Source organism: Strix aluco, chromosome 3, assembly GCF_031877795.1.
Source record: "Strix aluco isolate bStrAlu1 chromosome 3, bStrAlu1.hap1, whole genome shotgun sequence".
NCBI lineage: Eukaryota > Metazoa > Chordata > Aves > Strigiformes > Strigidae > Strix > Strix aluco.
The window spans coordinates 132,135,305-132,379,097 of NC_133933.1; the positions used below are offsets into that span (position 1 = coordinate 132,135,305).

The following is a 243,793-nucleotide window of genomic DNA, read 5'->3' on the forward strand; positions in this document are numbered from 1 at the left end:
GCTGAGCTGTCCAGTCACCCTGTTACTGCAGTTGGTGCCCCGCAGCCCCCGGGCTCTGGAGGGGGGCAGGAGGCAGGAGGCAGGGTGCAGGCGGACACAGTCCCTGCTGCCTGCTCTGGCAGGAGCAGCTCTGGGCCAAGCAAACGTCCCCGTCGTGGCGCTTACGGACGCGTGGCCGGACAGAGGGGACAAAGCCCGGGGGAAGCTGGGACCAGGACCTGGGGAAGACCCGGCAGAGGAGGGGGGGGTCAGCAAGGGACCCAAAGGGGAGGTTTGGCGAAGGGACGGGGGAGAAGGCGCATCAAGGGCTGGGTGAAGAACCACAGCACCAGGGATGGAGACAAGATACTTTAATTTTTTTTAATTTCAGGTGGAGTGTCCTGGTTTAACCAGGATAGGGTTAAGTTTCCCCAGCAGTGGGGGGGGAGCTCTAGCCGGGTTATTCAGATACCATGCGGAAGTCGTCGTCACATCCTGGCAGGTCACATTGTCCTGGCGCGGGAGCGGGTGCACTCGTGCTTTTGTACATCGTGCTTCCCACTGCTGTATTTGGTAGCTATTTTGCTCTGTTCATTGCTATCACTATTACTGTTATTGTTATTGTTGTTGTTTGTTGTGTTGCTATTGCACTGTTGTATTAACCCCGTCCTTATTTCAGTCTTGGGGCTTTGTATTTCACTCCCTTTGTGGGGGAGGGGTAGCGGCCGCGTGGTCTCAGACCCCGGCAGGGGCTAAACCACCACATGGAGTCAGCACAGGGACTTTCCCAGCCCTCACCCCGAACTACTGTCTCCGGGGTGCCCGTTGGAATCAGCGTTGGTGTTGCCTCGGGGGCTTGCGGAAGCACCTGCAGCAGGACTGGCAGCACCGTTGCCACCAGGCCTTGGTACCCCTGCAGAGCTGGGCACAGCCCTCCCACGCCCGGCCACGCGTCCTGCCCGCGGGCACCCGCTGCTGGGGACTGGGCTCCGCTGGGCTGCTCCTGCCCGGAGCCACCGCGATGGTGCTGCCCAGGCTCACGGGGCTGCTGCTGCCCGACTTCACGGGGCTGCTCCTGTCCGTCTCCAAGGATTCCATGGTTGGAATCCTTGTCTCCTTGTCGCCATCCTCAGCCTTGTCGGTGTCCATGTGCGGCACCGGCAGCTCCGCTCCATTGCTCTGCAGCCATATTTCGATCCGCAGCATCCGCACGCGGGCGCGGGGACTGCCGGAGGCCGGCTCCACATCCCTGGGTGTCTGCACACTGTCCCCCTCATCCCCAGGGACCTGCTCTTGCCTGGTCCCTGCTGACTGCTCCAGTGGGGGGTCCTGGCCCAGGGCTGATCCCAGGTTCTCCACCAGCCCCTGATCATCCTCGGGGGACTGGGCGGGTCCCCAGCGCTTTTGCGTCGCCAGCTCCGCCATGGCACCTGGGCAGGGCTCCGGGAAGGAGCAGAGGGTGTCCACAGAACTGGAGCTGCTCGTCGAGAGGGAGCTCATGGACGGTGTCTGGGGTCGCGGGCACAGGCGCTCCGTGCTCGGTGCCTTCGCGCTGTCACTGCAGAGGAGGAGAGGGAGGTGAACCTGCTGCACCCCGGCCCCTCCGGCGGGACGGGCAGGGCTGCCCGGCATGGGCAGGGCGCGGGCTGAGGGTCTGGGGCAGGATCTGGGGGTCTCCCCCAGCACTCACCATGTCTCCAGGGTCGCTTCACTCTTCTCCGTCTTGGCTTTCTCTGCCCTCCATTGTTTTGCCTTCTGCCTCAAGCTCTGCAGGACACCAAGAGCTGGGTGAGACGGGAGCAGCTCCCGGGCCCACACCACAGCCTCCCACAGCCTCCCACCTCACCCCACCCCCACAACCCCGCCACCCCACGCCATCTCACCCCCCGGTGCAGCGCGGTGCACCCGTCACCTACCCAGAGCCACTTGGCCGTCAACACGGCGCTGAACACGAAGGGCGGCAGGATGAGCATCAGGAACACAGGCATCAAGGCTGACCTGTTGCCAGGCTCCATGGTTGTGGGCCCAGTGCAGCTGTGGCCTTTTTTATTGGGGCAGGCGGGCGGAGCCCCTGTGTGACCTCACAGGGTGGGCAGAGCCCCCTTTGTGACCTCACAGGGTGGGCAGAGTCCCCTTTGTGACCTCACGGGGTGGCTGGAGCCCCCTTTGTGACACCCGGCAGCCCCCCCTCTCATGGCCTTCCCCTGGCGAGGGGCTCAGGAGGGGCTGGGGTGTCCCCCTGGAAATCACGGGCCCCTGTGTCGGCACGGCACGGCACGGCACGCTTGGAGGCTCAGAGCCAAACCGGCCGACGTAGCCGAGAGACCCCGTAGCTGACGGCAGGCCCCGGCAGGTTGGGACGTGGCGCTTTCTGCCTGCGTGTGACGCCCGAGATCCACGTAGGAACCTTCACGGGACCATCTTTGTGTCCCATCCCAATGGGGGGGTAGCGAGTAGCGGGGCGTTGCCCGCCGATCCCTCTGTGTTTCCCTAATTCCCATTTACTGATCAGCACTGGCTCAAGGAACGGCCGGCTCAGCTCTGGCTGAGGGACCTCTGACTCTTGTGCCACAGCGACGGCGGCTCTTCTTCTGCCTGAAAAGAAGGTCTGGGTTTTGACTATTGAGAGCTTGGATTTGTGAGCCCAAAGTCTCAAGAAAAGGGGGGAGCTGATGCCTGCCCGCTGCTGGCTGCCAGCAGTGGGTGCTCATTGCTGTGAGGGGCCTCGGACAGGATTGTGCCCAAGGACATCATTTCTGCAGCTCCGACGGGTCCGTCCCGGGGAGGGCAGAGAAACCAGCAGACACCTGTGGAAGCCCCTCAGGGACTCTCCCCCAAACAATGTACCGACATAGGCAGTAGAGTCTCTGCAAATAGGTGTGTACTTCTCGGAAATGACAGGAATATTCATTTCTTTGGTGTTATATAAGAAGTGTGCGCTTGTCTTTGGGCACGGCCGTTGGGCGGAATGATCCCCCGCACACCCAGCGCTGCAGCACAGACTGCCTGCCTTCTAGAACTTCCAACTAAGCCTTCGAGGGTTCTTCTGAGACCGAATTTACAGTAAGAGCGAGTGCGCCCAGCGCTGCGGTAAAGAACGCCTGCTTTCTAAAACTCCAAAATGAGTCTCAGAGAGTTTCTTTGAGCGGCTTTTTGGTACTGGGGGGCTGTTCCAAGGCAGCCCCTGGTTGCGGCCTGGCTGGGCCTTGCCCACAGGCACCTCAGGCTTTGGGGCTTTCCTTCACGTCTCCCATTTTAATCCGTCTCTATTTGCTTTTATTTCTCCTGTTTGCCCTCCCAATTCTCCCCGCATCCCACTGGGGGGGTGGTGACGGCTGTGGGGTGGCTCAGCGGTGGCTGGGGTCAAGCAGCCAGGACCTGGGGCTGGCAGGCAGTGACCTGGGTTGGGTTTGGGCAGGAGCTGGCCTCAGCACTGAGGGGATCCCCTGCAATTTCAAAAGCTCTGGCCAGTGCTGCTGTTGGCTGGAGGGCCAGGTATGTGGGGTCCTCCTCCTCCTCCTTCTCCTCCTCCTCCTCCTCCTCCTCCTTCTCCCCTCCAAAGCACCCCCAGGCTCCCCTGTCCTGCTGACCTGGGGCTTCCATCAGCTGCCACCCATCATTTTGAGGGGGACATCCCAGCCCCCCTGAGTCCCTCACATTGCCTGGACTGGCTGGGGAAGGGTGTGGCAGGGGGGGCTGCCGGGTGTCACAGAGGGGGGCTCTGCCTCCCTGCCGGGGAGTGTGGGACCCTGCGGCAGATGGCAGCTTCCCCCTTTGCCACACCAGAACTGCTGGGGGTCCCCTGGCTGGGGGTCCCTGGGGATCCGCACCCTGGGCCTGTGCTGACGCCTCAGTGTGCCGTGGCCACGCGGGAGCTGGTGCCGTGGGGCACCGCAACGGGCCCCCCTCGGCCCAGCTGCTGCCGCTACTGGGACGGGCCGGGGTGCAGCAGGGTCACTTCCCTCTGCTCCTCTGCAGTGCCCCCGACAGCCCCCGGCCAACGCCACGGCCAAGTGGCAGCGCGTCCTGGAGCTCACCCAGCACATCTCCACCCGCCAGGCCGTGACTGAGCAGTTCTGCAAGCGGCTGCAGGTGGAGCTGGCCCAGTGGCTAGTGGCAACGGTGGGCTGCGGTGGGAGCCTCCCCGAGGAGCCCCCCCAGACCCCCCCAGGATGGAGGTGCAGGCCCACCTGTGACTGCTGGTGGCCAGAATGTGGCTCCAGGGCCGTGCAGTGGAGCTGCCGTGGGTGCACGTGGACACGGACAAGGCTGCGGATGGGGACAAGGACAGAAAGAAGACTGTGGCTCCGGACAGGAGCAGCCCCACTGAAAGGGAAGGGAAGGGAAGGAAAGGGCTCAAACAAATGAATTCCTGACACTTATGAAGACTAAACTGTGATGCAATGTATGGAAGCTTTGCTTGTGCTTTGCTTCATTTGTTTCTCAAGGACTCCTGAGCCTCAACTGTTTCCTGAGGTCCCTTTGTCTGTTTAGGTACGATTGAAACGCTCGTCAGGCTCCCGACGGAAATCCCTGGGAGCAGACTCAAGGCCTTCAGTGGGCACCTGGGCAACTCCTGGAATGGGAAAAGTAAGATAAGGGGGAGCTCGAAGAAAGAGACACGGAGACCCTACTGAAGGGAGGATGATTCTGCTGATTTAGGAAGGAGGCACCTGGACTTTGCTTCACAGCGCTCGCTCTGGACAGAGGGTCAGCTGGCGACCAGCGTGAAGAAGACTGCTTACTTCTTCCCTCGACCAGCAAAGACCCTCACCCTATTTTCACTACACGTGCTGGGACTGCGTAAATGAATTCCGGGAGCACCTTATCATAAGACACCCCTTTCTAGGAAATCTAATGAATATCTACGATGCGTGTGTCTGTAAAGCGATGTCCCTTACTCCTTCTTGGGAGCCCGTATGGTGGAGAATCCCCAGGGCCACCCCAGCGCTGCTGATAAAGAATATCTGCTTGACAGGGAAGAACTTGACTGTTGAGTGAATTTCTTTGTTTCAGGTGAAAAGAGCCAATGAGCTGAGCTGTCCAGTCACCCTGTTACTGCAGTTGGTGCCCCGCAGCCCCCGGGCTCTGGAGGGGGGCAGGAGGCAGGAGGCAGGGTGCAGGCGGGCACAGTCCCTGCTGCCTGCTCTGGCAGGAGCAGCTCTGGGCCAAGCAAACGTCCCCGTCGTGGCGCTTACGGACGCGTGGCCGGACAGAGGGGACAAAGCCCGGGGGAAGCTGGGACCAGGACCTGGGGAAGACCCGGCAGAGGAGGGGGGGGTCAGCAAGGGACCCAAAGGGGAGGTTTGGCGAAGGGACGGGGGAGAAGGCGCATCAAGGGCTGGGTGAAGAACCACAGCACCAGGGATGGAGAAAAGATACTTTAATTTTTTTTAATTTCAGGTGGAGTGTCCTGGTTTAACCAGGATAGGGTTAAGTTTCCCCAGCAGTGGGGGGGGAGCTCTAGCCGGGTTATTCAGATACCATGCGGAAGTCGTCGTCACATCCTGGCAGGTCACATTGTCCTGGCGCGGGAGCGGGTGCACTCGTGCTTTTGTACATCGTGCTTCCCACTGCTGTATTTGGTAGCTATTTTGCTCTGTTCATTGCTATCACTATTACTGTTATTGTTATTGTTGTTGTTTGTTGTGTTGCTATTGCACTGTTGTATTAACCCCGTCCTTATTTCAGTCTTGGGGCTTTGTATTTCACTCCCTTTGTGGGGGAGGGGTAGCGGCCGCGTGGTCTCAGACCCCGGCAGGGGCTAAACCACCACATGGAGTCAGCACAGGGACTTTCCCAGCCCTCACCCCGAACTACTGTCTCCGGGGTGCCCGTTGGAATCAGCGTTGGTGTTGCCTCGGGGGCTTGCGGAAGCACCTGCAGCAGGACTGGCAGCACCGTTGCCACCAGGCCTTGGTACCCCTGCAGAGCTGGGCACAGCCCTCCCACGCCCGGCCACGCGTCCTGCCCGCGGGCACCCGCTGCTGGGGACTGGGCTCCGCTGGGCTGCTCCTGCCCGGAGCCGCCGCGATGGTGCTGCCCAGGCTCACGGGGCTGCTGCTGCCCGACTTCACGGGGCTGCTCCTGTCCGTCTCCAAGGATTCCATGGTTGGAATCCTTGTCTCCTTGTCGCCATCCTCAGCCTTGTCGGTGTCCATGTGCGGCACCGGCAGCTCCGCTCCATTGCTCTGCAGCCATATTTCGATCCGCAGCATCCGCACGCGGGCGCGGGGACTGCCGGAGGCCGGCTCCACATCCCTGGGTGTCTGCACACTGTCCCCCTCATCCCCAGGGACCTGCTCTTGCCTGGTCCCTGCTGACTGCTCCAGTGGGGGGTCCTGGCCCAGGGCTGATCCCAGGTTCTCCACCAGCCCCTGATCATCCTCGGGGGACTGGGCGGGTCCCCAGCGCTTTTGCGTCGCCAGCTCCGCCATGGCACCTGGGCAGGGCTCCGGGAAGGAGCAGAGGGTGTCCACAGAACTGGAGCTGCTCGTCGAGAGGGAGCTCATGGACGGTGTCTGGGGTCGCGGGCACAGGCGCTCCGTGCTCGGTGCCTTCGCGCTGTCACTGCAGAGGAGGAGAGGGAGGTGAACCTGCTGCACCCCGGCCCCTCCGGCGGGATGGGCAGGGCTGCCCGGCATGGGCAGGGCGCGGGCTGAGGGTCTGGGGCAGGATCTGGGGGTCTCCCCCAGCACTCACCATGTCTCCAGGGTCGCTTCACTCTTCTCCGTCTTGGCTTTCTCTGCCCTCCATTGTTTTGCCTTCTGCCTCAAGCTCTGCAGGACACCAAGAGCTGGGTGAGATGGGAGCAGCTCCCGGGCCCACACCACAGCCTCCCACAGCCTCCCACCTCACCCCACCCCCACAACCCCGCCACCCCACGCCATCTCACCCCCCGGTGCAGCGCGGTGCACCCGTCACCTACCCAGAGCCACTTGGCCGTCAACACGGCGCTGAACACGAAGGGTGGCAGGATGAGCATCAGGAACACAGGCATCAAGGCTGACCTGTTGCCAGGCTCCATGGTTGTGGGCCCAGTGCAGCTGTGGCCTTTTTTATTGGGGCAGGCGGGCGGAGCCCCTGTGTGACCTCACAGGGTGGGCAGAGCCCCCTTTGTGACCTCACAGGGTGGGCAGAGTCCCCTTTGTGACCTCACAGGCTGGCTGGAGCCCCCTTTGTGACACCCGGCAGCCCCCCCTCTCATGGCCTTCCCCTGGTGAGGGGGACATCCCAGCCCCCCTGAGCCCCTCACATTGCCTGGACTGGCTGGGAAGGGCGTGGCAGGGGGGGCTGCCGGGTGTCCATAGGGTTGGTTTTGACTGGTTTTTAGGGCTGTCTCCCTATTCCATCAGGAAGCATTCCCTCAGAGCTTCTATAAATCAAGGTTTCTATATTGTTCTGCTCTCTGGCCCATCAACTATCATCTATTATCCTATTTAATCTTAGTTTTCTTTTAACTAATGGGCCTCTAGCCCCTAGCCTGATCTCTAAGTCTTCCATCTTTATCTCTAAACTAAGTTATATCTTCATTTCTTAAGTGCCTAATTTCTATATCCTATTTTAATTTCCTACTTCCCCATCTCAATTTCCCCTCTTTTCTAAGACATTAGTAAATTCTTTTACTACTTCTAATAAATTGACTCCTGATCTAACACTTCAGAAAAGTACTTGTTTGATTCTAACCTATGCCTAAGCTGATTCTTCTTCCATGGGACATAAACAACTCCAGTGTTCTGGCAGCACCAAAAGAAACATTGGATTAGAATATAAGTTAATACTCGTAAAATCAATAGTGTCACTACCAGAACAAAAAGCTGTTTTAACCATGCAAAATTAGGTAGCCATGAAGTCAATTTTTCCCAAAGATTTGTGAAACCCCACGACATATCATCTTGTGCTATTAAATGAAATTGTTTTGAAGCTTCCCAAATTCTATGCACGTCCATCTCAATTTGGGCCTCATGGTTTACAAAGGCACAGCAGCTTTGATTAATCACTGTACAGACCCCTCCTTCTTTAGCCATTAATGGATCCAAAGCCATGCGATTTTGTATAGTTATCTCTGCCAGTGAATTAATCTCCTTTGGTCAATTGACAATGGCATCAGCAGTAGCATTAGCCAAGATTTCGACAGTGGCAGAGATATTTACTGTGGCTTTTTCTAATTCGCTTACTCCTAACATAGGGATGAGCCATCTTACAAAGCTATGAAATCCAGTTCCTTGGGGGGGTTCTCAACCTCTCTTTTTTTGTTTAACCTGGTACCACAGGGTCTGTGAGATGCCTTGCAGATTCCTAGTGGGGTATGAGATAGGCAATAATATACCTGTTGTACATTCTCCCCACCAATTTTGAGGTAAACACTTCCTGGCCTTTCCGTTTGCACATAAGTACCACCAACGTGGCAGTAAACTGCACCTTTTCTCGCTGGGACCATGCTTCCACTCAGCGGTGTCATGGCATTCGCCTGGGAATTTCCCCCATCCTGTGTAGCCGGTCTTCTTTATTGACCCTACGGGGTACGTATTATTTAAGTTTGATAAGCCCCCTTTTTTGTGCTTAAGAACTGGACCGGATTACTTCTCCTGTTTCGCATCATTATCGGCTGTCGGAGTGGCCATGTGCTTTTTGCCCGCATTAGTTTGATGGCTTTGGATTCATTATACAAGGCATCGTTTCAGTCAACTTGATCTAATATCCATTGATATTCTAGCTCAATTTTTAAATCTTGTCCATAAAGACAATAGCTCTCATAATTGCCATCGGGTGGCCTCCATACTCCCGTCAGATCATGAGGGGTGGGTCCCCCTACCCAACCTGTCGTATTTGTAAACCGTGGGATGTTAAATTTGGGGATACCTAGAAAAGGAAATTGACCTGATTTTGGTAATTCTGTGCATACCCAGCAATCTGACAAATTATTTCCTTGAGCCATTCCGTGAAGAAGGCCTACAAAGAAATTCTGATTCCATGCTACCACAATGGTATAGATGTTGACCAAAATTATCGTGAAAAGTACAGTTTTCCTGGCTGAATTTGTGTAACCTTCCATGGGGATTTATGGGCCTTTTTTACTCTGGTGTGATGGATCCAGGCGCTTCGTTCCTTGGTCTCAATTGCTGTGAAGGAGGTGAGAAGTACTTGGAACGGTCCTTCCCATTGCGGTTCCAGAGTCTTTTCTGCAAGAGACTTAACATACACGTAATCTCCAGGCTATATATCATGCACAGGTCCATTTAACCCTCTGCTTCGGGTTCCAAATACGTGTTTTCCAATTTTATTGAGCTGTTTACCTAATGCCACTAGACATGAAGTTATAGTCTCATCTCCTGCCTGCGTAGATATGCCCTTTTGTATGCTATAGGGTCATCCGTACAGAATTTCAAAAGGCCTTAACCCCTCTCTTGCCCTTGGCTTAGTTCATATGCGCAGAAGGGCCACAGGAAGGGACTGAGGCCAAGCCAAATTAGTCTCCTGTCCAAGTTTCACGATCTGCTGTTTGATTAAATGATTCATCTTTTCTACCTGACCGCTCCACTGGGGATGATATGGGGTCTGAAGCTGCCAATCTGTACCTAAATGGCGGCTGATTTGTCGCACCACCTTTGAAATGAAATGTGGCCCTCTGTCAGAGGATATTGTTGCTGGAACCCCAAAGCGCGGTATTATTTCTTGTGTTAATATTCTGGTCACCTCCCGAGCTTTGGCGGTTCTGGTAGGGAATGCTTCTGGCCAGCCTGAAAAGGTATCTGTTAGTACCAATAGGTATCGATACCCCCCTTTTCTTGGAAGTTCTGAAAAATCAATCTGCCATTGTTGCCCAGGCCCATTGCCTTTCCCAATTCGGCCCATTTCCAATCTCAGGGTATTTTTAGGATTAGTCTGGAGGCAAAGATCACACTGCTGAGTCACTTGTCTTACCGTAGTATATAAATTTCTAGCTCTAATGTCTTTAATTAAGTGTTTACATAGGGCCTGTACTCCCCAATGTCCTTTCTTATGTTCCTCCCTTACCAGGGACCATATTAAAGAAGAGGGAATGACTATCTTTCCTTGTGGGGTGAGGGCCCAACCTTCCTCATTATATGATCCTTCCAGATCTGTGATAAGTTTTTGATCTTCTTTAGTATAATTAGGCTTACACTCTAGGGAAATTCGCCCATCAGGGATTAAAGCTCCTTCTACTTTTACCTCTCCTTTGGCTGCTTCGTTTGCCTCCCTGTCTGCCAGCTCGTTTCCTTTCTCCAAATCCGAGTTCACCTTTTGGTGTGCCTTGATGTGCATGATTTTCTAGGAAGCTGGACTGCTTCCAACAGTCTCAGAATTTCCTCTGCATGTCTGATGTTTTTACCCTGCGAATTCAATAGTCCTCTCTCTTTCCAAATTGCTCCACAGGCGTGTACGACTCCAAAGGCATATTTTCATGGGCAAATGCCCCGATTCTATTATTTCCTGGCTGCTAGTAACAGCATACCCAGCATGTCTTTTACCACTTAGGACATAGCTGCTTCCATCCGTGAACCAGTTCTCTGTGTTCTCCACAGGGCTGTCTCTCAAGTCCGTGCGGCTCGAATACATCGCTTCGATGGTCTCTAGACAGTCATGTTGTACTGGTTCTCCTGTGTTCCCACCGAGCAAAGAGGCTGGATTGACAATGTTGGTAACCACAATCTCTACATCATCTTGTTCTACCATTGCAACCTGATATTTCAAGAATCTTTGTGGGGAAAGCCGATGTCCACCTTTCGCCTCCAGCACTGCAGACACTGTATGGGATACTAACACAGTCATTTTCTGGCCCAAGGTGAATTTTCAGGCTTCCTGGATGTTTAATACCACAGCCGCGACCGCTCGCAAGCATCCAGGCCAACCCTTGGCAGTTGTATCCAACTGTTTGGAAAAGGAGACAACCGCTCTATGATACAGGCCCAGATCTTGTGCTAATATCCCCAGGGCAATCCCCTGCTTCTCGTGAGAGAAAAGGAAAAATCGCTTACTTACATCTGGGAGTCCCAAGGCCGGAGCCGACATCAGGGCCTTTTTCAGCAGCTCAAAGGCCTGTATAGTTTCTTTATTCCATTGAAGGTGTTTTTGTTCAGTGGTCGTTAATGCATATAAGGGTTTGACAAGCAGTCCATAATTATAAATCCATAGTTGGCACCACCCAGTCATTCCCAGGAAAGTCTGTAACTCTTTCACTGTTTGTGGCCTCGGGGTCTGACATATTGCTTCTTTTCGAGCTTGTCCTAAAGTTCTTTTTCCGGCACTAATTTCATAACCCAGATAAATCACTTCGCGCTGCATTACTTGGGCCTATTTCTTAGACACTCGGTATCTCTGGAGCCCCCCAAAATTTAGCAGGCTTACCGTCCAAGTCACGCAAGCGTCTTTTGTCTTGGTGGCAATCAGGCTATCACCCACGTATTGTAACAGTTTCCCTTCCTCAGGCGGGGCTGGGGCTTCCCACGACTCGAGGTCTTTCGCGAGTTGATTGCCAAATATAGTAGGGCTGTTTTTAAACCCCGGTGGTAACACCGTCCGAGTCAGCTGAGTTTTACATCCACTTTTAGGATTTTCCCATTTGAATGCAAATATTTTCTGGCTGGCTTCGTGGAGAGGGAAGCAAAAGAAAGCATCCTTGAGGTCTAAAACAGTAAAACAGGTTGGTTCAGGTGTCAATACAGTCAATAAAGTGTATGGATTTGCCACCACCGGGTAGAGGTCTTCAGTTATCTTATTCACTGCCCGCAGGTCCTGAACCACTCGATATGACCCGTCAGGTTTATGAACAGGTAATATGGGAGTATTAAAATCAGACTCACATTCCTTCAGTAATCCCAGTTGTAGGCACTTCTTTATAACTGGCTGAATCCCTTCCCAATCCTCTCTCTTCAGAGGATATTGTTTGATTCTTACCCACTGTTGTCCTTCTTTAAGTCTGACCTCAACACGTGGGGCATTCTTTGCTTTCGCGGGCACGTCGGTGGCCCATACTCCAGGATAAACCTGGTCAATAATTTCTTCGCTGATTCTTCCTCCTGTGGGAACACAAGTTAGGGATAAGCTAATTATTTGTATAAACTCTTGGTCATTTACCTCCAGAGTAATCTCTCCTTCTTTGAATTTAATTATTGCACCCAATTGGTCTAATAAATCTCTCCCCAGAAGTGCCTTTGGGGAGTTAGGCATATATAAAAACTTGTGTATGCCCCATTGTTTTCCTAATTTATACCTTAGGGGTTTGCAAAATATGCCTTTTCACTTTGGCCAGTCGCCCCCTTTACCATAATATAATCCTCCTCTAAGGGCGTTAGGGCGTGGTTTAAAACTGAGTATGTCGCTCCAGTGTCCACTAAAAATTCTACCTTCTTTTGTTCTTTCCCTAGCTTTATTGTAACCAGCGGATCCACTAGGGCAGATTCCTCAGGTCCCCGTCCGTCCTCTTTCATATGGGCCACTGCCCTTCCTTTCCGATTACTTCGTCCCCTTTCCTTAACTTTCCATTTTTCCGGACACTCATTTTTCCAGTGCCCAAACCGTTTGCATATTGTACATTGATTTTTTCTTAATCGAGGCGGTCCTCGCCTAGGTTTCCTTTCTTCTTCTTCCCTAACAACTGCCAGTACCCTTCTCTGTCCTTGCTTATAATCTTCTTCTCTATTTCTGAACACTCTCCACGCTTCATCCAGTAATACTTCCAGGTTTCTACTTTCTGTGGAATTCAGCCTCTGAAGCTTGCGTCTAATGTCCCCTGTAGATTGTCCTAAAACCAGAGAAACTAGTTGGTGTATCCCTACCTCTGACCCCGGATCCAACGGTGTGTTGCGACGCATTACGTCCCTCAGTCGATCCAGGAATTCTGATGGTGACTCAGAAGGACCTTGTTTAATTTCATATAATATTGACCAATTTATTGTTTTGGGAATAGCCCTCTCCATTCCTTTTACAATCCATTCCTGGTATGCCTGCAATCTTTCCATATGTGCAGACCTGTTTGCCTCCCATTTTGGATCTTGGAGGGGGAGATATTCTTTAACATCTCCTCCTGTGGTTCTGTAATGATCCTCAGCTAATTCCCCTGCGGTTTTTAAGATTAATTATTTTTCTGTCTCGGTCATATATTCTAACAATTGTATACCGTTCCAGTCAGGATTATGTTGTTTTATAATAAACTGAAAGTGTTTGGTTACACTCACCAGGTCATTACAGTAGTCCTTAGCAACCCTTCTTCCACACCTCTAAATCAGTAGTGGAGAAAGGTACCTCAATTAGCCTGGTGTGGGAGGATACTGGGCTGCCGGGGGGAGTGGGGGTTCCATCCGAGTCCACATCTCGTTCCTGTGGTCGAGGGGGAGGCTTAAACAAATCAGTTAGATCTTGCTCTGGTGTCTGGTGAATTTTATGTATTCTAGTGCACCTTTGCCCAATACTAACACACCGAGCAACACCACCTCAGTTTACTTTTTAAGTTCTTTGTTATTCTCCCGCTCGAGGGTGAGTACCGTAGGGTCCTGTGGCGACACAATCCCACGTCCCTTTGCTACTCCAGATGGTTTCGGAGGGTGAAAAACACATCCGCATATGATACTTCATCCTGATTTCCTTCTCTCCTTAAAAACAATATTGACTGCAAGAGGGTGTTATAATCTATTGACCCATTAAGTGGCCACTTTGCTTTATTATCTAATTTGTAAATCGGCCACCAGTGATTACAATACTTAGTAAGAGTTTTCTTGCTCTCTGTACCCCCGGTTCTGACAATATCCCTCCAGTGTGTCAATATGCAACCAAGGCGGCTCCATTTTAAAACATCCTCATCCTGAGTATTACCCATTTTACTTTTTATTAGGTTATTCCTTCTGCCTTAATTTCCTTCTACTGCCTCTGTAGGTTTCTTACGTTTTCACAATACGCTCCTTTAAGCTGACCCGAGCGCTCGATTCTGTCCCACTCAGACCGCTTCCCCTGACATTTATTACACCAGAAATCGTCTCCAAATTCCACCCAGACCTTTCGCCCACAGCCAAAGCATTCAAAACCAAAGATCGGATTACAAGAAAAATCCTCAGGTTCGTGTATGGGGCACCAGAAGTTAACCACAGGCTCAAATAACACTTCTTACAATCTGACATGCACTTGGTCCGCTTCGTTCGTCTCCGGCCACTCTCCTCGCAGAGAACACGGAACCGCAGACCAGAACTCCACACTCGCTTCGCAGCTGTGCTGCGTCTCCTACACACACACAGATCCTCATTCACTCATCTAAAAGCTAGCTTAATATAATGTTGGTTATAACTGATCTGAGTTGTTTACTCTTGGATCCACGATTCGCTGACGTTATATCTTGGTACCAGGCACATCATAAAAATTAGGTGGTAATGTGGTTTCCTAAACATACATAAAATTCCTAGGCATTTTACAAATTAAATACACAATTATTACTACATTCCAGTTGATATCCCTCCAACAGCTGTTAGTGTTTTACCAAAACCACTCAAGAGGTTCCGCTTACCCTTATCCTGCTTCTTATAAAGTCATTAGCAGGTGCTTCCTGGCTCCCAAAACTGGGATGCAGCGGTGACCTCGGATTCACTCGATCTACTCCCAAGATTGCTAGCGGCCGCTCTATCAGTCAGCGAATCCCCTTTACCTGCATACAGGGTACCCTCCTCCCGTACAGGGACTATGCTGTACGCCAGACGTCTCTGCGCGATTTATCAGCAGCCCCAGCCAAGCGTACGACTTACTGGCTTCCCTCGTTAAACATACCGTTTGTCCGCAGCTGTAGATGGTCATTGTTTGCCCCCGCAGCGAGTGGCTGGGAGCGGAGTTCCTCCGAGAAAGGACTCAGGGCGCGCCTAGGACGTTCACTCCTCCGTCTATCCTGCAGCCGAGCAAAGCACGTCCCATCTGGGGTGCCAAAATAAGACTCCACAACCTATAAGGTTATAAAGCAGGTATGTTTATTCAGTGCTGAGGCACACGGGGGATCGCTCCACCACAAACGTGCGCCCCTCTCGTGGCACCTTGTCTTGGCTTTATGCTACAAAGCATCACATATTCATAATATGCCTATGCATATGCATGGCCTATCCCTGCTTCATATTATAATGAGCCTGAAAGTCATTTTCATATGTTCCGCCCCGGTCTCCTCCTAGTCGCGCCTGCACAGTGTGTCCCGGTGGTCGTGGGCTGGGGTCGCAGAGATGAAGTAGCTCCTCTTCCTCACTGTTGAACTTTTTACCTCCGTTCCTTGCGCAGTCTCTGTAGCCTCCTGGACTCAGGCCAGACCATAGGGTTGGTTTTGACCAGTTTTTAGGGCTGTCTCCCTATTCCATCAGGAAGCATTCCCTCAGAGCTTCTATTAATCAAGGTTTCTACATTGTTCTGCTCTCTGGGCCATCAACTATCATCTATTATCCTATTTAATCTTAGTTATCTTTTAACTAATGGGCCTCTAGCCCCTAGCCTGATCTCTAAGTCTTCCATCTTTATCTCTAAACTAGGTTATATCTTCATTCTTATGTGCCTAATTTCTATATCCTATTTTAACTTCCTATTTCCCCATCTCAACACAGTTCCCCATAGAATTCTCATAGAAAATGGCTGCCCATGGCCTGGATGAGCGAACGGTCTGCTGGGTCAGGCACTGGCTGGATGGACGGTCCCAGAGAGTGGTGGTCAATGGAGCTAAATCCAGCTGGCGGCCGGTCACAAGTGGTGTTCCTCAGGGCTCGGGGTTGGGACCATTTCTGTTCAACATCTTTATTGATGGTCTTGATAAGGACAAGGAGTGTCCTTATCAAGCACAGGATGTGCTTCAACAAGGCCAAGTGCCAGGTCCTGCACTTGGGCCACAACAACCCCCTGCATGGCTACAGGCTTGGGGAGGGGTGGCTGGAGCTGTCTGGAAGAGAAGGATCTGGGGGTTCTCATTGACAAGCAGCTGAACAGGAGCCAGCAGTGTGCCCAGGTGGCCAAGAAAGCCAATGGCATCCTGGCTTGTGTTAGAAATAGTGTGACCAGCAGAAGCAGGGAGGTGATAGTCCCCCTGTGCTCTGCACTGGTGAGGCCACACCTGGAGTGTTGTGTCCAGTTTTGGGCACCTCAATCCGAGAGAGATCTCGAGGGGCTGGAGCGAGTGCAGAGGAGGGCAACGAGGCTGGGGAAGGGCCTGGAGAATAAATCCTGTGAGGAGCGATTGAAGGAGCTGGGGCTGTTTAGTGTGAGGAGGAGAAGGCTGAGGGGAGACCTCATCACTCTCTACAACTCCGGGAATACCTGTGTTAGCAACTCACCACCAATCACATTTGTGAAAAACAACTGTGTAGTCGATAAGCTTTTGCCATGGTAGCACAGACATATTATAAAAAGGCAGAAAATCAAGGGTGTGGGGGCTTTTTCGTCTTGCATGCTAACTTAAACGAAATTGGTCTCCTGTCATTTTTTGTCTCTCTACGACACGTGGTGACCCCGACGTGATTTCGACAAGGAGGGAATCGGAGGGATTCTGTGTGGGCTGCAGGACGACGTGCAGTGGAGACAGAGCCCGGTGAAGCTGAGAGCAGAGGGAGTCTGCCTGGTCCAGACCTGAACTTCGACACCTGATAAGGTGAGCCACCAGGAACAGGACTATAGCCATGGAACAGCACTTAACTCCTTCTACGACTGGGCAACCCACTTATTGGATGAGGGAAAGGCTGTGGATGTTGTCTACCTTGACTTCAGTAAGGCCTTTGACACTGTTTCCCACAGCATTCTCCTGGCGAAACTGACTACTCGCGGCTTGGATGGGCACACGCTTTGCTGGGTAAAAAACTGGCTGGATGGCCGGGCCCAAAGAGTTGTGGTGAACGGAGTTAAATCCAGTTGGCGGCCGGTCACGAGTGGTGTCCCCCAGGGCTTGGTTTTGGGGCCACTCCTGTTTAACATCTTTATTGATGATCTAAATAAGGGGATCGAGTGCACCCTCAGTAAGTTTGCAGATGACACCAAGTTGGGTGGGAGTGTTGATCTGCTCGAGGGTAGGGGGGCTCTGCAGAGAGACCTGGACAGGCTGGAGCGATGGGCTAAGGCCAACTGTAGGAGTTTCACTAAGGCCAAATGCCAGGTGCTGCACTTCGGCCACAACAACCCCCAGCAGCGCTACAGGCTTGGGGAGGAGTGGCTGGAGAGCTGCCAGTCAGAGAGGGACCTGGGGGTGTTGACTGATAGCCGGATGAACATGAGCCAGCAGTGTGCCCAGGTGGCCAAGAAGGCCAATGGCATCCTGGCTTGTATCAGCACTAGCGTGGCCAGCAGGGACAGGGAAGGGATCTGACCCCTGTGCTCGGCACTGGTGAGGCCGCACCTCGATGAGTGGGTTCAGTTTTGGGCCCCTCACTCCAAAAAGGCCATTGAATGACTCGAGCGTGTCCAGAGAAGGGCAACGGAGCTGGTGCAGGGTCTGGAGCACAGGTCTGATGGGGAGCGGCTGAGGGAACTGGGGGGGGTTTAGTGTGGAGAAGAGGAGGCTGAGGGGAGACCTCATCGCCCTCTACAACTACCTGAAAGGAGGCTGCAGAGAGCTGGGGCTGAGCCTCTTGAACCAAGTAACAAGCGATAGGACAAGAGGTAATGGCCTCAAGTTGCACCAGGGAAGGTTTAGACTAGATATTAGGAAGCATTTCTTTACAGAACGGGTTGTTAGGCGTTGGAATGGGCTGCCCAGGGAGGTGGTGGAGTCCCCATCCCTGGAGGTGTTTAAGAGTAAGGTTGACTTAACGCTGAGGGATATGCTGTAGTTGGGAACTGTCAGTGTTAGGTCAATGGTTGGACTGGATGATCTTCAAGGTCTTTTCCAACCTAGACAATTCTGTGATTCTAAGATTCTGAGCGAAGGGGCTTTGGGGGGTGCAAGCAGAGGCATCAGGCCTCTCCTGGGCTTCCCTGGCTGGTATCAGCCCTGGCCCTTCACATGCCCCGCAGGATGCCCACCTCCCCCAGCCTCTTCCATGCCTTGTGTGGCACGCTGCACCCCTCCCAGCATCACTCCAGGGGGATTTCGGGGAACCGCTGGGTTCTCTCCCACATGCAGATGGTTTCCCCAGCCAGGACCAGCTCAAAGCCCATCCCCACTTGCATCTGGTGCTCCTCCTCATGCACCAGTAGGTCCACACTGTGGAGAATGGCAGCCAGCATGGGCAGGTCCCAGTCTGCCACGGGCTCGCTGCGGTGCGGGCAGCTGCCGGTGAGGCATCGATGGCACTCCAGGCAGGTGGGATATTCCTTCTGAATGGCTTCACACAGGGTCAGAATGTCACTGCCCTGAGCCTCCTTCAGTTTTTTTATTAGGTCGTGGCAGACTTGGGTCATGCCCAGGGACTCCAGGAGGGACGTGGCCAGCTCCTCCATGTCATTGTCAGAGGAGGAGGCTGGTTCCTGAGGAGCTCCGAGCTGGTGGCAGCACCGACATTCCCACCTCGATCCACGTCTCCCGTCTCGTGGGGGAGCTCCCTTGCAGAAGCCGCTGCCCCGCCGAAGCTGTTTTCCCACCCTTCTCCTTCGTGGGGCTTCCTCCAGCTGTGGGGGGAGACACCGGCTGGACTGTGGGGGCTGCTGTGGGACAGCCCGGACCCAGCACACTCTCCCTGTCTTCTTTCGACCGCCTGGGTGATCTCCCAGCTCTCTGGAGCCAGCCCTGCCAGCTCTGGGATGCTCCGGGTGACGGGGGGTCATGGGGACACGGGGCAAGCCTAGATGATCTCCCATCAGTTGCACCGTGGATGTGTCTGGGCCATGAGCAGTGCAGTCATGCGGGCTGAGCCCGGGCAGATGTGGCCGGAGGGAGCAGGAAAAGGGTCAGCAAAGGAACAAGTTTTGCCAGGACAAGCCGTCAGCCAGCACAAACCATGAACAAAGCTGCAGCCGGGGGCATGGAGCCCTTCTGCAGCCCCTCCTGGCACGGCTCCAGGGCTCCACACTCCACAGGAGCCACTTCACTGAGAGGTATCCTCAGAGAGGGCTCCAAACCCAGCCTGACCCCGTGTCACGACCTAAAGGGTTCCCCGGCCTGTGGGTGTGTAGAAATCATGACTGTGGGGCCGTAGGATTCCCTCACACACAGGACACGGAAGTCTGATCTCTAAATTTCTCTGCTTTGTTACACATTGCCACAAAATTCACTTTAAGCAAGTATACCTGTGATTAATAAAGTGAATATATATGTAGCAAGCTGTTACGATTTACAAGATTATCAGCAATCAATAGTATAGCAGTAATTAATCATAGCAACAATCAATAATAGCAGCAATCAATAACAGCAGCAATCAAAAAATAGCAAATATATAAAATATTATGGATTACCACAATCTTATCACTAGTAAAGCAAATTTATAAACGATATAACACTTAGATGTACTTATGATAGATTATTTATATGCATACATATATATTTATTATCTATGTTCACTCTATCAAGGGCATTAGGTCCCAGAAGGGTCCCACCCATCCCAGAAGTGGTGAGACAAATGAACCACCCCAGGATGGGGCCCCGAGGGAGACCACGAAAATAATCAAGTCTCACTTCGACGACAATCTGTGTCGCGGAGTCTGGAGTCATCCAGGAGCCCCCGGCTAGAGTCTAAGAGCACGTAAGAAGCTCATGCAGACCTGTTTAGGAAAGGGAAAAGTCTCTCTCTCAGAGAGAGAAGCTACATTTGGGTAAAAATGATGTCATTTTTATAACAGAGACATAAGAGGGCGTAGGACACCACCACTTCAAGCAGCCTCTGGTCTTCAGCCTGTACCTTCAGCGTACACTGATATACCATTAATTTCTATTTTTTCACCCAGAACAGCCAATAGATGATGATGTTTTCTGTTCTCTCTGATCAATTTTTATTTTTCCAGACCGTTTTCTTGTTCTTGCAGTTAGAACAGCCAGGGGCAGTTACCGATTCTTACCTTCTCAAGATGTTTCTTCCTTTTACCAGACTATTTTTCACCTTTTCAGACCAATACATCACTGTAGCTATTCCTTGGGTTTGTGCTTATCCATGGTGCCTCGGGATGTCTCTGGTTTCTTGGTACCCAGTGGCATTTCAGAGATGCTTAAGGATGCTCCTGGCTCCCAGGCCGAGTGCCCTGGCTGGCAGGCAGCTCCTCTGTTGGTATTTCAGCAGACATTTTCTTCTGTTCAGTAATTTTCTTCTGTCCAGTAATTTTCCCCTTCCAACCAGGTCGCCTTTATGGCTGCTCACATCACCTCGCCGGCCCCACCCAGCTCCCACCTGGCGGGTTCTGTTCCTGATTAACCTGTGCACCAAATGACTCCCAAAATCGGCCAAAACCAGGATCTGGGTGCGGACCAGTCCCTCCCCAGCACATCACCCATGTCCCACGAGCCATGTGGCACAGGAGGCCCAGGGCCTTGGGGACGCGCATTTGACCCTGTTTCTTGGAGCAACCTCAAGTGATTATGAGCAAGAGGTTTGTCCTCCCTCGCCAGCATGACGGGAGGACGCAGGTTTTCCTCCGAGAGAAGCCAGTGCATTACGGTCTAGACGAGTGTTCCTGCGGTGGGTGGGGAACTGGCCGCACCCAGAGCGTTTGGGGAGGAAATGGGCCTTTTTCAAACCGGCAACCTGTCACACGTGGGGTCCCCCGGGGATCAATATTGGGCCCAACACCATTTAATATCTTCATCAGTGATCTGGACGACAGGATCAAGGGGACCCTGATGAATTTTGCTGAGTGGGGAAGTGGAGACTTTGGAAGGAAGAACCACCCTGCAGGAAGACCTGGATGAGCTGGAAGAGTGGGCTAACAAGAACCTCATGAAGTTCAACAAGTGTCAGGTCTTGCACCTGAGAAGACGTAATCTGGGAATGCAGCACAGACTGGGATCTACCTGTCTGGGGAGAGAGATTTGGGGGTCCTGGGGGACAAACAGCTCAACAGGGGCGAGCAGTGTGCTGCAGTGGCAAAAAAAAGCCAACGGGGTGCTGGGCTGCATCAACAAGGGCACCACAAGCAGAGATGGAAAAGTCATCATCCCACTCTACTCAGCACTTGTCAGGCCACACCTGGAATCCTGTGTTCAGTTTTGGTCCTCGCTATGCAAAAAAGCTGTGGCCAGGCTGGAGAGGACCCAGAGAAGGGCCACAAAGATGATCGAGGGAGTGGGCAGCCACGTGAGGAAAGGCTGAGAGAACTGGGTTTGTTCAGCCTGGAGAAGAGAAGGCTGAGGGGAGACCTCATCCCCACGTTCCAGTATTTAAAGGGTGGCTACAAAGATGGAGACTCACTTTGTACAAGTAGTTCCATGGAGAAGATGAGGGGTGATGGGTACAAGTTACTCCTGGGGAGATTCTGATTGGACACAAGAGGAAAAAGTTTTCACACTGAGATCAGCCACTGGAATCATCTCCCCAGGGAAGTGGTGGATTCCCCAATATTGGACACTGTTAAGATTTGGCTGGACAGGGGGCTGGGCCAGCTTGTCTAGACTGGGCTTTTGCCAAGAAAGGTTGGACCAGCTGATCCTTGAGATCCCTCCCAAGCTGGGATTCTGTGATTCTATGATTCTTGCTGCCTCCCCCAGAGCTGCAAACATCTCTGCACTTGGTCTTATCAGCACTTGGACCCACTGTCCTGGCCGCACACCAGCGAGTCCAAAGGTGGGCAAAGGTGCCACGTGGCTGGCGCCTGTGCCATGGGCAGCCAGCCCAGATTGCAGCACCCACATCTGGGGTGCCCTGGGAGGGCTATCCCCCTTGCCAGAGGACCCTGGGGAGGGTGCAAGAGCCCCCCATTTTGGGAGGGAGATGCTGACCCGTGGGAGGGGAGCGGAGGGATGTGCCAGGAGCTGCCAAGCTGGACCATGCCCATCCCTGTGGCTTCGGGGCACCGTGCACTGGCAGGGGTGGATGGAAGAGGCCATGGCTGGATAAATATGGGCAGGCAGCCGTGGTGCCAACAGCAGGTTCAGCTCTCCCCCTTCTTCCCCCCAGTGAAGCCATGAATTAGTGAATTCTTTTCTTAGCCCAGTCTGTACAAAGGGGATTGAGTCCTGGTTTGTCTGCTTTCTTTCCTAATAAGCTCATAAAAGTTTAATTTACAGAGCACGTTGTCCTGTAAATCCACGAGGTCCAAACAGACCGTGACCGCAGCCTGTGCCGCTGGCACACCATGTGCTGCCGAAACGCTTTTCTTATTAACAATCCCTTAAGTATATTACACCTACCACAACAATCCTCTTAGAAGAAGCCGTCAGAGACAGCCGATAAAGGACGAGGCATCGCTTAAATACACCAAGGCTTTAGCCCAGAGGGAAAGCGCGTGGCCCAGGGCACGGGAAGAGGCCACGGGGCTCTTGGGTTCTGCTCAAGGCTTTGCCACCAGCCTGCAGCCTCCTCCACTGCTCCCAGGACAGTTTCAGCCCCGGATTCCCAGTCTCTGCCCTCACCCCGTGCCCCACAGGCTGCTCCAAGGTTCCCCAGCCTGGCGCCGCGGTGGCTGCTCACCCACGTCCCGCCACGGTGGGTTAAAGGTGGCCTGGCCAAAGCCCAGCTCCCCCAAAATTCAGCCACAGCCAGAGGACTCTGCAGGTCCCACTGGCTGAGGGGTCATTTGTGCCCCACGGAGCTGCAACCCCATCATTTGGGGGAGCAAAATGGCTCCCGGGGCTGTTTCCCACCCACAATTTCACAGCCGGGAGAGAGCGTGGTTCCTGCCCTAGCAGCACCACCGCCCATCACGCACCTTTATTTGTAGCAATTCTTGCTATTTTCAGAAGGAATGTTGGTGGGTAGGCTGGTCACTGCGGTGCAGGAATGAGCAGCAGCACGGGGCCCCTGGGACCCCCCTGTTCCCTGTCCCGCTGGGGGAAGACAGAGTTTTCCCAACCACAAAGAGGTCCTGAGCACAGTGGCATCAGTCTGGGGGCACCCAAAGTGCAGGGGGTGGCACTGGGGCTGAAACCCCCACGACCGCCAACTGCGTTGTCCCTTCTGATGAGTGAAGGGCAGGGAGGGGGAATTTAAGGCAGGGGGTGTAAATCTGATGCTTCTCAGATGATCTGCTGAGGCCCCCAGGAGCTTCTGGAGTAGAAGCATCACTTTCTGCTCTGGGATGTCAGCCTGGAGAGCTCTTGGACCTCGACCAAAGCTGCCACCAGTCCATTCCACTCCATTTTTCCCCATTTCACCCCTTCCTGGGCGCTCCTGGAGCTGCACATACAAAGCAGCAACTCAGACCTCTGTGTCTGGCTGAATTTTTATGCAATTTGGTGGCCACAAAGATGCCCCCCCAAGCTCCACGATGTGTGTTCGGAAGGGGGAAGGCAGCCCCTCTCACCGCCCCTGCTGCAGCCTTCCCCACCACTTCGGAGCAAGGACCGTGTGCATCCCTGGCCACCTCCACGTCCCACCACAGCCCTGGGTGACCCAGGAGGGCCATGATTCCGTTAACGCCCCTCTGCAAAAGGCCAGGCTGGGGCTTGCAGGGATGTTCTTCCCAATCCCTGACCTCAGCCTCCCTGGTGTCTGTGGTCTCCTTCCCTGTGCGAAGCCCCGGCAGCGGAATCGGGAGGGGATCGCCCCGATGAGCACCGAAGCCAACAGTGCTAAGGACTCGCTGTGAGGGTAGGCAGCTTAGTTAGGGCAGAGCTGAGTCCTGACTTCTCTAGGCCATCAAGCTGCAGCCAGGAAAACACCATTTTCCAGTGACACCCAACCTCCTCCCTCTTCCGGGGCACCTTGCGGAGCGTGGTCAGGGCAAGCTCCACATGGGATGAGCTGCGGTTGAAGCAGGCCACGATGCTGGCTTCAAGGAGGGCAGGAAAGGGGCGTCCAGCCAAACGAAGCATCTCTGCCCACTCCGCGTTTTAAGCGGCGCATTTTAGGGCAGGCTGTCCTCGGGAGCCACGTGGCCACAGCCCCAGCTCTGCCCAAGCCGTCCATGGAAACACAGCACCAACTCTAAAGGGGTTTTAGGGATTTAATCACTTGGGGGGGGACTCTGGGCAGAGCAGAGCTCGCAGCCTGGAGCAAGCTGAACAGGAGCCAGCAGTGTGCCCAGGTGGCCAAGAAGGCCAATGGCATCCTGGCTTGTATCAGCACTAGCGTGGCCAGCAGGGACAGGGAAGGGATCTGACCCCTGTGCTCGGCACTGGTGAGGCCGCCCCTCGATGAGTGGGTCCAGTTTTGGGCCCCTCACTCCAAAAAGGCCCTTGAATGACTTGAGCATGTCCAGAGAAGGGCAACGGAGCTGGTGCAATGAAGCTGGGCCATGGGGCAGGCACAGCCCAGGGCAAGGCTGTGTTCTCCTTGCCCCATCCTCTGCCAGGGCTGCAGACAAAGAGCTGCCCCAAAGAGCTTCTCCACCACAGTGTAAATTTGGCCCCGCTGCCCAAACTCAGCCCCTTGCGCTGGGCTGCCCCTGCTCAGCAGAACGAAGGAAAAAAAAAAAAAAAAAAAGACAAATACCATTAAAAGGCTTGGAAAATTTTATTCTTTACTGAACTTTAATAGTTTTTTTGTTTGGTTTAAACACAATAAATATTTCAGTAAGAGCATTTAACAGACTGGAATTCAAACCCACTGCAGTACCTCAACTCCCAGCGCCAGGACCCCGGGGAAGCGATGGGGGGCCCTGGGGGGCCACGGCAGTGCTGGGACTGCTGCTCCCCACCAGGCTCCTTCGTCTGATCCACCTTTAGGGGAAACCCCACGCCGAGGGACTGCGCTTGGTGCCGGTGGGGAGCCCGGCAGAGCCCCCCCCCCGAGCCCCCGCGGCTCCTTGGGAAAGGCTCAAGGAGGGAAGAGACAGAACCAAACCACCACCCAAGCCCCAAACGTGTCTTTCCCTGCATCATTTCACAGCCCCGGGAAGAGTGTCGGCTCTCCAGCCCCACTGTGCAGGGAAGGGGGGGGTGGGGGGGGGACAGAAGGCCGATCTCCTGAGTCCAGTTTGTGCCTCCAAACTTGTTCCTAGAAGGACAAGGTGGTATCACCAACTCCTGCCCCACTCTGCCCACGACAACTCAACAGCCACATGGCCAGCGGCCTTCAGAGATGCTCCGAGGGGCTGCGGAGAAGATCTTTGTCCTCCCCAAGAGCCAGGACAGTTTGCAAAACCACCCAGGTGTAAGGGTTGAGCCTGAAAGGCTCCAGTTTGCGCCACGGAGCCCCGCCAGGGGCTGGGTTTGATGCTGCTGCCTTGTTTTGCCTTTAGGTTACCGCCGGAGAAGAGAGCGACTCAGCCCTCGCTCAGACCAGAGCCAAAACCAGCCCCGGGACCCACCACCCTCCTCTTCCAGAGGGACTGGCACCAGCACGGACCACCACCAAAACCAGCATGTGCTTCAGCTTGAGGGACAGAGAGGGTCAGGCTGAAGCACACCCAGGGGGAGTGGGACGGAAGATTCTGATTAACGCCATCTCCAACCTGAAGCACAGCACCAGCTCCTGCCAAAGAGCCGCCACAGCCGCCGCTGGCCGAGACGAACGGCCCCTCGTAGGGCGAGCAGAGAATTTCACCAAAAATCTCCACTCCTGGGGCAGCGAGGCCCTGACCACCTCCTCAAGACCAGCCTAGAGACCTCTCAAGCCAGGCCTAACCACACTGGGATGGCTCTTAGAGACCTCTCCCAGAAGCTAAGAGGTAGCACCCATTGTCACCACGTCCCGCCAAGAGCAGCCTCCACGTCACCTCGGCCACTGCTTCGACAGCGCGGCCAGGGGGAATGGGGACAAAAGCAGGATAGGTCAAGTTCGCAACCCCAGGCCAGGGCTGGGTTCCGCGTTAGAAAAGCAAAGAGTAAACGAGGTTTTAGCTGAGCCCGCTGCATCGCCGCTGAAGCGAGGCCGACACGCTGCACCGCCAGGTTTTGGGATGGGGGTGCGCAAAGGAAAAAGCAAAAAGGGACAACTGAAAACAAGAGACTGCTTCAGGAAGCAGTTCCTGCAGGTTTCAGAACAAAACAAACCAACAAAAAAGTTCCTGCAGGTTTCGAAAGGATACAGACACCCCCCCCAGTTTTGCCACAAACCCAGGTGACCAAAGCTCAGCTACGGCTTGTGTCTGCGCAAAAATCAACTGTTCCCTTCACCTGCCTATGAAAAAAACAAGATCTGAGCTAGTGTCCAAAAAGCACTACTTCTCCAGAGACTTTCCAGGTCCATCACAAGCACAGATGCTCTCAGAGAAGAGTTTGGCCTTGCTAGAACTGACCTGACTGCGATTGAAACAGCTCTCAGTCTACAAACTGCAGGTACTGAAGGCACCCAGGGGGTAACATCAAGCCAGGTCTATTTAAGGAGATTAAATACATTCCCAGAGCCTCAGAAGCTCACGCTTACACCATCCTGCCCCCCTGGCTCTGGCAAAGTGCCTGTCTCAGGTGGCTGATGTTTATGAGAGGCTGCTGTGACCGACGACGGCAGAGGAGGGGAGTTAACGGCAGCACAGGGGGGGCAGGAAGAAGCCAAAACCCCAGCACGTAGGTGCTCGTTTTGCCCGGTGTTGGTTCGCCCACAGGTCAGCCACAGCCTTTGTACCTGTAAAACATTGCTTTTACTGCGACGGGCGGTTTTACCCAAATGCCAGGAGGCCCCAAAATCTGCACTTCAACCCTCAGCCCCAGCTCTGCTCGGTGAATTCCTGCGCTAGGTCGGCGCAGAGACCGAGGGGAAAAAGGCTTCAAGCAAGGCCGCCTCTAGGCCTCGGCCGTGTCACACATCCCAGGCTCCCACAAAAACCCACGTCAGAGCAAAAGCTGGTGGCATGGGGAGGACCAGGAGCCAGCAGCACCAGCCAGCCCTTCCCACAGGGCCCTGCCTGGAGCCCGAGGCCCCGTGACCAACATCCCAGCAGGTCTTGGAGGACTGCACCCCTCCCTGAACTGGTTTTTTGTGTGGGTTTTTTTTTTTTCCTGGTCATACTCTGCATCGAGAGAAAATGTGCAAAACAGGTTTAAGAAAGCATCAGACAGTCCTATTATCGACTCAGCGGGTCCATCAGTAATTAAGAAAAGATGATGAACGCTGTCCCTGGAAGAAGACACGAGGCAGATCAGCTCTGGAAGGAGGTGAGGAGTGAGGGCACGTCCTACCCAACGACCCAGCCCCGTCCCAAGGAGCATGTCCCACTGCAGGGACAGAGTCTGGCCAAGCAACCACCACCGGAATACAATCACCCCCAGCTGCTGTTAGCAAGAAATACCTTTATTCTTAAGACTTAAACCCACGATTATTAATAAATGGTTCATTTCTCAGCATGCCCCACCCCACCAGGGCAAGACAGTTTGGTCTGTCTTTGTTTCCGTTCCCCTCCCAGAATCGGGGAGCAGAAATCACTTAATTTCTAACAGCCCAAACAGAAACCACCCCCCAGCTTCGCAGCAGCAGCACGAGTTGGGCACAGTCACACGTGCCCTGAGACCAGGCCTGCTCCCTCCTCGCTCTGCCACAAGCCTGGCAGCCCTAGAGACCAGCGAGCCTGTTTTCCAGCACTGATTTAAGGAGATATTTTTCTAGCTTCAAGGTGCAATAAATTAAGGCACCAAAAATCCAGGACTCTCCAAAGATAAAGCCTGTGCAGATAAGAAGTGGTTCCAGTTTTTGAGAGATGTTTCTCCTACAGCACAACAAACATTTGCAGGATTTTAGAGAGGAAGCCCTGCTTCCACAAGTTTGTAACCTCACAAAAGGCTTTTTCAGGGTTTATTATGTGCTGCAAAAGCACACCAGCTCACAGCTAGGTGAGACAACAGACAGACAGTGTATTACTGAGACAAAGTGACATCCTACGATTTAAGATCAGACAACTCACAGCACTAGCGCTGGCCCAGTCCTCGGGGCCCAGCAATGCTAGTGGGAAGAGACAGGACAAGGCAAGCTCCAGGCTTGGGCCCCCAGAGCTCAGCTGAAAGCCCACGGGAACACCTCAGGTATTCCCTGGTCCTGCAAACACACGGAACTAGAAAGTAAATCACCCAACCTCCGCTTTCCATCAGTGCTGCTAGCACAATTTTGCTATCTGAACACATCCTGTAGGTAATTGTGCCCCATTTCAAGATTCCCTGTTAATTCTTGTGCGAGTGTGACTTAAATTTATCTCCCTTCATAATTATTATATTTCATTAAATAGCAAGAGTCAAAAATTCAAGCGCAGCCCAATTCATTTGTACACTTAGGTTTTTTTTTTTTTTCTCTGTACAACGTCAGTAAAATAAGATAGGAGTAAGCTACTTTATTAAATAAACTCTGAAAACCATTTGCCCCCTCTCCCAGGTGAGCCACCCTTCCCCGAGAGGCGGGAGGCGTCCAGCCACGCCAGCACGCAGACGTTCAGCCGAGGATGTCAGCCCCGACGAAGGCGCCAGCTCGCTCCTCGCGGGGCGTACCGTGACCGAAAAAAAAAAACCCTGACGTGGCACCCAGGGAAGGCCTGAGCTTGCCTCAGGATTTCAAGCCTCATAGTCTGCATGACAAGGATTCAAATTTACAAAAGAAAAAGTATTTAAATAGTAGTTACAGTCTGAAGGTTTCCTAAGGCAGGAGGAGTCTTCACCTGCAGAAGGAAAACGCTGTGACCAAGCTTCTACGAACCATGTTGCACAATAATCAGTGTAAAAGCGACTTTGTTCCCATGGTAATTACATATGCACAATCTGCTGTGCTTGTTCACTTCCGGATGCAGCCTTTCCAGAGCCTGGGTTTAAGCTACACTCTTCATTCAAGCACAGGTCTTCGTTAAATAAAGTGAACAGAAAAGAAAATCAGCATTCAGTCTTCACCACCCCACTCTAACTCAATTACGAAACAAGAAAAAAAAAAAAAATCATTGCAAACATGTCTTTTACGAACGGACAGTAAACAAATAGATCCCTGGATGAGACATGCAGCCACTGGGGACGATGGTTTTGAAAAATAAAGTGATATTTGGAAAGGACCCCACCACACACACACCTGTGAGCTTTCTGAGATTGCGCACACAACCAACACAACACTTATTAAGGTGCTTCTCCGAGCGGTGGATCGGAGCCGTCGCTGGTCCGGCGGGAAGGGCAACGTGCAGACTGAGCCTGGCCACGCTGCTGCGAGAGCAGCGGCTCAGGAGCACGCGGTGACCCAGCAGAGCTGACCTGGAACAGCGAGTTCCTGCTGGGGGGAAAGAGGGGGCAGCTGGGCTCGGCGTTAGGCTGGTGTAAGCCACGTTCTGCTGCCAAGCGCAGCGCGGACAGGAACACAGTTCAGACGTGGCCCCAGGTACCCACAGCTCGAGCAGGGGAGGCAGAAGCCACCTTCTCGCTTTTACAGGAAATTGAGCCCTGATTTTCTAAGCCCACCCCAAGTAGAATATTACTAGTTTTGTGTGTTGTTCTTTTTCTCCTCCCACACCCCTAAAAAAAAAAAAAGTGCAAGTATTTGCCCAAATAAGTATTTGCCCAAGTAGGTGAATGCAGGAAGGCAGGACAGAACGTGGGGGAACTGTCACCATCTGCTCCCAAAGTACCAGCCCGGGACAAGGGCTCTCTAGCAGGATGAGGGTCAGACATAACCCCCCCGACCACCACGATGTTCCCTTCACCTTGCAGAAATCAGCGGTTCTGTTGGTTTTGGTGACAGGTCGAGATGCTTTGCTCAGGTAAAGCCATTTGCATCCCCAACCGGCTTTACCTGAGCAAGAGCTGGAGTTTGAGGTTTCACCGGGAACATTCAGCTGGTCTAATATACAGTAATAGCGACCTGAAAGGCTGCTCTCCTCGTCCACTTCCACCCGAAACCGAAAGCTTGCGCTCATGGAACAGCAGCAGGGGCTGCCCCGTACCAGTCCTGCCCTGGCTGCACCGGATACCGTGCGTACTTTGCCCTGATGTCTGTCCAGAGGATAAGTTTAGATCTGTGGTGATGGTTGAAGTATTTACAGGTATTTGCAGCAGTTATTTACAGTACTTCTGCAGACCGCAAGCCGATTTTCTCTTCCTCCACTCCTAGTCAATCTGGCGTGGGCTTCTTCAGCGAGAAGGGCCGTATATTGAAGTGCCTGCTCAGCTGGCTCACCTGGGGACAAGGCAAACAGGACCGGCTTAGCGAGGCGAGGGGGGACAAGGAGGAAAGCGGGCAGAGCACTAACCTGGTTCCTGCACGGCCGATCAAGCCCCTGTCACCTTCCTGCACCCACTTTCCCCACCACTGCCCACCCTACGTGCTCCCGGAGCCAAGCCCTGGCCCTGCCAGCCCGACGCTGGGGCCAGCCGGGCACGTGGCCCCGCAAGGTGCAGCCTTGATCCCTTCCCAAAGCTTCCTGAGTAAGCCTGGTCTATCCAGGAGCAGGCTCAGCTCCGTTCCTGCCCTGCTCAACAGTCAGAAACACGCGCCCTGAGCCCAGGCACGTGGAATTTTACCTTGGGGTACTGTCCCTCCCAACAATATTTTTATCATTTTCCTTAAATTACTTAATCTCGGATATCTATATATAAAAAAACCCGCTCCCTGAATCCATTTGCAATTCAAACTGGAGGTCGGGTACTTTACATTGAGACCACCAAGACACACACAGGAGGGTTACAGAAAGAAGGGGAACCCAACACCAGGCTTTGGATAATCAGGCCCCTTTTACACCACCCTTTGGGAAAAGCTTTCACCACCTCCTTGGAGGACAGGAGAAAACCAGAGAGGACCAAGAGCTGCACCAGGAAAAGAGCTTTCAGTTTCTGAAAGTTGTAGAGAGGAGGATGAAACAGGTGGTGTGGCACTGGCATCTGGTGATGGCACCAAGAGTGAGCAGCACCGGAGGCCGAGCTGGGCAGCGGGTCAGGGCAGAGGGTTTCTTCCCAATCATTCCCCCCAGGCTCAGAGCGGTCAGAGACTTAAAAGGCTCTTCAGCTCAAAGTTCCTTTTATCCTGGAAGAGGAGACTACACAGATGGGTCCTCGGACAGCTGGAGGGGAGGATCGAGGGGAAGATACGCAGAGCACCGAGCAGCTCGCTGCAGGGGCTGGGCAAGCCTGGGCGGGCAGGATTACACCATCCGGTCAGGCCCCGTCTCCAGCTCTGATTCCAAGACCAAATTTATTTAAGCTTCTTAGCTATTCAAATCCTTCTTGCATAGAAGCCTCATTACACTAATTGGAAAGACAAGACAACCTGGCTATTATTTTTTTGCTGTAATTACAGTTCAGACTCGACTCCGGAGGCTCCACATTAGAGTTGGGGTTCCCAGGGGATGGGGCTTCCCAAGGAGGGAGGACACACAGCCAGCTCCGCAGGGGCCATCGGGTCCCTCCCCCTCATTCTGGGGGCATTTCTAACAGGACTCGGTCTCCTCCGAGTCTATTTTTTCTCATAATCAAAACTCAGGGAGTTGGCCCAGAGCAAGGGGAGCAAATCAGTCCCTGGATTTCTACACAGCCCCTGCAGCATTGCAGCTCCAGTGTCCCCACCTTCCCTAGCAGGGACACCCCCGCTCCATCATGGCTCTCCCAGTGACTCCAGCATAGGGCACGAGAGCGAGGTTGCAGATGAAACCAAAGTAACACCGACAGGCAGTTTAATTTTTATCCTAAGACTCCCAAATTAAGGACTCACGGCCGACGCGCAGACACCGTGTCTAGTGGAGCTGCCCCTCCCACTGCGCAGGGTTGCGGGTCACCCACACTGGCTGTCACCCAAGCTGGTCACTAAGCTGCCACACCAGCCAGGAGGAGTTAAACACGGCAGCAGAGATGCAAATATTTGTTTCAAACTAACCCCATGTCCAACAGCCCCCCTGCCATCACACACTGTGTGAAGCTGGCTTCAAACCCACATGACAGCCTGCCCAGGCCTCTCACAAGGAAGTCAGCTCCCCTTTCACACGGTCACGGACGGCAGGACACAGAGCCGTTCCCGCTGACATTCCCGTTTTTTAAGCAGACTATTCTCTGCCCCAAACAGCCCCTGAGCAAAGCCTGCCATCAGCTGAGTTCACCTACCACGACCACTCCGTAGTGGATGTGTGCCAGGGTGAGGAAAGCCGTTAACAAGTAGAGGAGAAGTGTTTCGCTGTTGGGCGCAAACCCGGACACCACCACGAAGAGCACCCCCGCTATGGGGAGCAGCATCCAGTTGAGAGGCTGGCAGCGCGTGCTGCTCATCTGACAGACGATCAGTTGGCACTGCAGGAAGAGAAAGCTGTCAGGGCGTGCACCCAGGATCAACTCCGCAAGCCCAGAGCTGTCCGGAGCGCAGAGAGGACGGTCACACATGCGCACAGAATCCCAGAATCATCTCGGCTGGAAAAGCCCTTGAAGCTCCTCCAGTCCAACCATGAACCTCACCCTGACCGTTCCCAACTCCACCAGATCCCTCAGCGCTGGGTCAACCCGACTCTTCAACCCCTCCAGGGATGGGGACTCCCCCCCTGCCCTGGGCAGCCCATTCCAACGCCCAACAACCCCTTCTGCAAAGAAATACTTCCTAAGAGCCAGTCTGACCCTGCCCTGGCGCAGCTTGAGGCCATTCCCTCTTGTCCTGCCGCTGGTTCCTTGGCTCAAGAGACTCCTCCCCCCTCTCTGCACCCTCCTTTCAGGGAGTTGGAGAGGGCCATGAGGTCTCCCCTCAGCCTCCTCTTCTCCACACTAAACCCCCCCAGTTCCCTCAGCCGCTCCCCATCAGACCTGTGCTCCAGACCCTGCACCAGCTCCGTTGCCCTTCTCTGGACACGCTCGAGTCATTCAATGGCCTTTTTGGAGTGAGGGGCCCAAAACTGAACCCACTCATCGAGGTGGGGCCTCACCAGTGCCGAGTCCAGGGGTAAGATCCCTTCCCTGTCCTTGCTGGCCACGCTAGTGCTGATACAAGCCAGGATACCATTGGCCTTCTTGGCCACCTGGGCACACTGCTGGCTCCTGTTCAGCCAGCTGGCAATCACATCCCCCAGGTCCCTCAAATACCGTACCAATCATCTCTGCTTACAACTACCACCAAGCGGCTTCCCCCCGTCCCCGCCCCAAGTTTCTCACTCGGGATCTTTCTTTGCATTAGAATTCCTGTGGGACACACACAGCAAAGCCTCCCGTGGGGCAGGATGGTAATAGGGAACAGGCATTGAGGGCATCTTTAAAAGAAAAAGGAGTTCCCTTGAGCAGAGCGAGCCGCACCAACCAGCACGAGCTGCTGGAGCCAGGGCACGGAGGCACAGAGCTCACACATCTGAGGTGACAAGCAGAGGTGCCTTTGTTAAGGTCTTGAGCAAGCACAGATGCAATATGCAGCTAAACCGGATTTTGGCAAAAGCTTTAATCCCCCACATTTTAAGTTCATCCCAAAAAAGGAAGCAGGAACTCCTTTGATATTAGCAGTTTGCTGTTCGCAACACAGAGGGTGCCCGCGTGCGTAAAAACACTCGATTTAACTCATTCTCTAGTTTCTGAAGAGAGCTGCAGCACAAAATTCGCAGACCCCAAACCCTGTCTGCTTTCCTGTTTGTTCTTTCAACCCTAGAAAAATAGTAAAGCTGTTAAGTTTACTTTCACATCTCCCTTCTCTCCTCACATGAGAGCCAGTCTCTTCCTTCCTGCCTCCCAAGCGCTCTGGCAGGCTTCACACTTCCCAGGGGATAAACTGGAGCACGAAGCAAAAGCCACTTACAGAAATGTTAGCGAAGGCTGTTCCAACCATGAAATAGAAGAGCCTGGGATGGACCTCCAGGATGTCTGTCGGGGACACAAAGATCCACGTGGTGCAGAGCAGGAACAGCAACACTGGGGACGCCAGCGGCAGCATGATTTCATACACAGAGTGGTGCTTCAAGGTGTTGTTTTTATAGGCCCTGAAAGGCAAGCAAAAACCTGAAAACTCCTGGAACCACAGCCGAGAAACTCCTGGAACCACAGCCGAGAAACTCCTGGTCCCTGCTGCAGAACCTCACTGGCCATTCTGCTATTCAAAACTGCTGCTATCAGTCACAACCACAGTCAGATGAGGAAGGTGCACACCTTCATTTTAGCCTCAAAACCTCCCAAATTCCAGAAGCACCTGGTCGTCCAGCTCTCTGGGTTGTGACCACCAGGACAAGCCTAGAAAAGTCAGGGACCCTTCCACAAGACCCTGCTGAGCAGGCTGCCAGCCCACTCCTCCCAGTGCACCCTGCAAACTGGGACCTTCTGGTGTGTCAGAGCCACTTTGCCACACTGAAAACAGTCTGAAAACTCCTAAGGGGGAAAAAAAAAGTTCCAAGAGGCTTTGGGGGCTCTTGCTAAGGTGTTAGTGCAGGGGGGGAGACCCAAGGACAGAGGAACTTACTTGTAGAAGTTATACAGGCTCATCGGCAGCGTCACAGTGAGCGCGCAAGCTGGAAGAGAAAGAGCCACGTTACTACCCCATGAAAGAGGGAGACCAGCACGTGCACCCCACGGAGGGGTAGGTGGTCGTGCTCTGGTTTAAGCTGCTTGCACCAAAAATAGCTCTGAGATGCGCCGAGACAGCTCGGCACGTTTAAAAGTAGGTGCTCCTAATTCTGGTCCAAGAGCTGTAATTACAAGTTAAGGTCTGCTATAAATTAAAGCCATTTCAATTTTGAAGTTGCATTAAGGAGCCCAGTATTACGCTTTAAACAGTTAAAAGTTTAATTATAATACTGTCTTTAATGAGACATGAGGCGAGTTCAAACTCCACAAGTGACATGGCTGGGCACAACAGTTTTCAGTCTTCATAATAAAGCCAATTTGCTGTTTCTCCCACTGCGAGCAAGAATTTTGAGTTCCCACTGTGCAAAAGAGTTCCTGTCATTTAACTTGACGAATGATACAAAAAGTCTGAGTAATTTTGAAAAAATTTAGACCTCAATAAGGAACATCATCCGCTACACTCAAACCCGTGAGTCTATCCCAACTCCCTCCATGTTTATCTAGCAGCAGGTATTTTACACAAAGCTGTAAATATTCCTGCTTTTAATAACCCAACTCCTATCCAAGTGCACAAATCCAGCCAATGTGCTCTGTTTTTCATACAGGAAAACTGCATTTATTATTCATATGTTAAGTTATACGACTGCCAAAGGAAAGCTCAGAATATCCACCTGATGAAGACAAGTGCAAGCATTAAGTTTAACACAATTCAAGACATATTGACTTGAAATTAAGTAGCTACAATTAACCCCTAAAGAAAGCGATGTAGACTAAGAAAGATTAAACTGAGCAACAACTTCTGAAGAAGCCAAATTGCATGAAGCAAAGACAGCTCACCCCCACTAAGCTTCACCTGCATTACTCTCCCCTTTGCAGTGGCTTGTTCTGACTGACCACTGGAGAGAGAGGCTGGGCTTTTATTTAATTTTAGGGTTTTTTTAATTTGAGATGGGTGGATGGAGGCCAGGATCCCCAAACAGCAGAGTGCTTTTCCCCATCTCCGTGGCCATAACTTCTCTCCTGCAGCAGCCCCAGGCTCCCACGGGGTTGGGTTTTGTTGTTTGGGGTTTTTTTTTTTTTGAGAGAGAAACTGTACTTTTTTTGAAGCTGGGCAACGTGAAGGTCAGCGCTGGGGAAGCACAGCTATTTGGAGGAGACATATTTTCACGCTCTCACAGTCCCAGGCATGAGGGAGTCTCCTGTTCAGCACCCACCCAGGGGATGCTGAACTCCAGCTGCCCCCCAGAACACCCGGCCCCGAGCAGCAGCCACGACGCTCGGCCTCTCTCCTCTGCCCACCACGCCGAGCCACAACCACTTTGTGTGTCTGCACAAACCCTCAGCCCCAGGTAGGCAGCGCCGGGGCTGATCCCCTGAGCAGCAGCACACACCTATACCCTCAGCATTGGCACGAAATATATCTGAGGTGTGAGCGCAGCGCTCTGCTTCCTCGTTTTTTTGGTCAGCACAGACCCAGGCACGCTGGAGTTAACTACTCCAAAGTAACTACGCAGGAGGCAATACTCTGAAATCCTGGGGAAGGGCAGGCTGCAAGAACACCCTCAATTAGTCACTTCAATAACAGCCTACAGGAGCTTTCATTACAGCAAACAGAACAGCTTCATCATATAATTAAGACATTGGGTTTTGTTAAAAAGGTGGAGTTTAAAAGACAGGCTTCAACATGGAGTTTCTTACCAATAATCATTGCAGTGAATAGGTCTCTATATAAGAAATTAAACAGGAAAGGTGCATACCAAGCCTCAACTCCCACAATGGCCGTCACTATGTAGACAATTGAAATGGTCTGAAAGGAAGCACAGGACAAGCAGGCGTGAGCAACCAGGCAGGCAAGTCTGGCAGCATCCGACTCAGCAGGCAAGTCTGGCAGCACCCAACCTGGCAGCACAACGCACAGGCCAGGCAGCTTCAGGGAAAGGCAGCTCGAGAGCTACGCTTCAAGCTATACCCAGGTCTCCTGGTCATGATACATTCAGTCCATCCTGCTCAAGATACATTCAAGTTCTCTCCTCTGGGAGGAAGGAGGAAAATTTGAAAAAAAAAAAAAAAAAAAAAAAAAATCCATAAACATCCTGGTTTTGGTATAATAAGTGTGGTAGCTGAGCTGCTGAGGAGGATACAACCAGGAGCAGCTCCTCAAGCAAAGATGCCCTCACATGGCTTGAACTCTCCAGATGCCTGAAGCACAAGCGAGAGGTTTTATACTACAAGTTGCAGTGACCCTGCAGGGTTTGTTCAGGGACTCTTTCTTATCCGTCTGGTGAAGCAATTACACAGGGAAAAAGCTAACAAGGGGTATTTCAGTTTTAAGAGTAACCCTGAGGGTGGGTGAGGCACGCTGCAGGGTAGCTTAGCCCTCCACTCCCTGCCTTTCTGCACCGGGCAGAGATCTGAAAGCAGGAGGGTTGAGCAATGCTTCTGGAGAAAGGGATCAGAGTATAGTCAGAGGGGACCAGCTACAGCCTCCTTTTACCAGTAGAGACAATTACTGCAATTAATGCAGCTGCATCAACTGAAATCTCCTTCCAACTCGCTGCATCTCCCGCCCAGCGGCCGATAAACCAGACAGTAAAGGAGGGCTGTGTGCCGTGAGGCGGCATGCTGGTGAGGAGTGACGGGAACTGCATCGTCCAGAGCTCGCTCCCTGCCCCGTGGGCTCTCCAGAAAAGAGCTTCCTGCAGAAAAGTCTTTCACGAGAGACAGACGTGCCAACGTACCGAAGGGTCCATCGCCATCAGTCTCAACAGCGACCATGGTACCGAGAGGCACCTCCCCAGGAACCTTTGCTCCAGGCACAGTGATTAACAAGCCAATTAGTTACTCCGCTCTGTTTTGGCACGCATCCTCCTAGTGCCAAAAGGCACCCCAAGACTCTAGAGTTGAATTTACCCACTCTGCCTTAGAGCAATGATTTAGGTGGCCAAAACATGCATCTTTGGACAGCAGGAACCAGGCAGAGGAAACAAAGGCAATATCCACTCTTCAAGCCTTGTTTGTTTGTGGTCAGTCCATCTACAAAAGCTACTTGGCACAAAATAAAAACCACAGCGTACAAACCTCCTTGGATTTCATGGTTTTGAGCAGTTCAACACTAGTGTCACGTGAGCCCACCCCATTAAAGCAGTTCTAGTGCAAAGTCACAGAATCACAGAATGATCCAGGTTGGAAAAGCCCTTGAAGCTCCTCCAGTCCAACCATGAACCTCACCCTGACCGTTCCCAACTCCACCAGATCCCTCAGCGCTGGGTCAACCCGACTCTTCAACCCCTCCAGGGATGGGGACTCCCCCCCTGCCCTGGGCAGCCCATTCCAACGCCCAACAACCCCTTCTGCAAAGAAATACTTCCTAAGAGCCAGTCTGACCCTGCCCTGGCGCAGCTTGAGGCCATTCCCTCTTGGCCTGCCGCTGGTTCCTTGGCTCAAGAGACTCATCCCCCCTCTCTGCACCCTCCTTTCAGGGAGTTGCAGAGGGCCATGAGGTCTCCCCTCAGCCTCCTCTTCTCCAGACTAAACCCCCCCAGTTCCCTCAGCCGCTCCCCATCAGACCTGTGCTCCAGACCCTGCACCAGCTCCGTTGCCCTTCTCTGGACACGCTCGAGTCATTCAATGGCCTTTTTGGAGTGAGGGGCCCAAAACTGAACCCACTCATCGAGGGGCGGCCTCACCAGTGCCGAGCCCAGGGGTAAGATCCCTTCCCTGTCCCTGCTGGCCACGCTAGTGCTGATACAAACCAGGATACCATTGGCCTTCTTGGCCAACGTCACACAAGCACTCTTGGAAAGTTCTCCTCCTCAAATCCTGGAACCGGGCTGAAGACACCCACCTCCAGCGAGCGTTGCAGTGACCAATATACAAGACTCTGGCCACATGGAAGAGCCACACGCACCCCTCTGCACCCCAGCAGTTTGTGGAGCTTCTGCCGAAGCCAAGCAGCGGCCACGGTGTGTACTTACCACCTGGCTGATGTCATATCCCCAGGGCAGGAAGAGGATCCCCGTGTTATACTTCTCCCAGTGGGAGAGGATGAATGAAAACAAGACCACCCATAAGAGGAGGTAGAGAACGAAGACACTGACACCCGTGGAGCCACGTCCAAAGGTGGAGTAGACTGTCACGACAAAGTATACGCATGCCCAGCTGTCCAGGCCGTGATCAAAGAGCTCTCCCAGGGGCGTGCTGGAGTTGGTCCGGCGAGCCTGTTTCCCGTCAACACCATCTGGGAAGAGAAGAAGGAGAAATGGGGAGTTTTGCTGGACACCCCCATGAAGAAACGGGCCAGTTTGCAGCTGAGAACAGCAGCTTTCGCTACCTCCATCCTCTAATGGGGAGCGTGCTCCCCACCCCCCTGCTCTATTTGAGACTGAAAAATGCAATAGTCTGACAAGATTCTATTTATTTCAAGTGGACCAAGACAGAGTTTCACAATTCGTCTCAAGGTCAGTTCCAGCATCCTCCTTTCACACATCAGCTGCTCTGGGACAGCTTTCTTCTACCCACTTTGCAAAGCAGCTCCCAGAAACCGCTCCAGCAGACCAAGCAGCAAGTGGATTAGGGCATGGCAGAAGCCCAGAATCAAAAATTTCTCAACAGGCTCCGAGATAAGATGACACGCAGCCAGAGCATGAAGATGACAGGCACAAACCCCCACCATCAACTAGATAAAGTCTTACCTAATGTATAGGCGATGAAGTTGAGGAGCCCCACAACGACCCACACTCCGTTTGGAACATGCTGGTGATCAGGAGCTGCAGAGATCAGAAAGACCCACATCAGGGCAGCTCTGTACGGACTTCTAGCGGGTTTGTTTTGGCACAGCAACACGGGCCGGCAGCTCATCCAGACAAAGCACCTACAGAGCTCAGTGAAACTGAGATGTTGGCTTTCCAGGACACGATGGCAGAGTTGTTCCACAACAGCACGTGAAAGTGGGTCACCAAGGACTTTGCTTTCCAGGACGTACTTGTCCTCTGTCCCCAGCTCCCCAAAGTCACAGGATCTAGGAACTGGTGGCAGCTGGAGCCAAATGCATGACATGGAAGTGTGTGCAGATCAGATTCTCCTCAATCACTTGCTCACAGAGCATCAAGTAGAGCCTCTTTGAGATGTGGCAACATTCCCCCCCAGCCTCCAGCCCCTCCTTAACAGCATCTCCAACCTCCCCCAGCAGCGTTTCAGGAGATAACCAGCTTCACTGTCTGCAACTCAGGGAGCCCAAAGATGCATTGGAAAAAAAAGCAAGAAGAGGAGACACAGCTTCTTGGCAGCAGCCTCAGGGGGGGCTCATGGAGGTGTCCTTGGGGGAACAACGATTCTGTGAAATGCCACCTCCTGTTTCCTTAGAGCAGCACGATGGTGCCTTTCCAGCAGCAAATGGAGGGCATCGCATCTACAAAACTATCCAAGGAGGGGGGAAGGCAGAAGCTTCTGGAGGCCTCACCAGCAAAATGAAAAGTCTTTCCAAGCAGGACACGCATAACTTGGATGTATAAAAGGGTCCCAAAGCATAAGCTTCACCATCCCTTTGGCAGAGCCCAATTTTCTGGACATCTGATGTCCTGGGGATTCTTACACTGAGCCTCCTTCCCCAAGCGACTACTGTCAGCTTTTCTTCCTACGGCTCACGGACCAAAACGCAGTCCAAATCTTAGCTAGCAGCCACTGATGCCAGCCAAGCTTTTGAAAGCCTGGCATATTGAAAACAGTCCTTGTCTACCTACCAATAAACACAATCCCAAGGAACCAGTATTTTTCCCCACTTAACTGTGTTTTGATGATCGGGCCAGTTTTCGAAGAACTAGATCAACTCTTCTGAGCAACCTAAACCAAACCTGGCAGAGGCGAAGGGAGAGGAAAATACAGACAGGAAGCTATTGATAAGTGACTGAGAATAAACGTTTCCCTGGGACACCCCCACAACTGATGAACACTGGTAGGACCCTGGGAATGACCGACCAGCCAGTCTCACCACTGTGGCTGGGAAGGTCATGGAGCAGGATCCTCCTCGAAGCTGTGCTGAGGCACGTGGAGGACAGGGAGGTGGATTTGGGACAGCCAGCGTGGCTGCACCAAGGGCAAGGCCTGCCTCAGCAACCTGGGGGCCTTCTAGGATGGAGTGACTGCATCCATGGGCAAGAGAAGAGCTATAAATGTCATCTAGCCAGGCTTCTGTAAGGCCTCTGACACAATACAACATAACATCCTCTTTAAATTGGAGAGAGATGGGTTTGATGGGTGGACAGTTGGTGGGTGAGGAATTGGCTGCCTGGTCACATCCAGAGGGTCAACGGCTCAATGTCCCGATGGAGATCGGTGACGAGCAGGGTCCCTCAGGGGTCTGTACTGCGACCAGGACTGTTTCATATCTTCATCAGGGACACAGACAGTGGGATCTGAGTGGGGCAGGTGACACGCCTGAGGGACAGGATGTCATCCTGAGGGACCTGGACAAGCTCCAGAAGTGGGACAGTGTGAACCCCATGAGGTTCAACAAGGCCAAGGGCAAGGTCCTGCCTGTGGGTCGGGGCAATCCCTGGTATCAACCCAGGCTGGGGGCTGAAGGGATGGGGAGCAGCCCCAAGGAGAAGGACTTGGGGGGATCAGTGGATGGAAAACTGACTGTGAGCTGGCAACGTGCGCTGGCAGCCCAGAAAGCCACCCGTGTGCTGGGCTGCACCCAGAGCAGTGTGGGCAGCAGGGCGAGGGGGGGATTCTCCCCCTCTGCTCCGCTCTCGGGAGACCCCCCTGCAGTGCTGGGTCCAACTCTGGGGGCACCAACAGCAGAAGGACACGGACCTGCTCGAGCGGGGCCAGAGGAGACCACAAAGATGCTCGGGGGGCTGGAGCACCCCCCTGTGAGGACAGGCTGAGAGAGTTGGGGGGGTTCAGCTGGAGAAGAGAAGGCTCCGGGGAGACCTTAGAGTGGCCTCCCAGGACTGAAAGGGGCTACAGGAAAGGGGGGAGGGATCTTGATGGGGGGGGGGGCAGGGGAGGGATAGGACAAGGGGTCACAGTTTTAAACTGAAAGAAGGGAGATTTAGATGAGATCTAAGGCAGAAATTCTTCCCTGTGAGGGGGGTGAGGCCCTGGCACAGGTTGCCCAGAGAAGCTGTGGCTGCCCCCTCCCTGGAAGGGTTCAAGGCCGGGTTGGACGGGGCTTTGGGCAACCTGGGCTAGTGGAAGGTGTCCCTGCCCAGGGCAGGGGGGTGGGACTAGATGGAAAAGGTCCCTTCCCACCCAATCCATTCTGTGATTCGATGGGTACTGTTAAAAAGTTCCAAGCTCTGCACATCATTGCCTTATGCAGAATGGTAAAACCCAGAAAGAGGATTTTGCTTTTGTTAGTCCAAACATGGCGCCGGCAGGTTTTTGCAAGAGGGCAATTAGCTGGGATGCAGAGAACAAGGCTCTACCTGCTGACTTCAGGGAAGCAATTTCCCACATAACCTTGTTAGATTTTAAAATGAGGGCACTGGATTCTTGTCTGCTCTGTAGACAGAGCCGAGTCCTACTCAAGATTTCGGCTGTTTCCTTCTCCTTCGCCCGCAGTCGCCTGCCCAGCAGCCGGAGGGGAGGAGCTGCACTTGGACAAGGCCTCCTCACGAAGCCCAGCGAGTTCAACCCCTCAACTCTGTCCCAGCCCCCTGCCTCTGGGAAGGCCCAGACTAAGAGACCTGATCAACGAGCACCAGAAGTCACAGCAGAGGAGGTGACAGACTTCACCACTCCGATGCTTTGCACCCAACCAGGAACATGCAGCCTTACCAGAAGCATAAAAGTCAGGGTCGAAGTATGCCATGAGGAAGAAGTTGAAGACAAGCAGCAGGAAGCCAGAAAACGTTATCAAATTTGGGGCCAGCCAGGTAGGGAAGATCTATGGGAAAGCAGCAAAAGAACACATGAACTCATTAAAACATGTAATAAGGACCACGTGGTGCTCCCAGCCACGGCAGAGACCTGGTTACAATCGTCTGGGCATTAGACAACACTGCTTAGTCGCATCTGGTGTACCACGGGGCAGCAGGAAGCTTTAAGCTGCAATGCAGTGAGCTTGGGGCAGGCTGCAAGGCAGCAGCCTCTGTAATTAGTTGCACCACAAACGAAGCAGGGCTTTTTGGCGGACAGTTTTACAGAGATGGCTCTGTGGTGACTGAAGTTTTGCTGGTCGAGTTGGGGCAGGATGTGGTCTCACCTTCACTATCGTGTTCCAGAAGGGATGCATGACGTACAGAGAGAGGGGGTTGCTGTCCACGGCACTGTACTGTGAACGACAAGGGAAAAACAACAAAAAAATAAATAGTTAGGGCTCCAACATGACTTGTGAACAGCCAGAGATCCCGAATATTGAGCTTTCCGTGAGGACACCTGCTCCCCAAGTCTTGGCACTGCTAGAACACTCAGGTCAGGGACAGAATCTCACCAGGGATGGTGCCAAACCACCCAAAAAGCACCCACCAGCTCCAGCGACGTCGGCCACAGACCTGCAGAGGCAGCTCTTGGGTGCCCATCTCACGTCTGCCCCCCACCCCGCCCCTCCGCAGGCAGCAGCTCCGCGAGGAGGAGGGTGGGTGACATGCCCAGCGCAATGGTTCTTGGGAGGTGGGGAGAGACTTGAGGACACACAACCTCTTTTACAGCCAACGCCTCACACCGCAGGCCCGGTGATGCTCTTCACAAGCCAGAGAAGAAGGGACAGTCCCACAGCTCCATGCACCCACACCATGGCACTGATCCACCAAGGACTGCTTGAGCAATCCTGCAGTGTCCTGCCCCAAAAGAGAAGCAGCACCAGGGCCCGTGGCTTCAGCACGCAGAAGGGCAGAGGGGACTTCCCCAGCCACCACGAGGGCTGGGGCGACTCCTGCAGCCCTGCGGGTCTCCAGGCTCCTTGGCTCTCACACCCCAGCACCCCTCCTTTTGCCAAAGGCTGCAGGAGGACAATGATGAGCCCCCTTGGTGGGGTCCCTGGGATGGGAGACTGTTCTCTGACGGACAGAACACTGATGGGGAGGCTTCAAGTGACACATTCCTGTGCTGACAGTTCTGAATGACCCAGACACAACCTGTGACTGACCCCAGAGGTCCTGCACAGGAGCTGCTGTGCCTCAGTCAAGGACAAAGCCCATTGAGATGGCAGCTATCACTGTCTCACCCATCTCCAGTCACTTGGAAGAGACTTTCTCCTCCCAGAAAGAGCAGATATTTCCAAGAAAGGTCTTCAACCCCCCCTACCCTTGTCCTGCAGATACTCCAAAACACCACCAACCATCCACAAGTACCTCCAAATCCCGCACATCCCATCGCAGGGAAGGTTTAGACTAGATATTAGGAAGCATTTCTTTCCAGAAGGGGTTGTTGGGAGTGGGAATGGGCTGCCCAGGGCAGGGGGGGAGTCCCCATCCCTGGAGGGGTTGAAGAGTCGGGTTGACCCAGCGCTGAGGGATCTGGTGGAGTTGAGAATGGTCAGTGTGAGGTTCATGGTTGGACTGGAGGAGCTTCAAGGTCTTTTCCAACCAAGATGATTCTGGGATTCTGTTTCAGACACAAAGGGTCACTTGGCACTAAAGAGAGGTGAGGAGGCACCAGCTTCCCAGTGCGGCCACACAGGTGACCTGAGCTGGTCTGTGGGTACGACGGGACATGGGGCAGGATGGGGGGATGGAGATTGGGGCCAGCAAGGGAGCAAAGTGATCGTAAACAGAACAGGCGACACGTTGCACTGTTTGAAGGTAGGACCCATGTCATTTTTCCTTATTCAGTTAGGGCTGAGCAGTTTGAAGTTGCCCACTGAGCTGGTGAAGGATCAGCATCTCGCTCCTTGCCTGCGTCCAGCTCAGCGAGCTGGAGTTTGCATTTCTGAAGGGGGACAATCGGTGGGTGAACAGCAGGAGGCCCGTGGGTACCCCACACAGGATGGGTCTGAGGGCTCCTCAGAAGGGCTCTTCTCTGTTAAGGAGCTGAGATTTCTGCAGAGGCAGCTGCTGCCTTCAGGAAATGGGGAAGAAGAGCTCTCACCCCTCATCCCTCCGCTTTTAGATCATTTGAGGTGGTCGGGGTGGGTATATGGTGGGGAAAATAGAAATAAAAATCAAAGACCCAGACAAGCTACAAAACGGTTTCCAGTTTGAAAGTTAAAATTTGACATCATTTGGCTCTCAAGAGCACCGCAAGCTGTTATCTGCTCTCCAGCTCACAGCCCCTTCCTAGCAAAGATTACCCCATCTAAAGTCCTCCTCCCCAAGTAATAGTTTGATAAGAAGCCCAAGAAAAATTTCATAGGCTACGAAACTCTTTGGCTGATGTGCTCAGTGCTCAGCTCGTGCCACCCACACACTCTGGGTGCCTGTGGCTGGGACAACACGCCTGCAGCTCCCTGGAGTCAGCGCCCGCCGCCACCCCACGCGAGTCTAATCCCAAGTTCACGAGCAGCGTCAGCGAAAGCAAAGCCTCCACCCCTCCTCTCCACCCCAGACATAACCTATGCACCCCACGAGATAAGGTTGGCCAAAGGAAACCCATCAGCTCCAGGTCCCCACCCACTCCCCGGCCTTGAACCCACCACCCTCTCTGCACCGACAGCCTGCTCCTCCCTCTGCGCTTCTCTCCTCGGCTGGAAACCCCATTTCCCCTGGAAGCAGCCTGTCCATTTGAAAAGCTGGGAAAAAAAGCGGTGGGAAAGGGCAAAGACACACAAGACAGACACCTGCACAAAGAAGGGGCACCAGGTCTCGCCGGGCTCTGAGCAGGCTGAGAGCTGCCAGCATTTGCTCCGAACGGGACAAATCCCACCCTTGGCAAAGCGTTTCTGTGCTCCCACCAGCTCTTCCCTGCCCTCCCCGTCACGGATCGGTCCATCTTGCTGGGAGTTTGCCCCAGCACTTACGTCCCCACACCAGTAAAACCCGTAGGAGTTGCAGAACAAGCAGCAACAAAGCCCCAAACTCAACGCCATACAGGGGCGAGGTTTAAGCCGCAAGGAATTTCCATCCCAGCTTAACGAAATTTCAGAGCACAGAATTCCAAACGCTTTACAAGATAATAGGATTTGAACCACTGGTTAGGGGAGGAGAGCTGGAGATTGATTAAATCTCATTATCCCCAAAACAGCCTGGAACAAGAAAACAGACCTAATGCTTGGAGCAAGGTTGGGGAAGCGCTCTGGAGTTTCTACGCCCATGTTTGTAAGGTACCTGGGGGAAGTTTCCGCAGGCCCATGTCCCGGGAAACTTCCCTCTCTCCCCCCAAAGCCTGGGGATAATTGTCAATAAGCAGCTTTTCCCTGTGGTCACATATGTTCCCACCCTGCTTGTGGAACTCAGAGACCTGAAACTGGGGGAGAGGGCAGCTGTTTTGCAGAGGTTTGCTGATACAACCACCCCAGCTTCAATCTGTCTGCTGGAGGGACATTTCTTTGCCTGGAAGTGTCAGAAGAGCTCCGAGGACACCAACAGAGCAAAGGGACCGAGCTGGGGCTCGCTCTGGCACCCCAAGGGTGCTCCCAGGCAGCCAGGACAAGGTGCCTGCCCAGGACAGATGCCTGCCAGAACACCACTGACCTGCCTCAACTCAAAACCATCCGCTGTACCCAGCCCTCCTGCAACTGCTTTTCCTCATCTGGTTTCTTTCTTACAGACTAAAATTGCCACTTCAACTTCTTTAGCTTTAGGGCCAATGTTTTTTGAAGACTGACATTCCCAGAAAAATACAGGCCAGTCAGAGAGGGACCTCGGGTGGTTGATTGCCAGCTGGCTGAACAGGAGCCAGCAGTGTGCCCAGGTGGCCAAGAAGGCCAATGGCATCCTGGCTCGTATCAGCAATAGCGTGGCCAGCAGGGACAGGGAAGGGATCTTACCCCTGGGCTCGGCACTGGTGAGGCCCCACCTCGATGAGTGGGTTCAGTTTTGGGCCCCTCACTCCAAAAAGGCCATTGAATGACTCGAGCGTGTCCAGAGAAGGGCAACGGAGCTGGTGCAGGGTCTGGAGCACAGGTCTGATGGGGAGCGGCTGAGGGAACTGGGGGGTTTAGTCTGGAGAAGAGGAGGCTGAGGGGAGACCTCATGGCCCTCTCCAACTCCCTGAAAGGAGGGTGCAGAGAGGGGGGATGAGTCTCTTGAGCCAAGGAACCAGCGGCAGGCCAAGAGGGAATGGCCTCAAGCTGCGCCAGGGCAGGGTCAGACTGGCTCTTAGGAAGGATTTCTTTGCAGAAGGGGTTGTTGGGCGTTGGAATGGGCTGCCCAGGGCAGGGGGGGAGTCCCCATCCCTGGAGGGGTTGAAGAGTCGCGTTGACCCAGCGCTGAGGGATCTGGTGGAATTGAGAACGGTCAGGGTGAAGTTCATGGTTGGACTGGAGGAGCTTCAAGGGCTTTTCCAACCTGGATCATTCTGTGATATCTGTCTGGATCTGCCTGTTCATACACTTGGAGCAAAGCTGAAGAAGGGGCCCCGACAGCTCCCCAGAGCACCAGGCTGAGCCATGGGGCTCGTCCTCGCCCAGAGCTCGTCTCACACTCAGCTGCTGTGATGAAACACTCCCAAGGCTACACACACAGCAGTGTTTTAGCTCTCCACGCACAGCACCAGCTCTGTCACTCACCCACCTCATCCTTGCTGCAAACTAGCATCACTTTTTCCATTTTCAGTCTGTACACATCGGTCTAGTGACTCATGCATGTGACTTATCCTTCTCCAAGTCATTTTTCTGCCACCAGTTAGGACTCTGCCACCAGTGAGGACTCTGATTTCTCCTTCATTTTCAGGGAGAGAAGGTCAAAGGAAAAGCATGAGTGTACAGAAGGAATTTTGGAGACCTCAGAGCCTCCTTCTCAAAGCAGACAGACATTTGTAACAGGCCCTGCTCTAAAATAGCACCATGTATGCAGATGCTGCTTCTCCAGCTGCAGGAAGGAGCCCACCCTCGGGATTTGGGTTTAAACTCCTTCTGAAAAGAGCAAAACCAACTTCACAGCAACAATCTCCTCACTCACAGCGCACAGCAGCAGCCTCCCCCGCGCCCCGTCCGTGCCAGGACGGCCACAGGATCACTCAGCCCCCCCCTGCTTCCTTCATCCAGTCACCCCAAAATGTGCCACAGGGCACCCCAACAGCCAGCCCCAGTGCTGTTGAGGGTGCAGCAGCAAGCTGACTGGCATCGTTATGGGATTTAGAGACACAAATGGCTCATATAGCTTAAAAACAACATTAATCATACAATCAGGATGTTTCTGGAAGAACCAATTACGCGTTCAAGGAGGAAAAAAAATACAGATTTATAGCCCAGATACTACTAATAGCCTTCCTGGCCAGAAAATCAACTCCACTTTTAAGTAATGTGGTTACCCGGAGCTAGCAGCAGACCGAATGCCGTCACATGGGTGCTCTGGGTCCTGAATGGAGCCGGGGCGGGCTAGGGGTGGACAGCACCGGTGGCACAGGCACCCACGCTGGGGACGGCAAGCCAAGGATTTGTACACCCCCATTTTGCTCGCGGGTGCTCCGGCGAGGTCCAGGGCAGCCCACGTTGCTGGCCACAAGCCCGCGTTTCACCGCTTGCACCAGCAGCAGGAGCAGGGCAGAAGGAGCCTCAGCAGAGCAGCCCCAGCAAGTCCGTAAGGCTGTTTCCTATAAATCTCCTTAAATACAAAGAGGGTGCAAGGCTAAGAGCCTTCTCTGATCAGGCTCAAGATAAGCCAAAGGCAGCGAACTCAACAATCCCAGCTGAGTAGAGCCATGCCAGTGCAAACAAACCACACTTGCACTATGCCCATGCTCTGCTGACCTGTGAGAAGTCACATTGTGCTTTAACGGTACTTATTAACTTGAGTCCTGTTTATCTTTTCTAAGGTAATTTCTTTACTGGCAGCGGTAAACCCACAACCACCACACCAGCCGAGGGGTTTGGCTCCCACCATGAGCAGCAGCAGCTCAGCAGGCACAAAACAGGGTGAAGGTGTCCTGTCAGCTTGCCCGACCAGCTGGCAGCGCAAGCTTCAATCACAGAGTACCTGCTTGGGAGGGAGCTCAAGGATCAGCTGGTCCAACCTTTCTTGGCTAAAGCAGGGTCTAGACAAGATGAGCCAGGCCCCTGTCCAGCCGAATCTTAAAAATGTTCCAAGGTTGGGAAAGCGTTCAGTGATGGCATCGCTTCCCTCCTCCTGCCTGCTTTTCACCAGGCAGGTTTTAGACATCAAAGGAATTAAAGCTCGGAGCAGAGGGACTGCAGACAGATAAAACAAACACACTGGGATGCAAAGCATCTGTTCAAGGTCGAGACCCCAAGTGTTTGGCCTTGTTAGAAACTCCCTTGGTTCTCCCCCCCGAGCCCCGGCCGGGCTTTGGGTGGAATCCAACAGGAGGATGAAACCAGATGTTTCCGCTCAAACCAAAGGTGCCAGCTATCCTGCCTTGCTGAGGTTTGGTGCAGAAGGCCGGACCCGCTTGCTCCGACTTTGGACGCCTCAGCTACGGGTGGACGCCTCGCGTGGGACTTCCCCCTTGCAGGGAGAGGGACTCCAAATCCTCACTGACCCGGGGCTGCCAGCGTCTGAGGGTCTGGATACATGAGGGATCTTTCTTAATCACTGTTCTCCCCGTCATGTAGCAATGATTGTGTGCATTGCCTTGCTTAACTGTATGTAGTAATAATTAAGTGTACTGTTCTCTATTTTTCTTACTGCTTATTTTCTGTAGTACTTAGTTGCATCCTTTAATTATTAACAGCAAAATCAGCCTACTCTTTTCACTCTGGTGTCTGAGTTTAACTGGCACCCTCGATCAGCAGAACACAGACTCACCCTCCAGAACAGCAGCTCATGATGGGACCTGCTTGTGGTCACCCCAGGAGCTCACTCACAAAAACCCACCTGATGGGGAGCCCACACTCGAGTCAACCCTTGGCTACCTGAGCTCCAGGCATCTCATCCAGAGCTGCAGGTCTGTGCTGGCACCAGGATGGAGCAGGTAGCCAGTCCCCCCACCCTACTGCAAGTCCTGACCCCGTTCCACCACTGTGCCAGGAGCGGGAGGAAATCATTCCCCTGCAGATGTGTAACACGGAGCAACACTTGCTGTTGATGGCAGGCTTCAGCAAACAGCCTGCCAACTCCCTCTGCAACCAGGAGCTCTCCCTCTGTTTCGGAGCATTAAATATCCATGAATATGGGTCACCGCCGCTTCCGCTACAGTTCGAGGTATCAGCTGCAGAAAGGACACACAGATGGCGAGCACAGGAGTGAGGAAGATGAACCCTCAAGGGCCTGAGGCAAGGATGCAGTTAGAGGAGGATCAGCCTCTGGAGTGGGAATGGAGGGATCAGAGAAGGGACTTCAGGAAGGAACTACAGGGGGAGGAAGAAAAGGCAGAAGCAAAAATGCACCAACAGAAAACCTGTTATAATAACACTGCGACAGCCAGAAGACTTTCCAACCACTGCCAGAGCTGTTTCGGACTTCGAAAAGAGGGCTGAAGTACCTGAGGGGAAGGATCAGACCCAGCACAGGCAGTTTTGCAAGCCTGTTCTCAGTGCCAAAAGAGAACAGAAGAGACCAGGACAAGTATTGCATCACAACCCAGGGAGGGGGGCAGGGGACGAGGCAGCAGTCGCTCGCCATCCCCAGGCACACTTCAACCTCCACCCCGTGCCCTCCCGAGGGCATTCAGACCCCGCAGAGCACCACGAAGCCCGTCTCCTGCAGGGTCAGCGCAGTGGATCGGCCCTGCCAAGGCCACGAGCCTCCGGGGAGGTGCAGCTGCTTGCAAGATCACAGCCCCAGTCTCCTCTCCAGAGGACCACGAGGCCATGGCAGAACTGGGCCAAGCCCAGGGAAGAGCTGGGTTTGATGCCAACCGACCAACCAGGAGAACACACGGGTCGGTGCAAGAAAAGAGAATTCATTACAATCCCAGGAAAAAGAACTCAAGTTGAACTTTTAAGTAGATCTATCAAAGGAAAACACAAGCCCACACGCATCAGGAGATGATTACAGATGAAGCACTGCAGGGAAGGAGGGGGAAGATACCTTCAAGTTTCAACAGAACCTGTGTGAAAGGCACAAATGAAACATTTTTTTCCCAAAGCACGTAACCCTCTATAGCGCGCAACACTCTGCCTCTCTCTATCCCTCATCCCGCCTCTCCACAAAGAGGAAATTCACAATTAACAGGAAAAAGCTGCGTTACTTCGCAAGCCCTGACATCCTGCTTTGTGCAAGACTTGAAGCACAGCAAGTCAGGTCAAGCCCTAAGAACGTGGCCATTTTCTGAGCCAGCTACAGGAAGCGATACTTTAATTTCCACAATGCGCTCCGCTTCTCCTCCAAACCGTCCCAACAGCCAAATACTTGCTGCTAATTAATGACTTCTATGATGGAGGTCTTGAAGCCAAGATTCAACACGCACCAATAAACACTGCAGTAAACTTTCAGTGCAATTAAGGAGCCCCAAGATGGGCTGACAAGCAGCCTACACTATTTTTAAGTGACTGCAACCCGGCTCTCCTGCACACGCCACCCTCTGCGACAGGGCTAGCGAGGCTCCTCCAGCATGTGGAAAGGGGTCATACAGCCCCCCACACCCACACGTTTATCAGTGTCACCCACCTTCCTTTCCACGTCCCTATGGGTGTTCGTTTTGGGGCTGGCTCTGTGCTGACACTGCCAAGGGGGATGGGGGAGCGCAGCAGAGCCGGAGCGCTCGGCCAGCTGTTGAGGGTGTGGGAGACACAGACAACCATCACAGCAGAGTCCCAGCAGGACAGCAAAGGAGAAAGGAGCGTGCAAAGATCAATCAGATAGCAAAAATATAGAGTAAATAACAGATTTTTAAATTTTTTTCTTTTTTTAAAGGGAACCTGAAGAGCAAAAGGCTGCTGCGCTCTGCTTCCTACTCCTCCATCGCACTCAGACCCGTGAGAAAGGCACCTGGTTTTAGCCGATGTCCCCAACCACCGGCTGGGGACATCCATCTTCTGTTTCAGGTGGGGCAAACGATGCAGAGGGATGCAGGCAGAGCAGGAGCTGCATCCTCCACCTGCACAGCAAGGGAAGAGCCAGGAGGGCTCCCGCTGCGGGACAGGACAAGGACTCCCCTGCCCTCACCCATCGCGCACGTGGGCTGCCCAGTTCACGTCTTCAGGGGTAGGGACTGCAGGAAAAACCCCCTCAAGCAGCAGTGTAGAGCCAAAGGCAGTTCCCCTCCCCAGAAGAAGGTCATTTGCAGCAGCACAAGCATCACCCTGTGAGCATCAACCAAACCACCCAGAGAAGAGCAGCCCTGGCCCGACAGTCCTGCTGATGCAGCAGCTATTTGGCAGCCAAGCTGTGTGTCCCCGGGCAAGTCATCTTCTCACATCAAAATCCACAGAGGTTTGAAGTTCTTCCTAGGAAACCTCACAGGACCCACCACAGACTGAAGTAGGAGTAGGTTCCTGACCACAAAGGGCTTCATCACTGCCACTGTGTGGCTAAAAACGTGGTTCAGCACTGAACCAAAACGTGGTTCAGTATCTTTGATACAGAATCCCAGAATCATCTGGGTTGGAAAAGACCTTGAAGATCCTCCAGTCCAACCATGAACCTCACCCTGACCATTCCCAACTCCACCAGATCCCTCAGCGCTGGGTCAACCCGACTCTTCAACCCCTCCAGGGATGGGGACTCCCCCCCTGCCCTGGGCAGCCCATTCCAACGCCCAACAACCCCTTCTGCAAAGAAATACTTCCTAAGAGCCAGTCTGACCCTGCCCTGGCGCAGCTTGAGGCCATTCCCTCTTGGCCTGGCGCTGGTTCCTTGGCTCAAGAGACTTCTCCCCCCTCTCTGCACCCTCCTGTCAGGGAGTTGTAGAGGGCCATGAGGTCTCCCCTCAGCCTCCTCTTCTCCACAGAGCAAAGGCCACTGCTCAGAAACCAGACCTGCAGCAGCAGCAAACCGCCCACCAAGCTGCCAGAAGCGATCTCAGGATTGTTCAAGACAAAGAGATGTCAACACACAGACTAGATCCTGGGAGCGGAACCAGCTCATCACTCATCAAAATTTTACAAGGCATGTCAGAAGCGTCTCTAGAAAGCAAGATAAATCCCTTCCCCTCATCGCCTTGCTTCACACAGAGCCAAAGCACAGCCAAGGCTTGTGAGCCAGGTTGTTTCCAGTTAACATATAAACGCTGCTGCTGGCTCCCCCAACTGCGGCAGCCGGGCAGGTTTCAGACCACAAGAGCTGCAAGGGACACACGAAGCTGGGCAGAGGTTCAAAACCCTGAATTGAACTGCAGAACAGGAGAAGGAAGAGGAAGTGCACCTCTAACTTTTACACCACTCATCTTACAGGTCATGGAGTCTAGGAGGACTTTGGGACTTCCTGGCAGCATCCTCCACAGTGCAGCAGAGTGGCACCTTGGGAAGCTGTTTAAAGGCAGACACAGACACACACACACACACAGAGTCTCAGAGCAATTAAAAGAGCCCTGGGGGAAGGAGTTAAGTGATTCAAGAACAGGGCTGGAAGGGCTCACACCCTCCACGTGAAGGATCCTGCAGGATGAGGCAAGTGGTTCATCTGGGGGTGAGGAAGACTGACCTATTAATTAATCCCCATGGCCTCCAGCCTCAAATCCAGATCTTTAGCATCAAAAAGCTTTCCTTTCTGCTGCTCTCGCTACCACTTTTGTTGTCATTCCACTGGTCTGAACTGCCACTGGCATACGCTGGTGTGTCTGCTCGGCAGAGCAAACCCTGCGGAGATCTCTTCAGGGCTCAGATTTCCAGAGCAGCCTATAAAAGCCCAGAGAGAGCTTCCAGCCATCTGCTTCCCGCAGCCCAGCATCTGTAGCCCTGCAATCCTCTGAAGTCAGAAGGCAAGAGGATTTCTTGAGGCTGGATGAGAGGAAGAGCACCCTCTTCTTCAGGGCAGAGTGGACCACGTGGGACCGGCTTATGGGCCCTACAGAAACCGTTCAATCCACAGCCAAAGCACGATACACGCACGGCTTGTGGATCTGCAACACCTGGCAGGTCAGCTGCTGGTGCTAGCTCGGGTTTGGGACAGATCAAGGAATTCCCACCAGGAAGAAGGGTGTAGAAAAGGGAGAAGAGCACCCATACTTTCCACAATTAAAAGAAATCCTTTACACTAGATGCCTGGCCCTTTGGTGCATTCAGCACACCAGGTCTGACCTGACACTGCGAGACAACCATCCTCGATACACTGCTGCAAACCCTGCAGTGAGCCTGCCCAGGAGATCCCTACACATGAAGCCAGGGACCCCCATGGCAGAGCATGCCCAGGCCCCTGCTGTGCTCCACAGACCCCTCAGCCGCAGGATAAACTCAGCCCAGCTCGTTGTCCCACTTGGTGTCAGTGACCGGGTCACCTGCACGTCCTTGCCTTTATCTAGGAGCACAGCAAGAAGCTCTTGTGAACATCCTTTCCATCTGACACTGGGAATGAGGAATAGAGTAGTTTTCCTCTAAGAAAAGCCTGTAATAGCTTGAATGTTTGAAATGTGGGAAATACCTTCTATGGACGGGGTCTGCTGCATGTGGATCGGAGGCCCATTTGATGCTACATCACCCAGGGTTCCCACCACCTAAAAGGGATTTAAGATTATCTGTACTATTCTCTCCTTCTAGCCTTAGCATTAATAAACAGCACCTTACAGAGCCCGAACGCCTTTCTTATTAGGACAACAGACCAGCACCTCCTGGTGCAAAATCCGGGTTGACCCAGCGCTGAGGGATCTGGTGGAGTTGAGAACGGTCAGTGTGAGGTTCATGGTTGGACCGGAGGAGCTTCAAGTGCTTTTTCCAACCGAGATGATTCTGTGAATCTCTGCTATGTATGAACCCACCACGGGGCTTGCCCGCCCTCAACCACACAGCTCTGCACAGCACAAGATGCCTTCCCCACCCTCAGGAACAAGCAGTCGGAGAAGAAAGAGCCCACATCACCCTTCGCTGCTGCTCTGGGCAGCTCCACGCCGAATGCCTTGGCAGGAGAACGATGCTGGGACCTGCTGAGGTACTTCCCTCCACAGCGGGAGCACAGAACCATCCCACAGCAGATCATCGGCCAAACCCACAGCGAAGCGTGGGTCGCTACCGAGAGAAGCTGGGATGAGCAGAAAGTCGGGATGGTTTTTCTAGCGCTTAAGCATTCCTGGTCGCTGCCAAGCCTCAGCCCAGCAGGCATGAGGCAAAAGGACTTCATTTTACTGCCCACGCTGGTAAGGAGACAAAGACCCTCTTCACAACAGCCCTTGGTGAGCGCACTGCTGCCTGCCCCCCCCCACCCCGGTGCTGCTTGGGGTGTGTTACCCGGGGCTGCTGTCACCGCCTTGTGCTCAGAAGCGAGGACACAGAAACAGAAGGATTTTAGGGCGCAGTAGTTTTGCTCTAAAAGGTACTTCCCAAGCCCCAATTCACCTTCCTCTTACTGAACTCACAGCTGCTCCCAAAGTTTCTGGGGCGAGACACCAGCCTGTCCCACCTTTGGACCCAACCACGCCACGTGGCAGCGCCTTCCCTCTCGCATCCCTCCCACGCCACACATGAGGAGAGGCACTTCCCATGTCCTCCTTCGCTGGCATTTCCACCAAACCATTACTCCTGAGGGTAAGAGGTACCGCTAAGGAAAGCCCGAGGTCCAGAGGGCATCACGACAGAGGCTCGCACCTGCACTTCCACCCAGCTCACAGGGTGAGGAAAACACACAAGCAGAGACCACTCACACATGTGGCCGGAGCCTCATACACAGCACCCGTCGCTCGAGAACTCTCCCTGCTCCTACGTGAGCTGGATGAAAGAGCCATAGAGCGACCACACCGCTGGCTCTAAGACGTGCCCCAGGAAGGGCCATCAGTGACTCCATCGCAGCAGAAGACACCAGCACAGTGCAGGACTCCACAGGGTAGAGCTGAATAAAGCAGAATCACGAGCAGCTCAGAGAACACTGGGCAAGGAAAGGCTACAGGAAACGCAGGGCACGTGACTGGAATAGAAAAAGACAGTGACAAAGCATGGAGGCTGTCTGTAACTAAGAGGACATGTGAAGTTGTAGCGCTCTGCCCTCACTTGCAGCCAGTCTCACTTTCCACAGCTGCTTTCGGCACCGTGGCAGCCGTGAGCGCAGCCCCCTCCGACCCACTGAAATGAGCCACGAGAGTCACAATGCGATGCGCAGCTCATCGAGAGGCACGAGCAGAAGCAACGCGAGTGCTGTATGCAAGGCACGAAGCCATCCTTCCCCTCTCCGCTGCGCTGGCGAGGCTCCAGCTCGCACATCGCATCCAGCTCTGGGCACCACGCTCGGGAAAGGCAGAGACAGCTCACACAAGGGAGAGTTGTTTGGGTTACTCTGTGAAAACATGACTCGAAGCAGTCTGGAGCGAAGAGAGGGGTAGGTCTTTCTTGTAGAGAAAGCAAAGTAGGAGCAGACACCTCTGCAAATGTTCCAGACAGTCCCATTTTTCCTCCCTCCCTGTAAATTTAGAGAAGGAGGTTGCCACGCAGCCTGCCAGAAAGCGATTTGTAGGCAGGTTTTTAAGCAGATCATGACCTCTGGCCTCCAACTGCAAGGTTTACACTCCAAAACAGCAGTGCCTGGCCACATCTTTCTTTGCAGAGGATGTTCAAGACTTCACAGTAACAGCGCGGCTGGTTTTGGCAGAGGACATTCAATACCCGACAACAGCAGAGCGTCTGGTTTGCTTTTTCTTCGGAAGGTCGACATGCGCATCCTGCTCCACAGCCTCAAAACAAGAGCTTTATTTTTGATATCATGACCTCCACCCTGCCAGAAGCATCAATCATCTACACTAGGCTGGAGGAAGAGCTGGAGCAGACACACCGAGGATTTATCCGGCTCTCCAACCGCCACGTACAGCACCTCCTCGGGGGAAGCCTCGGCACGCCGCCGCCGGGCAGGGCTGGAATACAGCAGCTACAAAGGATGTATTTGTTCCAGCAGAGAAACCCTGCCTGCCCATTTTAGGTCAGCTTCACTTAAATTGTCTCCACAGGCACATAAACTGCACCCAAATGACAGTCTCCTACTGGAGGAGTGTTAGAGGTACCATTAAAAACCCTCCGCTAACGCTGCGCTTTTTGCTGCACGGCTTCCTCTGGCCGAGGAGCTCTTCAGTGTCCCTCCAAGAGCAGCTAAAGGACGGTTCCCTCCGCACCCCAACACGCCAGCCTGCGACAGAAGGAGTGTACACCTCCCTCTCCCCCAGCCAGGAGAAATGTGCACGCCGCAAAGCAAAAACCATCTGGCCTCTCGACTCGCTGCTTCCCATATGTGCTCCTGGCAGCAGCAGGAGGAGTAAAGCAGCTAGGGCTGGAGAAAGCTGTGGATCATCTTGCATGAAGCTCTTCTGTTCCTGCTCTATCAACTCCAGGGACACGAGCTCCTCTCTGAGGACATGTTGCTTCCCTCGGACACATGTTGCCTCCTCCACATCCCCCCCGAATCGGCTCACTCTCCTCCAAATCTAGCACATGCGGGCTGGAGACCTTCTGCCAGGCCCAGCTTAGCTGTTGAGGCAGAGCCAAAGGCTGCAGAGCCTCTTGCAGCTGGAACTGGAGAGTCTTGGGTTCTGACCATGCCTTTTTTGGCTGGTCCCACCAAAAAGTAACCACTCATCCTAGCTGCCTTCCAGCTACACCGGCTTCGGGTACATACTCAAGCGACGCAACGTGAGCCACCTTCTCAGGTGACCTGCTGTGCTGCTGCCACACACTGACCTCTTACACTGCGGTTAAAAACACAGGCCTACTTTGGGGACAAGGCAGAGAAAGCAGATTGGCAGCGGCTAATTTACGAGGAGCGGCTGAGGGAACTGGGGGGGTTTAGTGTGGAGAAGAGGAGGCTGAGGGGAGACCTCATGGCCCTCTCCAACTCCCTGAAAGGAGGGTGCAGAGAGGGGGGATGAGTCTCTTGAGCCAAGGAACAAGCACCAGGACAAGAGGGAATGGCCTCAAGCTGCGCCAGGGCAGGGTCAGACTGGCTCTTAGGGGTTGTTGGGCATTGGAATGGGGTGCCCAGGGCAGGGGGGGAGTCCCCATCCCTGGAGGGGTTGAAGAGTCAGGTTGACCCAGCGCTGAGGGATCTGGTGGAATTGAGAATGGTCAGTGTTACGTTAATGGTTGGACTGGAGGAGCTTCAAGGTCTTTTCCAACCGAGATGATTCTGGGATTTACTCTCCCGTTATTTCATGTTGCCATCCATACACATCCCACGCTGCTCCCTCCTTGCTCCATCCGTTTGGGGTGAGTTTACCCCGTTGTGGAAGTTTTCTGGGCAAGAAGAGTTAGTTGTACCCAGATCAACCAGCTTTTCATCAACGGAGCAGTGACAGATCTAGAGTCACACCTTCCAGGCAAGGAAAGGGCAGAGCAGGACAAGCCTCAATGCCTAAAGCAAGGCTGGAATATGTGACCCAGTATCTGAGATTTGTGCCTGGATCAGCCGCTTTCTCAAGGCTAAAATAGCAAAGGAAAAAAAAAGCTCCCCAAGCAAACAAGACCCGTAGAAAGGGAGCACTGCAGAGACTGACCGGGGCTTCACTACCTGCTGCAGCAGCCCGGTGTGTCAGCAGGGATTCCTCTCCTTAATACAGTTTATTTTGATCTCCAGCAAAGCGCTGTCACCCGCAGGTACCGGCGCTGCAGAGCACATGAAGATGAGGCACCAGTGCAGGGCAGAAACGATGCTCTTTGAGCGCTGAGTGTGAACCCACCCGCTCTTATCAAAGTTCCTGTTGACTCAGTAAAACCACAATCTCTCCAGCAAAGCTACTTCTGCCCAGTAAGACCCAACTCCTGCCCGCAGGGCGTACAGAGCTTTATTGCTCTCTGCCTGCTGGTGCAGCTGTGCCAGGCTGGGAGTGATTCCTCCCATCAGAGACCTACTTGCACATTTCAGCCCCGTGCCACCCAAACCAAGGCGAGTAAGCACAACACCAGTGCGTAACTGGTGACGGGAAGCGGCCGATGCTGCCCATGCCATGCTTTATATGCTAGATCATAGAATCATCGAATCACAGAGTGGTTTGGGTGAGAAGGGACCTTAAAGACCATCTAGTCCCATTCCCCTGCCACCGGCAGGGACACCTTCCACTAGCCCAGGTTGCCCAAAGCCCCGTCCAACCTGGCCTTGAACCCTTCCAGGCAGGGGGGAGCCACAGCTTCTCTGGGCAACCTGTGCCAGGGCCTCACCCCCCTCACAGGGAAGAATTTCTTCTTAATATCTAACCTAAATCTCCCCTCTTTCAGTTTAAAACCGTTCCCCCTCATCCTATCCCTCCTCCCTGATCAAGAGTCCCTCCCCCCTTTCCTGTAGCCCCTTTCAGTCCTGGGAGGCCACTCTAAGGTCTCCCCGGAGCCTTCTCTTCTCCAGCTGAACCCCCCCAACTCTCTCAGCCTGTCCTCACAGGGGGGTGCTCCAGCCCCCCGAGCATCTTCGTGGCCTCCTCTGGCCCCGCTCGAGCAGGTCTGTGTCTTTCTTACACTGGGGGTCCCAGATGAGACTTTCCTCCTCGCCCTGGTCTGTATTTAGGATCCGGTTCATAGATTTAACTGCAACAGTGTTTCCATCAGAGGCATCTCCAGAAAGACCATCACCTGGGAGCGGGTCTTTGCTGCCTGCTACACAAACGAGAAGGTGGCTGCAGTTGCCCGGACCCTCCCAAGTTCAACTGCCAGCACCGTCTGTAGAGGGTGGAAACCCCCTTCTCACCGAACAGGTCCTGAGAGGGAAGGTGGCAGCACCACAAACCCTCCAGCACTACTGGAAACAGGCTGAACACACGATAGTCTCCCTCTTTAAGCAAAAGCATTGTCTTCACAGAGGCAAAATTAGTCACTCCAGGAGGCCTGGCTCAAAGCTGAGTGCATTCTGCTTACCTTTTCCCAGCACCCACACAAAATCACTATCTTGCACTGCCTTTCTAAACACAAAGTTTACTCACGAATCCCCATACAATCCGTCTTCCACAGGAAGCCTCATGCAATCTGTCACGTTGGTCAAACTCGCTCTACCTAGTCTATTTATCTCCACCCCATCAGCTCTGAGTGTGCTAAAGGAAAGTGTGAGCAAGCCCTGACCACCCCAGCCCCCCCAGACTGCTCCAGGAGGAGACCAGACCCACACTGTGAGTCTCACCCAGCTGCACAGGACAGCACGTCACCTGCTTCGCTCCCTGAACGCCTCACACTTGTCCTAACTGTCCCACATGCTTAAACGACACCCCATGAACCACCCTAGAAGGACGGCTGCAGCGTGGCCCGATGTGATAGATCCTAGAACAAGAGCAAAGCAAAGGAGACGAGGCAGAACCTTTCAGCTTCACTGCTGGTGTGGGAGAAGAAAAAATATGGCGAACGCCCTCCCCTCCACATAAACACACAACCCAGTGTTCCCCTGGGTTAAGGATGCCACATATTTTGGCCCCAAATCAGCCCCTAGGGATTTAAACTGCCACGCTCAGCGCTCACAGCAAGTTTCTTCAAAGGGCTCCAGTGCTTTGAATGAGACGCAGACCACCACGGGGACGATATCTGGCACGTTTCTGTGGGTCTGACAGTGCAGGGAGCAGCCCCAGGGCAGGAGCCCCGCGGTCCTGAGCTAAACACGGGGGGAGCCCCTGGACTGGCCGCGCTCCCACAGCAATGCAGACCCGCATGCACTCCCAGTTCCCACCCCCGTGGCCCCTTCACAGCACAAGCTGGCACCTTGCTGCCTGCAGTGACATGTCACAGCCACCTCTCTTGACCACCCAGGAAGAGGTTTGGGTTGGGGTGGGGGGGACACAGGCAAGCTGCCACAGCACCACTCCCAATCACACCTACACGGTGCCCCCCACTCCTAGGGCCAGACTTGGGGGGAGCACACACATATCCAATGTGATCACAGTAACGTTGTACCATGGGGTACCATAGACCGTGAAGGTGTGTCCCCACCCCAGGAGCACGGCTGGGGGAGCACAGCCAGCACACGATCACACTGCCACCGCCCCATGCTCTGCTGTCCCCCACTGCAGCCTGTCCTTCTTCCCGGGGGTGGGGGGGAGGAAACAGCTTGGGGGTGCTGGACGTTGTACCCTGCAACATCGCACACCCCATCCTTGTCCCTGCTGGGAAACAGGCTGGCGGGGGGGGGGGGCAGTTTGCAGACCCCTTGACTCACTGCGGGGCACACAATGGTCCCCCTGCCCCCTCCCGCAAGGAGGGGTTCCCACGTCCTCACTGCACCCAGCACCCCCCCGTGAAACAGCTTGGGAGGAGGGGGGAGGAGCGGGGACAAGCATTTTATTACACCGCATTGCACTGGCCCCCACGGCACGGCCCACCCGGGGAACGGTGCGTGGGGTGGAGGCCTGCACGGAGCCGAGCACCCACCGCACTGCCCCGAACCTCACCGCACCCGGGGGGGGGGGGGGGGGGGGGCGATACACACACTACACACTTCATATAACCACCCGCCCACTACACGGCACCGCCCCCCCACAGCACCGGGCCCCACTGCGGCTGCCCCCCCACGCCCCCCACGGCACCGGGCCCCACGGCTTCCCCTCCACGGCGCCAGGACCTCCGGCAGCCCTCGCCGCCCCCCCGCCACGGCACAAAGTTCCACTGCAGCTCCCCCCCGCCCCCCTTCCCACAAACCCGGGGTCCCACAGCACCTCCCGCCCGCCACGGCACCGGGTCCCGCGCCACCCCTCCCCACAGCACTGAACCCCCACACTCCCCCCCCACACCGCAGCCCCCCCCTCACGTATCTCCCTTCCAAACGCCGTCCCCCGTGAGCCCCCGCCCCGTGTCCGTGTCCCCCCCCCCCCCCCCTCACGGGGCCAGGCCCCGAGGCGCCCCCCGGAGCCCCACAACCAGCCCCCGCCCCGCACCCTCCCCTCGGTACCTTGTACTTGCCGAAGCCGGCCAGCTGCTCGGCGGTCACGTACTCCATGGCGGCCCCGCCGCCTGGTCCCGGTTACCGTCCCGGTCACGGTCCCGGTCCCGCCGCTCCGCGCCCGCCCAGGCCCCCGCCGGCCGCCGTAACCCGCCTCTCGCCGCCCGCATCGGCCCACCCGGCGTGGCCGTGACGTCACCACGGCGTCACCAGGGCGCCACGCCCGCGCGCGGCTGGGGAGAGGGCGCCACCGAGCGGGCGGGAGGGCGCTGGGGGGAGCGCTCGGCCGGTGCGGACGGCTCCAAAAAAGGGATTTTTTTTTTTTTTTCTTGCGAATACAAAAGTGGGGAGGTCCCGCAGGGGTAGAGCCCGCCGCGAGCGGAGAGGAGGGTGAGGCGGACCTGCCCTGGGCACCTCTCCGATGAGGGGACAGAATCCCAGAATCATCCGGATTGCAAAAGCCCTTGAAGCTCCTCCAGTCCAACCATGAACCTCCCCCTGACCGTTCCCAACTCCACCAGATCCCTCAGCGCTGGGTCAACCCGACTCTTCAACCCCTCCAGGGATGGGGACTCCCCCCCTGCCCTGGGCAGCCCATTTCATTCAGTGGGCACCTGGGCAACTCCTAGAATGGGAAAAGTAAGATAAGGGGGAGCTCGAAGAAAGAGACACGGAGACCCTACTGAAGGGAGGATGATTCTGCTGATTTAGGAAGGAGGCACCTGGACTTTGCTTCACAGCGCTCGCTCTGGACAGAGGGTCAGCTGGCGACCAGCGTGAAGAAGACTGCTTACTTCTTCCCTCGACCAGCAAAGACCCTCACCCTATTTTCACTACACGTGCTGGGACTGCGTAAATGAATTCCGGGAGCACCTTATCATAAGACACCCCTTTCTAGGAAATCTAATGAATATCTACGATGCGTGTGTCTGTAAAGCGATGTCCCTTACTCCTTCTTGGGAGCCCGTATGGTGGAGAATCCCCAGGGCCACCCCAGCGCTGCTGATAAAGAATATCTGCTTGACAGGGAAGAACTTGACTATTGAGTGAATTTCTTTGTTTCAGGTGAAAAGAGCCAATGAGCTGAGCTGTCCAGTCACCCTGTTACTGCAGTTGGTGCCCCGCAGCCCCCGGGCTCTGGAGGGGGGCAGGAGGCAGGAGGCAGGGTGCAGGCGGGCACAGTCCCTGCCTGCTCTGGCAGGAGCAGCTCTGGGCCAAGCAAACGTCCCCGTCGTGGTGCTTACGGACGCGTGGCCGGACAGAGGGGACAAAGCCCGGGGGAGCTGGGAGCCAGGACCTGGGGGAGACCCGGCAGAGGAGCCAGGGGGGTCAGCAAGGGACCCAAAGGGGAGGTTTGGCAAAGGGACGGGGGAGAAGGCGCATCAAGGGCTGGGTAAAGAACCACGGCACCAGGGATGGAGACAAGATACTTTAATTTTTTTACATTTCAGGTGGAGTCACCACAGGGACTTTCCCAGCCCTCACCGCCATCTGCTGTCTCCGGGGTGCCCGCTGGAATCAGCATTGGTGTTGCCTCGGGGGCTTGCGGAAGCGCCTGCGGCAGGACTGGCAGCGCCGTTGCCACCAGGCCTTGGTACCCCTGCAGAGCTGGGCACAGCCCTCCCACGCCCGGCCACGCGTCCTGCCCGCGGGCACCCGCTGCTGGGGACTGGGCTCCGCTGGGCTGCTCCTGCCCAGAGCCGCCGGGATGGTGCTGCCCAGGCTCACGGGGCTGCTGCTGCCCGACTTCACGGGGCTGCTCCTGTCCATCTCCAAGGACTCCACGTTTGGAATCCTTGTCTCCTTGTCCCCATCCTCAGCCCTGTCGGTGTCCATGTGCGGCACCGGCAGCTCCGCTCCATTGCTCCGCAGCCATATTTCGATCACCAGCGTCCGCAGGCGGGCGTGGGGACTGCTGGGGGCCGGCTCCACATCCCTGGGTGTCTGCGCCTTGTCCCCCTCATGCCCAGGGACCTGCTCTTGCCTGGTCCCTGCTGACTGCTCCAGTGGGGGGTCCTGGCCCAGGGCTGCTCCCAGGTTCTCCACCAGCCCCTGATCTTCCTCCGGGGACTGGGCGGGTCCCCAGCGCTTTCGCGCCGCCAGCTCCGCCATGGCACCTGGGCAGGTCTCCGGGAAGGAGCAGAGGGTGTCCACGGAACTGGAGCTGCTCGTGGAGAGGGAGCTCAGGGACGATATCCGGGGTAGTGGGCACAGGCGCTCCATGCTCGGTGCCTTCGCGCTGTCACTGCAGAGGAGGAGAGGGAGGTGAACCTGCTGCACCCCGGCCCCTCCGGCGGGACGGGCAGGGCTGCCCGGCGTGGGCAGGGCACGGGCTGAGGGTCTGGGGCAGGATCTGGGGGTCTCCCCCAGCACTCACCATGTCTCCAGGCTTGGTGCGGGCTCCTTCCTTCCTCTGTGCTTCGGTAGAGAAGCCTCCGAGGAAGCCAACAGAGCGAGCTCAGGCCTGCCATGAGGTTTGCAGGGTGCTTGGGGCCAGGTCGAAAAAACCAACTGTCTGCACGGATACCCCGTGCCGTGCCCTGCTGCACCATGTTCGGCCGTGTCATGCCATGCCATGGCTTCCCACACCGTGCCATGCCATTCCATGCCATGCTGTGTTGTAGCCTCCCATGACATTCTGTGGCATGTCATGCTCTGCCATACTATGCGATCATGCTTTGCCGTGCCATGCAGTGTTGCACCATGATGCTGTCCCACGCCGTGCCACACCATGCTGTGTTGCACCATGATGCCGTCCCACGCCGTGCCGTGTGCTGTGCAGTTGGGCCATGCCGTGCCACACGGTGCCATGCCATGCCATTTCCAGTCTGCTTGGTGCCAGGGCCGCTCACTCCTCAGGTTCTCCAGCTCAGCTTCCACTGGCATCCATCATTTTGTCTCCTGCCTCTTCCTCTGCAGGACCACAAGAGCTGGGTGAGACGGGAGCACCTCCCAGGCCCACAGCACAGCCCCCCCACAGCACCCCACACCACCCCACAGCACAGCCCCCCACCCCATCCCACGCCATCCCACCCCCGGTGCAGCGCGGTGCACCCGTCACCTACCCATAACCAGTAGGCCGCCAGCATGGCGCCAACCAGGAGGAACAGCAGGATGAGCATCACTAGCAGCAGCATCTCGGCCGAGGTGGGCCCGTTGCCACACGCCATGATTGTGGGCCCAGTGCGGCTGCGGCCTTTTATTTTGGGGCAGGTGGGCGGAGCCCCTTTGTGACCTCACGGGGTGGCTGGAGCCCCCTTTGTGACATCACGTGCTGGGCAGAGCCCCCTTTGTGACACCCAGCAGCCACTCCTGCCATGTCCTTCCCCCTGCGAGGAGGGGCTGGGGTGTCCCCCTCAAAATCACAGTATCCCAGAATCATCTCGGTTGGAAAAGCCCTTGAAGCTCCTCCAGCCCAACCATGAACCTCACCCTGACCGTTCCCAACTCCACCAGATCCCTCAGCGCTGGGTCAACCCGACTCTTCAACCCCTCCAGGGATGGGGACTCCCCCCCTGCCCTGGGCAGCCCATTTCATTCAGTGGGCACCTGGGCAACTCCTAGAATGGGAAAAGTAAGATAAGGGGGAGCTCGAAGAAAGAGACACAGAGACCCTATTGTAGGAGGATGATTCTGCTGATTTAGGAAGGAGGCACCTGGACTTCACTGACACAGCGCTCGCTCTGGACAGAGGGTCAGCTGGCGACCAGCGTGAAGAAGACTGCTTACTTCTTCCCTCGACCAGCAAAGACCCTCACCCTATTTTCACTACACGTTCTGGGACTGCGTAAATGAATTCCGGGAACACCTTATCATAAGACACCCCTTTCCAGGAAATCTAATGAATATCTACGATGCGTGTGTCTGTAAAGCGATGTCCCTTACTCCTTCTTGAGAGCCCGTATGGTGGAGAATCCCCAGGGCCACCCCAGCGCTGCTGATAAAGAATATCTGCTTGACAGGGAAGAACTTGACTGTTGAGTGAATTTCTTTGTTTCAGGTGAAAAGAGCCAATGAGCTGAGCTGTCCAGTCACCCTGTTACTGCAGTTGGTGCCCCGCAGCCCCCGGGCTCTGGAGGGGGGCAGGAGGCAGGAGGCAGGGTGCAGGCGGGCACAGTCCCTGCTGCCTGCTCTGGCAGGAGCAGCTCTGGGCCAAGCAAACGTCCCCGTCGTGGTGCTTACGGAGGGGATAAAGTTCGGGGGAGCTGGGAGCCAGGACCTGGGGGAGACCTGGCAGAGGAGGGGGCGGTCAGCAAGGGACCCAAAGGGGAGGTTTGGCAAAGGGACCGGGGAGAAGGCGCATCAAGGGCTGGGTGGAAGAACCACGGCACCAGGGATGGAGAAAAGATACTTTAATTTTTTTGTTTTTCACGTGGGCTCACCCCAGGGAGGTTCCCATCCCTACAGCCCTGTCCTGGTTTTGGCCAGGGTAGAGTTAACTTTCCTTGGGCTGAGAGGGAGCACAGCTGAAGGGCTGGGTCCTGATCGATCCTTGGAGCATTCCATGTCATGTGACGTCAAAGCTGAGCATATAGGTGGGCGCCTGCTCTCCCATCTTCTTTTTCTGTCCCCCCTCTATTTCACCGCGTTGGGGAGGGAGCAAACAACTGCTCACGTGGCGATTTGCTACCGGCTGCGTTCAAACCACAACCACCCCCTGTGGTGGTTTAATCCCTGCCGGGGTCTGAGACCACGCGGCCGCTGCCCCTCCCCCACAAAGGGAGTAAAATACAAAGCCCCGAGACTGAGATAAGGAAAGGTTTAATACAACAGAGCAACAGCAACACAACAATGAACAGAGCAAGATATCTACCAACACAGCAGTGAGAGAAAACCCGGCTGCGCCAACCCCACGCGATCACCGATTCTTCCCGCGCTCTGGCGCCTGGACGTGATGTCAGCATGGCATATGAATAACCCGGCTAGCTTCCTCCCCCACTGCTGGGGAAACTTAACCCTATCCTGGCTAAACCAGGACACCCCCCATCTGCTGTCTCCGGGCTGCCCGCTGGAATCAGCATTGATGTTGCCTCGGGGGCTTGCGGAAGCGCCTGCGGCAGGACTGGCAGCGCCGTTGCCACCAGGCCTTGGTACCCCTGCAGAGCTGGGCACAGCCCTCCCACGCCCGGCCACGCGTCCTGCCCGCGGGCACCCGCTGCTGGGGACTGGGCTCCGCTGGGCTGCTCCTGCCCGGAGCCGCCGCGATGGTGCTGCCCAGGCTCACGGGGCTGCTGCTGCCCGACTTCACGGGGCTGCTCCTGTCCATCTCCAAGGACTCCACGTTGGGAATCCTTGTCTCCTTGTCCCCATCCTCAGCCCTGTCGGTGTCCATGTGCGGCACCGGCAGCTCCGCTCCATTGCTCCGCAGCCATATTTCGATCACCAGCGTCCGCAGGCGGGCGTGGGGACTGCCGGGGACCGGCTCCACATCCCTGGGTGTCTGCGCCTTGTCCCCCTCATGCCCAGGGACCTGCTCTTGCCTGGTCCCTGCTGACTGTTCCAGTGGGGGGTCCTGGCCCAGGGCTGCTCCCAGGTTCTCCACCAGCCCCTGATCTTCCTCCGGGGACTGGGCGGGTCCCGAGCGCTTTTGCGCCGCCAGCTCCGCCATGGCACCGGGGCAGGGCTCCAGGAAGGAGCAGAGGGTGTCCACGGAACTGGAGCTGCTCGTGGAGAGGGAGCTCAGGGACGATATCCGGGGTAGTGGGCACAGGCGCTCCGTGCTCGGTGCCTTCGCGCTGTCACTGCAGAGGAGGAGAGGGAGGTGAACCTGCTGCACCCCGGCCCCTCCGGCGGGACAGGCAGGGCTGCCCGGCGTGGGCAGGGCACGGGCTGAGGGTCTGGGGCAGGATCTGGGGGTCTCCCCCAGCACTCACCATGTCTCCAGGCTTGGTGCGGGCTCCTTCCTTCCTCTGTGCTTCGGTAGAGAAGCCTCCGAGGAAGCCAACAGAGCGAGCTCAGGCCTGCCATGAGGTTTGCAGGGTGCTTGGGGCCAGGTCGAAAAAACCAACTGTCTGCACGGATACCCCGTGCCGTGCCCTGCTGCACCATGTTCGGCCGTGTCATGCCATGCCATGGGTTCCCACACCGTGCCATGCCATTCCATGCCATGCTGTGTTGTAGCCTCCCATGACATTCTGTGGCATGTCATGCTCTGCCATACTATGCGATCATGCTTTGCCGTGCCATGCAGTGTTGCACCATGATGCTGTCCCACGCCGTGCCACACCATGCTGTGTTGCACCATGATGCCGTCCCACGCCGTGCCGTGTGCTGTGCAGTTGGGCCATGCCGTGCCACACGGTGCCATGCCATGCCATTTCCAGTCTGCTTGGTGCCAGGGCCGCTCACTCCTCAGGTTCTCCAGCTCAGCTTCCACTGGCATCCATCGTTTTGTCTCCTGCCTCTTCCTCTGCAGGACCACAAGAGCTGGGTGAGACGGGAGCACCTCCCAGGCCCACAGCACCCTACACCACCCCACAGCACAGCCCCCCACACCACCCCACGCCATCCCACCCCCCGGCGCAGCGCGGTGCACCCGTCACCTACCCATAACCAGTAGGCCGCCAACATGGCGCCAACCAGGAGGAACAGCAGGATGAGCATCACTAGCAGCAGCATCTCGGCCGAGGTGGGCCCGTTGCCACACGCCATGATTGTGGGCCCAGTGCGGCTGCGGCCTTTTATTTTGGGGCAGGTGGGCGGAGCCCCTTTGTGACCTCACGGGGTGGCTGGAGCCCCCTTTGTGACATCACGTGCTGGGCAGAGCCCCCTTTGTGACATCACGTGCTGGGCAGAGCCCCCTTTGTGACACCCAGCAGCCACTCCTGCCATGTCCTTCCCCCTGTGAGGAGGGGCTGGGGTGTCCCCCTCAAAATCACAGTATCCCAGAATCATCTCGGTTGGAAAAGCCCTTGAAGCTCCTCCAGTCCAACCATGAACCTCACCCTGACCGTTCCCAACTCCACCAGATCCCTCAGCGCTGGGTCAACCCGACTCTTCAACCCCTCCAGGGATGGGGACTCCCCCCCTGCCCTGGGCAGCCCATTCCAATGCCCAACAACCCCTTCTGCAAAGAAATACTTCCTAAGAGCCAGTCTGACCCTGCCCTGGCGCAGCTTGAGGCCATTCCCTCTTGTCCTGGCGCTGGTTCCTTGGCTCAAGAGACTCATCCCCCCTCTCCGCACCCTCCTTTTAGGGAGTTGGAGAGGGCCATGAGGTCTCCCCTCAGCCTCCTCTTCTCCACACTAAACCCCCCCAGTTCCCTCAGCCGCTCCCCATCAGACCTGTGCTCCAGACCCTGCACCAGCTCCGTTGCCCTTCTCTGGACTCGCTCGAGTCATTCAATGGCCTTTTTGGAGTGAGGGGCCCAAAACTGAACCCAGGAATCGAGGGGCGGCCTCACCAGTGCCGAGCACAGGGGTAAGATCCCTTCCCTGTCCCTGCTGGCCACGCTAGTGCTGATACAAGCCAGGATGCCATTGGCCTTCTTGGCCACCTGGGCACACTGCTGGCTCATTATCAATCCATCCCCCCCAGGTCCCTCTCTGACTGGCAGCTGTCCAGCCACTCTTCCCCAAGCCTATAGCGCTGCTGGGGGTTGTTGTGGCCCAAGGGCAGCACCGGGCATTTGGCCTCAGCCCATCTCTCCAGCCTGTCCAGGTCTCTCTGCAGAGCCTCCCTACTCTCGAGCAGATCAACACTCCCACCTAACTTGGAGGCGATGGAGGCTTGCCTCCCGCCTGGGTTAGGCCAGGCTCGCAGCCTCCCTGGGGACTGCCAGCCTCTCTCTCCAGGCCTGTGGGCCAGGAGGAGGTCTTGGGTTCAAAAGAAACACCTCCTCAGGGGAAAGAGAAGGAGCCAGGGCTGCCCTGGGGAGCTCCTGAGGGCACTGGTGGCCTTTACAGCGTGAGGTTTAACAGCTGGACTCGATCTTGAAGTTGTCTTTTCCAACCTAAACAATTCTGTGATTCTTCGTATCTTCCCCCATGCGCCTCATCCCCCATCACTGTTCAGCGGGGAATTGTGGGATTTCATGACTTTCCGCCAAATGGAAAGAAAAGCATCAACATTTTCAGTTTCCCATCTCATAGGAACATCTGCTCAGTCCCAGCCCTGCTTGTTCCCCATGTGCATTTTGCTGCAGTTTTATCATTTTTCCTTTAAAGGAAAGTGTAAGAGAAAGATGGTCCAAAGGGGTCAGAACAGGGGGAACCTTCCCAATGCAGCTTGGACCAGGAGCATCCCAGGCTCCATGAACGCTGAGGCCAGGACTAGCAGGGAAAACCCAGGAGCAGGTAGGGCAGGGCTGGGGTGAGGGGAACCGATGGGCTCCACAGGGAGCCCGTCTGTGTCCCACTGGCTCCAGGGACAGGTGGGACAAGGGATATATATTTGGGATCCCACGGGATGGGGGGAAATGGGAGGGGACACACAGGGAGGAGGGATGGGAATGATAGAGCAAGGAGGGGGAGGAGAAGATAAGGCACGGAAGGGGAGAAGAAAAAGTGAAAGCAAAGTTGGTACGCTCAGATCTCGCCATCTCCACTTCCAGCACCACCCTGGCCTCCTCCCAGGCTGTCACCCCAGCCCCAGCCCTGCCACCTACCTTCTCCAGCCCCCATGTCTCCCGCCACGTGCACCAGACAGACCCTCACCAGGCAATTCCTGGTCAGTTTTACATTCACATCCCACCATCACCAGGTCTTTTGCCTTCACTCATGACTTCTTTTGAGCGAGTCAGTGTCACTGAGAGCCTTAGTTATAAACCTCCCTTGTGAGGACAGGCTGAGAGAGTTGGGGGGGTTCAGCTGGAGAAGAGAAGGCTCCGGGGAGACCTTAGAGCGGCCTCCCAGGACTGAAAGGGGCTACAGGAAAGGGGGGAGGGACTTTTGATCAGGGGGGAGGGGTAGGATGAGGGGGAACGGTTTTAAACTGAAAGAGGGGAGATTTAGGTTAGATGTAAGGAAGAAATTCTTCCCTGTGGGGGGGGTGAGGCCCTGGCACAGGTTGCCCAGAGCAGCTGTGGCTGCCCCCTCCCTGGAAGGGTTCAAGGCCAGGTTGGACGGGGCTTTGGGCAACCTGGGCTAGTGGAAGGTGTCCCTGCCCAGGGCAGGGGGGTGGCACTGGATGGGCTTTAAGGTCCTTTCCCACCCAAACCAGTCTGTGATTTGATGATCCTATGAACCGTTGTAGACAGGGACAGCTACTGCACCTCTTTGTGATGGCAGGTTTTCATTTCTTCCCACAGCAATGTCTGGAAGGAAGGACATGCCAGATGATCCCTCTGAGGGAGACACAGGCCAAGGTGACAGGCAGAGACACCAAAAGGCCTGGGCCTCCACACAGATAACTGGCTCCCTGCACTGGAGAAGGAGCTGGGAGTTACTGGCACACAGGCCTTGAGACATCTGAAAGATGAAGATTACCTAAAGCTTGCAAGCAGTGCACAGTACACGTGGGAGAAAAAAAGCCCTGGAAAAGTGTTTCAGGCACATGGCAAGGTGAGGGTACCAGCACGGAGCCCCCAGGCCCAAGGCCACCCTACTCGCCAGCTGGTCCAGCTTGGAGTTTGCTGGTGCTCAGCCCTTCACTCACCTCATTCACACCGGTCCCCCCAGGTAGTTCGTTTTCAGGACACACACCGTCCCCACCCCAGCGGCTGTAGGTTAAAGACCCCCTCCTTGCTCTAGTAGCTGGCTCTGAGACCCCCACACTCACTCCCGTACTGGCACTGGGACCCCACTCACTCCCGCAGCTGCACCACGGGCCAGAGGCACCTGCACTCCCAGTCTGACTCCAGTAGCTGGCCCCAAATCCACTCGCACACACACAGCTCTCCACCGGTAACAGGCACTTAGTCCTTGCAGCACACACTCACGCTGCTGAGGTTTGTTTCCTGTCATTGTCTCCATGTCTGTTTTGTCACGTCTGTGTCTTGGTACATTTTGGGTTTGGTTCCCCTTTTTTCGCTTAGTTTTCCAGCTGCCCAGCTCCCCGATCAAAAAACCTCACCGGTGTAGTGCTAGGGCCTGAATAATAGGCCTCTAGATGAACCTCACAACTAAAGGTTATCTATTATTAGTGTCTGCGAAGTAGTAAAATCTGCACTACCATTAGCATTAATTATTAGTATCTGATCATTAACGAAATACGTATGCTCACTAGTGAAAGATGTAGCTTAGACAAAACATAATCAGCAGTGAGGATGAAATGCTGAGAGAATGATTCCAACTGCCCTTGCTCAGCCTCCTTCAAGGCCGAGACCCCAAGTGTTTGGCCTTGTTAGAAACTCCCTTGGTTCTCCCCCCCGAGCCCCGGCCGGGCTTTGGGTGGAATCCAACAGGAGGATGAAACCAGATGTTTCCGCTCAAACCAAAGGTGCCAGCTATCCTGCCTTGCTGAGGTTTGGTGCAGAAGGCCGGACCCGCTTGCTCCGACTTTGGACGCCTCAGCTACGGGTGGACGCCTCGCGTGGGACTTCCCCCTTGCAGGGAGAGGGACTCCAAATCCTCACTGACCCGGGGCTGCCAGCGTCTGAGGGTCTGGATACATGAGGGATCTTTCTTAATCACTGTTCTCCCCGTCGTGTAGCAATGATTGGGTGCATTGCCTTGCTTAACTGTATGTAGTAATAATTAAGTGTACTGTTCTGTATTTGTCTTACTGCTTATTTTCTGTAGTACTTAGTTGCATCCTTTAATTATTAACAGCAAAATCAGCCTGCTCTTTTCACTCTGGTGTCTGAGTTTAACTAGCACCTTCGATCAGCAGAACAGCCAGAATAAACCTTCCCATCCCTTCACTCCTCAATTAGTGCGACTGACCCCACCGCTGCCTCCCTTATCATTTGTCGGTCAGATTTGTTTAACTGGATGTTCTTGTTTAGGGCTTCCTCCCTGTATTATTATCCTTTGAGACACTGAAGAAGGTCCTTGACCAGACCTGTGAGAGGAGCAGACAGTCTCCTTCCACACACCCTTCCGCAGACCATTGCCCGCTCGCCACCCGCCCATCCTCACAGCACAAACACTGAAGTCACACACACTGTGGCTCACCCAAAAATAAAGGATACAGAGACCGGTCCAGTCCAAGCCAACTAGTTTATTAGCAAAGGCTACAAGGGCTTATACGGAATTACCACTTTAGCCAACTCTCCAGGAGGACTTGATCCGTGGATTTCCAGTGGCAGTGCAGGAACTGTGCAGCAAAACCCACCAACCACCTCAGTGGTGCAGCCCCAGCCAGTGACACGTTCTCCAGTCCATGGTTCCGTTGCCCCCAGCCTGTCTTGACAGCACAAACGCTGACGTTGCGCCCTGCCGATGGCTGCTGAGGGAGCTGCAGAGAGAAGGAATTCTCCACCCTGGTCATACAAAGGCTTTTGCTCACCAGCTGAGCAAACGGCAAGAGCCGTCGCTATTGTGGCTAAGAGCTGGAGGAAAGTTCACCAGGCCCACTCCTGAGTAGGAATGGCTCACCCTAATGTAGGAAGGTGTAAACACTGAGTTAAACCACTGCCTAAACCCCCACCAGCTGCTGTGGTAACTGCTTTAATGACTTCAGAGACAGAACAGCTACCGCTAAAGCACCATAATTCCGAAAAGCCAAGCAGCACAGCTTGCAGCCAACATGGAGCTGCTCTCAGATCCCGCAGCCCTTTCTTGAAGCGTAACAAGAACTTGCCGCAGGAAAAATATTGTTTTGCCAGTGTCACTTATTTTCTCATAGCAGCTGATAAAATCAGTACTTCCTAACACTGCCCTTGCTCTTCATCTGGCGCTTGGTCTTAATCTTGGCCATATGACTGCTCGCTGCAGGAGTGTTTTTCTTTTTTACTCTAAAACAAAGCAAAGGTCAATGCTTATGGCAAGAAGAGAAGAGAGTTCTGACGTTATCATGAAGCAAGGGAATTTCTGAGCAATGGCAGGAGTAGCACACCTTATATCACACAACTTTGAGCAATTAGCTGTCATTCCTTCATGTGGCTTGAGGTCATAGTCACTATAACAAGATCCTGTAGAATGACTTGTGCCATGTTCTGAAACACAAAGCAGTTGCAGTTCTTCCTTCCTATTGATTTGGCCTAAAGAGTCTGCAGTTGGTCAAGCGCTTCCTGCTTTGTAATTTTATGCCACGAAGGAGGGATTTCTCCTCTGCCATGAAATCTTCCATTGTACCATCTTTCTATCTCTGTCTTGAAATGAGACACAAACCATTTCCAGTACGCTTGCATGGATGGATCAGGAGGAATGTTCCAAGTGGAGTAAGGATGCCCTGCATCCCAGTATCTCTTGTAGGGGATCCATGTGTTTTCACCAATACGGAATGAACAGTCACTTGCAACGCTACTAGAACAAATATCAATGACCAGATGGTCTGTTCTATGCCACTTTCGTCCCACCAGAGCTTCCGGGCGATGGAAGACAAGCTGATGCTTTCCATCATGATCGGGCATGGTGTTTGTGCAAACAGCCCCACAAAAGGGACACTGCTGCCAGCACCCTGCAAACTGTTCAGCCAGGATGGTGTGAGGCTGCCTTTCGAATTTGCTCATATCAGCAGTAGCAAACTCTTCCTCAATATTATCCTTCAGGGGAGCCAGGGCCTTTGTCATAGCATCATTCAGGAACTCTATGTCTGTTACCTCCTGATGCTCAATGCCCTTCAGGTCCCTTCTGGGCAAGCTTAGCACCTCTCCAAGTGCACTGCAAAATTCATCCAGCCAAAGAGAGATTTTGTCATTTCTGTCTTTTCTGTCTCTGACAATGTTGGTTGATGCAAAAACAGCTGACTGGATGCTTTCATAGAGGAGAGTGAGGGAGTCTTCTAAAAACTTCTCCAGCCTCCTGTTCTCATCTAAACAGTACATCCTCACACGTCTCTCAATGTAACTCCGGAAAAACCCTTCTGGGCGACTAAGGTACTGCTTGAAATTCTCAAATTTTTCTTCTTGTGCCAGGTATTTCAGTATGCAAACTTCCAGAGAGTATCTATTGCCCTTGAAATCTGGGACTTTACTCTTCATGTCTCGAGCTATGGCAAGAGCTGTCTTCTCATAGACCGCCTGCTGAAGAGCTGAGGCAATCTTGTCACACAGAAAAACAGCAAATGTTGTGATAGAAGTGGCTCCTTGGCAGGAAATCTGGAAACATTTAAAGAAATCTTCCTTCTTGCTCTCCAGGTAGACGGCTGGATCATTTGCTTTTCTGAAGGCTACATGCATGGCTTTAAACCTTTCTGCTGCCATTCTGCACAGATGCAGTGATAAATCTATTCTGTAATCTTTATTAAAACTATATTTTGCACTGCTAGGGACAGAGTTCATACCTTTTTGTATTTCATTTAGTATTTCATGGATAAAGCTTCGACTGTAATCCCGTTTCTCCTTTTCCTTCTTATCAATGTTCGCCCTCACACACTCTATGATGTTATCTGTAATGTGGTGCATGTTGTTCACATCGGCAGCATCAAAATCCACAGTCAAGATGCCCCAACGTTTTTTCTTAGTGATATGTTTCTTCAAGTCAAGAGAAAATACTCCATGTTTGGGAAATTCCTCGATTCGTGCTTGTAAATTGGGCTCCTTAAAGCGATCTAGAAGGACATCTTCTATTTCCACATCAATATCAACCTTCTCCAGAGGGGGAGCAGCAGAGGAGACCTCAGTAATCCAGAATGCCCAGAGAGAAATAAAGTTGTCTCTCAGTTCTCTTTCACTTAGACACTGGCCTTTCAGAGACAGAGCCAACTGCCTACTCCTTTTCAGGAGCTCGTTTTCATATTCTGACTTCCTTTCATCCAGTTTACACTGGTTCTTCTTTAGTTCAATCAGACTCTCACACTTCTTCCTGGTTTCCAGGAGAAGAGACTCTTTTAGTTCTTTCAGCTTCAGTTCCATGCTGCCTTTCCACTGGATCAGAATCTCAGAGTCTTTGTCTTCACTGAAATACTTTTCCATGGCTTTCATGATGTCATCGCTTGTCCCTTGCACTAGTTTTTCAAGGTATTCTGTGGTGACCTTCTGCAAGTCCCCATTCCGAACCTTATGGTCCAGTTTCATTTGTATGTCTAAGATGTGACTCCTCAGCTGCCAGGTCCACTGACTAAATGCGGTTTCCAGTTTCTTGTACGCAGCAATCTCCACCGAATTCTTGAAGCTGAAAATGAAGTTTTCGTTCAGCAAAGCGTTCCAGAGGTCGTTAATACGAACTTTCAAGCTCGAGAGCCTCAAAATGCTGCCCTGCGACTCCTTCTTGGCAGCTTGGAGAATTTTGCTCTTTAATTCCTGGACGTTCTGGCTGTAGGTGGGGTTGGGTGGTGCCATTGGGGGGTTTCCTTCCCACAGGTGAGCAAAGTAATGAATGTGGGTGTTGACATCAAAGCGGATGACGTCACTGAAGCAGGAGATGTCACAGAATTCCTGCTGGGCAGCTGTCATGGTCATTTCATCCAGCTTCTCCTGCAGACGTCTTTGTCCTTCCATGTTCTTTTCCTTGGCAGTTATTTCTCCCACGTTTTGGTGCACAAACAGGCAGCTTGGGGAAAGATGTACTTGCTTCATCCTCAGGAAAGCCTGCACAGCGATCTGAAGGACATCTTGCATTTCTGAAGGGTTTTCTCCAAAGATGTTGATCAGGGTCATGTTGCCAATGCCGATGACAAAGGTGGCCAGCTCGTTGTCATGGTTAAGGGACTGTTTATTGACCATCTCTATGGCACGAAGCCCCTCTGTGTCAACAACCAGCATGTAATCAAAGTCCAAATCTTGCTGCAGCTTCTCGTCCACTTTAATGAGCTGCATAAACGCTCCCCGGGTGCACCTCCCTGCACTGACATTAAACTGGAGACCAAACATGGCATTCAACAGGGTTGACTTCCCTGTGCTCTGGATGCCAAGCACCGAGAGAACAAACACTCGCTTGTCCCCTAGCTTCTCAATTAGTCTGTCAAAGATGGCTCCGACCCATCGTAATGGAACGTAAGAAGCATCACCATCCATCAGCTCAACAGGGTACCCCGAAACCATCAGATCAGCTGCAATTTCGGGTAGTTTGACAAAACATTTATCCTTTGAGTTCACTGATTCCAGAGCTTCATAAATCTGCCCTACCTCTCTCAGAATATGCTCGAGGCCAATGGACGAATCGTTGATTTCATTGGAGAGGGCATCTAACTTACTCAGCAGCAGAGATTTCACATCGGTTTGTTCGTTGCTTTTCTTTATTGCCAGGATTTCAGACCATAACTGGTGATATTCTCTCCTCAGTTCGTCAAGACGACCAGAGGACAAGTCATCCATAAAGACCTTCATCCACTGCAGGAAGTATTTCTTGGTATCTGCTGGCTGTGACTGGAGAAAGCCCAGGACTGATCTCATCAGCTGATTGAGGGGGAAGGCTTTGTCTAGTTGCTTTCTTCTTATTGCTGACTTCTCTGATTCGATTTGGCTCCGATGATGCTCTATGCTCTTGTTTCTCTTTTCCTGCAAGCGAGTGAGTTCTTTGTCCTTTTTGCACCACTGGTACCACAGTTTTCCTTGAAGAGGCAGTAGCTGGGATTTGATCTCACACAACTTCTCTTTCTTCAGAAGCTTCACCAGTGCCTTTGCCTTTTCTTTGGCCGTCACGCAGGCATCTGTATCTTCATCAACTTTGAATCCGTGCTTCTGAGCTATGTCCAGGCAGGCGTCAAGGCTGAACAGTGTCTTAGACCCTTCCAGGAGATCCCTGATTGTTTTTGTCAGCTCGCCCATTAGTTCCGCTTCATTTCTGTTCTTGATCCCTATTCTTATGTTTTGGCTGGATCGGCCAGCTGCAACATTCTCTTTTTCAGTGAAAAGACAAACCAAAGGCCTTTGTGACTGCCACAGCTGACGTAAAATTTCCATCCCTCTCTTGTCCCTCTGATCAGACTCGGTTACAAGAACCACGTTCACGGCAGATATCTCCTGTAAGAACTGCAGCTGTTTCTCGTGATCCCTTGCATCTCCATGCAGGTTACAGAAGGCAACGCAGCAGTCAAAGTTGTCATCGTCACTGCCCCGGGGACAGTACCAGGAGATCTCCACAACGCCTTTCATCAGCAAACAGTCTTTGGTGCTGCCTTTGCAATGTCGGTGGAAAAATGTGTCGTGCTTTTGTTTGCTCAGCAGAGCATTCAGGATGTGAGACTTGGAAGAGGAGGGAGAACTGCCGATCCGTATGAAGGACACGATGGGTGTCTCGGCCTGATAAATGAGTTGGTTTTTGTAACTGGTAATTTTGGCCTGCGTTCCCGACTTCTCAGCCCCTTTCCAGCTCTTTTTTATTTGGCTGAAGGACCAGAGGGGGAACTCTATCTGTGAAGTGCACGGGTTTGGTACCAGGAGAGGTAGCGCAAACTGGCAGAAAGCAAGCTTTGTTGAAATGTACTGTCTCATGAAGTCATCGGCGCAATGAAAAATTGCCATCTGGAGGTCCATGGGGTGCACACGACTGTCCCTGGTTGCAGATTCAGGGGCTTCTTCCTCCAAATCAGTGAAAAAGTCATCAAAGGAATCTGAGGGTTCATGCTCTTGCTCTGGGGTTTTGGGCACGGGTGCGAGTCCTGGCTTGCTCTCATCCTTGCAAGTCAGGTACCTCACCCGATAGTCCACGGTTAAGAGCTTTTGCAAGAAGTAAAATGGCAGTTCACTGTCCTTGCTGGGATGGCTGTCATGTAAAGATGTCTCGTATAGGATGTGGAAATCTTCTGTTCCCATTTTCCTTGGGTAGTGACTTTCTAGTCCAAGGCGCTTCAGTAAGTGGAGGAACTCTTGGTTTGCAGTGGCTTGATTTCCTTCGGATTCGCTGCTGTCTGGTTTGGATTTGGACTGATGGGAAGGCTCTCTTCTTTGAAAAGTGTCTTCTATGTCTTTGATTATACTGTCTTCCTTCAGATCATCACACGTGTCACCCAAGTGCCCACTGATGAAGGAATCCAAGTCCCTTTCCAGCAGCTCCCAGTCTTTGAACGCACCATGCTTTTTGAGGAGATTTTTTATCTCTGTGGACCATAAGTTTTCCATTTGATCTTCCATGAAAACTAACCACTTATTCTTCTGCTCAGGGGACATCTCTTTATATTTGGCCGTTACAGTTAGACCCGTCAGCAGCAGGAAGGCCTGAGCTCTGTAAGCATCTTGCTCCTTCAGACTCAGATACTCCTTATGTCTCGTTTGCATTTCATTTGCCATGAAGTTAATTTCTGGACATCCAAGGAGGTACTGAAAAGTGCTCCTTTCCACCTGGTACCCCGTGCTGGTCGTAATTAAGAGCACCAACAGTTCTATGTCTTTCTGTGCCCTCTCCTGGAGAAACTGGAGTAAGGAATAAACAGCCAGGCTTGCCGTCAAGGTGGCTTTTATCTTTGCTTCGTGAATGGCCGATGCAGAGGTTTCTGGTGCGTAGGTGACTTCCTGGATGTAATCCTTCATTTGCACCAGTGTCTTGGTGAGGTCTTCAAGCTCGGAAACATTGAGAGTTTCGGGAAGCACATGCTCGGCATGGAAGATCCATTGCATAATGAGGGAAGACCCGGGGAAGTCCTTGACAGAATAGACATGAGGATCCAGGAGGCACCTCAACAGAGACTTGATATAGGTGATGTTTTCTGGGGGTGACTGCTTGTAAAACAGAATGGTGTCCCGCAGGAACTCCTGCAGTGCTTTGTCTGACAGGCACACGTTGATCCAGACACTGTGATTTTTGGTTTTTTCATTCAGATTCCGTTTGACATCTATCAGCGTGAGCAGTTGCCTTTCATCTGCTGTCACCTCCCAGGCCTTCACGTGCTCCATGAAAGCTCTGGCCTCTTCCACTGCACTGACCAGCTCCTCTCCAAACATGGTGCCGACACTGTGATTCGTTAGCGCTTCGTACGTGGCCCTGAGGCTGCTGCTCATCTGATAGATGGATTTAAAATCACTGCTGTGATTGAACAGGATTATATCCCACACTGGGATCAGCTGAAAGCCTCGGTCAATAACACACCAGGTGGTGTTATTAGCTACAAGCCCCACTTTCCACTGTGGAAGAGAATCTGTCTCTGATGGGCCCCCTGTGTTGGCCACGTAGAGCTGAATCACCGTGTGGGCACTCCTTCCATCTTTTCTCTTGACAGAAGCCCATGAGCTGGATTTTGAAACATCCACACCCGCTTCCACGCTGGCACCGAAGCCGTTGTAGCTGGCCCCGACGTAGCAGCTGAGGGCTTCAGACACTTCTCGCTTCAACTCTTCCCGCTGCTCAGCGCTGAATCCTTCTGTAGTCGCCTTCCACCAGAATATCCCCCCAAAGTGGATGGGACCCTGGTTTATGTGGGACCCAAATCTGCTGAAGAAGCTCGCGCACCTGCTCTTCAGCATGGGGGGCCTGTCTGCTTCCGGAGTGATGCTCAAAAGGTGCTCGATGTCTTGCAGCTCCCGCAGGGCCACGTCCGAGAGGTGAAGCTGATGCTTTTGGAAGTAACAGGAGGCCAGAGGCATGTACTGGTACTTGATGGTGCAAATGTAGCTCTGCTCACGGCAGGACTCATGGGTGTCCTCCGACCGCGAGGAGCTGCTGTAATCCACACCGACTTCAGCATTAAACCCCCAGAACCCAGCTTTGGCAGAAACGCTGATGCTGAACCCCAGCTGCTCCATGGACTTGGTGAAAGCAGCTTCCGCTGCAGAGGAGGAGAACTCCTTCCTCTCAAGCAGCGACCCTTGCTCTGGACCGGCAAGCCTGAATCCATCGGGAACCCTGATGAGCTGGTCCCGCTTTGCCAGCACATCCGCAAAGCTGCTGGTTCTGTAAATGCCCTGCAGGGCCAGTCCCCCCGACGCCCGCCTCAGGACCTCCATGTCGGAGATGTTCTCACTCCTGCCCACCACCGACTCCTGTGCCTCCAGCTGCTTCTGGATGTTCTCCAGCACATCCACCAGTGACCTCTCCGGTGGTGCCCAGTACTCTTTGGGAATCTCCATGGCTTGCCACAGAGACTCCTCTTTCTCTCTTACAGCATCCGTGCTGCGGCTGCTGCTGTTGTGCATTTCTTTCAGCTCCTTCAGGGCTACCTTGGCTGCTTCTTGCCTCTGCTTTGCCTTCTCCAAGCGTTCCTTCTGCAGCTCCTCAGAAGTTGCCTTGTTGTTCGTGAGTTCCAGGAGTTTTCGGAGCGCCTTTGTTTCCCAGGGGTACCGCACCTCGCACTCCAGCTTGAGGTAGTCTTCATAGCGCAGATGTTTCAGGGCTTCTCTGGACTTGACTCCCAGTATCCCCAACAGTTTGGGGAGCCAGTACCCACAGTCCAGTCCTTCTTTCTCACATGCTTCTGACAGTAGTTTTTTAGCAAGGTCTGACTTCTCATCATCCTCTAGGATGTCCTCCTGGAAATCCATGGCTGTGGAAGAAGAAAACAGACTTTCTTTAAGGTATGTTGGAAGAGTCTGCGGCCTCTTATAAAGAGGGCTCTCCAGCAGAGAATCCCAGAATCATCTGGGTTGAAAAAGCCCTTGAAGCTCCTCCAGTCCAACCATGAACCTCACCCTGACCGTTCCCAACTCCACCAGATCCCTCAGCGCTGGGTCAACCCGACTCTTCAACCCCTCCAGGGATGGGGACTCCCCCCCTGCCCTGGGCAGCCCATTCCAATGCCCAACAACCCCTTCTGCAAAGAAATCCTTCCTAAGAGCCAGTCTGACCCTGCCCTGGCGCAGCTTGAGGCCATTCCCTCTTGTCCTGGCGCTGGTTCCTTGGCTCAAGAGACTCATCCCCCCTCTCTGCACCCTCCTTTCAGGGAGTTGGAGAGGGCCATGAGGTCTCCCCTCAGCCTCCTCTTCTCCAGACTAAACCCCCCCAGTTCCCTCAGCCGCTCCCCATCAGACCTGTGCTCCAGACCCTGCACCAGCTCCGTTGCCCTTCTCTGGACACGCTCGAGTCATTCAATGGCCTTTTTGGAGTGAGGGGCCCAAAACTGAACCCACTCATCGAGGGGCGGCCTCACCAGTGCCGAGTCCAGGGGTCAGATCCCTTCCCTGTCCCTGCTGGCCACGCTATTGCTGATACAAGCCAGGATACCATTGGCCTTCTTGGCCACCTAGGCACACTGCTGGCTCATTATCAATCAACCCTCTGTCCTGATCCAATGTCAGGGGAGGTTTCAATACGATCCCAAGAGCGAGATTAAGACACAAACGAGGTCAAATGCCGTATACCCTAAACAGGTTTTTTATTAATAAAGAAGTGAAGAGGGGTAGCGATAGGACAGAATGGAAGGAAAAGGCAGAAATAAAGCAAAGATGTGGGATAGGGCTGCAAGAATAGTCACCACCATGGATCCAGCGGTGTCCCGTTGGTCCTCAGTCTTCAGTTCTTCGGTGGTGGGTGCACACGAATCAAGCTTCAGTGGTAGATACACACAGAGAAAATTTTCTGCTGTCTTTTTAAGTTCATCTTATCGGCTGATTAACATATCTGCTCTCCTTTAGGTTTTTTTTTTTTCTCTGGTCCAACAGGTTTTGTTGCATCTGGCTTCAGGGCAGGAAACTTTGCCTCTTGTCAGTTCATTAGCCATGCAGGCATGGTGTCTGGCCTACACAACAGAGCCACAAACGGCTACAGGATGGGGCCAGCTCAGCACACCTCTGCCCCTTTGAGGCTTATCTACGGAGTCTGACAATGCAACTGCAAAGAAGTGGGCGGGTGCATCCTTCAATACATTCCCGCTTCTCTTGGCAACATCCCCCAGACCAATTCACAGGCCGCAGCAGCTTCTCTTGGAGGTTTGCACAGACACAAGCAAGCTTTGAGACAGTCATAGGACATTTCAGTCTCTCACACCCTCCCAGGTCCCTCTCTGACTGGCAGCTCTCCAGCCACTCCTCCCCAAGCCTGTAGCGGGGTTGTTGTGGCCGAAGTGCAGAACCCAGCATTTGGCCTTAGTGAAACTCATACACTCACCCCAACTACCCAGCACCAGGCACACGGGCTGGGACCTGTGGTCCCGCTCCAGCTGCTGGTGTGCAGCCCCTCATTCTCGCCTGGTCTCCCCAGGAGCTGATTCTCGGGATGTGGATGGGAAAAATCCAAGTTGTCCCTGTCCAGAGCTGTGCCTGGAGCATCCTGTTGGCCCATCATTAGTGACTGGAGACTTTGGGTCTTTGGCTTTGTCTCCAGGAGCCCCTCTCTACCCAGTTTGTGTCCCTGTGTGGGTTTTTTTATTGTTTCCCCCTTCACTTACTATCCCATATGCGTTGGAAAACTCCTTGACTACTAACCTTCATGGAGCTGACACTCTCACTGTCCATGTGCCTTTACACCTTTTTTTTTTCTTACACTGTCATACAAACCTGATAATTGTCTCTGTCTCAGTTCAGTTGGCTACTGAAGAGATTTATTCAGTGCACAAAACCTTCCTGTGTATCCAGCTTTCATCCCACTGACACAAGACTCTTACTGTGAGAGCCGAGAAACCAGGCCTGCGAGAAACTAGGGGGAGACAGGCAGGGGGAGAACCCGTGACTTGGGGAGAGATAGCTCAGGACTTAATAAATTACAGCTGGAGAATGGGCCTTACCAGGGGAACGGGTAAACCTAAGCCCTCAGTACGCAGAGTGGAACAGCAGGAAAATCCATCTCCTTCCCCTCCACAAGTATTAAGAACAAAGAGAAACCTCTTGTGGACTGAGCGAATTGGACAGGGGATTCCCCAAGAGTTGATGGATGGTACGCCTACTACAGTTTTAGAAAAGCTCATTCAAGGCTGGAAAGACAAAAGAAAGCTGCCCCCCCTCAACCGAGCAGACCTTTTGGGCAAAGGGAGGGACAGAACTGAAAACTAACGAGATGGTGGTAATTGCTTCTCAAACACCAACTGCCCCTGAAGAGAACTTGATTGATTTAGGGTCGGGAAACTGGACACGCCATCCCCAGTAAGTGAGCCAGGGGATGGCGGGTGGGTCCACTTAAGGCAGCTCACAGAGAATACTAAAGGACACTTGTTGATTACCTTTCCTCTTGGGCCCTTTAAAACTCCAGTTACATTTCTAGTAGATACGGGTACTCAGATTTCAGCACTCCAAGCTGATGTTGCCAAGTGGAATGGCACCATTGCTGACAAAAAGCAGATGTGGGTTACAGATGTTTTTGGGGACTCTAAGCCACAGCCGACTGCTCGGGTGAAATGCTGGTTACCTGGGAATGAAACTGCAACAGAGGCTATTATGATCCTGGGAAATTTCCCCACAAATATCCTGGGACTTGACCTATTGAAGGGACAAGCCTGGGTGGATTCAGAAGGAAGGGAATGGAAATTTGGGTCCCCAGCTGCCTCTATAAGACTTTTACAGCAAGCGCCTGCACTTCCTCCTTCTAAAATTTTTAATGTGAAACCTTACGCCTTACCATTAGGTGCAAGGGAGGGGATCGCTCCGGTAAGAGCAGAGCTGAGGGAACAAGGGATAATCATTCCAATTCACTCACCCTATAATTCCTCAGTGTGGCCAGTCTGTAAACCTAACGGAAAGTGGCGACTGGCAATTGGCTATCGGCGATTAAATGCCAATACAGGTCCTCTAACAGCTGCAGTGCCTAACATAGCTGAACTGGTTGCAACCGTACAGGAGGCAGAGATCGCTTTGCCTTTACATGGGAAGGCGTGCAATTTATTTTTACACATCTCCCCCAGGGATACTGCCACTCGCCGACCATTGCTCATTATGCACTAGCACAGGAGCTTGCTCAAATCCCTCCTAGGGAAGGGGTTAGGATATATCAATATATTGATGATGTTCTGATTGGTGGCTCTGATGCTGCTGCAGTGGGACAGACCCAGTCAGGAAATCACCCTGCCCACCTACTAAACAACCAGGTGGATTATATTGGTCCTTTCCCGCTCTCTGAGGGAAAACGTTATGTATTGGTGGGGGTGGAAATAGTATCGGGCCTAACCCAAGCAGAAGCTGTATCTCGAGCAACTGCAGAAAATACGGTGAAGGGGTTAAAACGCTGGTTTAGCTGCTTGCCTAAGCCCAAATCGATCTAATCAGACAATGGTAGTCACTTTACTGCCGGGGTGGTTCAGGAGTGGGCTTGAGATGAAGGAATTCAGTGGATTTTCCATACTCCATACTATCCCCAAGCAAATAGGACTGTGGAACGCACCAACAGACTTCTAAAGCAGGCCCTAAACCCCCTCGAACCAGGATGGCCACAACGGGTGCCAGACGCAGTAATGAAGATAAACAGCCGGTGGGGAATTAATGGGTGCCCACGACTTACCGCGTTCTGTCCTAAGCCTCTGTCCATACTCGCCTGGAAAAAAGAGACTAAAGACCCTGCAAACCCGCTCCATTCTCCTGGACAACCTGTTTGAGTAGACTTGCCCACCGTGGAGCAAGTACCCCTACCCCTAAAAACTCCCATCAATATTTGTTCATGGGTGGCTACTGATGCCCATGGGAAAGAATACCGCGTCAATACCAGGTGGATTGTCCCTTCTTTCTAACCATCATTGTTTTGTTATATATATATTTGTTTTACAGGTCATTGATCCTGGACGATAGGAGACCTATATTACTTTTAGTGCTTTTAATAGTTATAGGCATTATCGGCTAGTTACTATTTGTAATCTGCTTACATTATTATATAATTTGTGGAATCATACCTGCTACAATCAACAATCCAGGAAATTTTACAGGTACATTTAATGAGTCCATTTATTGGAAGGCTAACCTGGAGTTGTGCCTTAAGTTACCTTGTTGGGAATTAACTCCAAAGTTAAGGAAGCCTGTGAGTCACCTGTGACTGCACACCGGTGCTTGCAAACACCAAACAGATTACAGTGCTCGCTCATATAACTGGATGTGGTCCTTACAACACCACACCCACCAACAGCAGGGTGAAGTAATCAAAGACTAGCTGGAGGGGTCTGATCCCACAAATTAAGCATTAATGAATTGTAGCTGAATATTGAATTGTATTCCCATTTAAATCCTTATAGACCTGCTAATGTGATTGTATAACCTCAAATAGTTTTAGAAAATTTAACTTAGCAATTATATGTACTAACAAGGTATGCCTTTAAGGAATTAAAGGCACAGACCCAACAAGCATCTAAGATGGCGTTGCAGAATCCAGCTAGCATTGCTGCAGGAACATGGACTGGGCGGTGTGCTGAGTCTAACTGAGGGAGAACACTGCATCCCCATCCACAATGCCACCACCTCTATAGAGGAGACCCATGCCACGATGAAGAAGATCACCAACAGGAACAGAGAACCTTTCTGACCAATGGACTGGTTTGATGGATGGAACCCTGGGTCATGGGTCACATCACTGGGATCCTCAGGACTCACGGGGTGGGGAAGATGGCTTGTAAATATTAGTATTGTGATATTATGCAAATTTTTGCTTTTAATAGTATGCCTTGCAGCAGTTAGATATATGCTCTCTCATCTTCTGTCTTCTTTTTCCCTATAACTCTTTGAGATCACAATGGTCAAAGAAGAACTTGGAGTGTTTGAGTCACGGGATGGGATGTGAGAGCCAAGAAACCAGGCCTGCGAGAAACTAAGAAAAACAGCCTGAGAAAGCAGAAGTTGAGGCTGATCGAAGAAATGCCTCAAACACTCGCAAGACAAAACTATGAGTCACAGGGTGGATGGTGTGGAGGTCGAAGCTGATAAGGCTGCCCGAATAACACAAGGTGCAGCTGGAGGGGGGAGCCCCGTGGAGACAGGACAGCTCTGCTCTGGGGCACCTGGACAAATTTCAAGGGCCATCTGTCCGGTGAATGAACTTTGCTTCATTATCCACAAAATGTATATTAAAGTTAACACCCCTCAATATGCTAATGAGGGCTAATATGATTATGCTAATTACATCATCCCATGAAACACCTGACCCCTCCCCGTACATGGGATACGTAGGTAGGTGAATCGACCTAGGGGATGGACCCAAGGAAAGTGGGTATAAATCAAGGGGGGGAGAAGAAAGGGGGGTCCCGGGGAGAGAGCTGTGAAGCGAAGCAGATGGATGCAAGTGAAAAAGACGACTGCCTCCTGGAACCGTCACCGGCGGGATCAGCGCAGAAACCCAGACTGGTGATCTGTATTTCCCCATTCCCTCTATCTCCCTCTTTTTTCTTTCCCATTAAGAAATGCAAGTGTAATGGTTTAGCCCCTGCCGGGGTCTGAGACCACGCGGCCGCTGCCCCTCCCCCACAAAGGGAGTGAAATACAAAGCCCCGAGACTGAGATAAGGAAAGGTTTAATACAACAGTGCAATAGCAACACAACAAACAACAACAATAACAATAAGAATAACAGTAATAACAATGAACAGGGCAAAATATATCTACCAATACAGGAGTGAGAGGAGCAGATGTATAGAACCATGTGCCCCGCACTCCCGCGCCAGGATGTGACGTCCGCATGGTATCTGAATAACCCAGCTAAAGCTCCCCCCCCACTGCTGGGGAAACTTAACCCTATCCTGGTTAAACCAGGACAGCAAGGCGTATCGTATTGCTTGCCACAACTTGCTATATACTTAGCCAATTATCGTGTGTTCAATTAGTACATTGTGAGTAGTTAATAAATGTTTGGACTTGGAGACCTGTTGTCCGCTCCATTGGGGATTTGCGAATCTGAGTCACTTGTCTCCCTCATCTGAGCGGGACGTGACACTTACCAACACAGGTATTGATCCGAGGTGCTTGTGACTGGGCTCTTGGACCCTTCCAGAGCCTTTAGTGTCAGCTTTTCCTTTAAAGTCAGTGAAGGTTTAGGCAATATGCTCAATGGATGTGGGGTTTGATTCATCTCACCTCACAGCAGACGCTCCTTTCAGGCAGGTGCTTGACTTTCCAGAGGACACAGGCCGCCGAGGTCCCCGGCTCAGCTGGGACAGCACATGGTCACACAGCAGGCCTGGTAGACAAGGCCGGGGTGTCAAGGAGAAGATGGGCACCACCTCAAGAATTCAGGAAGAAAAACACTGGCAATCCTAAAAGAGAAGACCAGGCAGACAGGAGATGGCAATGCATCAACATGGAGGATTCATCCCAGGGAGCAGTGGGGGCCATCCCTTCCCCACCAGCGATGATGGCCCAGCGAGCGGGGACTCAGCGGGGCCTTCTTGGGGTGGTGACCAGACTGGGCCTTCACTGGGCCCTAAACCCACATACCCATTGCGTACGTGAGCCCAGGGACAGTTTGCAAAGCCAAGTATCTCCTGCTTTAAGGGTCTCTTCTGCACACAGCAGAAGGTGCCCAGAAGGTGCCTCAGGACAGGACTGTCATGCCTGTGCACCGTAACAACCCCACGGCGGGGAAGACCAAGCCTGGCCTTGAAGTCAAAGCTCAGTCCAACTGTAATTTAAAAAGGATCCCCCAGCACAGGGATCCTCCCCCAGGACCCAGCTGCCTCCTGACCTCTCTGACACTGGCCCTCCTGCCAGCACCAGGGCTGGGGAGACTTTCCCACAAACCAAGAACCCCAAGAGCAGGTTTTCACGCTCCTTTTAGACACAAAACTCAGAGGTTGGGACTTTTCCAAACGTGCCTGTTAGATCCTGATTGCTTAGTGATTAACATACAATTATAAGACAGCTTACCTAATCCTTCTGCTGCTCCCCATGCTCAGGGGAAGGGTCTTAATCTGGGCAGGGGCCTTTTTGCCCTGGGGGGTGGTTTTTAGTGTTATAATGAAGGTCGCTCACTTGCCGGAAAATTAGTTTCATTGCCAAGTTAATTAATCGAACAGTCCCTTTGCCAGGCTGTCTCATAATTCATCCTCAGCACAACCCCAGACATTCTCTTCATGGTCCAGAACATTCTGCCTATTTTCTAGGGTTTGGAGATCAAAACCTATTCTTTATGAATTTCTTATCGCTCCCCATATGTGCGGTGACTAGAGCTACTCTATAATCACTAGCCATGGCTACTAGCAAACATGAAGTACACCATATCACTGCCAGCAGGGCAGGGCGAGGGAAGAAGCAGAAAAGCAACAGCAAGAAAAACTCCTGGGTCGAGCCAAGGAGAGTTTAGCAAGCGAGGGAAAGCTGCGCGCCCTCGCAAAGCCCAGTGGTGTTTGTTCCCTACTTCTTGTTGGCTGGGGGGTGTCCGGCTGCTCCCTGGGAAACGAAGCCTCGGCACGCACGATGGCGGCTTGGGAAGGCAAACCACAGCCACCACCATCTCCCCTTCCTCCTCCTCCTTCCCCCCAAGTTTGCTGGGCACAGCACGTCCACTCCGGGCCACCACTCCCAGCTCTGTCCCCTCCCAACTCCTCGCCCTTTAGCCCATTACCAACATTATTTAAGTCTCCAATCCGCACCGCACAGCTGCGAGGGAGAACGTGAACTTCAGCCCAGGCAGACTGTGACCTCGGGGTGAGTCCCCCGCAGCGAGTGGCTGCACAGGATTGCCAGTGGGGGTTAAGCCACAACAGGGTTTTTTGGTTCCCAACAAGGGACTAGAAGGGTTTGAGACCAGACAGACTTGAGCAGGATGGACAAGATCAAATTTACAGCTATTAGTGCTGTTTAGCCATTAATGGGCAGGCTCCTGTGCTTGCCACAGGGCTTGCTGGCCTTATTGTAAATTAATGTCTTGTACTCATTAGCAGCTGCTTTTTGCTTTTACCATGCAACAAAGTGAAAACCTTAATCCACCAAAAAAGACTGTTGTGGTTGAACCCCCGCCGGCAGTTCAGCACCACGCAGCCGCTCGCTCCCCCCGCAGCAGGATGGGGGAGAGAGATCAGAAAAACAAAAGTAAAACTCATGGGTTGAGATAAAGACAGTTTAATAGGACAGAACAGGAAGGGAAAACAATAATAAAGAGAATATACAGAACAAGCGATGCACAACACAACTGCTCACCACCTGCTGAGCGATGCCCAGTCAGTCCCCCAGCTGCGGTGCCCCCGGCCAGCTCCCCCAGTTTAGATACTGGGCAGGATGCTGTATAGTCTGGAACACTCCTTTGGCCAGTTTGGGGGGGTGTCCTGGGTGTGTCCCCCCCCTCCCCAGCTTCTTGTGCCCCCCCCGGCTCCTCTGGCCAGGCAGCAGAAGTGACAAGCCCTTGATTTGGTACAAACGCTGCTGGGCAACACCCAGCCCATCCCTGAGTGACCAACAGCATTCTCACCCCCCACCCAACCACAGCACTGTACCAGCTCCCAGGAAGAAAATCCACTTTATTCCAGCCCAACCCAGGGCAGAAGGTGCAGGAAAACTCTCCCCCAGCAGCGCAGGAGGAGGCACCACCACACCAAGCTGCCCGGGCCCCGGCCCGAGGACTGCGCCCCAGCACCCATTCCTTCTGCACCCCGTTAATGCTGACAGAGAGTGTGCCACCGAACAGGTTAATATCAGGGATCTTCCCCCAATTTTCAGCTCTGAGGCCCTGGGATCACCCACAGGACTGGCCCCCCACCTCACCTTCGGCCCTGCGGTCTCGCTGGGACACATCCCCTGTCCCCTGAGCAGGGAAGCGAGTGGCCCCGGGGTGCGGGTGCATGCCCAGCTCCGCAGCCCCCCCAGCCCCCGGCCCGGCTTCGGGCGAGTGCACCCATCCTGACCCACCGTGGGGCTGGGGGAGCAGGGAAGGGCTCTGTCCCTGGGGCAGCCCGCAGGTCCCCCCTCTCCAGCTCTGCTGCCAGCACTTGAAACCGGGCTTTGCACCCCTGCAGGCATCAGCCTGCCCCCAAACCCCCCCGGGTGCCGCCTCCTTCCCCCCCAGCTCCCGCTCTGACCCTGCTGTCTCCTTCCTACCCTCCCAGTTCAACCCTTCCAGCACACACAGGTCCCCCCAGCCCCCCCAGACAAGCTGGCGAGCAAAGGCGGCTTCCTCCAAGCCATGCTCAGAGCAGGGACCATCCACCTGCTGCCCTAAAACCGCTTTTTTCCTCCTCTGGCATCTCCCACGCAATGGGAAAAACACATGGAATAGGAAATGGGGGGGGAACAAGATCCCTGCTCCGTGCTGACCCCCCCAGCTCTGAGCCCCAGAGCTCACCAGCAAGGTCCTGCAGTCTCCCTCCAGTGCTCCGCAGCTCCCAGACTGGTGGCAGCCCCAGCTCAGCCCCTGTTTTTATACAGCCCCCCTCTTCAGTAACCACCCAGGACAAGAGGGTTGTTGCTTCTTATTCAGATATCTCCAGCCTTCCTGGAAATCGGGACACTGCCTTCCACCGACTGTGAAAGTGAAACCTGGCAGCTGCTGCCTGCACTGGAGCTGAGTCAGGCAGCTCAGAAGGCAGCAGCAGCCCCCCCTTCCCACCGAGCACCCACACCAGGCTCCCAAATCGTGCTCCGGGCTGTGCACAGGGGTGCCCAGTGCACCCACCCAGCGCTGGTGGGGTGCTGGCAAAGCTGCTGCCTGCGGTGGGGGAGGAAGGCAGCAGGGGCTGGGCAGAGCTTGGGGGTCCTGGCTGGAAACCTCCCGACCTGCTCCTCTTACCCCCAGACCATCGAGTCACAGAGCAGTTTGGGCTGGAAGGGATGTTAAAGCCCACCCAGTCCCACCCCCTGCCCCAGGCAGGGACACCTTCCACTAGCCCAGGTTGCCCAAAGCCCCGTCCAACCTGGCCTTGAACCCTTCCAGGGAGGGGGCAGCCACAGCTTCTCTGGGCAACCTGTGCCAGGGCCTCACCACCCTCACAAGGAATTTCTTCCTTACACCTAATCTAAATCTCCCCTCTTTCAGTTTAAAACCGTTCCCCCTTGTCCTATCCCTCCCCCCCCCCCGATCAAGAGTCCCTCCCCCCTTTCCTGTAGCCCCTTTCAGTCCTGGGAGGCCGCTCTAAGGTCTCCCCGGAGCCTTCTCTTCTCCAGCTGAACCCCCCAACTCTCTCAGCCTGTCCTCACAGGGGCGTGCTCCAGCCCCCCCGAGCATCTTTGTGGCCTCCTCTGGCCCCGCTCGAGCAGGTCCGTGTCCTTCTGCTGTTGGTGCCCCCAGAGCTGGACCCAGCACTGCAGGGGGGTCTCCCGAGAGCGGAGCAGAGGGGGAGAATCCCCCCCCTCGCCCTGCTGCCCACACTGCTCTGGGTGCAGCCCAGCACATGGGTGGCTTTCTGGGCTGCCATTGCCAGCTCACAGTCAGTTTTCCATCCACTGATCCCCCCAAGTCCTTCTCCTTGGGGCTGCTCCCCATCCCTTCAGCCCCCAGCCTGGGTTGATACCAGGGATTGCCCCGACCCATAGGCAGGACCTTGCCCTTGGCCTTGTTGAACCTCATGGGGTTCACACTGTCCCACTTCTGGAGCTTGTCCTGGTCCCTCAGGATGACATCCCGTCCCTCAGGCATGTCACCCGCCCTGCTCAGATCCCACTGTCTGTGTCCCTGATGAAGATATGAAACAGTCCTGGTCACAGTACAGATCCCTGAGGGACCCCACTCGTCACCGATCTCCATCGGGACATTGAGCCGTTGACCCTCTGGTTGTGACCAGGCAGCCAATTCCTCACCCACCAACTGTCCACCCATCAAACCCACCCTGAATCCTCCTTTCCCCAACCCTGCAGCACCAGTGCCCTCTCCTCAGAGCCCCCATTTGCATCCTCCATCCTCGGGAGGGGATTGGAGGAAAAACACTTGACGTGAGAAGGGAGAAGTAAGGCTTTTTGCCTGAAAACACATGAGCCCGAGGAGTGATTTCAGTTTCACAGGCTGCCAGACCCTCTCCAAGAAGGGCTCTGATTTCTGGGAAGCAGAGTAAGAGCTGACCAAGCACAAGCCACAAACAAAAAGAAGGGAGATGAGAGTGGGGGACAAACAGCCCCCCTGGCAGAGCTCCCACAGCCTAATCATCAGAGGACCCTTTTATCAGCACCTGGGGGATAATAAAGTGAGATCAAGCAGTCAGCGTGGCTCCATCAAGCCCAAATGCTGTCACCAACCTCATTCCCTTCCCCGAGAGGCGCGGTGGCCATGGGGACAGGGTCGTGGCGGTGGGTGTCCTGTCCCTCGGCTTGGCCGGGCCGCCAGCCCCAGCTCCCGCCACATTTTTCAGTGTGGAGATGGGTGCAGATGGTGCCAGCACCCAGGATCCAGGGTGCCAGGGCACGGGGCTCCGTGTCCCCCCAGGACACGCGTGTTGGAGCAGTCTGAGGGCTCAGCAAAGAGCCTGTGGCAGGGTGGTGCACACACAACACCCCCCCCCATGCACACACATGTGTGGAAACACACACAGAGACACGTGTGCACGTGCACACACACGCGTGTAGCTGTGGTGGTGCAACCCCCCATCTCTCGGGCTGCTCGGGGCTTGGTGCAATTCCCCCCCAGGGTGGGATGAGCAGGGCAAGGCAGGGGACCAGTGTGTGGGAGGGCCCCCTCAGCCCCCCGGGTTCCTGCCCCCTCCCTCATGCTTCAGAACAACAAGGACCATCGATACCTCCCGAGAGCCCGGTGCAGCCCTGCCTGGGTTGTGGCTCGAAGGGCTGATACCAGAACTCCAAGATCTGGCAAGTTCTGGTTAGAAAGTACCAGAATATTCCATCATCCGAGCTGGACTGAAATGGAAAAATACATGATGAAAGTCGATTCTCTCAGACCCTATAAATAATTATCTCAGACCCTATAAACAGCGATTCCAAGCAAGACCCTCTGAGCTCTCCCGGATGGCAGCGGGCTGTGACCAGCATCTCCCCTCAGCTGGGCCATCACTCGGGCTCAGACTCAGACTTGAAGTTTGAAGATCATCTGCCTGCAAACATGACAGAAGCCCGGGGTGAGGCCAAACCTCTCCTCGCCTCTCAACTACCACCCGCTGAGGAATGACGGTGTGTTGTATTTGCTCCAAGCTGGAGATGAGGGAAATTTGAACTCTAGGCCTCTTCCATCCACCTCTTTACCTACCCATGTGCTTAACTATGCACATCCGCCGTCACGAGGGTGGATGTCTACGTATTTCACTGGATATCCAAATATTTCTGCGCTGTTTGTGCGTTGTGTTGTCCGTATGTACATGTATATACATCCTTTGATTTAGAATACCTTGTAGTAAGTTAGTGTGAATCTTGCCATTCTCAAATCCATAATTAAGTCGCTATTTTAATCATAATATATTCTAACAAACCACCTGGTTCATCTTTAAATTGGTCAATCATCAAATGTTGATAAAATTCAACCTTTTGACCCACCTCACCCCATTAATAGACCTGAAATTGCTATTAAATTATAACCCTATGAGATACTTTCATCCGCGACAGTATGGAGGGTCCTGTCGCCAGTGCGGGGAGGGGGGAGAAGGCTCCTGGATTTCCTGGCGTGGAGGATGTTGCTTCCAGCCCCTCAGTGTGGTCTCTGAGCTGCTCTCGGTCACCTCCCCAGCACCGACCCATGTCCCTGGACACGCTGCACCCCGCAGCTGTGCCCGTCCCCCCCCCCGCCCCACGGGGCAGGAAAGGGGCCAGGAGAGAAGCAACTGGTTTTATCATACATGGAGATAAAGAAAAGCACGTGGGTGAAACACGGTATCCCAGCCCCTTGGTCTTCACTTGATCTTTCCAGATGCTCCTTTAATCCCCCCAGGGCTGGGCAGAACTGGAGGGGGGCGTTCAGGCTCTCTGGGGTGACAGATGGCACCCAGAAGGCCACTGTTGGCTGGCACCACGGCAGGACAGTGTCACCGCTCTCCTGTCCCCACAGCCACCATGGCAGCTCCTCTCTGACCTCTCCCCTGGCCACCTGTGGAATTTAAGAATTGGTAGTTAGCAAAATGGAAAACTGACCTTGAGGTTAGAAGAATGATTGTGGATAACTGAGGCAACATTACAGAACACCATGTTGGGAGTGTGTAAGGAACTGTGTTAGACTTTGTTATTGTCTCAACATTGCTGTTTCACAACTACCACTTCCTGGCCTCAGCATCCTGTTGCCATGGAGGAGTACGCTCCAAAGGAGACAAAGGGTCCCAGGCGAAACCACAACATCCACCCAAAGCGAGAACAACGACAGCCTTGGCAGTGCCTGCCAAGCTGTACCTGTGCGCAAGCTGGGTGCGGGGCGAGGAAGACGTGCAAAAGCCGAAGGGACCGCAGGTCGAACCCCCCCACCAGCACGGCCACCATGAACACCTGGGCATGCGCGTATGGAGGACCACGGGGCGGCACATATTACAATGAGCTCCGTGGAAATGGGCGGACTCTTCAGAGAAATCGTGGGGACTAAAGGACTGCGTACGCCTCTCTTGGTGCCACGGTCTTTGCAACTTTCTTTGACACCTGTGACTTCGAGCTGGAACCTCGGCGGAGCTTGGAGCACCACCACCTGCACCGAGGCCGAGTCTACGGAACACCGTTGGATCCCTGGTGGTGGAGGTAATTAGCTGCATCTCTACCGTTTTTCTGGCTTAGGGATTCTGACTTTCTTTTTCTCTCTGTCCTATCACTGTTATCAGTTGTTATAGAAAATAAAGTTCACAAGATTGTACAGCATCTGACCTCGTTTGTGTCTTAATCTCGCTCTTGGGATCGTTTAAGAACCCGCCCGATATTGGATCAGGACAGAGTGTGAGAAGCAGCAGGAAGAAACAGCACCTGCGGAGCGTGGCGAGCGGGTGAGCAGTAAACAGGCAAAACCCGAAGGTCGGGAGGTTGTAGAAGTAAAAATGAACCTGTGTAAACAAGTGGTAATAAATTGGGAGCTTGCATACAGTGCGGCAGCATTTGCTTTTGGCAATGCTCCTCCTTCAACAAACTTGAGTGAGTTTGTCAAGATTCAGCGCGTTGCCCCGAGACTGGCAGCCACCCACCCTGCCGAGGGGACGAGGGAAAGGAGCTTTGTGCTTTCACATCCTTAAAGCAGCACCAGCCTCTGGCGCCCAGACTGACACGGGCTATTGACCCTCTGCTTCCCGCAACACCATCTCCATCCGGAGGCTGAGACGAGGCTGCAGACCAGGGCTGAGCCCCAAATCACAGAATCCCAGAATCATTCAGGTTGGAAAAGCCCCTCGGGATCATCGAGTCCAACCCTCAGCCCGACTCTACAAAGTTCTCCCCTACACCACATCCCCCAACAGCTCATCCAAACGGCCCTTAAACACACCCAGGGATGGGGACTCCACCCCCTCCCTGGGCAGCCTATTCCACTCTCTGACCACTCTTGCTGGGAAACATTTTCTCCTCATGTCCAGTCTGAACCTCCCCTGTTGCAGTTTAAAGCCGTTCCCTCTTGTTCTGTCACTAATTCCCTGGGAGAAGAGACCAGCACCAACCTCTCTACAATGTCCTTTCAGGGAGCTGTAGAGAGTGATGAGGTCTCCCCTCAGCCTTCTCCTCCTCACACTGAACAGTCCCAGCTCCTTCCATCGCTCCTCACAGGATTTATTCTCCAGGCCCTTCCCCAGCTTCGTTGCCCTCCTCTGCACTCGCTCCAGCCCCTCGAGATCTCTCTCGGATTGAGGTGCCCAAAACTGGACACAACACTCCAGGTGTGGCCTCACCAGTGCAGAGCACAGGGGGACTATCACCTCCCTGCTTCTGCTGGTCACACTATTTCTAACACAAGCCAGGATGCCGTTGGCTTTCTTGGCCCCCTGGGCACACTGCTGGCTCCTGTTCAGCTGCTTGTCAATGAGAACCCCCAGATCCTTCTCTTCCAGACAGCTCCAGCCACACTTCCCCCCTCATCATCCTCAGTACACCCACAGGACCGAAACAAGCCCACAGCTAACACAAATCACCTGGAATATTGCCTCCATGCAAACCACCCCAGGGACGTGCAGGCCCACGATAACCTGGGAGGGGGATGCCCGGTCCTCCCCCCACCTCCATCCGGAGCAAGGGCTGGGGACGGGTGTCACTTCATAAACAAACTGTTTGCAAAGAGGATGTCTTGGACAACTCGAGTGGGATGCCCTGGTGGGGGAAGCAGACCGAGCTCCGCGGCGGTGGGACAATTGGCATTTCTCTCCCCCTCGCTCCTGTTGTTGCCCAGAGACAGAACTTGCCTCGCTGCACAGGTCCAAGCCAGAGAAAATGAGAACCTTCTGGAACCTATTGCGCAGGCGTAAGAAATATAAAGGCAACACCCCATGTCTTTGTCGACCCACCACCTACAGCCCCACCTGGCTACTCTGTGACAGCGGGGGATCCAAGGGTGGTGATTCCTCTTTTCCTATCCTCTCCTCCTCTCTTTTCACAGAATCCCAGAATCATCTGGGTTGGGAAAGCCCTTGAAGCTCCTCCAGCCCAACCATGAACCTCACCCTGACCGTTCCCAACTCCACCAGATCCCTCAGCGCTGGGTCAACCCGACTCTTCAACCCCTCCAGAGATGGGGACTCCCCCCTGCCCTGGGCAGCCCATTCCAACGCCCAACAACCCCTTCTGCAAAGAAATACTTCCTAAAATATATACTTCCTTTTCTCTTTCCTCTTTCTGCTCTCTCTTTCTTACATATATTCATATCTATAAGTTTTATAGGAGTTGAATTGTGATCAGTTGATCACTGACAAGTTATTAGGAAAATAGTCTCATATAAAATAGAGTCTCTCATAAAATAGAGGTTCTTTAGCTGATACCTTGGGGTGAAATAAGGTGAAACAACACCAATGGTCAGCACAAATTTATTGATTACACATTTGAATCACATGAGGAGATAATTTTCTGGCAATAAAGCAAAACGATTACCCTTTGCACCTGAGATTACTAAAAGGAAAGATAGGAGAGAAAGGGAAGAAGAGAGGAAAAGGGGAAAGAGAGGGAGTTCCCTGCCCTGGGATGCAGCGATGTCCTGCGCAGTTGGGTCTTCTAAGGGTGGTGGGTGCACACGCAGCAATGCAAAACCTGAGTATTTAAGCACATCTCAAACACTCACAAGTAATGAAATTATAGTCCTGGGGTGGATAATGTGGAGTTTGGAGCTGATAAAGCCACCGGGATGACGCGGGATGGGCTGGAGGGGGGAGCCCTGGGGAGACAGGACGGTTCTGCTCTGGGGCATCCTGTAAAGTTTCAAGGGGCATCTGTCCTGTGAACGATCTTTGCTTCTTTATCCATGAAATGCATATCAAAGTTGACATCCCTGCATATGCTAATGAAGATTAACAAGCTCATGCTAATTACATGAAGTGCCTTACCCCTCCCCATCCATGGGATACATAGGTGTGTGGGTCGGCCGAGGGGAGGGACCCAAGGAGAGGGGGTATAAATGGGGGGGGCAAGAAGAGGAGGGGAAGTGAAGAAGATGGATGCCTCCTTGAACCCTCATTGGCGGGACCGACGCAGGAACCCAGACCAGTGATCTCTATTTCTACCTCTATCTCTCTTCTTTTCTTTTTTCCCTTATTACCATTAATTAACGCAAGGCCGACTGTATCGCTTGCCATGACTCGTTATATACTCAGCCAATTATCGTGTATCCAATTAGTACATTGTGGGAAATTAATAACTGTCTGTGTGTGGACTTGTTTCACTGTTGTTCGCCCCGTTGGGGATTTACAAGCCTCAGTCACTTGTCTCCCTTGTCTGGGCGGGACGTGACACAGAAGAACAGAGAGAGGTTACGGAAGAGATGGCACAGGTAATCGTACAACGTACTATTACCAATCCTATCATAAAAAATACAAATCTGATGAACAACATCATTCCAATTCGTGCTAACCATGCCCCCCACCCCGTGAATCCCAAGGATTTTTAATGACCCACGACCCGGGGGGTCTCCGCAGCAGCACCCTGGCAGAGGCCCGCAGACGGGGATGCCAGCACCACCGAGCTCGGTCCTGGCCAGCCAGGAAAAGGAAAAGAAGGAAAAGCTCTTGGGTCTGCTGCTTTCACCTGTCTGACCTTCCCCACAGCAGGGCAGGAATCCCAAGGCTGTTCCATAAGGTGCCTCTGAGTTTCTCACAGGCCGAACAACAATTTGCGTGATATTTAATGTGTTTTTCCTGCCCAGGGACTCCCCCCACCTCCCAGCCCCCCTCCCTCTTTGGGGGCTCCACAGGATCCAGCCGGAGCCCCCCATCACCTCTTGGACCACAGGAGCCTCGAGCCTCAGGGTGCCAGGGGAGGGTATTGCAGGGGGGAGGAGCACTCGCCCTCCTCTTCCTCCCTTGGGGAATCAGCTCCCAGGGACAGATCCTGCCCCGCAGCTCGCAGCCGCCCGAGCCTGCCTGGTGCCAGCAGTACCAAGGCGGGGGCTGGCCCCCTCCCCACCTCTGCTAAAGTCTAGGGCCAGGAAAATACCAGGGGAGAGGAGGCACAGTGGGGTGAGAGGCTCAGGCTTTCAACCCTGGTTGAAATCGGGGAGTGGGGACCCCTCTGTCATTATCAGGAAGGTGTTTATTGAGGGCAGCTCTGGCTGGGCTCCTCCTGCCAGCCCCGGGCACTGAGGTGATGGATCAACGCAGCAACTGGGGAACTGGTCCCCGCCACGCCAGCCCCCATTGCCCCATGGATGGACAGACGGACTGGCCACCATGCCCTGTCACTGGAGGGTGAACTGGTGGTTGCAGCAGGATGCTGGGGGGCTGGGGGGGGTGCTGTAGGTCTCCCCTCAGCTTGCCAGAGCCGGTGGGACCCCACGGGAGCTGGCAGCGATGCGAGGGGTGGCCACCCTCAACTTGTGCCCCCTCAGTGGCCACCTCTCGCTGCTCACTTGCTGGGCAGGTCTGGGCTTCTCTGGGGGGGGACACGGTGACCTCAGGGCTCCCTCCAGCACCGCTCCTGCCTCAGGTGCTCAGTTCCAGCTGCTGATTTGTCACCCCGTGGCGTCACCTCTCCCCCCGCAGGCTCATCCGCAGGAACGTCACCGTGGCTCTGGAGAAGGTGACAGTGACCATCGTGCCTTGTGCCCACCCTCAACCCCTGGCGTGGGGGACACTCACCCCCACCGATGCTCAGCAGCTCCTCGACCTCCTGCTGCAGCCGCAACCGCAGCAGCTCCCGCAGCAGCTCCCGCCGTCGCCTTCGCGGGGCCACCCCCATGCGCCGCAGGGTCCCCTCCGTCAGCCGCAGCAGGACCCGGCCTGAGACTGCGTGTTCCTGGGCCAGCTCCGCCAGCCCCCCGGCCCCCCACCGAGCCGCCAGCCAGGCACCCACCTCCGCCACCGTCCAGCGCCCCGCTGGGTGCTGCTCCCCCTCCGACACCTGCACCGGGAGGAGAGGGGTGAGTGGGGCCGTCCCCTCATCCCCCACCCCATCCTACAGAATCTACAGGGTCAAACTGGCTACTCCGTGCCCCAATCCCCCCACCCAGCCCTCAGCCCCACCCCTGCGCTGATGCTGGTGGCTGCAGTAGAGCATTTCTGGACATTAGGAAAAAATTTTTCAGAGGAAGAGTGGTCAGAGAGTGGAATAGGCTGCCCAGGGAGGGGGTGGAGTCCCCATCCCTGGGTGTGTTTAAGGGCCGTTTGGATGAGCTGTTGGGGGATGTGGTGTAGGGGAGAACTTTGTAGAGTCGGGCTGAGGGTTGGACTCGATGATCCCGAGGGGCTTTTCCAACCTGAATGATTCTGGGATTCTGTGATCCTTCACATCTGCTAGTGGCCACGGTTAATAATCGTGCCGGTAACCATGGTTACCGCACATATGGGGACAATTCTGAGGTTTTGAAGCTTGGGCGAGCGAGACTTTGAAGCGTGGTCAGGATTGACCTGGATTTTTGATAAGAAGTTCATCAAGAATAAGCTTTGATCTCCAAACCCTAGAAAATAGGCAGAACATCCTGGACCATAAATGTCTGGGGTTGTGCTGAGGATGAGTTATGTGACAGCCTGGCAAAGGGTCTGTTCGATTAATTAACTTGGCCACGAAACTAATTTTTGAGTGGCGGGCAAGTGAGCGACCGGCATTATAACACTAAAAACCACCCCCCAGGGCAAAAAGGCCCCTGCCCAGGTTAAGACCCTTCCCCTGGGCATGGGGAGCAGCAGAAGGACTAGGTAAGCCGTGTTCTAATTGTATGTTAATCACTAACCAATCTAATAGGCGTGGTTTGGAAAAGTGCTAATCTCTGATTTCCATGTCTAAAAGGAGTGTGAAAACCTGCTCTTGGGGTGCTTGGTTTGTGGAAAAGTCCCCTGAGCCCCCAGGCCAGGATAAATACAACATCCCCCCCAAGCACGTTAAGATCCGGTTATCCCCACGCTTTTCGGGGAGCAGCTGCACCCACGTCCCCATCCTCCACCCGTGGGGGTCCCCCAAGCCCCGGGGCCCAGCCACAGTTCTCCGTGGGGCGTCTCCACCCCCCAGCCCCTGCCCACGCTCACCTCGACCCTGGCACATCCCTCCGGTGGTGCCTCGGCCCCATCCTGCACCCGGCTGTCCATGGGGGACAGAGCGTGGGGGTGGCTCAGGCTTCCTGCGAAGGGGCTTTCATCAGCTGGGGTGGGTCCCGCAGCTAACCCCCACACCAGCCCCATGTCCTGCCAGTCAGAAAACTCCCCGACCATGGCAAAGCACCCGCATCCCATGCTCCCCACCGCTGCCTCCAGGGGGAATGAGGGTGACCGTTCTCCTCACTGCCCCCCTGGCCCCCCCAGCAGACAGAGGCTGCTCACCGGGGCGCCAGGCCAGGAGCCACAGCGAGGGCCCACTTGCCCGTTGCGTCACGCTGGCGCGCCGAGCCCGGCACACCCAGGAGGTGAGATCAGCCCCAGCTCGCCCATGAGCCCCAGGGGTACACGCCAGTGTGGCACAGCTCCCCCAGCCCAGCCGGGACCCCCACCCCAGCCTCGCCCTCTCCTCCCCCCACACCCTTCACCTCACACCTCCGCCCCGGCTTGGTGCCGAACGCCACTAGAGTGAAAGAAACCTTTGTCCCGGCCCTGCCCAGCACAGCCCCGAAACCCGGCTTCCTCCGGCACACTCGCGCCAGGCTGCGAGGGGCTCCCTGCTGTTCTGGGGAGCTGAGGGTCAGAGCCAGGCCAGGGCGGAGGAGAGCAGAGCCGGGCTCTGTCCACACCGAGAGCTGGTGAGGGGGCTCTGCAAAGGCTCCTCCATCTCCCCTCGTGGTTCGCTGCAGCCAACCCACCCCGTTCACCCCAAGCACCTTCCCCGCGCAGAGGGGTGCGGGACGCACCGGAGCAGCTTCGGCTGCGATGGCGGTGAGGGTCCTGGCAATGGTGGGGATGGCAGCGAGGTCCCAGGAAGGGTGGTGAGGGTCCTGGTGACAACAGTGAGGGTCCTGGTGATGGTGGTGATGGCAGCGAGGGTCCCAGAAAGTGTGGTGAGGCTCCTGGTGATGGTGGTGATGGCAGCGGGGGTGGTGAGGGTCCTGGTGATGGCAGAGATGATAGTGAGGGTCCCAGCGACGGTGGCAAGGGTCCTAGTGATGGTGGTGAGGGTCCTGGTGACGGTGGTGATGGCAGCTGGGGTCCCAGCAAGGGTGGCGAGGGTCCTAGTGATGGTGGCAAGGGTCCTGGTGACGATAGTGAGGGTCCTGGTGATGGTGGCGATGGCAGCCGGGGTCCCAGCAAGGGTGGCGAGGGTCCTGGTGATGGCAGAGCCGCAGCCGAGGCACCGTCAGAGCAGGGGGGAGGAGCAGGATGAGCCCTGAGGATGAGTCACATCCCGAAGAGCTGCAGCCCTGCCCTGCCAAGGAGCGTGTAGGGACCAGCCACCACCTGCAAGAGCCCCGCTCTGCTCCCTCCAGGCCCTGGGGAGGCCTTAAATCCCCCAAGTAACTGTGAAAACCATCCGCCACAGAGCACGGCGGGCCAGAACGCTCCAAGGGGGCCACGGAAATATTTCACGCTCGGGGACGGAGCACAAACAGCATCTTCCCCACCTCGAACCCGCTTCAGCTCCCTCCGGTCCCTGCAGCAAGGCCCAGGCAGGGCTCTTCCCCCCCCAACACAGCCACAACAGCCCCCTCAGGCTCGCAGCTTGTGCCCCCCCCACCCATGGGTGCTGCGGAGAGCTCCGTGCCCACGCAGGGTTTCGCTCCATCACCAAAGCGAGTGGCTGCACCGTTTTTGTGGCGCGGCGGGACGTTATTTTTAAAGATGTGTACAAAAGCCAACGGGCCCCTCTTCTCCCTGCACCCAGACAGTTCCCACTTGCTCCCGAGCTTTTTTCACCCAAGATTTCCAACCAGGAATAAACAAGAAGCACCCACGGTGGCCCCCAGGCCCCATCTCAGGTGCGTCGCCCGAACTGGGGGGGGCTGTAGCTGTTTCTTTCAGACAAAAGACTCCAAGGTTTTTGCAGGTTGTTTTAGAAAAATCTCTATTTCCCGGCAGGTAACACAAACCACCTCCAGCTAAGAAAACCAGAGAGGAGCAAGGAAAATAACCCAAAAGATTAACGAAAAGTGCAGGGACAATTGTCTCATCTTCCCAAAATCTTGGGAGAAAGACCCCAAGTCTGCCCACCTGAAGTTTTATCAGCAACTCAATTCTGCATAAGCATTACGCCGCCCCAGTTTCTGAATTTTCAAAACACTGGACACTTTTAAGCGTGTAATCAAGCACGAGTTACCAAAACAGTCTCAAAATCAGGTATTTTGATGATTGACTGGGGCTCAGGGTGGGTTCTGGGCAGGTTTTGGGGGAGCTCACTCCCATTTCTGAAAGCAGAGACCTGGTACCAGCCCCCACGCCAACCACCATAGAAACCATCCCCAACATATTTCAGGCGAGGGGAGGGAAAGAAAAAAGCCAGATTGTTATTTTTTTGTCCTGATTTATTGTGGCTAACGTGGGTGACGCTCATTTGTCAGAAGCTATTTGCTAATTGCAACGCTGTTGGGACATTGTGAGGCAAACTCCCTCCTTACAAACCAGGTCAGCCAACGTGGTGTGAACCCGTTTCTGGGAATAGTTGTTACTCCCCTCAAGGAGGCTTTAACTCGCACCTCAGCCCACCCACCTCCAGCACTTTACATCCTCCTTATCTCCATACTTAATTCTCTGGACAGAGCTTTGGAATCATTCCTCTCCGGGGGGGAGAAATCTCACTTATTGAAGAGTTACAGTAGAAATCAGATGGGTTACAAGGACTCTAGAAAGAGTAAGAGCCCCATTTTTTACTCTCCTGAAAGCAGAGTATTTCTTAGTTGAAAATTACCAGTTGAGTAGCTAAAAGGTATTTGCAAAGGCCACCAAAACTCCTTTCTGAGAAGGATTGTCTGTACATCTTTATAAATGCAATGAAAAGGCGCTGCCTGGCACAGGATGCACAAAGAGCCCCTCGGCTGTCCTTGGCCCGCTACTGAGGGTAAAGCTCCACCACCATCGCGTGTCCCTGGAAGGAGAGAGAGAGAGAACAGTCCCCAAAAGGACTAATTATTACAGACACACACTTGAGAGGCAATGCCCATCTCCCCACCGCCTTAAAATACAAAGGGAGAGGGAAATCCAGTGCGATTTGCTACGAGCCAGCAGTCTGGTGGCTTCGAGGCAGCTTCAGGCTGGCCGAGGCAGCAGAGTCCACCCTGAGCGACGTGTCAGGCTCCCCTGAGGGCCAAACTAGGAATTCGGGGTGGAACCACACCCTCAGGTGACAGAGGGTCCCCCCAGAACAGCCTCAAGAGCAGCAAGGAGGAGTCTCACCCCTATTTTCCTTGTAAAGATCTTTCTTCCCACAATTAGAAGAATGATGCTGTCCTGATTGGAGTGAGCAGCAGGGGGGGTTTTGGTAGCAGGGGAGGGGGCTACAGCAGTGACCCCCTGTGAGAAGCTTCTCGAAGCTCCCCCGGCTGTGGGAGGGACTCGCGGGGGAGTTGGTTTGTGGAGGAAGGTCTCCTGCAAGAGGGGGACCATGCTGGAGCAGGACAGGAATGCCAGACCTTCCCCCCTCCCTGAGGACCCACCACACCCCCCATCCCCTGCCCCCTGCGCCGCTGGGGGGAGGAGGTGGAGATTTGGGGAGCAAAGCTGAGCCTGGGAAGAAGGGAGGGGTGGGGGGACGTGTTCTCAGGATGTCGTAATGCTGCTCACGGCCCTACTCTGACTGTTACATGGCATTGTTGTTAGTGTCTGTATTAAATTTATGTTCTTTTTCCCTTCCCCTAACGAGTCTGTCTTTTGCCTGTGCCTTAAAGGATGAGATCACCCCTCTCTGTCCTTATGTCAAGTTCCTGGGTCTTTTGCTTCTCCTTCCCAGCCCTGGGGGGGAAGGGGGCAAGGAGCAGCTGCCTGTGCTCAGTTGCCCTCTGAGCTCAAACCACAAAATTCCTTTTTGGCACCCAATGAGGGGCTCAAGGAACACGAGCTGATAAGGATAGTAATAGGGAGTGCTAACAGGTAAAACAGGGACTGAATTCTGTTAAGAGGAAAGATCTCTGGAATTTCTGGTGTTGTAGTTGTGGGGAAGTTGGTTTTTCTTCTCTGTAGTGGAGGGAGGAGGGGTGGATTTTGTGTATTTTGTCTAGGTTTCATGATAATGTTATTTTTATTTTGGTGGGGGGAAGTTTTTCTGGTTTGTTTTTCATTAGTGTGTCAATGTATTGTCTTGTGCCTTTAATATCAATTCTTAAATAGGTGATTGGCAGAGGTGAGGGGTGGAGGGTCCTGGTTTGAGTGAGCAGAGGTTTGTTGGTAGCGGAGGATGGTTTTGATCCATCGACCCCTGAGTTATGGGCCCAGCACATGCTTGGGAAGTCTTTGAGTCGCCAAACACAACCCTCAGAACACGGTAGAAATCTCTCCTCCCCTTGGGTGCCGCAGGGGCAGCAGCGGGCTGGGTACAATCCTGAGAGGGGCTGGTGCCTCTGAAGTGGAGGAGAGGGGGCAAGCTCACAAGGTGACAAACACCCAGTGCCAAGGGACTTCAGAGATGTCCCCACCCCGGTGTAACTGGGCAGGATTTCACAGCAGCAAGAGCAGAGCTGAAATGAGGAGCGGCTGAGGGAACTGGGGGGGTTTAGTCTGGAGAAGAGGAGGCTGAGGGGAGACCTCATGGCCCTCTCCAACTCCCTGAAAGGAGGGTGCAGAGAGGGGGGAGGAGTCTCTTGAGCCAAGGAACCAGCGCCAGGACAAGAGGGAATGGCCTCAAGCTGCGGCAGGGCAGGGTCAGACTGGCTCTTAGGAAGGATTTCTTTGCAGAAGGGGTTGTTGGGCGTTGGAATGGGCTGCCCAGGGCAGGGGGGGAGTCCCCATCCCTGGAGGGGTTGAAGAGTCAGGTTGACCCAGCGCTGAGGGATCTGGTGGAGTTGGGAATGGTCAGGGTGAGGTTCATGGTTGGACTGGAGGAGCTTCAAGGGCTTTTCCAACCGAGATGATTCTGGGATTCTGTGAAATAGCTGCCCCTCTTCTGAGGGAGCAGTGCCAGACCCTTACCTGCCCCCCTGCGGCGCAGGCAGCGACCAGGCCATACTGTCCTCCCTCCTTCTTCAATCTGTGGGCGGTAGTCATGACCAGGCGGCAGCCGGTGGCAGCAAAAGGGTGTCCCAGCGAGAGGGAGCCCCCCCAGGTATTGAACTTCTCCAGAGGAGGGGCTCCGACCTGCGAGAACACACCGAGGCACGCACGCAGTCACTGGTCTGGAAGGAGATTACTTGATCTACTCACACCACCGAGGCTACAGTGCTCCGGGCTGGCCACCTAAAGTGCTCCTTGGCACGTAAAAGTGCCCGGCGACAGGAACAGAACTGTGCTCAAGGCTTTGCTGTGTCACCCGCAGCCAGACCAGTACACCCCACACTCTTGGAAACAGGCAGGACTGAGCTAACCCACCATTTCTAATTCCCTCCTCTCCAACAATCACCATTCTGGCTCCAGATCTCCACCTCCCACTGACGACGGGAACTGTCAGTTCCCAAAGTGGCTCCCACTGGGATTTGCTAACCCAGAGTTCAAGAAACATCATTTCTCCTCACAGAACGTAACACCAGCGCTAGTGTATCCCACCCCGGCGAGGAATTCAATTAATCCCGAAGTTAAACTAAAGATAAAAGCCTCCTGACTGCGTCTTACCTTTGACTTTCTGCCCATGTAGTTTTGGGCAAACCAGTCCGAATCCATAGCTTTCAGGTTCGCCAGTATCTGCCCCTGAAAGGGAGGCAAGGGCGACGTTATCAAGGAAATGGCAAAGGAAAGCCCAAGGCCAGCACTAGCAAATGGGAGACATCCTGAGATTCCCTACAGCCACAAAACTAACACAGCCAACTGAAAAAAAGGCATTTTTACAGGATCAGCCCTGTTAATCGACGTTAGCTCAACCTTAGCTAGAAAAATTAACAAGCCACCTCAGCAGAGTAACACATATTCCCAACCCAATTAGCAGATGATGTAAAGAAGTGGTTTCTCTCATATACAGGGGTCTTGGGAAAGAAAGATTTTTTTTTTTTTAACATATTATTTTAGAAGAATTTCTGTGGTGACTTCAAGCAACATAAACCACTCTTAGCACGGACTGTGTCAATGTGAAACTGCTGTATGTTTAAAATAGATACAGTACTTATATTTAGACATAAAAGTGGAATTACACCTATCTACATCTAGTGAAGGTCTTCACAAGAGCTTTCACCAGCGTGAAAACAGACGTCTACAGACTGGCGTTTTACGGTTAGAGGAATCCTCAGCGTTCTGAGTACTCACAGCAAAAGCTTCGTGGAATTCAAACACGTCGATATCAGCCATGGTGAGACCAGCCTTCTCCAGCACTTTGGGAGTAGCATATGTTGGACTGAAGAAGAGTTAAGAAACAGAAGCCTTGCATGAATTTATTTCCTCCTGTCATCATCCCCCTTTTCCACAGCGACCCGCGTCACGTTCCTCCTCTCCCGGGTTCATGGTACAGCTCTCTGCCTGTCCCGCTCCAACTGAAACACAACCCCAAGTACCAACACGCCGAGATGCCCCCCAGCAAATCAGGGTGAGTATTTCTGCCACAGCTGCTCTTCCCCCATGAGCCACTTCCCCCTCCTGAGTCACACCTCACGCCCCGGCCCTCACCCCTTTGTGAGGAGGTGTGAAGAGATGTAATATCTCATGAGATCCTTCACATAAAAACAAACATGTTGTGGCAAGACAAGGCTGTGTGCAAGGAAGGACTGTCAGGGGATGATCTCCATCATCGCACCTACCCCAGTAGCAGCTGGTCCTTTGGATCCTGGGACACATACACGAAGTCCCTGCACAGGGGAAATGCTGTTAGTAACAGCCAGAGGAGAAGGAAGCGAGAGCAGACGTCAGAAGGCACGTCCAAGGATCTCTTTTTACCTCAGGTAGGCCTTTGGTTTGTACCCCATTGCCAGAGCCTTCTCCTCAGACATGAGCAGAACTGCCGATGCACCGTCGGTCTGAAACAGGCAGACAAAGCCCGTGAGGCCACTCGCTGCCCAAGGACGAGCACACCCTGAGCACGAGAGCCCGACAGCCCCGCGGCACAGCAGCCTGCAAGGGAGGGTCCAGTACAACCAGTGCTTCCAGGACATCCCCCTGTGATACGGGACACAGAACAGGCTGCATGGGGGGAAGGGGAAGGGGAAGGGGAAGGGGAAGGGGAAGGGGAAGGGGAAGGGGAAGGGGAAGGGGAAGGGGAAGGGGAAGGGGAAGGGGAAGGGGAAGGGGAAGGGGAAGGGGAAGGGGAAGGGGAAGGGGAAGGGGAAGGGGAAGGGGAAGGGGAAGGGGAAGGGGAAGGGGAAGGGGAAGGGGAAGGGGAAGGGGAAGGGGAAGGGGAAGGGCGATCTCTGACGATGTTGGCACACACACTGCTGAAGCACTTCCTTAGAGCCCAGCCCCAGCTCTCCCCCTAGCGTCAAAAGCCCTGCCAGTCCCCAGGACAAGCTGGTTACCCAAACCCTCACCTGTGAGCCCACTCAGCTCCATCCCAAAACCGGGGTGTAACTCTGGGACACCCCAAGCCCCAGGCTCACCACGTTGCAAAAACAAACAGCGGGGCCCTGGCATGGGACTGCTCATTTCTGGGGTAACAGCCTAAGCTGGCCTACAGACCCGTGGCACACCAACAGCAGTTCAGCTGGTCCTGACACCAAGGCTGAGGCATTACCAGGCTTTTCTAAGTCCCCAGGAATGCCAGGGAGTCAACAGCATTGCTGCTGCAAGAGCCCCAGCAGTGGTTACTTGTCTCCGTGAAAGTGCTCCTCACAAACTGCGAGACAGCCTTTTAAAAACACAAGAATCTGCCAGGGCTGAGTGTGGGAACCAGAGAGTCACCTCAAGCCTCTGCAAGAGACTGTCTGCAGCATCACAGAATCATTCAGGTTGGAAAAGACCCTTGGCATCACCGAGTCCAACCCTCAGCCCGACTCTACAAAGTTCTCCCCTACACCACATCCCCCAACAGCTCATCCAAACGGCCCTTAAACACACCCAGGGATGGGGACTCCACCCCCTCCCTGGGCAGCCTATTCCACTCTCTGACCACTCTTGCTGGGAAACATTTTCTCCTCATGTCCAGTCTGAACCTCCCCTGTTGCAGTTTAAAGCCGTTCCCTCTTGTTCTGTCACTAATTCCCTGGGAGAAGAGACCAGCACCAACCTCTCTACAACGTCCTTTCAGGGAGCTGTAGAGAGTGATGAGGTCTCCCCTCAGCCTTCTCCTCCTCACACTGAACAGTCCCAGCTCCTTCCATCGCTCCTCACAGGATTTATTCTCCAGGCCCTTCCCCAGCTCGTTGCCCTCCTCTGCACTCACTCCAGCCCCTCGAGATCTCTCTCGGATTGAGGTGCCCAAAACTGGACACAACACTCCAGGTGTGGCCTCACCAGTGCAGAGCACAGGGGGACTATCACCTCCCTGCTTCTGCTGGTCACACTATTTCTAACACAAGCCAGGATGCCGTTGGCTTTCTTGGCCACCTGGGCACACTGCTGGCTCCTGTTCAGCTGCTTGTCAATGAGAACCCCCAGACCCTTCTCTTCCAGACAGCTCCAGCCACCCCTCCCCAAGCCTGTAGCCATGCAGGGGGTTGTTGTGGCCCAAGTGCAGGACCTGGCACTTGGCCTTGTTGAAGCCCATCCCATTAACGTTGGCCACCGATCCAACCTATCCAAGTCTCTCTGTAGAGCCTCCCTATCTTCAGCTTCGCTCAGATACACCTCACCTAATTTACACAACTACCTGAGACCCCAGCATCTGAAAAAGCTTCCTTTAAAAGCGCTAAAGAGAGGAAAAAGGAGTATGTGCAGAAGAGAGCTCATCATAGACGTACTTGAGAAATCTCTGTGGATTACAGGGCAAGCTTTAAAGTGACAAGTTTAGACTAAAACGACAAACTTCTAGACTTACAGTGTGATCAATCCCACCCTGGGACAGAATTTCTAGACATGCCTTTGAATGAACAACCCTCATGAGGCAGCTACAGAGAAGCAAATGGGTAAGACAGACCGAAACTTCAGGGGCTTAGTTACTGATTTTAAAATGAAACAATCCAGTGCCCATGTTACCCTTGAAAAATCCGAAAGCAGGGGATATTACAAAGGAGACAACTGGTTCCCACAGATTATACAGCTTGATCTATGTGCCTGCGGGAGGCAGAGGGTAAACTGGGAGGTTTTCCCCTCTGGCTCAGTGGTGGGAACACACATTACCAGGAAGGAGGAGTTGGCAGCTGTGACAGTTCCGTAGGGCTTGACAAAAGCCGGCTTCAGCTTGCCCATCTGCTCCATCGAGGAAGGACGGATCCCATTGTCTTTGGTAACTGTGTCTTTGCCTGTTGATGAAAAAAGCATATGTAAACTATGAAAGTCAGCAACATAAATGTTGTCAGCACATCAGGAGTCCAGGGGAACAAAAAAAAAATAATCAGAAACCTCTGCTTTTTATGACAAGTGGGAGGAGGAAAAAAAGGGAAATCCATTCATGGTATCAGGATATTTAACATGGCTAAAAAAAAAAGCACTTAAAAATTGAAGCTACGTTACTTTCTCTCCAAAGACTGCAAAAATGAAGTGCTGCAATCTATTTACTGTAAGAAAAAATTACCACATGGAAACCCCAGTTGAAAATAATTTATTGAAAAGAAAGAATTTAAATTCAGATTAGAAAGTCTAAATTGGAGAACTGGGCCTAAATCAGTATATGCTTGTGTGCTGAGTTTTGAGGAAGTAAGAACACTAGGAAAAACCAAATATACCCATCTTCAACTATACCCACTGCTTAAATAGTTAACAGAAAGCACCAATTTTAGTACAAAGACCATATGTAACTGTGAATCTACAAAAGGTCTCTCTGGGAAACTGATGATGGAGTAGAAGTGCCCCAGATGAAGAGATATTCCAGCAAAGTGTGCCCGCTGGCTGAGGGGGATGCGGGTAGGAGTCAGGCCACAAAGGACAGCTTAAAGCTTCTCCCCAAACTCTTTCCTATCTGAGCCAGGACTGGGAGGCCTGGGGAACCGGCATCTACCAAGCAGAACACATCTCAGCTCTTCCTGTCCAGCACCTGGTTTATCAGACCGGGATTTTATCAGGTTTTCTATTTGTTGTTAATAGCTTGGGGTGTAAAGATGGGTTCTCTGGCCTAACTGAAAGAACAGAGGGATTCTTGGTCCAACTGTTCCGATTTTCCTTGCTCTATGTAGAAGAATTTTAAATACAACCTCTGGTATATTTGAAATAGATTTTAAGGCCCAGTGAAATGTGTTCAGGACCGAGCGATCCTGTACCGTTACCAAGGCAACCGGAACGCTGCTCCACAGGCCTGGAAAGTGTCCTCAGCCTGCTGCTTGGATAGTCCCAGCCCAAGGCTGGTTTAAATCCCAGGCAAGCTAATCCTGTAGAGCCAGGCTTAACAAAGGATGGTTAATTGACTAAACACGGGGGTTTTGCCAGATTAAGAGAATTCAGTATACAGAAACCGCTCGCTCTACCCAAGCTTTTAACAAAACATCTTGAAGTCTTTCTCAGAACTGTGCGAGATGAAAACTAGTGGAAGGAAGATGAAGAAGATGATGATGACCCGAAAGATGGCCCTGAAACTGAAACAAGGATTGGAACCAGAAGAGAAGAATTCAGCTGGGACAGGGGATTGTAGTGAACTTTAATAAATGATGAGAATCAAGAACTAAAAGCTTGAGTGGAAACTTAAAGACTTTGGACTTAGATGATAGATTCAGAAATAGTGTATAAACTGTGCAAGGCCTTCGGACATGTGCCTTTCACTGAGGTGATGGCCCAACTCTGAGCTGTTAATAAAGCAAACCCAGAGATACCCGCAGTCTGGTGAAATTCTTTAACGCTCTGTCACCACATTAGCACGGATACAAGGTGGGTACAACAAAATTTCGATATGAAAGGATGTGTTTATATATTTAAATATGCATGTTTAGAAACATGCTCCTATGGCAGTACTTTTCCATGGAGAAACAGAGAGCATTTCAGAGTTAAAATCCGTATCAGATACACAGAACATTATGAATCTGACCTCAGCACCTCCCCTCCTTTTCTGCATAAAATATTTCTTTTATTTATTTCATTTTAGCAACAAAACACGTGCACTTTTACCTGGCACTTTGAAGGGTACCACATCAAGCAGCAAGCCTCCATCCTGAGCTTTCTTAGCAAGGGTGTGCGAACGGAGGGCGTACTCATCTTGCTCCAGGCGGGAAACGGCAAAGGCAGCAGCCAAACGATCGGCCGAGTGCCCCATGGTCTCACTGGTAGAGAACTCTGCCACAGCTGGGAGCTACAAAACAGAAAAAGAAAGTCAGCACAGGTAAACACCTCTCCCTGGGCAGTTACATAAAGGGCAGAAGTCGGGTAAGCCCTGCACAGTCAGCCAGTGAGGCCCTTCTGTTTATTAAGCAGAGCGGTTAATATGCAATTAATGGAAAGTAACCCTACCAGAAGTGGTATTAGAGGTGTTAAGAAATAGATGAAAACATCTTTTTTTTAATGATGACTTATAAATAAATGAGATCATAGAAATAAGAAATCAATGGTCATTGTGATTCTGAATAAGAGACTAGAGATTAGTAAACTATTGTAAGGCTGCAGGTGTTCAAATAATCTGAAGTCATAAAACCACGCTGTGCTGCTCATTTGTCCCATGTACAGCCCTCAGCATGGCTGGCCAAAAACCCAGCCTAGTTAATCCGTGGATAAAGAAAGATGAATTGAAACCTTTAGTTTAGGTATGTTTAAGCTGATTATATTTTAACTGATAAAGACATGAGGTAAGAAATGGGCGATGATCAGAGCATCTAGTTTTAATGTTCTTAAAAGTTATAAGATTAACTTCTCAGAAATTAGAAATGTTAAATGGAACATTGAGGAAAGGTTGCGGGAGACAGATGAAGAAAGAGGCTGTTTGAAGCTGGATGACTTGACCCTGAAACGGACCAACAAACCATGTGATCAGGAGCAGAGCCAAAGACAAGAACGGACTTGCTGACTGATGGAAATTTATGGACATTTCTGATCACTGAAAGAAGAGAGAATTGAAACATCAAGGGAAACCAAGGTGGACTTTGTATGATGTGATAGTTTAGAATCCCTATACAAGAAGGAGCAGGGACTGGTGTAAGTTGCCATTCACTGAGGTGGTGGCCCAACTCTGAGTTGTGGATGTGATCATAAAGGCAAACCTAGAGCGAAACCCATTCTGCTACAAGTATATTTTTATTTGTCTTTATCAAGAGGAACCATCGCTTTCAAAGATTTTAGGAAAAAATGGATAAAAATAAGGCCCAGACTGCTGCTTCCTCCAGAGGTTCGAGAACTGCACTGCGCTTGCACGTGCAAAGAGCAGCTGCCCTGTGCATTTAAAAAGGAATCCCCTATGAAGGGTGACCAGATTTTTTGAGCTAAGGTGAAACACCACATCCTGGGACCTTAAAACTCCTTGTTAGATTCCTCCTCAAGCAAAACCAGAGGAGCAGGTGATTTGAGCTTAGCTTTTGTTCTTCCAGCCCCCCACAGGAAATCCCCGCGTGCATTTAAGCCTGCGATGCTCATCTCTTATTCAGCCTGGGGATCTCATCTCCACCGCACGCTCGCTGCGCTGAAGGCGGCCGGCACAGACACAGTTTGCTCGGGAGGAGCTTGGTGGCAGCGAGGAGGGACAGGCTTTTCCTTCCCATCTCCGCCATGGTGGAATTCACCCCTCTGGTGACCTCCAAGGCAGGGACGGGGGGCTCCTCTGCAGCAAAGTCCTGACACGAACCAGCAGACCGCCGATTCTCGTCAGGGCCCAAACACGGGAGCTGAACGCATTCAGCACCTGGCAGGACTTGGCCAGGAACACTAATCATAAGGCGTATTAATCAAACCACAATTAATATACTGAGAACATTCCTCTCTGCCAGTCAGAGAGGGACCTGGGTGAGTTGACTGATAATGAGCCAGCAGTGTGCCCAGGTGGCCAAGAAGGCCAATGGCATCCTGGCTTGTATCAGCACTAGCGTGGCCAGCAGGGACAGGGAAGGGATCTGATCCCTGGGCTTGGCACTGGTGAGGCCGCCACTCGATGAGTGGGTTCAGTTTTGGGCCCCTCACTCCAAAAAGGCCATTGAATGACTTGAGCGTGTCCAGAGAAGGGCAACGGAGCTGGTGCAGAGTCTGGAGCACAGGTGTGATGGGGAGCGGCTGAGGGAACTGGGGGGGTTTAGTCTGGAGAAGAGGAGGCTGAGGGGAGACCTCATGGCCCTCTGCAACTGCCTGAAAGGAGGGTGCAGAGAGGGGGGATGAGTCTCTTGAGCCAAGGAACCAGCGGCAGGACAAGAGGGAATGGCCTCAAGCTGCGCCAGGGCAGGGTCAGACTGGCTCTTAGGAAGGATTTCTTTGCAGAAGGGGTTGTTGGGCGTTGGAATGGGCTGCCCAGGGCAGGGGGGGAGTCCCCATCCCTGGAGGGGTTGAAGAGTCGGGTTGACCCAGCGCTGAGGGATCTGGTGGAGTTGAGAACGGTCAGTGTGAGGTTCATGGTTGGACTGGAGGAGCTTCAAGGGCTTTTCCAACCAAGATGATTCTGTGATATTAACCACGTTACTTCTATCATCTAGGAAACAAAAATTCTTCTGGCCTTTAGGACCCTTGCATGAGCTTTATATTTATGGGAAAAAACTTTTGCAGTCTCCAGCACTGTTTGTCTAGGAATTGCGGGAGAGGGGTTTTGAAATAAGTTCAATTTACTGAGGACCAACATGTAAGAAGACAAAGCAGAGAATCACAAATGCTATGAGATGCATTAACCAACTGCACTTTTAACCTAAGGCATAGCACAAAGAGCCGATACACCGGCAGCCATCTTACCCTTTTTATATCCTCCCCACTGAGGCTAAAAAAATTGCCTAAGTCGACTTGTTTTACACCTCCTTATAAAACAGCGTAGGTAAATATCTAAATGCCTGAAAAAAAATTACCTCGGGAGCAAAGTAGTTGGGGCGAATTTTGGAAAGCAGGGAGAGCTTCTGGCCCAAGGTCTTGGCTCGGTTAAGGGTCAGCATAGTCTTCCTCATCTTCCTACTGTGACGAATGGGAACGTCTGACATCAACTCCACACCCCCCGCTACGACGACGTCGCACTGGCCAGCCGCAATCATACCCACACCTGCAGAAGGAGACAGAGCTTCCCATGAGAGCTGGGGGGAGAAGCGACACTTACCCCATTCGTGCCTTGGACACTACATTTTATTTCCTCCTCCAGCCTCTGGCTTCGGCCGAGTTACAGAACACAGGCTTAACAGAGACTGACCAGGTTGAACAGACATTTTCTGAGTCACGCTAGTGACTCAGAATTTTGCTTCCACTTCTCTTTGTCACACACAGCAGTTGGGAGAATCATACCCCCAGCCATTAGAGACAGTAACCAGGTCTCCATTTTTTTGCACTGTTTAGGCTAAGTCAGACATGAAAGTAGCCTGAAAGGTATCAACTTCCTTATCGTGATGTGGTTGTTACCTCCCAGGCTAACACAGACCCTGAGTACAAACTATTGCTGAGTGCAAAGGGTGCCAAGCTGCTGGCAGGTCTACAGCACACACCCAATCCGTATTATATTTTGTCAGCTCAAAAACTTTCCCTCCATTCCAGAATTTCTTCATATGGTCGCTTATATCCACTAAGCAGTGCAAGTTAGACGAGGGATGTAGAGGAGTTGCTAAGCTCAGTCTCACACCCACAGCTTGTTCTTCCAGCCAACATACCTGTGGTCATAGCCTGGTTTGAAGAAATGCAAGCCATGGTGACTGTATGGGCTGGAGTTTTGTCAGAGAAACCTGCTCCCAAGGCAGCCTACGAGCAAAGAACGGCTGTTAAAATCTACACCTTCTGCAAGACAGGGTCTGAGCTACCTTCTGCCCAGCAACACACCTTGCCAGACTAAGCTGGGAACAAATACATCGAGTTTCCAGTCAGGCAATTACTGCAGCAGCTCATCCCCTCCCCAGACTCCGGGGAGAGGAGGAGATGGCAGCTGCCAAGGCTCTCAGTCGCATGATGCCATCACCAGCCCCCCATTAATAAAGGGACAAAGTCATCACACCCCTCACAATTTCAAAAGAGCCTCCAACTAACTCGACATCATCTCTGCTTCACCTTATTTGCAAAGGCAACACGTGAAAGGAATTACTTAGACCCCTCAGTAGAAGGCACTTGCTTTTCACAGAGCAGAAAACACTCCCTGCAGCTCAGAAAGCAGCATCACAGCTGCCCCAGGCGAGAGCCCAGCCTCCCGTCATGAGAGAACGGCTCCCAGCAAGACCTTCCCTACTTGAGATGTGGCCAACTAGTTGAAAGTTCAACAGTTGTTCCCGAGTTAAAATTACACCGCGGCAGCCTCATCTGACTGGCAGGTGACCAAAGCAACTATTTGCATATACAAGGCGAAAACTGCTGATGGAACTGGAGAGCCTCATAACCTCCCGAGTCTTTCCAGCCCAGGTTACGTCACAGTTTCGCCCAGTTGCAGAGAACAGCAGGTTACAGAAAATCCAAAGCCGCCTCTGTAACGTGGCTTCAGTGGATAATTTCTGTGGATAATATACGGATTGTGTTTTCTGACTGCCAGAAAAAAGGGCAGCTAAAGCTACTCCATTTCAAATCATTCCAAAGATGCATCTGATCAGCCAGCTAAAAGAAATAAATACCACAGTAAAGCAACGTATCACAGCATGCTCTGGTCCCCCCAGGTACTTCAGACGAGCCAGCCTTTGAGTCTGACTGGTAATTAAGAGCTGAGTGATCAGCAGTCGTTAACAAGAGCTTGCCTTTCAGGGAAGAATCAAGCAGAGGCTCCAGAGGGTTAAAACGCACTTGATCTATGGCAGATTTCAAGAGAAGGCAGAGCCCATACAGTCACTTTCACAGGCAACACTGCACAACTAGTTCATATTCTCAAATCACATTTAAATGAACCATAATACTAGATTGATTTTTTTTTTTTTTTTGGCAAGTGTTTGTCATCTTCATACTCGCTGCAGAAATGGGACTCACAGGGGAAATGCTGCACGTAACCCACCTCTCTGGCAACATTACTGGTTTTCACCTCCTGGATAACTGTGCCATAAACAATATAATCAACAACCTCCCGTGGGACACTGGTCCGGTTCAGCAGCCCCCTAAGGAGAAGACCAAAACAAAGAGAATTTGCACCACGTAAGCAATAACCTTGTTCCACTCCTCAAACATCCTCTTTCCACCAGCTTGGCTAGAGAATGAGGCAACAATAGAGCCACATCTTCCACCGCCAGCTCAGAAGAAATCTTTTGTGCATAGGCACTTAGGGAAAAGTGTAACTGACTACAGACTGCAAATAATCATGGTGATTAAATCATGTAAATTATTATGTAAAATAATTACATAATTTAATGAAACTAACTACTCTATCCCTTCACCGCTCTCAGAAATGGCTGTTAGTATCTTCCCCAGTTTGGAGTGTTCTGACATCAAAATTAAAGGAAGAAGGCCTTAAGAGGTAACAAAACCAATCACCCTCAGTGTAGGAAAGTGTAAATCTTCAGTAAAGACACACAAAAAAGGAGCAGTGTGTTTTCACAGTTCGTCAGAAAATATACTGTGTGATTTGCCTGAACATCTTGACAAACACGTCAGCGCAGCAAACCCACTGCAGGCAGCGCTTTAAGGCCACTGGGATTCAAATGTGGTTGCGTGCACCAGGAAGTACCAAAGAAAAATGAAACTAAAGGCACCTCAATCAATAACTTCTCTTCCACAGCACATTAAAACCCCCTTGATGGCCAGGACAGAGCCCTCACACAGGACTAACACACTGTCAACCAAATTAGGCTGCCCTGGTAAAGCATGGCATTCAGACTTGGCATGAGGACACCCAACCTCACAATCACCAAACCTTGGGCCTTGAAATCTCCCTCCCCCCACCCTGCTCCAAGTAAAGCCTTCTCTCTTTCCAACAGCGCTTTGCCCCGCTTCTCCACAAAACAAACCCACTGCTCATGGCCTGCAGCTTTTGACAAACCACTGCAGAATCACAGAACAGGAGGGACAGGCAAGATGTCAGAATCAGCTCGTTATTCTGGTTGCCACTTAAGTTTCTCTGCACGGCCCACACCAACAATAGAATCCCAGAATCATTCAGGTTGGAAAAGCCCCTTGGCATCATCAAGTCCAACCCTCAGACCGACTCTACAAAGTTCTCCCCTACACCACATCCCCCAACAGCTCATCCAAACGGCCCTTAAACACACCCAGGGATGGGGACTCCACCCCCTCCCTGGGCAGCCTATTCCACTCTCTGACCACTCTTGCTGGGAAACATTTTCTCCTCATGTCCAGTCTGAACCTCCCCTGTTGCAGTTTAAAGCCGTTCCCTCTTGTTCTGTCACTAATTCCCTGGGAGAAGAGACCAGCACCAACCTCTCTACAATGTCCTTTCAGGGAGCTGTAGAGAGTGATGAGGTCTCCCCTCAGCCTTCTCCTCCTCACACTGAACAGTCCCAGCTCCTTCCATCGCTCCTCACAGGATTTATTCTCCAGGCCCTTCCCCAGCTTCGTTGCCCTCCTCTGCACTCGCTCCAGCCCCTTGAGATCTCTCTCGTATTGAGGTGCCCAAAAGTGGACACAACCCTCCAGGTGTGGCCTCACCAGTGCAGAGCACAGGGGGACTATCACCCCCCTGCTTCTGCTGGTAGTAGAATAGCTGCAACCTCCATGTTTAGAAAACTAGTCAGAATCCAATGAGCTAGAATTTGTCAAGCAGGACAACAACACCATCTCTGTGTAACAACATACTTTAACACAGGCCTATTGTAAACCCTGCGGCTTAAGCCGCCTCCTAAGGTGGTGGTGGTGGAGCATGAAAAATGAAGCACCTGGATCGCATCATTCAGAGACAAAGCTAGACGTTGGCCTCCAAACTTCTAGAAGCCGCCATCCCAACACTGGGACCCCAGCACCTCAGCAAGTTTTCTGGGCCCTTTCAGCATTTGATTTACTTACTGCAGCGCAGCTCTTGCTAAGTCATGGGGCATAAGATCCGCATACCTGGAAGTTAAAGAGAGTCAGAAACTTAGGGGTGTCAGAAACAGGTACAAAGGACCAGTGACATACCAGCAACGCTCCACTGCATTTATCATCAAACATCTCCTACCCTGGGTTGTGAAGACTCCCTGTGTATAGGTCAGCACAAAATCCCTGCCCTAAAACCACCAAAAAAACAGCAGTAGCAGAATAAAGAAATCCCCTCCCCATGCTAAGAGTTAGGTCTGGTCCTAATTCAGCTGTGGATTTGGGGCTAGAAGAGTCTACAGCCAATTCTCTGCGCCTATCCTGCTAGTTTTGTGAAACCTGTTGCTTTATCCGCTACGATTCACCACCAGCTTCTTCTAGGCATGCAGCATAAATCCCCCTTCTTCTCAGAATTCATATACATGACCAGTCTTCTTCAAGCCAAATCAGGTAAGCTGGAGTAAGTGTAGCAGCCTAACTCACTGCCACCTCAGTACTTTTAGGCATCATAAGTACATTAAAATGAACAAGTAAGCCAACTTTTTTCACAGAAAGATTCTACTATTAACCAAGTCAGTGTGTATTTTCTTCTTATTTTATACTTACGAGGTGCCAGACTGCAAAAATGGAATACGGACGCCCTCTACCACAACAATATTCTTCACGCCACTTTTGGTTAAGGTTTTCTTACTCTTAGGCTGGACTGCTAAGAGAGAAGTGATGTTAACAAGACTACCAGCAAGCTTAAAGAAAGACCCTGTAGGAACCCCCTGAAAGGAGGGTGCAGAGAGGGGGGATGAGTCTCTTGAGCCAAGGAACCAGCGGCAGGCCAAGAGGGAATGGCCTCAAGCTGCGCCAGGGCAGGGTCAGACTGGCTCTTAGGAAGTATTTCTTTGCAGAAGGGGTTGTTGGGCGTTGGAATGGGCTGCGCAGGGCAGGGGGGGAGTCCCCATCCCTGGAGGGGTTGAAGAGTCGGGTTGACCCAGCGCTGAGGGATCTGGTGGAGTTGGGAACGGTCAGTGTGAGGTTCATGGTTGGACTGGAGGAGCTTCAAGGGCTTTTCCAACCGAGATGATTCTGGGATTCTGTAAATACTAGAAAACTAGGGAAATTGTTCTCTTTTGGCACATAAGTCAAAAGCACAGTAGGTAGGACACCCGAGCTGTAATCTTGTCTCTGTCTGGCTAATTATGTGATAGGTGAAAAATGATTTAACAACTCAGTACGTCCCACATGAGCAGATTCACCTATAGCTGCACTGAGGCAATGATACAGTCGAGAACAAAGGCACATACCTCCCAGTCTCTGGGAGACAAGCCTACTGCAGGAAGAGATGCCTCTAAAAACACAATACGAGCAAGGAAGACCAAACTCAAAGCCTGAGTAAGATCTCTCACTGCGGGAGCAGCAAGGACTGCCAACTGCAACCCACCTTCCACAGTAACTGCCTAGACATCACAGAATCACAGAATCATTCAGGTTGGAAAAGACCCTTGGCATCATCAAGTCCAACTCTACAAAGTTCTCCCCTACACCACATCCCCCAACAGCTCATCCAAACGGCCCTTAAACACACCCAGGGATGGGGACTCCACCCCCTCCCTGGGCAGCCTATTCCACTCTCTGACCACTCTTGCTGGGAAACATTTTCTCCTCATATCCAGTCTGAACCTCCCCTGTTGCAGTTTAAAGCCGTTCCCTCTTGTTCTGTCACTAATTCCCTGGGAGAAGAGACCAGCACCAACCTCTCTACAATGTCCTTTCAGGGAGCTGTAGAGAGTGATGAGGTCTCCCCTCAGCCTTCTCCTCCTCACACTAAACAGTCCCAGCTCCTTCTGCACAGTTGGGCTCTTACTGCACAGTTAAGGTGAGATAATTCAAAAAGATAATTCAAAAAGTTCAGGAAGTCAACTAATTTTCACTCCCATAGGAAAGCAGTAGCAAGGAGTGCATATAGCTGCTCTGGGTAACTTGCTACTTCTCCATAGCCTGAGTATCTCGGGTTCAAGCCAAACCACGTCATGTCACAGTATCATTCAAGAAGCCACTGTCAGAGCTCTTCCAGAGTGATGATTAACAGAGTTCAAGGAGAATTTCCTAATGCCATCAGGCCTGCAATCTTAACGAGCACAAACAGCAGCTCCTTTACAAGCAGCAAAAGGACAAAGACATGTAAAAGCAGCCTAACTCCAGCTAAATACTGTGCTCAAGCCAGCTGAGCACCCAGATGAGACTCCAGCACTGTTCTTGGGTTACACAAGTCGCTCTGCGCAAAGCCAAGGAGGAGGGGGAGCTGCTGTCCAGGCCTGTTTCCAAACTCCAGGCAGCTCAAAGCATCAGCCACCTGAGCAACCGCCCCACAATGAACCCCCCAACGCCAGATCACCCCGCCTGCTCGCTAAGGGCCACAGCTAAAAACCCACCTAAATGTGGGCACTCGGTGGCTCCACCGAGAGCTGAGCCTCTTACTGGTCTCGCTGGATTTCAGAGCTAATTCTACAAGATTCTCCTCGTCAGGGACAATCCCCTCCCCTCTGAGCAAGCCATCTGGTTATGCTGGGACAGTTTATAAACCCCGAGCTCAGCCTCTCTGTTTAGATTCTAGAAATAGCAATCCATCAGGGGACGACGGGGCGTGAGCTCTGCAGCTGGGTGCAAGGGGCGTTCAGAGGCTGAGAGGACTCTGCTGCGAGCAGGGCTTTGCCTGTAGTTTTATTTATTTGCAACTTCCTCAAACTAAGGCTGTCCGCAGCGTATTTCTGAGAGTTAGGTAGAACGAGACTCTGGAAAAGGGAGGCAGCTTCAAAAATAGTCTTCCCTAGCACAGACCCACTGAGATTCCCAGTGTTATCACTTTACCTGCGGCTTGTAACTGTGAAGAGCAGCTGAGCGACCGAGCAACTGGAAAAACAAGAAGCGAAACATAGGGTCAAACTCGACATGTTAGAAACATTTCTAGTTTCTGTAAGAACTGTTAAAAAAGATAATATCACAGTAAGACAACTGCACCTGAAGATGTGTGAGATACTTTTTAGTTTACTCTGTCCATAAAAACGACACCGTTCATGAGATTTCTCCCACATCTGATGTGGAAAGGGACAAGGATCACAATGGAATTAGTTACTTTAAAAAAAAAAGCCATCGTCACCTCTTTTAAGATGACAAGGGAACAGACATTCAGATGCAAGCATCCATGTCAAACCCAACACTTAAAACAGAACTTTATGACATACGAATTCAATAATTTTATAATTATTTACACTTTTAATAAACATAAAGATACTCACAGACCCTGGCGGCCCATGCTGAGGAAGCAGGGAGGTTTCTGATGGCATGGGTCAGTATGGAACGCATTTTGATACCTAGAGAGCTGGAAAAAGACTGATATTAGCCCTGTCTGGTCTATTCGGAACAATTTCAAGGTAAGTGATCTGCCTACTTCTCGCAGAGCCAAAAAACTGAAAAAGAAGAAGACGCTCCAAGGGCAGCAGCACAGAGGATTACTTCCTATTACGCTTTTTGAACAGCAGCTAACTCACGAGGAGTCTGGCTTCTGACTGTAGCCTGCGAGTGTTCCTGTGTATAAATACTCGTCTCCCCATGACCCAGCACTGTACTAACAGCAGCCAGCGCAGTTTTCGATTCCCCTCCCGATAACTGTCCCACCACTTCCCCACTGGAAAATTGTCCCAGTGCCCAGCCGGTCTCACTGCCAGTGTGACTCTCCTGACGCACTCTCCTTGGCATGATTTCATGCCGCTACCCCTCGTTTTAACTGTTGATGCTAACCTCAGTAACTTTCGCTGTGTATCCCTGTGGGAAGTGGAACGAGTTGGCATCCGCTACCCCCTCTGTCACTTTCCCAAAAAGCTCACGACCTGCAGACAAATTCTTATCTGCAGTTTTTATTGCCCAGGGCAAAAAATAGTCCTCACAGCTCCAGTTCTTTGGCTGCCTCACAGCAGCGTTCATCTCACTCTGTTATGCTTTTAGCGTTCAAGCTAACAGCACTCTCTCCCCCAAATACACACACTTTCCTTAGAGAATTAGGGACACCCCTGTGGTCCCAAGCCCAGCTCACCCAGGTATTGCAGCCCTCCACAGCTTCTCAAAACTCAGCCTAAGCTGCCAGCCAGCCCCTTCCCCTTCTACGTCTCACACTTGTGACATGCCACGCAGTATTCTTCATTCCCCAGCCCGCTCTGGCTACGCTGGCACCCCACAAACCAAACCCGGGCTCCTCACATCAGTAAAGGCCCAGAAAACAGACCTCCTCCTCCTCCCCAGCATCCCTGTGTTCTCTGCCTCCATCTGTGCCAAGCTCCCCTCCCACATCTGATGGAACCTTTTCCCCAAATCTCCCCTGACAAAAAACATTTCCTCTCCAGGCACCCAAACCTGACACACCCTGCACACTGCAGAGCTGCTCTCCTCACAACACACCCACTGACCTCGCCCCCCACCCCTCCCAAACATGCACTAGCCCCCACATTTTCAATAGCCAGCTGCTCCCCTGGCACCCCGAGACAGCCTCACACCCCCACAAATCGAGCTGCCCAAAGCTCCTTCCAGAGGCTGCAGCATCTGTCCCGCTCCCACAAACAGCCCCTGCTCCTCTCCCCACACACGACACGTGTCCCCTGACCCTTGTACACGCCACAACACCTTTCACCTCCACACAAGCTGCACCCCCACCCCGCGGACTCACGGCGCACACAAGCTACAACCCCCCCCACACTACCCACTCGCTTCTCCCCGAGACAGACAGCCCCCCCCATACTCCACACCCACTCCTCACCCCCCATACAGCCCACACGCACTACGCACCCACTCCTCAGCAACACACGCGCCACACACAGGCAGCCCCGCCCCAGGGACACCCTCACGGGGCCGCACGCACCCCACCAAACCCCCAAATTTAAGCGACACCCCACACGTCCCCACCCCTCACGTACACCACAACTCACTCCTTCACCCTTCCCCCCTCCATCGGGGGCCAACCAACCAGCCGCCCACCACCCCCTTTACCCTCAGCGACCCCCTTCCGCTCCCCCTTCACCCTCAAACCCCCCCCGGCACCCACGTACCTCCGCCCGCACCCAGCACCGCCCCGCACCGCCGCCGCGCCGCCACTCAGGAAGGACCCCGCTCCCGCCCCACCCTCCGGCCTGCCCGCCGCCCGCCTGAGGGACGCCGCCCGCCCCGCAGCCCGCAGCCCGCCCTCTCCCTCCCGCCGCTCCCGCTCGCTGTGGATCAGCAGCATCCGAGACCTCGCGGTGGACGGAGAAAAACGGAGGGAGGCGGGAGCCAGCGGCGACGGAGCGAACAGGCAGCGCCGCGGGCAGCCGCGGGAGGGGCGGGGCGGGCGCGGATGAAGCGGCCAAGGCCCCAGGCGGCGTCTCCCTCATTCGACCTCGCGCGCAGTAAAGATGGCGGCCGCGGTGCGCGCCATCGGCAGCTTGAGGCGCCTCACGGCCGCCGCCAAGTACAGCCCGTCCCGCCGCCCACCCCCCGCGGGTGAGCCGGAGCCTCCGGGGTTGCTTTCTGCGCCGGTGGGGGGGGGAACGGGCGCGGTGTCTCGGAGCGGGGGGTCCTGGCGTGAGCGTGTCCAGGGTGCTGTGCCCACGCGTGAGGGTGGCACTGGGGGGGGACACACACGCACACGGGGTGTCACTGAGGGGGGCACGCGTGAGGGTGGCACTGGGGGGGGGCGCTGTGAGGGGCAGCGGGCGCTGTGCCCACGCCTGAGGGTGTTGCTGGGGGTGGGCGGAGGGCGGCGTGTCCCGGAGGGGGTCGCCGGGCGGTGCGGCCTCGGGTGTCAGCGCGGGGGCTGTGGGGGCCGTGGCGGGGGGTGTTCCCGGTGTGCGTGTCCGCTGGGAGGGGAGGGGGCTGCCGCGGCGGAGGAGTCCCCGCGTGTGTGTGTCCCATGCGAGGGTGTTGTCCCCACGGCTTGTGTATCGCTTAAGGGGATCCCGGCACGTCCCTAACAACCCCCCCTCGATACTTCGGCCCTCCCAGGGCGGGGATCCGTGTCTCTGTGTCCTGGGTGGGCCACAGGGTGAGGAAGGGGCTGTGTGTGTCCCCCCACGGGGGACATGCTCCCACGCCAGTCCCTGACGCTAAGGCTGGCCTTTGTGTGCCTGATCCCTGTGTCCTTGATGGGTACATTTTGGGAATCTGTGTAGGGTTCTGGGGTGTCTCTGTGACCCTGCACTGGGGGGGACACACACCCTCCTCACTTGAGCTGATCCACAGGGAGAGAGTGTCCTTGTGTCCTTATGCATGTGTGCGTCCCCCTGTGTGTGTCCCTTTGGGGGGGCAGGATGTCCCCATGTCCTTGGTTGTCTGGATCCTGGGGCTGTCTTCCAGGCACTCAGGTGGGAAGGGGGTGTCCCTGCGTGGGTGGGGAGGACACCCCAGGCCTGTTAGCATCTCCAGGTGCCCCAGGATTTGTTTTTATTTTAGTATACAGGCATCTTGCCTTGTGATCTGCCCCTGCCCCAGGCAGGGCCTTGGCACTCTCCTGCCTCTGTGCATGCAGCGCTGGGTCGTGGTGCTTCGTTGCAGAGCTACCAAAGCAAGGAGTCACCACGTGCCCCTGGGAGGGCCGAAGTATCAATGTTGACCTGAAATCTGGCAGTATTTTGTTTAAATCTAACACCCGTCTTATGTGCGGTGTTGGAGCGCGTCTGTACGTGAGCAGGGTGCTGCGATCGACAGCGAGCAGACCCATGGTAACTCCAGTGAGCACTCAGGCTGTTGTTGGTTGGATTTCTTCTTATAACTGGCAAAATTCTTCATCGCAAACAGTCCTGGAGCTGCTGTGAGGACCGCTGTCACTGACAATAATTAATAACCTTGTTCTGCCATAACAAAGTGTTTGTTAAACTGGATGCAAACCTCGCCAGAGTGGGCGAAGCAGCCTGCAGAAGGCAGCAAGCAGGCATAAGACAGCGTGAGCTCCAGAGCGAGCTGTACCTGCTGAGCCACACGCCCTGGGCAGGTTCCCAGAGGGGACAGCAGAGCTCAGTTTGTCAGTAGTTTCCCAGCTCGCAGGTACAGGCTGAAAGCGTTGGGCGGTTGTTGTCCAGAGCTTCAGCTGATTCATGCTGCCGGATCTTGGCTTGGGCCAGGACTGCGAGCAGGCTTTTCTCCAGAACCGATGGATGCTGTTCCCACTTCAAGTGGCGTGGTGTGTCTGGGTGAGTGGAAGGGCGAGAAGGGGAAGTGCTGGACAGGGGAGCAGCCCAGGAAATAAAAGAGAAAGTGGGAAGAAACAGATCCCGGCTGGGGGTTTTCCGTTCTCTGCTGCATCCAAATTCTCAGCAAAGGCCTGACAGCAACTGTCTGAAGTGTTGGTTTCCCCGTCTCTAGACAATCTTTTAATTGGAGTGAGTGAAGTAGTGAAAAAGGAATCGATATTTGAAGCTTTTAATTCTAGAGTGAACGTTAGGGAAGTGGCGGAAGCGTACATCTGGCCTGCTGCTGCTTCCTTCAGCAGTTTGAAGGAGGATTTTTCTGGCTCCAGTCTTGGCAAGTTACCATCGTGCTGCTGAATGAATTGATGCCTAAAGCAGATGTGCTGTGACTGTGACTGAGTCAATGTGCTTCTAGTTTTAGACATGTTTTCTACAAGTATTCTGGGCTCAAAAATAAAATACTGTCAGGCTCAAGAAACCTCACTCAAATATGAAGCAGCTGTTACTCTAATGACAGCATCTTTCCCAAAACAGTTTATATTAAAATGTAGTGAGACTTGTTCAGTCGTGCCCTTGATGGTTTTTTTTTTCCTACTTCCTATCTTCTGTTTTGCTAGAACTGAAAGGCAAAATGGAATTCAAGGTTTAAGGTTTTCATGGAAGCAGTCTGTTTGGAAACTGATAGGAAGGAGGAAGGCATGTTAGACCACAGAAAAAGTTAATTAATCCATTCCCTTTTTATTTTTGACGGTGTGTGTTTCGCACACGATATAGTTTTTACTACGCTGCCAGTGCCTTGCTCCCAGTTAGAGAGATGTGCTGCTTACCTTCCCACATGCCAGCCTTAGCAGGCGCCTGACTGAGGGTGTAGAAGGAAAACATCATCACTTGCCTTGCAGCTGAGCTTTGTTTGGGCTGATTCTCCTTCCTGCTGTGCCATGTGCGGCGGTACAGGATTGAAGTGAGTGAATTCAGTAAGATAGTTCAGGCCTTGCCGCCTTTTTAAAGTAATGTGGCTTTTACTGAGTTAAAATACCGCCATTAAAAGTGCATCATAGTCTGCTGAGGAGCATCTGTCAGCAGAGAAACTGTTGTCAGACCACGCTCGGTTTTGTGGGAAATGAGTGTTGGTGCTTATTTTCAGGAATAGCTGACTTCAGTGCGCAACAAGTGTAGGGAAATATGGCAATCACAATCTGGGTATTCTCCCAGTCAAAAAATACCTTAAAGTAGCTTTGCAGTGGAAACCAGTTCACTCTTTGTTTATGAAATGGTGCTGTGGGCACATGACAGACACAGGGACACACAAACCTGTGTGCCAGGACAGACTGACACTGAATTTCCACCACACCGTGTGTCCCGGGCTCGGGGAATGGAGCGCAAAGGTCAGTCCCTGCTGCCAGCACCGGAGACAAAGTGGAAAGGGGGCCAAAGTGCAGCGGAGCTCCAGCCCTCAGCCCGGGTCACGGGGCTGTGGGGAGGGGGAAGCACCCCTCGGTGAGGTGTAGGCCGAGGTTTTAAGCTCGTACTGGGTTTTCTGCCTTCTTGCTGCCGGGAATGGGAATGTTTCATTCCTGAACATTTTGCTGGCGCTGAGCAGTAAACCTCCCCCAGCTAAGCAGCTGTGTTCCAGTTGGTAGATGTGCACATGATGCTTCAGAAGTAACACTTTTACTAGATTTCAGACATAAAGCAGCTTTGGCCAGGATTCAGCCTAGCTCTGCGTTAGAGGAGCCTCTCGGTCAAGATCAAGGTCGCTTGAATAGAACCGAGATTTGTTCTTGTGCTGAGAGATCATACAAGAGCAATTTCTCAGCAGAAAAAGGAGATTGGGGTTTACAAGTCAGAAAAGTGGCATTTCACTTGTGGACAGAACTAGTTCACACCGTGGTCTTGAGTTTTATGAGTGCTTTGAAACAAGACAAGTGTGTCTAGGTGCTTCCATTCGAACAAAATTCGAGTATTTTGTTGATAGATGGAGATGAGAATAAATATTTTGTGTGCTTTTTTTGTGGCTCACCAGGTGTATGCCCTGAGATCTGTGAAGCAATACTTGGGGTGGCACCTTTTGCTAGCACAAGAGTGTGTTTTTGCAGAAATATTCTGGGGTGATTGTGTTTGATTTGTGGAGAAGTTAACTCGCAGGCTTGAAACTCTCCCAAGTGCAGCGAGGTCTCTGGTTTAGCACATGCAGAAGCGTTGAACTCTGCGTGATGAGAGCAAAACACCCCCGTGTGCCACCTGCATTATCTCTTGTCAGCAATTTGGGAAGAAAGCTTTGATTTTTTTTTTTTTTTTTTTTTTTTTTTGCTCTCAGTTTGGCATTGCTGCTGTTGGAAGCCATGGTGTGGAATCTGTGCTGTGAAGGTCACTTCAAGTGTGGCATCTGCTGAACTCTGGTGGTGGCTCAGGTCAAGCCTAAGAGAAGGAGTTGGCTCATAGTCAGGATTTTCCAAAACGCTGTGCTCATCAGATGAGATGGGAGGATGCATTAATAAAGGAGAGTTAAGCTCAGGCTACTGAGAATTCCTTTAACATCTACAACATCTTTTCTTTAGGTTATGCCTGCCGTAACATCTCCACCTCCACCGCTCTTCAGAGTAAGTGTAAAGCTTTTCTGTGTGGGTTCATTTTCTTTCTTAAAATCCCCTGAGCACAAGCTGATGACACGTTTCTGTTTGTTTCCAGCTAGAACCCACGTTAGCTGTGATATCAAAGGAGATGTTGCCGTTGTACGCTTCAACACGCCAAATTCCAAGGTACTGTTTTAGCTGGCTGTGGTTAAGTGGAGTATCAGTGGCAGTGGCAAGAAAAGCAGCCGTACGGAGAAGACATCGAAAAGTCTAATTTAGGACTAAGAACTTCCCTAACCTGCGGCTTTTCATAGTTGCGAGCAAAGTAAAAATAGAAAAATGAGCATTTGGGCGTTTAATGAGACATCTGAAAATGGAAGAAAAGGATCTGGGGGTTCTAATTAACAAGCAGCTGAACAGGAGCCAGCAGTGTGCCCAGGTGGCCAAGAAAGCCAACGGCATCCTGGCTTGTGTTAGAAATAGTGTGGCCAGCAGAAGCAGGGAGGTGATAGTCCCCCTGTGCTCTGCACTGGTGAGGCCACACCTGGAGTGTTGTGTCCAGTTTTGGGCACCTCAATCCGAGAGAGATCTCGAGGGGCTGGAGCGAGTGCAGAGGAGGGCAACGAGGCTGGGGAAGGGCCTGGAGAATAAATCCTGTGAGGAGCGATGGAAGGAGCTGGGACTGTTCAGTGTGAGGAGGAGAAGGCTGAGGGGAGACCTCATCACTCTCTACAGCTCCCTGAAAGGACATTGTAGAGAGGTTGGTGCTGGTCTCTTCTCCCAGGGAATTAGTGACAGAACAAGAGGGAACGGCTTTAAACTGCAACAGGGGAGGTTCAGACTGGGCATGAGGAGAAAATGTTTCCCAGCAAGAGTGGTCAGAGAGTGGAATAGGCTGCCCAGGGAGGGGGTGGAGTCCCCATCCCTGGGTGTGTTTAAGGGTCGTTTGGATGAGCTGTGGGGGGATGTGGGGTAGGGGAGAACTTTGTAGAGTTGGGCTGAGGGTTGGACTCGATGATGCCAAGGGTCTTTTCCAACCTGAATGATTCTGGGATTCTGTGAATGCCTCGTGGGAATATTTTGTGTGTGCTAAGCTAACTTGTCTCTCTCACTGGCACAAAATACTGCTAAATTTTACTAAGTTCTTGGATTCAAGATAGTTAAGGAGAGTGCCCATTATATAGAAAAAAAACTGCTTAGAAATTCATAAAAATCTGTGTTTGAGGTCACAAACCCACTGTTGGTGAGGTTGAGGAATTTATTAATAACAGATTACTTGATGACCTGCTGCAGGGTTTCATCTTGGAGGATTTTTTTTTCTCACTGTATTATGACACAGGATGAACTAAATTTTATAGCAAATCTGGACTTCATTTGAGCGCCCCAAAAGTGTTAAAATTGCACCAAGCAGTGGTCGAGCTGTTGGGCAGATTCATGGATGGTCTAGTCCTGTTTTTTTTTTCCAGAAGGCAAATCTTGAAAGGCTGGAGAGCTGCTGCTCCTATTGGCTTGGAAAATCCGTTCAGACCTACTGTTGGCTTTGCCTTTTTGTTGTCAGTTTGTCTTCTGTGCTGGTTTTCTGATGATTGATGATTTGAGTCCAGGCCTAACCAGAGGTTAAACTCCCCTGTCTCCTGGGCTCCTGGTTTATGGTGCTTATTTGCTGCTTTCAGGTGAACACCCTATCCAAGCAACTGAGCTCAGAGTTTACTGACATCATGAATGAGATCTGGGCCAATGAAGCTGTCAAAAGTGCCGTCCTCATCTCTTCAAAGCCAGGCTCTTTCATTGCTGGAGCAGATCTCGAGTAAGTACAGGGGCTTAAGAAGTGACACAGCTAGAGTTTTCTCCAGCATCCGGGGCCAGCGGGCTGTGAAGTCTGAGCATTTTGTCCCTGACATCTCCCCAGGGGCGAGGCAGAGGCTGGGAATGAAATCCCTGCATGCAGGATGCCTGACTCGCTCAAATGAAGTCAGGAGCTTGACAAAGAGGAACGTGGCGAGTCGTTAAACCCCGTTTGGCTGGAACGCTTGGTCACTCCTTCCTGCGTGCTGGGGTGCAGCCAAGAAAACCCATCCTGGCTCCGGGATAAGCATTGTCCTTTGGTCTGGGACGCAGCAAGAGCAGATCATTTACATGCAGGACTTCATTTAAGCTGGGTTTGAGTGCCTGGCAGTCTGCCGCGTGGCCCCTTGATTAGGCAGGACTTGGCGCTCTGCCACGTGGAGCATCTGAGTGGCCTCCCAGGCAGTGGGTGACTTTTGCAGGGCGTGGAACGACCCGTGTGGGTGCTCTCACTGGGACCTGGAGCGCCACTGCCTCCTAGTCCCGACATCGGGCAGGACAGAGTAGTTGTTTAAAGACATTAAAAGCCAGAAAGCTCTGAGGAGAGAAGGTAAATTACAAACAGACCCTTCCAAACCTCATTACCTTTTTGACGGGCTTTATTCAGGGGCAGAGACTTGATGTGTGTTGTGGTGGGAAGGAGGCAGGAGCTAGAGCTGGCAAAAAGACCGGCTGTGTTTGAGAGGTCTCTGCTGGTCTCAACACTACGGGCCTCCTGATTTGGCCCTGCCTGGCAGACGCTGCCAGCCTCCCTGAGATTAATTGGCACAGGGAGTCTTTAATTGGCCGAGTGCAGCGTCAGAGCACTGGCCATCTGCTCCTCTAAAAACTGCTCCTGGGCTCTCCCCTCCACCCTTCCTGGCAAGTGCTTTGAGGCTTCCTATGACCCTTCCTGCTCTCCCCTAAAGGCTTTCAAAGCTCTGACACAAGGAAACTCTTTCACTGCCTGCAGGCACAGCCCAGTGTCAGCGTGCAGTGACTTAACCCACTGAATTTAGTAGTCTTCCCGTGTTGTCTGTTAATCTAAGACTGGGGGACTAAATAGCTCTTGCCTGCCTGTCACTCACTGGAGCTTTGTGGGGAAAAAAAGGAACAAACTCATTGAAGCGCTCTCATTTTACTGCTGTTTTCTCAGTGCTTTTCCAATTCTGATCAGCCTTTCTGCCTCGCTGCAGCATGATTGAAGCCTGCAAGACTTCACAGGAAGTGGCTCAGCTCTCTCAGGAAGGACAGAAGATGCTCGAAAAAATTGAGCAGTCTCCAAAGCCCGTAGTTGCTGCCATCAGTGGGTCCTGCCTGGGAGGAGGACTGGAGGTATTGAACGATTCTGGGGCTGACAAGCAGTTGATAACGCTGGTTCTCTAAACCATCCAGGCGATGCCTGCAGGGCTCCTTACTGGGAGAGGGATTTGAGACCTGACTGAGTTCATTACATCCATTCAGATGAGTTTGTGGCAAGTTAATGGCCTGGTTGTGCTTTAGGCTAATTTTTCTGCTTCTGTTGAAAGAGAGCTAATCCAGTACGAACCTGTGTGGGCCAGGCTAATATTTAGATGGGAGCATCGCAGGGAAAACTGCCTGTTACTGGCAGGCATAAATGCTGCTGGCAGAGTCTGGGCTGGAAATTGCTGCTTTTCAGATGAAGTGAGTCTCATATCCCAGCAACTTCTGTTCTTTAAAAGGTGGCTGTGAGAGGGATGAGTGTGGGGAACCTGGCAGGCCCCACCCTGGCCTGCGTACTCTGCTCCGTCGCTTCGGCTGGGTGCAGTATTTGCTTCCGTAATCTCCATCTAGGATTTTGTAAACTGAAAGACTCCAGTGCTCCCTGGAGCAAAGTTGTTCTGTTTTAGTGACAATCCTTTAGGAATGGAGTCTCTTCAGTTGCATACTGATTTCTCAAGCAGTCGCCCCTTCTTACAAGCACATGTGGTCTTTCACAGGGAAACCTTTAGTTTTCTCTTCCTTTTTTTAAGCTTGCCATTGCCTGCCACTACAGAATAGCAACAAAGGAGAAGAAAACAGTCTTGGCAACACCTGAAGTGTTACTGGGTCTCCTGCCAGGGGCAGGGGGTACTCAGAGGCTACCCAAGATGGTAAGTAAGAGGGAAAACTTCATGCGACAGCCCCTTCCGCTGCGTGGCGTGCTCCTGTTCTGAAAGCCCCTTTCTGCCTTTCCAGGTGGGACTTCCTGCTGCCTTTGATATAATGCTGACCGGAAGGAACATCCGTGCTGACAGAGCGAAGAAAATGGGTCTGGTTGACCAGCTGGTGGATCCACTAGGTCAGACATGATGCCTCTCAGATCTGCTGCCTGTCAGTTAACCTCTCCACCCTGCTGAAATGGGGGGAGAAGCCATTGATGCAGTCTAGAAGGGGCAAAGCACGGGGGCTGTGAAGTCCTTACCACGCTCTGCAGCGCAGTCTCCATCCCCACCTCAAAAGCATGTGCACGGGGACCTTGAAACGTCTGGCTCCTGCTAAAGTGCAGTGAGTAGGGAAAGGTTAGCGCAGAGGGCGGCCCGCTGGCTCTTGCATCAGTTAATTACACAGATAAGAACCTGCATTCCTCATTTATCATGTCAGAGGCAGAGATTGCAACCCATAATGAAAGGAGAATAGATGACCGATGTCTACATTTATGCAGCCTGCAGATGTTAATCTCTGTGACAAGATCTTGAGAAGAAGCCAACCCCATGGCCTAGGTGCTCTGAATTGCCAACTGACTTTCAGCTGGATGGAGAAATTCCTTGCAAACTGCATATTTCCAAGTGCTGAGTGGGCTAGTGAATAATTTCTTGCTTCTGCTGTTCCTTCACTAGGGTGGCTTTCTTGGAAGGTGACTAAAGGAGGGGCAAACCCTCCACAGCCTCCTTGGAAAGGTCTGAGCACCCTGAGCTTGGTTTCCTCAGGCAGAGCACGGCCTGGTGGCCCTTAGCTCCTGAATTTGAAGAAAATAAACAAAAAGAAAAGGTGCTGCCTACCCTGAGAAATGCAGGGGAAGGCCCTGTGTCCGTTCTGTCTCACGTGACGGTGTTCAGCTGGATGAGGTGTCCTTAGCTGTAACTTTTCTTACAAAAGAGATCAGTGGTACCCAGTCCTGAGGTGAAATCGGCTGAGTAAACTTTACTTGTTTAAATGTGAATCGCCTTTTAAGACCCAGCAAATGTGGCTTTTTATACCAACGATTACACTGGTTTGCTTAAAGGGAACCTGAACGTCCTGGAGAGCTGTTTGGAATCCTAGCTCAGACCAGATAAGCACAAAAACCAAATTACATGCACACATTAGAGGCATTCCATTCAGGCAGATAGCGGCCGTGCCAGCCAGTTCTGCTGAGTAGTTTCATTTTCATTCTCAACAGCTGGGGGAAAGCAGCTTTAACTGGGGAGATGCTTGAACTGGTTGTAGAAAGCTTTGAAGGAGAGAGATGGCATGAATAAGGAGGCAATTTCATGGGGTGCAATCAGTTCTCCTTCACTCAGGAGTTCTACAGAATTCTCTCCATCTATTTACTGCAGAGCCCAGATCTAAGTGACAGGCCAAGAGGGAATGGCCTCAAGCTGCGCCAGGGCAGGGTCAGACTGGCTCTTAGGAAGGATTTCTTTGCAGAAGGGGTTGTTGGGCGTTGGAATGGGCTGCCCAGGGCAGGGGGGGAGTCCCCATCCCTGGAGGGGTTGAAGAGTCGGGTTGACCCAGCGCTGAGGGATCTGGTGGAGTTGGGAACGGTCAGTGTGAGGTTCATGGTTGGACTGGAGGAGCTTCAAGGGCTTTTCTAACCGAGATGATTCTGGGATTCTGTGACATCAGGTCACTAAAGCTGAAGGTCTCAGACACGTTGCTTTGAAATAGCAGGAAGAGAATTTGGAAGCTGGTACGGTTTGAGCTCAGAAATCCCAAATGCTCTCAAATTTCCAACAAATTCTTTCAAATCCCCTGGGCACTGCTGAAATGTAGATCATGCAGCAGTTCTGGGTTAAGTTTTCTGAGCTGCCTGTAAAATGAAATATGGTGTTTTGTTTGGACCGTTTTCCTCTAGAATGGCTCTGACATACTGCCAGAGCATGAGTGAGACTTCCTAACAGCGAGCTTCATGATCTGGTCCAAACGTACGTGTGCTTTTATTTGCTGCTTGCTGAGAGCCTCCAGCAAGCAGCAGCATTTGGGATCTGTGAGTAGACGCTCTCAAGTCTTTATGAGGTGAAACTTTAAAGTTGAAGAACCTCAGCTTTTGGTGGAGGGCGAGAGTAGTGGGAGGTGAAAGAGGAAGGGGTTTCTGTTCTGGTTTTGTTCTTCAGCTGCCATCTGTGTCAGGGAGTAGTTGTCTGCTGTGGCTCTTTCTTCGCTCTGAGAACTCTGTGCAGCATCTGGGTGTGGTTGGAGCAGTTTACAGGGAAGGTTAACGAGGTTTTCCAGCTGTGGGGATTCTGAGTTGTAACCTCATCAGGTTTGTTCTGCTAGTTTGGAGGCAGCCCAAGGCTCCTTACAGTGGCCCTGTGCAGAATGGAATCGCTGGGCATTGCTCTGTCATTAATGACTCACTGTATTTGCCTCCAGCAACTTTACACCACCGCCCTGTACTCTATCGTCCCGTACTGATGATACAAGTCCTGTGCTTGGAAATTGTGCAACCCACCCTCAAAGAGATTGCTAAAACTCGTTTTGTGGTGGCTTGCTTCATTATTTGTGGGCCAGCTGTAAGTTAGCGCAGAGGATGATGGCACCCGGAGCCTGGCTGGGCGTTACTGCCAGGGGCACTAGCTAAAGCCAGGGAGAGAGTTCCTGCACCTGAGATCAAATGTTGAGCTTTCATCGGACATCAGCTCCACTACAGGTAATTTTCAGGGACACAGCACTTTGTATGTTTAGTAGCAACAGTGTTGGCACATCTCAGTTGTGTAGATTATGGTGCCCTGTGGGAAAGAAGAGGTGCCACTAGAGGGAGGGGAGGCAGAACACTGAAGTTCTGTTGAGATACAGATTTTTATTGGGTTTTTTTTTTTTCAGTTATGCAAAGTAAAAGGTTGAGGGATAAAGGGCACAACTTGCAACAAGAGATGGTCAGGCACTGAGATGGGGTCCAGAGAGGTGATGGGAGCCTCTGTCCTTGGAGGTATTCAGAGACTGGCAGAACATGCTTTATAAAGGAGACTTAAGAGCGGCCTTAAAGTACTTAAGTACTTCCAGTACTTAGAGGGGATACAGGAAAGCTGGGGAGGGACTCTTTATCAAGAGGGTAGGACGAGGGGTAACAGTTTTAAACTGAAAGAGGGGAGATTTAGATGAGATCTAAGGAAGAAGTTCTTCCCTGTGAGGGGGGTGAGGCCCTGGCACAGGTTGCCCAGAGAAGCTGTGGCTGCCCCCTCCCTGGAAGGGTTCAAGGCCAGGTTGGGCGGGGCTTTGGGCAACCTGGGCTAGTGGAAGGTGGCCCTGCCCGGGGCAGGGGGGCGGAACTAGATGATCTTTAAGATCCTGTTCCACCCAACCCATTCTGTGACCATTCTATGTCCCTGAGCAACTCAGTCTAATTCCAGAGCTGGATTTAACTTTGAACTTGACCTTGCTTTGAGCAGTGGGTCAGACTGGATGGCCTCCCATGTCCCCTTCCAACCAAAGCTCTTCCGTGGCTCTGAAAGTAGCATTGATGTTTGTGGCGTACTGCTGCTTGCTGCCGGTGGGAGCTGGCGTTTTGGCATTTCTGTGTAATGCCGTGGCTATTAAATGCCTGGGGGCTTTCATATAGTTGCCTGTCGCACCGTTCCGTCATTGTTCATAATCAAGAAAAGTCAAACGTGGAGGGGGGGGGGGGGGAATGAAGTGGTAGCAATTCAAAGGAACTTCAAGTTGCTGTCTCATCCTTGCTCCTCCGCATCATCATCCCCCAGTGATAATTTCTGCTGCATTGCCACACATTTTTTTTATTCACAGGGCCAGGTGTGAAGAGTCCAGAAGCACGGACGATTGAGTACTTGGAGGAGGTGGCCATTGACTTTGCCAGAGGACTCGCCAACAGGACTGTGTCTGCCAAAAGATCGAAAGGACTAATGCAGAGTAAGTGTGGGCAGCGTGGTCAAATCCCCAAGGACTGTAGGGAGTATTATCCAGCTCTGCTTCTCAGGGCTGTGTTCATGCTCCTACTTAATTCCATTTCCAAAGCAAAGTTATTTCATGTTGTAATTCCCTCTTGAACTGGGTGGGTTGGTAGAGAAAACATTTCTCTGTGGATCTGCTGTTCAGGTGGTGTTGCCAGAGCTGCAGGAGGTGGCTGCTGGAGTGTACTAGAAGGGAGCCAGGCCTTGGGGCCAGAGCAGCTCCTACCTCCGGAGGACTACATGTCCTCAGTCTTAGTAGCAAATTCTGTACGAAGCTCGTGTAATCAAGCAGGAAGAGGCACGTGGGTGTGCTCTGCGCTCATCCTCTTCCACAGAGCCCTTAGAGCCCAGAAACGACGACATCTCTGTGCGAGTTCTGCTCCCCGGAGTTCAGCCTGTCACCAGTTGCGTTAGGAGGATCCTTTAACCCTAAATGAGACTTGTCTGTGGAAGGAGCCGTAGAAACCCTTCTGAGCAGACCGTGCTACTTGCGTCTGCGTTTCAGGTGCATGTTTCTGTTGCAGATATGCGACGCCTGCTCGTTAACTTTCAGGTTAATCGCTGAAAGGCTGATGGTGCCTGTCACGCTGCGCTGAGACGTGTTTTGTCCCATCTTGCAGAGTTAACAGACTACGCTATGGCTATTCCGTTTGTGAGGCAGCAAGTCTACAAGACGGTGGAGAACAAAGTTCGGAAGCAAACCAAAGGACTCTACCCTGCTCCGCTAAAGATCATTGAGGTAACTCCCAAAAAACTACAGTGGATCTCTGGGATAATACAGCAGCAGACAGAAGGAAGGTGGTTCCTTGCGCTGAGCCTGGCCATACAGCCCAATCTTCCCAGGAGATCAGTCCTGATGAGCGCTGGCTCTGGTGTGTCGAGCAAGCCCGGTAACATTCAGAATAACTCCCAGAATATGATCACCAGTTTTTGTGGTACTGGTACCAGTAAGGGGAAGAGCAAGAATGCCAGCCAGGGAAAGGCTTAGCTGCAATGCCTTGCCCACGAAGCTTTCAGCTGCAGTTTTTCCAGGTTTCCTATACAGTTTTTAGAGTTGGGTTGAACCTGTTTGAAGCCAGGAGGATATAAATTGCTGGTTTTGGAGAACTAACCGCACAATACTTTAAAAGTTAGTCCCCTGAGTTATACAGGCATTGTATTACTTACAGCCACTGTCCATGGTTGAATCCTTATTTTAAAGTGACTTTTCATGAAGTTATTGTCAAGACCTCTCCAAAACCTGTGAATGCCCCCCTCTGACTCCGAGAGCAGTGGCATTACAGGAGCACAGTCCTACTGAAAACAATTCCTGAAACAGCAAGGTATGTGTTAAAAATCAACCTGATGGAGAACTCCTTGCCATCGTAGCTGTTCTGTGCTAGGAGGACAGGGTGATTGGTAGCTCTGCTCTGAATGAGAGCCTGAAGTGTGCCTTGAATGTTGGGGAGGGGTCACTTGTGAAAACAGGAGGTGCAGCTAAACAAGGAGTCTCGTTAACGCGGAGATGTTGGCAGACGTGATGTAACAGTGACGTATCTTTATTGTTCTTCTTTGACTAGACTGTAAAGGCTGGTCTTGATCAGGGGCATGACGCTGGATACCTCGCTGAATCTCAGGTAAGGAGATTAGATCCCTGGTAGTGAGCAGTAAATTCTGTAAAAGGTGGGGGGGATTTGTGTTTAACCACACACAAAGGATAGTATTTGTCACAGGCTGCTCAAAATGGTGTCTTGCTCCCTGCCCCTTCTGGCAGTGAGGCTGTGAAAAAGGTCTCCCTTAAACAACAGGACTGTGTCAAGGTTCTTCACCTGTGAAAACACTTTGTGCCTTTTCTCCTTCCCATCTGTGTTATCTTCTTGAGTGGGAAATAACCAGACGGAGTTCACCGATCCAGGTTTCACGTAAGAGGACTTTGATGTCTCTGTGTCTGAGCGCTGTTTGTTTTTTCTGATTGTCACACGGGACAGAGAACCTCGAGGTGTGGGTATAGTGCTGTCAGTCTCATCAGTGTTTCCAGGCAATTTGGTGCAAGCAAATAATTTCTTCAAAGAATTAACTTGCATTTTTACCTTTGTTCTGTTTACTCTGTCACCTTGTTTCACCAGTATCTTTGTTCAGGGTGTTGATTCTCAATTTACTCTTTTTTTGCTGTTTGTCCTGTTTTCTAGTCCAGGTACTTTGCACTGGTCCTTTTTCACCCATTGATAATTTGGGTACTTGGGAAAATTTGGTGGGTGTTTTTCAGTAGTGGTTTCTCACCCAGAACAGGACTTCTCTCTCCTTATCCCTTAGTCTAACTTGCCTATTTAGTAGCCACTCCAGTCAGCATACTGGCTAGTACTGGCCACTCAGGGGTACCTCAACATACTGGAGAACTGGGCAGACAGGAACCCCCCGAAGTTCAGCAAAGGGGAGTGCCAAGTGCTGCCCCTGGGGAGGAATAACCCTGTGCACTGGTCCAGGCTGGGGCCAGCTGTCTGGAGTTTGCCCCGTGGAGGGCCACGAGGCTAATGAAAGGCCTGGAGCGTGTGGCACACTGGGAGAGGCTGGAGACCTGGGCCTGGAGAAGGGCTCGGGGGGATCTTACCAAGGTGTGCAAATACCTGGTGGGAAGCGGTAAAGAATCCCAGAATCATCTCGGTTGGAAAAGCCCTTGAAGCTCCTCCAGTCCAACCATGAACCTCACCCTGACCGTTCCCAACTCCACCAGATCCCTCAGCGCTGGGTCAACCCGACTCTTCAACCCCTCCAGGGATGGGGACTCCCCCCCTGCCCTGGGCAGCCCATTCCAACGCCCAACAACCCCTTCTGCAAAGAAATCCTTCCTAAGAGCCAGTCTGACCCTGCCCTGGCGCAGCTTGAGGCCATTCCCTCTTGTCCTGCCGCTGGTTCCTTGGCTCAAGAGACTCATCCCCCCTCTCTGCACCCTCCTTTCAGGCAGTTGCAGAGGGCCAGGAGGTCTCCCCTCAGCCTCCTCTTCTCCACACTAAACCCCCCCAGTTCCCTCAGCCGCTCCCCATCAGACCTGTGCTCCAGACCCTGCACCAGCTCCGTTGCCCTTCTCTGGACACGCTCGAGTCATTCAATGGCCTTTTTGGAGTGAGGGGCCCAAAACTGAGCACAGTCATTGCGGTGCGAAGACCATCTCCACAGGTGTCTTCCAACCTCAACTATTGGGTGGTTCTGTGATTCTGTGAAACCAGCCTCTTTCATTCTTCCTTTCCCTTCAGTTCTTTAGTTTCCTGGCACATGAGTTTAGTGCCAACACCAACTGTTAAGGGTAGTCAAGTCTTGCATTTTAAGGTGTGGGAGACTTCAGCTCTCGTTCTTCTCGCTGCTTTTCCCTTTGTAGGTCCACGTAGGCTGAGCAGATACTGCAGAGGTGTAGGACACAAACACACACACACGCATGTGTTCACAGAGTACACACACAGCTGGCCGCACAGCCAGCGCGGTCACTTTCCTGGTGACACCCACAGGAACACAAACTGGTGATTGATGCTGTTCCTGCTGTTGGCTGACCAGGATGGAAGTTCACATGCAGCAATAAGTGCACGTGTGCACGCACACGCCCCCACGCACCCTTTAGTAACTGGCTGTAGATGTTTCATCTGTCATTAGTTGGCCACGGGGCCCAGTCCGACCAGCTCCTGGCACATGGATCTCGCGTCCTAAGTGCCACCCAGTCCTGCTTGAGGTTTGCTAGTGACACACTCGGGGAAAATAGGAACAGAGTTTAAAATGGAGGCGGGACGGGCTGGGGCGGGCAGGCCCACGGCTTGAGCAGGCAGGCGTCCTCGCCAGCAGCTTGCTTGTGCATGACACTTATTCCCCACACACAGAGTCTTTGTCTTCCCGTGCTCATTCAACCTCAGCCATCTTGACTCTGCCTTAATAAACAACCTACCCCTAACGAGTTTTTCCTCACTGATCCCAGTTTTGCTACATCTGTACTCAAATTTGTTATTTCTGATACTGAAGAGGTAGTTCTGTGCGCAGCGTCCCTGCTGTGGTCGCCTGGGCACTGCTGGCTCTGCAAGGCTTCCCAGAAGACCCACAACACTCCCATCTGATTATCTCTGCTTTTGGGTCATCTCTCACATCACTGCCCCTTAACCGCCGGTGAAATCCATCCGTCCCCTGCTGTACTTTCTCTGACTTTCCCCAGCTCCTCGCGGTGCTCTGTCACATCCCACAATCTTTCCGGCCACACTTAGTAGCTCCTTTTGTTCGCTCTGGTGACGAGCTCCTGGTCTGAGATGTAGCTCTTTGCCAGCTACCTTCACAGTGACCTCCTGGGTATACCCCCTCCGTTCTGCTTATGCATTCCACCCACGTTTGGTCTGGTGCTGAATAAAAGGCTTGGGATACTCTGTTCCTTACAGAAAAGAATGAATGTTTTTTTTTCCTGAGAATAGCAGCAGGATGGAGATCTTCCCAGAACCCTCTAAAGAATAATCAGTGTCAGTGTCATGTTTAATGCCTCCCTCTTTCCCCTAGGGTAGGAGACTTGCAGATTCTCTTCCAGGCTTTGTGTTTCTGATATTTTAAGGAGCCTCTAACTCACAGGACAGCGGTGAAGGAAGATCCAGCCTGCTCTAAACTACATTGCATTGGTGGCTTTCCTTAGCTGCCTTGGCTCAGACATCAGCTTTCTGTCGCCTTATGCTGTCTTTTGTCTTCCTGACTACTTTCCTGTTTCATGCTGAGTGCTGAGAGGTTACGCAGGCCTTAGATTTTGTTGCCTGTCCTCCGAAAATAGTATCAGGCTACTGCTGTCAGTGAGCATTGGCCTGTTTAAAGATTTTTCTTAAATTCTGAGGGCAGGGCCTTTTCACCTGGAAGCCCCTGGGGCAATGGGCTCAGCTAGTGCAGGATGCACGCAGGGGAAAAAGGGTCCCATGTCAGTGAAATACAGCCCTGCTGTAAAGCCCCTTTCAGATGCTTTAAAATACATTTTTTGGGGAAAGAACATGGAATTAAGCAGTTTCCTCGTGTTTTCTGACAGCCCGTATGGGAGGCAGCGGTGCAGAGTGGGCTGTGCTTAGCACAGGAGGCGCCTCTGGGCAGAGGGTACACGTGCCCTGTCTGTTCTTCCTTTTCTAACCAGGTTACTGCTCTCTGCAGTTACACGGGGGGCTATGGGCTTTGACACGTGCTGGAGGTGAGACAGCTGCTAAATGCCAAAGTCTCTGCTTCCCTCTTCCCTTTCTTCCAGAACTTTGGCCAGCTCGCAGTGACGAAGGAGTCCAAGGCGCTGCTTGGACTTTACCGCGGGCAGGTGTACTGCAAGAAGAACAAGTTTGGAACACCTCAGCAAGAGGTCAAGTAAGTGCAAGGGTGGGATGCCTGAAGGAGCAGTTGGAGGCCCTCTCCTAAAAGCCTCTTGGGACCGAGTGGCCGAGTCCCAGAAAACAGTGGAGCAGAGCAGAAAGATTTCCAGGCTCCAGAAGGTTCATCCTTTGCAGTCTGGAGGTTTCACCCACAAGTGAAATCTTCTTGCTAAAGAACTCCAAATTGCTGCTTCTCATTAAGAATAGTGCCTGGGTGAACAGGAGCTGTGCGAGTCTGACAGCAGCAATGGAAATTCAGCTATTTCCAGCTTTGAAATATGTCCTCTTCTGCACAGGACTCTGGCTGTGTTGGGAGCGGGGCTCATGGGAGCTGGGATCGCCCAGGTTTCGGTGGACAAGGGACTGAAGACCATTCTGAAGGACACGGCGCAGCAAGGCTTGGACAGAGGCCAGCAGCAGGTCTTCAAGGGGTACGTCAGTTAAAAGGAGTTCACTCGGGATGGGATGGGGCTGCCTTTAGTTAAAACACTGCTCTGCTTTCAAGCAGCTGGGAACCCCTGACACCTCTGTTTCTTTGGGGTCTTCTACCAATTGATGTGACAGAAATGCTCTTTTGAGGTTGCCCTGTGCAGTGTGTGGGGATATTGCTACGAAATAGGCCTGGTGTATTCAGCCTTAACTCCTTCGGTAGGTCGATGACCTAACAGATGATTGCTTTAGCTTTTAGATTTAGCAGTAGCTTACAGAGCTAAGGGGCAGGGAGTAATCCTGGCTGCCTAAAGGCCACGTCAGGGCAGGCATCGGGTCAGACTTCGGAAAGTTTCTTTCCCCTGTCCTCCTGGCTCAGTAGTAACAGAGCTCAGCCGTGCGTCGCCAGGAACGTCAGCGATTGCCCTTCAGCCTAACACAGCAGCTGAGTTGTGTGAGCATGGCTCTCCCTTTTCCAGATGGAAGGAGGGGCTGGGATTGGAGGTTCCTTGGGTCCCAGCTCTGGGAGGGAGGCAGGGAGCGATGCCCTTGGTGTTGGGGTGCACCTCAGCAGCCTGGGCAGGCCTGCCCGGGCGCCGTGACAGAGCTGTCCTTCCCTAGGCTGAACAGCAAGGTGAAGAAGAAGAGTCTGACGTCGTTTGAGAGGGACTCCATTCTCAGCAACCTGACGGGCCAGCTGGACTACAAGGGCTTTGAGAAGGCAGACATGGTGATCGAGGCTGTGTTCGAGGACATTAACATCAAGCACAAAGTGCTGAAGGAAGTGGAAGCCGTGAGTATCCCTTCGGAGCAGCTCGTGCTACATGTGGCCCCGGTACGGCGCAGGCTCGGGGTGTCCTACCCCACTGGGTTTGTCACGTCCCCTTTGTGCTGCAATTTGGTGCTTGGTGCAAGTTATTTCTGTCAGCACATGAAGGGCAGCTTTCTGCTCACTGAGGATATTCACTTCTCAGTAAGGAGTCAATAGTTCTTAGCTGAACAGGGCAGTTCTGACATTCCCTGACTCCTGGGAGCCACTCCAAAAAAACTGTCATTTCTCTGAGCGCACTGATATGACAGTAACATCCTTTGGCGTCTCTACAACTTAATCCTTTATCTCCAGCTCGCTGCCACTGCCCTTTTCTGTTCAAGAGCATCCTTGGGGAAGTAGAAATAGAAAGGAGCTGTTCTGTGCACCTTTACGAAGTCCCTCCCGCGGCGTCTAACGTGGTTGCAGTGGCCTGGCAGCAACGCGGGGGCTCTGAGACTAATATTGCAGACCTGGGGAGAGCTCGGGCCAAGTCAGATCTGTCTGACTTGGGCTGCTGCTTCAGAATTAGTTCCTAACGTGTCTGCCCTGACAGAGGAGGGTTTGCTTTGTCAGCGCTACCAGGTGCTGGTCCTGTTCTCTCAGGGCTCTGCACATCACGCTCTGGGTCTGACTCTGGAGCCTCTGCGTTTACACCATCTCTTCCACCCTCTGCCACAGGTGATCCCTGCTCACTGTGTCTTCGCCAGTAACACGTCTGCCCTCCCCATCAGCCAAATTGCTGCCGTTAGCAAGAGGCCGGAGAAGGTGAGTGCCTGGCACTATGTGCCTGTTAGTGTTCTGCTCTGCACCAAGCTGCCTGTTTATGGCAAAAACTGGCCGTAGGTGAGTGCTGGGATCTTCTGCTTCCTCCTCGGAATGCAAAACTGCTCGTTCTCCGCCCCCAGTGTGGGCTTGGAACAAAGAGCTTGTGGTGCTGGGACAGGCAGGAAGGGGCTGAAGGCGACCTCACCCCCAGCGTGACGCTGGCGAGGTGCGGTGGGGGGGTGAGCGCGCTTCAGGAAACATTAGTGCACGTGTGGGCAGAGAAGCTGTGGAAGGGCTCAAGTGGAGAGAATTCCAGCCAAGAAGACTTCAGTCATTTTGATAAACTGACTAGGGGCGTAGGAGTGACTTGCCACAGTGGGAAAATGCCTTCTCGGGGAGAAGGCACTGACCTCACGGCAAAAAGGGCAGAAAAGTTGGGGGCTGGAAGCTAAACTCGCAGGTGGTGAAACGTGAAGCCTTAGTCAGCCGTGGGATTGGCTCCTGAAGGGGTGATGGGATTTTCTGTGTGGCTCCAAATGATCCTTGTGAACAGGACACAGAGTGCAGCGTAGGTTGTGGCAGAGGTTTGGAGCAGAGGCCTCCTCCATCCCCTGAGGCTGGCAGAGCTGGCACGGGCCCTGCCGGAGACCCGTGGCCTTCGGGGAGCGGCAGCGGGAGGCCAGACGGCCTGAAGTGGTGCGAGGGGGCTGCGTGAGCAGGCGGAGCCACCTCCCCAGGGCTAAGCCTCACCCTAGGGTGGCCTTGGTAGAAAAAGGGGGAAACACTTCCCCCTCGTTTGAGGACTCTACTTGGCCTACCTGAGGCTGCAGAAAATGCAGGGAGGAACGAGCAGTTCCCCTGTGAGATAATCCCATCTCCCCCTCTGACAGGTGGGATGGGAAGGCAGTAACAGCTCGGGCAGAGAGAGGGGGAAGCTCTAGACCTCAGTTGGAAACTGTTACACAAATGCAGAAGCAAAGGCACCCTCGGCTGGTTCCCTAAACTCCTACAAGGGTCTCAAGCCTGCCCAGGGCAGAGCGTTGCCTCTGCTGCTTGTCTTCCTGCAGAAGTTCTGGGGACATCTGCAGAGTTGGGCTAAATGATCATTGTAGGACCCTTCCAGCTGAATTATTCTCAAGTCCCCAGAGTAACGATGTGTGTCCTGGCTGTTGGAGGTTCCTGTGACCTTCGTGAGCCTCTTCCTGGTTTGCTGTCAGACCTGAGTTGCATCTGAAATGCAAACTGAGTCTTATTTGTTCAGACTTGCAAATAACACCCTCTTGCTGCCTAAATTGCCAGTGTAATGGCTCTTTATGCGCAAACTAATAGGAAATGGGTTAACTAATTAGTGTATTTTCTATGATTAGTTTTGCAGTCTGCAGCTCTCCTGCAAGATGCCTCTAACTTACACAGATCTCAGTGCCAAGTGTAGCTTCCAGCAGGCAGGAAGGTGACATGCTGATTACATGATTGTGTTAAGAAAGAGAGGCACACAGCCGGATCGTCTCCCCTTAGATGCTGTTCCCAGAGGAAGGCTGCGCTTACCTCTCTAATGAGCTTCTGGAAACATGCTGCCTTGTCCTTAGATTCCCTTCATCACGAAAAAAGAAAAAAACAAAACCCCGAAACAAAACATTCACAAGCAGAACACAGGGACTGTGCTCAACACCTGTGACTGCTGTGCCACTCTCAAAGTCCAGGAGAAGCACCGCCGGAGCGGGTGGCTGCTCTGCCAGCTCAGATGGTACATGCAGAGCCAAAGTCTAGCTTAACCCTGAGCTTTTTCTTCCGCCTAGGTGATTGGGATGCACTACTTCTCCCCTGTTGACAGAATGCAGCTGCTGGAAATCATCACCACAGACAAAACATCCCAGGACACGGCTGCTTCCGCTGTCGCTGTTGGCCTCAAACAGGGCAAGATTGTCATCGTGGTAAAGGTGAGGGAACGCTGCACAAAACACAGGCTGGGATTATAAACAAAAGGGCAGGTTTGTGCGCTGAGAGGAGGCTGAAACGTGGCTGTGAGTACACTGGAATTAGCTACTGCCATGAGAGGTAAAAATGGAGGTTAGAAGGGGGTGAGAAGTGATCCCTCGGGTGTCCTTTGGAGCGGCCATGGAAGACCACGAGGCGCAGGGGTGGTCTGAGGAGCTGGCAGTGCTGCTCCACAGCTGCCAGGAGGCTGGGGGCATCTGAGAGGGAGTAGAGCCTGGGCGGGACTCTCACACCTCTTCTCCCTGGCTGCAAGGACAGAGGGTCAATGAGCAGTGACCTTCCTCTTTCTGGATTTAAACTGGGGGGTGCGGGGGGCAGAAATACAGATGCAAGTGTAGTGGAAGAGCTGTACCAAGAAAACAGAGAAGACTGAGCACAGCGAGGCAGGAGTTTAGAACAAACCACTGTGCTCTGTCAGAGGAGGCAGCAGAGCCTCCAAAAAGGCACACGGGCTTTGGATGGGGGGTTAGGCTGGTGCTGCTGTTGAACACACACCCTCCAAACACAGCTGGTCTCGTGCTCCACGGTTGGAAGCACCAGAGATGCTGTTTGAGCTGCATGGGAGGTTCAGCCGGTTGGCTCAGGGCAGTTCGAGTATATTTTTTGGGGTTGGTCTTTTCACCGATGTGTGAGGCTGCCAGCGACACTGAGCAGGTCTCTCCTGTGGTGCTGGGAACACTGGCTTCTCAAAAAGTGCTCTGGGCATCTCTAAAAGCCAGTGGAGATAGTGCTGCTTCTCTAACCTTCATCCCCACATCACTGAATGGCAGTTTGCAGCTAATCTGTTGCTTCCTGATTTTGTGAGTGCTGTCAGAGTTAAAACAACCAGTTGATGCTTGTTTCACTTGTGCTGAGCACCCTTTCCCTGGTCAGCCCGTTGGGCTTGGGGAAGCAAGAGGGGTTCTACAGCCTGCTTGGGACCTCTGGGCACTATTTCAAATAAAAACACTCTGCTGGGGATTTCCAGGGGGTAAATTCATGGAAGTCTTCAAACACTGCTGAGCCCCACAGGAAAAAAAAGTATTCTAGCAGTCGATAGACTGGCCCCTCACTCCAAAAAGGCCATTGAATGACTCGAGCGTGTCCAGAGAAGGGCAACGGAGCTGGTGCAGGGTCTGGAGCACAGGTCTGATGGGGAGCGGCTGAGGGAACTGGGGGGGTTTAGTCTGGAGAAGAGGAGGCTGAGGGGAGACCTCCTGGCCCTCTGCAACTCCCTGAAAGGAGGGTGCAGAGAGGGGGGATGAGTCTCTTGAGCCAAGGAACCAGCGGCAGGACAAGAGGGAATGGCCTCAAGCTGCGCCAGGGCAGGGTCAGACTGGCTCTTAGGAAGGATTTCTTTGCAGAAGGGGTTGTTGGGCGTTGGAATGGGCTGCCCAGGGCAGGGGGGGAGTCCCCATCCCTGGAGGGGTTGAAGAGTCGGGTTGACCCAGCGCTGAGGGATCTGGTGGAGTTGGGAACGGTCAGGGTGAGGTTCATGGTTGGACTGGAGGATCTTCAAGGTCTTTTTTCCAACCGAGATGGTTCTGTGATTACGTAGTGTTGCAGTTTGTGTCTGCCCTCTGTGTCAGCACCCGAACTGCAGCCGGGGCGGTGAAAGGCCCTTGCTGCTGAGCGGGGCAGTGTTCCAGCTGTTTGTACTCACCTACTTCCTGCTGCTCCACTCTTCCCTAGGACGGGCCTGGCTTCTACACCACGCGGTGCCTGGGCCCAATGCTGGCAGAAGTGGTCCGAGTTCTCCAGGTGTGTATCCCGTTGACTACCAAATAGTCGTGTACACTCGGCTTCTCTGCGCCCCGGCTCAGGCTGAGCCCAGCCCTGGCCGAGAAGGGAGGTGGGGAACCAACCCCGGTGCTCATGGTTGTCCCAACATCTCCTGGCTGAGCTGGGGAGACCTGGCACAGGGAGGGATGAGGCTCTTTCCTCCCCACACAGCACCGGGGGGGAGTCAGGAGTGGTGCAGGCACCGTTCTGCCACTCCTGTCCGTAACCAAAGGTCTAAGGGGGCTGGTGACGGCCCTGTGGCCCCGGATGAGCGAGAACTTTCTGCCCCCGCACTGGTTTTCCGGGCCTCTCAACCCAGAGATACCACTGCTTCCCCTTCTTTTCCTGCAGGAGGGCACTGACCCCAAGAAAATAGATGCCATCTCAACGGCCTTTGGCTTCCCTGTGGGTGCTGCCACGCTGATCGACGAGGTGGGTGTGGATGTGGCCACACACGTGGCCGAGGACCTCGGCAAGGCCTTTGGCGAGCGTTTTGGAGGAGGCAGCATCGAGCTGTTCAAGCTCATGGTTGAAAAAGGTTTCTTAGGTGAGACACTGGGCTGCCCTAATCCACCCCGTTTCCCCTTTGCTCAAGGAAAAGCACTGCCAGCCATCAGCCGCTCCTGCCGCGGGTGAGGGCAGTTGGAGAACAGCTCTGCAGCAGGTCGGGGATCCCTGGGTTGACCTTGGGCTGTGGCCAGACCTTCCCATGCAGAAATGGCAGCAGCAGGCAGAGATTCTGCCTGAAGCAAAGGCAGCCAAGATCTCCTGAACTCCCTGTGGCCCCTCTGTGAAACCTCCCCAGGTGCTCCGGGAATTGAGGAGCAAATGGCTGGAAGGAAATGTGCTCAAGTGAAACAAGCCCTGAGCTGAGCTTTAGAAGCTCAGACTGAGGAAAAATGATGTCTGTGCCCTTGTGGTAGGAGCTGTGTCCCAGCTCTCACCCTGGTGCTAAAGCAGGAGAAGGAGAAAATCAGAAGCGAAGGCATCACAAGTGAACGGGTCGTGCCGCAGGGTGTGACTTGTCTCCTTTCGTCCCTGGCAGGTCGCAAGGCAGGGAAAGGCTTTTACGTTTACCAGGAGGGGGTGAAGAACAGGAGCGTGAATTCTGGCACGGATGAGATCTTGGCACGTTTCAAACTGCCAGCCAAGCCTGAAGTGTAAGTAGCTGCCTCGCGGGCTGGCTCTCACCCCTGCCCAGCTCCCTCTGCCACGGGGCAGTGCTGGAGGACAGTGCTGAGCACAAGAGTCACTCCAGGCAGCATTTGGCTGTTCCCAGCCGTGGTGGGGGGCAGGTTACAGAATCCCAGAATCATCTGGGTTGGAAAAGCCCTTGAAGCTCCTCCAGTCCAACCATGAACCTCACCCTGACCATTCCCAACTCCACCAGATCCCTCAGCGCTGGGTCAACCCGACTCTACAACCCCTCCAGGGATGGGGACTCCCCCCCTGCCCTGGGCAGCCCATTCCAACACCCAGCAGCCCCTTCTGCAAAGAAATCCTTCCTAAGAGCCAGTCTAAATGTCCCTGGAGAGCCTGTGTGAGCGGGAGCAGGGCACCCTCGAATTTATCAGCGTTTCTTGGGCACCTTTGCAGAACAATTCCCTGTGGGGGGGCTTGCCGGGGCAGGCGGCTTGGTGCAGGCCCTGCTGTGTGACCCCCTTGGCTGCAGAGCTGGCACTGAAACGTCTCCTGGAGCGGTTATCGAGCCTTTGCCGTTCTTACATGCCTGCTCCAGGACACGTCGCAGAACTTGGTCCTTAGCCTCACGCGGAGAGGGACAGACTAAGTGAGAAATCATTCTTCCCCTGGCCTGGCTCTGTCCGCAGTCTGTGCCGGCTTCACGTGCTCCTCCATCCTGCGCAGCCCTTACAGACTCTTTCCTTGCAGCTGCACTGACGAGGACATCCAGATGCGCTTGGTGACGAGGTTTGTGAACGAGGCGGCCATGTGCCTGCAGGAAGGGATCCTCAGCAGCCCCGTGGAGGGGGATATTGGTGCTGTGTTCGGCTTGGGCTTCCCGCCGTGCCTGGGAGGTAAGAGGTTAGGCTGGGCTTTGGGCTGGGCTGCACAGCTTGGCTCAAAAGGATCGGACTGAGCTTGACTAGTGGGATCCAGCCCCCAGAGGCGAGTCAGCTGTTAAGGCCAGGTTTAAGCTGCTGTCTGACAAGCCTGAGCATCCATCTCCCCCCCACTTAGAGCCGGAGACGGTGAGGTTGCTCCAGCGTTCCCACTCCCCCCAGGGAGGTGGCAGCAAGCCCGAGAGCTGCTGGGAGACATTTCCACCAGCACCCTGGGGAGTCCCTCGGGTGTTTTGCAGAGCTGTAGCTGGTGAGGCTCAAGGGACTCAACCCATGTGCTGTGTGTTCAGGTTTGAACAAGAAGACAGAGCCGTGCTGGCTCCAGCCTCATCAGCACTTCCCCCGAGAACTTCAAAGAGCTTTTACCACGCCTGATAATCGTGGGGGTGTAGGTGGGATGGACTTGCAAAAGCCCCTACAATTTTAAGAAATCCCTGGCTTGCTTTTGTGCAGCTGTATGGTGCTCGGTGAAAAACGAGGTTCTGGTTTTTCTCTCACCTGTGGCCACTGCTACTTGCTGGCAGCACTTTGGGGAAACCCAGTTTTGTGCTGCACAGAGAGAAATGGAGCTCAGGGACACACTGCTGTGTCCAGCCCCGCGCAGATAAGCTGAGCTGATAACCTCAGCCGCAGGGCACGGTGCTTTTCAGGCCGAGGTACTAGCCAAGAGCATGGGCAAAGCTCTCCTGGACTCTTGGCAACCTGACTGGGTGGCCGTGGACAAACCCTGAGCTGAGGTTCAGGTCACAGCTGCGGGATAACAGCAGGCTCTTGGGCAGGAGGTGGTGCCTCCAGGCAAGCTCAGACTAAGGCAGCAGTCCCGCTTATCTGTGCCCCAGCTTGCCCCCAGCAGACAGGCGGGGAGCAGGGCCCTGCGTTGCCCGGCTGAGAGACGGGGGGTTCTCCCCTGGAGAAGGACAGATAAGCCAAATCCCTGCTCTCACCCTTCCAGGCACCTTGTGCCTCTCCCTCCCTTGTCACCCAGCTGTCCCTTTGTCCCCGGCAGGTCCCTTTAGGTACGTGGACTCGTACGGAGCCAAGCAGCTGGTGGACAAGCTGCGGAAGTACGAGGCCGTCTACGGCAGCCAGTTCACCCCCTGCCAGCTGCTGCTGGACTACGCCAACAACCCCAGCAAGAAATTCCACCAGTGACCGTGGCCCGATGCCCCCTGCAACACGCTGACAGCTCGAGCCGGGGCCACCAGCTCTCCTGCTCTCTAGGTTAATCTGCAAAGCACCCGGGGGCAGGCAGGGAGGGGAAGGAGGGTGGCAGCAGGTTGCCTCATGGCTTGTAGTCATTTCAAGTGCCTTACCAGCTCCTGGGCCTTGGGCACGTCCGTCCCATGCCAGCGTGGGCCTGGTGGCTCCTCGCTGGAAGAGAGAATTTCTTCTGCGTTCATGCTGCGACCTCCAGAGCTCCTGCCCTGGCAGGCACCGTCCAGCACGCAGCTGGCCCTCGACCACCAACCAAAAAAGAAAAAAATAAATCCCCATCTCCTGGGTTTGGACTCTGTGCCTGCTTCTCCTGCCCTCTCACTGCGGTGGCAGCGAGGAAGGGAGCTGTTAAAGAGGTCAGACAATCCTCTGGGCTTTCTTGCAGCCTAAGAGACCCCCCCCCCCGAGGGGCCGCTGGGAGTTGCTGGAGGTTGGGGAGAGGCAGGAGCTGGCGGCACAAAACCCGGCTCTGTCACCTCTGCCCTCCATCAGGGTCTGCGCGGAGCCTCTGTCGCTTTTTGTCTGGCCCCGAGCGCTGCTCCTGGCAGATGGACCCGCCTGTAATTGCACATCGAGCAGCCAAAGGCCAGAAGGGTCCCCCGTGGGGAGAGCTCAGCTTAAACTAAAAGGCTTTAAATCTCTGGGCACCTGTCACTGATTTTGGAGCTGGCCTGGCCCCCATCTCCCCCCTTGTCTCCCCGGTGTCTCCCCAGGCTCCAACCTCCTTCCTGCACCCTGGCAGGGCTTGGCCTGGGAGTTGGGCCCTGCTGCTCCTTTCCTGTCACGTCTGTGCTCATTTCTCGAGGCTACCACGACAAAATTGTGGAAAAAAACACCATTCTGGGGGAGGAACAGGGGTTGGTAACCAACCTCCAGCCCTCCTGGGGTGGGGGGGGAGGGACTGTGAGATGGTGGTCTGGCCCCAAACCCTGCTCTTGCTGTGGCCCCACCGAGCTTTGGGGAGCTCGGGGGGGGCTGTGGGGCACCTCATGGTGGGGTAGGGGGAGTGGCAATGCCAGGTCTCTGCTTCCCCTCCCTGGGTGCTGTCAAGCGGGGGAGCTTCCTTCAGGGCCCCAAAATCACCCTGGGGTGCAGGCAGCCCCCAGAGCAACACTTGTCCTTTGGGGGGACCATATATCCCTTCCCAAGAGGCAGGAAGGGGGTGCCAGGATGGGAGCAACCCCCAGAGCCTCCTTTCCCCACCCCGCCACCCCCCCTCCTCCCCAAGCAAAGGGGCTTCTGCAGCGGCTCGTTTTTCTCCCGTACATTTATTGTGCTAATCCACAAGGATTAAGTTAAACCAGTCAACGCAAACTCTATTTTCCAGCCCATTTGGGCCAAAATTACCGTCCAGTGTTAAAATGGAAAGGGGCGGGGGGGGGGGGGCGGCCTAGGGCTGAGCTATTGGGGTGGAGGAAAGGGAGCCCCGGTCCAGGGGGTCCCCCCCAGCGTGGGGTTAGATTTTGGGGCGCCAGCCCTTGATGAACTGCATGATCTTCTTCACCTGGAGCTTGGTGAGGCGGAAGTCGTCGGCCAGGATCTCCTCGCTGAGCTGCACGAAGATGCTGCCGTCGATGCGCTCGCGGGCGAAGAAGCTGACGACGTCCTCGGAGAGGCCGATGAAACGCAGGCACTTGGAAACCTCCTCCAGCGAAAGGGCCGAGAGGTCGGCGGGGGGGAGCCAGGGCGACCCGTCCCCACTGGGGCGGGGGGCGGCAGCCGGCGGGGTCCCCCCGTCCCCCCCGCGAACCGCCGGCGGCACCTCAATGACGCCCTGCGCCAGGTAGAGGCGGGTGACGCCGCCCTCGGCCCCGCGCAGGACAGCGGGCGAGAGCGGGGCCGCCCCCCGGATGACGATGCTGTCCCCCTCGAAACCTTTCGGGGGGCGAGGGGGGGCCGCTGGCTCCTCCACAGGGGTGAAGGGCTCTGGGGAGGAGGAAGAGGACGAGGGGGCCACCGGGGCTGAAGGCGGTTTGGGCCACTCCGAGCTCTCCGGCCACTCGGCCGGGCCAGCGAAGGGGTTGAGCGCCCCAAAAGGGGCGAAGCGTTTTTGGGGGTGCGGGGGCTTGAGGCGGGGGCAGCTGCGGAAGGGCTTCAGGGGGGGCTCGGCCCCCGGCGTCGAGCAGCCGCTCCCCGCCCCGGCACCCGCCTCGACGTAGGCCCAAGGGTCCGACCAGGAGCTCGGGGCGGGTTGGGGGGCGGGGGGCAAGGCCGTGGGGGGCAGCGGGCGCCCGGGGGGGTCCCCGGCTTTGCAGTCACCCCAAGTGCAGGGGTAGCAGTACAGGGAGTAGGCGTCGGGCGAGGGCGAACCGCTGCCACTCCGCGGGACCGACCTGCCGCAGGGAGGAAGGGCAGCGTCACCATCTTCCCGGTGATGCGTCTCTGTGTCCCCCCCAGCCCCACCCTGGGGTGTCAACCCACCCCTCCCATAATGTCCCCAGCCACCCCCGAGCCACTCACCCGTCGTGGAGCCCCGAGGAGTAGTAGGAGAGGCTGGGGCTGGGCGAGGGCGCGGGTGCCAGCCTCGGGCAGCGCAGGGGGGCTGGGGGGCTGCAGGGGACCGGGGGGCGGCTGCCCCGGGGTGGCACGGGGGGGGCGTTCAGCAGCCGGCACTCCTCCTTCACCTGGAAGGGGGGGGCGAGCGCTGTCAGACACACCCCACCTCCAAAAGTCACCCGTGTCAGGGGATCTGCCCCCAGGACCCCACGGATGGAGGGGGCGATGTGGGGGGGCAACCAGCCCTGATCGAGCCACTGAGCTTGGGGCAAAAACAGGGACCCCTCAGGGAATTGCGTACCCCATGGTGTGGGGAGCCCAAAATATTTGGGTACCACATGACGAGCCTGAAATTTTGGGGACACACCCCCCCCCACCCCCCAATGGTGCAGGGGAGCCCCTGACTTTAGAGAGCCACAGTGCGGGGGAGCCCGGAGGATTTGGGTACCCCCCAGGTGCTGGGAAGCCCAAGGTACCCCATGGTGCAGAGAGCCCGGGGGACCCTCCCTGGAGATGGGGAGCTACCCCACCACCTCGCCGCTGGCCAGGGCGGCTGCCGGGACCCCGGGGTGTCCTTCCCTGGACTGTGGCTCTTACCGCCTCCGATTTGGGTGGCACAGGAGGTGGGGTGTCCCCACGGGGTCCATCCCCGGGGACGCCGGGGCGGTGCGGGGAGCCCAGCGGGGTGAGCACCCCGAAAGAGCCGAGGTCCTGCCGGCCGCCACCCCCCTCGCAGCAGCCCTCGGCGCCAGGGTTGCTCCAAAGCTCCTCGTAGGGAATCTCCAACGGCTCCTGAGTCCTGAACTCGGGCTCGGCCCAGTCAGGCGTCACGTATTCCCGGTCGGCGTCGGGGAAATCGGGCAGTGGTGGGCGCGGGGTGCCCCCCGTGACGCCCCGCGGTCCCTGGCAGCGGGCGGGGGGCTCGCGGGTGCCGCAGGCGCAGAGGGAGAGTCGCTGGAGGGGCTGGTTGAGCTCCTCGTGGGCGCAGGCCGGCAGGCAGAGCCGTAAGCGCCGGGGGCTGGCACATTCCTCCGAAAAATCGGGCTTGGCCTCCCGCACGGCCCGCGAGTACTCGTCGGGGTTGAAGCGGTCGTGGCAATACGCAGCGCTGTCCCGCAGCAGCTTCTCCAGCTGCGGGTCACCGGCCAGTAGCCCCTCGGGCAACTGGAAGCGAGGCATGTCGGTCAACAGGAGGAAATGGAAAGGCACCAGCTCGTCCCGGCGGAGGATGCAGCAAAGCACCACCGTCTTGGAGATGATGCCGACCAACTTGTAGCAGTGGCCCTCGCGGATGGCGTGCAGGTCGTAGGGGTTGCGTGCCGGCCGGCTGGGCACGGCCACGTTGACCGGTAGCCGCACCTTCTCGATGATGCTGCGGATGGTGTGTTCGCCCTCCTGCAGGCGCAGCTCGAGGGGGCTGCGGGTGCTGAAGCGGCCCTTGCACTGGAAGGGGAGGCTGAGGCTCTCGTTGGTGCGGTGGTTCATGCAGATCAAACAGGGCATCTTGCCCTTCACCTGCCGGGCCCCCGCCGCCGGCCCGGCCTTGCCCAATTTCCGCAGGATGGTGTTGAAGCGCGACTTCTCCTTCACCGTCTTGGCGCAGAGGATCTCGGCTTGGCCCATCAGCGTCAGCTCGTCCCCCGCGTGCAGCGTGAAGTTGTACACCTCGCTGTCCTCGCTGAACTCCCCCGACACCACCTGCCCCGGCACGGCCCCGCCATGGGACCCCGCTGCCCCTGATGTCCCACCACCACCCTCTCGTGTGCCACCACCATCCCCTGATGTCCCACCACCAACCTTTGATGGCCCATCACCCCCCGCACTGGCCCACTGTTCTCTCCTGGTGTCCTACCACCATCCCCTGATGTCCCACCACCACCCCCGATGTCCCAACACCATCCCTCAATGTTCCACCACCATCCCTTGCTGTCCCACCATCCTCTCCTCATGTGCCACCACCGACCCTCACTTCCGCCCCCCACCCCCTCATTCCCACCACCTATCCCTGATGTCCCACAACTGACCCCCAATGTCCCACCACCACCACTAATGTCCAGCCACCATCCCTGATGTCCCCATGACCTACCTCTGATGTCCCACCACCACCCCTGATGTCCCACCACCATCCCCTGATGTCCCACCGTCCTCTCCTGATGTCCCACCACTACACCCAATGTCACCAACCCTTGACTGATGTCCCACCACTGACCACCCCCAATGTCTCACCACCTCTGATGTCCCACCACCATCCCTCAATGTCCCACCACCATCCCTTCCTGTCCCACCACCACCCCTGATGTCCCACCACCATCCCCTGATGTCCCACCGTCCTCTCCTGATGTCCCACCACTACACCCAATGTCACCAACCCTTGACTGATGTCCCACCACTGACCACCCCCAATGTCTCACCACCATCCTTGATGTCCCACCACCATCCATCAATGTCCCACCACCATCCCTTGCTGGTCCACTGCCCTCCCCTAATATCCCACCACTGTCTCCTGAGGTCCTACCACCACCCCCTGCTCCCTCACCCCCACTCCCTGACATTCACCTCCTGTCCCACCACTGTCCCCAGCTGTCCCCCACCGTCCCCTGCTGCCCCCATACGGACCTTCACGCTGAAGGTGATGGCCTCCATGACGAAGACGCGGTCTGGGAAGATGCTGGCCACCTCCTCCACGCTGTTGAAGTACTGCACGGGCTCACGGAGGTCCCGGTCCTGGTCCAGCAGCTTGAACTTCCCTGTGTCGACCAACCAAACCCTCGGTGGTGAGAGCTTGGCCCCAGGGACCTGCTGTGACCCACCTTTGGGGGGGGGGGGGGGTGGGCAGCCATCCTTGAGGACAGCCCCCCATTTGGAGGGGGGGAAGGATAATTTCTGTGGGCTGCAAGGGGACACCAGCACAGCCCCCACACCTGTACCCCACACATGCAGCATCGAGGTGGGGTGGGGGAAGTACAAAGCCCCAGACACTGGAGGTGTCTGCAGGGACCCCCCCCAAAGCAGCCACAGAAATGCCTCGTGGGTGGAGGAACCCACCTGGAGCAGAGCCAGCAGAGCAGCCAACACCACAGGGAGCCCCCGTTGCCCCCCAAAACCTGACCCCAGCCCCACCGAGGCCCCATGACACCCCTCCACAAGCTCTACCCCACACCGCGGGTGGGAGACCCACTGGGGAGGGGACCCGGGGAGGGGAGTGGGGGCTTGGTGGCAGCGGAGGCTCAGGCAGGAGTGGGGAGCGAGGCAGGGGGGCCGCGGCTGGCAGCGAAACTGCCGCCCTTGGCATCGGCTTGCCGGGGACAGACCTGAGGGGAATATTAATCCCCTGCCGTGCCCGCACCAGCCGCCCCCACCGCTGCCACCCCCCGAGCCCAGCGCCTGGGCAGGGTCCCGGAGACACCGGAGTCGGTCAAGGCTGGAGTCGGGGGCAGTCCCACATGCCGGGGGGGGTCAGCTCGGGCACAGCCGAGCCCCCCGAAGCCAGTTAATCCACTGCCCGGCCCTCTCCTCTTCGTCGGCCCCCGCCTTGGGACGGGTGATTAACCCCTCCCCCGCTCCATTTCCCATTATTTATTTATTAGCAGGACTCATTACCGACATGGCGAGCACTTAGAGGGGTCATTAAGGCTTTTGCTACGGCAGCCGCCGGCATCTCGGCCCCTTCATCTGCATCACCAGCCCCGACCCCCTTCCCACCCCTGGCCCCATCCCCATCCTCATCCCATTCCTGTTTCCATTTCTATCCCCATCCCTGTCTCCATCCTCATCTTTGTCCCACCCCTGTCCCCATCTTCATCCCATCCCTGTCCCCATCTCTATCCCTGTCTCATCCTCATCCTCAACCTCATCCCATCCCTGTCCCCATCTTCATCCCATCCCATCTCCATCCCCATCCTCATCCCAACTTCATCCTTGTCCCCATCCCTATCACCAGCCTCATCTTAATCCCATTGCTGTCCCTATCCTCATCCCATCCCATAATATGCCATCCCATCCCATCCCATCCCATCCCATCCCATCCCATCCCATCCCATCCCATCCCATCCCATCCCATTCCATCCCTGTTCCTATCCCCATCCCATCCCTGTCTCCATCCCATCCCCACCCCATCCCATAATACCCCACCCCATGTCCCCATCCCTCTCCCACCCTCACCCCCATCAAGGGGGGGGGGGGGGGAGGCGCCAGACAACAGCCCCCAAACCATCCCCTCCCCTCAACTGGACCCTACTGGAGCATCCCCAATCCCCCACCCCCCCAAGCTTTGGGGGAGGCATCCCAGCTCCCCCGCCCCAGGGGGACCCCTAACCCCACCCCCCCACCCCCCCCCCCTCACCTGGGTACTGCAGCGGGATGTTGATTTTGGGCCCGATGACGTAGTGACCTTCCTCCAGGCCGTGGGCTGTCACCGTCGTCCACTGCCGGCAGGAGTGGACCAACAGCACGTCCTGGGCACTCACCCCCTCCACGCGCTCGCCTGACATTTTGGGACACACACACACACACACACACACACACACACACAGGGCTGTCACCAGCCCCAGGACCCCCCCCCACAGCCCCCCCCCCCAGTGTCTGGACAGACGGACGGACGAGCAGGTGCCCGCTGCCAAGAGCTGCCAGTTGCCCAGGAAACAATTTCTTTGTCCCCCCTGAAAAGCTGCAGCCGCCACAAACAACAACTTTATTGAGACCACAGGGCACCCCCCACCCCCCCCCAAAACCCCCTCAGCCCCACCCCCCTCCGCTGCACCCCACGTCCCTGACACCCACCCCCAGCTTGGCCCCCAGGACCCACCCTGCTCCGGAGGGACAGACCCTGCTCGGGGTGGGGGGGGAAAGCCACCCTGGGGTGACCCTGTGCACCCCTGGGGTGGGGAGTCACAGCCACCACCCCCACCCCCCCACCCCTCCCCCCGCCCCTTCAGCCAGGCTGTGTCCCCGGGGGGGGGACACACACCGGTGGCTCTGAGCCCCCACCAAGGGTGACGGGGGCAACCCACACCCGGTCCCATGGCTGGGGGGGACCCCCGCACCCCCCCACTCACCCACACCGCCCTCCGCCCCCCCCCACCATGTCCCACCTGGCCGTTCAACCTCCCTCCCTCCTCCTCCTTCCTCCAGCCTCCCTCCCTTCTCCTGCTCCCTCCAGCCTTCCTCCCTCCCTCCTCCTCCTCACCCCTCCAGTCTGCCCTTCTCCCTGCTCCCTCCAGCCTTCCTCCCTCCTCTTCCCTCTAGCCTCCCTCCCGCTTCCCTCTGCCCTTTCTCCCGCGTCTCCATCACTCTAGCCTTCCTCCCTCCTCTTCCTCCTCACTCTCAAGCCGTCCTCCTCCTCGTCCCTCCGCCTTCCACCCCTCCCTTCAGCCTTCCTCCCTCCTTCCTCACCTCTCCAGCCTTCCTCTCTCCCTCTTCCCCATCACTCCAGCCTCCCTCCCTCCCTCGTCCTCGTCCCTCCAGCCTTCCTCCCTCCTCTTTCCCATCCCGCTAGCCTTCCTTCCTCCTCCTCCTCCTCGCTTCAAGCCTTCCTCCCTCTTCCCCATCCCTCTGCCCTCCACCCCTCCCTCCTCCTTCCAGCCTTCCTCCCTCCCTCACCTCTCCATCCTCCCTCCCTCCGTCCTCCCCATCTCTCTAGCTTCCCTCCCTCCTCCTCATCCTCCCTCCCTCCTCTTCACTCTCAAGCCTTCCTCCCTCCCTCCTCCCCATCACTCCAGCCTCCCGCCCTCCCTCCTCCTCGTCGCCCCGTCCTTCCTCCCTCCCTCCTCCTCCTCACTCTCAAGCCTTCCTCCCTCCTCGTCCCTCCTCCCTCCACCCCTCCCTTCACCCTCCCTCCTCCTCGTCCCCCAGCCTTCCTCCCTCCTTCCTCCTCACCTCTCCATCCTCCCTCCCTCCTCCCCATCACTCCAGCCTCCCTCCCTCCCTCTTTCTCGCCCCCCAGCCTTCCTCCCTCCCTCCTTCTCCTCCTCCCCATCCCTCCAGCCTCCCTCCCTCCTCCTCCTCGTCCCTCCAGCCTTCCTCTCCCCCTGACTACTCCCCCTCCCTCCCTCCCTCCCCAGCCCCCCCCGCGCCCCCTCCCCGCTCACCCTGCCCCAGACAGACGAGGGTGGGCAACCGGCACTGGCTGACGATCGCATCGAGGGGCAGCGCCGCGGGGCTCCAGCGGAGCCGGGCCAGCCCCGCCGCCAGCTTCTCCATCGCATCCCGGCTCAGGCCGGCCCCGGGCCGCGGGGGGGGGGCGGCCGCACCGGCCTCCAGCGCCGCCGCCGGGGCCGGGGCCGGGGCCGGGGCCGGGGGCGGGGGGGGGGGAGGCGGCGGGGGGAGCGGGGCACAGCCGGGAGCCGCCCCCCGCCCGCCCTCGGCCCCTCCTGCCCGCCCGCCCCGACAGGCGGGACCCCCCCCCCCACCCCACCGCCCCCCTCAACCTCCCCGAGGGGGCGGGGGGAGGCGGCGGCGGGTGGGGACCCCCCCCGGAGAGACACCCCCCTCCCCTTGGCTGGGGACCCCCCGAGGCGGGGGGGGGACACACACGCTGCCCCCGGCGGAGCGGAGCCGCCCCCAGGAGACGCTGCTGACCCGGGGTGGGGGGGCTGCTCAGCCCCGGGGTACCGGGGGGCTCGGCTCCCTTGGGGGGGTCGAGCAGGGCGGGGGGAGCCGCTGCCTCCCCCCCCTAAGGAGACACCAGGGCTGGAAGGGCCGAGACGCGGGTGGGGGCTGCGGGGGGGCGTGTTGGGGGGGTGGGGACGACGACACCCCGATCGCCCGGCGGGGACCCCCGGCACAGACCCGAGGCCCAGGGAGCGGGGACCCCCCGGCAGGGCCATCCCCATCGCACGGAGCGGGGACCCCGCACCCTGGGGGGGGCTCACGGGCACCCCGAGCTGGGGACGCCGGGCCCGGGGGGGGCCCCGCACCCCCGTAAGGCGCTGGGGACACGCTCGCTCACAGCCACGAAGCCGTTTCGGGGTCCCCGCGGGTGCTGCGGTGCGGAGCTGAGGACACCGCACCCCCCCCAGCCACCCCCCCAGGGTGGTCAGAGACCCGGGAGGAGGAGGATGAAGGAGCAGAGGAAGCAGCAAGCGGCCGACGGGGCCAGTGTCCAGCCCTGGGGACGTGCCACTGCGCGCTGGGGTCTGTCACCCGGCTGTCACCCGGCTGTGTCCCCCCCCCCCCATCCCGAGCACCCCCAGGCTGCAGCCGGAGCCCCCGGCGATGGGTGCTGGAGACCCCGACCCCTCCTCGAGGGCCTGACTCAGCGCAGGGGTGGGGTCCTGGTGCGGGTTGGAGAGGTGGGGGACACACACACACCCCCAAAGGTGCCATCAGAGCAGCAGCGGGGTCCTCCGGGGGAAAGCCCACGTGTGGGGACATAAAAAACCTGCCAGAAGCAGGAATGGGGACAGAGCAGGGACAGGGATGGAGCAGGGATGGGAAAGGATCAGGGATGAGGATGGAGCAGGGATGGGGATGAAGCGGGAACAGGGATGGAGCAGGGATGGGAATGGGGATGGAGCAGCGACAAGGAAGGAGCAGGGACAGGGATGGGGACAGCCAGGGTGACACAGCAGAGGAGGGCGACGGGGAAAAGACTCCGGACTCACTGACAGGGATGACACCGACACGGGGACACCAAGAGCTGCCGGACAGTGCCGGTGTCCGTGGGGGAAGGTCCCTGCCGGGTCCCTGAGTCCCCCCGGGGGCACAAATGCCACCACCAAGGTCATGGGCACGACTGGAAGCGCTGCCCCGACCCCGCGGTGCCTCGACCACAGTGATGGAGTCGCTGGGGGGATCGGGGGTGGCCTCGTCCCCCTGCGAGGGGCACGGGAGGGGACCGCAAGTGGCCGATGGGGACAGCCCGAGCTCTCATGGGGGGTGACATCCCCACCCAGGGGTGCTCCCAAGGGCTGGGGGAGCCCCCGGGGGGGCAGCAGAGGGGTCAGGGAAGGGCATCGGCTCAGGGCTGCTGGCACAGGGCGGCCGCTTTCCCCACACTGAGGAGCTGGGCGGTGTCACAGCCCCCAAGCCGGGGTACTCCCACGCCAAGGGGATGCTTCGCCCCATCCTGCCTTTCGGAAACACCAACCTAAAGCTTTGCTGTAGAAAAGACAGAAATGAGGAGTTCTAGCACCAGGCAAATCCTTTCTCAGAAGTTGAGAGTGGCAGCGGCCCGGCCAAGCGCTCAGATGAGGCTCAGGGGGGACGCGGTGGCCCCTGGGAGAAGGTGGGGGGCCAGGGCTCGGCCCTCTGCCCCCACCCAGGGCCTGGGAAAAGGGAATTTAATGGGGCCGAGGAAGTAACCAATGCAAGTTTATAAAAGCTTTTATTTGCTCTTGGTACGACCAAGAATGGGACAGTGATCTTTTATACAATTTGATACAGTAAGTGGTACAAAAGAATGTGTTTTAAATAAAAAGCCAGAGTGGAGTAGCAAAAATATTAAAAGATTAAGTAAAAAATTGTAGGCATGGGAATTAATCCTAGACCTTAAGTTGATGCTGTTTTTCCACCGTCCAAGGCCGAGAGGAGGAAGCGCCGCTTTGCCCCCTGCCCCGCCCCAGCAGCTCCCCGGGGCAGCGGTTGGACACACTTGTAGGACAGATTCAACCTCGGGTTTTAGTTTATCAGGACCAATTTAATCGAGTTAGATATTTTTTTTTTTTTTTTTCCTGTGACAAAAAGGTAGCGCCGAGTCCTCCGTGGTGGCTAAAGCCCAGCCTGGGGCTGGAGCAGGGACAGCTGCGTTCGCATCCTTTTCTAGGCTGGCCTTAGGCTTTATTCCACGCCCAGGGCTGGGGAGGGGGTGTCTTCCAAGTAGAGGTTTCACAAGCAGTTAGTTCGCTAGCTAGCAGGAAGTTTAGATACCAGCAGAAATAAAAGTACTGCAAATTCCTCCAACATGATTATTATGACTATATTTTTTTTTTTCCCTGTCTTTTAGCATCGACTCCCTGTCGCTCACTCCTCCTCGGCTGGGCCTTGCACTCCACAACGCAAAACAAAGCCAAGCCCCGCGGTTAAAATTCATGGTTTTTATGTGAACAGAAGTAGACCGTCTAGAAATATTTCAGTTTATTACGTGGGTAAGGAGAGGAGGAAGGGGAGGCGGTGGCTAGGAGCAGCAGCAAGGGGCCTGCTCTCTACCTGTTGGCTCGCAAGGAACACAGCGTCTACAAAGGGATTTACACAGAGGGAGCCAAGCCCCTGGCAGCAAATAAAAAGCTCACGTTTAAAACAAGGATTATACAAAAAAAAACAAACAAAAAAAAAACCAAAACCAAACCACCTTGATGTCTATTTCTCCATTTTTCCCTTTTTTGATCATGTTAGAAAGTGCAGGTTTAACCAAAAGTAGCCGTAACTCTATTTACAGCGCTGGGCGCGACGGAGGCGGCTGATCCGCCCGTCCCCGCGTCCTGCCCCAGCCCGGCGGCCACTCGACAGGGAAGGGTTAACACACACGGAGACAAAATGCCAGAATACAGAGGGAAAGGGGAGACACCTCGGTTCAAGTTACTACCGGGGAAGCCGTTCAAAACTAGATGTCAAAACACCGTCATTTCGTTACAATTAAACCAGCGTTATTTACTACTTTAATTCTTTACCGGAGACAGTCCGAAACCCAAGCGGACAAGAGCGAGGCACAAACTTGTCCAACTAAGGGAGACCGGGAGGCCTGGGGAGGAAGAAGCATCTATTTAAAATATCTTTCAGTCCTCGGGGGGAGCAGCTCTCCGAGGGGGGGTTTAAACGCAAGTGAAGGTACAAAGGCTCCCGCGGTCGGTCCTTCCCCGCTCCCTGCCGGAAGGGAGGAAGCTGCGGGCACCGGAGCAACCCCCGCAGCCGCTGGAAAAGCAAAATTAATCCCCGGGGGAGCTCAGGAGCCCGCCCGGGATCCCCCGCCGCGTCCCCGCAGCGCAGGACCGAGAGCAAGGCTGACCCCGGTCCCAGCGCCGCCGCCGTTACCACGGGGAAAATGGAAAGTTTGCAGGGAGGTAATAAATTAAACTGCCAACATTTTTTTTTTCTCCCTTTTCGTGTTTTTTTTTTTTTTTTTTTTTTTAAATCTAGTTTCACTCAGCCTTTTGCTAGGCTACCGAACCACTGGTTGGAGGGGCTAATGGGAAGAGAGAACTTAAAAGTTCATGTTAACTGCTGTCAGTTTGGGAACTGCATGTTATATTCATACACATAAAGTAGACAACCACATCACCCTCCATAGAAAACTAGTGCATGCAAATAACTCTTCCATATCATAAAACCCAACGGCTATGCAGGAGGAGAGAGAAGATATACTAGTGAACTGACATTGCCTAGAGGGAAATTAGTAGGTATCGTCAACATTTTTACCTTGAAAGCTAAATCAGTGCTTTGTATTAAATTTTTGGCAAACATACCACGTTGCCATCCTTTTAATTAACACATCACACCATGAAGAAATGCAAATAAAAGCAGCATGCAGGCAAAAGGAAAGAGCTGCGAGTGAGGAAAAAAAAGAAAAATGGCAGCAGAAACAGTTCTGAATGGCTAGATCACCAAAAAGGAGACACAGCAGATTAAATGTCTTTTTTTTTTTTTTTTTTTTTTTTTGCACCACCCTTTGTCCTCGATGCATTACACCAACAATCACAGAAAGCAATCACAAAAGAGTTCAGTATTTTAAAATGGTCAAGTATGGATGGTAGGTCTCCTGCACATGCTTCCACCAGAAGAGGAGAAAAGGAAAAAAAGTGAAAACAAAAGTTCCTTTCCACATAAGGCACAGGACAAAATAAACCCCATTCACAGACTCAAGGCGAAAATGAGTGTTTTCCTGGCTCTTTGATGCATCTAGAGAATACAGTGACTCAAGCACATTATCCATGACAGAAAATTCCACTGTTGTACAAAATAAATTGTTAATTCTAACTTTTATTCTTATACAATTTGCAGAATAGAGTTGAATATGATTGCTATTGGTTTTAATGTCAGGAGGAACGGGACTATAATACAACCAAAACGTAGTGGTAAGTTGAGCAGGTACATTAAAAAAAAAAAAAAAAATGAAGTCACGGAGATGATTTTCCTATACACATGGTTGAGAAAATTATAGTACGCAAGCTGTCCTAAACGGAAAAACAAAGGGAGACAGGAGCTTGTTAAGATGAGGAACAAAACATTGGTTTAAGGTTAAAAACAGGCAGAGTGGTTTGTTTTGCAGCGAGAAAAAAGGGGCGGTGGATGGCGATTGGTGATATAGGAGAATGTTCAGCAACACTTGCTCTTCCAGCCTGTCACCCCACCTCCACTGCTGATATCTACATTTTCACTGTTGGGCTCTTTTACAGGGGTCTGCAAGGAAACAAGTAAAAAGAGTTAGATGACTCTCAAGATATTCTGCAGTAAAGTATTCAGAGCGGAAGAGAGAGCGGCTTGCAAGACGACTGGCATCACTGAATAATATTATGAATAAACTAGGGACAATGAGCCCCTCAGAAATGTAGGGAATCCTCCTCCCCCTCCAGCAAAAGCAGACAAAACCATTTTAAGTTTTGTTTTAAATAAACAACAACCGGAAATCTGGGGGGGGAAAAAAAAAAACAACAACTTTTGAACTTGGACCACCCCAAAGTAAACTAAAACTATTTCTAGATCCTGCTCTTAGAACTGACACTCGGACTTTGGTGGAGTAAGTAAATCACAGCGTACACCCAACACAAGCTGAAGTTAAATTATGTGAACTAACGACCTTAGAAAACCACGGAGTAATTTATGGATAAAGAGGGGTTGTTCAACAGCATCTGCCTTCCAGTTAACCAGGACACCAGTTTCCGAGGCAGCAGGCAAAGCAGGCTCGCCTGCGTCATGGGATGTAAACTTGGTGAGACCAAAGCAACAATCAGAGTCAAGTGGGTTTGATGCGATGCTAACATCTCCTTTCAGCTGTTCAGAAACCAACCCAAACGTTCATGAGAATGCTGCTGGTTAGCCTCTGTATTCCTTTTCTTATTTTTTTTTTCCCCACAGCCTTGCAAAAGCACGCTCTTCCCCCCGATTCTTCAGACAAATACACTGACGGCCAAAATAAAAATTTGAAGGTGAAAAGGGTCAGTGAGCCTCGCTAGCCTGACCTCCTGCTTACCAGAGGTCAGGGATTTTCAGCAGGTTTCTCACATAAAGCTTGTCAAAACCTGACTGAGAAACAACTCGGACCTACAACGGCGAACCAGACGTTGCTGAGCGACGTGTATTTATAAGGGTTGCAAAAAAGATTCAACATTGACCTTGCACTAAATTTGGACCCAGTTAACTCAGATGCCGTTATCGATGAAGTGATGGAGACGGGGCAGCCCCCAACGCTCAGCTGGGGCACAGCAACCCCACGTAGGGTCACCCCGGCACGTGCTGGAGTTGGCCAACCCTCATCTCCCGAGCTCTGCGGAGTTCCAGCGCTGGAGGGGCACGACCCGATGGGAAGCAGGAACGTGCCAGCACAGGGTGACAGGGTAAAGTGAGCCCTCGGCTATGGGAGCACAACAACTAACTGGAACCAGCCCGGAGCCGCCCACTCAGCTCGATCCTACGAACGGTGGCAGCTATCAGGAGCTGGTGTGTTTTTCTGCTCGTGGAAGATATCAGGGGTACGAGTACAGCAGCGCCCTGTCGCTCTGGGCATGCAGAGATGGGTACAGGCCACCAAGGCCACTGTCTTCAGGGGATGGGGAGCCAGCCACCGGGATGAGCTGGTGATCCACGCTCTCCTCTCAGCTGCAGTACAACCGCCCGATAAAACCTCCAACGAAACGCAGAGGCCGAGGGGGCTCATTACTGGAAACAGGGCAGAAACAACACTTCGAGCTCCTTCATCTGTCTGGCCAACCACACCTCAACTCTTCCCAAGAGGCGCTTCAGAGTTTTTAGCCCGTGCTGCACGTTGATGGAGATGGTGGCAGGGACAGGACAATCCTCTCCCACCCCGACTGAAACGTGTTAAGCCCAAGCACACGTACAACACAACCATGAGTTTAAGGGCCAAACAGCTACGAGTTCACGTTCCTTGGCTCTACTCCCTCTACACAGTAGCCCTACAACAATGGAACAGCAAACAAGCTTTAGAAACTTCCAACGTACAAGAACTCCTTCAGGGACGCGTTTGCCTTCGCACACCAAAGCCAAAAGCTGCAACAATCCAGATAAACATCAACAGCGATGGGAGCTGAAATTTTTAGGGTGTTTTTTTCAAGCAAATCCTGTAAGCACCTACCTTTCGAAGAATGTCTTCTGCTAATGTGAGGAATGCCTTCTCAATGTTTATATTTGCTTTTGCACTAGTTTCGAAAAACCTAATACCGTGCTCCCTAGCAATCTAAACCAAAAGAGAAAAAGAAGGATGTTAGCGTTACTGCAGAGCTATTCACTTGGTGCTGCCGTACTTGGGGATTAGTGGCATTTATAAGCACATAATATACTTTTGGCCGTAGCAGGCATCAGAAGTACTAGCTAGGCAAAGTGTCACAAAAGATTTGATACAGAATGATTCAGAAACAGCAATTAAAGTGTATTAAACCACAGGTCAATGTCTGGACGCAAGACGACCGATACCATACAAGCCTGTCACACGGTAAGTAACTTAACAAAGGATGCCTGAAAATTTGTAGTTATCAAAGGCAGCAGAAACAGCAGCGGAATTATTTCCATTCACGGCATTGTCTGCAACGCAGCTTCAGGGAAAACAACCCCTCGACTTACAAAGCATCAGCAAATCCAGCGGCCCTGCCCGCTCCCTGGCACATCCCACTGTGGCACCTCAACCGCCTGGAGCTGGCAGGAGGTTTTGGCACCGATTCGCTTCCTTGGATAAGCAAGTTTTGGTCTGACACTTACCTGTTCGCCTTTTGCTTTAGGGACAACTCTTTTATCTTCCATGTCACACTTGTTTCCTAACAGCATCCTCTCCACATCTTCATTGGCATGCTAAAACAAGACAAGAGACAGGTTCACACACCTCCCCCAGCAAGCAGTAAATATCCACCTCACTTTTGTACTTCCAGGCTGTTTGAAGTCCAGGCTAACGTTTACAGATCTTGGTGTCCTGCACCTTCCTGAGTCGTAACAAAAAGGCTGCCAGACATCGTTCTTTAGACAAAAGTGCTCACATAACCTGGAAGTGGAATGAGACAACAGCTACAGGTGTGACCCAGCTCTATCATCATCCCAATGCCAGTTATTTTCCCCCTTCCTTTTTATTTCTGTAGTTTACACGTGAAGTCTTCCTTTCTGAAAAAGGCCAAGCGCTGTTCTGCGACCCAGAGCCATAGTTAATGACACCAGCCTACCAAACCTCCGTTAGTTTGTATTCAGCAACGTGGGAAAAGAATCATCTTCCTGCCGGGCACTTAGAGGTGTGAGTTTTTCTGCGTGCTAGGCAAGCACATCACAGAAATGATGCTACAAAGCATCACAGGATGGGAACCACCCCACAGCTACAGATGCCAAGAATCAAGCTTCAAGCAGTGCCATGGCCCCAGCCGACACTACTTTTTGGTGTTTAAAGGGCCCTTTGCATCATTTTATTGTAAGTCTCCTCAACGACTGCGACTCTGTTTCAGCCACCGCAAAGCCAACTAACCAAGAACTTGGTAAATAAACCTGTTCGCCTGTTAGTTTATTTTTTTTTTTGAGAGGAGTTACCGAGTTAACTAACAAAGGGAAATTACAGCGCTCTAGCATCACGCTGCTCCTCTGATGTCGCAATGACAGCAAGACTGCGTGTCAGCTTTCTGCTTGAGCTCCATCTGCTAAGTACTTCCTGCAGGGAAATGTAACGCAGACTGTGCACTGAGCACATGTAAACCAGGTCATCGCCGAGGGAAAACTGAAGTGAGCACCCTGCTAACGTCCAGGATGCAAAGAAAAGCAGGACCATGCACTGAGGGAATCACCTTTGTAAGGCAAAAGCAAACACAGAATCCCAGAATCATTCAGGTTGGAAAAGCCCCTTGGGATCATCGAGTCCAACCCTCAGCCCGACTCTACAAAGTTCTCCCCTACACCACATCCCCCAACAGCTCATCCAAACGGCCCTTAAACACACCCAGGGAGGGGGACTCCACCCCCTCCCTGGGCAGCCTATTCCACTCTCTGACCACTCTTGCTGGGAAACATTTTCTCCTCATGTCCAGTCTGAACCTCCCCTGTTGCAGTTTAAAGCCGTTCCCTCTTGTTCTGTCACTAATTCCCTGGGAGAAGAGACCAGCACCAACCTCTCTACAATGTCCTTTCAGGGAGCTGTAGAGAGTGATGAGGTCTCCCCTCAGCCTTCTCCTCCTCACACTGAACAGTCCCAGCTCCTTCCATCGCTCCTCACAGGATTTATTCTCCAGGCCCTTCCCCAGCTTCGTTGCCCTCCTCTGCACTCGCTCCAGCCCCTCGAGATCTCTCTCGGATTGAGGTGCCCAAAACTGGACACAACACTCCAGGTGTGGCCTCACCAGTGCAGAGCACAGGGGGACTATCACCTCCCTGCTTCTGCTGGCCACACTATTTCTAATACACCACCAATGCTTTCTCGAGGAACACTGAACAAGCAAAAATACCCCGGTGGTTCAGTTATGGAAGCACTGCCAATATCCATCACAGGAAGGAAAGAATATGCCAGAGAGATGCACCAGACTAGCAGAAAAGCTCCAGCAGCCCCAACACAAAGCATCACTTAAGTGGATAACTGAAGTACTTTGAAACCTGCCATGAGCAGCTTCTTGGAAAGACTAATCTGAATTTACTTTCACTCCAACGCTCTTAATACTACTTTACAGAAGCATTACTAACACAACTACAGAGGCAAGAGATCCACGTTGCCATGCTCCTGCTTACAGTAACAACCCATTTCACATCCCTCAGGAGAATCACCCCCAGTTTTTTTTCTTTCAGGTCACAAGGAGGAAGAGCAGCCAGTTGCCAAAGGCAGATTAAGATGTCACATAGAATAAAACTCTGAAAACGTTAACTTTTCACGCCCAAAACTGCTTACACAGCAAGAGTCTTCTTTCAACTACAGCCAGCCCCAACATACAGAACCGTGCGCTTGAGCAACTCAACTCTACTCAAGCCCAAACAAAAGTGCACAGCACAGGACACCTCTGCAGAATGTGTGAGCTTTAAATAATGAAGTATTTCACAAGGATGAAGGTGTAATGTCTCTAGGTTTCCTGGCTATTTCTAAATCAAGGCTTAAGTGGCCTGTAGAAGAGGCTCCTTGCACAGACTAGCAATTCAGAAGAGCAGCTGGCTTGTTGAAAATTCTCCTCCTTCAGAGAATATCCTCGGCGATATTAATGCTGTGTAAAACTGAAGCACTCCATCCCTTCGTTCACAACTACCATTTGCAATGTCCTGTCCCTGAGCGGGTTACACCTGCCACACATTTTAGTGAGAAGCCTCAACGCTGCACCTGGAACCCCAGAGGACGACTTCACCCGTCACTCCTGCAAATGCACTCCTTTAGTGAGCTTCTTCCACAATAAAAAAAGCTTCCTGAAGGGTCAAACATCCCTTATAAAACTGCAGTAACCACGCTGCTGTCCCCACGTACCTGAAATCAGCTGCCGGGGTTTGTGTGGTGCAGATTTAAAACCATGAGGGCAGCAAAACCACTCTCTCCTCAGACATGATGGGATGAACGACATCCCTTACTCCTGGATACTGCTGAATTGTTTTTAAACAAAGCAACTGCAGAATCTAAAGACCCTGGTTTCAAGTTTACATTCAACTTGTCTCTGAGTTTCTTCCTGTGCTGCCTTACTTCCCCGCCCCTCCTTCTGTACCAAAACGTGTACCTTTCTGTAACAGTAGAGTTTCCCATTTCTCATGCTAGAAAATTTAAGTCCCAATATAAAATTTTTGCTCTCTAAGAACCTTTCACCAGTCTGACAGCACCCATCTGCTGACACTCGGTTCTACAGGGCCATCTTCATGCTTTCTAGAAAAAACACGAAGCTGGAAAATCCCAACATTTATTCCAGCTGGGAACAGCAAAACAAAACCAAGAACTAACAGCTGTGCTGCTCTCTAACACCTCAGAACTCCGGGAGAATGAACTCTTGGGTATCCAGGCCCTGAATGTTTCCACATCAGTTTCTTCTGCTTCACTTGAGCTGGCTTGAAATCTTACCAGCCTCCTTGTTTGGTACTTCTCAAACAAGGAGAAAAAAAATCAGCTATGCAGGTTTGAGCAGTTTGCCAACACTCAACGAGAGCAGTTCGCCATACTACCTGCAACACCCATGATAAAACTTGCAAATATTTCACGACGTCAATTTTGAGGGAGCGGAGGTGAGCGTATTTAATGATCTTTGAGAATTTACACAGCCATCCTTATAAAATAGGTTAGAACGAGAAGTGACGTATTCTATAGCTACTCTAGAGCTTACGGCTTCGCGTTGCTCCTCTGCACACCACCTCGTGGTGGCAGCTCCTCCCGAAAACTGCAGCTCCCAGTTACTAGAAGACACATTCCTTACCTCTGAGTATTCTCCAGCACAGAAACAAAGTTCACTTGTGTATGAATTTGACGTTTTAGGACACCACTAGCTCCTGTGCAGCATCGCAACCCTTCATGCCATTGCTGAAGGGAGAGTTGAGGGAGGGAACACAGGACAGCCAAAGAACAGCACCCAAACCCGTGTTAATTTACACCTTCTGCCAGGGTAGAAGCAGAAGCTGAGTTCTGCGGGACTCATCACACGCTCTACGGGTCACACCAAACAGCTCAATTCTGGAATCTTACAAACGTTACTCACCTCATCTATGTTTCTGAGCCACTTGCTGATGTTTTCAAAGCTCTTGGCATTGGTGATGTCATATACTAGCATGATGCCCATGGCACCTCTGTAATAGGAGGTGGTGATGGTGTGAAATCGTTCCTGCCCTGCCGTGTCCCTGCAGAAAACAGACAAGAGTATGTATCAGAGGCAAGCTTGAAGAACCCTGCGTGGTATATCCATTAGACAAGTGTGCACGGCCCTGTACGTGCTCTACGGCACTGCTACGGGGGGATGTGTGATGTTTTCAAAGAGCAGTAGGACATCCTCCAACGTGCACCAGCTTCAAGGTAGACCTGTTCCCTCCCAGGTGTAGCTGAACACTCGCAGAACGGGCAAGCTTCGGTAAGCCAGGCTCAGGAGGCTACAGAAACTGAGGGTTTGACGTTTCTCTTCCAGATTTTTAAAAACCCAATCCCCTTTAAAGTAAAACACATTTCAGAGTCAACTAGGACAGAAACAAGATGCTGGACTGCGTAACTGGGCTTACACGACTAAGGTGGCAGAGGATGAAGCCATCTGTTGAACAGCAGAGTGGTAGGTTGCAGTAGGTCGTCTACTATCTTACCACAATAAATAAACTCAGTATCAAGTCACGGTAGAAATTTCTTCATTTTAAACTTTGTATTTTTATGGACAACTTGAAACTTGCACCTGAAAGGAAAAACTTTCACTGCCAAGTCTCATATCTCAGGGAAGTGTCTCAGACTCCTGAGCCTTGGTAGGAACCAGCAGTGGACTGCACGAAACAGGAGCAAAAAATGCTCTGCCAACACTTCGATAGGACTGCGAGCTCCAGCAGTGAGAGTCTGAACGACCCTGAAATGCTGCTGTCCCAGACACTCTCTCCTGTTACTGACCAGTTCTTCCCAAATTAACATAAGAATAAGCCACTTTAAAACTCCATTTACAATTTTTAACTTACATGCCATAACCACTGACACAGCACAAGCCCCGCGGACTCGGTACTCAAGTTTCTATAGAAAGTTTCCAAAATGTTGTAGGCTGTTTAGCAACGCTGCTGTCAAAGTCAGGAGAGACTGGAACTGTGACCAGCAACGACGTGACCCAACTACCCAATCAACACCACCACAATGCCCAAGAAGATCCCTTTCCATTTCACCAGCTGCTGAGCAGCCACGAAGCCAATCACTCAACATTTTCTGGAACTCAGACTTAATACTGAGAGGAATTCTGTTTTTTCAGATCAATTTTATAAAGCTTTAAATTGATTTTACAAACGTAAATTGCTGAAATTTAGATCAAAATGTATGAAAAATAAATCTAGGAGATGTACTGTAACATTAAATTGTTGATTTCTACAAGCAATATGTTGAAAATAAACAGTGCAATACTAATAACAGTATGTGTTTTCCCATCTCGTTCCCAGATGTTTGATGGAGAGTGCATGAGATTTGGTTAAACCTGCAGGCCATTCAGTTGAGAATCAGGAGTTAACTGCCACATTCTACAGTGTCTTTCAGAGGACATAAATCCAACAGATTACATGTTTACAGCTAGTTTTCAGTGACACTATTCACATAAGGACACGGACCTGCTTGAGCAGGGCCAGAGGAGGCCACGAAGATGCTCGGGGGGCTGGAGCACCCCCCTGTGAGGACAGGCTGAGAGAGTTGGGGGGGTTCAGCTGGAGAAGAGAAGGCTCCGGGGAGACCTTAGAGCGGCCTCCCAGGACTGAAAAGGGCTACAGGAAAGGGGGGAGGGACAGGACAAGGGGAACGGTTTTAAACTGAAAGAGGGGAGATTTAGGTTAGATGTAAGGAAGAAATTCTTCCCTGTGGGGGGGGTGAGGCCCTGGCACAGGTTGCCCAGAGAAGCTGTGGCTGCCCCCTCCCTGGAAGGGTTCAAGGCCAGGTTGGACGGGGCTTTGGGCAACCTGGGCTAGTGGAAGGTGTCCCTGCCCATGGCAGAGGGGTGGGACTGGATGGGCTGTAAGGCCCCTTCCCACTCGAACTATTCTATGATAAGGTAGAATCAGATATGTCTCCAAATTTAAACTGGTCTAAATTGAGATTACCCATTCCCTAACCTCCTCCCGAAAGGTACAGCATTCCCCCCCAGACCCACATTTCCTTGTTCACAAACCAGTAACCTCAGAAAAGATGACAGACTTCAGTTGAACCAGTTCAACTCGTTTCCCTCTCAACTGTTCCTGAGGTCACAGCAAATGCCTGGGCAGAACATGGACACCACCAGGCACTGAGTCCTGTGGAAACTCAGCTCTCCCCACCGTCCTGGCACCTACAGTTGAACCAACAAACACTGACTGCAGTTGCCAAATCAATTTGTTTAAGCACATGTTAGATTTCTGGCCAGGTATCAGCTGGCAAATGGGGAGTAAATGAAAAGCCTCAAAAGCTGAAGATACCACGGAGGAAAAGTTCCTAAGATGAAGGGGAAACGCTGTACAAAGTTTCTTCTCCAAGAGTCTTATCGCCTCCTGTTTGGCTCAGACCCCAGATCATGGTTTTAAGGCTGATTGCTCCCAAGATTTTACCTCCTCCTAGGAAATGACAAATACCAGGAAGAAGGCGAAGAGCAGAGGAGGAGGAGGAAGAATAGGGGCAGGTCCTAAACCTGAGCACCACTCTGTTCGGAGCTGTTCTAACAGGCCGTGCTGCGCAGAGGTCCGGCTCGCTGGCAGTAGCCTCGAGAGGCAACCTAGTCCACTCCCTGGCTCTACAAAACGTTGAGGGATACTCACATTATTCCCAAAAGTTCTGCTGGAGACCTCTGAGGATTGCTGGCTTCAGTCCCCCTCTCTCATTTCCTTTCTGTCCCACTTGGAAGTTTCTCCTGATGGCACACTCAGGTTTTCCTTAGTGCAAGTTAATCCTTGTCTTCCCTTTCATAGATAACTAGAGGAGTTCATCTCCCTCCTCTCTACAACTAAACACAAACATCAAACACAGCTCTTGCACCTTCTCTGAAGGTTCTCAAGACACCTCAAGTTCTTTAGACCTTACTCACTGGCCAAATGTCTAAGATACACGGCCTCACCTATTTACTCTCTCCAGACTCCCTCTGATTTGCCCAGGTCTAAGCAAAAACCAGGACACTAGTCCAGCTGAAGTCTTACCAGCCTCGTGCAGGAACATCTTCCAGAAGACCTGGGCATGCCTGTTTACGCATCCCACTCCCTTTCCTCATGATTAAGCAGATTTTTCTGATATTTGAGTAACTGATTACTCACACTGAACTTGCTAACTTTGCATTTGTCTCTACCAAATTTCACAGGACTTTTTCCAGTGACATTTCTCCAATCAGTCGAAAGCAATCTGAATTATCATCCAGTCCTCTGCACAATTGATACTTTCCAACTTCATCGTTTCTTGCTTAACTTAAAGACAAGAACCATACTCTCTATTCCCTTATCCCAAACATTAAAGAAAACACTGCCTATTGTGAGACTCAGGACAGACTCCTGCAAAATATCTCAACAGAACTTTTGCACATCACTTATTTTCTCTCACCAGGAGTTTTGTATCCCCTTGATAGCATCTTCACCCAAGTCATTTCCCCCGACTTGCTTACATCAAACAGGGCATTGTCAGAAAAGCCTTACAAAAAACATCAAGACATACGGCACCTGCAATTTCTCCTCTCCTGACAAGGCCAGGAGCCCTCACAGTGAGAATTCAGATTGATTTTACACAACTTGGCATGGGCAACACCTAGCTGTTACTCATCGCTTGTCACATACTATGCGCCTACAACTAAACTTGCTTCGTTAACTCCTCCAGTGTTTCTTCTGGCAACTGAAGCTAATGGAGGAAAAGAAAGCCGGGGAGGAATAAAGCTAAGAACCTGGAGTGTTTCCTTTTTTTTTTTTTTTAAAGTACTATATTTGCCCTTTCCCCTTCTTAATGGATTCTCCATTCATTATTCAGAGATAACTCTTAATGGCTGTGAGATTAGAGAACTGACTGAAGCAAACAGAGGAAATGAGTTATGGTTTTCAAACTGCCTATGACCGATGAATCCACCCTGAGCAAACGCCACAAGACAGTCAGAGACCACGTGTCTTGTTCACTGCCCTGGCTTGCCATTCTTTTGTTCCAACCTCTAGGATTTAAGAATATGCTCCAAAGCTACGGGTGTGCAGCAAATCCTCGACACAGGCAAAAACAACTGCAGAAGCTCGCTAGCTTTCCAAGCTCAAATAAATGTAGATGAGGGCTACTAAGATAGCTTAGGAAAATGAAGCTCTACTGCACAGGAGGAAAGGGGGAACTTGGTTTGTTTAGCTGCAAAATAAAGACAAAGAAGGTCATCCTGTGGGACTAGGGAAAGGAGAAGCACAAGGAAAGTGAAAAATCTATTTAAATTACTCTCATGCCAACATTAAAGTATGCATAAGCTGTATCATATTAGAGGTTTAACCAACAGAGAAAGGAATTTCTGGGACAGCTTTCCGGTTGACCTGGCAGAGACTAAAGAAACCTTAAGATGTACTATGACTTATCTATGAAAGATTCACAGGGATGCAACAAGAAGAGATTATATCTGATGGTCTGTGAAGATCCTTCCAGTCCACACAGCTCGAAATAAGAGTCTTCAACATATTAAACCAAATACTTCCTAGCAAAATATTCTTAAGAATTTTATTATGTCCCACTGTTTCTTCTTATAATATTTTTAAAACTACACAGCACAATACTGCATTGAAGAAACTGTACTGCTGACATCAGGCACACTCTGGAAGCTTTAGCGAAAAACTTCCTTCACAAAGGAACATCTGTAAGATACCTCACGACTGGCAAATTTCAGCTTTTCTGAAAAATATTCAGCCAAGGAAAAAAAAATAATCTATGAGTGAAGAATCTAATTGTTTTATAGGAAGTCAGAGTGACATGCCAAGAGAGTCCCTTCCACCTTGAGCTATGCACATGGTGAACAGTCTCAAAAGCTCTCAGCAGCAAGAGTTAACTTTTAGAAGTTCCTAGGATAATTGCAAATCTTAATGAGACTGATCACACACTAGTGCACACAACAATCACACCACAACAGCTAGTGGTGCTGTCTGCAGCTCTGGCTGTTCACCTCTGTACTTATTAAATGCAAGAACTTGCAGGTAACAGGGCATTTCCACGGCTGTAGTTATTTCAGATAGCCACGCTGCTGCACGTTTCTTTCCGCTGTTCCAGGTCAGCCCATTACTGTTGCAACGAGCCCACTGCTGAATAAAAAATTCTGAGGACCCTTTTCTAGCCATGTAAAAGTGTTCCCAGCAAAGATGCACTGAAAAAAAAAATTGCTTTATGGTCTTCTACACAGTTGAGAGCTGCATGCTAGAAAAAATAAGGCTGTTTCTAAAATTTGGAATCAGTCAAGCAGACTGTAGGAAAATAGGCTGACATACAAATTTTATGTAAAGACAGGAGGGTCAGCGTAGCAGCTAAGTAGGAAAAAAAGAAAAAATTTAGATGCCTTCGAATCGTTAAGTGTTTTTCAGTTTGCTACAGAAGCAATTTTGTCATTGTACTGCTTCCATACTAATCCAACACTGTCAGGTATGACTGTTTCATACACCACCGAAGAGAAAGGGATCATTTGTCCTGCCCAGCTCTGGAAGCTCTCCAGGATGCGTAGCCTTTTAGATCTCACCTTTCTGGCCTTAACGACGCAAGTCACCGCCTTGCAACAAGCCTGTCCAGGCACAAGAAGAACAAGCACTTTGCTAACTTACACCTACTGTCCTTCACCTCATCTCTGAGTTCCTCGGTCTGGCTTGACAACACACACTGCCCACCAACACCACGCCAGGAATCCGCATGAAAACTGGCAAATAGAGAATTCGCAAGTGAGGAATCAACAACTGTTAGTCCCCCATGAACCCCTGCAGAACTAACTCTTCATACAGCTCTACCCATCTCTTGTGGTTACTCCTTAAGATCAGCTTAAGACTAGTTTAAGACTAGATGTGTATACACCATGTGGCTGTTTAATGAAGCTTGGGATTACTACTCTGACTTGAAAAGGCAAATAAGGACCTCTGGAAAAGGCTGAGCACTCACCACTGCTCCCATAACCCCAGTCTGTTGATAATCCCTACAAACCTGTTCCTAATTACTGCAGTAATTTCTTCAACAGCTTTTGGCCCTACCCCACCCCTCCAGCATCCCACAGTCAGCATAAACATCTTCGGGGGTTTTTTGTTTTGGATTCACTCTCCCAACATCAACATCCTGTAATTCCACCTCAGGATCATCTCCTCCAGTTCCTCATTGTCTTCCCAGACCGTGGAGTCTGTGAATGGAGAGACCAGAAAGTGGCTGTATTTTCTGCAACCATTTTTCACAGAATATTCTTGAATAAATGGAAAGAGGGCTCCTGGGGTAAGTTCTGCAATAGCAGAACAGGATACATCATGCCAAGTTCTACCTGGCCGATCTGGGTTTTTTTCCTTCTGCATTTCCCTTTATTTCATTTCCATTACGCTGAACTAGAGCTTCTCCCAGTCTCCCGCTCCTGCTGCTGGATTTCCAGCAACTTTGATTTCCACTGTCCTTGAGCTTATAAAGTCCTTCCTCCTCCTCCCTGTCTGCTATTTTTTAGATGTATGTTTTAGATGACAGTAACATCTCCTTTCAGCCTTCGTTTCACCAGGATGAAAAACCTAGACCTGACTTCTGTGCACTCTCACAAGCATGTAAGAGCCGCACTTGTCAGGCCAGAGGTTTTCAAGCTTTCACTTCTGTGGAGTTCAAGGACTTCTGGAGCCCGAGATCCATCTATGTGACAGTCCAAACCAGACCATCCCCTCGTGAAATCCCACGTACACCTGCAGCTACCACAACATCTTGTGATGAGGAGTTTCACAGCTTAACTTTGTTTCCTTGTGTTTTGCACGTGCCACCTTCAAGCCTTAGGCCAGAACTAATGCTCTGGTATTGGAAAAGGCAATGAGTTACATCAGTCTCTACCTACCTTTTCCAGTATAGTCATGATTTTAAAAATGCGCTTTGATCACTTCTCTGATATCCTGAAGAATCCCAATCTTTCCAGCTGTTCTTCCTAAAATAGTTATTACATCCCTCTGATCATCCTACTTGCCTCTTTCTTTCTAAGGCCTGCTAATCAAAATTGTATATTATGTTAGGCCTGCTAATCAAAGTTGTGTATTACGTTGGGCTGTGACACTTCCCTGCCCACTGGAAACAATCGCACTCACGGTATCAGAAAAATCACATTTAATTTTTCAATTGCTACACTGAGCTAGTAAGTTTGGTGAATTACAGGACGCCTAAGCCTTTCGGTTTCCATTTCAAAGCAATTCTACCTGAGTTCCTGGAGCGTTATGGTATTCACTCCTCAGAGCTGAATTTTTAGCTCTACCACTCTATTCCTCTAAAGAGTTTCATCGCTTTCGCAACGGTAACACCGTCTTTTCCTGGAGCAGTAACCTCTCATTTTGGTTCTTTTATTCTCCCTCCCTTCTCTGTACTGCAAGCATTACTGTATTAATCACATTCATCAGTGTCAACCCTCCCAGGCCCCACCCTTCATAAGCATTTCCACTCCCACATCTTTACTCCAATTCCTTTCTCCCAATCCCTGTACTAAGCCCACCACTGGTGGCTTCCCACACGGCATCTTATCACACACTGTCACATCTTTTTCCAAACAGCCACGGAGTACAATCACCTAACCAAGACACTTGACTCTTCCAGGTGCTTCCACCCCGAATTTCACGTACCAGTGGTCCTCCCGATGGGTCTGCCCTGAAGCCCAAAGGCCAGTCCCGAGAGCCGTGTCCCATCCTGCTCCCTGCTGGCAGCCCAGGCACGGTGCTGGGCTCCTCCAGAACCTCCCTGCACGCAGACACGGTCCCGCTTGCCACCAGGTCCCACCAGCCTCCTCTTCCTGTTGTCCCAACCTCCCCTCTCCCCATCTCAATGTCGTTTTGGCAACAGTCACATTCACATTTGGCGCAATATGAAAATGCTTTAATCCTGGCTTGATCCTTACTGACCAGTAACCCCACTTTTTAATAGCTATGAAGTATCAAGTTGCTTATCGCCTCTGGCAAGGTTTAACTCCGCTTGACCTTTGTATTCTTGCTCTACTCTCTCTCTATATATATTTCAGAGGTCAAGGCATGACTGCGCTACTGCCACGTCTGCTCATTTTCCACACCCAGGAAGAGAAGCAGGTACCTATCTCACTGTGTAGCAAAGGAGCAGAGCTATACCAGAAAGTGCTGGTTTTATCTGTTTTCTGTAAAACTAATTGTCCCTTGTGACTGCAGCCCCCCCCCCAGGAGTACAAAAGCCAGTACCAGCCACAGTGAAACACAGCGACCCAGCTTTGCAGGCAGCCAGAGAGCAACTCCTGTACCAGGACAACAGTCTAAGCAAAATTTAGTATGTGGGTAATGGAGGACTGTATGGATCAGTGAGAGCCAGATCAATACAGTAATTTTAAACTGAGGAACAGTTTATTTCTCTTGCTGTATGTGAAAAGAAATACCCTTTTCACCTATGTAAATGAATGCTACATAATCAAATACTTCATCGCTCCCACTGTCGGAGAAAGCTTATTCTCTAAGTGACAGGTTTGCTCAGCCACCACTTTCACCAGTGACGGCTCACTGAGCACAGCTCCCTCACAAACACTGAGCAACTCCAGGTGAAGAAAGTCTGTCATATTTGGGAAATGGCTAACACGTAGGAAGGTGTTCAAGGTACAAAATTCTGTCACCATCTGTCATTTCACAAACAGCTGAATGTCACTATTCTGAAAAAAAAAAAAAAAAAGAGGTTTCAATCTGAATAAGCACCGATAATAATAGTGATGATGATGATGATAACAGCAACGACAGGACAAAATTGCCTTTGCTTCTAACAATAAAAGGGCCTGTAAGGAAGCAAGAAAATAGCGTTACAAAAGGCATGGTGGCACTTTGGAGAGCCACGGCTGGACTCATCCCGTCTCTGTAAGCGACCAGCAGCAGCGCAGATGCGCGTACGAGAAAGGGCGAGCTGGCAGGCAGTCTCATGAACAGGACAATTGTTTTCTGATGTAGGGGGAATCCCACAAATGAAATATCCATCATTCCTCCTCTAAATCCTGTGTGTGGATACAGGCATGCCTGCAATGCAATACTAACTGAAAGCAGCCAAGTGCCAAGAGTCTCATCTCCTGCCCCAACCAAAAGTCCGTTTTCTCATCCCCATCAGCCCTTTGTTACCTTCTGCTGAGGTTAATCAAGCACCGAGCCGTGTCCCTGTGGAAATGCTACCGACGACTCCAAAGACATTTTGCTGATTCAGCTACGTTGGCTCCTGGGCCTACTTCAGTTATAAAAAGCACAACCCATACTCTGGATGCAAGAAAAGCTACAAGAACAGCCTTGGGTTGACACAGGAAATGTTCCACTAAACACATCCCTTGCTCACAAAACTGCTGCAGCGGGAGCGAAGTGTAATTCTGGAAATCTGTTACACAACTCCTAGAAGTACAGGGCGAGTTTAACTACAGGAAGCGGTGGTTAAATATAGATGTGCTGCACAAAGTATCTTCACCAAAAGGCACTACTGTTCTAGCCACCAAACCACCGCTGGGCAAAACTCCTTGTACAGGAAAAGTTGGAAACTACAAAGCCTAGATTTTTAAATTTTTTTTTCCATCAAAAGTGCATGCCATAGGAATTTCATTTTCTGCTTTCCAAGTTTCATTTCAAATGTCAATTTTAAACTGGCAAGAACAAGAAGCAGATTCAGACAACGACCTCCCAACTTTGCAATGTTTAAAAGTTGCAGTTTCATAGAACTCGGCTCACTCAAACCCCTCTTCATTCCCCTAAGCCACTAAAACCCACAACGCTTACAGCTTCATTATGGCTTGGCTTCTTCATCTGCATACGCATTAAACATCCTCAAGTATTCCATATTTTTGTTTTTACATTTCACAATGACTTTTTTTCCTAAATTTAATCTAACGCTTCCTTTAAGTCATTCCAGTGTTTTGTTCTACCTTTCCATCCCACGGTAGTTCCCAGCACCTACCCTGTTGGGGTGAAAAATACGACAAAATGTTTGTTATAAGTTATGGTTTGCTCTGGGTTGAAAAGCTGGCTGTTAACAGTCTGGTGAACTCCTATAGCAAGAGCTGCCCAGCGAGTCAATCAATGAAGCTGCATCACCCCCAAATGCCTCTTCAGCTCCTGCTCTCGGTTCCTTCCTTCCCGCCGCTCTGCTTTCGGTTCCCAGTTGATCTCTGCCCATCCTTCCTCAGGCAGCTCCAGCTAAAACCCTGCCCTGACCCAGACGGCTCCGCACCAACGCACTCCAGCACGCTGAGCTGCTTCATCATCCAAGCGCTTCCTTATCGACCGGCTACGCAGTTTATACAACACCATCGCCTTCGACAGCTCCTTCCCTTGCAGGGCACAAAACAAAACAACTAAGCTGGCCAACTTCTGCGAAGGAGGTGCTCGTGGGATGGGGATGAGAGAAACAACTAGGAGACAAGGTGCACGCTCAGCATGCTGGTAACGAGGAGGATTCAGAACACACTCGTTAGGAAGGATAATCGTTCAGCCAGTCCTACCCCCAGACAGAGAGAGATCAGTGCCTCCTAACTGGAACCCATCCATCAGCATCTACAAACGTCAATGTTATCAAGTCATAAAAGATATTTATTAGTGGGCGACAAAATGGGAAAATTGAAGGTCTCAACAAATGCAAGTTTTGGACTCTTGGTAAAGCTGGAGAATGCACCAGCAATAGTCGTACACGGTCGAGGAGGGAGCCTAAAACATACAGGCTAGGAAAAGCCATTAGCTTTCCTGACTTGAGTTGTTACAGGACTATTAAAACACAAGAAAAATCTCTAGTTAGGTAACAAGTTAAGAGTTCAAGTTCTGCCTCATGTTAGGCTTCCCTACATAGAAGCAGCCATGTTTTCAGCCAGCTGAGAAACCCTCCAGCTTACCACAGAAAAATATAAAATAAGTGGAGACGTGGATTACACTTTCTTGCTGACACAAAGCAAGGCTACTAGTGAATTTATAGTCATAGATTCGAGGCAACTCATAATTAAAAAATTCCAGTTTTAAAGCACTTCCCACTAAATCACAGACTGCAAGGATCCTGTCCTCCCAAACAGGAGATCTGCCAGCAGCCTGTCCGAGGGAGCAGGCAGGAACAGTGGTTACAAACATCACGCAGATCTCTTCCCCTTTTCTTAAAAAATGTTTAGGGAGATAACACTGAGCTTTAGCGCTATGGAAAATACAACACACAGTTACAAAATTAGATACCTGAATAATCTCAGGAAGAGCAAACTCTTCTCAGGAAGACCTGCTTCTGGAAGAAGCCACCCAGAAGGATGCCACCCCGTAGCTTCTTGGGTCTATTACTCACCATATCTGTAGCTTGATCTTCTTTCCTTGTAATTCAACAGTTTTAATCTTGAAGTCTATCCCTGAAATAAACAAACACATAAATAACTAATTAGTATTTACCTACACAAAAGCAATTCCACATCAACTCATCTGCTCCAGACAACAGCTTTTTTCTTCTTTTAGGGAATTGTCGGGTACACCACGGATGTGCGGGTCAGCCGGAAGGCGAGGAACGCACCGGCCAGCGCAGACAGGGCCTCAGAGGGTCCCCCTTCGGCTGACAGAGTTACGGTGATCTGGCTTGGAAAAGCTTTTAAAAGTTTCTTGTTTATTTTTAAGAACGAAAAATATCAGGTTTTTGCAATTTTTCTGTAGAACTTCCAAAAAGAAGAAATTTGGGAGTTTGGGTATAAATTTAAACATCCTAAACAACACAGCAAGATTTCTTCTTATTGGTTTTTTGTTTGGGTTTTTTTTGGTTGTTTTGGGTTTTTTGTTTGTTTGGGCTTTTGTTTTGTTTTTTTTTTTTTTGTTTGTTTGTTTGTTTGTTTTATTTTTGTTTGTTTGTTTTATGGTTGTTTTTTAAAAAAAGATTCTTTCCCCCAAAATTATTAAACCACAGTATTTGGCATATGCTGAAAAATTATGTGAAATATTGAGGTGAATTTTTCTTTATTTTTTTTACTCTTAGACCTAATTCTTGTGATACCACCACTTCAGAAACCTCTCAAAAAAACCCCACCTCTTTTCCCCAAGGTCCTCCTTTCCATTAATTCTGCTCAAGTAATCTACCTGTCAGAACACCATTAACTAAAGAAATCTTAATGTTTATTACCTGTTTAACATAACTCAAAGCGGTCAGAGCATGTGACATGACTCCAGACTATTAAAACCAGTCATCTTGCTTGTTACACCATTGGAACAAGCTGCAGAAGCCCTGAATTGTCTCTCGAGCTGAACACACACGTGCGTGGCTTCGGGAGCACCAACCTCAAGCTCCATCAACGTAAGCAGAAGGGTTTAAACAACATGAAGCTTTCAACCAGCAATAAAAGGCAAGTTATCAGCTAAGCTGGCACCCAATCACCACGTCTCTTTGTCCAGGTCCATCCCTGCTCCAGTCTCTGTACAAGCAAAGTCAGGATCTGACTGACTTTTTGTGCATAACCACGACTCTCAACACTCGGAGTAAGCACAGACCATCTTGACTGAGTACGAGTAAGGTTTTTTTCCTTTTCATGCCAACTAATACAAAATAATTCACATGTTAACTAGCGGCAAAGCTGAAATGGTATCACAAGGAAGTGAGTTACCCACGGGATTTGCAAGGACTGAGGAGATGAAGGAGAGCTGTCCTGACAAGACTTAGGCAAGATGAAAATATCAAACTGAAGACAAATCGTTGGCGGAGATCAATGCTGCAACCAGTATTTAATATCTTCATTGTTAATTCTGGTATAATAAATTGTCCTATTTGAAGTCTACTGCTTACAAAAGTGAGAGGCACTGTACAAAGGACGATTAAAATAAGAAACTGATAAACTTGAAGACAGAACAAACACAAGGGACAGGTGTCAGCAGTATAAAATGCAACATTACGTGCCTGCTACCCAAGAATTTCTTCTGCCAACCAGCAGCTGTCAGATGACAAAGAAGAAAGACCGAAGGTTGAGAGATTACCATTTTACTTTCATGGAGTAACTATCACAGAATCACCTAAGTTGGAAAGGACCTTGAAGATCCTCCAGTCCAGCCATTAACCTCACACTGACCGTTCTCAACTCCACCATATCCCTAAGCGCTGGCTCAACCCGAAACTATGATCTGATGGAGAGGCAACCCTAGAATAAGCAAATATAATCTTGCAGGCACCCGGTGAGAAATTTCCATCCGAAGCAGGGAAATGCGAACACCGTTGTGTAAGACCTTGGTGAAACCTCGTTTGTGCAACATGTACAAACTACTCATTCTTTCTCAGAAGAGATGGGCTCAGAGCAAAACGTATGCCGAGCAAGACAGGCCAGGATGAGGATCTCCCCCACCAGCTCCTCCACAGCCGAAGAGGCTCGAGGACCATGTCTTGTTCCAACCTTCTCTTCTCCAAAACTGCCCACAAGAATTACCAGCACAGACTACATCAGTGGAGCAGGAACACTACAAGCCATCTTCTCAAACTGCTCTGACCGTCATCAGATGCCAGAGTCCTGACTTTCAATTCAAACCAGAGAAAACACTGCTGATCATTTTTCATGCTTTCTAAAAATCTGTTTATATTTAGAGTTTTTAAAAGGCAGCAGCTGCAATCACACACTTCCCTCCTAAATCTACAAGGTCATTTTATACCAAGGAAGATTAAATAGAATTTATGAAACACACTATTATGCAAGAAGTCTGCCTTGGAAGGCAGCTTCAAACCCCACCAAGTCCAACTCCTTTTAGCTCTATATAGTGCACACACTACTTGATTTTAACATTAAAAGTTAGTAAATCAGGATACCAGAGCCTCTCTGGGAAAGACTACACAATTTTAGAGGGTGGGTGGGGGGAGAATCCCCCTCCCCACAGGCCTGTGTAGTGCAGGGGCAGGAGCGGGGACGGCACTTGCTAGGTGGACACCCACCACGTATGCAGCCAGAAAGGAAAACAGGGAATAACCCTGAAATGATCACCAACTGCACCTCCTCACCGAGCCGCTCGCGGTTACCAAGTACTTCATAAACACGAGTCGGAGTGTGAAGGGGCAAAACTCCCCATTTCTAAGGATTTAAAGCAGTACAGTGACTAAAGGCCAAGGTTGTCCACTAATTCTAAGACGTCAGCTTGGGACCTTCAGACCTTTGTTTCAGGTCAATGCTCCATTTTCTTCCAATTAGCCAAAGCAGCATTTCATCATTCATGTTACGTCAGATTTATGACTCAGTATAGCTAGTGTCGTATGGATGTGGTTTGACAAATAAACCTGAATGATTAATAGCCAACACACAGAACTGCCCCAAATACACTTAACTATCCCCACATTTTGCAGCATTTAACCAAGTTAAAAGCATTTAACCAAGTTGTTTGCTATGATGTAGTGCTCCACAGCAACGCTACCGAACAAACACACACAGCACTTACCGAAAGATCATACATAGAAGTATTTTATACACTGACACTTACTTTTAGGTTCTGCCCAGATAAAGCAGGATGTTTGACAGCCACTTCTTATGCCTTAAAGTAAGCTATTAAGCCAGCCAAGGACATTAACTCTTCTCTGCACTGAGAGGGATTTGGCTAACTCTAGTATTTGGGGATAAAATAAATCTCTAATCCCATGTTATACTCAGCTTCCATTCCAATTACAATATAATACTAGTTCAGCCTTCATAACAGAAAGATTGTTATAAATAGGAATGACTATTTGTCTCCAAATACTTTCAAAGTAGTTTTAACAGACTGGAAAAAATAGATTTCTGCATCACTATAATGCCCGCTCCCTTCGAGGTCTTTCCAAAGAAGTCGCTGGTGACATTATACTGCAGAAACACAAAGGCTTCGGGGAGAAGAGATCACAGCTATGGGGAGCTTCCAGTAACACTAAGTTCAAGAAAGAGTTTAAGAGTGTAACGGGAATAAAAATCGAATGGCATGCAGAACAGACATACTGCTATCACAAGAGATAATGACAAAACTAATTAATTAAAGATGAGCATGAAATTACTCCCTCATTAAGTGTCAGTAAGATATTCATCAACTTCAACAGGGCAAACTGGAATTCACAGAAAAACCTGGAAGTATACTGCCAGCCTATGAAACACTTATAACCCCATACTTTCAAATAAAAATTTGGAAGTGTTTGTTACTCTCCAGTACAGCTCACGCAGTTTCACAACGAGGTCTCCTTACAGGCAGATCATCCCAGGTTTCTGGCTCAATTCTAGGTTTCCTCCCAACTTCAAGTCTTCTACCAGTTGCTTATAGAAATATCCGGGCCCAGATCTGACCAAAAACTGAACTCATGGCTTTAAAAAAGACTGTTTTTTAAAGGCTGTTTATGAATTCTTTAGGTCACCAGCCTTTGAGTATCAAGGTTTAAGAAGTACCAGCAGTTGATCTCATGGTATGTGCGAACAAGCTCTGCCCTTACACAACTACTGGAAGTCATTTCTGCCTAGTCACTGTAAACAGGCAGACCAAGAGGAGTTTTGGAAGCCGGGAGGTCAGACCTGTGCATCAGGACACTGAAGTGAAGCTCTTCTGTCCCTACATCAGCAGGGGTTATTGTCAACGACTCCCGACAACGTATTGCAGCTTTATTTGTGTAAGTTTAAATATCTGAATGTCTGGGTGAACACAGAACTATTTGCTCAACGGTTCTGCGTTTCCATTGCTCTCAGATGAAAGATGTTAACGAAGACCCTGGACTTGCGTCAGCAGAACAGCGTGTTTTAAAGCCATAATCACAGCATCCGGACAGCTATGTATCACTTTACACCTTCTCCCAAGCCCCTGCCAAGGCTTTGTAAAGATCACTCTTCTGTTGCTAAATCACAAACCAACTGTTCTCCGAAAGTGAAAGACAAGAATGCCATCAGTACAAAAGGGAGGGAGAAAAAGTTATTTTCCAGTCCATTTCAGAGCTACAAATGATGAGCTAGCCCTTTTCAGACAGCACGAATTTTGTTTGCATTCTTCCCAAACAAAGACCCCATTGAGCTCAGTGAGGACACTGGGTGGTAGGAAGCGGGATGTAGGGCAAGAGAGAGGCAACGCTGCAGCGCGAGGACAGTCAACCTGCACGTCAAATCCCCATCAAGTGCAGACTGTAAGCAGCATATAAATAAGGGCATTTTGTGTTTCATTTGTTAGTCGTTGCCTTGCAGATATACTTTAATAGAACTGTGTGTTTTCAACTCGGGAAAGAAAAGCCAACGTGCACAAATTCAGACTCGAGTCTCGCGTCTTCAAGCTGCCCCCCCCTTTGTACTACAGGCTCTGGCAACAGCAAGTATTCTTCTTAACAGTGTATTTAAATTGCAGCGATCAACACCCGAATTAAGAGGCCAGAACTGAGGCCACATTCAGATTTTCTGATGAGCCCCGGAGCCACCTGGCCAGCAGCCTTCACCTGCACCAGCGTCAGCGACCCCACAGAAGGGAAGGGTCTCAGCCCATGCCGCTGCGCGGTCTCTGAGGGTTTGGGGGTGAACTTCAACCCCCCCACTAAGCCACTTCAAACAGCCAAAGCAAGGTGGAGCTCTTGCAAGCGCTTTAATAGCCACAAAAGGAATCAATCTTATCTTTACTGCCTCCCTGTTTAGAAACTCCAGCGTTAGGCGAAGAAAACGACTGAGCAGGCAGAAGGAAGTCTGCTCTCTTTGAATGAGCAACTTCCCAACTCACAGAGGAAGAAGGAACGCAGCGTCCTGACGTACGGCACATCAGTACGAGAAACCCTAACGTACCTCTAAGTTCACACACCACCACCGTCACAGAAGCACAGAGAAAATCTGTAACCTTCAGGTATGTTTACAGCTTACAGTAGGGCCCAATAAAAGCCCTCAAATGTCTATATTTAAGAAGCAAAAATGCAGTAAAAGAAAACTTACCAACAGCAGGAAAATACAGCAATAACTAGGTCTGGAAGCTTTTAAAAAGAAAAAAAATTAACTTTGGGGCAGAAAACTTTGCAGAGCTTTGTCTAGTCTTTTTACACAGAAGTATTTGATCATGAGATCCCACAATTCTTGATAGAAATTTGTTATATTGTTAGTCTTTAAGCTTAACACCTTAATGCAGAAGATGACTTCTAAAACAAGCTCCTAAGCCAGATACTGCTTTATAACATTTATTAACGTCTACAGCATAACACTAATAAAAAGTTGATTCCTCTAAGCCCTCTCAGTAACAAGATTTCAAAATATATCGAGTCCAGAACTATAAACTCTCCGAAGTCAACCCAAGCCTTGCAAACAAGCTTTAATACTGTTGTTTTACTAAGAATATGCAGACATTGACATTTGTTATCAGTGAAGGAGTTTAGATCAAATATTTTGCAAGAAAGCTTCAGATGTAAATATACTTTCTCCTTCCAAAGAAAGCCCAACACAAGCATATCAGGCAAGAGATGAGAGATCTGGTTTTAATTAAGCTCTTAGTGATCTCAGTTACTACTTAGTCTTTCAAAATATTTATTCTACAAGGTATTCATACCTGCACAGCACGAATATACAACATTCCCAACCACACTCAACACTTTAAGTGCCAACGCTACTTTTCAGAGGCTTTATACGAACCAGATTTCTCAAGTTTCTCGGCCTTTTTCACACCTTCAGCACAGAACAAAGTCTCAACGCTGGGTTTTCCCAGTGTTGTACCCACTACTGGGACCTAGGACTTTGCTGAGACAATGCTTCGCACTTGGTGTGAAAGGTGCTCAAAGCACAAGGTTGAGACAGGAGCGTTTAGTTCAGAGGAGCAGTAGCAAACCCCAGGGCAGGTGATCACTTTGTGCCTAGGCATGCTGGCAACCCCTTGATTCCGGCTCTAAGGAGACCTGGGCAAGTACACACAGATTACTCAAACATACACAAACCTGTTTTAAAGAACCTTAACTCCTCATCTTAAAAAAAATACCCCAAAAAAAACCCCAAACAGGAAAAAACACTCACAAAACACCCCAAACTTTCCTCTTCACAAAACTTAAATTGAACTCTGTTTTGATACTGCAGTGACTTCTTAAAAGCAGCTCATTTATAGCTGACAAGTTTACAGATTGGATTATCCAGTAATAACCTCCATTCTCATTCCTCAGAAGGAAACAGCTATTGCAGCCTTTCAGGACTTGAAAGGGGCCTAGAAGAAAGATGGGGCCAAACTTTTTAGCAGGGCCTGTAGTGATAGGAGAAGGGGTGATGGTTTTGAACTAGAAGAGGGGAGATTTAGATGAGATCTAAGGAAGAAATTCTTCCCTGTGAGGGGGGTGAGGCCCTGGCACAGGTTGCCCAGAGAAGCTGTGGCTGCCCCCTCCCTGGAAGGGTTCAAGGCCAGGTTGGACGGGGCTTTGGGCAACCTGGGCTAGTGGAAGGTGGCCCTGCCCGGGGCAGGGGGTGGCACTGGATGGGCTTTGAGGTCCCTTCCACCCAAACCATCCTGTGATTCTATGAAATCCAAGGAGTGCTTTTTCACAGGCAGTCTGGCCTCACCTGCAGTGGGGCTGCTCCTGGGTCGTTACTCTCAGCAAGGGCTGAGGGGAGGCAGCCGCAGGGCCCATGGTGGCAGCTCTCTGCAGCTCCCCGGGACATCTCCTTTCACTTGTCCGCGAGAGATCAGAAAGGAATAGGTTCCTTCACAAAGTGCCACTTGTAAGACTCACAGCTTCTTGATCAGAGGACTTAGGAATACTTTGCAAGTCTGCAAACTAAGCACCATTCAGACTGTGCTGGAAGAGAAACTCAAGCTGTTCACAGACTCGTCCTTTGGCAAGAGTTTGTGTGAAAGTATAAGTTTTATCAGAGAGAGCAAAATTCAGCTGACGTGGTAAGGAACAGGAGGAAACTTTAGGCTAGCTGGGACAAGCCTCTACAGTCATGGCAATTCTTTATGAAATACAGATTTGCTACCTTTGGCAAAACGCACGTCATTTAGCTACAGAGGAGAGAAAAGCTCTTAATAACCAGTCTCTAAAAGGAGCTGGAACCCACATTATCCTCCCTATTGCTTGTGGCTTACATCTCGCATGAACCTCTAACTAACAGGTGGATCTCTGTGGTTATTAATTCTTTGTGAAGCCTGCTTTCTCAGGAGAAAATTGCAATAAAATAAAAAAGAGTCACTAGACAAAGTCTCAAACTTTTGCTTGCTGAAGCAAGTGTGAATGAGATTATCAGAGAGACTGAGACGACGAGGAAACCTGAAAACCTGGACTACTTGGCTTCTTTTAAGCAGTACTGAGAAATTGTAGATCCAGGTAAGGAACCGATACTTTAGGTCAGAACTACTTTCTCTAACAAGACATTTATTCATCCGGAGCGAGGGATTACATTGCATTTGAACTCTCCCTTGTCTTTAGCCCTGATCACGTGCGGCACGGTCAGCTGCCTGGGAGGAGGGAAAGGCAGGGTGACCAGCCACAAAAAACAAGCAATCAAATTAAAATGAGCAGCCCATTGGCGCTTTAGGGTCTGACAAGATGCACACACAGCACTATTAGTTTCAACCTAGCAGGCAATACGAATTTTGCTCGTGGCTTTGTAGGATGCACAGCTGTTGTGGCAGCTCCACACCTCTTGGTTTCACAGTACTGAATTTACCCTCCTCTCCAGCCTTCAAACACATTTAATCTTGTGAGTAAACAAGAGAGTAACTAAGTAAATAAGACAGCTCGTGTTCCTCTTTCAGGGGAAAGCTCACTTCGCATCAATGCTTATCTGTTGATTTTCTTTTATGTGTATGCGTACACATCCCCAGTCTCCCATATATACATACCTGTACCTGCATCACTACTTGCAGTTATCTCTTCTACACTTAACGTGTGGCAATGAATTCTTTGAAGAAATAAAATAGTGTTGTGTAACACAAACTTCCACATGAAGTCAGCAGCTCCCCTCTTGCTTTGGAAAGGAGAAAACCAAGATGGCCGAATGCAAGTTCAGAGAAGCTGTGGCTGCCCCCTCCCTGGCAGGGTTCAAGGCCAGGTTGGACGGGGCTTTGGACAACCTGGGCTAGTGGAAGGTGTCCCTGCCCATGGCAGGGGGCCTGGATGGACTTTAAAGTCCCTTCCAACTCAACCCATTCCATGATTCTGTGGTAAGTTCTGCCAAAATCACACAAGTCCTCGGGGCCCCCTTCATGTCCCAGCCCCACCAACCCCCTCACAGCTCTCCCGGAGAGCCGCAGTCAAGCCACGGATCACCCGCCACCATGCTGCCCGACCGCGGGATGCCGAGGGGGTCAGACAGCCCGCGCGGGCTACCAAGGTCTTGGGACCAGGCTACCTTTATGCAGCTCATTTCAGAGCCAGGTACCTCAGGTTTTACCCCAGTTCTTGCCCATTCTGGGCTCTCCACCTGCAGGCGGGGAGCTGGGGAAGAGTGGGGTGAGAGGAAGGAATTGCATGGCCAGAAGCAAAGCTCTACACAGACATGCAAGTTCCGGTGACTAAATTTACAACTGCAACCCCAGTGGCAGCTTCTCCCCTTGCAAAAGCTAGGGCAAGTTACTTACATCTCAAATCAATTTTATCACCTTCATTTCCATAAAAACATCTAAGAGAAGAGCTCAGACCTGATGCAGGGAGGGAGCTACACTCTCCAGCAAGACTCTTCCTTTTGTCTCATTTTTCTTGACCTCACACTAAAACCTCCAAGTGCACCGACTCCTGCAGGCAACTCCAAAAGCTGAAGGGACATTACCCACTGCAAGCAAACACTGCTGTAAGACAAAACAAAAATGAGGCACCTATATGAAATAAAATTAATAATAAATTTAATAATTAATAGATTAGTAAAACTTCTTTCAAAAACTAGCAAGATGTTTCTGAACCTGCCTGTTCTGCTTAGCGGAGGGGAACGGGTGGGAGGGGAAAAACAAAAGGAGAAGAAAACTGTACCAGGTAGCAACCATCAGTCAGTGGCTGAGTTATTTTTCTGCCCTCGAGGTAATTTTAGTTTCTCCACAAAACCAAAATTGCATATCCTAGCACAGCAAGAGGCTTATAAGTTGCTTTCCAAAAATTTAAGCTAAGCAGCGTAATCAGACAACACAGTCAGATGCAGATGGAGAGCAGAGGTGGCAAACAGGTCTCTCTCACCAGTGGAGCCTGACAGCTGCTGTTAGCCTGGGATAACTCCACACAGACTGCTGCTAAACAAAATAAGTTAGAAATAAGGTGGGGGACCCATTGCACGCAGACGACAGACAACACTCAGCAGTTACGTCAGACCATGTTGCAGATTCCCATTCATTTAAACTACCACCACACTGGTCAGACCTAAAATAAATGCCTACCAAAAAAAAAAAAAAAAAGACTGCAATTGCTCACAATACAGACTTAGGTGAGAGAGTTTTCTTACTGTCTGCACAGTTACAATGACTCAGGACTCCTGACTGCAGGCTAGGGAGCACCTATAGAACTTGTTCAGACACAGCAGCTCAGTGGCAGGACCGGTGAGCAGAGCCTCAGAGCAAAGGGGCCCCCAAAAATGAACCGAGGCAGTGCAGGACCCCCAGAACCACCGCCTGGAAAAGGCTACAGGGAGAACCACCAGCAGCCCCCTAGGACCAACATGGGGGGGGCATCAGGAATCACAGAGCAGGTGACACTGAAACAGCCTCTCGGCCGTCTTCGCTGTCCTCTTCGAAACCTTTAATTCCATCATTTTTGACATTCAGCGATGAGAAGCGTAACGAAGTACTCGAGATATGAGCAGACTATGGATTTACGCAGTAGTAAAACAGAAATTCAATGGATTCAAGTGTTTCAGTGTTTTATTTTCTCTGCAGTAAGTTTTTCCTAGTGCAGAGTGAGCAAAACCAGAGCAGCAACAAGAACTCACTCTTCCAGCTCTGCAGGGTTTCAAGTCGTGACAATTCAGCATTTACAGAGCATCAGAAGTTGCATCTAAATAAAGTAACACATACCTTACACAAACCCTTAGGAAACGTACACTTAGCCTACTAGAATTAACTAAGAAAGTTCCACAGCTGGGTGAGAGAAGACATCCACGAAGGCAAGCGTCCTGTTTGAGAGCCCAGTTTTGAGCGAGGCGTGGGAGGACAATGGGAATAGAAACAAGTGATTTAATGACTTTAACTCCACCAGCCACAAACGATGATGTGATTAGTGTTACATTTTTTCCCCTGCTCCTCTTTCCCACACACCCAGTCACTGGTGTCAATCCTCCCACCCTCAGACCGAGTCTATCACCGAGAGGCCTCTCCTTTCCCCGAGGACCTTCCCCAAGCGCTCTACCCACTCACTAAACAACCCCTTGCATACTTTGTTTTAGTACCCTCCCGAACCAGCCCTCGGGTAAACATTCATTCCTTGATCTCGAGCTCACCAGCCCCCATCCATGCCACCTCAACAACAACAGCTCCACAGAACTGGGGTATTTTAGGAGCATGCCTAGTAACAAGCAGAGAAACTGCCAGGGGAATAGCTGTATCTTCAACTGTTAAGTACCCACCGTACCCAAAGTATCCTAAAAATGGGTATTTTTGTAGAGCGGGTATCAAGAAAAGTACTTACGACCAGACCTCTCTCTCTCTGTAAAGGTAAGTTAAAGATTCTTAACCAGTGACATCCGCCAGCATGATGGTTGTGTATCTTAATAAACCGTTCATTTAATTCTGGCATCTATTTTTAGGAGTGCAGTAGATTCTCAAAATCCAAACAACTCACTTTTAGCTTTTAACACAAAATTTGCTAAACTAGAGAATCTTTTTTTTAAAAAAAGAAGCACATTTCCTTTTCAATAGGCTGAACAAGTCCTATCAGCCCCTTCTAGTGACCCCCATGGCTCTTTCCTGAATCTGGAGTTTTTCAGTATGATTTTACAGTGTCTTTATAAAACTGTCTTTACAGGTTAAGTTTCACTAATACTGTATCAATACAGATAAATTTCAGAGTTGGCAGTGTAAGGGAGAACGCAGGACATTAGCAGTAGCAGTGTTGCCAGATCATCTCCTACCAATTAATCTATTCTTAACGAAGCAGATGACAATCCTGTGAGACAGCAGCTTCTTACTGTGACCTACATTCTTCCATTCTAGATGCCTGCATTTGTTGTGCTTTCAAATGCTGTCACACATCCCAAAAAAATAAGACTCAGCGTTGCGGGGATATTTGATTTATGCAAATCAACACTGACTGATATGGGGGACTCAGCTGAATATTCATTTTGGTGACAAATCCAGTACTCTGGTTTGTATCCCCCCAAATATCTGGCTTAATCCCCCTCAAACAATAGAGAGCCATTGTTATCTGGCCTGACCTCTTATCTGGGAAAGCCACGTATTGTGAATTCATTCACATCTTCATCGTTTGCAGAGATGGGGGATCCTCACGCCGCACTGCTGCCTCCCCGCCCGCAGCTGCCTCGCCCGAGCTTTCCGAGCGGCCACCAGCCAGCTGAGAGATGACCAGCAATGTTCAGAATTACAAAATTCAGAACTGCCAGAGTGAAGGACACTTCCCTAACTTGAATTTTTTTTTTTTTTGAAGTGTTCCCATTTCCCTTCAAAGCGGCGGACAAGCTGTAAGCATGCAAGCTTCCTTTGTGCACCAATTTGTTTCAAGGAGGCACATTAAATCTAGGCCAAGACTCCAACCTTCTAGAGCACCCACATTTTTCTCTCACTACTAGCCTCACTTGAAACCTCCTCAACAACCATCCTTCAGAAATTTATATTAAAATCACAAGGCAACACCTACACGTTAACTCTGGAGTAAATCATCACAGAAGTCAACATTGCTACCAGAAACTCTTTAAGAGCACTTGGGGGCAGTATTTAAAAAAAAAAAAAAAAAAATCAAATCACAAGGAGACAAGAGGTGAATTGTCTGTTCTCCATGCACCAGGTTGTGCTCCTCCACTATGCTTGTCACCCGTATTTTAGAAATTAATCATCTTCAGAAACACACCTTGAGATCTTTTGTTCCACTTTACTCCCCTCCAATAGAGAGAAGTCCATTACCTTGCTGTTATGTACTGGGATAATTGCAGACGTAAATCTTTATATTAGCTGGAACACAAACAGTAAGACTTCTTTTTTTTAAAAAAATACAGATTATGTCCATACATTCAGGTCTCAGAAGCCACAAGGCTGTAAGGAAGCAAAGAGTATCAATACATCAAGAATTCCACAAAGCTGCTTCTCCTCAAGTGCCATTGTTCAGATGTTTAACGGACCGATTACAACGTGAAGTGCTGTTCATCCCCCTACCCGGAATGAAAACAGCAAACCCAAATCATCAGAAGGTCAGAAGGGCACTGGTACCATTCCTCACACAGACGTAGTTGAGGTCCCACCTCATGTACCTGCTTGGAAGGTATTTTAAAACAGCACTGCCTCATTCAGCAGCGACTTACCAACAATTCTACATACGGCTCGAGTTCCAGCTCCCCCACTGCAGCTACTACATACATCTAACTACTGACCCGTAAACAAAAAATCGACTAATGAAGGGTGAGAGTAGCAGGCGACTCTTCCGAGAGGCATGGCAGCACCCATTTGCAAACCCAACGCGCTCTAGAGGGGTGTGCTGCTCACCGGGGGCTCGTGTCAGGGATGGCACCGAGAGATGCTGAGCCTCACACAACCCACTATTATCTGCTGCTGCTGCTTCACGAGGGCACCAGGGATACACCCAGGAGCTGCCTGAGGTGCACCCAGAAGGATTACAGAGCCCTGGGAGCAGTGGGGAGGGACTCTGGAGCGCTCATAGTTTTTTCATCAATCCTCCCGGTCAAAGGGAAGGGGTTTGAAAGGGCCAGTCGATCTGGTGAATCAACAAATGGTTACGGGACCGGTGCCACAGCCGGGGGTTTGACTACTTCGACGGGGACTGGCTTTGAGAAACCTGGGCTGATGCAGGGTCCGCCTGTCTGCCACAGGCTTGCCAAGCTGGTAAAAGGGCTTTAAACTAAAGTTGCCCGGGGAGGGGAACCCCCATCCATCCTACTCCTACCAATTTGATGCCAGTGCCAGCAAGAGATGCCCAGAACCTGGCGAGGGGTCCCAGGGCAGCAGTAGAGCACCTGAGGGGCAGCACACAAAGGAATTCCAGCCAGTAAAAGCTGGCTTCATCGGGGCTCAATTTAAACACCTCTGTGCAAATGCATGTAGCACAGGGAATAAACACGAGGAGCTGGAGATGGGCGCACGCCTGCAGGGCTACGATCTTATTGGCACCAGAGGAAGGATGGCTCCTGTGGCTGGAGTGTTGGGATGGAAGGATACAGGCTCTTTAGGAAGGACAGGCAGGGGACATGGGGGGGGGGGCACGGAGGGTCACCCCCATGTCTAGTGCCCAGCTGGAGAGCAGGGAGACATGCCTGGTGACGGGCGAGGAGCCAACCAAGAGCTTATGGGTCAGGATTAAAGGGAGGGCAGGGACAGGGGATGTTACAGTGGGGGTCTGCTACCGGCCCCCCAACCAGGAAGACAGAGCAGATGAGGCCCTCGATAGACAGATAGGAACAGCCTCATGTGCACAAGCCCTGGGACTCATGGGGGACTTCAGCCACCTCAGTATCTGTTGGAGGGACAGCACAGCAGGGCATAGGCAGTCCAGGAGGATCCTGGAATGTGCTGATGAGGACTTCCTTCTGCAAGTGATGGAGAAGGTGCTGTACCAGACTTGCTCTCACCAAGGAGCAGCTGGTGGGGAACATGAAGCTCCAGGGAAGCCCTGGCTGAGGTGACCATGAAATAGTGAAGTTCAAGGTCCTTCGGGCAGCAAGGAGGGCACACAGAAAGCTCGCTACCCTGGGCTTCAGGAGAGCAGCCTTTGGCCTCTTCAGGGATCTGCTTGGCAGAGTAGTGTGCGATAAAGCCCTGGAGGGAAGAGGGGCCCAAGAAATCTGCTTGATATTCAAGGATCATCTCCACCAAGCTTAGGAGCAATGCATCCCCACAAAGAGAAAGGCAGGTAGAAACTCCAGGAGGCTGCATGGATGAACAAGGAGCTCTGGGACAAGCTCAACCACAAAAAGGAAGCCTACAGAGGGTGGAAGCAAGGACAGGGAGCCTGGGAGAAATTCAGAGAAACTGTCTGAGCAGCCAGGGATCAGGTTAGGAAGGCCAAACCCCTGATAGAATTAAATCTGGCCAGGGACGTCAAGGGCAACAAGAAAAGGTACGTCGGTGATGAAAGGAAGACTAAGGAAAATGTGGGCCCTCTCTGGAAGGAAAGAGGAGACCCAGTTACCCAGGACATGGAGAAGGCCAAGGTACCCAATGACTTTTTTGCCTCAGTCCTCACCAGCAAGGGCTCCAGCCACACCACCAAAGGGGCAGAAGGCAAAGGTGGGGACTGGGAGAAGGAAGAACCCCCACTGTACTGTAGGAGAAGAGCAGGTCTGAGACCATCTAAGGAACCTGAAGGTGCACAAGGCCATGGGACCCAGTGAGGAAACTGGGAGATGAAGTGGCACAGCCACTATCCGTCATATTTGAGAAGTGGCAGTCCAGTGAAGTTCCCACTGACTGGAAAAAGGGAAACGTAACCCCCATTTTTAAAGAGGGAAATAGAGAGGACCCTGGGAACTATAGGCCAGTCAGTGTCACCTCTGTGCCCAGCAAGATCATGGAGCAGATCCTCCAGGAAACTCTGCTAGGACACATGAAAAATAAGGAGGTGATTGCTGACAGCCAACATGGCTTCACTAAGGGCAAATTGTGCCTGAAATCTGGTGGCCTTCTATGATGGGGTTACAGCAGTGGTGGGTAAGGGAAGACCAACTGATGACATCTACCTGGACTTGTGCAAAGCAACTGACACTGTCCCACACGACATCCTTGTCTCCAAATTGAAGAGACACTGATTGGACAGATGGACCACTCAGTGGATAAGAAATTGGCTGGATGGTCACACTCAAAGAGTTGGGGTCAACAGCTCGATGCCCAAATGGAGAGCAGTGATGAGCAGCGGCCTCAGGGGTTGGGGTTGGCGCTGGTGCTGTTTAACATCTTTGTTAAGGGATCGAGGCACCCTCAGCAAGTTCCCCAACACCACCAAGCTGTGTGGTGCGGTGACACACCGGAGGGAAGGGATGTGCCATCCAGAGGGACACGCATGTGCTGGAGAGGTGGGACGTGCCAACCTCATGGAGTTCAACAAGGCCAAGGGCAAGGTCCTGCACATGGGTCAGGGCAATCTCAGGCACAAACCCAAGCTGGGCAGAGAATGAATCATATCATAGAATCACATCACAGAATACCAGGCTGAAAGGGACTTCAAGGATCATCTGGGCCAACTTTTCTTGGATTGAGAGCAGCTCTGCAGAGGACTTGGAGGTGCTGGTGGGTGAAAAGCTGGATACGAGCTGGCAACGTGTGCTGGCAGCCCAGAAAGCCACCCGTGTGCTGGGCTGCACCCAGAGCAGTGTGGGCAGCAGGGCGAGGGGGGGGATTCTCCCCCTCTGCTCTGCTCTCGGGAGACCCCCCTGCAGTGCTGGGTCCAGCTCTGGGGGCACCAACAGCAGAAGGACACGGACCTGCTCGAGTGGGGCCAGAGGAGGCCACGAAGATGCTCAGGGGGCTGGAGCACTCCCCTGTGAGGACAGGCTGAGAGAGTTGGGGGGTTCAGCTGGAGAAGAGAAGGCTCCGGGGAGACCTTAGAGCGGCCTCCCAGGACTGGAGGGGGCTACAGGAAAGGGGGGAGGGACAGGATGAGGGGGAACAGTTTTAAACTGAAAGAGGGGAGGTCTAGGTTAGATCTAAGGAAGAAATTCTTCCCTGTGAGGGGGGTGAGGCCCTGGCACAGGTTGCCCAGAGAAGCTGTGGCTGCCCCCTCCCTGGAAGGGTTCAAGGCCAGGTTGGAGGGGGCTTTGGGCAACCTGGGCTAGTGGAAGGTGGCCCTGCCCATGGCAGGGGGTTGGAACTAGATGATCTTTAAAGGTGCCTTCCCACCCAAACCACTCTGTGATTCAATGATTTGCAAAGATTAGTACAAACCACAACTTTTTTGTAAAGTGAAGGTAATGACTCCTCCAAGGGAGGAACTAAGATATACATGAGCTTAAAAACATCAGAGGTGTCTGACTAGAGGTCTGTAGAGAAAGGTGCCTTAAACTAAAGCTAAATCCACAAGAGCTCAAAAATATCTGGTTTCTAAGAACCTTTCCTTGTGAGGCATCATGTCCTCCTCGGTGTTCAAAGGGAGTGACACCAGCACACACATTTATACCTCAGCAATTCAAGCCACACTTTTGGGTGACTAACAAACACACCACTGGCGATTTAAACCAACGGAGAGGGCTGAGGCTGTACCAAACAGTAACACAGGTTTGTACCTCTGGCAAAGCAAGAGGGGAGGGGACTTTGGGCAAGCTCTACCTGGCAGAGCTATGCCTGCGAACCCTCCCATGTATGAAACGTTGCACAGCACGCTACGGCCACAGCAGCTGGCGGCAAGGGAAGCTCCCAGGTCAGCCCATGGGCCAAGCGTTCATGGCATGGTTTTGATCTTAGGGGGTTGATTTGAGAGCTCGTGCTCTCCATATCAGGGCCTGGGCAAAGTTCAGGAGAAAAGCAGGCCAAGGACCTTTTCTCAATAAAATGGATGCAGGCACTAGGTTCTGGATACCAAGTGACAGCCATTTCCAACAGTAAGAATCCGGCACTTTTAACTTACGCCTCAATTCAGCAGACATGTTCGAAGCACCACTGACACCAGTTCTGGGTGCCATTCCCACCAAGCAGACTAGAATTGAGATCCCAGACAAAGATGAAGGTTCAGAGAGTCCCACTGTGGTGCAAGTAACATACCACAGGGACAGAAACCATTTCTCATGCTGGAACTGGTTATAAAGCCTTCTCATCCTCTCCTCCCAGCTGCCTTCACCTCATTTCTAAGCATTAATGCAACATTTGTTGATGTCTAAGAGTACAGGTTAGTCCTCAGTATAGCATGCTGCCCAGAGGGATCCGAGTGGCCACGGAGAGCAAGCAGATCAACCAGTGAGGGTCCCACAGGATCTCTCTTTACTTAACCATATCCCTTTCAGAGAAGGCGTTTCACAAGTCACGTGAAAGTACAGCTCATATCTACATGTTAAAAAAAAAAATCTCTACTCAAAGAAAACTAAAGCTTCCTGTTGACACCACCTACACCACTGCTTAGGTCTACGAGACCACGCACAGTTTCAGCACAAGCAGTTACTTCTTCCAGAAAAAAGAAACTTTATAATTTTGTTATTCCGGCAGCTAAACCTTACACAAGGCTCCCACAAACAAAACAAAAGAAAATGAACAAAGGAACTATTTTAGTGATGTTTTATGCATACCAAAAGACAAAAGAGACAATAAGGTTTTTATTCATAAGGTAGCAAAGGGGGAAAAAAAAAAAAGGGAAAGGAAGCTCTAGCAAGAAACAGTACTTACTGCAGAGTTGTTCCCATGCAGCAATAATCTCTGCTTAGTGTTAGTTAATTCCAGGTTTGAGGGCTGATTTAACTCTGCCGTTGTATCTTTCATTTTCTAATATACTCAAACTTCTGGTGCAGGTAGCAGAGTTCTGCCAGCCACCTCTACCAGCATGTATTTTTAGAGAGGGTGTCACACGAAGCAGCCGTAACCCCCTGTGAATCCCTCTGTCAGCAAAACCCATCAGATCCCACACCTCAAATCACGGCAGGGAAAGGTATGGATTCCAGAAGGCCAACAGTCCACACACAAATTCACAGCTCAGTGGAATTCTACTCTAAACCACCAAGGATAAGGACTAAGTATGTTCAAGTCCAATTACAGCCAATGAAATCAGTTTTTATGCATGTCTTAGCCTACTTACTCTGTATTTGTTCGCTAGAAAATAAATACGGTATGTGAATCTGCTTTCAGATAAACTGCTTCTATTTATGAAACAGAAAATTTGTCACTACTTGCTGTAACAGTAATTTTGTCCTCAAATTACATAAAAATGAAATTCAAGTTAACACTTACCCTGACTAATTTATACTCAGCAAATTGACAAAACAGATAATACATAAATCAAGGGATTGAGATTGACTCAGGAAAAGCATTAGCTTTACCCAAGAGGCAGGTACTGTGTCTTGGAGGTCATTAAAAAAGATTCAGCTAGTCAACCTGTTATAAATTGAAGCTCCAGCAGCTCTCTGCCTTCCCAGCTTCTGTAATGGTGTCGTACTGCAGTGCAGAAACTCACATCAGTTACTTCTTGTTTCAGTAATTAAAACTCTTTACTGCTGGAACTACTGAAGAAAGGAAGGAGAGACCATCACTTACGTTTTCAGACAAGGCTACTTGCTGGAGCGTACACCCTCAGCTGAACCCGCTGACCTACATTTCACTAGTTTCAGCCACGCTGAAAAACACAAAACACACTCAAACACCCTCACAGGTACCACACAGGGACTGCAAACTTCTAACAGCAAAACTGAGGAGTCAAAGATTCTCCAGTTGCTTCCAAACAGATTTTGATATTTGTTTGCGCGATGCGGTCACTGTCAATATTTGAGAAGTGAAAGCTTGTGATGCTTTAAATGCTTCACACTGTGCCTGAAGTTTCTCAGTCGGTGCAGCTTTATGAGGGCTAGGTCGTTACAGCACTTGGACTTTGTTTTCTCTGTGAAACAGTCTACCAGCTGCCTGCTCCAACCCACTGGAAAGCGCACATGTGCTTGTAAGTGACTACTTATTGCTGGAAAACCAGGCTTCTCCCAGTATAAACAGAAAATACTGCCATTATTTATGAAAGTATCCTAAGTCAAGCTACCCAGACTGCGCCACGGCAGCAGGTTTTGCCACTGTTGGCATTAGACGTGCACTGACATTACCACAGCACCGAGCACTGCAGCCTAAGATGCCACCTGAGAGCATTCCCACTTGCAAGAGGGCTGGAGATAAGCTGTGACTGGCCCTTCCTGCGTAAAATTTTCAGTACAGAACTGCTGGTTACGGACACACCGATTATTTCCTACGCAGACCCCAAGGAACGGTGCTGTGTCTCGGGTTACAAACTGTATGTTCAGCTTCAAGGCTCCCTTGCTTGTGCTACATTAGTACAATTCAATACGGATTTAACTGGCACTGTCACCACATGATTTAGGATGTTTTCAGTTACTGAGTATCAACTTATATGTATAACTCCAACACCTAAGTTTCAGAAAAAGCATTAATTTATTAACCCTTCAGCATCAAGAAACACAGAGACTTCACAGAGTCCAAGCACGGCAGCAGGTACTTCTCTCCAGTTTACTGCAAGGTCTAGGAATCTGTCAGACCATTTCCAGACCTCGAGCTGTATGGCACAGCGTGACCGTGACAGTTCCTCCAACTCCCTGCCCTTGGAAGACATCAAATATTGTAACATCAGATACTTCTACCCAACCTCTAAGTTCTCCAGCGAGTGAGATGATGAATGGCAGTGCTGTCAAGCTAATTAGCAGGGAAAAAAGCTTGAAGGATAAAAAAAAAAAAAAGGCCTACTGCGACAATATTGCCCAGAAACATCACATTTATCAGCAAGTTCTATCACCTTTTTTAGCTATTGCTGATACCTCAACACTCAAACTGAACTCATCGAAAAGAGCCTGAGAAACAAGAATTATGTACCTTTGAAAGGGTGGGAAAAAGTGGAAGAATGTCACACAACACACCTAGAATCAGAAGTTATTGCTACCCCAAAACATTGGCCTCTCCCGAGGCAGCACTGGAGGCTGTAAGACTCGTTTGGATGCTTTAGTCTGCTGTACGCTGCAACAAGGTTAGCTACACCTCACCTGTCAGGAGAAAAAAGCCTCCAGCCAGCACCTTGCCAACTCTCAGCTCCGGAGAAGGCGCTACGCCTCCGGATGATGGGAACAGGCACTCGCTTGCAAGGCCACCACGGAGACTCCCGGTTTCGATTCTCATGGAATAACCCCCGAGACCTTTGCACTGAAGGGAGCCAGGGGTGGTCGTGCAGGCAGCCGTCCGGCCTCTAAGGACCTGCTCCAGCTCCCTCCATCCCACACCTATCCTGCAACAAAGCGCCTGACTACGATATTGAAAGGGACTATGCTAGAAAATGACATCAGGATCGACACGGAAGGAACCGAGGTTAAATAAGAGCTTTACCAATAGCCGGACCAGCAGCACCGTAAGTTACAGGGTGAGAAACCACAATGCTGACAGCAACTCTGACCGCAGAGGTGCCTGCTCGGAGTTTGGCAGCAGTGCTGAAGCTCCTGCAAAAGCAAGAGGAGGAGCACCTGAACTTGCTCCGAGCAAGACATCACCATCCTTCTTCATTAGTTGTTTCTTCTCCCTCTTAGGAAACTACTTAGAAGCTCTTTGCGAAGCTGGTGGCTATTATCTAATGCTCTGAAGATCAAGAGGAGACTCCCAGCAGGAATCTCTCCAGCCTGTAGTGCTCTGATGGGCTCCAGCAGCAGCTCTGACATGCACTGGGAATTCAAACCCCCAACCCTGGTCCTGTCCTGGCGCCCAGGACCAACAGCGAGCCTAAGGCAGGCTGTGGGGCGCAGAGCTTGTGCTTCTAACACCCCACAGCAGGGCCGCGTCCACTCAGGTTGCCTGGGGTCTCTTCTAGAACTATTTTCATTACCCGAAGGTCAGCAATCCCATCACCTCTCTGCACTGCTGTTACAGCCGCAGACCACCTTTGTCACAATTTCTTCCCCCAATACCCTGGTTGAGTTCTCCCTGTTGTGACTTGCATCTGCTGCTTCTTGTCCTCAGCAGCGGTCTCAGCGAACTGCCCGCGACCCAAACCCAGGCAGCAGCATCCTCCTGGTTCTCCGGCTGGGTCAAGGCCTCGAGCACACAGGGACACATGCCCCATGGCACATGGCCACCACAGCTGAGCAGATGGCAGGTGGAGTTTCTGAACCCCCTTCCATGCAAACTAGCATTTCTGTTCACCAGTCCTGCTCGCTGAAGTCACAATGAGAAGCACCAGACTTTCCAGAGAACTCACATTTCTGGTCCGTGCTGTCCCAGACATACCAACATTAAGTACAAAATCCAAAGAACCAGCCAGCAGCGATCTTTGTTTTTGCCAGACACTTGAGTAGCTAAAAAAAAAATAAAAATTTTGTTGTTTACTGGCAAGATCAAAAAGTTATGTTGAGATGAAAGCATTTCACAGGATGCTTAATGAAACAGAAGCGTTGGTGGGATGCATTTAACCAGCAATTAGACAGCTATATTTAAGCTACACATCCAAGCTTCCTCTAAAGTGACGGAGAGGCACGGGTACGTACTGCCACACGCAGATGGATGGAGTTCCTTATTTTCCTTTGCCCCACTTATAGCAGGAGCCTAGACAGCTAGTCCTTGCTGACAGTTCAGCTATTAATGAGCTAGTTATGGTAGAGGAATCCCATTTCAGAAAAGGAAGGGAAGAGGGTAAGACACAGGCTGCAGCAAGCCTTGGAAGGTGTGAAAATTAAGATTGCTGCCTAAGGAACTGGACACATCTAGATACTGCTACCAACCTTTTCAACTTCTTTTCATTATTGAAGTTTGGACATTTACTGTGGATCTGCAATAGTAAGATAGTTTAAGAAGTGCAATCAAGTTAGTTACCTGCAGGGAAGTCAGCTGCCAGTGAGATTTGGTGGCGAGGAAGAACAGGTAACATGCCTACAGTTGGAAGGGCAGGAGAGATGACACTTGACACATGAGTACGTCAGACCTCAATACGTTAATTCACATGTCCAGATGCCTGAAGTTAGTAACTGAACATCTGAAGTAAAAGATAAAATCACCTTTACTCTAGAACACTGAAATGCTGGTGAGACCAAGGGAAGACAGAACTATCTCAGAGAGCAGAATAACTTTTTATTCAGGACCTGGTGGACGCTGTTCAGTGACTGCTGCCATGGAAGAGGTTTGATCTCATCAGCCACAGATGAGACAACCTGACAAGCCCAGCTTTAACAAACCTTCTGACAGCCTCATAAACCAAAGGACAGACAAGGAAGAGGTACTGTACCCTGACCTAAAATGGGTGAACACCTGAAGTTCTCACACTCCCACCCATCTTCGTCTTTTAAGGGTTCTGAAGCTCAGATCTTAGGCCAAGACGGCCTCCTGCTGAGGCCGATATTGATCACAGCCCCATCGGACTGCAGTACCAAAGGAACTGCCAGTACACAAAGCAGCAGCTACACCAGGCCCATGTTATGGGGAAGAGACTGTTTCCAGTGCTCCCCCCAACCCAACAACTGCTTCAGCGTATCTGCTGTCTGTTGGGCTAATCGTTAGTCTGAATATGAAAGAACACCAGTTTGAAATGCATCCTTGAGGAAAAAAGCTGTTCTGGTATGGATGTCAGTGTATATATTCCATACCTAATGGCAACCAAACCCCTCTCAGGATGATTTAAGTCAGGTTTTGGAAATGCAAGGCACAAACGGGGATTTCTCCAGGTTACACAGTATAAAAGAGTCACAATCCCGGGGGGAAAGAAAGCCTTGAGTTGTTTTAGCTACAGAAAAGAACAAAAACATGCAGAGACTTCTAGTTAAACCCACACAAGACTTCTAGTTAAACCCACGCAGAAAAGACAGACCCACACAGTTAAGTTGTACCGAAACACTAAACATTCAAGAAGACTTGCAGCAGCAGCAGCTCTGGCCTCTTTCCTGTTTCCCCAGGGCCAGACAGGGAATTCCCACAGTACCGGGAATTTGACAAGCTTGTTTTTCACAAACCCTTTCTGAGGTACCTTACTCCCTCACAAGGGTTACACAAAATCAGCGCCAGCCAAAACCCTTCTCCACATGTCATCAGAAGGTCACGTAGCAAAACAGGCGCCGGCTGCCACTGTCAGAAGAATTCAGGCAACCTGCTCTCATCCAACGTCTTTCCCGGGCATTTCTCAACCCCAGGCAGGATGAAGTTTCCTGGCAGGAGCAGCCCGCTCCCAGTCACCATCCTTCCAGGCGACTCTCCAGCTCTTCCTCCGCTGACAAGCAAGAACACGCTGCCCTTCCACAGCTCCAGAAAGGAGAAGCGCAAGGGCAAGCTGTTGCCACCCCAACGGTGGAAGCAGCCCACACCCTGCTCCCGCCGGCGGCCAGGAGCAGGCATGGTGAGCACAGCCTGCCAAGGCAAAGCCCCCCTACGCGGCACCGCTGGGCTACGGGCAGCAACAGCCGCTTAGCACGACCTAAAAAAACAACCCCTTCAAGTCAGGATTGGTTTTTTTTCTATCCCCTGATGAAGTATTTATCAATAGACTGTCAACTGATTCTCTAATTAAATATCAATATTAACTTTAAGGGTAGAAACAATTACACACTTTCTCAGGATAAAAAAGGGAGTGACAGATTTTCTTTCGAGAGAGGTAAATCAAGAAGCAAGAGGAAATCACTTCTCCGTGCCCCACAGTTGTGCTTATCACTCAACAAGGCACTAAAAAATAGTCCTTGGTTTCTTAAAATGAAGGCTGTACCCCTGCTCAGCAGTGCCTGAGCAAGTTTTCTACCAACATCAACAGGCGCTTCATCTGTAAAATTCAAGAGCAGACCATGGGTTATACGGACAGCCCGTCACAAGACATGACAGGCCCACATGCCGAATCCGAAACACGCTTTACCCTAAAAAAAAAAAATCTTAGTGACTTCATCCGCTCTTTAGCTTTGCCACTTACTATTGAAGCACCAGTTCAGCCTCCTCCTGGACACAGGTCTGGCTTAACTGGAGCTGCCAACCTCTGCACGCTCCTTCCCATTTGTCTCCACGTCTTCTGATCATACTCAGCGCATTTAGGGAACAGCTGCCTATTAGTTTCAGTTGAACATAAATAGCACGGCAGTGCAAGGACAAACAGAAAAAGGAGCAGCGGGGCTCCGTGCCCTGTGCTGCCACCGCACAGGTATGTGCCCGAGTAAGGAGTTCAGCAGCCTTCTCGCCCTTCATCAACTGGTTTTGCCCCCAGGCAGGGAGAGCAGCAGTGCAGGGAGAGGAGCAAGCCCAGTTTAGGGTTTGGTTCACACTGGGGGCAGGAAGGAGGGAACACTAGATACCGGCGCTGCTGCAAGCGCTTTGTGTCGTGGAACTGCAATCCTAAAAGTGAACTTTCAGCACAAGTGCCACCTATTCCAGTGTTTCCATGTCCCCAGATGCCCTATGCACTCTGCCAGGCCAGATTTATACGGTAACTTAAGAAGCCAGATCAGGGAACCGATGCAGCTCGGTTGAAAAAAATAGCTATGTTTAAAAAAGTTTCCAGCCAGCTCAGTTCCTCAGCTCTTCACCATACAGCCCTCTGCACACTTCTCATCAGCGCTGCGAGGCATGCACAAGCAAAACTGCTGCTAGATTAACAAAACCCAAACCACCCTCAATCATACCGTAAGCCCAATTCACTCTGGAACCCTTCTCCTGGGCGTCCCAGCAGACAGAGGTGAGGAGAACCATGCTCTCCAGGCCAAAAAATACTCGTTCCACCTCTGGCAACCAAGAGCTGAGGGGATTCCCAAGCTCGAGGCCGCATCCAAAGCGTCACGTCCAACAGCCACTGATGGATCCACTTCAATGTTCTACTTTCATTCTGAACCCATGTATATTTTCCCTTCCAAAACTTCCCATGACAGCAAGTTTTACACATCAATTACCTCTATGTAGAAACATTTTTTGCATCTCTTGCTGCCTGATGATTTCCAGCATGGAAACAACTGCACAGGAGTTGGGGTGGGGTTTTTTTTTGTTGGGGCGCTGGTTTGTTGGTTTGGTTTTTTTTCTAATTCACCTGCTCCATGCCAGGAGTCAAATACGGACTGAACCCACAGCCTGGGCACAACATACACAAAACTCAAAGTCGTCTGCTGCTCCTACAAGCCGACAAACTATAGATTTGAGACAAAAAAGGAATATAAGGAAAAAGCAAGCCAGTACTTTCAACTGCTGTAGTAACACTCTTTTTTTGCGCACCAGAAACCACTTGTTTTTCCAACTTCATTGCACCCATCATACGGTTAAAAAGCGTCTTCACAATTCAAAATGTAATTTCCACTTAGTTTGTTTTCCCCCAATTGACCAAGTTTCTCCCCATTCTCTACCTGGGACTCCTTCCTTCCCAATATTAATACAGCACAAGCACAGGCAAACAAATCCTCACAAGACATAGGAAGAAACTTGCTATATTTACTATTTTTGATATCTGAGGACTTATTTTAAAAGCATTTCACTGCTTTAATGTACCAATATGGAATGATTCCAAAGGAAGTGCTTAGCAACTCAAAATCACTTCTAATAAAGGGATAAGAAATTTTTAAAAAAACTGAGAAAAGACTGATTTCATCAGAAAGTATTTCTCACGTACCTCTGCATTTAAAACAAGTTTTGCACACTCCTAGCACAGCTTTGGCATCAAGACTTTGCTGCGTTCAGAATAAAATATGGGGTGATCAAACATCAAAAAAAAAAAAATCATACTGCTTTTTCTCCCTCTCTCTGGGTTTGTAGAGTTGCAGTCAATGTGAGTAAAGACCAGGAACACAGAACACAAGTGCATCTTCAGGATGGGTTCAGAGCCATGAAAGCTTTACCTAAACCAGCAGCATTTAGAGGGAATCTCACCATGATTACATACACTTTGTTCTGTTGAGCATGTTACTCAAGGTAGTCAGATTCCACGGGAAAACCTTTTTTGTGACTCACCTTCATTTGCATTTTTACTTAGTCAGACAATAGCAATTATACGCTTGAGTTCAGTTTTGACATTCAAATTCCAAGACAGACACAGCCCTGCAAGAGCAGCCCTCTCTACCTGCCTGTGCCCAGGCAAAGGCTGACCCCGAGCAGCTTCACAGAGCATGCCCGCAGAGCTCCGACACATCATCTGCTGAGGGTTCACTTCAAGCTGTCATCAACTTGCCAGGCTGCGTGCCCATACAAACATTACTAAAGAAAATTTAAGATCTCAAGTATACGTTGACTGGAAGCTACTTACACTAACGTTTTTAATACTGAAAATACAGAAAATCTGCTGGCAGCATGAGTGGCAGATTTACTAAAATTAGTAGCGTTTGGGGAAAGGCAAGACCAGGCAGCAGTCTAAGAGAGGCCTCCAGTACTCAGTGCTCAGGAGCACCAGGGAGCAACACCACTGCCCAGAGGAACAGCTACCACCGACAGACGTGGCCCAACTGTTGAGTATCCATAGAGCACAACTGAAAAGTCACCTCCACAATCTCTCAGAAAAAGATACCATAAAAATGATTTTTGCACCAGAGCGTTACTGAAGAGTTATTAAAATTAAAAACTGTTTGCGATAGATTAAGTCTTCTACAATTTATTCCCTTTCTACCTGAAAACAGCAACATAGCATTTGAGGACAAGGCCCCTGCTCTCTCCAGGGAGGTTACAATGACTTAGGGATTCTTGCAGAAGTGCCATCTGGATTATTTATAGCACCTCTAGACAGGGTAATGAAATCATTCACACATGCACCTCATCACATCCAAAGGCTTAACTGCTGTTTTAGCAGGAAATATTAGATTGGAGTGATTAAAAGTCAAATGTTAAAGAGAGTATACCGAATTACACATATAGTAAATTATATCCAAACTGCCATTACAGACTGTGCTTAATCAGTCCTTAAAATGTGTAAAGATGGAAGTGAATCTAAGTTACCAGTGTGAAGTGGAAATGCATTATTATTGTACCTTCACTTACATATGCAAACAAGCTTTTGCTTTTATAGAATTAAAACGCTTCCCCCCACTCTTCTTTTATATACACAGGCTAGTTTCAATATTCTCCAAGACCCATCTCTCCCGATAAAGATTAGAAAGACTGGACCAGTACCTGCTCACAGACACCAGTACTGCTGTATATTTTACATACTCGACTATCTCAGGCTCTTGGTGGAGCTCAGTGTAAACACAAAAGCATGAATCAGAGCTAACAGGCTACCGGGTATTACATTTTTAAACATAAGGAGAGATTCAGCCAATAAGCCAATCACCTCCAACGTCATCTACTGTGTACACAAGTACTTTGGAAATAGTATTTCCTTGTTGCTACGGGTCAAAGACTCCGCCTGAAGTTTTTCCTGAAACTTTCCTCTTTGGGCTGCAAAACCAGCCCAAGTGGTGCAGCTAATGCAGGGGGATTTATCACAGCAAGTACCACCGGGCAAAGCACCTTTCCTGGACTGTCACCGCTGCAGCAGAGGAAAACCTGAGAAAGTCTAAAAACTGTAGTCACTGGTGGTAATTGGAGATAACATGTTTTTAGACAGATCACTCAATCCACTTTGTTGTAATTATGTGGAGAACTAAGCGGACAGGTGTTTTAACCCAGTTCAAGATTGTTTCCCTCATGGACCAGCTGCTTTTTAAAAGGTGCTAATGTAGTCTCCCTTTCAACTGACACTGCGTGCACAGGACACTGTCCCACCAGGCTTCCTCCTTAAGCAATTACTGAAGAACTAAGGAAACAACACATTTAAGTCATCTTTGGGCAGTAAAGCACTCGGAATTCAGCACCACACAGAAAAAAATCTATTTGTACCCCAAAAACCTGCTGAATTCCACGGTGAAGACGCAAGTCTGACCCACTCTGACACGCCAACCAGTCATCAAGCAGCATTCACAGCTATGCCTGGGTGTTTAGTCCAGAATTTAGGAAATAAAACTTGTTTGCCCTCCAGTGTACATGCACTACAAACAGTTTATGTACTCCAGCAATAAATACCTACTGGTCTAAATTTCTGACTGTGCAGAAACACTTCCAAACTCTGCACATGCACACTTGCTACTAAACCTGATGATACTCTGCTTGAACACTCAGAATTGCAGAGTTCGATCAAGAACTAATTACTAAATTACTAACTATTATACATCACTAAAAGCACAAGCTCTCTGGAGCAAGAGCCACCACATACCCGCTGACCTCTTAACTAAGACGTTGACTATTTTTAACTTTGAGAATTGAAATAAACCTTCCCAGCAAACTCAGAAAGCAACAAGCGCCATGTGATCCAGGCGAGAATTTGCCAAGCAGCGCAGAATTACACTGAGGCCACAGCAGCAAAATAAATACAGTCAAGGTACGCGATGTTAAGAGACAAGATGAAGTGACTGTCACACACACCTCCCCCCAAAACAATTAAGCAAAACCCTGAGGCCCAAAGAGCTTTTAGGCAACAACTGTGCCTTGACACTTAGCTGTCCCCCAAATATACTTTTCCAATGACCCAAGGCTTGCTTAAGAGTGTCTTTTTACATCTTGTAGCCTGAGCTGCAATTTTTAGGGTGACGTTTCGACACCGATGAGGAAGTACACAGCAGCGTCCTTACACCTAGCACTAAGATTTACACTGATACTCCATGCTGTCCCACCCTCGGTGAACAGCTGCACAGCCAAACATTCAAGGGATTTATGTCAAGCACAAAAAGCCAGATCCAATTCAAACCCCTCCAAAAAAAAGATTTGTTTTCCAGATGTGTGGTAGGTATCTGCACACATTACATGGGCAGGTACTGCAAGACAGAATGGAAGCATGAATTCTCTTAAATTGCCAGAGTCGGTCACCAAGAGGGTAAGAAGCTGCTGACATGAACTCTTCATCTGCAAAACAAGACGGTGTTCAGGAGAAGACAAACAAAACTCTCTGATAAACCTAGGGAGAAAGGACATTAGGTACACGGCCTGTCTCATGGCACAGATTACACGGAAAGGGGAAAGCCTGCAAAAATACACAGCTCTCCTTCACGATGTCAAAGAAACTACCTCAGTCAGGAGCTTCACGCCGCATCAGCTTTGCCAGAAGCCCGGCGGGGTGGACAGCTTTGTTGGGTGAGAAAACAGACCCCACCCACAAGTGGAATCATTTCTGCTAAGCCACATCAATAGCGGCGAAGAGACCGCGCAGGGATGGCAACCCCACCGCCCTCCTGCGTGCAGGGGGCTGGAGATCAGGCGCTGAGGGAAGGAGCCAGGTGGGCTCCGGCTGTTCGCTGGCGGAGAGGGTGGGGGACACGCTGCCAACGCTGCCCCCAAGGGAGGGGAAGAGAGGGTCGCTCACGGTCACCGACAGCCGAGAAAACTGCTGCGCTCAACTGCGGAGAGAAACCAAATGATCCCTCCCTGCAGCAGGGGCAAAGCCGGTGTCGGGTGTGACCAGGGAGGCCGGCTCGCCGAGGATTTCACATCGACAGCGAGAGCAGAGAGGAGAAAGGGTGGGGACAGGGGGTCCCCGGGGACCCGCGGGGACCCTTCGCCTGACACAAGAGCAGAAAACATGCCCGAAAGCTGCGAGGCAAGGCAGAGAGCAGGGCCGTGCCCCCCCGGGAGGGCTGCAGGAACCCCCCACAGCAGGAACGGGGCGGCGGGGGAGGCCGGGCCGAGGAGGTGCGGACCCCCGGGGGAGCGGGGCGCAGGGCGGGGGGGGAAGGCACTGACCGATGGTGGAGATGAAGGTGGTGTTGAAGGCATCGTCGGAGAAGCGGAAGAGCACGCAGGTCTTGCCGACCCCCGAGTCCCCGATGAGGAGCAGCTTGAAGAGCAGGTCGTAGGTTTTCTTCGCCATGGGGAGGCGCGGCGGCCGCCGCCGCCCGCTCCGGCCCCCTGCTCGCCCCCCCCGCCGCCGCCCTCGTTTACCGGGCGCTTCCGCCGCGGGTCCGCCCGCCCACCCCGGCCGGCAGCACCGGCCGCACCGCTCTGGAGGGCGGCGGCTAAAGAGGAGGAGGAGGAGGAGGAGGGGGCCCACAAAATGGCTTCCTGTCGCGGGGCGGCCCCGGCGCCTGGCGCGCTTCCCCCCGCCGCCACGGGCCCGCTGCTCCTCACGGGGAGGCGGCGGCGGCGCCCGCCCTCATAACCCCTCGGCTCGGCTCGGCCCGGCCCGGTTCCCCCGGACGGCGGCGGCGACCGCAGCGGCTCCTCACAGGCGCTGCCGAGGCTGCGCGCGCCGCTCGGTAACCGCGCAGGCCTACGGAGGGGTGGGGGGGGGTGGGGGGCGCGCAGGGCCTGACGTCAGCGCGCACCGCCTGACGTCAGCGCGCACGCACTGCTCGCGGCAACAGGGCTGCGAAGGGGGGGCGGGAAAGGGGGCGGGGCGGCGCGCGCGGCCCGCCGTGGTGACGTCACCCGCGGCCGCGCGCCGGGGGCGGGGCCTGAAAGGGCTGGGAGGGGAGGGGGCGTGGCCCCGCCTTCCCACCTGCGTGCCGGCCGGCCGGCCGCCGGCGGAAGTCCCGCCTCCCCTGCTTGTTCTCATTGGGTAGGCTCGCCTTTCAGTCTCGCCTCCACCCCGCCCTCTGGGGTGACGTCACGGCGGGGCAGGGGCGTGAGCGCGACCCTCGGTGGCGGGGGGGCGGCGGGCAAGAGGTCGCCCCCTGGCGGCGGGAGGCGGTGTCGGGCCCTCACAGGGACCCGGCCGGCCCCGATGTGTCCCCCCCGCCCCCGGGAGAGGCCCTGGGCCCGGCGGCCCTTCCGCGGTGTCCCCACCTTGGGGACCCTCCCCTGCAGGCCCGGGAGCCGCCAGCTCCGGCCGAGCCTCACCGGGCCGCCTGCGGGCCCAGGCTGCAGCCAGCGGGCCGTCACGCAGGGCCTGGGCGCCTCCCAGGGAAGGCACAGCCCCACAGCGGCCACCGAGAGCTGGGCTGAGCACCGAGGCACAAGAGCCCAGAGGGACACCCCGGTCCAGAAATGGGGAGCCAAAACCAGACGAGTGGACGGGCTGGAAGCAGGGGACTCGAGGACACGGGCAACGCGGGGAGCCCACATCCCTCCTGCAACCCTGCGGCTACCTGGGCGCTCAGGGCGTTAGTCGCAGCTCCTGCTTGGATGGGAGAGCGAACCCCCCCTGCGGTGAGAGCCAAGCTGCAGGGTCACCGCCGAAGCCCCTTGGAAGTGCCCCATCACCGGGGGCTGCCGGACACCCCGTCGCTCCAACGTGGGGAGGAGCAGCCCTTGGCAAACAAGCGAGTGGCTCGCACACCTTCAAAACCCGGCCGTCCCGTGGCGCCATCCAGCACGCTGCCAGCTGCAGCTCGCTTACATAATTAAACCTTCTGCGAACGGTAATTTCCCGCTGTTCGCGGGGTGAGTTACCTCCAAAGGTTTAATACGAGTCGTACCCCTCCCACCCTGCCCCTCCCAAAGCGGCTTAGCACGTCTCTGAAGACAGACGCTGGGGTGTTTTTCCCTTTGTATTTTGATTTCTCAGCCTTGCCGGCTCCCGCTTGCCGACACGCTTCCCCCGCCGTGCGTGGGGTACAAGCCTCTGGCCCAAGAAACCTTCAGCTCTCACAGCGGGTTCTCTCCAGGAGCTGACACAGCAGATGAGGCAGGAGTTTGCGGCTTCACAAAGAAGGTTTATTTTTAGCGCTCGGCTAGATCAGTTTAAGGGCACTGTATGAAACGCTTCCTGTCTACAACTGAGCAGAGAAGAAGGAAAAACGCCTGTATTCACGTCGAGCTCAGCAGCTAAGGCACCACCACAGCTACTGACGGGGGACCCAGGCGGCTTCCAGTCACCCCCCCAAGGGTTTATCAGCACAAGCGCATCAGTAGATGTTTGCGCCGCTGTTTACAACAACCTTTTGTCCTAGAAAGTTTTTTCATGGACTTCAAAGAAGTTTATCTTTTAGGATCCTAGAGAGGAAGCAATACGAAATCTCGCACATCCCACTGCAAACAAGATAAAGTGTTTTCTGTCTGATGTCTAAGACTGGCCCTGATGCTAAATGTCACCCCCCGAGGGAACTGATCCTGCAGGAGAAACCCCACCAAGGACAAGGACATCCTTGCTTTTGGTTGCTTGCTGAGTCCTGGTCAGGAGACCGTCACCGCGGCGCTGGTAGCTTTGGGGATGTCCATTGAAAGGTTCTCACAGCTCTCCCCACCACGTCCTCCCAAAGCTCCTCTGCCCTGATCTCAGGAGGACACTGATCCGATGGGACGAGGGGTCATGACCAAATCAGGAGGAACAGGGTGGAAGGGCAGAGCCAGCAGGACCCGGCAGCCTCTTCCCGGCTGTCAGAAACAGCTGAGCAGCAGCGGGGGGGGGGGGGGGGGCGTGTTGCAACACCACTCGCCCTCCAGCCTCACCGTGAGGAGGGGAAAAGCGAATCGCTGAGTTGTGCAACAGCACTGAAGTTTGGGGAGGTTTGCTCGAGGAGAGCAGCAACGCGCTGGTTACTCTAATCCTCTGACAAAGCGGGGCCCAGCCCTTGGCGTGTGCGGGGATGGAAGGGATCTTTGTCACCCAGGAGGCAGCAGCCGCGAACAAGCAGCTTTGTTTTCTCCAGCTCCTCCCCCAAGCAAGGACAGGGCCTTCGTGGCTCGGCCACAGGCCCAGGTCAGGCCAGCTGAGGAGGTTTTGGCCCCACCGTTTCTGGTTCCTCGCCTGGAGGGGTGATCTCCCTGGAACCCTCCAGCGCAGACCCTCGCTTACCTCCAGCTCCCCCCACTTCAGGAACGGCTGGAACCCAAGATTTGTGTGAGGACAAGAGGCCCAAGGGTGCCGGCGGGAGCAGCCCCAGGTGCTCAGGGCGTTGTCTGAGGAGGAACAGAAAAGGGGTTGAGGTTCCTCCTCCTGCTGCCATACAACACCAGGAGCTCTGAACTCCAGCCACCCCCCCGCCTGTAGGCATCAAGCTGCCTCTTTAATTTTGCTGTTGTCATCGAGGCAGGGGAACTCAGTTAAATACCAAACTATACCCAGGAGCTGGGTAAATCTTTTGAGATGCCCCTGGAGAACCCAATGTAAGAAATAAGCTTCGTCAGAAAGATGAATTCCTGAGGAGGGGAAGTAAAAGCGATGCAAGGGGGGCTCCCCCGCACTGCTTTTCTCTTTTGCAGATACTTGCATACGTGGCATTAGGTCTTACGAGCCCTCCTGCCTCCAGCTGATCCACACGGCCGGCCCGAGCAGCTTCCGAAAAGGCCATTTTGCCAGCAGCAGAACGGGCTGGTGGTTGGAGCAGCTCCTGCCACTGCTGCTGGTGGGGCCGGGCTTTCACCACCTCGTATCCCACATCCCTGCCTCCAGGCAGGGCCACAATGGACAGCCAGAAAATAAGAGGAGCAAGAAAGGCAGCTCCATGTCCCTGAAACGGGGATCGTCTCCCCCATTTTCTCTTCACTCCCTCGAGAGGTCGCCCCTCGATGAGTGGGTTCAGTTTTGGGCCCCTCACTCCAAAAAGGCCATTGAATGACTCGAGCGTGTCCAGAGAAGGGCAACGGAGCTGGTGCAGGGTCTGGAGCACAGGTGTGATGGGGAGCGGCTGAGGGAACTGGGGGGGTTTAGTGTGGAGAAGAGGAGGCTGAGGGGAGACCTCCTGGCCCTCTGCAACTCCCTGAAAGGAGGGTGCAGAGAGGGGGGATGAGTCTCTTGAGCCAAGGAACCAGCGCCAGGACAAGAGGGAATGGCCTCAAGCTGCACCAGGGCAGGGTCAGACTGGCTCTTAGGAAGGATTTCTTTGCAGAAGGGGTTGTTGGGCGTTGGAATGGGCTGCCCAGGGCAGGGGGGGAGTCCCCATCCCTGGAGGGGTTGAAGAGTCGGGTTGACCCAGCGCTGAGGGATCTGGTGGAGTTGGGAACGGTCAGGGGGAGGTTCATGGTTGGGCTGGAGGAGCTTCAAGGGCTTTTCCAATGAGATGATTCTGGGATACTGTGATTTTGAGGGGAACACCCCAGCCCCTCCTCGCAGGGGGAAGGACATGTCAGGAGTGGCTGCTGGGTGTCACAAAGGGGGCTCTGCCCAGCACGTGATGTCACAAAGGGGGCTCCAGCCACCCCGTGAGGTCACAAAGGGGCTCCGCCCACCTGCCCCAAAATAAAAGGCCGCAGCCGCACTGGGCCCACAATCATGGCGTGTGGCAACGGGCCCACCTCGGCCGAGATGCTGCTGCTAGTGATGCTCATCCTGCTGTTCCTCCTGGCTGGCGCCATGCTGGCGGCCTGCTGGTTATGGGTAGGTGACGGGTGCACCGCGCTGCACCGGGGGGTGGGATGGCGTGGGGTGGGGGGCTGTGCTGTGGGGTGGTGTAGGGTGGTGTGGGGGGGCTGTGCTGTGGGCCTGGGAGGTGCTCCCGTCTCACCCAGCTCTTGTGGTCCTGCAGAGGAAGAGGCAGGAGACAAAACGATGGATGCCAGTGGAAGCTGACCTGGAGAACCTGAGGAGTGAGCGGCCCTGGCACCAAGCAGACTGGAAATGGCATGGCATGGCACCGTGTGGCACGGCATGGCCCAACTGCACAGCACACGGCACGGCGTGGGACGGCATCATGGTGCAACACAGCATGGTGTGGCACGGCGTGGGACAGCATCATGGTGCAACACTGCATGGCACGGCAAAGCATGATCGCATAGTATGGCAGAGCATGACATGCCACAGAATGTCATGGGAGGCTACAACACAGCATGGCATGGAATGGCATGGCACGGTGTGGGAACCCATGGCATGGCATGACACGGCCGAACATGGTGCAGCAGGGCACGGCACGGGGTATCCGTGCAGACAGTTGGTTTTTTTGACCTGGCCCCAAGCACCCTGCAAACCTCATGGCAGGCCTGAGCTCACTCCGTCGCCTTCCTCGGAGGCTTCTCTACTGAAGCACAGAGGAAGGAAGGAGCCCGCACCAAGCCTGGAGACATGGTGAGTGCTGGGGGAGACCCCCAGATCCTGCCCCAGACCCTCAGCCCGTGCCCTGCCCACGCCGGGCAGCCCTGCCCGTCCCGCCGGAGGGGCCGGGGTGCAGCAGGTTCACCTCCCTCTCCTCCTCTGCAGTGACAGCGCGAAGGCACCGAGCACGGAGCGCCTGTGCCCACTACCCCGGATATCGTCCCTGAGCTCCCTCTCGACGAGCAGCTCCAGTTCCGTGGACACCCTCTGCTCCTTCCCAGAGCCCTGCCCCGGTGCCATGGCGGAGCTGGCGGCGCAAAAGCGCTTGGGACCCGCCCAGTCCCTGGAGGAAGATGAGGGGCTGGTGGAGAGCCTGGGAGCAGCCCTGGGCCAGGACCCCCCACTGGAGCAGTCAGCAGGGACCAGGCAAGAGCAGGTCCCTGGGCATGAGGGGGACAAGGCGCAGACACCCAGGGATGTGGAGCCGGCCCCCGGCAGTCCCCACGCCCGCCTGCGGACGCTGGTGATCGAAATATGGCTGCGGAGCAATGGAGTGGAGCTGCCGGTGCCGCACATGGACACCGACAGGGCTGAGGATGGGGACAAGGAGACAAGGATTCCCAACGTGGAGTCCTTGGAGATGGACAGGAGCAGCCCCATGAAGTCGGGCAGCAGCAGCCCCGTGAGCCTGGGCAGCACCATCGCGGCGGCTCCGGGCAGGAGCAGCCCAGCGGAGCCCAGTCCCCAGCAGCGGGTGCCCGCGGGCAGGACGCGTGGCCGGGCGTGGGAGGGCTGTGCCCAGCTCTGCAGGGGTACCAAGGCCTGGTGGCAACGGCGCTGCCAGTCCTGCCGCAGGCGCTTCCGCAAGCCCCCGAGGCAACACCAATGCTGATTCCAGCGGGCAGCCCGGAGACAGCAGATGGCGGTGAGGGCTGGGAAAGTCCCGGTGGTGACTCCACCTGAAATGCAAAAAAATTAAAGTATCTTGTCTCCATCCCTGGTGCCGTGGTTCTTTACCCAGCCCTTGATGCGCCTTCTCCCCCGTCCCTTTGCCAAACCTCCCCTTTGGGTCCCTTGCTGACCCCCCCGGCTCCTCTGCCGGGTCTCCCCCAGGTCCTGGCTCCCAGCTCCCCCGGGCTTTGTCCCCTCTGTCCGGCCCCGCGTCCGTAAGCACCACGACGGGGACGTTTGCTTGGCCCAGAGCTGCTCCTGCCAGAGCAGGCAGGGACTGTGCCTGCCTGCACCCTGCCTCCTGCCTCCTGCCCCCCTCCAGAGCCCGGGGGCTGCGGGGCACCAACTGCAGTAACAGGGTGACTGGACAGCTCAGCTCATTGGCTCTTTTCACCTGAAACAAAGAAATTCACTCAACAGTCAAGTTCTTCCCTGTCAAGCAGATATTCTTTATCAGCAGCACTGGGGTGGCCCTGGGGATTCTCCACCATACGGGCTCCCAAGAAGGAGTAAGGGACATCGCTTTACAGACACACGCATCGTAGATATTCATTAGATTTCCTAGAAAGGGGTGTGTTATGATAAGGTGTTCCCGGAATTCATTTACGCAGTCCCAGCACGTGTAGTGAAAATAGGGTGAGGGTCTTTGCTGGTTGAGGGAAGAAGTAAGCAGTCTTCTTCACGCTGGTCGCCAGCTGACCCTCTGTCCAGAGCGAGCGCTGTGAAGTAAAGTCCAGGTGCCTCCTTCCTAAATCAGCAGAATCATCCTCCTACAATAGGGTCTCTGTGTCTCTTTCTTCGAGCTCCCCCTTATCTTACTTTTCCCATTCTAGGAGTTGCCCAGGTGCCCACTGAATGAAATGGGCTGCCCAGGGCAGGGGGGGAGTCCCCATCCCTGGAGGGGTTGAAGAGTCGGGTTGACCCAGCGCTGAGGGATCTGGTGGAGTTGGGAACGGTCAGGGGGAGGTTCATGGTTGGACTGGAGGAGCTTCAAGGGCTTTTGCAATCCGGATGATTCTGGGATTCTGTGAGAGCAGAGGGACCTGGTCAGCACTTCCAGGTGGCAGGGAGTACGCAAAGGTCCCGCAGAGCCTTTGGCAGAGGGCTCGCTGTGCCGGACACGTCTCTTATTTCTGCCCAGTCACCCTGGCTCAGATTCTGGCGAGGCAGCGCCAGCGTGGGCGGCTCAGCGGGGCTCTGCCCTCGCCGCTGCCTCGGCTGTGCTCTCGCAGAGGCTCCTTCCCCAGGTTTAATGCTTAAGAAGACCAGTCTTGCCGTGGCTCTGCCCCCCACCCAGGACAAGCACCCCCCTCCGAGAGGTTCAGCCCTTCTGTCTGCTGCCAAAAGTTTCTGCCCTCCGGCCGTAGCATCACTTGCTTATGCTGGGTCATGATCCCAGGCTGGCGGCGAGCGGGGAAGAAGCTCGGCATTGTTGTCGTCAGTGCTTTGCAGAGCCAGTCACCGCCTTGTTTTCTAAGTTTTTTCACCAGGGAGCAGAGCAACGATTAGAACAAGGGACTGAGAAGCGGCGAGCGGCGGCACCGCTTCTCCCCGGGGGACTCACTGCAGAGGCAGTGCCGCCTCCGATTCCTGATTCTTGGTGGAGCAGCTTGGGGTGACTGATTGCAGGGCTGCCTGGAAGCACATTAACGATTAATGAGTAGTTACCTACAAAGGAAGATGAAGCGTTGGTCCCTGGATCTGGGTGGAAAAGGGCCTGCCCTGCACGCACTGGGCATTTATCCCGTTTACAGGAGGGTTTGGAGGGATCTCGGGGGAAGCGTGGGAACGCCCCAGTGCTTTTGTTGAGCACCGTGCAACCAGAACTCTGCCTCTTTCAATTACATCTTGCCAGCAGATTATTAAATCCTTTAATCTTTGAGCAACGATGCTGGTCTAGTTGCCTTACAAACATTGCTCACACCACATCTGTCAAAAACCCGGATCCAAGATAAAAGCCTGGAGCCTCCCACATGGTTGCCAGCCGTCCCTGCTCCCCCCCTCTCCCAGCTCCTGTGGGATGATGGCAGAGATGGGAAGAGGAACCGGCCACGGAGTTTCCCCAGGTGACGCAGGAGTCGGGGCAGAGCTGGGACGCAGCTCAGGAGCTGCAGACAAGTGGCATCGGGCACGTGTGGCTCCAAGCCTGCAAGCCCCATGAGCCGGGCAGGGCCGCAGCTCCTTCCAGCCCCCTGTTAGCGTGGCCGGTGATTGGCAAAACGGCACAAAATAAACCATCCAGCCCCGCATCCCAACGGGATTCATCCTCTGGAGCCACAACAGAGGGTCTTCTCCCAGAGGGCAGCCGCAGGAGAGGCAGCACTTTGCGGCAGCGTTTAGTCCATTTATCAGGAGAAGCTGCTCGCTGCTCACCCACCTGTTTTAAGCGTCTGGGGCTCGTTTGGAAAATGGGCAGTTTCCTTTAACGACATGCCTGTGGATGGGAACATGGGGGAGCTCTGCGCCCCGAGCTGGCTCCCGTACCGCCGCTGCTGTCTAATTATAGAGGAGTCAGCTGCCGGCAAACTGATCCATCCTAAATCCAGGCTTAGTGTGAGCTGCGCTTACCCGGCCAACTCCACCCCGTTTCGATATGGGGTGAATCCTGCACCAGAGCGATTCCCTTGCTGCCTTCCTGGGTGGCTGTGGGAGCTCCCCTTTCCCTGCCCTCCTCTGCCGTGCCTGGGTGGTCTCTGTTGCTCTGTGAACACGCAGATCACGGTCTGAAAAAGCCAGAAAATCTCTGATCTCAGCCCAAGGGGTGGCTGGAGCCCAAGACCACGGCCAGTCGGCATCAGGGGTGCTCATGGCACCACCCTGCAGTCCCCACCAGCAGAATTTGTCTCCCCCTGGTCCTGGCTGCCCCAGCCCATCCTGCACTCACTTGCTGCTTGCACTGACGTTTTCTGCCGGTGCCATGGCCAGGAGGTGGGGACGGGCCTGATCCTGCACGCAGGGGACAACCAGGAGCCATTTCTTCCTCCAAGCCCCGTCCGGGGAACCCGGCTCGCTGGGGATGGGGGGTGTGGGGAGAGATGAGGAATTTGTGGCACGGGTCAGGAGGGTTTTGCGGAAACCAGAGGCTCATTCCCAGATATCTTTTGCAGAAGCGGCGTGGTGGTGTCATGGTTTGAGCTCAGAGGGTAACCAAGCACCAGGCAGCTGCTCGCCCCCCCTTCCCCCCCCAGCGCTGGGAAGGAGAAGCAAAAGGCTCAGGAGCTTGAGATAAGGACAGAGAGGGCTGATCTCATCCTTTAAGGCACAGGCAAAAGACAGACTCGTTAGGGGAAGGAAAAAACCATAAATTTAATACAGACACTAACAACAACGGTGTGTAACAGTCAGAGTAGGGCCGTGAGCAGCATTACCACATCCTGAGAACACGTCCCCCCACCCCTCCCTTCTTCCCAGGCTCAGCTTTGCTCCCCAAATCTCCACCTCCTCCCCCCCAGCGGCGCAGGGGGCAGGGGATGGCGGGTGCAGTGGGTCCTCGGGGAGGGGGGAAGGTCTGGCATTCCTGTCCTGCTCCAGCATGGTCCCCCTCTCGCAGGAGACCTTCCTCCACAAACCAACTCCCCCGCGAGTCCCTCCCGCAGCCGGGGGAGCTTTGAGAAGCTTCTCACAGGGGGTCACTGCTGTAGCCCCGTCCCCTGCTACCAAACCCCCCCGCTGCTCACTCCAATCAGGACAAGGACACATCTCAAATCAGAGAGAAACGGAAAGGTGTCCTGTGCTGAGATGTGCTGGGGTGGCCTTTACTCTTGGAGAGGCTATGCTGAGTGGCCGGAGCAGCTCTGGGTCCTGAGGGGAACAGCCCAGGCAAATGTTGGGTGGTTCAAGCAATGGGCAAAGGACCGAGCTCCTGCCAGCTCAGCTGGGGACACTGGGAGGCAGCTCACACCAGGATTTGGGCCGGATGGCTTCTCAGGAACCCCCTGGCATCACCGGGAAGGGAGGAGCAGCGGGAGAGACTCTGCTCTTCACAAGTGACACGGGGACACAGCCCAACTGCCACGGAGGAGGGAGATGGGGAGAGAAATCCCGTGGATCTCGGGGAATGCTGGTGAGCTGGGCTGGGGGGGGAAGCAGCCAAATGCCTGGCGGCCCCCCAGGGTGCCTTCCCCCCATAGAAGTCAAGAGAAGAGCCATTGGTGGGGGACAGGCAGGAGGATCTGGTCTCTCAGCTGCTGCCCGAGCTGGGGACAACACCACGGGGGATGAATCCTCTCCCCATCAGGAAGGACGGGCTTGAGAACGGGTTTTTCTCCAGGGCTGCTCCAGCCAACACCAACACGTTAGTCAAACCTCAAGAAAAAGCCTCAGGAATGTCAACTCAGTGCTGCCAGACCGTTGTCCCTGCTCCCAGCCCGTGTCCCTGTCCCCAACCTGTGCGCTTCTCCGTGTCCCCACAGCAGCAGCCCAGAGGGCTGAGATGTGTCTCCCCTGGGGACAGTGGTGCCTCCTGGGACCCCACCGGCCGTGGCAGGGCTCTGCCCGGAGGATTCACGTTGAGCCCCAGCACCGTTTTTCTGGTGGCAGTGGCGGATCGGAGGATTTAAGTGACCTGGGAGTGCGCTGAGCAGCACTGGGACCTGGGAACAGGGGACCATGAGGATGATGAGGAGCTGAACGTTAGGAGGTTTGAGTGTTTAGTGTGAGGAGGAGAAGGCTGAGGGGAGACCTCATCACTCTCTACAGCTCCCTGAAAGGACATTGTAGAGAGGTTGGTGCTGGTCTCTTCTCCCAGGGAATTAGTGACAGAACAAGAGGGAACGGCTTTAAACTGCAACAGGGGAGGTTCAGACTGGACATGAGGAGAAAATGTTTCCCAGCAAGAGTGGTCAGAGAGTGGAATAGGCTGCCCAGGGAGGGGGTGGAGTCCCCCTCCCTGGGTGTGTTTAAGGGCCGTTTGGATGAGCTGTTGGGGGATGTGGTGTAGGGGAGAACTTTGTAGAGTCGGGCTGAGGGTTGGACTCGATGATGCCAAGGGGCTTTTCCAACCTGAATGATTCTGAGGTGGAGGCCAAGTGCCATTGGCCCTGTTCTGCACCCTGGCCCCGAGCTGAGGCTGTGACTGGAGCAGCTTTGAGACAACCTCAGGCAAAAGTTTGGGGAGGAGGGACCACGGTGCTGAGGGGAGGGGGAGCACAGGGTCCCGCGGGTGACAGTCACCGCCGGTGCCAGCACTGCCAGTGACACTGGTGTGATGTGGCTGGCGCCGCTGCCAGAAGCCTGCCCGGCTTGGCAGGGCCTCCCTCCCGCTCCTCATTAATTTTTTAATGACTCCAGCCCATGCCTTTGCCAAGCCGGGGCAGCCCCAGACCCCTCAGCCCCAGGAGATGCCTCACCCTGGGGGGGCTGCCCCAGGATGAGGGTACCGGGTGTCCGCTGCTGGGGGGGAACATGGGGCCACAGCCCCCCCCGGCTCCCCCTGGCCACCTGCAAGAGCTGGAAATTGGCTCGTTTGGTGTTTTCCAGCATTTTTTTCCAGCATGGAGCATCGTCCTGGAGCTTGGGGCTGTGTTTCCACAGGAGTTTGGGGGGCTCGTGGGGCTGTAGCTCCATCCCCATCCCCATCCGATCCATCCCATCCATCCCATCCCATCCCATCCCATCCCATCCCATCCCAACCCCATCCCATCCCATCCCATCCCATCCCATCCCATCCCATCCCATCCCATCCCATCCCATCCCATCCCATTCCATGTCAACTGCCACCATGGCCGCCCTAGCACAGGGTCCCTGCCTCAGGCCACATGGGGAGCCCCCGACCTTGCCCCATGGCAACACTGGGGACCTGCCATGGGCAGGCTGGGGGGGGAACCCAGGAGGCAGCGGGGTGGAAAGCTGCCCCCCAGCACCCCTCTGCTCAGCACCCCAGGGTCCAGGGACCACCGGCGGTCAGGACAGGGCAGGGGGAGGTGGCCAAGGGGTGCCAGGGTGTCCCAACAATGGCTGTGGTGTCCCAGAGATGGCCATTGCGTCCCAGGGTCATCCACGGTGTCCCAGAGGTGGCTCCAATGTCCCTGGGGTGACCATGGTGTCCCAGGGTTGGCCATTGCATCCCACAGTCAGCCACAGTGTCCTGGGGGTGGCTCCCAGTGTCCCTGGGGTGACCACGGTGTCCCAGGGGTGGCTGCAGTGTCCTAGAGGTGATTGTGTTGTCTTCTAGGGACAGCCTTGGTGGCCCGGGGGTGACTGTGGTGACCCAGGTCTGGCAATGGTGTCTCAGGGGTGGCCACAGTGTCCCAAGGATGGCTGGGGTGTCTGGGGGGGGGACTGTGATGTCTCAGGGATGGCTGTGGTGTCCAGGGGGTGACTGTGGTGTCCCAGGGGTGACTGTGGTGTCCCAGGGATGGCTGGGGTGTCCCTGGGGGGGACACAGGGAGGAACAGGAAAGCCGAGGTTGTGGGAACCGGGGACCTCCCCAGACCCGCTGCAGCAGCAGCAGCGTTTTGGGGCCAACCCAAGCCCACAGCCAGGCCCCAAGTGACACCCGGGCTGTGTCCCCTGCCAGTGTCACCCGGGGGGGCTCACCCCCACCTCGGCCGTGGCACTGGTGTTGGTGCGGTACTCCACAGTGAAGGGGGGGGGGGGGGCAGCATCCCTGGGGGGGGCCCAGAGAGACCCCCAGACCCTGGGGTCTGGCTGGAAGCAAGTTTTGCCCCCCTCACCCCACACGGGGACACACCGGGGGGGGCCAGCGGGGCCGTGAGTCACCGCGTGTCCCCCTCCGCCCCGGGACTCCCCCTGCACCCCACCCTGTGTCTCAGGGCCTGGTGATACCCCCCCCACAGGCACTCAGCCACCCACATGCCCTGTCCGACACCCCTGGGACCCCCCCTCCCAGCCAGGGCCACCCCGGGATCCCCCAACACCCCCCCCCATGGATGGGCTAAAGCCGGCGATGGGGGTCCCCTGGGGCTGGGGGGCAGCGGGGGGCTCAGGGCTCTCCCCCGCTGTGGTGGGGTGGGTGGCCCCGCGCACCCCGGGACTGGCCCAAGGGGGGCAACAGGACAGTCCACTGTCGTGTCCCCCGTCCCCGTCCCCCCGTCCCCCATCGTCCCCCCCTGCCCCCACTAAGGGTCATCAGCCCCGAGGCCAGGCCAGAGGCCACAGGCCAGCAGCAGCAACGCCCTGGCCCGATGCTGACACCTGCGGGCGAGGGACCGGCCCTACATGTCACCCTGCCCTGCGTGGCACCGTGTCCTGTGTGTCACCCTGACCTACATGTCACTCCGCCCTGCGTGTCACCGTGTCCTCCATGTCACCATCCCCCTCCACATCACCCTGCACTGCATGTCACCATGTCCCTCCATGTCACCATGTCCCTCCATGTCACCGTGTCCCTCCATGTCACCCTGGCCTGCATGTCACCACACCCCTGTATCACGGCGTCCCTACAGGTCACCGCATCCTAACACGTCACACTGTCCCTACCCGTCACCCCCTCCCTGCTTGGCACCCCTCCTGACATGTCACCCTGTCCCTCCATGCCACTGCAGCCGGGTCCTGCAGAGGGGAGCCCTGGAACCCTTGGGGACACCGGGGACACCGGCCCAGTGCCACAGGCAGAGCTGGGCAGCACTGGGGGCCCTGCCCTGTGACACAGGGGGGCTGCAGCAGGGACGGGACCATCAAGCCTGTGCTGGCCCCAAGGGGGGCTGACCCCCACCCATGGGGCAGTGCCGGGCGGTGCTGGAGGCCGAGGCGAGGGGGGGCGTGGGGCCGGGGGCACGGCTGCTCCGGGGAGAGAAGTGGGACCCCCCCAGACACACGCGTGAGGCACGGCCCCGCTCTGCGGCCTGGTGTGGGGCAAACCCCTGCCGGCAGTGCCCTGTCCTTCCATCTCCCCCCATCATCCCTCCTTCCATTCTCTACCCCCTCCATCTCCCCCTCCCTCCCTCCTCCACCCCCTTTATCCCTCCTCCATCCCCCCATCGTCCCCTCCATCTCCCCACCGCCCCCTCCCTCCCTCCTCCATCTCACCATCACCCCCCCATCCTTCCTCCAGCTCCCCATCGCCCCCTCCCTCCCTTCTCCACCCCCTGCACCCCCTCTGTTGCCCCCTCCATTCCCCTCCACCCTCCCCATCACCTCCATCCCATCTCCACCGCGGCCTCCATCCCACCCTGCATTGTCCCTCCCATCCCCCTTCCACCCCTCCACACCCCCCCCATCTCTCCCTCCCTCCCTCCCTCCCTGGCTGCTGCATCCCCCCTTCCACCCCCCCTCCCTCGTGCCCTCCACGGAAGTTTCCCTCCCCCTCCATCCCCTCCCCATCCTTCCTCCATCCCCCTCTGCCCTCCCCATCATCTTCTCCACCCTCCCCTTGCATCCCCCCTCCATCTCCCCCCATCCCTGCTGCATCCCCCTCCCACCCCGCCTCCACCATCCCCTCCATTGTAACCTCTCTGGGGAGAGGCGACCCGCCCCCGCCCCCCCCCCCCCCCCCCAGAGGACTTGGGTTGCACCACGCAGTTCTGCCTGTGGCAGCAAATACCCCAATTAATTAATTATGGGATAATCTCTGGTTCCGGGGAGAGGGCAGCTGCTGAGACTCGATTAATCTCAGTTTAATCTCCCACCCAAGCCCCGCTGGGTCCCCGTGGGGTGCCAGGGTGGGTCCCCGTGGGGTGCCGGGGTGACTCCGGGCTGAGTCGGGCTGGGCCGCAGGCTGGTGCGGGCCGGGATGTGCCAGCGGTGCTGGGGCTGGCGGGGGGACAAGGGACACACTGCCCCATGACCCTGTCCTGCACCCCGCGACCCCATCCTGCACCCTACATCCCAGTCCTGCACCCTAGATCCCAGTCCTGCACTCCATATCCCCATCCTTCACCCCACGACCCCATCCTGCACCCCACATCCCTATCCTGCACCCCACATCCCCGTCCTGCACCCATATCCTGTTTGGATACACGTGTGCCCTGTACCCTCCATTGCACATCCCGATCCCGCGTCCCACAGAATTTCTCAGCATCCTCCATACAAATCCTGCATCCTGCACCCCGGTCCTGCATCCCACCTCATGCACCCTCCATCCCGCATCCCAGTCCTGACCCTGTACCCCACATCCTGCACCCTGCATTCTGCATCCTGGGTCTCGCCTCCCAGTCCTGCAGCCCGCATCCTGCACCCCAGTTCTGCATCCTTCATCCCACATTCTGAATCCTGCATCCCACATCCCAACCCTGCATCCCACATTCCAACCCTGCATCACTGTCCTGCATTCCATATCCTGCATCCCGCATCCCAGTCCTGCACCCTGCACCCTGCATCCTCATCCCACATCCCAGTCCTGCACCCTGCACCCTGCATCCCCATCCTGCATCCTGCCTCCTGTATCCTCATCCTCATCCCACATCCCAATCCTCCACCCAGCATCCTGCATCCTCATCCTACATCCTGCATCCCAGTCCTGCATCCTGCATCCTGCATCCTCATCCTGCATCCCGCATCCCAATCCTGCATCCTGCATCCTCATTCTGCATCCTCATCCTCATCCCACATCCCAATCCTGCAGCCTCATCCTGCACCCTGCACCCTGCATCCCACATCCTGAATCCTGCATCCCAGTCCTGCACTCTGCACCCTGCATCCTCATCCTCATCCTGCATCCTCATCCTCATCCCACATCCCAGCCCCGCATCCCCATCCTGCACCCTGCATCCTCATCCTCATCCCACATCCCAATCCTGCATCCTGCATCCTGGATCCTCATCCTGCATCCCTCATCCCAGCCCCGCATCCCAATCCTGCACTCTGCACCCTGTCACCCTGCATCCTCATCCTCATCGCACATCCCAGCCCTGCATCCCCATCCTGCACCCTGCATCCTCATCCCCATCCTGCATCCTCATCCTCATCCCACATCCCAGTCCTGCATCCTTCATCCTGGATCCTCATCCTGCATCCTACATCCCAGCCCCGCATCCCAATCCTGCACCCTGCACCCTGCACCCTGCATCCTGATCCTGATCCTCATCCCAATCCCGCAGCCCCTCCCCGCCGCCGCACAAAGCCCGGACTACAGCTCCCGGCGTGCCCGGCCGTGGCGGGGAGCGGGGGGGGGGCCAGACCCGGCAGCTCCCGCCTGCCCGCGGCCCTGCCTGCTCCCCGCCCCCCCCCCCCTCCCTCCCTGCCTGCGCCTGCCCGCGGGCCGGCAGCGAATCAGCCGCGCTGCCCGCCCCCGCCGCCCCGCCCGCCCCGCACACGGCCGGGCCGCTGCCATGAGCCAGCGCCCGGTGGGGACCCCCCCCCCCGCCGCCGCCGCCTCCTCCTCCTCCTCCCCGCCGCCCCCCGCCCGCCTCGGCACGGGGGATGCTGCGGGGCCGGCGCGGCTGAGTGAGCCCCCCCCCCCCAAATCTGCGTGTCCCCCCCGTTCCCCCGCGCCGCCGCCATGGCCGGGAGGTCCCGCGGGGGCTGCGAGGCGCTGCGGGTGGTGGCCCGGTGCCGGCCGCTGAACCGGCGGGAGGAGGCGGCGGGGTACGAGCGCGTCCTGGAGCTGGACGTGAAGCTGGGGCAGGTGAGCATCCGAAACCCCCGCGCCGGCCCCGGCGAGCTGCCCAAGACCTTCACCTTCGACGCCGTCTACGACGCCAACTCCAAGCAGGCCGACCTCTACGACGAGACGGTGCGGCCGCTGATCGACGCCGTGCTGCAGGGCTTCAACGGCACCGTCCTCGCCTACGGCCAAACCGGCACCGGCAAGACCTACACCATGCAGGGCGCTTGGGCGGAGCCGGAGAAACGGGGCATCATCCCCAGCTCCTTCGAGCACATCTTCACCCACATCTCCCGCTCGCAGAACCAGCAGTACCTGGTGAGGGCCTCGTACCTGGAGATCTACCAGGAGGAGATCAGGGATCTCCTCGCCAAGGACCAGAGCAAGAAGCTGGAGCTGAAGGAGAACCCCGAGACGGGGGTGTACATCAAGGACCTCTCCTCCTTCGTCACCAAGAACGTCAAGGAGATCGAGCACGTGATGAACCTGGGCAGCCAGACGCGGTCCGTGGGCAGCACCAACATGAACGAGCACAGCTCCCGCTCCCACGCCATCTTCCTCATCACCATCGAGTGCAGCGAGACGGGGCCGGACGGCGAGGAGCACATCCGTGTGGGCAAGCTCAACCTGGTGGACCTGGCTGGCAGCGAGCGCCAGAGCAAAATGGGGGCCCACGGAGAACGCCCCAAGGAAGCGTCCAAGATCAACCTCTCCCTCTCCGCGCTGGGCAACGTCATCTCGGCGCTCGTGGACGGCAGGAGCACGCACATCCCTTACCGGGACTCCAAGCTGACCCGCCTGCTGCAGGACTCCCTCGGGGGCAACGCCAAGACGATCATGGTGGCCACCTTGGGCCCAGCCTCCCACAGCTACGACGAGAGCCTCTCCACCCTCAGGTTCGCCAACAGGGCCAAGAACATCAAGAACAAGCCCCGGGTGAACGAGGACCCCAAGGACACTTTGCTGCGGGAGTTTCAGGAGGAGATCATCCGGCTGAAGGCCCAGCTGGAGAAACGCGGCATGTTGGGGAAGAAGAGGAGAAGGAGCAGCCGGAGGAAGAAAGTGGTGGATGGAGAAAGTGCCACGGAGAATGAAGGGGAGGATGACAACGAGGACGGCCTGGAGAAGAACATGGAGAACTACTTGAAGGAGCAGAAGGAGAGGCTGGAGGAGGAGAAGGCTGCCATCCAGGATGACCACAGCCTGGTGAGTGAGGAGAAGCAGAAGCTGCTGCAGGAGAAGGAGAAGATGATAGAGGATCTGCGGAAGGAGCAGGAGGCCACGGAGCTGCTGGCCACCAAGTACAAGGTATGGGTCGCCACCCGCCATTGCGAGCGTTGCCTCCAGCCCCTCGTGGGGTGCTTGGATGGGCCCCAAGCAGGGTCCCCCAGGCGAGGTGGGCTCCCAAGCAGGGTGTCCAAGCAAGGTGGGCTCCCAAGCAAGGTGTCCAAGCAAGGTCCCCAAGTGAGGTCCTCAGGCAAGGTCCCCAAGAGAGGTCCCCAAGCAAGGTGGGCTCCCAAGCAAGGTCCCCAAGTGAGGTCCCCAAGCGAGGTGGGCTCCCACACGAGGTCCTCAAGCAGGGTTCCCAAGCAAGGTCCCCAAGTGAGGTGGGTTCCCACATGAAGCCCCCAATCAGGGTCCCCAAGCGAGGTCCCCAAGCAAGGTGGGCTCCCACATGAAGCCCCCAATCAGGGTCCCCAAGCGAGGTCCCCAAGCAAGGTGGGCTCCCACGTGAAGTCCCCAAGCAGGGTCCCCAGGCCTGATGTCCAAGCAGGGTGCCCAAGGGCAGCCCCATGCTCCGGTGTGGTGGTGGCCTGGGCTTGCCCTCAGCCACAGACCTTGTGTGGGGGCTGCTGGGGGCACGGGGTGGGGAGGGCCGTGGGGCTGCGGGTCACTGGTGACACGAGTTTGCTGCGCTCGGCTCTTGTCGCCCTCGGCACAACAAAGCAGCTTGCGGCGGGGTGGGGGAGTGATGCTGCAGATTCGTCCCCGGTGGCCCCGGGAACACGCCCAGGGCTGGGGACACGGCACCGCCTGTCCCCCCCCCGCCCTCCCCGGACCTGCCCAGGGCTCTGCCGGGGCCGGGCAGGGCTGTGACTCGCAGGCAGGGCCTGGCAGCTCTGCCGGCCCGCCCCCCGCCCCTTCCCTGCCTCAAATCCTCCCTGCCACCCCTCAGTGATGCTGAGGGATGCGGGGCCGAGCAGCTGTGCCGGGGGTCTGGGGCTCCACCGCCGCGTACCCCCCCAGCCCTGCTCCCAGCCATCCCTGGCCAGGCTTGGGGGGGTCCCTGTGGGGTTCCCAGGGTGCTGCGGGGGCCGGTGTGAGTGCAGGGCTGGGCCGACTGTCGCAGCGGTGGGGAAGGAGCCCCCGGCACCCTGACCCGCCGCGTCACGCTCCGACACAGCCCCTCCGTCACCGCGGTGGCCCGGATGCGCTGGCTGGGCTAGAGACCTCGAATGTCCCCTCTCCAGGGCCTCGGGGTGTCGGTCCCTGGCTGGGATTTCGGGGGGCTGAGCAGGGGGGTGCTCTCGTACCCTCCTCCGTGGCCAGAGTCGTGTTGGTTGCAGCCCCAGGGACGTGTGGCCATGCCCAGGGACGCGTGGCCACGCAAGGACACCCGCAAGGCACCGGGACCCCCGGGCTTGCCCTGGGGCAGAGCCGTGGTGGCTGCCATCACCGGTGTCCCATGAGGGGTGTCCCGGCAGAGCGGGACGCTTGGGGCGGAGGGGGGGTCCCCCTGCCGCCGCGGTGGGGTGCAGGTCGTCGCTGGCAGCCGTCCTGCGCCGTCTCCTCGTCCGGTGCGGGGCTGGCTCGGGGCCACGGCGTGTCCTGTAACTGCTGAGTAACGAGGCAGGGCCAGAGGCGAGGTGACACCGCGTCCCCGCTGATGGCGTCAGGAGCTGCTCCCCACACCGGGACCCTCCGGGCGTGGGGGGACGGTACAGCCACACCGTCGAGGTGTCCCCCAAAATTCCCCCCAAAGCGCCAGCGCTGGAGGGGCAGAGCCTGCCGCCACACTCGCCCCGCTGGGCGCTGCCGGGGGGTGTGTTTTGGGGGACATTTTGGGTGGCTTGGCTGGGCAGGGAGGTGTGAGAAGAGCCCCGTGTCCTGCCCACATGTTTAATTGAGCCGGAGTGACCACGGCACCTGGGGGGACTCGGGGTGCCCCACACACATGCGGGGGGACACACGCCAGACCCTGTCTCGCCATCACACTCGTGGCCGGGAGCTCTGGCACAGCTGGGGGGGCAGCAGCCAGCTGGGAGAGGAGGGGGCCAGCCCGTGCCCCCAGATGTGCCTCTTGCCCCCCAGATGTGCCCCTGGGCCCACCAAGAGACACTTGGGGCCCAGGTGTGCCCCTTGGTGTCCAGAAATGCACGTTGGGACCCAGAAGTGCCCTTTGGCCCCAGATGTGCCCCTTGGTGTCCAGATGTTCCCCTTGGGGCCCAGATCTGTACATTAGGGACCAGATGTGCCCCTCGGGGACCAAATGTGTCCCTTGGCACCCAGATGTTCCCCTTGGCCCCCAGATGTTCCCCATGGGGCCCAGATCTGCACAATAGGGACCAGATGTGCCCCTTGGCACCCAGATGTGCCCCTTGGCCCCCAGATCTGTCCCCTGGCCCCCAGATGTGCCCATTGGGGCCCAGATGTTCCCCTTGGCCCCCAGATGTGCCTCTCGGGGCTGCGGGGGAGTCTCTGCCCCAGCACTTGGTGCGGTTGCTCGGGGCCCTTCGCCTGAGGGCTCGGCCGGGTGCCGAGGCCGGGGTCAGCGGGAGGCTGGGGTCAGCGGGCAGGAAGGTGCCGGGGAGGTTATTTGGGTGTGGGAAGTGAGTTCCCGCGAGAGGCTCTGCCCGTGACCTGCCCCACGTGCTGCAGGAGACGGGGACCCCTCTTCTTTAGAGGAATTAATTTTTTGACAGGGAGAAAGCACAAAGAAATCCCTTAATCCCGCAGCGAAGGCGGGGAACCCCACAGGCAGAGGTGGCAGCACTGTGCCCTTGGCTGAGCATCATCCCAGCATCCCTCTGGTCCCCCCTTTTGTTCCCCCCAAGTCCTGCTGGGGCAGGACACACCCAGACAGGGCACAGGGGACCCCCACCAGCACGGGGTGCAACTGGGACCAGCCCAGAACTGGGTTAGGAGGAGGGGAGAGGGGTGAAGGGCCCGTCGAGCCGGGGAGCCCTGACAGGGGACGGCATGGGGCTGGGGAGGGGGGACTGCCCTCGGGGGTCTCAGCCCCCCCCCGCTCCCCCATGGTGACCCAGTGGCTTCCCAGCAAAACTCGGAAGGTGGTGGGGCCAGGGGGAAGGGGGAACCCCTGGTGTCAGGGCTTGGGGGGGTGCAGCAGTGTCGGGGGGGGGTGGGGGGCACCTGGATGGGGCACCCATGGGGGGCTGCGAGGGTCTCGTGGGGGTGGGGATGGTGGGAGCTGGTGGTACGGATGTGGGGGTTGTCCCAGAGGTGCTGGGGGGGCTGCGTGCATGCCCCAAAAACGCACCCCCATAGCTGTCCCACGTGGGACTGGGAGGGGAAAAAATAGGGGAAATAATAAGAGTATTGCCCCAAATTGCTGACAGTGTGAATGGGGGGGGCGCTGGTTTGGTCGAGCCCCCACCCAGGGTGGTGCTGGGGGGGCGCGGCACCCCCGGGGAGAGCCCTGGGCACCCCCCAAGTGCTGGTGTCTGTGGTGTGGCGCGGGGGGTGTCCTGGGGGTCCAGGTGCGTCAAGGTGAGGGTGGGGTACCCAGGACAGGGTGTGGGGATGGGGGTGACCCCCCAGATGGGGGTGGTGGGTGGGAGATCCATGCTCTGACCCCCCCAACCCACTCTGCCCCCCCCACCCCGGCCCAGGCGATGGAGAGCAAGCTGCTCATCGGCGGCAGGACCATCGTGGACCACACCAACGAGCAGCAGAAGATGCTGGAGCTGAAGCGGCAGGAGATAGCTGAGCAGGTAACGTGGCAGCCATGGGGGGCGTCCGGGGGGGGCCTGTTCCCCCCTCCACCCCCAGCTCTGAGCGATTCCCCCCCTGCGCTGCAGAAACGCCGGGAGCGGGAGATGCAGCAGGAGATGTTGCTGCGGGACGAGGAGACCATGGAGCTGCGGGAGACCTACAGCTCCCTGCAGCAGGAGGTGGAGATCAAAACCAAGAAGCTGAAGAAGGTGAGAGCATGGCTGGGGGGGGGGGGGGCACACACAGGGGACACCCCCATCCCGCCAGAGCCGCGGGGCTGAGGGGTGCTGTGCTCCCCCAGCTCTACGCCAAGCTGCAGGCCGTGAAGGCGGAGATCCAGGACCAGCACGACGAGTACATCCGCGTGCGGCAGGACCTGGAGGAGGCACAGAACGAGCAGACGCGGGAGCTGAAGCTCAAGTAGGTGGTCGTGTGTCATCTGTCCCCCGCCCCGCGCCCGGGTGCAGCCGTGAGGGGTGTGTGGGGAAGAATGGGGGTGCCCAGAACAGAGCTGGGGTGTGTAGAGGAGAGCTGGGGCGCTCGGAGCAGAACTGGGGTGCACAGAGCAAAGCTGGGGGGCACAGCAGAACTGGGGTGCCCAGAGCAGAATTGGGGTGCAGAGCAAAGCTGGGGTATTCAAGCAAAGCTGGGGTGCCCAGAGCAGAACTGGGGTGCTCACCCAGAGGGAGCACTACGCCTGCTGATGGGCCAAATGAGCACTTCCTACCCCGTCAGGGGTGGCAGAAGGTGTAAAACCGAACCCCCCTGAGCCGGGCCCTGAGTCACACCCGAGAGCATGAAAAAGTGGCTGTGAAAGGTGAAAGAGCAGAAAAGTCCTGAGCGGGAGCGGCTGTGGCACTGGGGGCTGGAGGTGAGTGTCCCCCGGGGGCACCCCAGACCTGCTGCGGCCCCAGCACCCTGCTCGGGGTGGGGGGGACGCGGGGCGAGCCCCAGCCCCGTGGGAGCTGCTGGCACAACGGTGGCAGCCGGCAGAGCCCGGCGGCATTTTCCCCCCCAGGAACCTTCCGGCAGGAGATGCAGCTTCAGGCCCATCTTCAGTGCGTTTGTTTTCACTTTGATCAATTGTTTTATTCAGGATCTTAAAAAATTCCCACCCAGACATATCTATATATTTAACATTTTCAAGATATTTATACTTTTACTAGAAACAAAATTTCATCTCAGATTTTTCTACCTTTCCCTTCAAACGTGATCCAAACCTTTTAAAAGGTGGCAACTCAATGAAGCGACTCACGGACTTGAAACAATTTTCTGCAGCTGCTCTGTCAGCCCCCCCAAAAACGTGGGGAAAAAAAGATTCCCTGTGCATTTTGCATCATTGCGCTTTCCTTTATTTTCCGGGGGAGCGGAGGGGTGAGGGGGTTCCTGCGGGGAGAAGACTCGCAGAGCTGCGCCAGCGGCCTCGCTCCTCTCTGATGCCCGTCTTCCTCTGCCCCCCGCTCCTGCTTCTCTCACCTCTCCGGCGGCTCCGTTTCCATCTTCTGGGTGTTCTCCCATTTTTCCGTGTTTCCTTCTCTTCCTGCCATCCTTCTCCTCTCCCTTTCCCACCTGTTTTCTGTCACTCGTGGCATTAATTCCTTCCTCTCCTGCTCCTTCCCACCCCCTTGCTCCCGCTCGGTCTCTCTCGTGGCCGGTCGCTCGCTCAGGTACTTGATCATTGAGAACTTCATCCCACCAGAAGAGAAGAACAAGATCATGAACCGCCTGTACTTTGACGGCGAGGAGGACCAGTGGAAGTTCCAGCCGCTGGTGCCCACTGGAGGGTACGTCCCCGTCCCTGGCTCTGCCCCGGTGCTGGAGTCGGGGGGCAGACAGCAGGGCCCCGGGGTGCCCATGGGTGGGAATCCCCATCAGGAAGGGCCACCCGTCACTCGCTGTAGACCAGGTCCCTTCATCACTCCTTGGGAGCGGTTTTAGTAGGTGTTTGTGTTCTCTAATGCATGTTCCGGTCTTAATTTCTGGTTTAGAAACAGCAACCAAATGAAGAAGCGGCCAACGTCTGCGGTGGGGTACAAGAGGCCCATCAGCCAATACGCCCGTGTGGCCATGGCCATGGGATCCCACCCCCGGTACCGGGTGAGTGAGAGAGAACCGGGGCCTGGCAGGGGGGGGAGAAGTGACAGGAGAGGTGGGATGTGGGTGGTGGGTGGATGGAGGGATGGAGGGAGGGAGGGATGGACAGATGGATGGATGGATGGATGGAGGGATGGAGGGATGGAGGGAGGGATGGATGGATGGATGGATAGATGGATGGATGGATGGATGGAGGGATGGATGGATGGATAGATGGATGGATGGATGGAGGGATGGATGGATGGATGGATGGAGGGCGGGATGGATGGATGGAGGGATGGATGGATGGAGGGAGGGAGGGAGGGAGGGAGGGAGGGATGGAGGGATGGAGGGCAGGATGGATGGATGGAGGGATGGATGGATGGATGGATGGATGGATGGATGGACGGATGGAGGGCAGGATGGATGGATGGAGGGATGGATGGAGGGATGGATGGAGGGATGGATGGATGGAGGGCGGGATGGATGGATGGAGGGATGGATGGATGGATGGATGGATGGACGGATGGATGGAGGGCGGGATGGATGGACGGATGGATGGATGAAGGGATGGAGGGAGGGAGGGAGGGATGAAGGGATGGAGGGATGGATGGATGGAGGGAGGGATGGATGGATGGATGGATGGATGGATGGATGGAGGGATAGATGGATGGATGGAGGGAGGGATGGATGGATGGATGGATGAAGGGATGGAGGGAGGGAGGGAGGGAGGGAGGGAGGGAGGGATGAAGGGATGGAGGGATGGATGGATGGATGGAGGGATGGATGGATGGATAGATGGATGGATGGATGGAGGGATGGATGGATGGATGGATGGATGGAGGGCGGGATGGATGGATGGAGGGATGGATGGATGGAGGGAGGGAGGGAGGGAGGGAGGGATGGAGGGATGGAGGGCAGGATGGATGGATGGAGGGATGGATGGATGGATGGATGGATGGATGGATGGACGGATGGAGGGCAGGATGGATGGATGGAGGGATGGATGGAGGGATGGATGGAGGGATGGATGGATGGAGGGCGGGATGGATGGATGGAGGGATGGATGGATGGATGGATGGATGGACGGATGGATGGAGGGCGGGATGGATGGACGGATGGATGGATGAAGGGATGGAGGGAGGGAGGGAGGGATGAAGGGATGGAGGGATGGATGGATGGAGGGAGGGATGGATGGATGGATGGATGGATGGATGGAGGGATAGATGGATGGATGGAGGGAGGGATGGATGGATGGATGAAGGGATGGAGGGAGGGAGGGAGGGAGGGAGGGAGGGAGGGAGGGAGGGATGAAGGGATGGAGGGATGGATGGATGGATGGAGGGATGGATGGATGGAGGGATGGAGGGAGGGAGGGAGGGATGGATGGATGGATGGATGGAGGGATGGATGAGTGGAGGGAGGGAGGGAGGGAGGGAGGATGGATGGAGGGACAGATGGATGAATGAACAGTGGGAGAGAAGACAGAATAAACAAGCTCACTAAGATTTGGGATACGTCAGTTCAAGCTCCCAGCTTTCTCCTCCCACTTGGCAGGATCAGTGGCCATGCTCCCAGCCGGTCCTTGAGCTGCTGGCCCTCCGGCTCTGGTAGCTCCTGCGGTTTGGAAGGATGGAGCCATTCAGCCTTGCCTGCTGGGCTCAGCCCCAGGAAAGACCAGAAGAGCCTGAGCAGAGCCAGGAGCCTGCACCCCAGTTTGTGGCTGTGTCAGCCAGAGGAGGGTCCTGCTCCCCAGCGTGCTGCTCAGCTGCTCTTGGCAGTGTGGACTGAGCTGGTGCCGTGTTTTGCCACACGGTGACTCCTTGTATTGGTTCTCCCTTTGCCCTGTCCTGCTGCAGGCTGAGAACATCATGTTCTTGGAGCTGGACCTCTCCCCTCCGGCTATCTTTGAGTTCGAGCGGAGCAAGGACCCGGCAGAGCAGGACCCCCGGGCTCTCCACCTGGAGAGGCTGATGCACCTCGACAGCCTCCTGGAGCGGCCGGCGGCCTCCCGGGTGAGGAAGTCCCGCTCCTGGTGAGTGCTGGCAGGTGGGGGTGATGCGCGGGGGGCTGCAGCGCAGCCGGGAGGCTCCATGTGGGGCAGCACAGGGGCTTGGGGCAGGAAGAGGATTCACAGTGGAGCTGCAAACCCCCCCTTCCTTTTGGGGTTGAAACTGGCCATGAGTTGTTGGGGTGTGATCAGGTTTTAAAATACATCTGACATTGGTAACAGTTGTTGGATGTGTATTAAAAACAGGGTGATGATGTCATGTATCACCATGTACATCTCAGCACATGAAAGACACGGACCTGCTCGAGCGGGGCCAGAGGAGGCCACGAAGATGCTCGGGGGGCTGGAGCACCCCCCTGTGAGGACAGGCTGAGAGAGTTGGGGGGGTTCAGCTGGAGAAGAGAAGGCTCCGGGGAGACCTTAGAGCGGCCTCCCAGGACTGAAAGGGGCTACAGGAAAGGGGGGAGGGACTCGTCATCAGTGGGGGAGGGATAGGACGAGGGGGAACGGTTTTAAGCTGAAAGAGGGGAGATTTAGGTTAGATATTAAGAAGAAATACTTCCCTGTGAGGGGGGTGAGGCGCTGGCACAGGTTGCCCAGAGAAGCTGTGGCTGCCCCCTCCCTGGAAGGGTTCAAGGCCAGGTTGGACGGGGCTTTGGGCAACCTGGGCTAGTGGAAGGTGTCCCTGCCTGGGGAAGGGGGGTGGCACTGGATGGGCTTTAATGTCCCTTCCCACCCAAACCGCTCTGTGAGTTGGTGATACACGTATATCCCAGATGGTGAGACACAAGGTATCTCCTGCCCAACGCTGGGTGTCCTTTGGTGCTGCCTGCGTGGCGAGTGGCTGAGGAAAGGGCTGGATTTTGGGAAGAGCAGGCAGCAGGGGAAGGGGAAGGAGCAGGAAACCAAGTTTCCTCTGTTCGTTTCCCCTTCCAGGTGCCAGACACCGCGGTCACTGCCCTCCTCAACCACGCATGTGTCCCTCACCTCCAGCTCCCCGCGCACCGCCACGACGCCAGCTCAGGAGTGACATCCTGGACCCCCCCCCGCCCCCCCGCGCCACCTTGCAGCCAGGACTGAGCCCTGCCGACAACCGAGGAAGGGGCCCTGGTCGGCAGCATCTCCACCGATCCCAGATCGTCTTTGTCTTCAGCTACTTTGTGTGCGCGTGTGTTTGTGCGAGACGCTCACGAACAGCCCTGGGGGGCGAGGGGAGCTGGCCCCTCCTTCCTTCTGCCCCCTCACTCCCCCCATCTGGATCTGTCACTTTATTTATTTAATGTATTTATTTATGGAGTGGTTGGTGTGCGGAGTCAGGAGGCGCGTTTGGACTGGAGGACACCCAAGGCTGGCAGCGGGCACCGTGCCGGCCGCTCCTCGGGGACTTTCAGCTCCTGCCCCCACCCCCGATGACGATGCAGCCCCCGCGCAGGGCTGGGGCACAGGGACACGGCTGGGGTGGACACTGCCGGCATTGTGCTCCCCATCGCGCTCCGCAACACCAGCAGGAGAGGGCGCGTCCCCCTCTGCGGGGGCTTTGGCAGGGGGTGAGGCAGCCCTGGACTCTGGTGCTGCGTTTACTTTGCTGGATCCCGGCGAATTTGGTGATCGCTACAAGAATTTGGAGACTTCGTGGTGACAGGACCTTGCGCCGGGCTCGTCAGGACTGCGTCAACACTGGCAGCAGCCGTGACATCCCATCGACACTCCAGAAATTCCAGCTCCATCCACGGAGAGGGGCTGGTGGATAGACCAAACCGGGCCAGTCCCAGTGGTTCCGGGACTTTGGTCCCCAGTGCCACGCTCTGGAGGCGGCCGGCCCCGGCCCGTTCAGGTGCCTGACGCCCAGTTTGCTCCCATCCCGGGCTGAGTGGGTGTTTGAACTCCCTCCAGCAAGAACAGGAGGTGGAAATGTCAGTCCCCTTCCAGCCACCCCCTCCCGAAGACACCCACAGCCTGTGAGTGTGAACCCAGAGTGAGTGTCCACCGTCCCAGCGACTAAAGGCCGTGAGGAGATGCAGGAGGAGATGGCGATGGCCGGAGCAGCCATGTCAAGCGCGGGGAACACGGCGTGGAGGTCACCTCATAGCTGGGAGCGGTTTCCTGGTGATGGCGTGGGCCATGGAGGGGTGGATGCAGACCAGAGAACGGGCAAGAGCGGGCGAAGCAAAAGGCCGCTCTGGTGATCCGAAACCCGCCCCAGGCAGCAGCACAGGACGTGGCTCGGGGCTCCGCAGAGATTCAGCTCTCAGCAATCCCACCCGAGGGAGGGGGGTCCTTGTTGGAGACCATCCCTGGCAGCTGTGGCTCCCCTGGGGCAGCGTCCGGATGCACAGAGGTGGGGCAGATCCGAGTGTTCAACAAGATCCCAATGAACATGGGAGGATTCGGGTCTCCGGCAGGACGTGTGCTGTGGGCAGTCCCCGGGCAGGCAGATCAGAGGGGGTTTTGCTGATAGGGACCATCTTCTGGTGATGAAGAGGATTTCTTCCTCCGGAGAACTGGTCGCTGCTCACCTCAACTCCTGCACAGAGGACCCGGGGTGAGGGAGGGAGAGGGAACAAGGGGCGGACATGGAGCAGAAACATCAGGAGGAGAAACATCTGGGGCAGAAATATCAGGAGAAGAAATATGAGGAGGAGAAACATCAGGAGCAGAAACATCCGGAGCAGAAATATCAGGAGGAGAAACATCCGGAGCAGAAATATCAGGAGGAGAAACATCAGGGGCAGAAATATCAGGAGGAGAAACATCAGCTGTGTCTGATATCCCACCCAACGGGATTGTCCCTTCAACATGCCCCACGGGACCGGGCTGGGGCATCCACGGGCCTCCCCACCCATCTCCTGACACATCCCCAGCTCTGCCGCGGGGTCTCTTCTCCCCACCCCCTGTAACATTGTCCTGCCTCGTGTTCATCAGTGTTGCCCTCTGCCACTGTCTTCCCTACCCCATAACAGCTTCTCCCCCTCTGAAAGCTCAGCCTGAGGAGGAGGGGGCAGGAGGAAGAGTGTTTTAGCAGTGAGAAGTGTCCCTTCCATGGCTCGGGTGAGGGTCTTCTGGCCGCAGATACTGCTGGCAGCCCAGGGGCCTGTCCATGCGCATCCCCCGGCGCAAGGTGGCCCTGGCCACGTGAAACACAGTCGATGAGAGACCCGCTTCTGTATTTAGTTTGCAGGATCGTGTCTGGGAGTCAGGGTTGGGAAGCACAGACCTTGGAAAGGGGACAAGCTGCACAGCGGCCTGCAGGCATGTATTTTCCGCTCTTGTTTTCTAATTGCCCCAAGTTCACCTTCAGCCGGATGAGCAGCTCATGGAGCCCCGAGGTGATGAACCATCAACGGTCCCTTTTACCTCTGTTCTCTCCCCAGGGTGGGAGACAAAGCTGGAGAGAGCTGACGCTGTCCTCTCATGCCGTTGGCTCCCCCCCAGGCCACGGAGCACGCTGAAGGGTGGATGTTCTCCATGTTCTCCACGCTGGTCTCCCACGGCAACACATTGGTCCTCACCTGTGTCACAGCAAAGGACAGGCCCGGGTCTGGCAGGACTGTGGGGACAGTGGGATCCCCGTGGGAGCCGGAGCACAAGCTGGGGGGACGGGCCAACGCCCCAGCGCCGCTCGTAGCCCATCTGCCATCGCCCAGGCACTCGCTCTGCCTCTCCCCGCCGCTGCCGACCTCCCGACCTCAGCACAAACCCCGAGGAGGGTCGTGAGCAGATGCTGGGGATCCGAGCTGAGCCCGAGCGAGCTCGCGGCAGCGCTTTGCCTCCACCTCGGGCGGCTCCGCGGCCTCTCTGCGTCGCTGCAGCGACTCCGATGTATATTTGTAACGTTCTTTGGTCTTTGTATGTCGGTGCGTGTGTATTTACATAGGAGTGTGTGTAGGTGTGTGTGGGTGCGCGCGCGTGGAGCCAAGGGATCTATTTACTGTCAATGTGAGTGACTGTACAGGGGGCAAATCCCAGAGGGGGTGGGACGGGGCTGGGCTGGGGCTTTTGTTTTGTTTTGTTTTGTTGTTGTTTAATTGTTTTTTAGTTATTTTGGGTTTCCGGTTTGGATGGGGGTTTTTTTTGCGAGGGGGTGGGTGCGGGTCTGTTTTGGATCGATTGACAAGGTGAGGGCCTTGATTAGGACCAAATTTTCGTGCCTGTTGCTCTGGTGATTTATTTAGAAATCAAAAGTTTACTGTCTGGTGGCCCATCCTTGTCACTCTATACATATGAATATACAGGACATATTATAAATATATATATATTATACATACTGTATGGAGAGAGGTCATTAATCTCACACCCCCTCTGGCTTTGGATGGACACCTCTTCAATATGCTGTAATGTAGCTTTGACCCAGTGCTGGGAACGACCAGAAAGCGCCAGCACCCCTCAAAAACTGGCAATGACACCAATAAAGAAACGAGCATCATTGCAAAGGGCGTCTGCAGCCTCGTTCATCCCCAGCTCTGGCCGCCTGGAACCCACGAGCACCACGCGGCCTGTGTGTGTTTAGGGAGAAGGATTTGGGATTTGGGCTCCCGCGGCTGCGCGAAGCGGGGCGCCGATGCCTGCCTGCCTGCATTTCTGTCATTTTATATAAGATGGAGCGTTTGTACAAAACCAGCTGTAATTTGCAGGAAGCAAATTATAGCCTTGACAGGCTGGAGACGTGGGCCCGGGTGAATCTCATGAGGTTCAACAAGGCCAAGGGCAAGGTCCTGCCCATGGGTTGGGGCGATCCCAAGCACAAATCCAGGCTGGGCAGAGAATGGGTTGAGAGCAGCCCCAAGGAGAAGGACTTGGGGGGATCAGTGGATGGAAAACTGCCTGTGAGCCGGCAACGTGCACTGGCAGCCCAGAAAGCCACCCGTGTGCTGGGCTGCACCCAGAGCAGTGTGGGCAGCAGGGCGAGGGGGGGATTCTCCCCCTCTGCTCCGCTCTCGGGAGACCCCCCTGCAGTGCTGGGTCCAGCTCTGGGGGCACCAACATCAGAAGGACACAGACCTGCTCGAGCGGGGCCAGAGGAGGCCACGAAGATGCTCAGGGGGCTGGAGCACCCCCCTGTGAGGACAGGCTGAGAGAGTTGGGGGGGTTCAGCTGGAGAAGAGAAGGCTCTGGGGAGACCTTAGAGCGGCCTCCCAGGACTGAAAGGGGCTACAGGAAAGGGGGGAGGGACTCGTCATCAGTGGGGGAGGGATAGGACGAGGGGGAACGGTTTTAAGCTGAAAGAGGGGAGATTTAGATTAGATATTAAGAAGAAATTCTTCCCTGTGAGGCGGGGTGAGGCCCTGGCACAGGTTGCCCAGAGAAGCTGTGGCTGCCCCCTCCCTGGAAGGGTTCAAGGCCAGGTTGGACGGGGCTTTGGGCAACCTGGGCTAGTGGAAGGTGTCCCTGCCCGGGGCAGGGGGGTGGCACTGGGTGGGCTTTAATGTCCCTTCCCACCCAAACTGTTCTGTGATTCTAACTTCCACCAAGACAAAGCTGTTTTTGCTGGGATGACCACACTCTCTCTCTCTAAAAGTCAGTGTATGAGCTCCAAGAGGCCCTTGTAAAACCAGTGAGTTGATTGTGAGGCAATTTCATTTTACATGCTCACTTCTTTCCTTCCAGCTTAGTGACACGGATACCAGGAATGGGCCCCAGCACAGTCTGGTTTATCAGCACCAATTCAGCGGGGTCGTGGCCATGTTAGGCTGAGCACAGGAGGTTGGGAAAGGGGGGGCTGGAGCCAGGGGC

General features: G+C 53.6%; 9 protein-coding genes across 27 annotated transcripts; 3 read left to right on the forward strand and 6 right to left on the reverse strand.

The window, feature by feature from the left end:
- Nucleotides 1-24,451: 24,451 nt before the first annotated feature.
- On the reverse strand, nucleotides 24,452-61,425 carry SELENOI (selenoprotein I). 3 transcript variants are annotated; one of them, XM_074820382.1, is made up of 10 exons: nucleotides 61,276-61,425; nucleotides 42,567-42,635; nucleotides 42,140-42,248; nucleotides 39,049-39,123; nucleotides 38,332-38,594; nucleotides 36,056-36,164; nucleotides 34,254-34,302; nucleotides 33,600-33,780; nucleotides 31,943-32,125; nucleotides 24,452-30,029 (listed from the first exon to the last, which is right to left on the reverse strand). In XM_074820382.1, the coding sequence occupies exons 1-10, from the start codon at nucleotides 61,321-61,323 to the stop codon at nucleotides 29,913-29,915; spliced, it is 1,203 nt and encodes a 400-aa protein (XP_074676483.1). In that variant the 5' UTR covers nucleotides 61,324-61,425; the 3' UTR covers nucleotides 24,452-29,912. The 3 variants fall into 3 exon arrangements, with proteins under 3 accessions (XP_074676483.1, XP_074676484.1, XP_074676485.1); XM_074820384.1 differs by having other exon boundaries at nucleotides 29,964-30,029; XM_074820383.1 differs by lacking the exons at nucleotides 42,140-42,248; nucleotides 42,567-42,635; nucleotides 61,276-61,425 and adding an exon at nucleotides 39,232-39,485.
- A 4,827-nt stretch (nucleotides 61,426-66,252) lies between these two features.
- On the reverse strand, nucleotides 66,253-69,944 carry LOC141921936 (uncharacterized). 2 transcript variants are annotated; one of them, XM_074820878.1, is made up of 3 exons: nucleotides 69,872-69,944; nucleotides 67,140-67,675; nucleotides 66,253-67,007 (listed from the first exon to the last, which is right to left on the reverse strand). In XM_074820878.1, exons 2-3 carry the CDS (start codon nucleotides 67,646-67,648, stop codon nucleotides 66,281-66,283), a joined length of 1,236 nt encoding a protein of 411 aa, XP_074676979.1. In that variant the 5' UTR covers nucleotides 67,649-67,675; nucleotides 69,872-69,944; the 3' UTR covers nucleotides 66,253-66,280. The 2 variants fall into 2 exon arrangements, with proteins under 2 accessions (XP_074676979.1, XP_074676978.1); XM_074820877.1 differs by lacking the exon at nucleotides 69,872-69,944 and adding an exon at nucleotides 67,813-68,013.
- Nucleotides 69,945-72,351: 2,407 nt separating this feature from the next.
- Nucleotides 72,352-90,431, reverse strand: URGCP (upregulator of cell proliferation). 7 transcript variants are annotated; one of them, XM_074820389.1, is made up of 4 exons: nucleotides 90,290-90,431; nucleotides 87,096-87,269; nucleotides 81,592-81,855; nucleotides 72,352-80,664 (listed from the first exon to the last, which is right to left on the reverse strand). In XM_074820389.1, the coding sequence occupies exon 4, from the start codon at nucleotides 80,660-80,662 to the stop codon at nucleotides 73,349-73,351; it is 7,314 nt and encodes a 2,437-aa protein (XP_074676490.1). In that variant the 5' UTR covers nucleotides 80,663-80,664; nucleotides 81,592-81,855; nucleotides 87,096-87,269; nucleotides 90,290-90,431; the 3' UTR covers nucleotides 72,352-73,348. The 7 variants fall into 7 exon arrangements, 6 of the variants coding, with proteins under 6 accessions (XP_074676490.1, XP_074676487.1, XP_074676489.1 ...); XM_074820386.1 differs by having other exon boundaries at nucleotides 81,592-83,468; XM_074820388.1 differs by having other exon boundaries at nucleotides 87,091-87,269.
- Nucleotides 90,432-102,433: 12,002 nt separating this feature from the next.
- HADHB (hydroxyacyl-CoA dehydrogenase trifunctional multienzyme complex subunit beta) lies at nucleotides 102,434-123,701 on the reverse strand. Of its 8 annotated transcripts, none has more exons than XM_074820400.1 (16): nucleotides 123,641-123,701; nucleotides 121,841-121,923; nucleotides 121,413-121,454; nucleotides 119,160-119,256; nucleotides 118,545-118,589; nucleotides 116,587-116,686; nucleotides 115,274-115,361; nucleotides 114,491-114,678; nucleotides 111,636-111,816; nucleotides 109,722-109,843; nucleotides 107,388-107,467; nucleotides 107,252-107,299; nucleotides 106,764-106,851; nucleotides 106,140-106,214; nucleotides 105,504-105,668; nucleotides 102,434-103,467 (listed from the first exon to the last, which is right to left on the reverse strand). In XM_074820400.1, exons 2-16 carry the CDS (start codon nucleotides 121,905-121,907, stop codon nucleotides 103,432-103,434), a joined length of 1,422 nt encoding a protein of 473 aa, XP_074676501.1. In that variant the 5' UTR covers nucleotides 121,908-121,923; nucleotides 123,641-123,701; the 3' UTR covers nucleotides 102,434-103,431. The 8 variants fall into 8 exon arrangements, with proteins under 8 accessions (XP_074676501.1, XP_074676498.1, XP_074676502.1 ...); XM_074820397.1 differs by having other exon boundaries at nucleotides 119,160-119,259; XM_074820401.1 differs by lacking the exon at nucleotides 123,641-123,701 and adding an exon at nucleotides 123,582-123,608.
- A 252-nt stretch (nucleotides 123,702-123,953) lies between these two features.
- HADHA (hydroxyacyl-CoA dehydrogenase trifunctional multienzyme complex subunit alpha) lies at nucleotides 123,954-150,936 on the forward strand. Its single transcript, XM_074820392.1, has 20 exons — nucleotides 123,954-124,070; nucleotides 128,311-128,352; nucleotides 128,441-128,511; nucleotides 129,999-130,132; nucleotides 131,346-131,484; nucleotides 132,144-132,263; nucleotides 132,349-132,451; nucleotides 136,096-136,218; nucleotides 136,880-136,998; nucleotides 137,819-137,875; nucleotides 141,478-141,587; nucleotides 141,889-142,023; nucleotides 142,643-142,814; nucleotides 143,511-143,597; nucleotides 145,394-145,534; nucleotides 147,264-147,332; nucleotides 147,705-147,900; nucleotides 148,399-148,513; nucleotides 149,244-149,389; nucleotides 150,441-150,936. The coding sequence occupies exons 1-20, from the start codon at nucleotides 123,983-123,985 to the stop codon at nucleotides 150,584-150,586; spliced, it is 2,313 nt and encodes a 770-aa protein (XP_074676493.1). The 5' UTR covers nucleotides 123,954-123,982; the 3' UTR covers nucleotides 150,587-150,936.
- Nucleotides 150,937-151,898: 962 nt separating this feature from the next.
- Nucleotides 151,899-159,402, reverse strand: GAREM2 (GRB2 associated regulator of MAPK1 subtype 2). Its single transcript, XM_074820879.1, has 6 exons — nucleotides 159,232-159,402; nucleotides 157,488-157,628; nucleotides 155,762-155,892; nucleotides 153,743-154,843; nucleotides 153,110-153,273; nucleotides 151,899-152,982 (listed from the first exon to the last, which is right to left on the reverse strand). The coding sequence occupies exons 1-6, from the start codon at nucleotides 159,341-159,343 to the stop codon at nucleotides 152,106-152,108; spliced, it is 2,526 nt and encodes an 841-aa protein (XP_074676980.1). The 5' UTR covers nucleotides 159,344-159,402; the 3' UTR covers nucleotides 151,899-152,105.
- Nucleotides 159,403-161,449: 2,047 nt separating this feature from the next.
- RAB10 (RAB10, member RAS oncogene family) lies at nucleotides 161,450-212,926 on the reverse strand. Its single transcript, XM_074820405.1, has 6 exons — nucleotides 212,405-212,926; nucleotides 182,334-182,394; nucleotides 170,923-171,061; nucleotides 167,009-167,098; nucleotides 166,389-166,490; nucleotides 161,450-164,476 (listed from the first exon to the last, which is right to left on the reverse strand). Exons 1-6 carry the CDS (start codon nucleotides 212,529-212,531, stop codon nucleotides 164,393-164,395), a joined length of 603 nt encoding a protein of 200 aa, XP_074676506.1. The 5' UTR covers nucleotides 212,532-212,926; the 3' UTR covers nucleotides 161,450-164,392.
- Nucleotides 212,927-213,294: 368 nt separating this feature from the next.
- LOC141921536 (uncharacterized) lies at nucleotides 213,295-218,489 on the forward strand. Of its 2 annotated transcripts, none has more exons than XM_074820404.1 (3): nucleotides 213,295-216,212; nucleotides 217,066-217,601; nucleotides 217,734-218,489. In XM_074820404.1, the coding sequence occupies exons 1-3, from the start codon at nucleotides 216,156-216,158 to the stop codon at nucleotides 218,458-218,460; spliced, it is 1,320 nt and encodes a 439-aa protein (XP_074676505.1). In that variant the 5' UTR covers nucleotides 213,295-216,155; the 3' UTR covers nucleotides 218,461-218,489. The 2 variants fall into 2 exon arrangements, with proteins under 2 accessions (XP_074676505.1, XP_074676504.1); XM_074820403.1 differs by lacking the exon at nucleotides 213,295-216,212 and adding an exon at nucleotides 216,475-216,917.
- A 10,396-nt stretch (nucleotides 218,490-228,885) lies between these two features.
- Nucleotides 228,886-242,493, forward strand: KIF3C (kinesin family member 3C). 2 transcript variants are annotated; one of them, XM_074820406.1, is made up of 8 exons: nucleotides 228,886-230,331; nucleotides 233,877-233,978; nucleotides 234,066-234,188; nucleotides 234,281-234,399; nucleotides 235,647-235,763; nucleotides 235,968-236,076; nucleotides 237,912-238,087; nucleotides 239,000-242,493. In XM_074820406.1, exons 1-8 carry the CDS (start codon nucleotides 228,919-228,921, stop codon nucleotides 239,091-239,093), a joined length of 2,253 nt encoding a protein of 750 aa, XP_074676507.1. In that variant the 5' UTR covers nucleotides 228,886-228,918; the 3' UTR covers nucleotides 239,094-242,493. The 2 variants fall into 2 exon arrangements, with proteins under 2 accessions (XP_074676507.1, XP_074676509.1); XM_074820408.1 differs by lacking the exon at nucleotides 239,000-242,493 and having other exon boundaries at nucleotides 237,610-238,084.
- Nucleotides 242,494-243,793: the final 1,300 nt, after the last annotated feature.

Coding starts and splice junctions, on each gene's coding strand:
- URGCP (XM_074820389.1), bottom strand. CDS start 80,662: ATGGATTTCCAGGAGGACATCCTAGAGGATGATGAGAAGTCAGACCTT.
- HADHB (XM_074820393.1), bottom strand. CDS start 122,392: ATGCCAACTCGTTCCACTTCCCACAGGGATACACAGCGAAAGTTACTG. Junction 121,455..121,840: donor AGCATGGGCCGCCAGGGTCT/GTGAGTATCTTT, acceptor TTGTTTTTCCAG/TTGCTCGGTCGCTCAGCTGC. Junction 105,669..106,139: donor ACATGGGCAGAAAGTCAAAG/GTAAGACGCAGT, acceptor GTGTTCTCGCAG/GTCGGAGCCCCTCCTCTGGA.
- RAB10 (XM_074820405.1), bottom strand. CDS start 212,531: ATGGCGAAGAAAACCTACGACCTGCTCTTCAAGCTGCTCCTCATCGGG. Junction 182,395..212,404: donor CACCTTCATCTCCACCATCG/GTCAGTGCCTTC, acceptor TGTTTATTTCAG/GGATAGACTTCAAGATTAAA. Junction 166,491..167,008: donor CTAAAGCAAAAGGCGAACAG/GTAAGTGTCAGA, acceptor CTTTTGGTTTAG/ATTGCTAGGGAGCACGGTAT.
- GAREM2 (XM_074820879.1), bottom strand. CDS start 159,343: ATGGAGAAGCTGGCGGCGGGGCTGGCCCGGCTCCGCTGGAGCCCCGCG. Junction 155,893..157,487: donor CATCCCGCTGCAGTACCCAG/GTGAGGGGGGGG, acceptor TGGTCGACACAG/GGAAGTTCAAGCTGCTGGAC. Junction 154,844..155,761: donor CCATCACCTTCAGCGTGAAG/GTCCGTATGGGG, acceptor GTGCCGGGGCAG/GTGGTGTCGGGGGAGTTCAG.
- LOC141921936 (XM_074820877.1), bottom strand. CDS start 67,917: ATGGCGTGTGGCAACGGGCCCACCTCGGCCGAGATGCTGCTGCTAGTG. Junction 67,676..67,812: donor TGGCGGCCTACTGGTTATGG/GTAGGTGACGGG, acceptor GTGGTCCTGCAG/AGGAAGAGGCAGGAGACAAA. Junction 67,008..67,139: donor GCACCAAGCCTGGAGACATG/GTGAGTGCTGGG, acceptor CCTCCTCTGCAG/TGACAGCGCGAAGGCACCGA.
- HADHA (XM_074820392.1), top strand. CDS start 123,983: ATGGCGGCCGCGGTGCGCGCCATCGGCAGCTTGAGGCGCCTCACGGCC. Junction 137,876..141,477: donor GATACCTCGCTGAATCTCAG/GTAAGGAGATTA, acceptor CCTTTCTTCCAG/AACTTTGGCCAGCTCGCAGT. Junction 149,390..150,440: donor CTTCCCGCCGTGCCTGGGAG/GTAAGAGGTTAG, acceptor TGTCCCCGGCAG/GTCCCTTTAGGTACGTGGAC.
- SELENOI (XM_074820384.1), bottom strand. CDS start 61,323: ATGGAGTACGTGACCGCCGAGCAGCTGGCCGGCTTCGGCAAGTACAAG. Junction 33,781..34,253: donor AGCCTGTATAACTTCTACAA/GTAAGTTCCTCT, acceptor CTTGCCTTTCAG/GGCCTATAAAAACAACACCT. Junction 32,126..33,599: donor CAGCCTTCGCTAACATTTCT/GTAAGTGGCTTT, acceptor CTCTTCCTGCAG/TGCCAACTGATCGTCTGTCA.
- KIF3C (XM_074820406.1), top strand. CDS start 228,919: ATGGCCGGGAGGTCCCGCGGGGGCTGCGAGGCGCTGCGGGTGGTGGCC. Junction 233,979..234,065: donor GGCAGGAGATAGCTGAGCAG/GTAACGTGGCAG, acceptor CCTGCGCTGCAG/AAACGCCGGGAGCGGGAGAT. Junction 236,077..237,911: donor GATCCCACCCCCGGTACCGG/GTGAGTGAGAGA, acceptor GTCCTGCTGCAG/GCTGAGAACATCATGTTCTT.
- LOC141921536 (XM_074820403.1), top strand. CDS start 216,813: ATGGCGTGTGGCAACGGGCCCACCTCGGCCGAGATGCTGCTGCTAGTG. Junction 216,918..217,065: donor TGGCGGCCTGCTGGTTATGG/GTAGGTGACGGG, acceptor GTGGTCCTGCAG/AGGAAGAGGCAGGAGACAAA. Junction 217,602..217,733: donor GCACCAAGCCTGGAGACATG/GTGAGTGCTGGG, acceptor CCTCCTCTGCAG/TGACAGCGCGAAGGCACCGA.